General features: G+C 43.7%; 4 protein-coding genes and 1 long non-coding RNA gene across 7 annotated transcripts in view; 2 read left to right on the forward strand and 3 right to left on the reverse strand.

Annotated features, from left to right (window-relative positions):
• Positions 1-5,234, reverse strand: part of SKIC3 (SKI3 subunit of superkiller complex) — a 214,149-nt gene extending 208,915 nt beyond the window's left edge. The window contains exon 1 of one of the 2 annotated variants that reach the window (XM_073624527.1): positions 5,083-5,234. In XM_073624527.1, coding sequence (XP_073480628.1) covers positions 5,083-5,171 — 89 coding nt within the window. In that variant the 5' untranslated portion in view covers positions 5,172-5,234. Of the gene's footprint in view, positions 1-4,793; positions 4,825-5,082 lie in introns of those variants that run through there. The other variant, XM_073624528.1, reaches the window with a different exon arrangement.
• Positions 5,235-19,901: 14,667 nt separating this feature from the next.
• ARSK (arylsulfatase family member K) lies at positions 19,902-113,787 on the forward strand. Of its 2 annotated transcripts, XM_073624529.1 has the most exons (8): positions 19,902-20,180; positions 37,926-38,055; positions 40,280-40,439; positions 43,813-44,095; positions 53,733-53,904; positions 79,591-79,815; positions 84,624-84,845; positions 109,265-113,787. In XM_073624529.1, exons 1-8 carry the CDS (start codon positions 20,046-20,048, stop codon positions 109,546-109,548), a joined length of 1,611 nt encoding a protein of 536 aa, XP_073480630.1. In that variant the 5' UTR covers positions 19,902-20,045; the 3' UTR covers positions 109,549-113,787. The 2 variants fall into 2 exon arrangements, with proteins under 2 accessions (XP_073480630.1, XP_073480631.1); XM_073624530.1 differs by lacking the exon at positions 37,926-38,055 and having other exon boundaries at positions 20,094-20,180.
• Positions 113,788-126,641: 12,854 nt separating this feature from the next.
• GPR150 (G protein-coupled receptor 150) lies at positions 126,642-129,450 on the reverse strand. Its single transcript, XM_073612290.1, has one exon. It carries the CDS (start codon positions 129,274-129,276, stop codon positions 128,053-128,055), a length of 1,224 nt encoding a protein of 407 aa, XP_073468391.1. The 5' UTR covers positions 129,277-129,450; the 3' UTR covers positions 126,642-128,052.
• Positions 129,451-184,306: 54,856 nt separating this feature from the next.
• RFESD (Rieske Fe-S domain containing) lies at positions 184,307-194,925 on the forward strand. Its single transcript, XM_073612294.1, has 4 exons — positions 184,307-184,434; positions 187,086-187,273; positions 187,440-187,474; positions 194,499-194,925. The coding sequence occupies exons 2-4, from the start codon at positions 187,096-187,098 to the stop codon at positions 194,772-194,774; spliced, it is 489 nt and encodes a 162-aa protein (XP_073468395.1). The 5' UTR covers positions 184,307-184,434; positions 187,086-187,095; the 3' UTR covers positions 194,775-194,925.
• Positions 194,926-229,930: 35,005 nt separating this feature from the next.
• On the reverse strand, positions 229,931-244,943 carry LOC141125175 (uncharacterized). Its single transcript, XR_012241374.1, has 2 exons — positions 244,542-244,943; positions 229,931-230,441 (listed from the first exon to the last, which is right to left on the reverse strand). It is a non-coding gene; the product is annotated as an uncharacterized lncRNA (long non-coding RNA).
• Positions 244,944-286,673: the final 41,730 nt, after the last annotated feature.

Consider the following 286,673-nt stretch of genomic DNA (forward strand, 5'->3'; position numbering starts at 1 on the left):
TAGAAATAATTGAAATACAATGTGGCAACAAATATACGATTTTACATTTTTAACTTAGAAACAACACGTTAAAACCCAAATACTTTATATAATTCTGAAAGCAGGGACCCACAGAATAAAAACATGACAGTTTTCTGAGTAGACTGATATTTGTGCAATTACTGTATTTATTGGTATATAACACTCACTTTTTCACCATGAAAATCGGGCGTAAATAGCGTGCGCGTGTTATACGCCAATACTTAAATTTTAGCTGCCTCGGAGGGGACAGGGAGGGGGGGCGGGACGAGAGCCGTCAGATTACATACCGTGAGAATCTCCTGTTTACTTGGTGGCCTCTGTAATAGGAAGTCCCGCCTCCCGGGCTGCCATTGGACCACTGTTCTGTCTATCATAGAGGATTCTCACTGTATGTAACCTGTTGGCGCTCGTCCCGTCCCCCTCCCTGTCCCCTCTAGGCTGCAGATGGGCATCGATCAGGCTGCACTGATGGCAATGGCGAGGCTGCTGCATTGATGGCACTTGTGAGGCTGCAGATGGGCATTGATCAGGCTGCATTCGTGGCAATGGTGGGGCACTGACCTTTATTTTGCTTCAAAGTTCCTTAATTACATTTTTTCCTGAAACTTCCCTCTTAAAATTAATGTGTGCCTGTGCGCGTTATACGCCGATAAATACGGGATTTATCAAATCTATATTTTCAGTAAAAATACAAAGAAATTAATTCTAGTGCATGCAAACATAACATTTTCTTATTTTCTGTAAATTGTTATAATTGGTGATTTGAGGCAGAGTTGTGGATGGCTCTGTATATTGTAGTTGGATATTTTTAATTTCATCCATAGGGCGAGGTTGAGCGTTAGCCAGTACACAGATTAGCAGAGAGGGTTGGCGGACACCCTAGTGGTTGGTAAGGATGAGTCAGGTAGCAGATTAATTATAGACTGAAGGGAGGATAGCCTATGCCAAGGTAGGCGAATGAGAAGGGATTGCAACCATTGAGGCAAGAGATTGAACTAGTAAGCTGGGTGGTGTTGCTGGTTACAAAAGGAAATCATTTGGAAATGTTACGGATGGTAAAGTGGCAGGATTTGGAAAGTGATTGGTCTAAAGGAGAGGTTAGGGTCCAGGACTACACCTAGTACCCTGGCATGAGGGGAGGAACTGATAGTTGTGCTATTGATTAATAAAATATGTGATTGATTTGAATAAATAGATAACAAAATGTCCAGACGTAAAGTGGTTGTAGAGGGAGAAGTCTTTTTTACCTTAATGCTTTGCATTAAGGTAAAAAGCTTCTTTACCCCCCCCCCCCTCCTCATATACTTACCTGAGGCCAATGTCAATCCAGGGCTGAGCTCAAGAGCTGCGGCTCCCTCCTCTGGCCATAGAGGAAGCAGCGGGATAAAAGTCAAAGCATCCTCCGCAACAAAAATGCCAGATTTGGTGAGATACTTCCACAGGGATGAAGACCCTGCAACCTCCCAGATAAGAACACTGCAAGTGCATCAGCTGATTAATAATGAAAAAGTCACTCCCATTAAGATTCACTCATCGCACATTAACATAATAAAACAAATGGCAATTTCTACCGAGCAGAGAAAGGTAGGACTGTTTATTAAAATCTCTGCATTGGAAATGGATTGACATATGGCAAGCCACCCACAAATCACCGGGGTATATTTCAGCACTGGAGAGAATGCTTATATTGTACAATCTGGATGGTATCTAGTACCAGCAAGAAAAGCTAAATATGTCCCAAGATTACTTTTCCATATGTTTTCATGGCTGTGAGGAATTAGGAACCTATTTACATATCTAGTGGATTTGCCCATTGGAGCGATCCTTTTGGGGTGAGATTTTTCAAATCCTCTCCCAGTTATTTAATATTACTATCCCGCCGGACCCCCAGGTCACTTTGTTGAACAGTAGCCCACCCATCAAACCTCTTTCATCTTTAAAGTAGAAGTAAACCCTCTTAACATTTTCGGCCAAAGAAGCTGCCATCTTGACCTCTGTTTGATCTCAACTGCCATGATGCTGCACATGTGATCAGTTATGACTCCTGACATTTGATGGTTTGACAGTTTGGTTGACAGAAAAAGCAACAATGACAGTTAGCAATCATGGCATGCCATGAATGGAACGGTTTTGGGAAACTGTTAAATCAATGGATTTAGTTCCGCTTTAAGCTCCCTGAAATCAAGAAATGTTCTCAGCTGAAAGTTTTTTTAATTTCAGGAAGTCTGTCATGTTTTTATTGCTCTGTGTCTTGTTGTCCCTGTGACACCCACACTCATTTTATTGGCCTGGTGTCACCGGGGCACAAGGTAATGCGAAATCTCCTTCACTGAGGATACAGATAGCAATAAAATTGTCATAGCAGTTCTGACTCTTATCCACCATCCAAATTGTCTGTTGTACACTCATGAAAATTAAAGTCAGAGACAGAAATTTAAAACCAGCTTCCTTGTGCATAAAAAAAATAGTCTGAATGGCTCATGGCAATTTACTACCATTGTTTTGGTTGTGCTCAGGTGCCACATAAACTACTGGTGGTAGATTGCAGTGACCCATTGGGGGAGATTTACTAAAACTGGGGCACACAGAATCTGGTGCAGCTGTACATAATAACCAGCTTCTAACTGCTACTTGTTCAATTAAGTCTTGACAATAAAACCTAGAAGCTGATTGGTTACTTTGCACTGCTGCACCAGTTTTAGTAAATCTCCCCTATTCAGTCATTCTGGTGAAAGAAAGCTGGTGGAAAATTGCAGGGAACAATGACAACTCCATGTAAAGGCTTAGTTCACCTTTTCAGTAAAGTTTACCATGCAATCAGGGAGCCCCCCAATGTGTTCAAACCCCCCCATGCAACTTTGAGGCCAGGTTCACATATGTGCGAATTGGATGCGGCTTTTGCATGACATGTGAGTGTGACAGCTCAATGGAGCCGGATCACACATGTCTGTGGCAAATTCCAAAAGCGACCGGTGCGTTTTTGGGTCTGGTTCAGGTACGAATTCAGGCAAAAACCTGAACCCAAATCGCACCTGGACTGGTGAACAGAAACACACCAGACCCCATGCTAGATACCGCGGCCGCACATATGTGAACCCGGCCTTAAACATTGTGCTTACTTATAAAGCTATACCTGGAGGCCTTCTGCATCCCCCTAAAGCCTGGCAGAAAGCTCCTATAGATAACCGTGTCCTGTCACCAGGACGCTCTCCCCGCTGAACGTGCAGCACCACAGTGAGGGTTCTCCACATTCAAACCCTCGCACATGTGCAGTGTTCGTTCTCTTGCAGCATTGCTGAGCTCAACCACCGCTAAGATAGGACGAGACAGAGCTTGCTCTGCACATGTATGAGGGGTGTAAAGGATCGCTCCTGTGGGGCTGAGCGTTCAATGGTAGAGAGGCCTAGTGTCAGGACAGGTCAAAGCTATCTACAGGAACGTTTCTGCCAGGCATTGGGGGATGAAAATGGTCTCCAGCTGTAGCTTTATAAGGCCTCATTCACACAGGGTGTACTATACTGTATGCCTGTGTTTACCTGTTTGGGGATGCACCAAACACATGGTAATTCAAATGATGTGCCCCCAGTGCCACTGTGCCCCAACATGACATCCCTCTGAGTGCCCCAACATGGATACATCTGGGTGCCCCAACATGACATCCGTCTGGGTGCCCCAACATGGATACATCTGGGTGCCCCAACATGACATCTGTCTGGGTGCCCCAACATGACATCCGTCTGGGTGCCCCAACATGACATCCGTCTGGGTGCCCCAACATGACATCCGTCTGGGTGCCCCAACATGACATTCGTCTGGGTGCCCCAATATGGATACATCTGGGTGCCCCAACATGACATCCGTCTGGGTGCCCCAATATGAATACATCTGGGTGCCCCAACTTGACATCCGTCTGGGTGCCCCAACATGACATCCGTCTGGGTGCCCCAATATGAATACATCTGGGTGCCCCAACATGACATCCGTCTGGGTGCCCCAACATGGATACATCTGGGTGCCCCAACATGACATCTGTCTGGGTGCCCCAACATGACATCCGTCTGGGTGCCCCAACATGACATCCGTCTGGGTGCCCCAACATGACATCCGTCTGGGTGCCCCAACATGACATCCGTCTGGGTGCCCCAACATGACATTCGTCTGGGTGCCCCAATATGGATACATCTGGGTGCCCCAACATGACATCCGTCTGGGTGCCCCAATATGAATACATCTGGGTGCCCCAACTTGACATCCGTCTGGGTGCCCCAACATGACATCCGTCTGGGTGCCCCAATATGAATACATCTGGGTGCCCCAACATGACATCCGTCTGGGTGCCCCAACATGACATCCGTCTGGGTGCCCCAACATGACATCCGTCTGGGTGCCCCAACATGACATCCGTCTGGGTGCCCCAATATGACATCCGTCTGGGTGCCCCAATATGACATCCGTCTGGGTGCCCCGGGACCCAACTGACATGAATAGGACTGCCTACAGGGGATGCATGGAGCACATGCAAAACACGGCCCTGCACAGGCATACAGTATAGCACATCCCGTGTGAATGAGGCCTAACTACACCCAATATTTTGAAGCTGGGGGAGGTTACACACCCCTGACTGCATGGTGCACTTTATTGAAAAAGTGAAGTAACCCTTGAAAAGACAGACTGGAGGAGGACTACAACCCCCCTCCCTCTGTACAATGCACAGCTCAGAGGACTGAATGCTGGGCTTCCTGTGGGTGAAGGATCACAGCACTCACACCTACCTGCACCCACCTCCACACTGACACCTCATCACAAGGGGCGGGGCTAGGGCAAAGCTGTGTCAGGGGGGAGGGGCGTACATGATATGTAGTGTGTATATATATATATATATATATATATATATATATATATAGACCATCATGCACACAGACACCACAGATCCTGAAATACACAGTGATAACATCGGCCCGATCTATGAATACACCGCTCACTTAGTCACTCAACTGTTTTCACCTTCTTCCGGTCATCACTGTATAGAGCAAGGAAAACAAAAACAAGCACAGTCATTACCCTGTCCAGGTCCAATCTGCTCCAATCTGTTCCACGATCTTGTCCCGTACAGTAACCAAGCCTCGATCCGAGTAAGACCACACCTCCATCTAGAGAGCACAACCAAGCCTCAGTCTGGAGAAGACCAAGCCTCGTGCTCAGTCACTTGTTACTCTGAATCTAACCAGGGAATCAATTGGCGTTCAAAACTGTTTTCTTTTACATCGTCATTGCATATAACAGTGATGATCACTGTTATAAGCAGAAGTTTTAACTGTCGTGAATGGCTTTCATGATTCATGACAGCTTGCTTACTAGCATTGCACCAGTACTAAACATTTGTACGAGGTCTTGTCAGGTGTGTGTTATATTGTATATGACGTGTAAGTACAGCAGCTTGGTGCACTGCAATAGCTGTGATGTGACATGCAGGGCCATGCAGATAGGGTGCCAACTTTTCTTCAAGTCAAGTCAAGCATTTTTTTTTTTTAATAGTATAAACTATACATCTATTTTGCTATTAAATAACATTTCTAATCATATGAAGTTAATAACAAGAGTCCCCCCCTTTACGTCGGTGTCCACAAAGTTCTGTAACAAACTTTCACTGTAAGGGGGGTCTCTGCAGACTCTGATGTAAGGGAGAACTCGGGGGCCTCTAACATAAGATATCCTCTGGGAACCCTGATTTAAGGAAGAACACTGAGAACTCTGATGTACAGAGAAAACTTTGATGTAAGGGGGAAAACTGTGGCCTCTGGTGTAAAGGTGAACTCTGATGTAAGGGGTGCTCTGATAAACCTGATTTACCTTAGTGTACTCAGAGGCAGGAGAAAGAAGAGGGAGACTTCAGTCACAGACAGGGATGGATGGTGAGCTCACTCACCCCTTGGCAGTCAGCACCTCTCATCCAGATGTATCTGAGGCTGCTGGACTTCAAATACTGCAGCTGCTGACTTTTAATAAATGGTCACTTACCTGTCCTGGAGTCCAGCGATGTCGGCAGCTGAAGCCGTTCAATCACCCGGCTCTCGGCTGCGGCCGCCGCCATTCTCTGTGAGGGAATCAGGAAGTGAAGCGTTGCGGCTTCATTTCCCAGTTCCCTACTGCGCATGCACGAGTTGCTCTGCGCGTTCTAAGTGGTCCCCGCTATCTCCTAGGACCTGTGTGTTTCCCAGGAGACTGCGGGGGGTGGGGGAAGGGGCATGACTCCCGCGGGAGTCTATTCCAGGAAGTGGGTGCAAATACCCGTAGTAAACAGGTATCTGCACCCCCTCCTCCCTGAAAGGTGTCAATTGTGGCACCGGAAGGGGGGAGGAATCAGATGAGCGGAAGTTCCACTTTTGGGTGGAACTCCGCTTTAAGTATATAAACAGTAAAAAAGGGAGGACAGATCATATTGGCCCCATAAATAATGAGGAAGGACATCTGGTTACAAAGGATGGGGAGATGGCGAAGGTATTGAATTTATTCTTCTCCTCAGTCTTCACGAGGGAATCGGGGGGCTTCAGTAACCAAAACTGCAGTGTTTGTCCTCATGACACATCACAGGAAGCACCCTTATGGCTAACAGAAGACAGAGTTAGAAATGGACTTGGGAAACTCAACATTAATAAATCACCGGGACAAGATGGCTTGCACCTGAGGGTACTTAGGGAACTCAATCAAGTAATTGTCAGACCATTGTTCCTAATTTTTACAGACAGTCTATTGACTGGAATGGTACCAGCTGATTGGAGAAAAGCCAATGTAGCACCAATATTTAAAAAAGGCCAAAATACATCCCTGGGAATTACAGACCAGTTAGCCTAACATCAATAGTATGTAAACTCTTGGAGGGGATGATAAGGGACTATATACAAGATTTTAGTAATAAGAACGATATCATTAGCAGTAATCAGCATGGATTCATGAAGAATCGTTCTTGCCAAACCAATCTATTAACCTTCTATGAGGAGGTGAGTTGACATCTAGATAAAGGAAGGCCCGTAGATGTGGTGTATCTGGATTTTGCAAAAGCATTTGACACAGTTCCCCATAAACGCTTACTGTAGAAAATAAGGTCCGTTGGCATGGACCATAGGGTGAGTACATGGATTGAAACCTGGCTACAGGGGCGAGTTCAGAGGGTGGTGATAAATGGGGAGTACTCGGAATGGTCAGGGGTGGGTAGTGGGGTTCCCCAGGGTTCTGTGCTGGGACCAATCCTGTTTAATTTGTTCATAAACGACCTGGAGGATGCGATAAACAGTTCAATCTCTGTATTTGCGGATGACACTAAGCTAAGCAGGGCAATAACTTCTCTGCAGGATGTGGAAACCTTGCAAGAAGATCTAAACAAGTTAATGGGGTTGGCAACTACAGGGCAAATGAGGTTTAATGTAGAAAAATGTAAAATAATGCATTTGTGTGGCAAAAATATGAATGCAATCTATACACTGGGGGGGAGAACCTCTGGGGGAATCTAGGATGGAAAAGGACCTGGGGGTCCCAGTAGATGATAGGCTCAGCAATGGCATGCAATGCCAAGCTGCTGCTAATAAAGCAAACAGAATATTGGCATGCATTAAAAAGGGGATTAAGTCCAGGGATAAAGCGATAATTCTCCCACTCTACAAGACTTTGGTCCGGCCGCACCTGGAGTATGCTGTCCAGTTCTGGGCACCAGTCCTCAGGAAGGATGTACTGGAAATGGAGCGAGTACAAAGAAGGGCAACAAAGCTAATAAAGGGTCTGGAGGATTTTAGTTATGAGGAAAGGTTGCGAGCACTGAACTTATTCTCTCTGGAGAGGAGACGCTCAGGGCCGGACTGGGAATAACATCCAGCCCTGGAAAAAATTTCATACCAGCCCCACAGCATTATTATACCACCGCAACAGCATAACGTCATTGATTTCTTGTTCATGAAAGGGAAAACCATAAAATGCACATTTGAAGAGTGTATTATATATAGATAAGACAGATATGAAATCACATAGGGCTTTATATATATATATATATATATATATATATTTATATCGGTTTATATCAGTGCCCCCTTACATTATCGTATTCACTCCCCCTTACATCAGTGACCCCCCCCTTCAGACTGGCCTAGCGGTGCTGTCACTGACCTCCTCTCGGGTGCACCGTCCCGGCGGTGCTCCCACTCTTGACTCCTCTGCAGACGCCCTCAGAGACTGCAGACATGATACAGGAGATGGTCAGAGACTGCAGACATGATACAGGAGCTCAATGCAGCCTCACCAGTGCCCATCAAATGCAGCCTCACCAGAGCCCATCAAATGCAGCCTCATCAGTACCAATCAAATGCAGCCTCACTGTGCCCATCAATGCAGCCTTACTGTGCCCATCAATGCAGCCTTACTGTGCCCATCAATGCAGCTTCACTGTGCCCATCAAATGCAGTCTCACTGTGCCCATCAAATGCAGTCTCACTGTGCCCATCAAATGCAGCCTCACTGTGCCCATCAATGCAGCCTTACTGTGCCCATCAATGCAGCCTTACTGTGCCCATCAATGCAGCTTCACTGTGCCCATCAAATGCAGTCTCACTGTGCCCATCAAATGCAGTCTCACTGTGCCCATCAAATGCAGTCTCACTGTGCCAGTGAATGCAGTCTCACTGTGCCCAGGAATGCAGCTTCACTGTGCCCATCATTGCAGCCCCTCCTGTGCCCCATGGCCCAGTCAGCAGTCCCTGTCTGTGGGAAGGTGTGTTGTTGATGCTCGGTACGGTACCTTGCATGCCAGCAGGATATCCATGATGGCCAACAGCAGGCAGGGTCTGTTCTCGTTTTGGATGGGGACAGTGCTCCTTCCAGAGGATCTGTTTGCTGTGAGATGGAGTGGTCCCTGGCCACCTGCACCTTTAGCCATCCTCATTTTCCGGCCCCAGTCAGTCTGTCCTCTGGTCCTGGGGAAGTGGAGAGCACTGGGTGGGAGCTGGAAAGAAGGGGGAGCAGAGAGTACTGGCGGGGTTGGAGAGCACATGGGTGGGGGCAAAGAGCAGGGGGGAGTGGAGATCACAGAGATGGGGAGCGGAGAGCGTTGGGGGGGGGGACTTGAGAGCACTGGGGGTCCAAAAAGAACAGAGGTGGAGAGCACTGTGGGGGCTAAGAGTGTGGGGTGGCGAAGAGCACTGGGGGAGGGGCAGAAAAACAGGGGTGGAGAGCACTGGGGGATACAAAGAGCAGGGGGGAGTGGAGAGCAATGGGGGGAGCTTGAAAGCACCAGTGGGGGAGGGGCAGAAAAACAGGGGTGGAGAGCACTGGGGGGTACAAAGAGCAGGGGGGAGTGGAGAGCAATGGGGGGGAGCTTGAAAGCACCAGTGGGGGACAGAAAGAACAGGGGTGGAAAGCACGGGGGACTGGAGAGCACTGGCGGGGGTTGGAGAGCACATGGGTGGGGGCAAAATGCAGGGGGGAGTGGAGAGTACAGGGGTGGGGAGAGGAGAGTGCTGGGGGGGAAGCTTGAGAGCACTGGAGGGGGAGCCAAAAAAAAACAGGGGTGGAGAGCACGGGGGGCAAAGAGCACGGGGGGGGGGCTGGAGAGCGATGGGTGGAGCTTGAGAGCACCAGGGGGGACCGAAAACAGGGGTGCGGAGAATGGGGGGCTGGAGAGCACTGGGGTGGGGGCTGGAGAGTGATGGGGAGAGCTGGAGAGCACTGGGGGGGGGGGGAAAGAACATGGGTGGAGAGCACTGGGGTGGGGGCTGGAGAGTGATGGGGAGAGCTGAAGAGCACTGGGGGGGGGGGGGAGAACATGGGTGGAGAGCACTGGGGGAGTGAAGAGCACTGGGATGGTGGCTAGAGTAGGATGGGGAGAGCTGGAGAGCAGGGGGGGCAGAAAAAACACGGGTGGAGAGAACTGTGAGGGGGGGGGCTGGAGAGTGTGGTGAGGGGAGGAGAGCATGGGGGGGGAGCCAAGGAGCACAAGGAGAACTGGGGGGGCCAGTAAAAGAAGTTGGATAGGAGGATCGGCGGGGGGCGCATATAGAGGAAATTAGCTTTCTATATTCCTCCATGCAGCCGCTGAATACTTGATTCTCCTCCTCTCCCTCCTGCAAGTATTCAGCGGCTGCATGGAGGAATATAGAAAGCTAATTTCCTCTATATGCGCCCCCCGCCGATCCTCCTATACAGGCACACAGGGCGGACTGTACGGGCGGGCATCTACTGGATCCCTCTCTCCTGCTCCTGTGTGTCACGGAGCTGGCTGGATCTGTGTTCGGCGGCCGCGCTGTAACATGGTCCCGCCCCCCTAGACCGGCTCGTGTGATAGGCGGAACACTGATTCTATCCACTATCACACAAGCCGGTCTAGGGGGGCGGGACCATGTTACAGCGCGGCCGCCGAACACATATCCAGCCTGCTCTGTGACACACAGGAGCAGGAGGGGAGCACTGCAGCCGCAACTCAGGCAGCCTACCGGGAAATCTCCCGGTATCCCGGTAGGCCAGTCCGGCCCTGGAGACGCTTGAGCGGGGATATCATTTCCATTTACAAATACTGTACTGGTGACCCCACAATAGGGATAAAACCTTTTTGCGGAAGGGAGTATAATAAGACATGTGGCCACTCATTAAAATTAGAAGAAAAGAGGTTTAACCTGAAACTGCGTAGAGGGTTCTTTACTATAAGAGCGTCAAGGATGTGGAATTCACTTCCACAGGCGGTGGTCTCAGCGGGGAGCATCGATAGTTACATACTTAGTCAGGTTGAAAAAAGACACAAGTCCATCCAGTTCAACCATAAAAAATAAATAAAAAAATAAATAAAATTAAAAAAAATCATACAATCCCATATACCCAATCCTATACCCACAGTTGATCCAGAGGAAGGTGAAAAAACCCCAGAAAAGCAGGATCCAATTTGCTACAGCAGGGGGAAAAATTCCTTCCTGATGACAGAGAGGCAATTGGATTTTCCCTGGATCAACTTTACCTATAAATGCTAGTACCCAGTTATATTATGTACATTTAGGAAAGAATCCAGGCCTTACTTAAAGCAATCTACTGAGCTGGCCAGAACCACCTCTGGAGGGAGTCTATTCTACATTTTCACAGCTCTTACTGTGAAGAAACCTTTCTGTATTTGGAGATGAAATCTCTTTTCCTCTAGACGTAAAGAGTGCCCCCTTGTCCTCAGTGATGACCGTAAAGTGAATAACTCAACACCAAGTTCACTATATGGACCCCTTATATATTTGAACATGTTGATCATATCCCCCCTTAATCTCCTCTTCTCAATAGTGAATAAATTCAGTTCCTCTAATCTTTCCTCATAGCTGAGCTCCCCCATGCCTCTTATCAGTTTGGTTGCCCTTCTCTGCACTTTCTTGAGTTCCCCGATATCCTTTTTGAGAACTGGTGCCCAAAGCTGAACTGCATATTCCAGATGAGGTCTTACTAATAATTTGGACAGGGGCAAAATTATATCTCTCTCTCTGGAGTCCATACCTCTCTTAGAGCCCTTTCACACCGAGCCCCGGGGGGGCGGCGGCGGTAAAGCGGCGATATTCTTAGCGCCACTTTACCGCCATTTAGCGGCGCTATTCATCCGCTAGCAGCCGAAAAGGGGTCAAATCCGCCCGCAAAACGCCGTCAGTACGGCGTTTAGCCGGCGGTATCGCAGCGCTGCCTCCATTGATTTCAATGGGGAGCAGCGGTGGAGGAGCGGTGAGTTCACCGATCCCCGCTCCTTCACCACTCCAAAAAAGCTGCTGGAGTGAAAGATATGATAGATATTATAATATAATTCTAAAAAAGAAGAGGGGTTAATATTACTTTAACATGCTTTAAACCAACAGGTTCTTCATGGGGGCTGGAAGAATCCTGATTTAATACCCAAAAGGCTCCCTCCAATTTACCCTTAGGCCTCAATCACACGCCACTGCAGTTTTCTATTGTGCTTTGTACACATATATTGTTTATTTGATCCCATTTACATGTGTACAGTCTTACAGCATAAATGGCTTCTATTGGCCACTACCGCTGCTCTGCTAGATGCTGGGACACAGATGGCTTTTGCCCATGTATGAAGTCATCGGCTCAAGCCAAATCAAATTCATCATAAGCAGAAAAGGTTTGTAAATTGTCTAATACAGGGCAGTAATATATTGCGAAGGAATTTTTGACTTGTGTTGAGAATAATTTGATTCATTTCTTGAACTGTTACAGTAACCTTCAGTACATGCAAAAATAGGGAATGTCCATTGCACAAAGAACTGGAGGAACATGTCCTAAATTTTAAAATGGATTGACAACTCACAGTGTATTGGTCAGTTTCGGTAAGATTACCTAGTGTGACCCAACTAAAATGACATCTTAAAAGGTACAAAAGGAAAAAAAAGGTAGAAGACAGCATCCAACAAATAGATTATATTATAGGAAACTATATACTGTATATAAATTGCAGAATTTGGTCTCTACAAGTCTTAAGATCAATTGTAACATGTAATGCTTTTTATTGAATTTTTATGACATTTATATATGAAATTTATTGTATTTGTATAGGTTGTAATTGTATGGGATTGTTTGTAAATGCATAGTAGTAGTAAGTGTTAATATGATCCTTGTTCTCCCCCGCCCCCCCCCATATTGGTTTGAAAATGAATGAATAAATACAGCGGGTAAAATAACAAGGTGTATATGGATAGGGGCAAATGGCGCTACCTATGTTGGATACGTATCAATGGTGCCTTAACTATATGCTGTATAATAAATGTGTGCTCTCCTAGGGTTGGAAACAATGTACTATTGCAGAACCGTATTTAAGTTATATATGTGCCCAATGGGATAGATATCCCATAACAAAGAGTGCACCCAAAATATACAAGTGTACCAGCGGAGTATATATATATATACAAGTGTAGCAAAAGTTACCAACAATAGTGAATATTATTGACATTAGTTTTATAAATAGTAAGTGTATCAGCACACACCCTCCTCCTATTTTGTAAAAGGTTAACCATATATTAACAATTCATTCTCCAGCTGTATCACTGGCTAGTAAGAGGTCTCTATTCAGTCCATACCCAGTCCAATGTAATAGTTAAATATATCTCCACCGTGTGCAAGTGGCTTGTTGGCTGAGGGTCCAGTCACACCTCCTTTTTTACCATAGGTGCAATCACTATTAATAAAAGCCAAGTGTAACGTGTGCCAAAATATAAATAAAAAAATATATGTACCACATAAAAAATAATAAATTAGCAAAATGTGTCAAAGATAAACCACTTGTGACATAAATAGAAAAATATATATATATATGAAAAATTTTTTTTATATAATTATTAGAGATCACTATTGTAAAAGTTCTATTTTGAAGACAGTTCATTCAGAGATTCCTGCATGAGGTGACTGTGGTGATAGCAGTAGTTGATGGTATCCAGTGACTTAAGTGCTCCCCCTCAAGGGTCCCCACTCACCAGCTCCCCGCACCCCCGCAGGGGTAACACGCATCTAGTATCCTCGATGTTCCCTTGGAATCCAATAGGGTTTCCGCTCCAGATGTAGCTATCCTTCAGGATTAGGTTTTATCTGATGGTGTAAAGATATATAGAGATGAATATAAACTCATATGGTTCACCGGGGGAAGGAGATACACCGTAAGTATCCAGATAATTAAAGGGGGAAGGTAATAGAGAGGAGAAGGTAGAACACACAACACCCTTTCACCTGTTTTCAGTCCATAGAAACAGGGGCTTCAACAATAATCCATATGGACAGATATATATTCCTTCCAAACTGGATATATCAAACTCTCCTATACCTGCCCGCAGTCAGTATAACTATATAGGCTCCATAGGCATATTTAAACAGGCCATAGTAGCATGAGGTTCAATGTCTCCACCAGGAACAAACAAACCACCTGATAGATATTATAATATAATTCTAAAAAAGAAGAGGGGTTAATATTACTTTAACATGCTTTAAACCAACAGGTTCTTCATGGGGGCTGGAAGAATCCTGATTTAATACCCAAAAGGCTCCCTCCAATTTACCCTTAGGCCTCAATCACACGCCACTGCAGTTTTCTATTGTGCTTTGTACACATATATTGTTTATTTGATCCCATTTACATGTGTACAGTCTTACAGCATAAATGGCTTCTATTGGCCACTACCGCTGCTCTGCTAGATGCTGGGACACAGATGGCTTTTGCCCATGTATGAAGTCATCGGCTCAAGCCAAATCAAATTCATCATAAGCAGAAAAGGTTTGTAAATTGTCTAATACAGGGCAGTAATATATTGCGAAGGAATTTTTGACTTATGTTGAGAATAATTTGATTCATTTCTTGAACTGTTACAGTAACCTTCAGTACATGCAAAAATAGGGAATGTCCATTGCACAAAGAACTGGAGGAACATGTCCTAAATTTTAAAATGGATTGACAACTCACAGTGTATTGGTCAGTTTCGGTAAGATTACCTAGTGTGACCCAACTAAAATGACATCTTAAAAGGTACAAAAGGAAAAAAAAGGTAGAAGACAGCATCCAACAAATAGATTATATTATAGGAAACTATATACTGTATATAAATTGCAGAATTTGGTCTCTACAAGTCTTAAGATCAATTGTAACATGTAATGCTTTTTATTGAATTTTTATGACATTTATATATGAAATTTATTGTATTTGTATAGGTTGTAATTGTATGGGATTGTGTTTGCAAATGCATAGTAGTAGTAAGTGTTAATATGATCCTTGTTCTCCCCCGCCCCCCCCATATTGGTTTGAAAATGAATGAATAAATACAGCGGGTAAAATAAGTATTGAACACGTCACCATTTTTCTAGGTAAATATATCTCTAAAGGTGCTATTGTCATGAAATTTTCACCACTAGTCGGCAACAAGCCATGCAATCTATGCATACAAAGAAACCAAAACAACTACATTCAGAATTGAAGTTATATGTAATAAAATAAAATGACACAGGGAAAAAGTATTGGACACGCTAACTGAAATGTATTTAATACTTCGTACAAAATCCTTTGTTGGAAATGACTGCTTCAAGACGCCTCCTGTAGGAAGAAACTAGTTGCATCCATTGCTCAGGTGTGATTTGGGCCCATTCTTCCACACAGTCTTCAAATCTTGAAGGTTCCATGAGCCTCTTCTATGAACTCTGATCTTTAGTTCTTTCCATAGATTTTCTATTGGATTCAAGTCAGGTGATTGGTCGGGCCATTCTAGCAGCTTTATTTTCTTTCTTTGAAACCAGTTTCCTTGGTTTTGTGTTTGGGATCATTGTCTTACTGAAATGTCCACCCTCGTTTCATCTTCATTATCCTGGTAGATGGCAGCAGATTTTTAGCAAGAATGTCTTGGTACATTTTTCCATTCATCCTTCATTCAATGATATGAAGATTGCCAGTACCGTATGCTGCAAAACAGCCACGCCCACACCATGATGTTCCCACCTCCAAACTTCACTGTTGGTATGGTGTTTTTGGGGTGATGTGCAGAGCCATTTGACCTCCAAATATGATGTGTATTATGGCTTCCAAAGAGTTAAATTTTGGTCTCCTCTGACCAGACTATATTCTCCCAGTATTTTACAAGCTTGTCTAAATGCTGTGCAGCAAACTTTAAACGAGCTTCAACATGCTTTTTCTTCAGCAATGAAGTCTTGCGTGGTGAGAGTGTATACAGGCCATGGCGGTTGAGTGCATTACTTATTATTTTCTTTGAAACAATTGTACCTGCTATTTCCAGGTCTTTCTGAAGCTCTCCACAAGTGGTCCTTGACTCTTGGACAACTCTTTTGATAATTCTTTTCACTCATCTGTTAGAAATCTTGGCGATGACAGTTTATGGTGAAATTAGGTTCTTTCCACTTACGGATTATGGCCCCAACAGTGCTCACTGGAACATCCAGAAGTTTACAAACCCTTCTGTAACCAGAGATGTTACTTGTCTGACACCTTGGTAATGAGACACATTTTTATAGACCATCCGTTGAGACTGAACCAGCTGATATTAATTTGCACTGACATGGGGCAGGATTGCTTTCTAATTATTGATAGATTTCAGCTGGTGTCTTGGCTTTCCATACCCTTTTGCACTTCCCTTTTTTCATGCATTCAATACTTTTTCCGTGTGTCGTTCTATTTTATTACACATAACTTCACATATTTGTTTTGGTTTCTTCTTATGTATAGATTACATGGGTTATTACCGACATGTGGTGAAAATTTCATGTCAATAGCATCTTTTAAATAAATATATTTACCTAGAAAAATTATGTTGTGTTCAATACTTATTTGTATGTAATAAGCATGATATGATTCAGAAGAAAAGAAAAATGTGACAAGACAAGAGGAAAATGATGTGCACCATAACTAAGGGACTTCAGAATATAACAAAAGAAAATGATTAGTATTTGTGAAAAGACAACAGTTAGGCCTCTTTCACACGGACTGTCCGTTCAGATCCGCCTGTCAGTTTTTTAGGCGGACGTAAACGGACACTACATGGAGGTCTATGGAGCGTCGGATGTCAGCGGTGACATGTCCGCTGACATCCGACCCGCTCCGATCCAAAAAAACGGAGGAAAAACCTACTTTTCCATCCGTCTTCGGATCGGATCGGGTGACGACGGACTCTACGGTCTGTCATCACCCGATCCCCCATAGGGGAGAGCTGCGCTCTGACAGGTCCGTCGCTGTACAGTGTGCAGCGACGGACCTGTCATCTTCTTGCTCAGCAGGGATCGGCGGAGCGATCCCCGCTGAGCAAGCGGATGTTCACGGGACGGATCATCACTGATCCGCCCCATGTGAAAGAGCCCTTACTCACAGGAGCAGGGCTCAACATAAGATGTTGATCATCACAATGAATGTTCTGCGGCTTTGTTGAAAAATCAGCATGCAGAAACCTGATTTATGTTACTAGCAGGGTTGAGGTTTTCATTGAACAGTTAGGATTTGAGGGTCTAAAAGCATAAGGAAACAAGACGGTATTGTTAAAGAACAGAGGATGGAATGTTCTTGTATGGCTAATGGAAGCCAGTGTTCAAAAAAGACTGGAAAAAGTTAATGTGAATAAGTCACCAGGACCAGATGGCTTACACCCGAGCTTCCTCAAAGAATTTAGCCAGGTTATTGCTAGACCATTATTCCTAATCTATAAGCACAGTTTATTGAACAGAATGGTACCAGCTGACTGGCAAAAAGCTAACGTGGTACCGGCATTCAAAAAAGGGCCCGTCCATTAAGGGCATACGGGTGCTGCCCCCTCTATCACGCCACCCCTATAATTCTATCACTTTCCAAAACTCTGGTTCTGCTACATCTTTAATATGCCATCCAGTTCTGGTCTCTAGTCCTCAGGAAGGATGTGCTGGAACTAGAGAGAGTCCAGAGAAGGGCAACAGAGCTGATAAGAGTTCTTGGACCTCAGTTATGAGGAACAATTATGAACATTAAACCTATTTTCCCTGGGGACGAGACACTTGCAATATATAAATATTTGAATGGTGATTCCAGCATAGAGAAAAAAAATTTCAGTCTAAGGTCGCTCAAGAAGACACGTGGTCACTCAATGAAGTTGAGTTCTTTACTATTATGCCCTGTACACACGGTCGGATTTTCCGATGGAAAATGTGTGATAGGACCTTGTTGTCGGAAATTCTGACCGTGTGTGGGCTCCATCACACATTTTCCATCGGATTTTCCGACACACAAAGTTTGAGAGCAGGATATAAAATTTTCCGACAACAAAATCCGTTGTCGAAAATTCCGATCGTGTGTACACAAATCCGACGGACAAAGTGCCACGCATGCTCAGAATAAATAAAGAGATGAAAGCTATTGGCCACTGCCCCGTTTATAGTCCAGACGTATGTGTTTTACGTCACCGCGTTTAGAACGATTGGATTTTCCAACAACTTTGTGTGACCATGTGTATGCAAGACAAGTTTGAGCCAACATCCGTCGGAAAAAATCCTAGGATTTCGTTGTCGGAATGTCCGAACAAAGTCCGATCGTGTGTATGGGCCATTAGAGCGGTAAGCATGTGCAACTCCCTTCCACAACTGGTGATGTCAGTAAGGAGTGTTCATAATTTTAAAAATCTCTTAGATGGTAATCTTAGCGAACACAGCATACAGGGATACAGACATACAGTAAATACATACACACTCATACACCCACACCCATACAGGTTGAACTGGCTGGACAGATGTCTTTATTTGACCTCATCAACTATGCAACTATGTAACTGTGGCTGAAGGAAATCTAAGTGATCACGTCTTTTCATTTCTTTAATCATGGCAGACCAAAAGCCATCTTAGATGTACATGTAGCACTGGTAGATTTACAATCTACCGCAGATTAGGTAAATTTAGTAAATTGTGTGTTAAGAAGGTTAAAAGTTGTGTGTGCTGTTACCACTGGTTAGTGTTGGAAAGGCAACATGTCAAAGTGTATAGATGCTCCTCTGTCTCCCATCGGGAGGCCCACGGTGCTACGGCGCAGGGGTGGGTCCAGAGGCTTGTCTGGGGCCTACCACCGCGGCCGAGGAATGGTCCTAAGCTGTCGGTCCTGTGTGACGAAGCTGGACAGCCGAGGAGATCCCAGGGGAGGACCCGTCTTGGAGAGATCACGCAGCGTGCTGGTCTATAGAGGGGTCTGGTGACTCGGCTGGAGGACGTATCCAAAAGAAGTAACCATACAGCATAGTGTTGCCGGTTCGGCTTAAAGGTCCAGGCACTGTGACTGACTGTTCACTGCAGAGAATCTGATACATCCTGTGGCAGAGGATTGTGCAGATTTACCCCCCCCCCCCCCAAACTAGTCTGTGGCAGAGACTTTAGATTCGTGCTGCGTACTGGCTGCTGGACCAGTGAGAGAGGCCTATCCAGACGAGCAAAGAGTGTGTCCCATGAGGGGAGAGCATTCCATATAATTATCTGAATTCTACCGGGACATTTGTCGCTAAGATTTTGCAAGAAGATATTTGAGTTTCTCCTGAGAGTTTCCTTTTCTGCCTCTTTCCTGCTACTTCCTAAAGTTTGTCTGTTCAATAAAGCATTGAAAACATACTCCAGTGTTGGTGCGTGTGTCGTCCAGAAGTAAACTCAACGGAACCCCTAGACCCGGTGCCGGTGAAACCAAGGGAAGCAAGGTGAAGGTAACAGACCGGCTTAAACTATCAGCTCCACCGTGAGTTAGTGCTACATACAGCTGCCTTAGGGCCTGTGTTGATGGGTCTATGCAGATGCTAAGCACACTTTAAGCAGGTCAGAAGGAGGTCAACTGCACCTGTCAATGAATTCAAAACCTCAGAAATGTCACAAACTGATGCTATTGACAGTTGCTAAATACCTGTTGACACAGGCCCTAAGGCCAGTTCAGCTAATTACCTGCAAATTACAGTTACCATAAATGAAATAAAATTGTTTTCAAGGAACTTATATAAGACTCTCTCACACATTGAACACAACCTAGCTAGAAGACACATCTGTATCCTTTGTATCGGGAATGCATGATGTGCACACATTGTTGCTGTTGGAAAAGCACCACAGATGCTTCTATGCCTATTTTTAGTGTACCCTGCACATGGGATCGCATACATCGCACACTTTCATTGTAACAGAACAGATGTATCTTTCAGTGTGGCTACAATGCTTTCAGTTAATTCATGGCTGAATAAATGTGTATGTAGCCTCAGAGCATGCGGAAATGTTAAGAAAAAGCCCCTAAAAACCAGCTGGTTCTTCATTTCTTGTTAAAGAACGCTAGCAGAGAAAATCCAGTAGGTATACTTCAGTACAGCTGTTTGTGAGAACGTGGTACGGAAAAGCTGATGCATCAGCTCTTTGGCCAGGAAGTGGGAACTTACAAAAACACTGCTCTCTTAATTATAAGTATAGTGCAGCCTAAACATCCGTCAGAGCTGGGTGAAAACTTTCTGCAATTTATTTACAGAGACCCAGGCTGCCCTTCTGCAGCAATTTTCCTGTGGCTGGAGATGGCTATGATGGTCTTTAGATCTTCTACTCTGGTTGCCATTCTCTCTGTTCTGCCAGCAGGGCACATGAATCCACTGCCCCCCCTCCAGAGCAGTGTTAGATATAATGTGGTTATGGTGATGAGTGATTCTTTTGTAAGTATCCATTTCTGTTTATGATATGTTATGTTTCTACTCTGTTTTGTTTCTTAAAGGAAGGGTAATACTAAATTACTACTTATGTCATATGAAATAGTTATTTCTAGACTCCATAAGAGAGGCAGAAATTACAACATGATGTGTAGAGCTGGTCAACCATTTCTATCTGGTTGTGCAAACTGCATGAAATTTATTTAAAGAGGCACTAAATAATTGTTTCTAAAAAATATATAAGGATGTATTCTGAACTCAAATGTACTTTCTTTTGCTTTTTTTGTTTGCAGCTTTGATCCAACTTCCTGTTAGAGGGTGGCTATGTTTGTTCTTCATGGTCCCACTGTATATACAGTGCCTTGAAAAAGTATTCATACCCCTTGAAATTTTCCACATTTTGTCATGTTACACCCAAAAACTTAAATGTAATTTATTGGGATTTTATGTGATTAATCAACACAAAGTGGCACATAATTGTGAAGCGGAAGGAAAATGATAAATGGTTTTCAAAATTTTTAAAATCTGAAAAGTGTGGCGTGCATTTGTATTCAGCCCCCTTTACTCTGAAACCATTACCTAAAAACTAGTGGAACCAATTGCCTTCATAAGTCACCTAATTAATAAATAGAGTCCACCTGTGTTTAATTTATCTCAGTATAAATACAGCTGTTCTGTGAAGCCCTCAGATGTCTTTTAGAGAACCTCGGTGAACAAACAGCATTATGAAGGCCAAGGAACACACCAGACAGGTCAGGGATAAAGTTAAGAAGTTTAAAGCAGGGTTCGGTTATAAAAAAAATCCGAAGCATTGAACATCTCACGGAGCACTGTTCAATCCATCATACGAAAATGGAAAGAGTATGGCACAACTGCAAACCTACCAAGACATGACCGTTCACCTAAACTGACAGGCCAGGCAAGGAGAGCATTAATCAGAGAAGCAGCCAAGTAGCCCATGGTAACTGTGGAGGAGCTGCAGAAATCCACAGCTCAGGTGGGAGAATCTGTCCACTGGACAACTATTATGCCCCGTACACACGGTCGGACTTTGTTCAGACATTCCGACAACAAAATCCTAGGATTTTTTCTGACGGATGTTGGCTCAAACTTGTTTTGCCTACACACGGTCGCACAAAGTTGTCGGAATTTCCGATCGCCAACAACGCGGTGACGTACACCACGTACGACGAGACTAGAAAAGGCCGGTTCAGAACCAAGCGCGACGATTCGCGCTTTTTCAGACTCGTGGCTTTCAGATCGTTTTCTGACGTTCAGTTTGTGCTTGTGGGTTTGTATCTGCTCTTCAGTGCGTGCAGTCAGTTCGTATCGGAGTTTTCTGTGTGATCTTGCCTGCTCGTTGCTGTTTTTCAGGTCGCTCTTCACAGGCCTTGCTGTTCTTCAGTGCGTTCTGTTACTTCGTTCTGAGCAGCCGACCGTTTTCTAGCCATGTTTCGTATGCGTACTCCTCGTACAGTTCGTGCTGTGCGGGGGCTTGGTGTTGGGGTCCTGACCTTGACACAAGTCCAGTCCATGAACAGGGTGGGGAGGAGTTCATGGACCAAGAATTGGTTGCTTCAGCGTGACCAGTTCTCTCATATGCCTTTGCTCCGTGAGAATAATCCTGATGATTTCAAGAACTTTCTCAGGATGACGGACCCCGTGTTTCACCGTTTGTTGGCTTCGCTGACCCCCTATATCAGCAGGCAGGATACCTGCATGAGGCAAGCCATCACTCCGGAGCAGAGGTTGGTCGCTACCTTGCGGTATTTGGCCACAGGGAGAAGCCTGCAGGACCTCAAGTTCTCGACAGGCATCTCCCCCCAGGCTCTTCTTTGTGGACATTTACTGCTTGTGTTTGTTTTAGCTGACCCTGACAGAAATGTGTGGAGTCCAGAAAATGTCGTGATTGTGTAACCTTATACAAAGCACTGTTGGCTGTTATTTACTAAATGCAAAGACACTTTTCACTACAAGTGCACTTGCAACTGCACTGAAACAGCACTTGTAGTGCAAAGTGGATTTCCCCTTAGGAAATAACCCCCATTTTCTCATAAAACAACAATTACATCACCCCAAAAGTGTTGTAGTGTTGAGACAATAATCCACACATTCTTGATGAACAATCTTTTTAATACCTGCACAATCACATGTGCATTTACCAAAGGTTTTTCTGACAAACCAACATGTTTGTTGTATAACAATTTTTGTGGTGTCATTATCCAAAATCAAAATGTGCATTTTATAGAAAACAGGCCTGTGTAAAACCCACAAGAAAGACACAAATCTTGATCTTACAAAGTTCACATTTGGCAGAACTGGAAGGCAATATCAGACATGAGTATTTAGGAACTGTGTTTGATATAGCGTTCAGATGGGGGGAAATCACCCCTGGAAAAGCCAAATTTGGAAGATGCACACAAATTTCCCAATGTCAACATGTGCTATCTGCCATCAGGGGGATCAAGGGATGTGTTTTGGGGGAGAAAGCCCTTCCTCACCGCTACTTTATTATTGAGGAAGGGGTTGCACCCCCAAAACGCGTCCATTGATCTCCCGTGATGGCAGATAGCACATGTTGACACACTGTGTGCATCCTCCAAATTTGGCTTTGGGAAAAATCACAAAAACATTTCGCACATTGTAGCACACAAAAGAAGAAAGTGATTTGTAGGGGTTTTAAACTCGCCCCAAAACATCAATGATGTTTTTATATTTTGGAATAACATCATTGATGTTTTGCTTGATGTTTTCCAATTGTAAATTACACCCCATGATCTCCCTGATCAGGATCTGGGCACTTTCGGATGTGAAAGGATCTGGATCCACAACCTCACGATCACCTAAAAAGAGAGGAAACCCAAAATAAATTAGGTTTGCAAAAAAATGCCGCCATCCATCTCTTATCTGAGCCTGTGGTCGCAGACACTCACCTGTTGTGGTGACTAGTTCCACCACGTCTTCTTCCTCCTGCTCATCTTGTGTTGGGGGGATTTCCCCTTCTTCCAGAGGGGGGGGTCTCTGGTCTCCTCGGATGAGGGGTGTCCTCCGAGTCTTTTCTCCCCTATGTAAAACAAAAATGGTATAATTAGCACACAGATATTTGAGGTCAGAACTATAAAGATGAAACATTGCTTGGAAGTGGGGTACAATTGTCTATTTTAGCCGAGTTCCAAGATGTAGCTTTTTTAGTGTCCTTTGTCAAGCTGCAATACTTTACCTGTTTGGTAAAAGCTTCACAGATGTAGCCCCCCCTATAGTATACAGTGGGGCACCTGTGTGGCCCCCCTAATAAAAATGGTGTTCTTGTGTCCCACACTAGTGCTCCAGTGTCAAGATGTGAAAACAGCTGCTGAGTGTCCTCTCCTTACACACAATCTAGTTTGCATTTCATTCTAGTAACAAAGCCATCTACACAACCAAATTCTTTGAAGACAAGTATAGGGCGTCAAAATGGTGGCCAAATGCATATGGCCTAAACAATGGTATTTTATCGTCTGAAATAACAATGTGTGATCCGAACGAATAATGTGCCCATGAACATGAAAGTTGCCATTTTAAACTGTACAACAGTTCCTAAAAGCACATGGAGCAGCACGAACGTAATAAACACAAAAAGAATAGGAACACAGCACAACTACTTACTTTTTTGCAGCACTCTCCTGATCTTTCTGTACTGCTCATGTTCTCGTAATTTCAGGTCCGACCACCGCTTCCTGAGCTGATCTTTCGATCGTCGTACCCCGAATTTCCGGTGCAGACTCCTGACCACTTTCGCCATGATCTTGGCCTTTCTGACATTGGGGTTGGGGTAAGGCCCATACTTTCCATCATAGTCGGCCTTCTTCAGGATGTCCACCATCTCCAACATCTCCCCAAAGGACATATTTGAGTCCTTTAATCTCCTTCTGGATCGGGACGTTTCAGGCTCCAGCCTTTCCTCCTCCTCCTCCTCCTCGTTGCTGTACTTAGCACTATCCTGCTGTCTCTCCGCCATGTGCTCTTCCTCCACTGTGCCGAACGAAAAGGGGCGGAGACTAGACTAGAAAGAACGTCAGGGGCGGGCGGAGTTATACGCATGCGCAGTGTGTATAAATCGTAACGCGCGCGTCTTACGTACGATCTGTGAGCGGAGGAAGGAGCATCGGAGACGCCGATCGTGCTAACGAAGGTAGGATCTAAACTTGGGCCTATACTGCTTCGAAATGGAAGCCTATATTGTAACAAGATTAGGGGAGTTTGGCCTGACATTAGGGTTTGTCTTGTGTTGTGTCTTGCAGAGAAAATGGATGGGTTCAACGACCACAATTTCCTGCCCCTGTTCATAGACAAGTACAGGGAGCTGCCCTGTCTGTGGCAAGTGAGACACCCCCACTATAATCACAAACAGAAGAGGCAGGCAGCGCTGGAGAAACTGCTGGAGTTAGTGAAGCCGGTGGTCCCCACAGCAACCATCCCTTATTTAAAAGCTAAAATTGGTGGCCTGAGGAGCACTTATCTTAGGGAGCGCAAGAAGGTCACGGATTCCCAGAGATCCGGAGCTGCAGCAGATGACGTTTATGTCCCCAGGCTGTGGTACTATGAGAGACTGCGATTTCTGTCAGACCACACTGAAGTCAGGGAATCCCTCTCCACTCTTCCTTCCACTCTTCCTTCCACCCCAGCCGAGGCTTCCGATGTTCAACCTGGGTCTTCCAGCCAGGAAGAAGTGGAGGAGCCCAGCTGGAGTCAGGTATAGCATTCTTCTACAGATTTCTGGTCAATAAATAAATGATGTTTATTAGATGTTATTATTGATCACTAATTGCTGATTAAAAAAAGTGCTTTATATATCAATAGACAGTAGTGGGCACCCAAAATTGGGACAAGAATGAAAACTGCTGGGCTCAGAAGGATAGTCTGTTATATTTGTTAACATTCAATTTGCAGCAGTCAGGAGGTGAAAATTGTGTGTGATTGATGAATAAAAAACTAAAACTATGTCCCTTTTTCATACACAGGAAGACCTCAGCCAGGAGGAGGCTGTGGAATGTGGCAGCCAGGAGGAGGCGGGGATTATTAGTGTCAGCCAGGAGGAGGCGGGGATTAGTGGCAGCCAGGAGGAGGCGGGGCTAAGTGTCAGCCAAGAGAAGCCTGGGACCAGTCGCAGCCTGACTGAGTCTCAGGTCCCTCCCCTCCGCCTGCCATATAAACGAGCCAGGAAGGCCACTCCGAGTCCCGTGCAGGATTCAGCATACAGGCTGATCCAGGAGGCTTCGGAGGACCTGATTTATAAAGTCCTTCGTAAGGGGTTGAGTGGGGAACTGACACACAAGACGGATGTCATTGAGAGGGACGATCCTCCTCCTCCTCCTCCTCCTGCTGCCACAACTCCACCACCACAGCCAAAGCCTGTAAGGAAGCATGGAAAGAAGACCAAAGAGTGATGGCCCTGGGTTCAGTCTGGTCTGACAGAAGATGCAGTCTCTTGTATGACCACAGCCTGGGGACACAGATGTCATCTGCTGCTTTCCGGATCTCTGGGACTTCTGGACCAGACTGCCCTCCCTTAGATAAGGACTCCTCAGGCCACCAATTTTGCTTTTAAATAATTGATGTGTGCCCTGGGGGTCCAAGGCTTCACCCACTTCTGCAGTTTTTCCAGCGTTGCCTCCCTCTTTGTTTAGTTGTGAGCCCTTAATAAAAATTTTTTAGGGAAATTCTACTCTCCTGTGTGTGTTTTCATCCAAAAAGGACAGTTTGTTGGTGACGATTCAGGTACATTTCTAAAGTACAATGTGAAATTAACAAGGGACAACAACACCAAATAATCTCCTACAGATTAAATAGAACAACATATTAGTGGTGTTGTGGGAACTTGTCACCAAAAACACACACAAACATTTTCGGGAGTACAAATCAAAATCACCAAAAAAAAAAAATAAATAAAAAAGAGAAACACAAAAAAAGAATCTACATTAAAGTCCAAAAATAAAAAAAAATTTTGTCAGATGTGAGAAATCTAAATATATTGAGGGAATCCCGATAAATAGTAACGAAATAAGTTTGTGAGAATTGTGTGTGAATATGAGCATCAAAACTACTTAATTCTTGTCACATTATAAAGAAGAAGAGAGTGCGCTGTATTAAACCATTTTGAACATTGCAGCGTGACAAAAGTGCTGTATCCAAATCCGAACGCTACGTTTACCAGAACGAGCTGTCCCGTGTCGGAATTTCTTCTGAGCATGCGTGGCACTTTGTGCGTCGAAACAGGCCACACACGGTCGGAATTGACGCGATCGGATTTTGTTGTCGGAAAATTTTATCTCCTGCTGTCCAACTTTGTGTGTCGGAAAATCTGATGGAAAATGTCCAATGGAGCCCACACACGGTCGGAATTTCCGACAACACGCTCCGATCGGACAATGTCCATCGGAAAATCCGACCGTGTGTAGGGGGCATTAGTCGTGCACTCCACAAATCTTGCCTTTATGGGAGAGTGGCATGAAGAAAGCCCTTGTTGAAAGAAAGCCATAAGAAGTCCCATTTGCAGCTTGCGAGAAGCCATAGCACAGCAAATGTGGAAGAAGGTGCTCTGGTCAGATGACACCAAAATTGAACTTTTTGGTCTAAAAGCAAAACACTATGTGTGGTGGGAAACTAACACTGCACATCACCCTGAACACACCATCCCCACTGTGAAACATGGTGGTAGCAGCATCATGTTGTGAGGGTGCTTTTCTTCAGCAGGGACAGGGAAACTGGTCAGAGTTGATGGGAAGATGGATGGAGCCAAATACAGGGCAATCTTAGACGAAAACCTGTTAGAGTCTGAAAAAGACTTGAGACTGCTGCACAGGTTCACCTTCCAGCAGGACAATGACCATAAACATACAGCCAGAGCTACAATGGAATGGTTTAGATCAAAGCATATCCATGTGTTAGAATGGCTCAATCAAAGTCCAGACCTAAATCCAATTGATTATCTGTGGCAAGAACGATCAAAAATGTCACTCTCTAGATGTGCAAAGCTGGTAGAGACATCCCCAAAAAAGACTTGCAGCTGCAATTGCAGCCAAAGGTGGTTCTACAAAGTATTGACTCAGGGGGGCTTAATACAAATGCACGCCACACTTTTCAGATATTTATTTGTAAATATTTTTGAAAACTATTTATCATTTTCCTTCCACTTCACAATTATGTGTCACTTTGTGTTTGTTTATCACATAAAATCCCAATAAAATACATTTATATTTTTGGTTGTAACATGACAAAAAGTGGAAAATTTCAAGGGGTATGAATACTTTTTTAAGGCACTGTAGGAACATAGCCCCACTCTCTTGCTCACCCCCAAGATTGACCAGGAACTAGGGACTATGGGATTTGTACTATGTATAGGGCAATACACGTGTCCGCACTAACGTGCACTGTTCGTTCCAAACCAATGGAAGTGAGAGGGAGAAAGGACAGGTTTAAGTCTACAGAGGACGTTATAAGGAGGCAGGTAAACACAGTAAGAAACAATATCATGAAAAATATAGTACAGGGCCATTAAGCGGTGGATGGTTATATATTTGGAGAATATGGATATAATTGAAAGCGGTAGTAAAGTGTCTACAAAAAAAAACAAAATAGCTTTTCTGCTGCAAGGCAATGTCATAATGTGCTAGTATGCATCACATACTATAGTAGCACATTATGAGAGACTTACCTTAAGGCTTGGTTCAGACTGCTGTGGCTTGTCACGGTAAGCACTGCTGACAGGGCTTCCATCTTCACCCAGTCTTCCTTCTGAGTTTGAGGGCTCCAGCTGGTTGAATGGGCGAGCCACAGGCACAGCTCTCTTAATGCACCACTCACCACTGTGTCCTGTTCCACACAAAACTCTCATTGACACTTGCTGGCTACTTTCTTTTCTACAATAATAAACTCACCTCACTCAACCACAGGCTCTTCATCTTGCTGGAATGTTAGGTTGGTGCTCTGGCTGTAGCTCTTGCAGGCCCAGAGACAATCCAACAGCTAAACAAAAGCTGGCATCCGACATGATCTTAAAATAAATGCATGACTTTATTGATATCTGCCACCCAAAATAGGTGAGCTGGAAGCTCTGATGCACGAGGAGAACTATAATCTAATTGGTATTGCTGAATCTTGGCTTCATTCTTTTCATGACTGGGCTATTAATATTCCTGGCTATGCTCTCTCAGAAAGACAGGGTAAAATGTAGGAGTGGTGGTGTCTGTCTCTATGTGAGAAGAGATCTCAAACGAGTGTGAAAGAGGACCTAGTTGATGGAGAGTGTGATGAGTCTGAAGCATTATGGGTGGAACTGTACATGGGTGTGCGTACTACAAAGGTTGTCATTGGAGTTTGTTATAGACCCTCCAGTGTTAGTGAGGAGGTGGAGACTCAGCTCCTTGCACAGATAGAAAGGGCTGCATGGGCTGGAAAAGTGATAATAATGGGGATTTTAACTACCTGGAAATTGACTGGAGTAATAGCACTGCTGGGACAGTTAAAGGGCAAACATTTATAAACCTATTACAAGACAATTTTATGGTCCAGTTTATTGAGGCCCCGACAAGGAATGATGCTCTGCTGGACCTGGAAATCTCAAAACATGCAGAGCTTATTACTAATATTCATATAAAAGAACATCTGTGTAGCAGTGACCATAACATGATTTCATATAATTTTAGCTCTAAGCAACATACACATATTGTCATTATTTTTAGGCAGTGGATTGAAATAATCCCGCATATAAAAGGTGTGAAAATTGCCCATAATATATACTATTAAATCCGTCTGGTCCCGGACTCTTCCCCTTAGATAAGTTCTTAATAATGTTCTCTATTTCTTCCTGAGTAATTGGTTTCTTGCAGGAAGCAACTAGGTCAGGAGAAAGTTTTGGATATTTTATCTCTGCTAAGTAGCTCTTGATCATCTCTCTATGTTTTAACCACTTGCCGACCAGCCGCCGCAGTTTTACTGCGGCCAAATGGCACGGCTGGGTGAAACAACGTTACGTCGATTCGCCCTGTGGCCACTAGGGGTGCGCGTGCCCCCTGCTCACCCCCAGAGCCGATGCGAGTGCCCGGCTGTCGTGATCACCGCCGGGCTCCCGCGATCGCTGGTGACACACCGAGAACTGGGATCTGTGTGTGTAAACACACAGTTTCCGGTTCTCTGAGGGGTGAAGAGACTGATTGTCTGTTCATACAAAGTATGAACAGCGATCTGTCATCTCCCCTAGACAGTCCCCTCCCACCTTCAGTTAGAACACAGAGAGGGAACACAATTAACCCCTTGATTGCCCCCTAGTGTTAACCCCTTCCCTGCCAGTGACATTTTTACAGTAATCAGTGCATTTTTATAGCACTGATCGCTGTATAAATGCCAGTGGTCCCAAAAAATGTGTCAAAAGTGTCCGATGTGTCTGCCATAATTTCGAACTCCTGATAAAAATCGCAGATCACCGCCATTACTAGTAAAAAAAAAATTAATAATAAAAATGCCATAAAACTATCCCCTATTTTGTAGACGCTATAACTTTTGCGCAAACCAATCAATATACGCTTATTGCGATTTTTTTTTACCAAAAATATGTAGAAGAATACATATGGGCCTAAACGGAGGGAAAACAATTATATATGTTTTTGGGGGATATTTATTATACCAAAAAGTCAAAAATATTGCAATTTTTTCAAAATTGTCGCACTTTTTTGTTTATAGCGCAAAAAAATAAAAACCGCAGAGGTGATCAAATACCACCAAAAGAAAGCTCTGTTTGTGGTAAAAAAAAGGTTGTCAATTTTGTTTGGGTGCAACATCGCAACATCGCAATTGTTAGTTAAACGACGTAGTGCCGAATCACAAAAAGTGCTCTGGTCAGGAAGGGGGTAAAATCTTCCATGGCTGAAGCGGTTAAAGAAGCATGCAACAATCTATCTGGATATAAGCAAAAAGGTTGTCATAAAATTCCTGCAACTGCCTAGCTTTTTCAGATGATTGAAATACCTGTTGTCCATCCTGGGCAACAAGCTTATGAACATGGCACTTCTCCTTTCTCCTTCTCAATACATTACATTAGCCAGCATTTTCCCAGGTTTGCTGCCATGTTCATAAAACTATGAGCTCAGAACCTTAATCTTTTCTTAACCTGCTGGTCCAGGAATACAGACAATCTATCACGTGCCTCATTGAGACGGTTCTCGATTTCAGAAGATTGGAAGCGTTTATGTAAATTTTCCATATGTTATATATCTGAAAGTAAGCACCACATTTCCTCAGATTTTTGCCTCTTGAGACTCGAGCCCTGTAAAATCAGAACTCTTCTAATATTTGCTTTGTGCCCTTCCCATATTACCTTTTTGAAGACTTTGTATTGTTTATCTCAAAATATGTTGTAATTGCTTCAGTTACTGCTGCTAAGGCCATAGGGTCTTTCAAAATGTTGTTGTTCATGTGCCAGGTCCATTCCCTCGCTATCCCATCGGGAGGTCTAATTGTGATTGAGACCGGAGCATGATCCGACAACATAATCTGTTCGATAACTGCTCCCTCTAAGAGATCCAAGTAAAACTAATCTAAACATAACAAATCGATTCTAGAATACATCTTATGGACCTTAGAATAATAGCTATAGTCCTTTATAGATGCATTCAGTATCCTCCAGCAGTCAATTAAATGATTTGACTGCATAGTCTTACGGAAACCCTTTAAGGCCCTCCTAGATAGTACTGACCTTCCAGTTGATATATACAGCTCTGGGTTGGGGCTTAAATTAAAGTCTCCCCTCAGAACGAGGATACCCTCCTGAAAGGATACCAATTTGGAGAGAACCCCTTCTGTAAATGTTATTTGACGAAGATTGGGGCATATATTGTAGCAAAAGTGTATTTTTGGCCCTGGATCTGACCTTTCAGAAAGGCAAAACGGCCCTTGGGGTCTATACAGGAATCATTAACCAAAAAAGGACAGTTCTTATGGATTCCTATAGCCATCCCTCTGGCCTTTGAAACGGGTGGAAAACTCTTAAATACCACTGGTTAAATGTATGTGTAGGCAATTTAGGGGTTCTTAGTAGTAGATTAGTAGATTTAAAATGTGTCTCTTGCAGCATTATAATCTGAGGATTCAGACGCCTTAATTCTAACCAAATTTTATTTTGTTTAGTCGGAGAACACATCCCTACAGACATTATAGGAAATAACGTTAACTGTTTCTTTTATACGTCAGAGGTGATATCGATAAAAAGAGCATCAGGAATAATCCATATAAAACAGGACCAGGTCCCCCTTCCCCAAAGAAGAAAACAAAAGAAAACACAAAAAAAAACACACACAGAGAACACTCTCCTAACCAACACTGATACTCAACCTATCAAATTCCAAAAACTTTCATAAATCCCCCAAAACAGATCAAACCAAAACAATTCAAAACAAAACAATACAAAACAAGACAAGACAAAACAAGACCTAAAGTCTCACATGGGGCCCGCTCACATACCCCAGGCCACGCGCGAGTGTCCAAAAAGCACCTGGCTCAAAACAACGGAGTCCTCCCTATAGAAGATACGAAACCCACCATGATCGAGGTTTAACTCCCTTTCCCCTCCCAAGCTCTGCCACAAAAAAAGGCCATTGTTTCTAATATTTAGGGACTCGTTAATGACTGGAATGGTACCACTGGATTGGCGCGGAGCCAATGTGATGCCCATATTTAAAAAGGGATCAAAGTATTTACCAAGTAACTATAGACCTGTTAGTTTAACTTCTATAGTCTGGAAGATACTGGAGAGTTTAATAAAAGACCACATAGACGAGTTCTTACTGGAAAAAAATATTTTATGCAAAACAGACAGCATGGGTTCACGCAAGACAGAAGTTGTCAAACAAACCTGATTTCTTTTTATGAAGAGGTAAGTAAAACCTTGGACAGAGGGGTGGCTGTGGACGTGGTATACTTGGATTTTGCAAAAGCATTTGACACAATTCCCCACACATGGCTCATGTGTAAGGTAAAGACTACAGGCTTGGAAAGATCAATTTGTAAATGGATAGAAAACTCGCTAAAAGACAGAATTCAGAGAGTAGTGGTTAATGATTCTTACTCTGAATGGTCTAAGGTTATTAGTGGTGTACCCCAAGGTTCAGTGTTGGGACCCTTACTTTTTAATACCCTTATAAATGATATAGGGTCTGAGATTAAAAGTAACATTTCTGTTTTTGCAGATGACACCAAACTATGCAGTGGAATAACATCCTTACGGGATATCTCCAATTTACAAGCCAACTTCAATGCACTGTCTGATTGGACAACTAAATGGCAAATGAGGTTTAACCCTTTCATGACTAAGCCTATTTTTGACATTTGGTGTTTACAAGTTAAAATCCGTATTTTTTGCTAGAAAATTACTTAGAGCCCCCAAACATTATATATATATATATATATATATATATATATATATATATATATATATATATATATATATATATATATATATATATATTTTTTTTTTTTTAGCAGAGAATCTAGAGAATAAAATGGCGATTGTTACAACATTTATATTACACGGTATTCGTGCAGCTGTGCTTTAAACGCAACTTTTTGGGTAAAGGGACACTTTCATGAATTTAAAAAAAATCAAACAGCAAAGTTAGCCCAATTTCTTTGTATAATGTGAAAGATGATGTTACGCCGAGTAAACAGATACCAAACATGTCACACTTTATAATTGCACGCACTCGTGGAATGGCGACAAACTACGGTACCTAAAAATCTCGTTTTAATTTTTTTTTACGGTTACCAGGTTAGAGTTACAGAGGAGGTCTAGTGCTAGAATTATTTCTCTCGCTCTGACGATCGCAGCAATACCTCACATGTGTGATATGAACACCGTTTACATATGCGGGCGCGACTTCCGTATGCGTTTTCTTTGCTGCACGAGCACGCGGGGACAGGGGCACTTTAAAAATGTGTTTTTTTCTAATTTATTTTATTTATTTTTATATTAATAAATTGTGTTTAAAATAAAAAGTTTTTGATCACTTTTATTGCTGTCACAAGGAATGTATACATCCCCCGATCCCTCCTTTGCACCGTTTTTGGCGATTCTGAATACTGTATATTTTTTTAAAACTGGTGCCATTGGCAGCCGAGTAAACGGGAAGTGACATCATGACGTCGCTTCCGTGTTTACAATTAGGAGGCTGGAACAAAGCCGCTCACGGCTTCGTTCCAGACTGTCACTAGCCACCGGAGGTGGCGGATTGGTGATCAGGCCTCCCAATGGAACGGGAGGCCCGGTAAGGGCGGCGGGAGGGGGACGTCCCCTCCCACTCCTCCGGTATAACAGCCGAGCGGCTTTTAGCCGCATTGGTTGTTATACCTGGAAAGCCAATCGCCGGCTCTAAAAAACAGTACTGGGATGATGCCTGCAGCTGCGGGCATCATCCCGGTATAACCCCCGAAAGCCGAGTACGCACATCTGTGTACGCTCCTGGGGAAGGGGTTAATGTTGATGAATGTAAGGTTATGCACTTGGGGGCTAAGAATATGCATGCATCATACATGCTAGGGGGAGTACAACTGGGGGAATCAATGGTGGAGAAAGGTCTGGGGGTTTTGGTAGATCACAAGCTCAATAATAGCATGTAATGCCAAGCTGTGGTTTCCAAAGCAAGCAAAGTCCTTTCTTGTATTAAGAGAGGAATGGATTCCAGAGAGAGAGATATCATTTTGCCCCTGTACAAATCATTAGGAAAACCGCATCTGGAATATGCAGAGAAGGGCAACCAAACTGATAAGAGGCATGGAGGAGCTCAGCTATGAGGAAAGATTTGAGGAACTGAATCTATTCACTCTTGAGAAGAGGAGAATAAGGGGGGATATGATCAACATGTACAAATACATAAGTGGTCCATATAGTGAACTTGGTGTTGAGTTATTCACTTTAAGGTCATCACTGAGGACAAGGGGGCACTCTTTACACCTAGAGGAAAAAAGATTTCATCTTCAAACACGGAAAGGTTTCTTCACAGTAAGAACTGTGAAAATGTGGAATAGACTCCCTCGGGAGATGGTTCTGGCCAGCTCAGTAGATTGCTTTTAAAAAGGCCTGGATTCTTTCCTAAATGTACATAATATAACTGGGTACTAACCTTTATGGGTAAAGGTGATCCAGGGAAAATCTGATTGCCTCTCAGGGGATCAGGAAGGAATTTTTTCCCTTGCTGTAGCAAATTGGAGCATGCTTTGCTGGGGTTGTTTGCCTGGGCAATCATGTGCATTTGTCATTATGAACACTTAAAATAAATTTTATTTTATTGAAAGGTTCAGATCCCATCTTTGATTTAAGCCCTGTGGTAAATGGGTGATGAATTTCATGAGCCACCTAATCGACCGGGTAACTCTTTCAGTACCATGGAACTGTAAATCAGACATGTCTCCAGCATGAGTCTCCTTTAAAAGGTTTGAGACTGATGATAATTCTCTAACATTGGGATTAATGGCATCACAGCCGCATTTGCTAATACGCACCCTAAGTGGGTAGATAGTATACCCAATGTACTGTAATGTGCAAACAGTGCATTGTATTAGGTATACAATGTTGTGGGAAGCACATATACCATTTATATATATATATATATATATATATGCACTTTCATATAGGGAAGGATTCCTCAGTAACCCCAAATTGTGTCTACTTGGTTTTTAAGTGGGCCCAAGAGTAGCGGCAAGTATTGGTGCCATATTTGTATGATCCACTATTGGTAAGCCATGTTTTCACCATAGATGATGACAGATTTGGGGCTCTCCTGCTGGAGAACCTACAACTCTGGGCGGCACAGTGGTGCAGTGGATAGCACTTTCACCTAGCAGTAAGAAGGGTGGCTGGTTCAAATCCCACCCATGACACTACCTGCCTGGAGTTTGCATGTTCTCCCTGTGCCTGCATGGGTTTCCTCCGGGTACTCTGGTTTCCTCCCACACTCCAAAGACATGCTGGTAGGTTAATCGGATCCTGTCTAAATTGTCCCTAGTATGTATGAATGCGAGTTAGGGACTGTAGATTGTAAGCTCCTTGAGGGTAGGGACTGATGTGAATGTACAATGTATATGTAAAGCGCTGCGTAAATTGACGGCGCTATATAAGTACCTGAAATAAATAAATAAATAAACTCTCGTTGAGAATATTACGTAACCAAGTGTCAGGAAAAAGGATGGGCAGGTTTTTCTTCATTTCTGTTATTTTTCCATATTCGGCTGAGTATGTTGTGACAAAAGTCACCTGACTATCTGAAACACCACATCTATTCTTACCTTTGGTTTTTCTATTATTCCTACCAGCGTAAGTATCTGAAAGAGTGTCTCACTGACATTCCTTAGCTAACAGTAAAACTTGAGAGATCATAGTTTTGGGATATTTTCTCTGTCTTAACCTGTCTCTAATGGTGTTAAATTCAGTATTAAAAGCCAATTCTGTAGAGCAATTCTTCCTAGCCCATAGGAATTCCCCCATATAGATTACTCTGACCGTAAGTCCAAAATCTTAAAATTTAGAAACTCAACAAAACTGGATAGTAGGTACCATCAAAAAGAAAAAAATATGTTTGAGAAGAAAATTGACAGATAATAACAAAAATGCTCTTAGTTCACTGGCATAGGCGCTATCGTGTAATGACGTTAGATCTAAATGATGGGGAATGGATGAATACAGCGTATGAACATCTAATGTGACCCACACAGAATCTTCCAACCAATGTACATCCTTTATGTGTTTGAGTAACATTTTTGTGTCCCTAACCTTTCCGGAAGCATAAGGACCAGAGGTTGGAGCCAGGTTATCTGTCCATTTCTCCCACAACAGATCAACCCTGAATAGTGTTAAAGACTTTGTGGATCTTGGGCAAGGGATGTAATACAGGTATGACTGGCTCTTTAGCAATCATTCCACAGTCTTATTACTGATAACTATCCTATCATTTTGGCACAAGATCCAACAACATTTTTTTACAGCTGGTAGTAGCATTAAGGGGGAGAACTCAATATGTAGCATTGCCCCCCAATAGTCTGCTAGCTTCAGCTTTATATTGGTCTACACTGACCACTGAACCAACTTTATCAGCCTCCTGCATTATTAGATCATGACGTTGTTTTAAATCCCAAATGTGAGGCTCTATTCTGAATGGATGCAGATAAAGAGGTGAGTTCATATTCGATACCTCCTGAAATGCATCCATAGATGCACATCTCGCTTGAATAGGATAGAAATATTTGTCCCTTGTAGTTGGAAGAGACACATCCTGACCATAGAAGCTTTTGTTAGAAAAGTGCATAAAGCTGCTCTAGGGGTAATTGGGCACGTAGATCATGGAGGGAAACAGAAGTATGTGACGCATATTCTGTATACAGTGTTTTACTTTTTTCCTGATCAAGAACCAAAGTTTTTTCTCAATACACTGTTTCTAATGAATCTGTTAACATCTAACAATGTGTAAAAAAGATCAAAGTGTCTCATTGGAGAGATGGCTAACATCCTAGAGAGAAGGCTCAGTTCAGCAGGGGAAAGAGAAGTTCCCAAAATTGGTAGTGCAGTGTTCTAGTCCTTTTGTCTCCATCTGTGTTAAGGATGGTGTTTGTAAGGAATGTGGCCTTCCACCTCTCCCTCCTCTTCTCTGTCTTGTAAGGGCTGTTGTTTCTCTTTGTGTTTCTTTTGCCCAGTTCAGTTTTTTTTTGGTGATTTGGGATGTACGCAGCTGTCCTGTGAGAACACGAAACTCACAGATAACCTGGAGGTAGTAATGGAGCAGGAATCCAAGGTGCCGGTAGTATGCAGCTAGTCATCTGACTGTTCCGAAGAGCTTAAAGCAGGGAGCCTCAAACTACGGCCCTCCAGCTGTTGCAGAACTACACATCCCATGAGGCATTGTAAATATCTGACATTCACAGACATGACTAGGCATGATGGGAATTGTAGTTCCTGAACACCTGGAGGGCCGCAGTTTGAAGACCCCTGGCTTAAAGAATAAATTCTCCTTTTGTAACATGCAACATTATAACAAAAATACTGGCCTCCACACCCCTTCCCCCTGATCCTCCGTTTTGACAGCGACTGGCCGAGTCATACATTCACATTCGTCATTCATTCACTGTGAATGGGAAACCTACATGTACTGACAGCATTTGCAGCTGTCAGCTTGTAGTTCTTAATGAACTACCAGGACATGCTGGATCGCTCTAGGTAGTCCATTGAGCTTCCTGTCAGAGTGTAACTGCCTGCCCACATCGGAGGTATGGGCAAACAGCTACACAGACAGTCTGCAGGACTGTGGCATTACACCCACGATCTGCTGAGGACAGGAATCCATGGTTCCATTCAATCCACTCCAGCCAATAAATAGTTGTGGTTTATATGTGTAGCTGATGTCCAGTCTTTCTGGTTTGTTTTTAATGACAATGTGGTCATTTGTAATATGGTGATTTTCTAGCATTTGGTATACTTTGTACTTTACATTTTGTAAATAACTTTTGTACTTAATAAACAATATAGGTTAAATTGCTTGGTCTATTATGGATAACTACTGTCCAACTATACTTCACAATAAAAGTGATATTAAGAAATATCTTGGAATGTTCAGTACTATTGTAGTTGTAGTATATTGTACTATACAGTACTATTGTAGTTTTTGTTACTGGATACAAAAAGGTCAGTCAGCCAAGAAAATCTAACCTTGTAACTACCAAATTAATATTTCATTACAGGATGGGCGGCTGACAAGTACCTTGGATAGTCAGGTGGTGTCTCTTCCAAATCTAAACTTCATGAAACATCATGGGGCTGTGTTTCTTAACGCGTATACAAATGCTCCGATCTGCTGCCCATCTCGATCAGGTATAAAACTGATGAGGGATTCAGGGAGAGATTTTGCTGGAAGAGAAAGTAGTACAATTCTTTGTATTAACAGATATGGATTGTTCAATGATTTACTACCCTTGGCTTAGTGGTGGGAAAGGTCAATGGGAATACCATATCCAAAAAAAGGTTTTGGCTTATACTATGTTTTAAATTCCTTGAAATTATCTCTAAATGTTTATCCTTCCTCTTCTAATCTGAGTGCTGCTGTGCAGAGAATGATTTGAGGTTGCACAGCGGGGGGTAGTGAACTTTCGCTTAGATCACCTAGGTGTGGGAGTGGAGACCCTTTTGGGTAAAGTTCCACTTTAACTTTAGCAGGGGTGCTTGCAATAAGCAGTTTTTTTATGTAAAACCTTATCCCCCCAAAAAAAACTGCTGCAACTGCTTATAAAGTATTAGCTGGAGTGTGGCTTTAATTTGTTAGTGTTTTTAAATCTTCTAGTACATCTAACATGCCCCTCTCCCCAGACTGACAATGTTGCTGTCCAAAGGTGCTCCTGTACTCCTTCATCCAGAGTGAGGCACTGTAATACAGGAGGTGTGTTACTGGCTAGATCACCAGATGAAAACAGAGGGAAGAGAGCCCAAGAAAAGAAAACGGATGCAGTCACCACATTTAAGGATTGTTAAGCTGCAATATGCTACATTTTTGGGTTTGGGTTTAATACTGCTTTAAGTCATGCATTGGTGTCCACTCTTCACCCACATGCCTTATGGCATGAAGTAAATACTGTAAGGACACATAGAAAACAGTGTTTTTTCTTTGTGCCTTGTTCACGCCAAAATGCTGTATAGATGTGCATTACGTTAAAATGCCACATGTCCGCTTTTTAATACAATGTAAACGCAACACAATGCAACTGAAAGTATAGAAGAAATTGTTAGTATTTGACCCTTCCAGGGACCCGAGAATGCCATTAAAACACATGTCAATGTGCATAAAACGGAAAGCAGCTATAGAGGTCAGAGATGCTGTGTTAAAGCTCTTTTACTGCTTGCTGAGAATGTAAGTACTTTAGACCAGTGGCGGCTGGTGCTCAATTTTCTTGGGAGGCAGCCCGTGGCCCCCCCCCAGCCAGCCAGCCACCCCCCCAGCCAGCCAACCACATAACCCCCCCACCTCCTCCCCCATCAATCGAACACTGCTCCCCCGTTGCTCGATCGATTGCCCGTCGCCCGCCAGGCCCCCTACCAGCCCTTGCACTTATCCCATCCAGGTGGTGGCATCCCCCCCTGTCTCCTCCCGAGTCCCAGCGGTCGCTTCTCCTCCTGGCCAATCAGGAGTTAGGACTTGTGGCCAATTGGGTCTTAGGCCCCCCGGCCAATCTGGACTCAGGACCCGCTTCCTGTTTGTCCGGGAGGAGAAACAGGAAGACATTAGCGAATATTAAGTTGCTAATGTCACACAACTGGGTGGGCTCTTGGGTACAGTGCTCTGCGCCCCGAGCCCACCCTTTTTAAAGCCAATTGGAGCCTCCGGCTCTAATCATGCATTTCTAAAGAAAAAAAGCCCCATTGGAATCCATGCGTCCAGCACCCTGCATGTAGATTAGGGGCAGACTGCATGGATTAGGGGGGCTGCCACTGCTTTAGACCCCATTCACATTGTCAAGATACGTTATGAACCTTGGTTCAAGGCAGTGCATACATTCTGAATGGCATCCCAACACACCTTCTCAATGCATATGTGTTGCAGCTCAGCACACAGCAATATACATGTGCATTTCGCTGCTGAGAATTCTGAATGCAACTTTTTTGGTGTGTTAGGCAGCCCAAATAAATTTGCTGCCTTAATACAATGCGCATTAAGGTGCATGAACTGACATGGCATGACAGTGTAAACCCAACCTTAAGGTCCAAAGTCTGGGCACGTGTGCACTTTAAGAAGACAACAGTATTGAGGTATTTAAAGGGATTAGGTTTTGGTAACTTATCTGTTGCTGTACACCCACAACACTACATGTTATCTTGATATTATACATCATACTAATGCTGATGGGCACTAATAAGAAACAACAATTTGAATGCATATGTACTACTATTTGTATGGTAATCTTTATGCTATACTGTGGAGATTCTGGTTGCCTGGTCCTGTTTATTTTGAGTATTGGACTGTTCTAATATTTTGTAGCAGTCATTATGGGGATAAATGTACTTATGGTGTTACTTATAAAGCATTCATGATTTTTCTTCCTCTTAGCAATGTGGAGTGGTCTGTTTCCTCACTTGACACAGTCCTGGAATAACTTCAAATGCCTTGACCCAGGCTACCCAACCTGGATGGACCTGATAAAAGCAAAAGGGCATATCACTCAAAAGTTTGGCAAACAAGACTATACAAGTGGGTCCCATTCACTGAGGTGAGTTAAAGAGTTTGCCCGGTGATAGTTTACTCACAGTGTAAGTTTTGGGTATGTGTAGGTGTCAGATTATTGAATCACTGTATATTATTTGTTTTTGGAGCTCTAGCATTCCGTGGTGTGCACATGGACTCTCAAACCCTCATACTGCCTATAGCCATTACAGCATCATACAGTATAACTCTCCCTTTTCTTACTTTAAAAGGAATCTGTCAGGTGGTAAAATATTAGAACTGCCACTATTGCCTTTTTTCCAAAGGTGCTCCAGGCAAAGGGTTAGATCAGGGGTGGCCAACCTTTTGAAGAGCAAGGGCCACTTAATTGACTTGGTCACCAGTTATGGGCCACAATAAGCAGAGCAGGCAGATGTCAGGTCTGTGTTCACTCTGCATATGCAGAGCAGACATGGACACAGCCCACTCTACTGTATGTGCCATACGACCCGCCCAGCTAGAAGGGGATGGATCCCCTTCGTTTTTTTTTTTTTTTTTTTTTTTAGCGGATTGGAGGTAGGTGGGTGTAAACAGACACAAGCCTGTTTACATCTGCCGCTTCATAGAGGTAAATGGAGGGTCCGATTGGGATGGACCAATCGCATGAAAGGGGCCTAAGGCTGCTTTCACACTGATGCGCTGCGGTTTACCCACACTATGGGTGCTGCGCAGTGCACCTGTGGATTTCCTGCGTGTTAGCTGCTCTTTGTCATAGGAGAGAGAGAGAGATAGAGCAGCGCTGCTCTAAGGGTAGTAAGTCTGTTAAAAACAAGGCTTTAATAGGTTTTACAAGTTTACACTCGCATTTAGATGGGTAAAAACAGGCATGGGATCGTTCTCATAGTCATCCTTGGTGGTTCTCCTGTTTCCAGCTGGGCTGCCGTGGGGGGTCAGACCCCGGTCGCTTCCAGTGGTGTCTGTAACTCCGTGGTTTGAATTTCCCTCAGTGAGCACGTCAGCAGGTTCACTGGAGGGAGACGTCAGATCCTTGAGAATGGGGGGTGGGGCTATAGCGCTCGCGTTCGGAGCATGCGTGCTCCTTCATCAGGCACACGCGAAAACAGGAGAATCCCCCTCCTGTACCGCTGCACTTTGTAATAGACTTCTAATATATCCTGCAGGTGTGGTGCACTTTCTGAAAGCGCACCAAACCTGCAGGTAATAACAGAAGTCTATGGCTCAGTGCAGGTAACCCACACGTTCACTGCGCTGCACCTATGGATCAGTTTGAAAGCAGCCTAGTAACCACTGCAGAACAGATATGCCCATATATACACTGTGATTTTAGTAATTACCTTTAATAACAGTCTTCCATTCTGGTATCATCGGCTATTGTTATCCCAGGCAGAAAGCATTTGGTATTACTCTGCCTGTGACGGGAGCCGGTGCTATACAGGAAGCATCGGCTTATGCAGCTCTTCTCCGCAGCCGCTTGCTTCCTCTACTGCTGGCTTCATTCACAAAACAAATGCTCTGGGATGGTGGGTTGGCAACCCACAATCTGGGCTTGCCAACCCGCCATACCAATGCAGGAGGTTGCAGGCCACATCAGAGGGCTCCACAGACCACATGTGGCCCCTGGGCCACTCTGGTTGGGCACCCCTGGGTTAGATCATTTGTTACACATATGATTGGTATGGGTCAGTGACTCACCAATTAATTAAAGAACAATAAGCCAGACATCCTCAAAACTTGTTTTTTCAAAAACAACTCATTAGACACAAAAGCATGAGTTTAAATACTTAAAGAAATATAAATTTGACTTTTTAAGAACGTTTTCGAGCAAAAGCATAATTTGGCTACTTAAAAAAACAAACAAAAAAAAAAAAACAGGTAACATGTTAGCCAAATAAATCTAGAACAGTAGTCTTTGCCAAAATAACAAAGATAGCTGAGGGAAATACATTTATTGGCAAACTATGCCTTGCTTTGATTTCCATTGTAGTTAGCTGTTAAATGTATTACCCTTAGCTATAACTATTATTTTAAAGTGGTGTTCCGTCCCCCCAAAAAAAAATAAAAGCCAGCAGCTACACATACTGCATTTGCTGGCTTTTAACAATAAGACACTTACCTGTCCTGGAGTCCAGCGATGTCGGCACCGCAGCTGATGTTTCCATCAGCTGTCGAGTGCTGCCACCGCCATTGCGGGTAAGGGTACCCGGCAGTGTAGCCTTACGGCTTCACGCCGGGAACCCTACTGCGCATGCTCAAGGCCCCACTCCTCTCTCCCACTGGCCCGGCGACAGGGAGAGGAGGAGGGAGCAGGAGGGAGCCCCGCGGTGATGTCATGGGCAGCGGCCCACACTCCCATAAGTGGGAACAGGTATCCCCCCCCCCGAAAGGTGCCAATTGTAGCACCGGAGGGGGAGAGGAGACAAATGAGTGGAAATTCCACTTTTGGGTGGAACTCCGCTTTAACAAAAAGGAGTATTCTAAAAAAAAAAACTAAAATATTTCTTGTAGAAAATGCATTCAACAAATGTAATGGAAGGTTATGGAATTGATGTGAAAGCTCTTTAAAATTAACCTGTGACCAGACTATGTACATTAAACGAAATTGCATTTTCTGAACTAGCAGTTAAAGCTCTTTAAACCAAACCCTCATTCACCTCTGTAGCTATAGGCTTTAAAGTTCACAAGAAATGATTAAAGCCAAACTTTAGGCACAAAAAAATCCTTGTAAGTGTTTATTGTATAAAAAATTCTGCTTTCAGGTTTGTTTGCCTTGGGCACTTGTGTATATATAGCTTAATCATTGAAAAAACTATTAATTCTCCAATGACTGCGAGTGCTGAAACATTTTCTTTAATCTACTGTCTTGCTGTACAGAGAGAATAATTCACATTTGCTGTACCTGATAGAACACAATTCAATTGTGTAGGCAAGCAATCACTGTGTATTTCGTATAAATGGAGACATTTCTAGAGCGATGTACTCTAAATGATAATTTATGAAAAAAAAAAACAGAGCAGTACACCCAAGACCAATGAGGGCATATTTGTATTTATTTAGAAGTGGGATTCACTAAACCAAATAGGTGCTATTGGCATTATCTTTCAGCCCTTTGCTATACCTTCATAATCCCACAATTGACTGCCAATCTATATCAACTGAAGGCTTGAAGGTGTTTGGATATAGAACAGTGATGGCGAACCTTGGCACCCCTGATGTTTTGGAACTACATTTCCCATGATGCTCATCCACTCTGCAGTGTAGTTGAGCATCATGGGAAATGTAGTTTCAAAACATCTGGGGTGCCAAGGTTCACCACCACTGATATAAAGCATATAAGCAGTTCCCAGCAGAGTTCTTCTTTAACAATTCCCTGTATCTTACTAGGACAGTACGCATTTATCACTTAGTGCTTTTGCTTTCAGTAACCGAGTGGAAGCTTGGACAAGAGATGTGCCATTCTTGCTCAGACAGGAAGGTAGACCCATGGCCAATCTCACTACAAACAGGACTCAGATTCGCATTAGAGAGGAGGACTGGAAGAATGTAGATCTGGCTGTTGACTGGATAAGAAAACAAGCAAAGAACTCTTCAGAACCTTTTTTTCTGTATTTGGGTTTAAATTTGCCACACCCATATCCTTCAGAAGACATGGGTGAAAATTGGGGCTCATCAACATTTTTAACATCCCTTTACTGGCTTCAGAAGGTAAAGTATGTTGTGTTTGTTTTGCTGTTGTTTCCACTTTTGTAACTGACATAAAACATATTGGAGAATGAGAGGGGCTGATTTGCCTGCATGTGGGCAGGGTAGGGCTGAAGATGGACCTTTCCTCCACTTTTTCCCATGAACTCATTGGGTGCCAAGTCTGGATCACATGACAGGACTATCCCCAGGGTGGGTTCTTCTGACCTTTGTTAGGCACTTGGGATAGGATCACTGTATTACACATGGGGTACTTTTGTTCTTTGCTGTTTTCATCAATGCCATAGGACCAGGAAAATTCCGCCGTGGGGGAATGCTCAATGCGTAAGGCGGGCCTCTGCTTTTAGAGATGAACGTGCACCTTGTACAATTGCACCACAACTGTTCTCCAGACTGGGGACCTCTGGGACGCGAGTTTGCTCCTGTTGCTATGGGAGACAAACCACTCATGGAGAAAGCGCAGACAATTCCCTCCTGCAAGAGGCTGTCCTACCTGCCCTAGACACACGCTTAACTACAGGCTGCTTGGTAGACTTTCATTACCATGGGTCACCACTTGTACTGTATCTGCACACTGCACTAACTTTGTTACTGACGTAACCATGTGTGCCAATTACTTGCATTACACCCCTTGAGTAACTACAGACCAGGCAGGAACAAAGTTTCAAAGCTTTACTTAGAAAAGTGCAAAATTAACATCTCAAAGTCCAACATGCAAGAACAATATCCCTACTCCAAACTCAGGCTGCATGCTGCCCCGGCACACCTGCAAAGGTAGAGTCCATGTACGAAGAATAACATCCAATAGTGGAATTTCCCAGTGCTGGAATCTTTGAGGGTGCATCCCTTGAGGACCTTCTACATCACATTAGTAAGAGACATTCCTTTGCTCTTCTCCCTTACAGGGTTCTCTTATGGGCTCCAGGCCTCTCTGCTCGGGGCTCTCTCTCCATTCACCCTGGCTCCGGACCACTGTCCCTCTTTATATCACAAGACCAGTGGGTCGGACCCAAAGATAACCAGCCAAAACTTAAGAACCCAGGAAAGGCATTAACTCTTACCCTCCCATCCAGGGCAGTGTCTAACTAGCGTAACTTTAACACGCTTACACGCAGGGAGACCTAGGTGGCTGTGTAATAACCCAATGGGAGTCTGAGGGCCTAGGTCTCAGAAAACAAAGCATTAAAACACGCTGACAGCTGCAACTGCAGTCATGAGCTTGTTTTGCATTTTATTACCCAGCCTTTATCTATTAGTAGAAGTAATTCAGGTAGATGGAATGCCACCAGGATAGTCTCCAACCAGAGTAGCAGCCCAGTACTCACTTGTGAAACCAGGATTTCTGTAGATCAGTTCAGGATGGAGAGCAGTGGAAGATTAATTAACAGAAAGTGCCACTCTCAGTGTAGCATTTTTTTTACCACAATTAAAACATTAAAAAATATTGCACTCACATTAATAATAGTGAACGATCACAGTAATCATAGATACCTTCCCCTCAAGATGAACAGCATACTTAGGACTGGTGAAACACAGCCAGTGAATCAGGAAGTATCCAGTCATGGAAGGAAACTCTGTTCAAGCATAGGGTAATCAACACTAAACCAATAATGAAAAGGGATGTCCAGAATAAACTGTAGAAAAAGAGTGTGCCACATCCCAGGTAAATATGGAAATACAGAATCCACCTAGGGGTGGGACTTTAAAGGCACTACCAAAGCGTAAAACATAAATGACACTGTACTTCCTGTGAAAAATCCCTGATGAAGGAGACTACAGTTCATCTCTGAAACATCGTTGGGTTTGGGATTGTGTACCTTGTCAGTTTGCTAAAATGTTTGTACTACATGATGCATCCCTTTTTTATCATGTTTTCATTATATGTTTTTTCATGTACTCAATAAATTTTATATTTTGACATTTATGTTTTACGCTTTCGTAGTGCCTTTAAAGTCCCACCCCTATGGGGATCCTAAACCAATAATAAACCACATAGGAACATGTGAACTGGGCAGAACTCCGTGATGCCATCATACATTGGAAAGGGGGCATTGGCTACGTGTTTCAGGATGGGGAACCCCTTTCTCAAGCCTATTCCACACACCGAGGGCTCAGGTTACATAGAGGAAGAGGAGCAGCGGACATCTTTGTTTTGCGAAAACACAGAAGAACCCCAGCATTCTCAAGGAAACATTACATAAAACTCTCAAAACGTTGTGGGCAGCCGATCACAACAATCTAAAAGGGGGATATTGTACATAACACAACAGTGAGGAAAAAACACAAGGCAGGCAGACAACTAGTTACTTCTGTGAAATACAGAAGTTAAACTGAATAATCGCTAAAAAGCATAATAAAGAACAGGCTGCACATAAATGAGATATCATAGAACAGATGGAAAATTATAATAGTTAAAAATAAAATAAATAAATAAGTAAAGTAATCCTATGGAGTTTATGGTAAACCTAGATGCTTATATTTATCTCATTATCATATACTGTATGTGTTCTGTGAGAATAGTCATAGGAGGTTAGACATGTGGCATGTCTGCCTTCGTTACTGACCCCGGCCTGGACTACCGATCACGCTTCTGCCTAATGTCTCTTTACCTCGCTGCAAGATTGTTGCAAACTTCTGCATTTCTTATGGTACATCACGGGACACAGAGCCATAGTAGCTACTATGTGGGTTATAGGCCACCTTCAGGTGATGGACACTGGCACGCCCTAAATTAAAAAGTGCACTCCCTATATAACCCCTCCCACTGGTGGGAGTACCTCAGTTTTTTTCGCCAGTGTCTAAGGTGTTGGTCACAAGTGAAGATGTGCTGTGCTAAGCTCCACTGGAGCAATCCTTGCTGGGGCTAGCCATGCAGACGGGATCTATTCAAAGTGTCTTTTTGGCCGAATTGAATGGTACCCGGGCCTCGAATCCGAAGAAACAAGGTTTTGACTGTAACGCTTCTCTTTTAGAGAGCTGGACCCCGGGATCCAGTACTTTTTGGTAGTAAGGCCATAAAGTTTTACTGGCGGAGGTGCTATTACAGGTCCAGGATTGTGGGTTTCCTCAAGGATCCCCAGCTCCTGAAGGTTTAACGGAACCCACCTTGAAGGGTAAAGATTGGGTCTGTTGGTTTACCACAGACAACCCTGCGGCGGGAAAGGTAAGTGGAGTTTTCTAAGAAATTTTTTAAAATTTTCTTATGAATGTCTCCTTTAAATCAGTAAATGTTGTCATGCATATGTGTCACCACTGGGGGCTGTATTGAGCACTTAAGTCTCGTGCTTCTCAGAGAGCTCACGTTTGTCCAGGAAACAGCAAGTTTTCTCTTCTCCGGTGCAGCAAGACCTCCGGTAACTCTAGGGGGGGTTTCCTCTCCCCACTGGACGCCCCCCTGTGCCGTTTTTTCTTCCCCTCTTCTCAGGGAAAGGGCGCCAAAGGTTTTTTAAAAAAAACTCGGCACGAACGGTGGCTTCCAGGCCCCCCTCCACCATTCCTCCTTCCTCCCGGTGAATCCTATAGGATCAGGGGCCCGCGCTCACACGGGAAAAACCCATTTTTAAAAAACAAAACGGGGGGGGGGGGGAGAGCCGTGGACGGCGGGGGGGGGCGTTCCTTAGAGCAGCATTGGCATCCTCCAATGTCCAGCGCGGGAAGATCTGGTTTTTAAAACACCATTGTGTTATTTATGCTTCAGGAGGGACACAAGAGCAATGAGGTTGGTGACACAGGCATTCCTTTGACACATTTTACTGCTGCATCAGGCTGAGCATTAATAGCAGTGACAGAGCTGGACTATTTGCTCAAGCAGTGGATGCATTCCTTCTGGTAGTACCTCTGCTTTGTGCATCGGGCTATGGCAGAAGGGGGGTAAAAACACCTCAATAAAGGGCTCTAGAAAGACTTATTTAGTCACACAGAAGCCGAGATCCATCCCAGCAATATGGTGTCAGGTCTGTAGTGTGAGGCCGGGTTGCTGAGAGGGCATCCCTTGCAGCTGAGTGCAGTGCTTCCCTGGATTTGATACAGGGGATGCGATGCCCAAAGGTGCACGGGTTGCCAGGGATACTGCAAGCTGGCTGGTTGGCTGTAAGTATCTAGAGTGTGTTGTGGCAGCCGTGCGGAGAGAAGTCTTGAGTGGTAACAGCAGGGTAAACCAGGAACAGGGTCCGCAGCCAGGCCAGAGATCAGATACCCGAAGACAGTGCAAGAGAGGTACAGGAACAAGCCGGGTCATACACAGAGGGCAGAGGATCAGAGAGTAGTCAGCCAAGCCGGGGTCAGAGCGAGGAGATAATCAGGAACACAGGTCAAGCCAAGCAGAGGTCAAACCAGGGGTCTTCAGAGTATACAAGGCACAGGAACACAGGAAGCTGTTTGATAATCCAGCAAACTGCAAGTGTCAGTGGCCCACAAGAACAGGGCATGCGCGTGTGCGCACCGGCGTGCGCAGACTGCCGTGGTCTGGCTGTTGCGCATCTGCGTGCGTGCAGGCACACGGAAACTCGTCTGGCACAACCATGACGTTTACTGGCAGAATTGCCCACAACACGGCCATTTCCCTGACAGATGGCATCCTCCCCTGAGAGTAATATGGCCTGGTCACGGTGAGTCGTCAGGAGGGGCAAGTGTTGCAGCTGCTCTTAAACACTGCAGGCCCTGTGTATATTACTAGGAGGTTTTTTCTTCAACCATTTTAAGCTTAAAGTAAAAGTTTGATGCTTTAATCACATCCCAGAGTGGACCCGTCCATTGCTCAGGACCCTCATACTGAGGAACAAGGAGCGAGGGATGGTGAATTTCTCTCTAGGACCAGTAAAAGGCTCTCCTCTTCCGAAGAACTTAATGTGAAGTATCCAGCTCACAGGAAAGGTTGTTTACAGTCGCTCACTGAATTGGTCCGCTCCACATTTTTACTGCCAGTAATGCAGTCAGTTGATTGCTTTGGGTTTACTAAAAGCCCCCCCAATCTGTTCATGCTTTTTCTATCCATTCATGGCTAAGAAAGCCTATGTATTCTGAGTGAGAGCACCTAGATAAACAGTTTTTTTCCTCTGAAAAAGTTATCGAAACTTTATTCTATGGAGGAAGGGTTTTATGGGGAGTTCCAGTATTTAACGCTGCTATAACCTCTGTAAACAAAAACCTGACTTGTCCAGTAGACAATGCTCATATGCTAAAGGGTCCAACAGATAAGAAGTTGGAGTTCCTTTAAAAAAAAATTTAAAAATTTCTCTCGCAGGTTCAGTCATTCAAACCTGTGCTGGCGTTCAGAGTATCTCAGTCCTTAAAGGACCAGTTTATAGAAGTACTCAAAGTTATTCCTGATCAGCAGGCCCAGGGTTTGGCCGACATATCAGAAGCGTTCTGTTTTACTGTTGACGCTATGAAAGATTCTATTCTCCAGGCCTCACGGCTTATGCTAAGCCTGGTACATGTGCATAGAATCCTATGGTTGAAAGATGGTCAGCCGAAGCGCCATGCAAAAAGCTTTTGGCCAGTTTCCCTTTTTATGGTGAACGGTTATTTGGAGACAATCTGGATAAGTATATCCAAAGAATTTCTAATGGGAAAAGTTCCCTTTTTTCCAGTTAAGAAGTTTTTCTTTTGAACATGCTTCTTTTCCAGTGCCAGGGGCATCTGCCTCCAGGCAGTCACAACGGCCTCCACCGTCAGAATTCAAGAGGTAAACCTCAGGGTCAGTCTCAGGGTCAAAAGAGGACCAGGGGGAGGTAACCCACACAACAAGATACTAAAGCCTTATGAAAGGGCGCCCCCGTTTGCTCGAGTGGGGGTAAGGCTTCTACAGTTTTCAAGGGTCTGGCAGGAACAATGTCAGAGTTCCCGTCTCCTCGTTTTCTCAAATCAAAACGTTCCAGGAGATCCAGTGAAAAGAAGTCTCTCTTTCTAGCTTTTGATCATCTCTTGTCTTAAAGAGTGATATTGGTGGTCCCCTTGGTAGAGCAAGGATTAGGGTTTTATTCAAACCTGTTTACGGTTCCAAAACCGTACGGGGATGTAAGACCCATTTTAGATCTCAAAGATCTAAACCGGATTTGAATATCTGTTCTTTTTGCATGGAGTCAATCCGATCAGTAGTCTCCGTCCTACATAGGGGAGAACTTCTGGCGTCAATCGACATCAAGGATGCTTTTTTCCGTGTTCCGTTTTTCCCCGCTCACCAGAAATTTCTATGCTTCAAAGTAGAAAATCTTCTTCATTTTCAGTTTGTAGCTCTGCCTTTCTGTCTAGCTACTCCACCTTGAGTGTTTACAAAGGTCCTGACTCCTCCTTTACCCAGGATAAGGGCTCAAGGTATAACAATACTAGCCTAGATAGATCAATTCGGTAGCCCGCTTAATCCAAACTTTGGTCACCACAGTCAGCTACCTGGAATACCTAGGTTGGATTCTCAACCTAGAGAAATCCTCCTTAAATCTATCAAGGAGATTGCAGTACTTGGGGCTGATCATTGATACAGCTCAGAAGAGGATATTTTTTTCCCCAGGAAAGGATCAGTTCCATAAGGGAACTGATTAAGTTACTCAAGTCAAAGAATAATCCTTCTATTCGGCTTTGCATGAATTTGTTGGGAAAGATGGTGGCTTCTTTCAAGGCCGTTCTTTATGCGTGGTTTCATTTAAGTCTGCTGCAAAACAGTATCCTGCCAACTGGGAACAAGAAGGCCCAAGCTCTGGACTTCTCAATGCGTTTATCCCCCAATGTGTGTCAGAGCACCAATTGGTGGCTGATATCCAAGAATCTTCAAAAAGAGAAATCCTTTCTACCAGTTACCTGGAAGGTGGTAACAACAGACGCCAGCCTTCTGGGCTGAGGAGCAGTCCTGGAAGAAGCATCTGTCCAAAGGAAATGGTCCAAATCAGAGATGACCTTGTCCATCAATATTCTAGAGATTCGGCATTACGCCTGGTCCTCGAGGCCTGGACGCTCAAACTACGGAATTGTCTTATCAGGATCCAATCCGACAGTGCCACAGCTGTGGGCAGAAAACAACATTCCTTGCCTATTAGCAATTTTCATTCCAGGAATAGTTAATTGGCAAGCGGACTACTTGAGTCGCCAACAATTGTTCCCGGGAGAATGGTCCCTTCACCCCGACATGTTTCCACTGATATACCAGAAGATGGGGAGTTCCGGATGTGGAACTTTGTGTTAAGGAGAAGGGATCCAATGACATACAAAACAGATGCCTTGATTTTTTCCGTGAGATCAATTTTTTACTGATCTATGCGTTACCTCCTGTTCTGCTGCTTCCGCGCCTTCTTCGCAGGATCAAGCAAGAAGGGAAGGAGGTGATTCTTGTGGCCCCAGTGTGGCCCAGAAGATCTTGGTTTGCCGAGATCGTAAAGATGGCAGTGGGGGACCCTTGGTCCCTGCCACTATGGCCAGACCTTGTCTCGTGAGGTCCGGTATTCCATCCTAACTTACAAACGCTAAAATTAGCGATTTGGCTATTGAGACCCACATTCTGAAAGATCGTGGGCGGTTAGCCTCAGGAGTTCTACTTTGGTTAAATGCTAGGAAGCCGGCCTCCAGAGTCAAGAATCTGGAAGGCATATGTCTCCTGGTGTAAATCCAGGGGTTGGCACCCCAGGAAATATGTAATAGGTAGGATCCTTGAATTCCTACAGATAGGGTTAGAAATGAAGCTGCCCTTGAGTACTATTGATGGCCAGATGTCATCCTTATCAGTCTTTCTTTTCATCAACTACTTGCTTCCCTCTCTCTGGTTCGTAACTTTATTCAGGGGGTAACGCGGATTAATCCTCCAGTTTGGTCACCCCTGAACCCTTGGGACTTAATTTTAGGCCTGTCGACTTATAGAAGCAGCCTTTTTTTGGAGCCAGTACGAGATATTCCCTTGGTCCTCTTGAGGGGGGATGGTTGCCATATCATCTGCAAGAAGAGTATCAGAGTTGGCTGCTCTTTCTTGTAAGGAGCTGTATTGGTTGTTCATAAGGATGAGGCTGTATTGCGGCCTCATCCTGAATTCTTACCGAAGGTAGTATCAGGCTTTCATTTAAACCAGGATTGTGTTCTGCCTTAATTTTTTTCCAGAACTTCGTTTCTGTGGAAGAAAGGTCACTACATTTTCTTGATGTGGTGAGAGCAGTCGAGGTCTATTGAAAGTGACCGCTCAGATTCGTAAACAAATGTTTTGTTTGTGTTGCCAGATGGTCCTAAAGGAGGACAGGCAGCATCAAAATCTACTATTTCTAAATGGATTTTTCAAGTGATTGTCCAAACTTATGGTTTAAAGAGGAAAATTCCTCCTTTTCCTATTAAAGAGCACTCCACCAGGGCTGTTAGTGCTTCTTGGGCAGTGCATCACCAAGCCTCCGTGGCTCAGATTTGCAAGGCCGCAACTTGGTCTTCAGTCCATACATTTACCAGATTCTATCAAGTAGATGTAAAAGGCATGAGGACATCGCCTTTGGGTGCAGTGTACTGTAGGTTGCAGTATAAGTCCTCTAGTCTCTAGTCCTCTAGTCCTGCAAGGTAAAGCCATGATGTGCTAGTATGTATCGCATACTGCAGACCCTTGAATGCAATGCTAGTATGCATTGCATTCGTTCGCCTCTGCAGACCTTGCCTCAACATCCAGCAATGCTCAGATGGGAACTGTGCAACAGGCAACCCTTGTCATCTCAGGCTCTGTATACAGGTACATAACAGAAAGAAGACAGTGTGGTCAGCTTTAATTTTAAAGGAAATTTTCCCAAGAGCTTAGTGAATGAAGTGAAGCTCTGATAATTTCCATTATCCATTCATATTCAAGCAAAACAAAAAAAGTATTTTTATTTTCCTTGCATGTGATTAGATATTCTGTGCAAAGTGCAATTTTATCACATTCACTAAACTCTAGGAAAAGTGCAACTTCCTTTACAAAGTGAATCATCCTCAATGTATGCATGTAGAGTGGGACTTAGAAAAGAGGGCAAAGCTGTTAACCTGGCTGGGGCCCAGCTTAGTTTTGATATGGCTCTGGGAATAAAAGGGTGGTGGTTTAGAACAAGTTACAGTGATGGTGGCAGTCAAAAGAGCTGTTGTCGTGCTGGTCTCAAAGCAGGTGCAACAGACATAATAAAGTTGTAAATGTCGCCTATAAGAAAAATAGAAATGTGGGTAAATATACTGTATACAGTAGTGTTATGTTAGGGTTCATTCACACTATTTGCGGTGAGCTGTATATTTCTGCATTGTTTTCTATGTGTCTCGTTCACACCACGATGCTGATGTGATAGCAGTGTGGTGCAGTGCAGAAATATGAAGCGTATCTGCATTATTCTGCATTGCACTGTGTAGCACCACACAGCAGTGCAACGCACCATGCTGCTGTGCAGTGACATGAATGATACTTCAAATAAAGTTTAAAAAAAAATGGAAACCACACTGTCCTCTGCTGGAGCTGGCATTCATCTAGCCTGCACAGTAAAACACTGCTTTTTACTGTGTAGACTAGAGTGAATGTAGCGACACAGAGCTTTTTTTAATTGTTGCTGCTTGGATCAATTTTATCAGCTGTATTCTTTTTGTAGATTGCACCAACTTATAATGTACAGTATGTATCAAACAATAAAAGAAAAGTCATACTGTGTTTTTTTTTTAATGCATGTAGGTGTCATATAAGAACATTACACTTCCCAAATGGTTACCTTTAAAAAAAATGCACCCAGTGGACTACTACTCATCATACACCAAGAACTGCACTGGACATTTTACAGACCAGGAGATTTTAAATATTAGGGCTTATTACTATGCTATGTGTGCAGAAACAGATGGTATAATGGGTAAGTTACAATGTATCTGTTTTTGCCATGATGAATACTAACATACTCGTGAACAATGCATATCTTATAGTGGTACAAATAGTATTCTCACAGTTTGCTTTACAGTAAAAGCTGACATATACAGCATGAGTAGTGTATTTAATAACATGGTCCAAATGCTGGTAAACTGAGCTGTAGTCTTGTGTGTAATTATTTTTCCCCTTTGCATACTAATTATTAATTAAGTTATTTAAAATCGGTAAAGGAAAATTTGCATGCAATGCTTAGATAATTAAAAGTGCCATTAAAACCATATCTGAATTTACCATTCATTTTAATTACTGTTATTTGTTCAGCTGTCCAGCCCTCTTCTTGTGTTTTTACGGTTTCAGTAATAAATGTAATTAAAAAAAAAAAATGAGGAGAGAGAAAGGAGGCATTGCATACTATGCGGATACCAGCCTGACACACCAAGTATATGGGCTGGTGTCCTGATGGCTGTGAATATGTAGGCCCCCTACCACCATGTTAATAGGGCATCCTGTTAAAACACCAGGGCTCTCCCAACCACCAGTTCCCACAGGAGGTGATAAAAGAATTGTAACTCCCCCCCGACCCCAAAAATCAGGGAGGGCTGACATTTCACCTCAGGGTGCTGGTTCTTAAGCATGGTGGGTATGGACGGTTGCAGAAAAGATGGAAGCCAGTCACTTTTAGAATGAACTAAAGTGAGTTTATTGCTCACAACTATAAAATGTAGGGAGAGAGGGTTACGGCACAGGACACCCTAGGACAGTAGGCAGACAGATCATCGGCAGGCTCTGAAAACAAAACAGCCAGGTAGACAGCAATACAGAACAAGGGCCTTTAGGCCTGCATCCAACATTCTGTACCTACGTAGCAACAGCTGTCTCCTATAGCAACAAAAAAATTCACAGAACCATGCAGGGTTTCCTTGGATGAGTCCTTCTTGACACTTTCCAATCCTCTCCACAATCCCTGGCTCATGAAGAGTAACCTCTGGTACTTCATCTCAGAACTCCATCCTTTACCTTATGCCTCCAGGCAGGCTTTCTCTGGCAGAGCCTTTTCCATGCCTCCTGCCAGCAAACAGGCTCTCTCTGTCAGAGTCTTGAGCACATGCCCAGGCCTTAGACTTCAAACCTCACCCAACACAGCTGTTCCTCACACATCCACTCCAGACCAAGGTCCTTAAGGGCCTCAATCACCTGACTTCTTCCAAATATATATTCAACGGCTTCATGTACACCCTGCCTATATTTACTGCAGCCGCGGGAAAGCGAAAAATGCGTCAAAATCACGCTGCTGTTTTGTGTTTTTCCACGCCCAGCAGTCAAAACATTCCTAGGGAGGGAGGTTGAGGGAGGTTGAAGCTCCCCTAACCGCAGCAGTTCCTAAACTCTGCTAAAAGCAGACACTGACATAGGCTTTTATGGAGTTAAGTTTAGAAGCTTTGGCAAAAATTTGCCAAAGGCTCCTAAATTCAAGTTTAGGAGCTGCTAGTGTACAAGAAGCCTAAGGACTCAAAGGGCTAAGGGCTTGAGTTTAAGAATTGTGGGCGTTCTTTTGCCAAAACTTTTAAACTCAACTAGCCTATGTGTCCATGGTGCACACATAGGTTTTTAACCACTTGACGACCGCCTCACGCCGATGTACGTCGGCAAGGTGGCGCGGACAGGCAAAATCACGTACATGTACGTGATTTGCCTTCCGCGGGTGGGGGGTCCGATCGGACCCCCCCCCCCGGTGCCCGAGGTGGACGTCTTTTGTTCCCCGGCGATCGGAGGTGAGGGGGAGGCCATCTGTTCGTGGTATTCTGCGATCGCCGCCGGCCAATGGGAACATTCCTTTGCTGCTGTATGCTAAACAGCAGCAAAGGAAATGATGTCATCTCTCCTCGGCTCGGTAGTTTCCGTTCCAGCGCCGAGGAGAGAAGACATCACTGTGAGCGAAAACACACTACACAACACAGTAGAACATGCCAGGCACACAAAACACCCCGATCCCCCCCCCGATTGCCCCCCCGATCACCCCCCAATCACCCCCCCCCCGTCACAAACTGACACCAAGCAGGTTTTTGTTTTTTTTTTGTTTTTGTTTTTTTTCTGATTACTGTATTGGTGTCAGTTTGTGACAGTTACAGTGTTAGGTCAGTTACAGTTAGCCCCCTTTAGGTCTAGGGTACCCCCCTAACACCCCCTAATAAAGTTTTAACCCCTTGATCACCCCCGTCACCAGTGTCGCTAAGCGATCATTTTTCTGATCGCTGTATTAGTGTCACTGGTGACGCTAGTTAGGGACGTAAATATTTAGGTTTGCTGTCAGCGTTTCATAGTGACAGGGACCCCCATATACTACCGAATAAATGTTTTAACCCCTTGATTGCCCCCTAGTTAACCCTTTCACCACTGATCACTGTATAAGTGTTACGGTTGACGCTGGTTAGTTCGTTTATTTTTTATAGTGTCAGGGCACCCGCCGTTTATTACCGAATAAAGGTTTAGCCCCCTGATCGCCCGGCGGTGATATGCGTCGCCCCAGGCAGCATCAGATTAGCGCCAGTACCGCTAACACCCACGCACGCAGCATACGCCTCCCTTAGTGGTATAGTATCTGATCGGATCAATATCTGATCCAATCAGATCTATACTAGCGTCCCCAGCAGTTTAGGGTTCCCAAAAACGCAGTGTTAGCGGGATCAGCCCAGATACCTGCTAGCACCTGCGTTTTGCCCCTCCGCCCAGCCCACCCAAGTGCAGTATCGATCGATCACTGTCACTTACAAAGCACTAAACGCATAACTGCAGCGTTCGCAGAGTCAGGCCTGATCCCTGCGATCGCTAACAGTTTTTTTGGTAGCATTTTGGTGAACTGGCAAGCAAGCACCAGCCCCAGGCAGCGTCAGGTTAGCGCCAGTAGCGCTAACACCCACGCACGCACCGTACACCTCCCTTAGTGGTATAGTATCTGATCGGATCAATATCTGATCAGATCAGATCTATACTAGCGTCCCCAGCAGTTTAGGGTTCCCAAAAACCTCCTCTGTAAATCTAAAGTGGTAACCTGTAAAGGCTTTTAAAGGCTTTTAAAAATGTATTTATTTTGTTGCCACTGCACGTTTGTGCGCAATTTTAAAGCATGTCATGTTTGGTATCCATGTACTCGGCCTAAGATCATCTTTTTTATTTCATCAAACATTTGGGCAATATAGTGTGTTTTAGTGCATTAAAATTTTAAAAAGTGTGTTTTTTCCCCAAAAAATGTGTTTGAAAAATCGCTGCGCAAATACTGTGTTAAAAAAAAAAATTAAACACCCACCATTTTAATCTGTAGGGCATTTGCTTTAAAAAAATATATAATGTTTGGGGGTTCAAAGTAATTTTTTTGCAAAAAAAAAAAAAACTTTTTCATGTAAACAATAAGTGTCAGAAAGTGCTTTGTCTTTAAGTGGTTAGAAGAGTGAGTGATGTGTGACATAAGCTTCTAAATGTTGTGCATAAAATGCCAGGACAGTTCAAACCCCCCCAAATGACCCCATTTTGGAAAGTAGACACCCCAAGCTATTTGCTGAGAGGCATGTCGAGTCCATGAAATATTTCATATTGCGACACAAGTTGCGGGAAAGAGACAAATTTTTTTTTTTTTTTTTGCACAAAGTTGTCACTAAATGATATATTGCTCAAATATGCCATGGGAATATGTGAAATTACACCCCAAAATACATTCTGCTGCTTCTCCTGAGTATGGGGATACCACATGTGTGAGACTTTTTGGGAGCCTAGCCGCGTACGGGACCCCGAAAACCAAGCACCGCCTTCAGGCTTTCTAAGGGCGTGAATTTTTGATTTCACTCTTCACTGCCTATCACAGTTTCGGAGGCCATGGAAAGCCCAGGTGGCACAAAACCCCCCCAAATGACCCCATTTTGGAAAGTAGACACCCAAAGCTATTTGCTGAGAGGTATAGTGAGTATTTTGCAGACCTCACTTTTTGTCACAAAGTTTTGAAAATTGAAAAAAGAAAAAAAAAATGTTTTTTCTTGTCTTTCTTCATTTTCAAAAACAAATGAGAGCTGCAAAATACTCACCATGCCTCTCAGCAAATAGCTTGGGTGTCTACTTTCCAAAATGGGGTCATTTGGGGGGGTTTTGTGCCACCTGGGCATTCCATGGCCTCCGAAACTGTGATAGGCAGTGAAGAGTGAAATCAAAAATTTTCACCCTTAGAAATCCTGAAGGCAGTGATTGGATTTCGGGGCCCCGTACGCGGCTAGGCTCCCAAAAAGTCCCACACATGTGGTATCCCCATACTCAGGAGAAGCAGCTAAATGTATTTTGGGGTGCAATTCCACATATGCCCATGGCCTGTGTGAGCAATATATCATTTAGTGACAACTTTGTGCAAAAAAAAAAAAAAAAAAAAGTGTCACTTTCCCGCAACTTGTGTCAAAATATAAAATATTCCATGGACTCAATATGCCTCTCAGCAAATAGCTTGGGGTGTCTACTTTCCAAAATGGGGTCATTTGGGGGGGGTTTTTGCCACCTGGGCATTCCATGGCCTCCGAAACTGTGATAGGCAGTGAAGAGTGAAATCAAAAATTTACACCCTTAGAAATCCTGAAGGCGGTGCTTGGTTTTCGGGGCCCCGTACGTGGCTAGGCTCCCAAAAAGTCCCACACATGTCGTATCCCCATACTCAGGAGAAGCAGCTGAATGTATTTTGGGGTGCAATTCCACATAGGCCCATGGCCTGTGTGAGCAATATATCATTTAGTGACAACTTTTTGTAAATATTTTTTTTTTTTTTTTTGTCATTATTCAATCACTTGGGACAAAAAAAAATAAATATTCAATGGGTTCAACATGCCTCTCAGCAATTTCCTTGGGGTGTCTACTTTCCAAAATGGGGTCATTTGGGGGGGTTTTGTACTGCCCTGTCATTTTAGCACCTCAAGAAATGACATAGGCAGTCATAAACTAAAAGCTGTGAAAATTACAGAAAATGTACCCTAGTTTGTAGACGCTATAACTTTTGCGCAAACCAATAAATATACACTTATTGACATTTTTTTTTACCAAAGACATGTGGCCGAATACATTTTGGCCTAAATGTATGACTAAAATTTAGTTTATTGGATTTTTTTTATAACAAAAAGTAGAAAATATCATTTTTTTTCAAAATTTTCGTTCTTTTTCCGTTTATAGCGCAAAAAATAAAAACTGCAGAGGTAATCAAATACCATCAAAAGAAAGCTCTATTTGTGGGAAGAAAAGGACGCAAATTTCGTTTGGGTACAGCATTGCATGACCGCGCAATTAGCAGTTAAAGCGATGCAGTGCCAAATTGGAAAAAGACCTCTGGTCCTTAGGCAGCATAATGGTCCGGGGCTCAAGTGGTTAACAAGAGTTTAGAAGTTGCTGCGGTTAGGGGAGGTTCAACCTCCCTCAACCTTCCTCTCCTGAATGTGAAAGAATCGTGTTCAGGATAGGAAAGTTTTGACCGCCGGCCACAAAACGCATTTTCCCACGAATGACGGTCAACCTAGTCTGTGTGTACATGAGCTCTAATGCCGCGTACACATGAGCGGACTTTCCGGCATACTTGGTCCGGCGGACCAGAGTCCGCCGAACAATCCGACCATGTGTAGGCTCTGGTGGACTTTTCCGGTGGACTTTTTCCCAAAAGCACGCCGGACCTAGATTTGAAACATGTTTTAAATCTTTCCGTCGGACTCAGTTTCTGGCGGAAAGTCTGCTCGTCTGTGTGCTGGTCCGACGGAAAGCCCGCTCGTCTTTATGCTGGTCCAACAGACCAGATACGACGCAAGGGCAGGGTAATGCATTTCGCGCTCGCTGCAATAGGAAAAACAAATTTTCCTATTGCGGCGAGCGCGGGGCATACCAGGCCCTTAGGTCTGGTATGGATTATAAAGGGAAACCCCTACGCCGAAAAAACGGCGTGGGGTCCCTCCTAAAATCCATACCAGACCCCGATCCGAGCATGCAGCCCGGCCGGTCAGGAAAGGGGGTGGGGACGAGCGAGCGCCCCCCCCTCCTGAACCATACCAGGCCGAATGCCCTCAACATGGGGGGGTGGGTGCTTTGGGGGAGGGGGGCGCCCTGCGGGGCCCCCCCTCCCCCAAAGCACCTTGTCCCCATGTTGATGAGGACAAGGGTGACAACCCTGGCCGTTGATTGTCGGGGTCTGCGGGCGGGGGGCTTATCGGAATCCGGGAGCCCCCTATAATAAGAGGGCCCCCAGATCCAGGCCCCCCACCCTATGTGAATGAGTATGGGGTACATGGTACCCCTACCCATTCATCTAGGGAAAAAGTGTCATTAATAAAACACACTACACAGGTTTTTAAAATAATTTATTAAACAGCTCCGGGGGGGTCTTCCTCCAGCTTCGGGGGTCTTCCTCCGGCTTCAGGGGTCTTCTTCCGGCTTCGGGGGTCCCTCCGGTTCCTCTTCTCCCGGCGTCCGGTTACTTCTTCTCCGCTCTCTCCGGCCTCTTCTTCCGGTGTTCCAGTTCTTCGGCCGGCTCCTCCACTGTCTTCAGGCCGCTCTTTTGCCAGCGGAGGTCCGGACTTCTGGGCTTCTTGTCTTCTTCCCTCTTCTCTTCTCCAGATGTTGACATGACGCTCTCTCCGGCTGGACTGCTCTCTGAGGGCTCCGTTGTGACTTATATAGGCGGAGACCCCGCCCCCTTATGATGTCACAGTCCCTGGGCATGCTGGGACTGTGACGTTTTAGGGGGCGTGGTCAACATCACCTGGTGACCCCGATTTTAGGTGCCATTCAAATCAATGGCATCTAAATGAGCATTCTGCATTTTGTCATTCACACCTAGGCGATTTGAAAACGCTAGCAGAATTGGCAGTCATGCGAACAGACAAAAAATTTGTGCAAGCATGCGAACACCGTTAAAGTCTATGAGACACGAAAGGCTTATATGCAAATTATTGCCATAAAAAGTGTAAGGGGACCCGGGTACTGCCCCAGGGGACATGTATCAATGCAAAAAAAAGTTTTTAAAACAAACATTTTTTCAGGAGCAGTGAAACAATAAAAATGAAATATTCCTTTAAATATTGTGCCTAGGGGGTCCCCTTAGTCTGCCTGTAAAGTAGTGCATCTTTCCCATGTTTAAAACAGTACTGCAGCAAAATTACATTTCTTTCTAAAATTGCTCGCGGCTGTAATTTACTGCCGGATCCCAGCAATAAACATAAAAAATCATTGAAAAAACGGTGTGTGTGTCCCCCCCCCCAGTTCATATCAGGCCCAAGGGCCTGGTATGGATATTAAGGGGAACTCCACACCAAAATGTAAAAAAAAATGGCGTGGGGTCCCCCCCAAAATCCATACCAGGCCCTTCAGGTCTGGTATGAATTTTAAGGGGAACCCCGTGCCAAAATTAAAAAAAAATGGCGTGGGGGTTCCCCCAAAATCCATACCAGACCCATATCCGAGCATGCAACTTGGCAGGCCGCAGGAAAAGGGGGGAGAGTGTCCCCCCTGAACCATACCAGGCCACATGCCCTCAACATAGGGAGGGTGCTTTGGGGTCCCCCCAAAGCACCTTGTCCCCATGTTGATGGGGACAAGGGCCTCATCCCCACAACCCTTGCCTGGTGGTTGTGGGGGTCTGCGGGCCGGTGGCTTATTGAAATCTGGAAGCCCCCTTTAACAAGGGGGCCCCCAGATCCCGGCCCCCCCATGTGAATGGGTATCAGGTACATTGTACCCCTACCCATTCACCAAAAAAGTGTCAAAAAAGTAAAAACGACAGGAGAAAGTTTTTGACAATTCCTTTATTAAAAAAAAAGTGTCCCGCGATGTAAATCCCTCATCAATCACGGCTTTCGACGGTCCCGAAAAAAAAAGAAAAAAAATTGAAAAACTCTGCCTCCATGGGAGGCTTCCCCGCCGACTGCTGTCTTTTCGCGTTGACAGCTGTTATATAGGCAAGGACGGGGCCAACCGGTGACGTCACATGACATCAGAAGGGGGCGGGGTCACACAGTTACATCAGTGCATTATAGGGCGTTCCGCGGCGCACAAATTTCCCACGAATGCCCCATTATATTCACTGTTTGGCGAACGGGCGAATACCCCATGTTCAAGCTAACCCTTAATCATCTGTCAATCTGAACTTGGTCAAAGAACTATTTTAAGTGGATTGCATATGTGTCAGCTAGTAGGGAATGGGTCATGTTGTAGGGTCTGACATTCTCCTCCTCCTACCCAACCCTCTCTTGAACATTCCCGTCTCCACCCACCCTACCACAAAGTAAATGTTACTATACTGCCCATCAATCATGACAGTTTGTTGTTGGTGGGGAATTATTCATTTGTGTGGCAGCGCGAGGCCCTGCCACTGTGAAAATGTAAGACAAAATGAAACAGAGTTTGCATATATGCAGAGTGCATGACTCCAGAATGTCAATTCTGAGCTGAGAAAGGTGATTTTACATATTTTTCCTGGTTTTGTAATACCTGAATCAGTGGCTGGAGCTCGGAGACTACGAAGTGCTTTAGAAGTGGAGGAGTCTACAAACCAGTGTCCAGGTCTTGCCAGTAACTAGCAGGCTAAGTGTGCAGATCTACACACTTATAGTAAAAGTCATTGTGAAAACATACCGGTCATGTCATTACTTCTCTGGTGTTAACCTGTCATGAGAGAACTATGCAGTCTGTCATGATAAATTAATTTAAAAAATGCTACTTGCCTGGTTCTCATGCTAATCCTCTTTATGCAATACTCACAGGCACTGACATTTAGGTTCGATAATATGGATATAACTGGCATTAAAATTCAAGTTTACAGATTTTCAGGCTTGCTTCGAGTTAAGAATTTCTGCAGGAGTTTAAGCACAAAATCTGAACAACCAAGAAAACAAATTGCTCCTTTAGACTCAGCAGGTGTTCTGCTAACCTTTAATTTTGTTGTCCAGAGAAACATAATTTTTTATTCTTGGCAAATAGACGCACATTCCCAGTATGTAAAAATGAAAAACTACGTTATTAATGTAACATCTTTAAAGAGCATGTGGGGAGGCACAGCGTGGTGCGGCAGCCGAAAACACACAGAGCCCAGGTGCAATTTCAAGAACATATTATGGCAAAGTCCAGCAAAAACAAACAGGACCAGCAGAAAAAAACCCCATGGGGGAGCACAAGTTGTAACAGCAAACAGTAGAGTGGTGAACCACAGGTACCAACTGTGTCTATCTCGAGGGGTGGAATGAGGCCTGGCAGGCCTGCACCCAAATGGGGAGGCTACCAGGAGGGATGGTGTGTCCCTGCACTTTCCCTAATCCTCCGGAACCTTTCCTTGACACTATGCACTGTCCCTGACAGACGGGTGACCTGTCCTAACTTTAGCTACTTGCAAAATGTGTGCCAAACCTGGAAGCCAGGGTCTTAAATAGACTCTGCCTGATCCAAGATGGCCACCAAAGTCACATGGGATGCTAAATTCCAATCGGCTAGCTGTCTCCCTGAGACCAAGGAGACCATAGAGGTGCTCTGCCTGCACTGACGCTGTGGATGAGCGCCATCTGCGGTGGAGAAAATAGACTGCATCTACCTACAAGCAGAAACAGGATTAATTAGGAATGAGAGTTCTAAAAATAAGAGCTCTTTGACTGAGATTTTCTACAAGGGAACCAGGATGTGAGGAGGTAGCATGATGGGAGGTAAAGCAGAACAGGGCAAAGGAGCAGGGAGGAGCTCATGTCCATAATAGGAATATTATTGACACAGTCCCAAATTAACCACTATGGCTCAAAATTGATATTGTCCAGAAATATTTAGACAGAATAAAGGCGAATAAAGCACCTGGACTGGATGGCATCCACACACGGATCCTAAAATAATTGAGCTCTGTCATTTCAAAGCCATTGTTTCTAATTTTTAGGGACTCTTTAATGACTGGGATAGTACCACTGGATTGGCATAAGGCCAAAGCGGTGACTATATTTAAAAAGGGGTAAACATCTTTAACAAGTAACTATAGACCTGTTAGTTTAATTTTTCTATAGTTGGGAAGATACTGGAGAGTTTAACCACTTGCCGACCAGCTGCCGCAGTTTTACTGCAGTAGAATGGCACGGCTGGGCGAAACGTCATTAAGTTACGTCGCGTTGCCCTGTGGCCACTAGGGGCGCACGCCCGCTGCTCTCCCCCGAAGCCAAAGCGAGTGCCCGGCGGTCACTATCACCGTCGGGCTCCTGCGATTGCTGCTGAAACACTGAAAACCCGGGATTTGTGTGTGTAAACACACAGTTACCGGCTCTCTGAGGGTAGAAGAGACAGATCATCTGTTCATACAGAGTATGAACAGCGATCTGTCATCTCCCCTACACAGTCTCCTCCCCCTTTTAGTTAGAACACACACTAGGGAACACAACCCCTTGATCACCCCCTAGTGTTAACCTCTTCCCTGCCAGTGACATTTTTACACTAATAAGTGCATTTTTATAGCACTGATCGCTGTATAAATGCCAATGGTCTCAAAAATGTGTCAAAAGTGTCCGATGTGTCCGCCATAATGTCACAGTCCCAATAAAAATCGCAGATCGCTGCCATTACTATTAAAAAAAATAATAATAATAATAAAAATGCCATAAACTATTCCTTATTTTGTAGACGCTATAACTTTTGCGCAAACCAATCAATATACGCTTATTGCGATTTTTTTACCAAAAATATGTAGAAGAATACATATCGGCGTAAACTATAGCGCAAAAAATAAAAACCGCAGAGATGATCAAATACCACCAAAAGAAAGCTCTATTTGTGGGAAAAAAAGAACGTTAATTTTGTTTGGGTGCATTGTCACACAACCGCGCAAGTGCCAGTTAAAGCGTCGCAGTGCCGAATCGCAAAAAGTGCTCTGGTCAGGAAGGGGGTAAAATCTTCCGGGGCTGAAGCAGTTAATAAAAGGCCAAATAGATAGGTTTTTGCTAGAAAAATAAATTTAAGCAACAGACAGCATGGATTCATGAAAAACAGAAGTTGTCAAGCACATCGGATTTCTTTTTATGAGGAGGTAAGTAAAACCTTAGACAATGGAGTGGCTGTGAACGTGGTATACTTCGATTTTGCAAAAGAGTTTGACACAATTTCCCACACATGGCTCATGTGTAAGGTAAAGTCTACAGGCTTGGAAAGATCAGTTTGGAAATAGATAGAAAACTGGCTTAAAGACCAAATTCAGAGAGTAGTGGTTAATGATTCATACTCTGAATGGTCTAAGGTTAAGTGGTGTACCCAGGGCCGGACAGGGGATAAAAACCAGCCCTGGAAAAAATATCATACCAGCCCCATAGCATTATTATACCAGCCCAACATCATAACGTCATTATTTCCTTGTTCGTGAAAGGCAAAACCATGCATTTTAAAGCACATTTGAAGAGTGTATTATATATATATACATAGAAGGCAGATATGAAAGCAGATAGGGCTATATATATATATATATATATATATATATATATATATATATATATATATATATATATATATATGCAAATTCTGGATGGAAATGGTAAAATTGGTCCATCAAGGGGCACCCCAGGAACGTGGGGGGGGGGGGGTCTGGTTTCCAGAGACCAACTTCCGCAGAAAGAATGGGGGGGTTACTGATATAAGGGGGAAACCTTTATATCAGTGCCCCCTTATATTATTGTATTCACTCCCCCCTTACATCAGTGACCCCCCCTCAGACTTGCCTGGCGGCACTGTCACTGACCTCCTCTCAAGTACACTGTGCAGGGCTCAGTTAGAGGGCTCCAGGTTGGTGGCTCTGGTTTTATATTATAGTCTCCTCTCCACAGTCTACACACATCTGACTTCTCCCATGACCCCCATCCTGGCGGCACTCCCATTCTTAATTCCTCTCCAGACTCCCCCTCAGAGACTGCATATATGATATAAGACAAGAGATGGTTAGAGGTTGCGGACATAATACAAGAGATGGCTAGAGACTGAGGACATGATACAAGAGATGGCTAGAGACTGAGGACAGGATACAAGAGATGGGTAGAGACTGAGAACATGATACAAGAGATGGTCAGAGGCTGCAGACATGATACAAGAGATGGTCAGAGGCTACAGGCATGATACAGTAGATGTCAGAGGCTGCAGACATGATACAGTAGATGTCAGAGGCTGCAGACATGATATAGGAGGCGTCAGAGGCTGTGGGCATGGTACAGGAGTGTCATGAAGATCCTGCCAGCAATCAGCGATCCAGACGCAGGGGGACATGGCCGCGGGTTCCACTGCACATGCGCGCGCGTTCACGGGTGCTGTCACGCACGGGCACGCGCGCGCGCACTCCCGCTAGTGCCAGGCGGGCTATTTAAACCGGCCTGTCACACTCTATCCCCGCTGTCTGCTCTACAGCGTTCCGTGTGCCTTAACCTGATCTGACCTGTGTACTCTGCTATCTGACCCGGCTTCCTGTTAGACCATCCTGCTATCCGCCTGCACCAGACCCTCTTGGCTTGCCTGACCATCCCTCTGTGTTGTCCCTGGTACCTTTGCTGATCGACCGATACCGACCTCCGGCTTGTTTGACCATCCCTCAGTCTGATACCTGTATCCAGCCTACTACCTACTGCCTTGTTCCTGGTTCCAGTCCAGCGTTCCAGTCTACTACCTGCTGCCTTGTTCCTGGTTCCAGTCCAGCGTTCCAGGCTACTACCTGCTGCTTGTTCCAGCTTCCAGTCCAGTGATCCAGGCTACTACCTGCTGCTTTGTTCCTGGTCCCAGTCCAGTGTTCCAGGCTACTACCTGCTGCTTTGTTCCTGGTTCCAGTCCAGCGTTCCAGGCTACTACCTGCTGCTTTGCTCCTGGTTCCAGTCCAGCGTTCCAGGCTACTACCTGCTGCTTTGTTCCTGGTTCCAGTCCTGCTTACTTACCTGCTTCCTTACCTGCTGTGGCTCCGGGTCCTCTCTGCATTCCAGCTTCCTCTTCAGCTTCTGGATCCAGAGGGTGCCACCACTCCTGAACTTCCGGTGACTGTCGATCCTGCCAGGCACCCATACCACTCCTCACTCCTGGCCTTCTGTCTCCATTCCAGAGGAACAGGAGTGGGAGCTGTAAGGGAGGTCCTTCTCTGCACTTCGGGCTCAAAACCTACTAGGTACGTGACAGTAGCAGACAGCCATGTCTGAGCCTGAGCAGGGAACGTCTCCCATGGAGGAAGTTTGTGCACACCTGGCAGGATTGACTGAAGCAGTCAAGAATCTACAGCAAGGTTACACCAGGCTGGAGGAACGAGTGTTAACCTTGTCTAATCCCATTGGGGCTCAGGGGGTTCCTTCCGCTCCTGCTCCTTCAGTCGGGCCTTCCTCAACAGTGGTGATGCTCCCTCCAGAACCCAAGGTCCCGACGCCTGAACGTTTCTCCGGAAATCGTCTCAAATTCAGGGCTTTCCGCAACTCCTGTGAATTGTTCTTTGCTCTTCAGCCACGTACCTTTTCCCTGGAGGCTACTAAGGTGGGCTACGTAATCTCTCTGCTTTCTGGTGACCCCCAAACCTGGGCCCACCGCCTCTTGGAGCAAAAGGACATATCCCTGACTAATCTCCCCACCTTCTTTAACGCGCTAGGTCAGCTGTATGATGACCCCCAGCTGTCCGTGACCACAGAAGCGGCTTTGCACACCCTTCAGCAGGGTCGCAGGGCTGCAGAGGACTATGTGGCGGAATTCAGAAAATGGAGTGCGGACACAAATTGGAATGATGCGGCTCTCCGCTATCAGTTTCGAATGGGACTTTCTGACTCTCTGAAGGATGAATTGGCCAGGGTGGGTACCCCACAGACTTTGAATGCATTGATCGATCTAACCACCCAGATCGATCGACGTCTAAGAGAACATAGGACTGAGAGAGCTATGGGAACTTCTCGCCCAACTTGGGTTACCCCTAAAGTTCCCCATCATTCATCACCAGCACCACCAATCTCTACGTTTAACCCACCTGAGCCAATGCAATTAGGAGTTCTGCGGCCTTCTCTTACTCAGGAGGAACGACAACGTCGTCGAGTGAATAATCTGTGTCTGTATTGTGGGGAACCTGGGCACTATGTCAGGAACTGTCCCCTTAAACTCCGTAAGTGCCTATCCCTGTCCACTGACTATGTTGCACCTCTGGTTAAGAACACTACTCACCTTGCTCTCTCTCTCCTGTTACAGCTTCCAGGAGAGACTCTGCAAATAACCGCCATTATTGACTCTGGAGCTTGCAGTTGTTTCATGGACTCTCTTTTTGCTACCCAACATCGGATACCTCTGTTGCCTAAAGCCCATGGACTTTCCATCCACCTAGCTGATGGAACAGCCATAAAGTCTGGGCCTGTTACCCAAGAGACTGTTCCAATACCTGTTTCCATCTCCAATTCTCATCAAGAACTGTTACGCCTAGATATCATCGCTTCACCTCTGTTCCCCATAATCCTTGGCATGCCATGGTTACAGGCCCACAATCCTGACATAAATTGGATCACAGGTGAAGTTACCTTTTCCTCCCCATATTGCCAACAGTCTTGTAGACTTCAGAACACTCAGGAGAACCCTACCCTGCTCTGTTTGAACACAGATCCTAGTCTACACCTTTCCATCCCTTCTGCATATCATGATTTCTTAGATGTATTCAGCAAGCAGGGGGCAGAGGTCTTACCCCCTCACCGGGCCTATGACTGTCCTATCGAATTACTCCCCGGTGCTGAGATACCTTTTGGAAGAATATTTCCTTTGACGGAAGTGGAACAAGGGGCTTTAAAAGATTATATCGATGAGAATCTAAAGAAAGGCTTCATTCGTCCATCCACGTCTCCAGCAGGTGCAGGTATCTTCTTCGTACAAAAGAAAGACAAGACCCTCAGACCATGTGTAGATTACCGCGAGCTGAACAAGATCACTGTAAAGAACCGTTACCCTCTTCCCCTGGTACCAGAGTTGTTCCAAAGACTTGGGACAGCTACCATATTCACTAAGCTTGACCTCCGCGGAGCCTACAATTTGGTTCGTATTAGGGACGGAGACGAATGGAAGACCGCCTTTCGTACCCGTTATGGACATTTTGAATACCTTGCGATGCCGTTCGGTCTGTGTAATGCCCCTGCTACATTCCAGTACTTCATCAATGATGTTTTACGAGACTTTCTAGATCTGTTTGTTATCGTCTGTTTAGACGACATACTAATTTTTTCTTGTTCCCTTGAATCCCATCGCAGGCACGTCAGAAGTGTGTTGGCCCGGCTTCGACAACACGGTCTATATGCAAAAGCTGAGAAATGTGAATTTGAACAGGAAAGTATTCCATTTTTGGGGTTAATCATTTCCAGCAAGGGCATTAAGATGGACCCTCAAAAGGTCACTGCAGTACTAGACTGGCCAGTCCCGACAGATAAGAAGGGGATCCAGCGATTCGTTGGATTCGCTAATTTTTACCGTAAATTTATTAAGGGGTTTTCAGCCATCATCACACCCATCACACAGCTAACTAAACAGGGTACACGTTTCCACTGGTCTGCTGAGGCTCAAAAGGCTTTCGAGACTCTCAAGGGCCTTTTTACTTCTGCTTCCGTGCTAAAACATCCAGATTCCTCTCTGCCATTTGTACTAGAGGTGGACGCATCTGAAATTGCAGTAGGGGCAGTGTTGTCCCAAAGACAGGGAACTAAGGCCCTGTTATATCCTGTGGCCTTCTTCTCTCATAAATTGTCCACGGCAGAGAGAAATTATGATGTAGGTGACAGAGAGTTATTGGCTATCAAATCAGCGTTGGAGGAGTGGCGCTATCTGCTAGAGGGTGCCACTCATCCAGTCTTAATTTTTACAGATCATAAGAACCTGCAGTATTTGAGGTCTGCAAAGAGGTTGAAGCCATGCCAAGCCAGGTGGGCCCTCTTTTTCTCCAGGTTCTCCTTTCATGTCACTTATCGCCCCGGCTCCAAGAATACCAAACCTGATGCCCTATCCAGGATGTTTCACAAGCCCCAAGAGGTTTCCCCTCCAGACACCATTCTGTCCCCGGGGAATTTTCTTTTGCTTCAGGGAGACTTGCTTTCCCAGATTAGGCAGGCTTCCGCAGAGTTGGGGTCTTCTATTAGGTCAGAACTCCAAGTTAAGGATGGGTTATTATGGCATGAGAATAGGATCTTTATACCTGAAGAACTACGAGTTTCAGTACTAGAACTCTGTCATGACCATGCATTGGCTAGGCATTTTGGAGTGGCTAAGACTACTGATCTGGTACAGCGTACCTTTTGGTGGCCTCAGTTACGTGAAGATTGTAGGAGATTTGTTGAATCCTGTACCACCTGTATCAGGAACAAGGGGCACAGGACCAAGTCATGGGGTTTGCTAAAGCCATTACCTGTCCCAGATAGGCCTTGGAAGATGCTTTCTATAGATTTTATTGTGGAATTACCTCCGGCTGGGGGCTTCACCTCAATTTTTGTCATAGTAGACCGGTTGTCGAAGATGGCCCACTTTGTCCCAATGAAGGGCACTCCCTCAGCTACAGAAACGGCACAGGCATTCATTAGAGAAGTCATCAGGCTCCATGGGGTACCAGTTAATATCGTTTCAGATCGGGGGGTACAGTTTACCTCCCGATTCTGGAGGTCTCTGTGCAAAACATTGAAGATTGAACTCTCATTTTCATCTGCTTATCATCCCCAGACTAATGGGCAAACAGAGAGAACAAACCAGACTCTTGAACAATATTTACGCTGTTTTTCTTCATTTGCCCAGGATGATTGGATTTCTGTTCTTCCATTGGCTGAATTCGCCTACAACAACTCTATTCACTCCGCTATCAAACAAACCCCATTTTTTGCAAATGATGGTTTCCACCCTTCATTTCTGCCTAATTCTCTTCCAGAGTGCACAGTACCCGCAGTTCAGGAGAGGTTGGACTTCTTCACTTCCAACAATCAAGTTTTGCAGGAGACCATGACCAGGACCCAGGAGTATAATAAAGCAACTTTTGATAAGAAGAGACGAGGTGAGCTGTTACTTACACATGGGGACCAGGTATGGTTGTCTACAGTAAATCTCAGGATGGCTTGCCCATCAAAGAAATTGGGTCCCAAGTTTCTTGGACCATTTCCTGTCAAGCGAAGAATTAATGAGGTGGCATACGAACTTGAACTTCCGGATTCATTAAAAGTGCATCCAGTGTTTCATGTGTCTCTACTCAGACCCTCTGTTTCTAACCCATTTCCAGGCCGAAGTACGGATCCTCCTGATCCAATTTTGGTAGATGGGGAGGAAGAATTCGAGGTGGAGGCTATCATGGACCATAGGAGAAGAGGCAACCAAAATCAATTTCTGATAAAATGGAGGGGGTTCGGCCCAGAAGAAAATTCTTGGGAACCCGAGGATAATATTCATGCTGAAAATCTTTTGCAATCTTTTAAAAGAGCCCATCCGGAGAAATTCCTTCAAAGGGGCATCCGGAGGCTGCCCCTTGGGGGGGGGGGCAATGTCATGAAGATCCTGCCAGTAATCAGCGATCCAGACGCAGGGGGACATGGCCGCGGGTTCCACTGCGCATGCGTGCGCGTTCACGGGTGCTGTCATGCACGGGCACGCGCGCGCGCACTCCCGCTAGTGCCAGGCGGGCTATTTAAACCGGCCTGTCACACTCTATCCCCGCTGTCTGCTCTACAGCGTTCCGTGTGCCTTAACCTGATCTGACCTGTGTACTCTGCTATCTGACCCGGCTTCCTGTTAGACCATCCTGCTATCCGCCTGCACCAGACCCTCTTGGCTTGCCTGACCATCCCTCTGTGTTGTCCCTGGTACCTTTGCTGATCGACCGATACCGACCTCCGGCTTGTTTGACCATCCCTCAGTCTGATACCTGTATCCAGCCTACTACCTGCTGCCTTGTTCCTGGTTCCAGTCCAGTGTTCCAGTCTACTACCTGCTGCCTTGTTCCTGGTTCCAGTCCAGCATCCAGCCTACTACCTGCGCCTTGTTCCAGCTTCCAGTCCAGTGATCCAGGCTACTACCTGCTGCTTTGTTCCTGGTCCCAGTCCAGCGTTCCAGGCTACTACCTGCTACTTTGTTCCTGGTTCCAGTCCAGCGTTCCAGGCTACTACCTGCTGCTTTGCTCCTGGTTCCAGTCCAGCGTTCCAGGCTACTACCTGCTGCTTTGTTCCTGGTTTCAGTCCTGCTTACTTACCTGCTTCCTTACCTGCTGTGGCTCCGGGTCCTCTCTGCATTCCAGCTTCCTCTTCAGCTTCTGGATCCAGAGGGTGCCACCACTCCTGAACTTCCGGTGACTGTCGATCCTGACAGGCACCCATACCACTCCTCACTCCTGGCCTTCTGTCTCCATTCCAGAGGAACAGGAGTGGGAGCTGTAAGGGAGGTCCTTCTCTGCACTTCGGGCTCAAAACCTACCAGGTACGTGACAAGGAGATGGTTAGAGACTGAGGACATCATACTAAAGATGGTCAGAGACTGCAGACATAGTACAAGAGATGGCCAGAGACTGCAGACATGATACAAGAGATCAATGCAGCCTCATCAGTGTCCATCAAATGCAGCCTCACTGTGCCCATCATTGCAACCTCTCTATGCCCATCAATGCAGCTTCACTGTGCCCACCAATGCAGCCTTGCTGTGCCAAACCAATGCAGCCTCGCTGTGCCCACCAATGCAGCTTTGCTGTGCCCACCAATGTAGTTTCTCTGTCCCTATGAATGCAGCCTCACTGTGCCCACCAATTGCAGCCTCTCTGTGCCCACCAATTGCAGCCTATGTGTGCCCATCATTGCAGCCTCTCTGTGCCCATCAATGCAGCCTCACTGTGCTCACCAATGCAGCCTCGCTGTGCCAAACCAATGCAGCCTCGCTGTTCCCTCCAATGTAGTTTCTCTGTGCCCATGAATGCAGCCTCATATTTGGTGGGAAGTTCCCCTTCAAGATCATCAGAGCATGCCAAAGTTGGATCAGTCAAGTCGGCAATCCGACTGTGATCTGACTTCGGTGATTTTTAATGGGCTGCAGTAGGATCAAAGTCGGACCAAAGTAGTGCAGGGAGCATTTTCAAAGTCGGACCGACTTGTCTCGGACCAGTTAAGACGGCTCCCATAGGGAAACATTGATTTTCACACATCATGCAACATGAGCTCCCAATGTCGGAGCGTTTGTCGTACCAGTGTGAACCCGGCCTAAGACCTCATCTTGAATATGCAGTTCAGTTTTGGGCACCAGTTCACAAAAAGGATATGGAGGAACTGGAGAAAGTTCAGAGAAGGGCAACCAAACTGATAAGCTATGAGGAAGGATTAGAGGAACTGAATTTATTCGCTCTTGAGAAGAGGCGGTTAGGGGGAGATATGATCAACGTGTATAAATAAATAAGTGGTCCATATAATGAACTTGGTGTTGAGTTATTCACTTTAAGGTCATCACAGAGGACAAGGGGGCACTCTTTATGTATGGAGGAAACTAAATTTAATCCTCAAATACAGAAAGGCTTCTTCACAGTAAGAGCTGCCAAAATGTGAAATAGACTCCCTCAAGAGCTGGTTCTGTCTAGCTCAGTAGATTTCTTTAAAAAAGGCTTGGATTCTTTCCTAAATGCACATAATATAACTGGATATTAATAGTTATAGGTAAAGTTGATCCAGGGAATATCCAATTGCCTCTTGGGGGATCAGGAAGGATTTTTCCCCCACTAGAGCAAAATGGATTACGCTTCATTGGGGTTTATTTTGACTTGGGGTAATTTAAAAGCATTGTAACCATCAAGACAATGAAAGCTAATAATCAATATAGGTGATGAGCAGTGAAAGCTAGTAAATTAATTCAACATGCAGATTGTATAGTTTATTGCTTTTGTTCACTTCGGGAAGGTTTTACAACTATGGGAGTCTATGGGAATGCAATACTCATTTAAAGCAGGTTAAATGCAGGTCTGAAGGAGATCCGCTGAAGGTTAAAGTGATATTAAAGGCAGTTATTTTTTGTTTAAAAAATAATAAACATGTTATACTTACCTGCTCTTTACAACGGTTTTGTACAGAGCAGCCCCAATTCTCCTCTTCTTGGGTCCCCCGCCGGCGCTCTTGGCCCCTCCCTCCTGCCAAGTGCCCCCAGGAGCAAACAGCTTGCAATAGGTGCATCCAAGCAGGCTCACTCCTGAGCTGCTGCTAGGCATGTCCATTCACACACAGAGCTGTGGCTCGGCCCCTGCCCTCTCTCTCCTCTCATTGGCTCACTGGCTGTGATTGACAGTGGCTCACACTGCTTTCTCAGTCAATGAGGATAGAGAGTACCCGGAGAGCCGAGTGTCATGGTTATGCAGTATTCTTTCTCTGTCAGCTTACCTTCTTCTCATGTGTTCAGACTAAGAGGCCAGCCTCTCACACCTGGCTGGTTTTATAACCTCTCCTCTAAGCATGGCCCCACCCCAGGCCCTATCAGGGAACCCTATATTAACCTGTGCACTGCAAGCCAGCAGTGCTGATCAACCATTGTGTGTTAGCTTTTGTATGTACTTGCTGTGTTTCCTACGTCTGATTCCAGTTACTGACTTTGGCCTGTTCTCGACTTTCCCTGTCTGCTTGTGACCCTGACCTTTGGTGTGTTCCCGATTATCCCTGTTTGCCTGTGACTTTGAACCTTGGCGTGAACTCTGTTGTCCTCGTCTGCATGTGGCCCCGACCTTGGCTTATTCCCTTACTATCCCTATCCTCCTGTTGCCTACTGTGGGTGTGAGCTGGGGGACCCTGGGGTCGCGACCTGGAGCCACTTGCAGCCCAGTCCATCCTCACCACTAGAGGCTCTGGTGAACACCTGCTGGCTCTTAGACTCCGCGCCCCAGGGAATCTTACGCTCTAACCCCGGTGGGATCCGTGTTGGCGTTCCAGCGGCCCTGCCTTCCTTACCACCCTGACTCCAATCCGCAGCAGTCAGCCGTAGGGTCCACTACCTTGCGGTGCACTCCTGATCCCAACGGTGTGCATCTGTCACCCAGCCTCAAGGTGACCTGACATCGAGGCTCTCGTGCACATCACTGGATAGAGATTGGGCTCAGGTGAGTTTTAGGTGGGGGCTGCTGCACAGAGAAGGTTTTTTACCTTCATGTATAGAATGCATGAAGGTAAAGAACCTTGAACCTTTAGAACCACTTTAAATTCACCTGTCCATGAAATCCAAGTGATCTCAGAAGCATCTCAAACTGATGTAAAACTGATATCATTGATACATTCTTAAAGCCTGTCCCCACAGATCTTTAAGGTTGTATTCCTTTCCTAATTAAATATGACGAACTTGATACATGCAAAGACACTGGGGGAATTCATAAAGACTGTCTTAGACACCCTTTGGAATTTCAATGTGCCTCCACTTTGAAATAGTCATTGTTTGCACCAGACTCATGTACCTGTCAGAACTGAGAGACTAGTTCCCTATCAGGTCTGTCCTGTTTGCGATGAACAGCGCTTGACAGTGGGCAGATCCATAGTTTTAATTCAGTTCAAAAGCGGCTTTTGACACCACCAACTACCATCTGCTGTCAAACAACTTGTCAAGTCTGCCTAAACTGTGACTCAAGTCATTTCCCAAATATGGGCATTGCCAAATATGGGTAATGGTATCACCAGTCTCCCAGCCTCTTTGTTTACATTTAACTTACATTTAGCATCTTGATTGGTGGGTGTGGGATGATGTTACTTCTGCACATGTGCATGTAAGGGAGTCATTCATCCCAGCACAGTGCCAGAAATGTAAACAACTTGTAAGTAGTAAGAACTATCTGAATTTGCCACCCATGTCAGTAAGGTTAGCAAAATTAGTATAAATGCTGGCCTGAATAAAGCACAGGTAGTTTTAAAGGGAACTACTGCAAACAACCTTCCTGGCGTGTCATGGCAGCATATAATGGGTTGTGGCTCCGCCCCTATTGTATGCTGCCATGAAGATGCACCAGGACAGGAACATGACAGAAAGGTAAGTTTACAATTTTCCGTATTCCTGGCGCATCATGGCAGTGTGCAATGGGGGCAGAGCCACAACCCATTGTATGCTGCCATGAAGATGCACCAGGAAAGGAAAAATACAATTTTCCGTTCTTGTTTGTCTACTTTCACAATGGGGTCGCCGAGCATTAGCGCTGAAGTGCCACTCCTTTTAGCGGGGCTTTAGCTGCTCTTTTCGGCCGCTAGCTGGGCGCTTTTAACCCCCGCTAGCGGCCGAAGAAGGGGTTAAAAGCACCTGTTTTGCTGCGCTTCTGAAGTGCTTTTCAGGCGCTTTGGAAGTGCTACCCATTCATTTCAATGGGAGGCCATCATATGATGGCCTCCCCTGTGCATGCGCCCCAAGCACCACTGAGACTCGGGTGATCACAGATCCAAGTAAGGGGCCAGTCCCGGCCCCTTACCACGTGATCAGCTGTCAACCAATGACAGCCGATCACATGATGTAAACAAAAGCTCGGTAATAATTTTTTTTCTCTCCTCACGCTAACAGCGTGAGGAGAAAAAAAAGCCGATCACCGGCTTATCTGCAAGGGACATCAGTCCCAAAGAGGAAGAGGCAATTATGCCTCATCCGTGCCCACCAGTACACCCTGCCAGTGCCACCTGCCATTGCCACCTGCCAGTCCCCACAGTGCCCACCAGTGCCACCTATCAATGCCCATGAGTGCCACCTATCAATGCCCACCAGTGGTGCCAATCAGTGCCACCTAGCAGTACTGCCTATCAGTGTAACCGATCAGTGCCCATTATTGCCACCCATCAGTGCCCATCACTGCCACCTATCGGTGCCCATCAGTGCTGCCTCATCAGTGTACATCAATGAAGGAGAAAAATTACCTGTTTGCAAAATTTTATAACAAAATATAAAAAAATTTTTAACAAAAAATAAAAACCGCAGAGGTGATCAAATACCACCAAAAGAAAGCTCTATTTGAGGGAAAAAAATGATAAAAATTTCATTTGGGTACAGTGTTGTACAAAGTGCATCAGCGCTGAAAGCTGAAAATTGGTCTGGACAGGAGGGGGGGTTTAGGTGCCCAGTAAGCAAGTGGTTAAAGGCCATTTCTAGTGATAAAAGGCCTGAAAAATGCCTCAGTGTGAAGCCAGGCTTAATGCTTTGTTCAATTCCCCAGAATTGAACACAGAATTGATAGCTGTATCTTGGAATCCTAAAGTGTATTTCTAGCTAAAACTTTTTTTTATTAGTTTGGAAGAGAGTAGGGGATGTTCAGAACCCCCCATCAAGATTTTATTGCTGTCTGTGTCTCTGCAAGGGGGCATTCATCCTCTTTATAAGGGATCTGCTGAATTTACCTGGGTTCGCTTCAGGGCAGGTTGGGAAAACATGAGTTCTGTTCTGGTGCTGAATCTAAAACCCTATTTAAGTTAATGGTTCTTGAATGTTAAAAACTAGTAATTTCCCTTTTCTGTGCTGATATGCTAGGAACTGTTGAGCAAATGGCAAGGGGGGGGGGGGGGGGGGTGGAGTATTACAAAAGCTAAGAGGCAACACTGCAAAACCAAAACAAAATGGTTGAAAAAGAAAAAATACGTATCAAGTCTTGGTTCAGGAGAGTCCAATCAATCAAGAAAGATGGCACAGTGGCTCTCATAAGACTGGACAGGTTTTCCTTGGTTTGATGTCAACTGCAGGGCAGCTCCTCTTCTCTTGAGGGTGAGGGGGGTGTTGATAGAAATGATGTGACCAATGAGGGGTGGCCATGAGATGTCACTGTGTTTACAATCATTCCACGGACCCTGTTTTCTATAGGTATTAATGTCTATACAGTCTGCATATTATTGTCCAGCAGGCAATTACCTTTTGCTTGTCAAAATAGTTTTATTGAGTACGGAGATTATGTACAGATAACATTGAATAATCACATACATTCAGTATAAGGAAGCTCATTTACAATTAAAGAATAGTTAATTCATTAATATCGTAAAACAAGACAATATATTCTAACACAAGGCAATATATTTTAAAAGGAAATAAAGAAATAGGAGAGAAAAAGAACTTTGGAGTCCTTGTCCATTTCGAAAGAATAGAATTAAATGAGTTATGTAAGTTCTGCTACATCGTTTGCCTTGTTTTATTTCTATTTCTAGACAATAATTGAGATTATTATTTAAATATCAATTAGAGCTTCAACATCATAGAATAATATAATATAAGGAAAAGAAAGGATAGAAAGTATAGTAGGAAGGGGAGAAGAGAAGAAGGTTAAGGGAAAGAATCCGCGAGGTCAGGCCAAAAGTCACCACAACAACTAGGGCTGAAATATAGCCTATGTCTTGTTATCACAACTACCATGGCAGTAGAACACTCTTGTCTAGGGTTGGCATGGAATATGTAATCCAAGGCTGCCATATTACCTCAAATCTGGGAATCGTGTCCAATTCTATAGCTATCATCTTGGCATGAGTCATATAGTAATTCATTTTAGCTTTTGCTTCATTTATATCTAATGTTGGTGATTTCCAAGATTTTGCTAAAGTCTGTTTAGCTGCTGTGAAGAGATATACCAACAATTTGAATTGGGTATGCGTTATGAATTCAGGTTTTAAGTTGAGAAGGGCCATTGCTGGATCGAAAGGGATTGTTTTCCCAATAAGGTTAGTTGCAATGTTAAAAATTCCCTTCCAGAATATTTGAGCTAATGGACACGACCACCGGATATGAAGGTATGTGCCAGGGTCCAAACAACCCCGAAAACATTGCGCCGAATAATTTTGCACATATTTTGCTACTCTAGTAGGTACTAGATAGGCAATTACCTTTTGAATGGATATAAATATAATAGGTTTCAGATGTCTGCTTTACCTAGGAGGAGTAATGTGCCCTGTTGGCTCCCCATATCCTTTAATATAGAGTTGCTTGAACTTAAAAGGCTGCTCAACAATGGCTATAAGTAAATATGTCCTCATTTTGGCAGTGCTGTTATTATTTCCGAAGTTATGAAATACCCTGAAGTTATTGATTCTACCAGGGCAGAGACAGAAATGTATACTGCTAAACACTCCACCTAAGCTATTTACATTGGGGGTGATCTGGCATGATACCTGTTTGCTTTTCTGATTTATCAAATTTGCAAGTTTGACGGTTTTACAAGGTCACCAAGACAAGAATGTGAATTCAGTTAATAGGCTGCAGAGGGTCTGCATGTGTCCTCTCAAGGAAGGGATAAGACTATTCTGTTATGCAGCCTAATGTTTGTGGCGTGTATTAAATGCCATCCTGGGGAGATGTACAAGGAATCACCGCTGTTCTTCTGTCTCCTTATTGTTACAAACTGTCATGGCTGTGTGGGACAACATGGTCCACCCTTTGGGGTGCCCAGTACATTTTACCATTACACATACTGCATGTGTGGCAGCATAGATTGTGACCACCTACTTGCTGCCACATATATATGCATGGCAGGTCAAAAGGGGTTAATCTTGTAACTTGTAACTGTTCCTGCAATGTGTTGTTTTTAACCAAATCCAGTAAAATGACCCAGTATGGTATAGCTAAACCTACAGGTAGACCAGCATAATTGTCAGCATCTGATAAAGTGCAGTAAGTAATATTCTAAGTATGCCTAATGCTTGTGCTGTATGTTTCTACAATCCAGAGAATGATGAGTAGTATTCCAAACTTGAAGCTTGTCTTGTTGCAGGTGAAATTATTTCTGCCCTCACTGATACGGGACTCCTCAACACAACCTATGTGCTGTATACGTCTGACCACGGGGAACTTGCTATGGAACACAGACAGTTTTATAAGATGAGTATGTATGAAGGCAGCGCACACATCCCGCTTCTGATAATGGGTCCCAATATAAAACCTGGAACAACCATATCAAATATAGTCTCCCTGGTGGATCTTTACCCCACTATGCTTGGTGAGTACCTCTGAAGTCTGTGTAAAAGCTGATATTATTTTAGGAAAGTAATCCCTAATGGTATAGCTGTGAGTATTTTATTTCTAGAACTATGACAAATTTTAAAAATTGCTAAAATATACTATGGTGTAATTGGCAGACACAAGCTAAACAATTAAAATAGATCTAATGCCAAATCTTTTTTAGTTTTAGGGATAGGGTAAGGAATGGTAAAAAGCCCTGTAAGAGTGTTTTTTTTTTTGTTGCTGTGTCCCATTGCTGATAATCTCTCTTTTAATCCTGCTGAGACAGTCCCTTCCTTACAAGTGGTGGGGGTTCTCTCTAGTACAGCGTGGTCTTACCAAGCATCAATTCACACCCATCCAGGGAGCAGGTTCTCAGTCTCTTTGCTTCTCTGAGTTTTCACCTGATCGTAGTCAGCTATGGCAGGGATCTGTTCATCCAGCTGAGTCTCTGATCAGCACTCTTCTACTGGGCAGCACAGCATCAGACTCTGGCTACACATTACAGTTCCCTCTTCACTGCAACCTTTGGTGTTCTTTCCTCAGTGCAGGAAATGGTTGCAGCAACACATGGTCCCTATAATGGCTTCCTCCCTGCATTCTCCAGGCTTAAGGCACAACAGGTCTCCCTTTATCAGCAGCCTGGTTGACTGTCCCCTTACTCTATTACATCAGCCAATCCCTGTTTTCTGGGATTGAATTAGACCCAGCCAATATAGCTGCCTACTGCACTGGAGACACTCCATAAATGAGCATTGCAAAGTGGTCTCCTTAATGATGGCTGCTGCACTTCTGCATGAATATTCAGTTTAATCCTGTCCTCACTACAGAAGGATGATAGAGCAGCAACAAGGAAAAATGTTTCACAGCAGTTATTCCCTACAATTACACTTTGTATTTATGAAGGAAAGCATGATATAAGGGCAAAACAGTAAATTGTAGTAACTGCACAAGATCTCCATACAGTTCCTCTATCTAGACCAGGGGTCTTCAAACTGCGGCCCTTCAGGTGTTCAGGAACTACAATTCCCATCATGCCTAGTCATGTCTGTGAATGTCAGAGTTTTACAATGCCTCATGGGATGTGTAGTTCTGCAACAGCTGGAGGGCCGTAGTTTGAGGATCCCTGATCTAGACCATCCTTTCTTAACTGGGGTTCCATCTGAGTTCATCAAGGGTGCTGCAGCATCATGATTGAGAAGCTTCCACATTCATGGCTCTGCAAGTTACTGTCAGCTTCCACTCTGCTGATGCACAGTTCAGAGCACCACTGCTCTCAGCCCTATATACTATATACAGTAGGTCTGGGACCACCAGAGCTCCAAACTGTATGTCAGCAAAGTCAGCCCCTGCACATTTGGAACCCTTCTGGGGAGAAGGAACCCTGCTCTCCACCGTCTCAGACTATTTATCCCTATTTCAGCCCCCTACTGGACACTTCACCTCCAGCTTTTTTTTTTTAAATTTTGCTAACGTTGACTTTTTATCACAAAGCTACCACGGCATAACTTTTGGCCACGCAACTCCCTATAAGCATTTAAAGGTAAAGGTGTGAGATGGATTTTTGCAAGCAAGAAAAACCTGATGGTGTTCTGACCCCTGATCACTCTGTCCAAAACTTTAAAGAAAAGTTTCGGCTTTAGATACAATTTAAGCCAGACGGAGAAGGTAAATCTTTGACTTCACGTGGTTAAAGATTTTAGCTGACATGAGGTGAAAACTCCTTGTAGGTGACTCCTATCCCCTTATATATTTTATTTAGATATGTAACTTATTCTAGAATGACATCACCCACGTCATTTTCAATAGTAAAATAATAAAATGCTTTTGTCTAATTCATTAGTGTTAGTGAGAAAAGTATTTCTATTTAACTGAGAAAAAGAAGAATTTAGAGCAAATATAAAAGGTAAACTTGGCCCGATTCTCTCATAAATGATTCTCTATGCTGCAGTTAAAGTAAAACTAGGGCAAAACTTTTTTCAGTTCTAGATAGATTTGTGAGAAATTAAAATACCTGTCAGGTTTTCATTGCTGTTTGTTTCCCCCTTAGTCCTGGCTCACACCAGTGTGACTTGTCATGCGATTTGACAGTTCAAAATTGCATGCAATGGAACCGTTTCAATCATTGCCACTCAAACCGCAACGACTTTGAAAAAGGTTCCTGCACTATTTTTCTGCATTCTCATTGCGACTTGCATTGACTTCTGTTAAATGAAGTCACAAGCTGCAATTAAATCCAAATTGCACTGATCTGTGGCTTTAATGAAGTAGCGCGATTTCAATGCCGCACAGGGGTGAACCAGGGCTTAGGGAGACTCACCCTCTCTATTTATCACTGAGTTTTAAAAGTGAAAGAAAATCCCAAATTTTGAGTTGTCACCAGAACAGGATGGGGACACTAGCTCAGGTGATCCCGATGACAACCAAGGATTTCTCTCACTTTGGAGGACAGGAAGTGAAGGGAAAACTTCCTAATGGGACACAGATGGCAAAAAAAACCTGACAGGGTATAACCCTCCCTTTAGGCCCTGAGTGATTTTCTGCTTGAAGCTTGTAGCTCTAAAATGCTCAACAAGCCAAATCCCATTAATTTCAATGGCTCCTGTTCACATCTGACTGTTCTGTCACCTGAAGCAAAATTCCTGGCACTCAAAAAAGTACATGAGCTCCTTTTTGACAGATTACAAGCGTTTTTGCCCCATAGACTTCAATAGAAACGCCTGTCTTGAGCGTTTTACAGGTTTTTTTTGAGCGTTGTCTGCTCAAATAGCAACTCTCCACCACTAATTTCTTCTCCCTCTCCTCCCCACTAGTGCTTTCTATTGGCTAAACAATAATGCTGGAAGCTGTAAAACGCTTGTAATACACTTTTAAAAAGCTTGAAAAATGCTTGCAAATATTTTGCAGGATGCTGGGAATCATTGAAGATGAATTATCTATTTTCATTACCCACATGTGCTGCCTAATCCCAGTCAGCAGTTATATCTGTAATATCATTATATGAAATAGTAATAAAAGAGGCTATTATAATTTATAAAATTGACATATTGATCTGTGGAATTCAGCTGTTGGCATCAATTCTGATTTTTCTGTATTTCTGGGAGAGTAATGGACTATCTCGTTACTCAATTATTAAACAAAAATATTAAAAATATATACATTTTATTTGTACAAAATTGTTAAAAAGACATAGATGCACAATGTGTGATAAAACAGCAATTCATGATAACCTCAACAGACTGTAATTTATACAAGCATGTCTAACTGGTCACATAGTTGTCTCAGACAAATGCTGAGGCATGTGATTCGCGATGTACTGTATATCCTCTGCATGTTTCGTGGCAGAGGCCACTTCTTCAGGATGTGTTTTATATAGTATCATCTACAACAACGCAAACATTTTATTATACCAATGTATCAATAAATTGTAGTGAGGGGAAAAGAGTCACTGATTGCTTACCCAAGAGAGACCAGAGACCGGATGGCAGTCCAGGTAGGGACGCCACAAGGGCTCCCTCATGGTGGACACAGGGGGCAAAACTTGCAAGTATGTCAATGTAACAATAATTGCTGAAAAAAGATAAGATATACTATGTCAGTTGCTTGATAGACATCTGTGTCAAAACTGTGGTGTAGGGGGTAGACAAAACATGGGGAGACCTTGGAACCCAAGGGAATAATAGGAACGGGGATGGGAAGGTGGTCAGAGGGGGAAGATAGGGGAGAAAGGGGAGAGGAAAGGAAAGAGGGGAACAGGAGAAAGATGATAATAGAGGAAGGGGTAGTGAGAAAGGGTAAATTAGCAGGAGAAAGTGGGGGAGAGGTTAAGAAGGAGGAAAGCAAAAAGGGAAGGGAAAGTGAATGGGGAGAGAGAGGGAGGGGAAAGGTGCAAAAGTCAGCAGCTACATAATGTAGCTGCTGACTTTTGATATTAGGACACTTACCTGTCCTGGAATCTAGCAATGTCGGCACCCCAGCCGATGTTTCCATCAGTTCTCGGGTGCTGCTGCTGCCGTTCCTGGTAAGGGAAACCAGCAGTAAAGCCTTTCGGTTTCACAGCTGGTTCCTTATCGCGCATGCGCGAAGTGTGCTGCTCTTTCTGAATCGATCGGCGGCGGGGGAAGGAGGAGGGAGGCCAGACTTCCGAGTGACCTCGCCGCGGCGAGATCTCTCGAGATCTCTCAAAAGTGGGAATTGTTCACCCCTTGAAAGATGCCAAATGTGGCACTGGAACTCCACTTTAACCTTCTCAACATGTACACACATAGAGGCTTACATGCTTCCTAATGTATTTCTGGGATTAATTTTCCCTCCAGATCAGTGGCGGCTGGTGGTTTTTTTTTTGGGGGGAGGGGCAAACAACCCCCCTCCCCCCAGTCGGCCACTAGTGTCATATTGTCACACAACTGGGTGGGCTTGGAGCGCAGTGCTCTACGTCCCCCGAGCCCACCCTTTTTTGAAGCCTATTAGAGCCTCTGGCTCTAATCGTGTGCTTCAAACCCCCCTCCCCATTGGAATCCATGCGTCTGGCGCCCTGCGTGTAGATCAGGGGGCCGGACGCATGGATAGGGGAGGGCGGGCGCCCCTAATGGATGGGAGCCACTTTTTCAGATAGGTGATTTTAGAACGTACAGTTGATTTAAATATGATGGACCCTGTTGGCACTCTAAGTATGATTATAATATGTCCACAGGGACTACAGAATTGCAAACGAACTTGTTTATGTAATCCAAATGAATCATTGCTGGATTATTTTGTATTTTTTTTATCTGGTGGAGTGATTTTTTTTGTTCTGTTCTATTTTAGAAATTGCAGGTTTGCCTGTTCCTCGAAACATAAGCGGTTACTCCCTGGTGCCATTATTATCTGCAACATCACAGAATGAGATTCTGCCCGATTTTCATCCTAACTGGGCACTGAGTCAGTTTCATGGATCTGATGTAAACGCCTCAACCTACATGCTTCGAGATAATTACTGGAAGTACATAGCATACTCAGATGGTGATTCAGTCTCTCCCCAGCTGTTTGGTATGTTGGTTGGACTGCATGCTTAATTTTTTGCCATTAAGCCTGACTAATCAAAGTTATTATAGCTTGTTCAAAAATGTAATCTAGAAAAGTTTATGACGTCTTTCTGCTAACATTATTAAAACCCGCATTATTCATTCAGTTACGCTAGGTTCACACCTATGCCAGATTTGAGTGGGCATGGCAGCTGTTCAAATGAATGGGCATGCCTGCATTTCAGCAAAAAAAAGATGCATGAACTTTTTAAAAAGTGTGGCCGCAGGGAAATCACACGCACTGCGATTTTACATGTTTTTTTGCAGAGCAGTTTTTACTGCGGATGTGGGAATTGCTGTGATTCCTACATCCACAGAAGTGTGAACCAAGCCTAAGATTGCTTTCACACTGAGGCAGTTTTCAGGCATTTTACTGCTAGAAATAGCCTCTGAAAAGCGCCTGGAAACTGCCTCCCATTCATTTGCATGAGTGCTTTCACACTCGGGTGGTGAGCTTGTGGGATGTTAGAAAAAGTCCTGCAAGCAGCATCTTTAGGGCTGGTTTGAAGCACTGTAAAAAGCGCGCCAAAGAAAGCCCTTGCCCGTTGAAATGAATGGACAGCGCTTCCAAAGCGCCTAAAAATCGATTCGAAAGTGCCGCAAAACGTGTGTTTTTTGGATTTTTTTTTATCACGTTTAAAAAAAACGCCCTGCTAGTGCCAGCAAAGTGCCACTAAAGCACCGCAAAAACGGCTGGCGCTTTAGCGCTGTTTTAGCGGCTTTCAGTGTGAAATGGGTCTTTATTTGCACTGTGAAAATCGACAAATAAAGTGACAGTAAACTCTGATTTAAAGAAAAAATTCTATTTAAGTATGTTTTCTTAACACTAACAAGTACATTCTGGGCTTGTTCACACTACAGTTTTGGTGTTCCCGGACGCAATTTTCTTTTAATATATTTTTATTGAAATTTTCATCATTAAAATTTATAGAAATTTACATAAGAGAAGGATGCAATTTTCCATTTCCATGCATTTTAAATGCATATTTTGATGCGCTCCAGTACGTTTTTTTCCTCTTTTTTATGTTAAAACTTGAAAATTTTTACATTAGGACAATGTGTGATCTGGAGTGTTTACATGCCTTTAGACGCATTCTGGGTGAAACAACTGTAGCATTCTGTACTTTTTTTTAAAAGCACCAGAACTAGGGTTGCCACCTGTCCGGGATTCACCCAGACAGTTCGGGTTTGGAATCATGCGTCCGGGTTTCAGACTGCCTGAAACCCGGACACATTATTCAGACTGGACTATGGCTTTCCAGCAGGGTTGCTGGCTGCAGTTGTCTATGCTGAGTGTGTCTGTTAGACTCTCTTTCACACTGCCCAAAGCCAGCACTAACAATCCTCCCACAAACACACACACACAGCTTCATTTCCTCCCACCCCTACCCCTCTGTGTCTGCCTACACTCCAATCCCCAGTGCTGTGCCTCAGAAAAGCAAAGTGGGGGCTGGAAATTTGAAGTCCACCAGCCTCAGATACAGCTGGATGAGAGGTGCTGACTGCCAAGGTGTGAGTGAGCTCACCATCCATCCCTGTCTGTGTCTCCCCCCTTCTCCCTCCTGCCTCTGAGTGAGTACACTAAGGTAAATCAGGGTTCTCCGAGCACCCCTTACATCAGAGTTCACCTTTAAACCAGAAGCCACAGTGTTCTCCCTTACATCAGAGTCCTCTCCGTACATCAGATTTCTCAATGTTCTCAGTGTTCCCCCTTAAATCAGGGTTCCAAGAGCATCCGTTATGTTAGAGTCCCCAGAGACCCCCCCTTATGCTCTGTACACACGATCGGACATTGAACAGACATTCCGACAACAAAATCCATCGGAAACATTGTCAAAAAAATGTCTTGCATACACACGGTCGCACAAAGTTATCGGAAAATCCGATCATTCTGAACGCGGTGACGTAAAACACGTACGTCGAGACTATAAACGGGGCGGTAGCCAATGGCTTTCGTCTCTTAATTAATTCTGAGCATGCGTGGCACTTTGTGCGTCGGATTTGTCTACACACAATCGGAATTTAAAGGATCAGATTTTGTTGTCGGAAAATTTTATATCCTGCTCTCAAACTTTGTGGGTCGGAAATTCCGACAGAAAAAGTCCGATGGAGCCTACACACGGTCGGAATTACCGACAACACAATCCGATCGCACTTTCTCCGTCGAAAAATCCGACCATGTGTACAGGGCATTACAGTGAAAGGAAACTCTGCGAGTTCAGATGTAAAAGGGGAACTCTTGTTATTAACTTCATATGATTAGAAATGTTATTTAATATCAAAATATTTGTATAGTTTATACTATAAAAAAAAAATTTGCTGTGCGCCGCTAAAGTGTTCAGGTTTGACTTGAAGAAAAGGCAACCCTAACCAGAACTGAACACACTGGTATGAACTAGGGTCATTGGAAAACATGGCATTTACAGTACATGCGTTATGGATACATTTAAAAAATGCACTGGAAACTATCCCTCTATTGCTCTCAGCCTTCTTCAAATCTCTAAAGTCTTTTTTGCAGGTGTAATCTGACTTCCTAATAGAGAGCGGCTACATTTATTCTCCGTGGTCTCACTGTATATAGGAATGTAGCCACCCTCTCTTGCTCACTCCCGAGATGGACTAGAAACTATATGGGATGAGTAGTGTGCATAGGGCAGTGCACATGACCGCAACTACTCATTCCAAACATACAAAAGTAAGGGGGAAAGGAAGAAGTTTAAGAGCTCACCGGGAGCATTACAAGGAGGCAGAAAAACAAAGTAAAAAATGATTTGCTGAAAAATAGATTACAAGGCCATTAGGTAGTGAGTGTGCACACCTCCCAACTTTCTGAGATGGGAATGAGGGACAACTAATAGCAAAAATATGTAGGCATAGGACATACCCCCTGCCATGCTCCCTTTAAGGAAAAATGTATTGGTTGGTTAAACCCCCAAGTGCTTTTTTCCACTACTAGTCCTTTATATTGGCTTTTCGAATTTACAAATGCAGCAATTTAGAAACTGGATGAAAAATTTAGCATTGTAAAACACATTTTGATATATAAATAGTGCATTTTATATACAACTATATAGATCAGACCAAAATGAGGGACAAATGAGGGACAAATGAGGAGGAAAGAGAATTCCAAATCAGGGATAGTCCCTCGAAAACAGGGACAGTTGGGAGCTATGGCATGTGTATGTATTATTTTTGCACAATAAAGCCTGCTATAGATGGAGCGACTTTCTTTCCTGCAACCAGGAGTTATTGTGTTCTCCCGGCGGGGGGTGTTGGGAACCATCCTGGCTGGGAGAACACACAGTGATTATTGCTATAGCTGCTGGCAATAATCGCTTGAAAACTCCAACAGGTTGGTTGTACCCAAGTTGATCGATCAATCAAGTTGGGTACAATCAGCCTGCCCATACATGGTTCGAATCTCGCCCAATCCCTGCTGAACCGTATCTATGCCTTGCTTAAGGATATTCCTTAGTGTGACTTTTAATCTTGAGATCCCACATAGGGAGCATAGCTTACATTCTCAGTATGTTCATCCAGGCATTGCTGTACTGCATAGCCACCGATCAAATTAAAGCCTTGGACGTGTATTTTTCTAAATGTTATTCAGGAAGTGGTAGTGAAAGGAACAGAAAGGGGGTCATTTGCACAGCGCAGTCTTCAGAAGGTACAGAACTAGTGCCCTACTTTAATTTTCTCTTTTATTGATAATAGCCTCTAGGACAAACAGAGAGGGTGAATCTCCTTAATGGGAACACAGAGAGGAATACAAATCCCTCTCCACATCTAAAACAAAACAAAAAAAGTTTTGCCTTCAGTTATTCTTTAAACTGTGTTGATTTCAGCACCCAATCATGTGCAAGATAGAGTTGCCTGGGTTCTGTCCTGCTAGACTACAGAGCATGCCCCTTTTATGTAATGGAGATGAGGTGAGGGGGGAGGTGATATGTAATCTACACGTGAAAACTAAGTGCGCTGATATCACTGCTTAGGATTTTAGTGCAGCAAAAGCACTGAGTTGTCAGCTCAAATTAGGAGCAGACTGAATTTCTGTCAGATCAGCATGTATTTCTCTGTACTGGAAGTGTGTTTAAAGAGATAAGATATGCAGAGATGTACTAATCTTATCATTAGGGAAAGTGTGTGTGTGTGTGTGTGTGTGTGTGTGTGTGTGTGTGTGTGTGTAGGGGGGGGGAGCGAGCAAAAGGGACCAACTGATTACATCAAAAACAGCCACATGTGACATGCAATGTAAATCCTAGCTCATTTTTGGCAATGGCAGATGAAGCAGCGATGAAATCCTGGTCCTGTCAGCCCTGGAGATGGGCACAATAGGAGGAAAGTGTGCCATAATATACTAATATGCTGTTCACACTGTACACGCACATTATGACAAGACTTCACACAGCCCTAGATCCTTTAGTTCCACTTTAAAGAATACACTGGTGTCTTCTCTTCACCTTTAGCCTACTGTATGGACAGGAAACAAGCAGCATCAGGCTAATATGATCATCCTTCTGCTCACTCTACTCTCTCCTATCATGTTCCTCAGTGGTGGCTGGTGCTAAACTTTTTTTAGGGGGGGGCAGCAAACAAACCTTAGGTCTGCACTCACCCCTCCATGGTCCCCCCGCACTCAACTCTTCCGTGGCTTCCTCGGCTTCTCCTCCTGGCCAACCCGACCTGCCTCGTGTCCTGATTGGCCAGTGGTAGAAGCCGGAAGACAATAGCGAATATTGATTCTCTAGTGTCACAAGTGGGTGGGTTCTGTGTCTCAAGCCCAACCTTTTTCAAGCCAATTAGCGCCCCAGGCTCTAATCATGTGGCTTAAAAAAAAAAAAGAAAACCTCATAGAAACATATGAGTCTGGCACCCTGCATGCATCCCCGCATGCAAACTAGGGGGGCAGCGCCCCTGCGACCCTTATGGACCAGCCGCTCCTGATGTTCTTTGTCAGTATATTTACATACAACACACTTGGTTGGTTCCTTATTAGGCTCCCTGTCTCTGCTAGTCTGAGTGCTGTACAGTTGATTGCAAGTGGCTGTTACCAGGTCAAATAGAGGAACTTATACTAGCTCAGGGCCGAATTTAGTATTAGGCACAACAGGCACATACGTAGAGGCACAAGAGGTGATCCTAGAAGAGTGGTGTAACTTATTGCACCAAAGCTTGTATTCCTATAGGGCAATGCTAACATGGTACAGGGGATGGTCAGACTGTGGACATGCTGCAGGAGACTGTCAGACACCATAGTTGAATAGTTGATAAGGTTGAACAAAGACACTAGTCCATCCAGTTCAACCTGTGTGTGTCCATGAACATGCTATAGGAGTTGAAAACTGGGGGACATCATGGACTGGAGACATACATTGCCTTGAAAAAGTATTCACACCCCTTGACATTTTCCACACTTTGGCATGTTACAACCAAAAACGTAAATGTATTTGTGCATTTGTTTTCAGCCCCCCTGAGTCAATACTTTGTAGAGCCACCTTTCGCTGCACTTACAGCTGCAAGTCTTTTTGGGGATGTCCTTACCAGCTTTGCACATCTAGAGAGTGAAATCTTTTGCCCATTCTTCTTTGCAAAATAGCTCAAGCTCTGTCAGATTTGATGGAGAGCGTCTGTGAACAGAAATTTTCAAGTCTTGAACTAGACTTGACCTTTATTATATGTCATAAAAAGGTATGTAAATGACCATATCAGGTATACCTATAGGATGAGTTCAATGCAGTTTTATATAAAAATCAATGTTCTATCCCTATGTGGTAATATTAAGTTTAAATGGTGAAAACTTCTCTTGAATAGATACGAATAGACAATATGAGTGTTATCATTTCCTTCTATATTCAATATAAAGGCTCCAGGCTGTATTAGAGGATATGTAAATCAAAGGTCTACTCACCAACACAACCTGGTATCACGTGATGGGGGTATATCTGTCTCTCCTCCCATCTATTGGCCACATATAAATTTGAGATGAACAGAAAAAGAGAAGATATGCTAGTAAATACTATGTTGCTGAGGATATGGGATGTCTATCTTCTGCCCTATGAAATTGTCTGTCTCTCAGATTTGCGATACGGGTACACTCATACATGTGGACACAAATAACCACTAATGAACGAGCCCCATATATCACCATATCCACAAAAAAGCTTCTTTCTTAATCAAGGCTACATTGACACAAGGCATATCTCTCCCCACATAAAAGAAAAATGGAGGGGAGGGGGGGAAAAAGTATGTGTCAGGACAAAAATTGAATCACGTGAACCTAAATGGAAATAAAGTCAAAAGGGGCTCCCAAAATCTAATTAAATTTTCAAGTCTTGCCACAGATTCTCAATTGGATTTAGGTCTAGATTTTGACTGGGCCATTTTAACACATGAACATGCTTTGATCTAAACCATTCCATTGTAACTCTTGCTGAATGTTTAGGGTCATTGTCCTGCTGGAAGGTGAACCTCTGTCCCAGTCTTAAGTCTTTTGCAGACTCTACCCAGGGTTTTTTCTAAGATTGCCCTGTATTTGGCTCCATCCATCTTCCCATCAACTCTGACCAGCTTCCCTGTCCCTGAAAAGAAAAGCATCCCCACAACATGATGCTGCCACCACCATGTTTCACGGTGGGGATGGTGTTTTCAGGGTGATGTACAGTGTTTGTTTTCCTCCACACATACAGTATCCTTTTGCTTTTAGGCCAAAAAGTTTGGCCTAAAAGCAAAAAAAATGTTGGTCTCATCTGACCAGAGCACCTTCTTCCACATGTTTGCTGTGTCCTCCACATGGCTTCTCACAAATGGGACTTCTTATGGCTTTCTTTCAACAATGGCTTTCTTCTTGCCACTCCTCCATAAAGGCCAGATTTGTTGAGTACACGACTAATAGTTGTCCTGTGGACAGATTCTACCACCTGAGCTGTGGATCTCTGCAGCTTCTCCAGAGTTACCATGGGGTTCTTGGCTGCTTCTCTGATTATTGCTCTCCTTACCTGGTCTGTCGGTTTAGGTGGACGGCCATGTCTTGGTAGGTTTGCAGTTGTGCCATACTCTTTCCATTTTCGGATGCTGGATTGAACAGTGCTCTGTGAGATGTTCAAAGCTTGAGATATGTTTTTTATAACCTAACCCTGCTTTAAACTTCTCCACAACTTTATCCCTGACCTGTCTGGTGTGTTCCTTGGCCTTCGTAATGCTGTTTGTTCACTAAGGTTCTCTAACAAACATCTGAGGGCTTCACAGAACATTTATTTATACTGAGATTAAATTACACACCGGTGGACTCTATTGAATAATTAGTTGACTTCTGGAGGCAATTGGTTCCACTAGATTTTAGTTAGGGGTATCAGAGTAAAGGGGGCTGAATACAAATGCACGCCACACTTTTCACATATTTATTTGTGGAAAGTTTTGAAAAACATTTATAATTTTCCTTCCACTTCACAATTATGTGTCGCTTTGTGTTGGCCTATCACATAAAATCCCAATAAAATACAGTCGTTTTTGGTGGTAACATGACAAAATGTGGAAAATGTCAAGGGGTATGAATACTTTTTCAAGGCACTGTATTACATGATACTTTTAAGCTGGCTGCACATTATACAATTTCCTTTAGATTTACCTTCAACATGACAAAATGTGGAAAATGTCAAGGGGTATGAATACTTTTTCAAGACACTGTATTACATGATACTTTTAAGCTGGCTGCACATTATACAATTTCCTTTAGATTTACCTTCAACTATGTAGTACGAGGGCCTGCCTGATTGCATACAAATTGAAAGTGTTTAGGTTCAACCTCATATTATATAATTTTGGTAAGTCTAAAGGAAAATTGTACAAGAAAATTGTATAGTTTGTAGCCAGCTTTAGAAGTCACTGCTATAACAGGGTAATAGGAAACACAGAGCAAGGGTCCCAAGGGCTGCCCAGAAAGTGCTAAAGGACTGCATGCAATGCCTGGGCTGCAAATTTGGCACCAGGGCTATAGGCTCTAGAGACAGAAAATCACCCTGCAATTGTTGCATAAAAAAATAAATAAATAAATAAATAGAATGATGTATTAAATGTACTCAGAGCTACATCAATTTATGTCTTTTATATCTGCCTAGAGTTCAGGTTTTATGTGAAACTGTTTACTTTGCCCTTCAAAGTACAAATTGGCTATAAATATAACATTTTTCCATAGAATCTTTTGACAAGTGAATTTTTCCAGAGAATAATCCATCCATTACATATACAATTTCCAACCTCACAGTGCTCAGAGATGCAGATAACGCTAATTAAATAAATTAAGGTAGGAACTAAACCGATCTGAAGCTTGTTATCATAGTACAAACATTTTACAATTTTCCAATGACCCATAATTAAAGATTTCAGCACATCAAGTATAGTAGTCTAAGTGGCATTACAGGAGTATAATTGCATGTTTACTATGTGTATGTAATTGCAGCATATGACATGGATTTGTTATGTTTATTTCAAGATTTTTCACTTCCTTCACTTTCCTGATTTCCTTATAAAGATGTGTACATGTTTTCTTTGTACACTCTGTATTGCACTTTGACGTAACTGCCCCTCTCCTCCTTGTCCAATCAGAGAACACCTTGAATTCATTGAGAAAAATATAAGGCATTTTGTGTGAATGGCAGGGGTGCTGATTAAGGCCCTCCCTGTGGTCAGTATACAGTGGGGCAGCTGCATGCTTAGAACCTAAGCAGAATCTGGAAGATCACAGTTATCATTGCAGTACTGGAAAAAAGCACAGCAATTTTCTACTTCCCCAATGGTCCATCAGGTATGAGATATGCGTTATACATTGTGCCAAGTTGGATCAGTATAAGTCTGCTATACAAATAATACCTGAGGTTCAAAATTAAATTAGCTTGGGTCATGTAGGCATTATTTGTCTTAGTTTCAAATGTTTTTCTTTAACATTATCAAGGTGAAACAAATCATCTGTGCAGCCTACATTGCAGACAAGACAGCTGCTTTCCTTCATCCCTTGCTTAGATAAAGTTTGCATTTAACTGACTTTTATGCCTTGTACACACGATTGGACTTTCCGCCAACAAAACCGTGGAATTTTGTCCGAAGGGTGTTGGCTCAAACTTGTCTTGCATACACACGGTCACACAAATGTTGGCCAACAATTACGAACCTAGTGATGTACTAGATGTACTACGTGGTTTTTCAGCTCTGTAGCGCCACCCTTTGGGCTCCTTCTGCTAATCTTGTGTTAGTAGAAGTTTGGTGAGTGTTGATTCGCGCTTTTCTTTTTGCGTTTTTCATTTAGCGCTTTTCAGTTTGCGCTTTTCATTTTGTGCTTCTCAGTTCGTTTCTGAATGGCCGTTCGTCAGCCAGACATGTTGCGGAATCGGAGGAGATAACATGTTATTTATTATTGGCCTTGGAGTTATTGCTTTGACATATGTAAAATTGACAAGGGACACCAACATGGTTGTATCTTTGATCTTAAAAACTACGGGATAATGGTGTTGTGGTAACTTGCACAAATAAAAAAAAAAAAAAAAACATAATATTATTTTTGATATCACTTAAACAAAAAAAAAAATTAGTTTGCAATAATGCCATCAGTATCACCAGCAAAGCAGCTTCATTATTATCCCATTAAAGAAGAAGAGAATTGTGCGCTGCATTTGGAGAATTCATAATTTGCAGAATGTTAATTCTGCATTACGAACGCTAATTTACAAGACCGACCGCTTCTGGCTCGTCCTTGCTTCCGAGCATGCATGTTTGTACTTTGGACTTTTGTCCGACAGACTTGTGAACACACGATCGGAAAATGCGACAAAACACATTTGTTGGCGGAAGATTTGAAAACATGCTAGCCAACATTTGTTGGCGGAAAGTCCGACAACAATTGTCTGATGGAGCATAAACACGGTCGGATTTTCCGCCAACAGCCTGACATTGAACATTTCCGATCGAACGGGGCTTAAGAATACATGGAAGTAACCAGTGGTTATAGAGGAGAGGTAGATTTATGTTTTCAGTGTCATTACAGTAAATATACATCATAATACCCTTGACTCTGCACACACACCATAATGTTGATTGAATCAAAAGAACATTGAGTGAGTCTGCTTTGAAAGAAGAAAAGCTGGAGTCTCAATCCTATGTATTTTCACATATGATATGTGGAAGCCACACACACCACTTTCAAGCACTCTGCAAATCTTATTGTAATCTTATTGTAATCTATGAGAGTGAAAATATTGAGGGTGGGATATATAGTAATCACTAAGGAGGTTACATCTGAACTCCACATGGGAGGACCAGAACCAATTTATACAGCTATGTACCTCTTATAGTAATATTTTAAAGCAAGCTAGAAAATGACAAGCAAGTTTCTCAGAGCTTTAGCACACACAGCGTTTTTAATGCTGCTTTTAGGGACATCTGGTATTTTTTTTTCTGCCTCAAAATACCCCTCCATTCTAGGCTGTGTCCATTCACACATACTGTAGATATTTAGAGGTGTTTAGAGGCAGAAAAAAACCCAGTGCCAGCGAATCCAGGAGCAGCTGCGTCTTGATAGAAAAAATGCCTGACACTTTTAAAACGCATCTAAACGCACGCCAGGCACAACAATTCATTCCAATGGCCACGATTCTGGTCAATGAAATGAATTAACGGCCAAGCACATGACGTGCTTAAATGTGCCTAAACCCTCCACGTTTAGCCTTTACTGTATACGCGTCAAGTATTTTTTCTATAAGAATGTGGCTGACAAGAGGAAAAGCATTCAGGAGAGGTTAGTTAACGACCTGTGTGCATGGGGCCTTATAAGTAGCAATAGGTGCATATTGGAGGGTTACATTACACTTCCCTAGCACTCAGTTTTTCTAAATAGCAAGGGGACCTAGGTTAAAATGGTTCTAAAGGCTCAAGTATTTTTACCCTTATTCATTCTATGCATGAAGGTAAAAAAACTTTTCTGTGAAGCAGCCCTCCCTAAAACGGACCTGATCCCCATTGCGATCCGACGATGTGCACGAGAGCCTCAGCTCTCCGGGGACTCTCCTTTCTCCAGCCATTGGTTCCCGCTGCTATCAATCACATCCAGTGAGCCAATTAAAAGAGAGAGGGGGTGGGGCTGAGCCATGGTTCTGTGTGTGTATGGACATGCAGAGCAGTGATGGGGGACTTCTGGCTTGATGTATAGTGCCTTGCAAAAGTATTCACCCCCTTGGTATTTTTTGTGTTTTGTTCATAACCTGGAATTAACATGGAAAAGAGAGCAAAGAAAAAAGGCGCCTCTGAAACAAGGCGTCGCATCATACCTGTGACGTCATCCCCCTGTACGCTGCACTCCAGCCCTCTTCCTAGACCTGCAGAGTGCGCTCCAGACCTCGTTTTGGATTCCGCCCGAGTGATGGAAGTAACCTGTTCAACAGAACGCCGATCTAGCTGCACACGGCCACACAGGAAGATACATATGCTGCCAGCTAATACAGTAGACTAACTCTCCACTGGACCTCAATATGCCGTCTTAAAGATACCTCCATGTGAGTGTTTAAATGCATTTTGTCAATTAAATCTATACAGCTCTACTTAAGAGGCGCTTTTTTTCTTTGTTCTCTTTTACACGTTTTTGGAGTTTGCTTTAACTCCCCTTGCAAGGCTGCCCTGAGTTCTAGAGACTGTTCTCTCACACCAAAGCAATATAGCTCAAAGGACTCTAGTTTGGACTCACATTTACACTGTATGCCACAGTATTTGCGCCACTACCCCTGTATGTTTATGGAATTAACATGGATTGTTTGAGGATTTGCATCATTTAATTTACAGAACATGCCCACAACTTTGAAGATGTTTTGTTTTGTTTTTTATTGTGAAGCAAACAACAAATAGGACAAAATAACAGAAAAAGTCAATGTGCATAACTATTCACCCCCCTAAAGTCAATTTGTAGAGCCACCTTTTGCGGATTTCACACAGCTCCAAGTCGCTTTGGATAAGTCTCTATGAGCTTGCCACATCTTACCGTTGGGATTTTTGCCTATTCCTCCTTGCAAACTGCTCCTTCAAGTTGGATGGTTTGCGCTTGTGAACATCAATCTTTAAGTCTGACCACAGATTTTCTATTGGATTAAGGTCTGGGCTTTGACTAGGCCATTCCAACACATTTACATGTTTCCCATTAACTACTTAAGTGTTGCTTTAGCAGTGTGTTTGGGGTCATTGTCCTGCTGGAAGGTGAACCTCTGTCCTAGCCTCAAATCACACACAGAGTGGTGCAGGTTGTGCTCAAGAATATCCCTGTATTTAGCACCATCCATCTTTTCCTCAACTCTGACCAGTTTCCCAGTCCCAACTGCTGAAAAACATCCCCACTGCTTGGTGCTGCCACCACTATGTTTCACAGTGGGGATGGCTTTCTTTGGGTGATGTGATGTGTTGGGTTTGCACCAGACATAGCGTTTTCTTTGATGGCCAAAAAGTTCAATTTCAGTTTCATCAGACCAGAGCACCTTCCTCCATACATTTTGAGAGTCTCCCACATGCCTTTTCTCAAACTCAAAACGTGCCATTTTGTTTTTTTGCTGAAAGTAATGGCTTTCTTCTGGCCACTCTGCCATAAAGCCCAACTCTATGGAGTGTACGGCTTATTGTCGTCCTATGTACAGATACTCCAGCCTCTGCTGTGGAACTCTGCAGCTCCTCCAGGGTTACCTTAGGTCTCTGTGCTGCCTCTCTGATTAAAGCCCTCCTTGCCCGGTCCGTGAGTTTTGGTGTGCGGCCGTCTCTTGGCAGGTTTGCTGTTGTGCCATGTTCTTTCCATTTGGTTATGATATATTTGATGGTGCTCCTGGGGTTCATCAAAGATTTGGATATTTTTTTATAACCTAACCCTGACTTCTACTTCTCAACAACATTGTCCCTTACTTGTTTGGAGAGTTCCTTGGTCTTCATGGCAGTGTTTGGTTAGTGGGCCTTTCAAAAAGGTGTGTATATGTAATGACAGATCATGTGACACTTAGATTGCACACAGGTGGACATCATTTCACTAATTATGTGACTTCTGAAGGTAATTGGTTGCACCAGAGCTTTTTATGGGCTTCATAACAAAGGGAGTGAATACATACGCACACGCCAAATATCAGTTTTTTTTATTTGTGAAAAATAGTTTTATGTATATATTTTTCTAATTTTACTTCACCAACTTAGACTATTGTGTTCTGATCCGTCACATATAATTCAGATTAAAAAAAACATTGAACTAAAGGCTGTAATGTAACAAAATATGTAAAAAGCCAAGGGGGTGAATACTTTTGCAAGGCACTGTATCTTGTACATCTCAATGAGATCATTTAGACCTAATGAAACCCATATCTGTATGTGCCATGAAATGTTATATAACATTAGCTGCCATAGAAACAATTAGAACAAACACGGTAAATAAAGGTTTTCTGCACTGCTTAAGGAAATCAGTGATATTTGGGGATTTATGCGAGCAGCTCAACCATCAGCAATGTAAAATCTAAAATTGGGCAACTGTAACTACCACTTTTTTAGCTCAAACGCACTCTATTGCCACACATATTTAGGTAAACATACTACCCATGCTTAGACTTTTCAGTTATATAAAATAAAATATTCTCCAGTCTCAACACCCCTAATAAAACAAAGAGAGACATTTATTAAATAAGTGTCACTGGAAGTTAAAATTTCTTTTTAAATCCCCCAGGGGAACCAGTGTACATTGCACTCAGTTCTGTTCTGATCTGTGCAGTGGTTTGCCAACCCAAGGACATTTCTAATCTGTTTGTGCTGCCTGTAACAATACCCCAGACTGAAGTCCAATTTATAAGTGCTGCTATGGGGGAGCTACAGTACAGCACAGAAGCCACCTCTCCATCGTCATTCTAAATGCTCCTTCACACAAGTGATGCTTTCTAAAGTTCGATCCACAGTGGATCACTTTTCAGAGGGCCTTTGACGGGTGATGAGGAGGTGAATCGCCTCCTCCACACCGCCTGATTTAAAGGAGGAGTATGGCCAAAGTTATTTCACCTATACTTCTCCTGTAGGTCACAAGAGTTTTTAACTGACAGCGGACTAAAATCAGCTATCAGCTAACATCACAGGCTTTGTATATGGTCTCTCTCTATATGGTCGGGATCCACCCAGCAACTGGCTCAGCCTCTCAGCGACCTGCTGAGAGCCTGAGCCAGCCGAACACTGAAGAAATTACACTTTGCTACAATGTAAAGTAGTAAGTGTACAGCTTGTATAACAATGTGAATGGTGGGAGGGTGGCAGTGCAGTGCACTAGACCCACACGAGGACTCAGATCCCCTGCACGCGCAGCTTACAGGAGGCCCCCACTGCCGGCAAGAGGCAGAACTCAGGAAGCAATGGGAGTGGCCGCCAATGAAGATCCAGCCTCGCTCATTGCCCACCCCCCGCAGCACGGCCCGGCCCCCAACAAGCCTCAGACCGGCATTGCTCTGCGGCTTGGGGACCTCTGCCCTAGAGGACCCACGGTACAAGCTACCTGCCAAGACAGAACATTGGAACCACAAGACAAAGAAAGAAAGGGCGCAACGACCTAGTGCATTATCCTAACACCATATTTTATTAATAAAAAATGGTAAGTATTATACTCACAAATTTAAATTGAGTAAAAGCACTTCTCAAGGTACAGCATTAAGATTCATTGCAAGGTACGAATGTGACGTTCAGTCCATAGTCCAACAAATTGCAAAACAGGAGGTGAAGATCCATGGAAGATGGCAGAGCTACAGATGTTAGATGTGTGATCGGGGTGGGGGGGGGCTGCAAAACCTGGCAGTTGAGCAGAAGTTTTACTGCCTCCTAACTGCCTACCTGAAAACTGACATGCAGCCGCTCGGGTTGCGGTGCTTTGCTTCATGACCATGGTATAATTTAAACAACATGTCACTTTCAGCAGATGTTGCTGCCACTGACGTAGGTGTGTGGGGCCTCCCCACAACTGTGTGCAATGCATGTGATCGTGGCTCAGAAAGTGCAGCATTTACAGCGTTAAAAGAAAAACATGGACTTAAAAAACAAAGATTTATACTCATTGATCCAATGCTGTATCTGTCCCCCACTGGCTCTGCATTGAGAACTGAGCAATCAAACACAGCTGACGGTCAGTCACCGCTCTCTGTTCTGCCCCTCCAGCACTCACTGGATTGCTGGGCTGTGGAGAGGGCGAGAGCGTCTGGCTGAGCCAGTTGCTGGTCCAGGTACCTGGGTGAATCCCGACCATATAGAGAGAGACCATATACAAAGCCTGTGACATTAGCTGACAGCCGATTTTAGTCTGCTGTCAGTTAAAAACTCCTGTGACCTACAGGAGAAGTATATGTGAAATAACTTTGGTCATACTCCTCCTTTAAATCAGGTGGTGAGGAGGAGGCATTTCGCCTCCTCACCACCTGTCAAAGGCCCTCTGAAAAGTGATCCACTGTGGATCGCACTTTAGAAAGTATTACTTGTGTGAAGGAGCCTTTAGAATGAAGATGGGGAGGTGGCTTCTGTGCTGTAGTTCCCCTATATTTATTTACAGTATTTCACAAAAGTTAGTACATCCCTCACATTTTTGTAAATATTTTGTTATAACTTTTAATGTGACAACACTGAAGAAATGACACTTTGTTACAATGTAAAGCAGTGAGTGTACAGCTTGTATAACAGTGTAAATTTGCTGTTCCTAGTGCTGGGGAGGTTGGGGACCACTGCTCTGGGGATCAACAAGGGTTCTTCTTAAAAGCACTTACGTATTTATTAATATGCAATTGAAGTGCAAAAATGTTAACATGAATGTTTGGGTCTATTTTGCAACCAAATTGTCAGATATATTGGAGCATTGATTAAAAATCGTCTTTATGTTTGCAGTTGCTATAATGCCGCATCTTATATTTTGTAAAGCAAGTTAGGGACAAATTTATTATCTACATGTAAACTGCATAAGACAAAATGAGGGACATTCATTAGTACTGTTTTCAAGATTGTGCTTTCTAATCTGTCCCATTTTATATCACTCATGAACAGATTTAGTTAGTGATACATTCATTTTATATGCATGAATTGCATAATAAGCGGGAATAATTAAAAAGATGTATTAGTTCTGTGACAGATGTGTGGTTAAGCTCATTTGCGCCTATTTAGGAAGTGCTTCTTAGCTCTTTTGAAATATAACCTTTAAATGGTGATTGCGTTGTCCCCTTTTAGCAATAACCACAACAATAACATAATAATAACAATATAATACACAGTGTACCTTGATGTCTTTCATATTTTTTTCATCAGACATTACTCATCTATTTGTGTTATATGGATACCTAGTTTATATGTGTTATCTGTGTTTTGAAACAGTTTCTTTTATTCATTTACTTTGTAACCTTGCTTGCACAAATAATTATTGTGTTGAAACACATTGCTGGTTAGCTTGAAGCTGAGCTGTTTTTTAGTTACTTTATATGTACTGAATTGAGGGGGTTTAATAAGCACAGCAAATGAGCACTAGTCACTTTTTGTTTAATTTATACATTTTTAAATTTGTATTGTGGTTCCTGAGTGCAGAGAGCAGAACTCTTTTGATAATTTGATTTAAACTAGCCAGATTTTACTTGCAATGTACCCATTACTGTGCTTGCTCTTCCTTCTACATTTGTATTGTGTAGTCTTAACAGCCTTCTTGTCCTAGGGTGAAAACACTGCTTCTCCATATGCAGTACAGTGAGTGAGGATTGTCACCCTAGGACAGAAAGTTTGTTACTGGTAGTATCACTAGGTATAAGTAAAGAAGAAAAAGTCTGAAAAAAAGAAACCTAGTACAGCCACCACATTAACCTTTTGCCGCCCGTGCTATATTCGAAAGACAGCTACAGCGTGGGCCTAAATTACTGGGAGGGCGTCCATGTACGTCCTCCCGTGCATGTGATGCCCGCGCTGTGGGGCACGTGGCTCGCTCTGTGATCAGTGAGTCTATGAGACTCGGCTGATCACAAATTGGAGTAAGCGGTCGATCCTGGCCCCTTACCACATGATCAGCTATCAACCAATGACTGCTGATCATGTGATGTAAACAGAGCTGGTAATCAGCTTCCTTTCCCTCACGCTGATACAGTGAGGACAAAAAAAAAAAAAAAAGCTGATTACCATCTGGAGTAAACGAGACATCGGTCCCGCACACTCCAGACCAACTGCTGCTAAGCATTGCCCACCAGTGCCACCTACCAGTGCATATCAACACTGCTAAGCAGTGCCCACCAGTGCCGCCTACCAGTACCTATCAGTGCCACCTATCAGTGCCCACCAGTGCCACCTACCAGAGCCCACCAGTGCTACCTACCAGTGCATATCAACACTGCTAAGCAGTGCCCACCAGTGTGGCCTACCAGTGCCTCATAAGTGCCACCTATCAGTGCTGCCTATCAGTGCCTACCAGTACCACCTATCAGTGCCCACCAGTGCCACCTACCAGGGTCCACCAGTGCTACCTACCAGTGCATATCAACACTGCTAAGCAGTGCCCACCAGTGCGGCCTACCAGTGCCTCATAAGTGCCACCTATTAGTGCTGCCTATCAGTGTCACCTAGCAGTGCCTATCAGTACCCATAAGTGCCACCTATCAGTGCCCATGATTGCCCCCTATCAGTACCACCTATCAGTGCCCTCCAATTGCACCTATCAGTGCCACCTATCAGTGCAGCCTCATCAGTGCCCACCAGTGCCACCTCATCAGTGCCCATCAGTGCCATCTATCAGTGCCGCCTTATCAGTGCCCATCAGTGCAGTCTATCAGTGCCCATCAGTTCAGCCTCATCAGCGCCCATCAGTTCAGTCTCATCAGCGCATATCAACGAAGGAAAAAAATTACCCATTTGCAAGATTTTATAATAAAGTATGAAAAGTTTAGCAAAAAATAAAAGCCCCAGTAATGATTAAATACCACCAAAAGAAAGTGTGAAAAAAAATTTATATGGGAACAGTGCTGAAAGCTGAAAATTGGCCTGGGCAGGAGGGGGGTTTAAGTACCCAGTAAGCAAGTGATTAATGGGATGGCAAACTGCCATTTTTTTTCCTCTTGGGTTTAGATACTTTTTATTGAGTAGTTTAGCAGAATACCATTTATTTCCTTTAGCCCATTTCACTTTGTCAGGTGTAATACTTTTGCCATCTAAAGCAAAGTTTTTTTTGTTTTTTTTTAATAGCTCTATCCATTAATCTTACATAGGAATACATCCTTTGTGTTTTGGATTCTTTGATGGAAATAAAGATGCCTTCTGTTTTAATAAGATAAATGTAATAAGTCAACACTAAAATAATATTATTATTTAAGGTACTTGTATAGCGCTGTCAGTTTACGCAGTGCTTTACATATACATTGTACATTCACATCAGTCCCTACCCTCAAGGAGCTTACAATCTAAGGTCCCTAACTCACATTCATATACAGTGCCTTGAAAAAGTATTCATACCCCTTGAAATTTTCCACATTTTGTCATGTTACAACCAAAAACCTAAATGTATATTATTGGAATTTTATGTGTTAGACCAACACAAAGTGGCACATAATTGTGAAGTGGAAGGAAAATAATAAACGTTTTTCAACATTTTTTACAAATAAATATGTGAAAAGTGTGGCGTGCATTTGTATTCAGCCCCCTTTACTCTGATACCCCTAACTAAAATCTAGTGGAACCAATTGCCTTCAGAAGTCACCTAATTAGTAAATAGAGTCCACCCGTGTGTAATTCAATCTCTGTATAAATACAGCTGTTCTGTGAAGCCCTCAGAGGTTTGTTAGAGAACCTTAGTGAACAAATAGCATCACAAAGGCCAAGGAACACACCAGACAGGTCAGGGATAAAGTTGTGGAGAAGTTTAAAGCAGGGTTAGGTTATAAAAAAAATATCCCAAGCTTTGAGCATCTCACGGAGCACTGTTCAATCCATCATCCGAAAATGGAAAGAGTATGGCACAACTGCAAACCTGCCAAGACATGGCCGTCCACCTAAACTGACAGACCAGGCAAGGAGAGCATTAATCAGAGAAGCAGCCAAGAGTCCCATGGTAACTCTGGAGGAGCTGCAGAGATCCACAGCTCATTTGGGAGAATCTGTCCACAGGACAACTATGAGTTGTGCACTCTACAAATCTGGCCTTTATGGAAGAGTGGCAAGAAGAAAGTCATTGTTGAAAGAATGCCATAAGAAGTTCAATTTGCAGTTCATGAGAAGCCATGTGGGGGACACAGCAAACATGTGGAAGAAGGTGCTCTGGTCAGATAAGACCAAAATTAAATTTTTTTGGCCTAAAAGCGAAACGCTATGTGTGGCGGTATACTAACACTGCACATCACCCTGAACACACCATCCCCACCGTGAAACATGGTGGTGGCTGCATCATATTGTGGGGATGCTTTTCTTCAGCAGGGACAAGGAAGCTGGTCAGAGTTGATGGGAAAATGGATAGAGCCAAAATACAGGGCAATCTTAGAAGAAAACCTGTTAGAGTCTGCAAAAGACTTGAGACTGGGACAGAGGTTCACCTTCCAGCAGGACAACGACCCTAAACATACAGCCAGAGCTACAATGAAATGGTTTAGATCAAAGCATGTTCATGTGTTAGAATGGCCCAGTCAAAGTCCAGACCTGAATCCAATTGAGAATCTGTGGCAAGACTTGAAAATTGCTGTTCACAGACGCTCTCCATCCAATCTGACAGAGCTTGAGCTATTTTGCAAAGGAGAATGAGCAAAAATGTTACTCTCTAGGTGTGCAAAGCTGGTAGAGACATAACCAAAAAGACTTGCAGCTGTAATTGCAGCGAAAGGTGGTTCTACAAAGTATTGACTCAGTGGGGCTGAGTACAAATGCACGCCACACTTTTCACATATTTATTTGTAAAAACTGTTGAAAACCATGTATTATTTTCCTTCCACTTCACAATTATGTGCCAATTTGTGTTGGTCTATTATATAAAATTCAAATAAAATTAATTTACTTTTTTGGTTGTAACATGGCAAAATGTGGAAAAATTCAAGGGGTATGAATACTTTTTCAAGGCACTGTACTAGGGCCAATTTAGACAGAAGCCAGTTAACCTACCAGCATGTCTTTGGAGTGTGGGAGGAAACCGGAGTACCCGGAGGAAACCCACGCAGGCACAGGGAGAACATGCAAACTCCAGCCAGGTAGTGTCGTGGTTGGGATTTGAACCAGCGACCCTTTTTACTGCTAGGCAAGAGTGCTACCCACTACACCACTGTGCTGCCCAATATAATAATCAATAGAAGGCTGCTAGCAGTGGGTAAGCATTCAAAAAACCTAAATATAACAGTAATAAAGGTGCATCACTTTAATATAACACCTACACTATATCTGGCCTGTTCTGGTATTTGGCTCCTTGCGTGAGCGCTTCTTTTCCATCTAATGGCATTGTGGGCTTTTCTGACTCTCCCCCAGTGGTGGACTGCTGCTGCTAGAGTCAGAGGACCTCAGGTGGATGGAGCTTGATGTCCATAGAGTGGAAGCTGAGACTGTTAATTACCAAAGCGTGACTTACTGCACTGGCAGCTAGTGAGCTGGTGAGTGCGGTCTTACCCTCAGTCAGGGCCACCATCAGGGGGGTACAGCCGTTACAACTGTAAGGGGCCCCGGGGCCCGAGGGGCCTGCCCGAGCCAGAAGAAGGCAGGACAGGTGAAGGGGATCCGTGCTGTGCAGTATAGAAACGATCTCACAGTTTCTGCAGTTCTCGTGTCATTGATTTTAGACATTGAGTTCTTTACTGCCAGGTGTGTGTGTGTGGGGGGCAGGGCGCTGACATATATACAGGTGTGTGTGTGGGGGGGGCGCTGACATATATACAAGTGTCTGGGGGGGCTGATATATATATACAGGTGTGTGGGGGGGAACTGACATATATACAGGTGTGTGTGGGGGCTGACATGTATACAGGTGTGTGTGAGGGGGGCACTGACATATATCATATATACAGGTGTGTGTTGGGGGGCTGCCATGTATACAGGTGTGAGGGGGGGTGATAAATATACAGGTTTGGGGGGGCTGACAAATATACAGCTGTGAGGGGGCTGACATATATACATGATTGAGGGGAGGCTGAGTCCATACATGTGGGGTGGCCAGTGTGCGGATTCGGTAGGATGGCCCATAGGCAAGCCCTGGGGAATGTTGGTGCTCAGGCTTGGGGGGGGGGGCAAGGGGCCCTGGTCTAAAGCTGTGTAAGGGGCCCAAAAATTTCTGATGGCTGCCCTGCCCTCAGTTGCACATGATGTCCCTTTTTTTTGGATGTTGGCAGTAATACATGGACATTTCTGGAGCTAAGGGACTTGTTAGTTTACGTATGCATTTTTTGTGTGTGGTTTTCACTTTCACGTTTTTATGCCATGATTTATAGTGGAATCTTTAACTTATTCATTTACTTGATTACTGCTGTTGCTATATTAAGGCACTGCATCTTTATCACTATTTCTACTATTTATTACTAGTTTTATTTATTACTAGTTTTAATAAGTCACTGGTGTAATCAGGGCCATATATAGTGTGGGATTGGAGTGAATAAACTTAAGCAGTAGGTGCATTTACAATGAGTTGGGCCAGTTCAAAACTGTATTTTAGGGCATGCAGCCTACTTTTATTCATTAACAGGAAAAGTTCACATGTACATCAGTTGCCCGCACAGGGGTTTCTTCCACACAATGTGCACAAATGAAAATACAGAGCCACCTGGCTCACTTGTTGGCTGCACTGTTGCTCCTCTTACCAGTCCCATTGACTGTGTTGTCCAGCTCTCCTGGAATACTGGAACACTTGGCTCTCTAGCCTTTAGTCACAGTGCCCTGCTGCACAGCCCACCTCTGGCATATGGATTGGGGTTCTCCTGACACCACCCCCCAATAGGAGCTGATCTGACTCCTGGAAATGAGACCTGCTGTCTCCTGGTTTCTGGCTGGACCCTCTGATTCTTGGCTTCTGGTTGGGCCCTCTAAACCCTCGATGAGACCTCTGTCTCGTGGCTTCTGGCAGGGGCCCCTTGACCTCAGGTGAGACCTTCGAACTCCCACACTGGAAGCAGTCCCCAAACTGGAAGCTGTCTCCAGACTGGGAGATCTGAGCAATTCTCAGACCTGAGTACACAATGAGCCTGCACACCCAGACACAGGATTGTTTGTTCCTATCCAGAACTACAGAATTTGGAGAAAGCCAAAAACACAGCTTCGATAGAAATGATAGTTCTCAACCTCCCATTAACCCTAAATGCAAATCCTGTGTCACATTTACCTATATTCTTACAGTGACAGGGCCTCCCTCTGTTGCAATAGACATCATTCTGCCTCAGGTAGACCTTGATTATGATGCCCTTTGGTACAAGCCCTGCCCCTTCCACTACTAGCCTTTGCTATTTGAGGTAGCATGTGGTCTACTTTATTTGCAGAGCTACTTTTCAATTGAATCGACCACCAAACAAAAAATGCAGAGATGGTTTCTTGTTTCCTTAAAAAAAAGGAGCCTTGTGCCTTCATCAACCTCTGTGTTTCTTTTCTCCTACAGTTTTTTTGCTGAATTTGGCCAAAAATGTCAAGAGGTGGACAGGAAGAACACAAATTAAAATTAATTATAACTGTTTTATATTTGGAAGCTGGATAATGTTTAAAAAAAATTGTGTAGCTGTAGGACTAAACTTTTTAGCTAAACCAGTAAACCTTGATAAAGAAACAAATGAACCACTCTAGGTGTGTCCAATGCTATAATGCCCTGAGAAAAAGGATGCAGGTCTGGGTTGTTCTGAGTACACTGAAGAAGTAAAAAATCCAATTTCTTTATTTCAACAGGTTAAAATCTTGACAGTAGCACCTAGCATAACACAGAGGGAACATGATTAAAGCGTTTCATTTCACAGACACTTAATATTCACCTGCAGTTTATGATTAAGTGTCTGTGATGTGAAATGCGTCTACCTTGTATGCAGGCATGCAGTCATCCACCTTTATTTTCTTCGGACCAGTAAACCTTTATATTATAAATCACAAATTATATTGTCCTCTATAAACTAGACATGTGCATGATGAAAAAATTTGTTTTGTTTAGTTTAGTTGTGATTCGTTAACCACTTCAGCCCCGGAGGATTTTATCCCTTCCTGACCAGAGCACTTTTTGCGATTCGGCACTGCGTCGCTTTAACTGACAATTGCGCGATCGTGCGTAGTTGTACCCTAAAAAAAATTTACGTTCTTTTTTTCCCACGAATAGAGCTTTCTTTTGGTGGTATTTTATCACCTCTGCGGTTTTTATTTTTTGCGCTATAAACAAAAAAAGAGTGACAATTTAGAAGAAAACGCAATATTTTTTACTTTTTGCTATAATAAATATCCCCCAAAAATAATTAAAAAAACATTTTTTTTCCTCAGTTTAGGCCGATATGTATTCTTCTACATATTTTTGGTAAAAAAAAAAAAAAATTTTATTAGTAATGGCAGCGATCTGCGATTTTTATCAGGACTGCGACATTATAGCAGACACATCGGACATTTTTGACACTATTTTGGGACCCATGTCATTTATACAGTGATCAGTGCTATAAAAATGCATTGATTACTGTGTAAATGACACTGGCAGTGAAGGGGTTAACCACTAGGGGGCAGTGAAGGGGTTAAATGTGTCCTAGGGAGTGATTCTAACTGTTAGGGGGCTCGGCTTTAACACACAGGACAGTGATCACTGTTCTCGATGACAGAGAGCTGTGATCACTGTCCTGTCACTAGGCAGAACAGGGAAATGCTTTGTTTATAAAAGCATCTCCCCATTCTCTCTCTCTTGAAATTGCACTGAAATCCTCCTACATAGGTTTTACTTGTTTATCTGCAGTCTTCTCTACCCTACACTCCTTCAAAAGGGTATAATCGGGTTAAAATCTTTCTCCATCTGCCAGTATCACAGAGGAGGGGGCAGAGAGCTGCAGTTACACTGTGTGGAAGCTGATTGGAGAAAAGGCACACACCCCCCTCCACACAGCAAACAGGAGCGAAGGAAGGATACAGAGCTGTGTTCAGAATAGACTGAGCTCTCTCCCCCATTACAAATTTTTTTCGCATGTGTCGGGAAAGACTCATGCTGATAACAGAGGAACGAAGCACCAGAGAGAAATTACACTTAGAGCCTTGGAAAAAGATAAGTAAACACTACAGATATACAGTATATGCTTTGTTCAGATTTCATGACTGAGATTTACAACTACTTTAAAGGAAGATAAAGGTCTTTGCTATAATTGTAAAATAATTGTTCACAGTAATATCTACATAATTAATGTACACAATTCTCATGATTTAATGATGTATTATTATGTCTTGCAGATTTATCAGCTGATCCAGATGAGCTTAGAAATGTGGTCACTTTGTATCCTGATATTGTCCTGTCCATAGAGAAGAAACTTCGGTCCATTATAGACTACAAGAAAATATCTTACAATGTTCATCAGTATAATAAGGAAGAGTTTATCAAATGGAGAGCGAGCATTGGACAGAATTATACAAATGTCATCTCTAACCTGAGGTGGCATATCGATTGGAACAAGAGACCAAAAGCTTGTGAACTGGCCATTGATAAATGGCTACAAAGTGGGAATATTAATCTATGATCAGATCCAATCACATAAAATCTTTCATTGTGCAGGGAAAGTATTCCTAGATCTAATTATCTTAGCATTAATCATTGTATAAATTGCAGCAAAGACCATGTGTTGCTTCTTAAGTAGAGATGTAGTTGCCTAGCATGCACCTACTGTTTCTATGTGTATAAAGCACACAAAATCACTGCACAGAAAAGTGATGAGAAATGGCCTCACCAAAATTGTAAAGCCCTTAGATAATTGTATCACCTTCCTTTATTTATTTATTTTTTCATCCCTGATTTTCACAACAGCAGATTGATATACTGCCTTACCGTGGGGCTTGGTGTTCTTTTCAGAGGGGATAGCACTTAAAATTTATGTCTAGGTGTTAGCCATATTTACCCCTTAAATCTACCTCTTTCTCTCTAGAGCAGTGGTCACCAGATGCGGCCTTCTTCTTGCCTTTATCTGGCCCTTGAAGCATTATTCCTGCCACTGACACCAATAAAGGGGCACTATGCTTTTCACTGACACCGATGGCGCATAATTCCTCCCACTGACAACAAAAATGGGGCACTATTCCTCCCACTGACACCAATTATTTCTCCTTCTAATACTAAAGATCAGGCCTTGTTTACTCCCACTGGGCATAGTCCAGACCCCCTAAAGGCTGAAGGAAAGTAAACTGGCCTTTTCTTTAGAAAGTTTGGAGACCCCTGCTCTAGAGCATGTCTCTAAAGTGGGGGCCTCCAAACTTTCTTAACCAAGGGCCAGTTTATTGTTCTTCAAACTTTAGGGGGACCTGACTGTGGGTAGTGGGAGTAGAAAATGTCCTGAAGTCACTGGGAGTAAAGAGTGTCCCATCTTTGGTATTAGGGGGAGGAATAGTGCACCATTATTAGTGTCAGTGGGGGAAATAGTGCCCCATTGTTAGTGTCAGTGGAAGGATAAGTGTCTCACCTCAGTGGAAGGAATAGTGCCGCAAAGGCCAGATAAAGGCAAGACCCCCGTGCCGCAGTTTGGAGACCGCTGCTCTAGGGCATTTTCCCTTGTTCCTGTAGCAAGAAGCAGTTTTTATTATCCTTGTGTAAGATGCAGGCTTTTTATAACAGAAAAGACCCTAGAGGTCTCTTCTGTCATAAATATCCCCCCTCACCTCTGCCTGTCAGCGGGTAATGTGATCTGAGCCGCACATGCGCAGCTTAGACCTCATTTATGGCCTGCTCTGCCTCCCATATCGACGTGACCCCCCTGCGCATGTGTGGGAGTGACTTCACATCAGCGCGGCCAAGCAAGCGACCGGAGATGCGAAACCTGGAACGAGGACTGGGTGGAGATGGAACTGCCGGAGACTGGGCAGAGCCCTGACAGCTCATCCCTATAGGGCTGCGTTTGTAACTAAGTCTGTCATAATGTACTACCTTAGTATGCAGTGCTATTTTATATTTTAAAAGAGACTTTACTACCGCTTTAGGTGTCCATATTGTAACACTGGTGTAACACTGGTGTAGAGTATAAATAAATATACTATTTAAGGTTGTTAATATTGCATTAACATATAATTCATTATTCCGATAACTGCATTGGTTATTTTTGCATGCTAATAAAAAAAAGCAGAGGTAAAGCACATAGAATGGGGAAGGGGGCATAAGAATGCTGGTCAGAGCTCCGACTTTGATGCAGAAGCCACTTATTGCCTAATTGAGCACCTTTTGGGTTTTCTAGGGCATGCTGAAGGTTTACCACTTGGACATGAAGGCTTCTCCTGAAGCCTGGGTACAGTCTAAAGCAGGGGTAGGCAAACTTTAGCCCTCCAACTGTTGCTGAACTACAACTTCTACCTTTCCTGAGCCTCTGGGAATCATGCTAGTGCCTGTTAGTCTTCCAATGCCTCATGGAGGGGGGGATGCGAGTACCTACACCTATTCTCTGAGAAAAGAAAGCATAGAGTATGAGAAAATACTAATGTTTATAGTGCTAATTATACCAGTTCAGCAACATGATGTTCTAAGAATTTATTATAAAATGTTGATAATCAATACAACAACATCTTTTATGGTTACATTTGGCCTCTCAAAAATGGTCCTTCATCAAATATTCACACATGTTATAAACCTACACAATACTACACAAACATAGATTATAGAGATGGCTGGCACCACCTTATGTATACAGTAGCGAAAATAATTATTTGATCCCCTGCAGAATTTGTAAGTTTACCCACTTATAAAGAAATGAAGGGTCTATAATTGTTATCATTCTGTAGGTGTATTTTAAATGATAGAGACAGAATATCAACCAAAAATCCAGAAAAAACACATGATACAAATGTTATAAAATGAACAATCTATTTGCTTTTAGTAAATCAACTTCAAAGTATCAAGTGGAATACCATAATACACAATACATAAAATATAATTCACATTTTATAACACATTGCATCCAAACATTGTGATGTTTATCAAAAGAAATACTTTGAATACTATATGATCTTCTGTAGTGTTATTAAGGTAGTTTCTTATATTAACGCTGCATTCATATTGCATATTGTTATGATAAAACACAGGAGGAAAAGGAATACATTGTGCCACAAACAGTATTATTAGCAGTAGATAGTAAGCTGGGTTTATGATTAATAATAAGATCCAGCCTACTAGTCACTAATGATAATATTTATGACACAGCATATCCCTTTTTCTCTTGTATTCCATTATAAAGATTTGCATACAGTATGATTATACCATGCGGCATTACAATAAGACTTCACTCTAGTAACACTACAGAGACTCTAATATTATTGAAATTCTTGCTTTTGATAACCATCACATAGTTTGAATGCAATGTGTTATTTCATGAAAATTATATTTTATATATTGTTTATTATACTATTTAGCCTAATATTTTATTTTTTAGTACATTCTACACTTTACTGGTTATTGAAATTCTCTAATATCTTGAATTGATAAAAAGCTACTATTATTTTGTTTCCTTTTTTTCTATTTTTTTCTTTTAAACCTTTTCACCGTTGTAGAATTTATGTCACACCTTGTATCTGAAGTGACTGCCTGTCACAAAATAATAATTATTTTATGGAGGAGGGCCTACTTTCAGGACTTTTCTTGCCAACATCCAGTAGTTTCAGTCATAGTATACTTTTCCATCTAGGGGCACCATTGGATCTCAAATTTTCCGACAACAAAATCCGTTCTCGTAAATTCCGATCATGTGTACACAATTCTGACACACAAAGTTCCACGCATGCTCAGAATCAAGTACGAGACGGAAGCGCTCGGTCTGGTAAAACTACCGTTCGTAATGGAGATAGCACATTCATCACGCTGCAAATTGTTAAATCTTTTAATGCAGCGCAAGCCTACTCACAAACAAACTGTCTTCTTTGAAGTAAAACACATAGGCAAGTATTTGTGAAAAATAAATAGCCATTTATTAGGGGTCATAACAAAATAAAGAGGAAGGCAATGCTGGAGAAACTGGTGAAATTTGCAAAGCCTTTGTACCCTAGGGCACAAATCAATTATTTAACAGGCAAAATTGGTGGCCTAAGGAGTCCTTATAGTGAGCACAATCGGGTCCAGGACTACAAGAGCTCAGGAACAGCAGCAGATGACATATCTGTCCTCAGGCTGTGGTCATACAACAGTCTGCATCTTTTGCCAGACCAGACTGAACCCAGGCCATAACTTTCTTGTCTTCCTTCCACACTTCCTTGCAGGCTGTGGCTCTGGTGTTGTAGTTGTGGCAGGAGGTGGAGGAGGAAGAGGAGAACCATGGTTGAACAAACGTGGCTTTGGCTTGTGAGTTCGCCCCTCAACCCCTTCTTTAGGGCTTGTAAGATCACGTTGGCCCTCCTCCATTTCTAGCATTTTGCAGGCTGCATGTAGGCATAGTCCTCTTGAAGACTGGGGGATTTCTGAGGGCCACAGTAGCATTCAGAAATAGTCCAAGTGCTGCCTCCTCCAGGTTACTTCTTTTCCTGGGACTTTATAGTGGAAGGGGGAGGGGAGGGACCTGGGATTCTGGCAGGCTACTGGGCCCGGCCACCTCCTGGCTGCCAATTACCCCCGCCACCTCCTGGCTGCCACTTTCCAAAACCTCCTCCTGGCTGAGACTTTCCTGTGTATGAAAAGGGGACATATTTTTAGTTTTTGGTTCATCAATCACACACAATTTTCAGCTCATGACTGTTGCAAATTGAATGTTAATAACTGTTGCAAATTGAATGTTAATAAATAGAAAAGACTATCATTCTGACCCCAGCATTTTTCATTCTTGTCCCAATCATTTGTGGCCACTACTGTCTATTGATATGTAAAACACTTCGTAAAATCGGAAATTACTGATCAATAATAACACCATTATTAATTTGACTAGAAATATGTTGAACAATGTTATACCTGCCTCAAGCTGGGCTCCTCCACTTCTTCCTGACTGGAAGGCTCAGGTTGGATGTCGGAAGCCTCAGTTGTGGTGGAAGGAAGCCTTGAAGGAAGATTGGAGAGTGCTGGCCTGGGTTCAGTCTGGCCTGCCAGTAAAAGCAGTCTGTCATAGTACCACAGCCTGGGGACATAAATGTCATCTGCTGCAGCTCCTGATCTCTGGGAATCCTGGACCTTCTTGCGCTCCCTATTATATGTGCTCCTCATGCCACCAATTAGGGCCTTCAAATAGGGGATGTCTGCCGTGGGGATCACCGGCTTCACAAATTCCAGCAATTAATCCAGCGCTGCCTTCCTCTTTGTTTTATTGTTATAAAAGGGGTGGTTTACCTGCCACAGACAGGGCAGCTCCCTGTACATATCAATGAATATGGGGATAAAGTTCTGATCATTCAATAGATCCATTTTATCTGCAAGACACAACACAAGACAAACCCTAATGTCAGGCTAAACTCTCCTAATCTTGTCGCAATATAGGCCTCAATCTATAAATAGTATAGGGCACTGATGCACCAAGTTAAAACTGTACCTTCATTCAAACGATTGGTGCTTCCGATACACCTTCCTCCTCTCACAGATCGTATGTATGACGCACGCGTGTTAAGCTTTATATACACTGCGCATGCGTGAAACTCCGCCCGCACCTGACGTTCTTTCTAGTCTATTCCCCGCCCCTTATATGGGGCAGGGAATGCCCCATATAAGCCCCATATTGTGGGACATATCTGCCATATAGCAGTACGTCTGTCAGAGCCTGTGGAGGTAGCCTCCCGTGGAATCCACCCAGATGTTGTCCCTTCGGTCCCGATCTCAGGTAGGCAGGGTTGTCACTTGGGTCATGGTCTCCGATAGCCAGGATTGTCACAGGTGAGGATTGTCCGTTCACTCGCACGTTCTCCAGTTCCAAGCAGGTTAAAAAGGTCAGAGGCAATCAAGCATAGATGAGATCATGGAGAGAAAATGAAAAAGGGGCTCCACATGGCGTAGGTCAAAAAGTAAAAGGATTTTATTGGATAAAAAGCCTTACAGAGTAAAAAAGTGATCACTAGATAAAATGGTGGCAACGTGGGAAGCAAACGCCCTACGTGTTTCGACTAAAAAGCCTTCAACTGGGGCATGCCCCATATTGGATGTGACTTGGTTTATTTGTGTGCTAGCCGCTAACCGTTACAGTGTTCACATAGATTTATTTTTGGGCCAGCGCAGCTTCTCTTTTATACCACTATTCCCCGCCCCTTGTCTTTTGGCGCAGTGGGAGAGCACATGATGGAGAGACAACAAGTTTATGCAGACAGCAGCAGTGACGACAAGGAAAGCCTGGAGCCACAAACATCCCGATCCCAGAGGATATTTAAGGCCTCCAATATGGCCTTTATAGAGATGGTGGAGACGATGGACATCTTCGAGAGGGCCGACTATGAAGGGAAGCATGGACCGTACCCAAGCCCAAATGTGAGAAAGGCCAAGATCATGCCTAAAGTTCTGAAAAGTCTGCAGAAGAATTTTAGGGTACGGCGATCCAAGGATCAACTGAGGAAACAATGGTCAGACCTCAAATTGAGGGAGCAGGATCAGTACAGAAGAATCAAGAGATTGCTGCAAAAAAGTAAGTATTTTGTCGTGTGTTCCTATTCTTCTTACGTTCGTGCTGCTCCATGTGCTTTTCTTTACTGTTGTTCAGTATAAAATGGCAAGTTTCAGGGTCGTGGGCACAGTAATCGTTCGTAGTAAACATCGTTCGTTCGCCCACTAAAAGACGATATTTTTGGCAGATGCAGGTTAACTACATTTGGTCATGCCTATTTGTCTTAAAAGAAGTTTAGTACATTGTTGTCTAGATGGGTTTGTAACTAGAATAAAATGCAAACTTAATTCAGTGTAAGGAGAAGACACTCAGCAGCTGTTTGCACATCTGGATGCAGGAGCACTAGTGTGGGACACCAGAACAAACTTTTTAGGGTGTCCCACACAGGTGCTCCAGTGAGTACTAGGAGTGTCTCCATGTGTGAAACTTTACCCAAAAAGGTAAGTATTTCAGCTTGAAGAAAGTGTAAAAATCATGTTTTCAGCTTGAAATTCTGCCAAAAAAGACAATTGTACGACACTTCCAAGCAATGTTTCATATTCCTATTTCTTGCATCAAATATCTGTGTGCTAAGTATTATTATTATTATTTTATTCACATAGGGGAGAAAAGACTCGGGACGTCAGAGGTCACCAAGGACCCCCAACATTCTAAAGAAGGGGAAGTCACCACACCACAACCTCAGGATGTAGGAAGGAAGGAAGGAGAGGTTTAAGAAGTGGGCCAAATAGTGAACGGTGAGTGTCTGAGACCACAGCTTCAGGTAATAGTTGTATGCCCCTGTATATTTATAATACATGGTGTGTTTTTTTTTTTTAGGTGATGTGGATGTTGTGGAAGAAGAATCTCATTTCACAAGTGCAGAAGTCCTCGTCGGGGAGATCATGGTATGCATTCGGGATTTAAAGAAGATCAAGGAAGACATCAATGATGTGGAAAAAGAGTCCAAAACATCATTGTTGTTTTCGGCAGAATCAAAAACACACCAACATTTCTAAAATTGTTTCTCTTTTTCTAACTTTTCTCCAAAATTTTGAAAGCCAAATTTTGAAGATGCACACAGCGTGTCAACATGTGCTATCTGCCATCACAGGATATCAAGGTACGCGTTTTGGGAGTGCAACCCCTTCCTCGCAACTATGGTAGCTGAGATAAAGGGGTTGTACCCCCGAAACGCATCCATTGATCCCCCATGATGGGAGCTAGCACATGTTGACATTAGACATGGGATCAGGAGGGAAATCCCCATTTTGACTGTCAATTTGTGTGCATCTTCAAAATTTGGCTTTCACAGGGGTGACATCACCGCATCCGATGAAGGCAATATCAACACAGTTTGGACATACTAATGTCTGATATTGCCTTCACTTTGTCAAAGTTGAACTTTGGAAGTTCCTGAGTTGTGTATTGCTTTATGTTTTTAAACATGCCTGTTTTAACACAAAAAAGGCTATTTGTACTGTCCTAAAAAAAAATGTTCTTACTAAAATATGTTGGTTGTTTCCAAAACCCTTTTCTAACACGCATGTGAATGTGCACAGAGTAAAAAGTTTTGTACTCAACGATGTGTTGCTTCTTCTTTCAATTGTCAATATCATTTTTTGAGCTAAGTTGGTGTTTACAGTGAAATGGGGGTTATTTACTAAAGGCAAATCCACTTTGCACTACAAGTGCACTTTCAATGCAGTTTCATGTGCACTTTTGCAGTGCACTTGGAGTGCAAAGTGGATTTTCCTTTAGTAAATAACTCCCATAGTGCTTTATAATTTGCCACAATCAGGCCATTTTCGTGACTCACCAAAATTCATTCATGGTGCTGAAAATGATGAATATTTATTATATAAATCAGTAATGCATTACATACATTAACAACAAAAACAAGGTATGTGTAGCAGACCCACAACATAATAGTTCGCTGAAGAAGAGATTGTCACCTCATGTTTCAAATACATTACGTTTGCACTATTGACGAAAATGGCCAAAAAGAAAAGCCCATTGGAGAACCTGGGAGACAGCTTTAAGAAACCCATGCAGTAAATCAAAAATCGGTAGTTATAAACCCTCTGGTCCGGGGTGAGGGTCCTCATGGCTTCAAAATGGTCGGCTGGTCAGAACGAACTAACAAAAAGCACTGAAAAACAGAAAGGCCGGAGCTGAAAATCAGAAATGAGGGGACAAGAACGCACTGAAAATCAATTACGTAATATAAATATGAACCCACAAGCACAAACTGAAGAGCAGTAACGATCGGAAAAACACGAGGCTGAAAAGCGCGAATCGTCTGTCACCAAACTTCCACTAACATGAGATTAGCAGAAGGAGCCCAAAGGGTGGCGCACTGGCTATTGAACTTCCTCTTTCTAGTGCCGTTGTACCTGTTGTACGTCACAGCGTTCTTGACGTTCGGAATTTCCGACAACATTGTGTGACCGGGTGTATGCAAGACAAGTTTGAGCCAACATCCGTCGGAAAAAAAACATGGATTTTGTTCTCGGAATGTGTGATCTTGTGTACACGGCATAAGGGTTGTGTGTACCATTTCCTTATGGTAACCTGCAACCTCACCAGATGTTACGAATTCCACTTCTTTTGACCTGTCTATAGCCAGGCATGTACTGGCCATTGGGACTACTGGGAGTTTCCCGGTGGGCCGATGGCTCAGAGGGCCATGTTTTTTGCAGAGTTTGGTGGCGGGGTTCGGGGAAGGTGGCCAGCGAGGAGGGCAATTAGATGTAAGAGCCCGGGAGGGAGAAGAGCTCCACCCCCTCCCTGACCACCGGAGAGGCGAACGGGAGTGGGCGCGGCCAACCCGGCACTCCCAGAACCTCGATTCTTCCACCTCCTCTCTGCTCCAAGAACAGTGTTGCCCAGGCCAGAAGACAGGCTGACTGGGGACCCAGAGGATCAAGACAGGCGGGAGGCAGAGGCTGCCGAGGAGCCGCTAGAAGGAGGAGAGCAGCGAGAGCACCCCCGGATCAAGAGGTAGACTCTGCACTGCTGCTGCTGGCCATCAGGTATCCGGCATCCTAAACATACCTGCCCACACACAGAGTCTAGGGGAGGAGCAGAGGAGGGACTGCATATAGGTACAGTGCTATGTGGTCTGTCTCAGCCCTCCCCTCTTTCTCTCAGCTCCCCCTCTGACTCTCAGCCTACCCCTCTGACTCTCAGCCCCCCTCTCTCTGTCTCTCAGCCCCCCTCTGTCTCTCAGCCCCCCCATCTCTCAGCCCCCTCCTCTGTCTCTCAGCCCCCTCCTCTGTCTCTCAGCCCCCCTCTGTCTCTCAGTCCCCCTCCTCTGTCTCTCAGCCCCCCTTTTCTGTCTCTTTGCCCCCTCCTCTGTCTCTCAGCTCACCCCTCTGTCTCTCAGACCCCCTCTGTCTCTCACCCCCCCTCCTCTGTCTCTCAGACAACCCCTGTCTCAACCCCCTCCTGTCTCTCAGCCCCCCTGTCTCTTAGCCCCCCTCTGTCTCTCAGCCCCCCTCTGTCTCTCAGTCTCCCCTCTGTCTCTCAGCCCCCCTCCTCTGTCTCTCACCCCACTCCTCTGTCTCTCAGACAGCCCCTGTTTCAGCCCCCCGTTTCTCAGCCCCCCTGTCTCTCAGCCCCCCTGTCTCTCATCCCCCTCCTCTGTCTCTCAGCCCCCCTCTGTCATCCAGCCCCACTCTGTCTCTCAGCCCCCTCCTCTCTCTCACCCCCTCTCTCTCTCACTCACTCCCTCTCATCCCCTTCCCTCAACCCCCTCTCTCTCACTCCCTCTCACTCATGATATACAATAATGGATGTGGGGGCCTTTTGATGGGTGTGATTTATTTTTGGGGTGGGGGGCAGCGTCATTCAATTAAAGTGGGCCGGTCTGGATAAAGTGCAAGGCCAAATTGCCTGTCCCAGTCCAGCCCTGTCTTTAGCAAAAAAAAATTTTGTCATAAGCCTTACTAGACCATAAGGGTTCTCCTGCCTGGGAAAAATGTTTGAGATGGAGATTCCTTGTCTTTTGATGATACATATTTACATCTTTGTAATTATAGTGATAAATGCTTTTTGAATGCCGCCTACCCTGACCTTCCAGCGGGACTGCTTTTCTACCATCATTTTGGAACTTACCGCCGCATGGTGCCAGCCTCATAACTTGGTGCTCTTGTATTATGAAACAAGTCAATCTTACTAGCCAGGTAATCTCCTTTTTTCCTTTTTTACATAGTGAGTCCAGAAATTGTCCTGAAGTCAGCTCTATATTGCATTGAAATTAATTCTATAATCTGCACTATGGTAAGAGCTTGCTGATCACACAGAGGATTCGTTTTATCGCTGATATGCTAAGGCCATGAATCCAACTAATGTGCCTGACACTCTATCACAACATATTCTTCTAGTCAATGTACACAAGAGCTTAATTTGGACCACACTGTCCAGGGAGTTTAAAATCGGCATAACTTAATCATCTGCCATTTATGCTGGGATCTGTTAGGGTTCTGCCTCCAGCTTTTATGGTGTCTCCTGCGCAGCTAAGGGATCAGTCACTGCTGTGACCTTCTCTGCTATACGTGTATTATTTTGGGTGTATTATTTTGGGTTTTTGTATCAGTGCGATATCAATTATAACACCCAGCCTTGATATATCCCTTCTAACTGTGCTAATGTAGTAAATGGTATATTTATGCTTATGACCAATGGCCTTATTTGGCCAGCGATGTCACCACTATCCCCACTGCTGTCCCCTTCGCCAAAGATTTGGCAAGCACAGGCGGTTCATCGAATAGGGTTGTGATGAGCACAGCGGACCAAGACATTTGTTGACTGAACATCAAACATCAAAAATCCACCGAAACCCTGAAGGTGGGAATCATAGAGGCCATCTCCAGAGGTTTGCCCACTGCTGAGTGTTTCAAACGACTCTGCAAGAAGGAAACTTTCTGGATATACTCCCTCATTTCTCTCTCGTCAGGGGGACTCAATGAGTTAGACATATGCACCTTGTTATAATAGACCACACGCCCATTTCTGGTTTGTTTCCCCTCCCCTTCCTTCCCTGTCCCCCACCCCTGTCTCCCCCCCGCCGCCCCACAAACAGGTCTGTCTCTGCTCTACCGGTCGGGAGTGGTATAGCAAATATATTGTGTATATATATATATATATATATATACTGTATATATACATATATACATATTGCATGATCCATCATTAGGTGCACCCCATGGTATCCACACCATGAGGGGACATACACGCATATACATCACTGGTATACCAATTAGGGGGAATGCAGCACCAAATGTATTATTACCATACATTATTATTATTAATTCTTTACACTACAGCCTTTTCCCCCTCCCTACCTCTTCATGTTTACATGCATACTAACCCACTTTTTTTCTATTTTACTTGCCTGGCTCTTCATACATCGTTAACCTCTTCAATAGGCTTCTATACATACAGAAGAGAATTATACTTCAAATATTACCATGTGTAACAGTTTACTTTTTTGAGCCAATCCGAGACTTTAACCTCTGCTTCGCCTGCCCCTTGCTATAATTTATTTTTTCCCTAAATTGTTTACTGATTGGCCTGCTGGTCGTTCCAGTTCCACGGCCACACCAACATGCTCTCCATTGTTTATATATAGCTGTCCTCCTCTAGAGGGCAGCAGGCCAATAGAAGGAGCAGCCAGCTCCGAGCGTGTAGCCTTCACCACTGCAGCCCTGATTGACAAGATTCCAGCCCTGCCTTGGTCCAATCAGATGCCGGCGACATCACTTCCGGGTCAGCGTAGAGCTTCCTGGTTCTTGGAGAAACACTGTGATCCATTCCAGCCAGCTGCCCTATCCTTTCCAGATCCCCGGAACAGCGGTGGAACCTGCAGAGCTATGTGGAATGCCAGGACTGCACTTTACTTTGATGAGCGTGCATCTTCTATCATCTTGTAAGTGTTTTTAATGCTATCCTATTAAAGTCATCATTTTATTACTACACTCAGGTTGGAGCCTCCCCCTCCCTGTTTTTTTCCCTAGTATATCCCTTCTAACTGTGCTAATGTAGTAAATGGTATATTTATGCTTATGGCCAATGGCCTTATTTGGCAACTGATGTCACCACTATCCACGCTGCATTATCCACATGGCTGAGGATTCCTGGCCATATAAGTAAATCGTGCCTGTGAAGTTCTTAGGTGTTAGCACGTGGGATTAATCTTAGGTTAGAGTGTCACTCTTACCACAAATGCAAGTGGTCAGACACTACAGCCGGCTTCTTCACCTATAAGGCAAGCAGGCCTACCAGTACTTGGTTGCCCCCAGGACTTACACACAATGCTATTGTGCCTGGCTACTGTGCCAGGGCAGGCACAAACTAAGCAAAGCAAACAGGTACTTGCGGTTGGCAGACAGGCAGAGTGGTTCAATGACAATTCATGTAAAATGCAGGCAGAGTTCAGAGAATAGTTGTTATTCAGTCCGAGGTCTCACACAGGGAAATCCAATCTAGCAGAGCAGGGCAGACAAACAGGCAGCTTGTTTAGGTATTACACACATAATCACACTCTATCACAAGCATGAGACTGAAGGTTTGGCTGGCTTATAACAGGTTTGGTTTCCACCCAGAGACTGACCACATTCATCACCTTGCAGGTGGACACAGACAGGGAGAATGCCATAGCCAAAACCAGGATGCTGGAATGAGAAGCAGAAGCACTAGGCACTCCTGACATAGAATTAGAAACTACACTTAATGGAGGGCATAAAGGGTAATTCCAGTTTTGTGGGGGAAAAAATTGCAAATAAAGAAAAAACAATATAGTGTATACTAGGGATGAGCCGAACACCCCCCTGTTCGGTTCGCACCAGAATATGCGAACAGGCAAAAAGTTCGTTCGAACACGTGAACACCGTTAAAGTCTATGGGACACGAACATGAATAATCAAAAGTGCTAATTTTAAAGGCTTATATGCAAGTTATTGTCATAAAAAGTGTTTGGGGACCTGGATCCTGCCCCAGAGGACATGGATCAATGCAAAAAAAAATTTTAAAAACGCCCCTTTTTCCGGGAGCAGTGATTTTAATAATGCTTAAAGTGAAACAATAAAAGTGTAATATCCCTTTAAATTTCGTACCTGGGGGGTGTCTATAGTATGCCTGTAAAGGGGTGCATGTTTCCCGTGATTAGAACAGTCTGACAGCAAAATGACATTTCAAAGGAAAAAAAGTCATTTAAATCTACTCGTGGCTATTAATGCATTGCCGGTCCGACAATACACATTGAAGTTCATTGATAAAAACGGCATGGGAATTCCCCACAGGGGAACCCCAAACCAGAATTAAAAAAAAATGATGTGGGGGGGTCCCCCTAAATTCCATACCAGGCCCTTCAGGTCTGATATGGATATTAAGGGGAACCCCGGCCAATATTTTAAAAAAAAATGGCGTGGGGTCCCCCTCAAAATCTATACCAGACACTTCAGGTCTGGTATGGATTTTAAGGGGAACCCCGCACAAAAAAAAAAACAGCGTGGGGTCCCCCTAAAAATCCACACCAGACCCTTATCCGAGCACGCAACCTGGCAGGCCGCAGGAAAAGAGGGGGGGCGAGAGAGCGCCCCCTTCCTGAACCGTACCAGGCCACATGCCCTCAACATTGGGAGGGTGCTTTGGGGTAGCCCCCCAAAACACCTTGTACCCATGTTGATGAGGGAAAGGGCCTCATCCCCACAACCCTGGCCGGTGGTTGTGGGGGTCTGCGGGCAGGGGGCTTTTCGGAATCTGGAAGCCCCCTTTAACAAGGGGACCCCCAGATCCCGGCCCTCCCCCCTGTGTGAAATGGTAAGGGCCTACCATTTCACTAAAAAACTGTCAAAAATGTTAAAAATGACAAGAGACAGTTTTTGACAATTCCTTTATTTAAATGCTTCTTCTTTCTTCTATCTTCCTTCGGTTTCTTCCTCCATCTTCTTCTTCTTCTGGTTCTTCTGGTTCTTCCTCCGGTGTTCTCGTCTGGCATCTCCTCTGCGGCGTCGGCGTCTTCTTCCTTTCTTCTCCTCGGGCCGCTCCGCATCCATGATGGCATGGAGGGATACTCCCGCTCTTCTCTTCATCTTCTTCTCTTCAACTTCTTCTCTTCATCTTCTTATCTTCATTTTCTTGTCTTCATCTTCTTTTCAGGCTGCTCCGCATTCCATGATGGCATGGAGTGAGGCTCGCACTGTGTGACGCTTCTCCTCTTCTGACGGTTCTTAAATAACGGGGGGCGGGGCCACACAGTGACCCCGCCCCCCTCTGACGCACGGTGACTTGATGGGACTTCCCTCTGACGTCACGGGGAATGCCACAGGGAAGTCCCGTCAAGTCCCGTGCGTCAGAGGGGGGGCGGGGTCACCATGTGGCCCCGCCCCTCGTTATTTAAGAACCGTCAGAAGAGGAGAAGCATCACACAGTGGGAGCCTCCCTCCATGCCATCATGGATGCGGAGCGGCCAGAGAAGAAGATGAAGAGAAGAAGATGAAGAGAAGAAGATGAAGAGAAGAGCGGGAGCCTCCCTCCATTCCATCATGGATGCAATGCGGCCCGAGGAGGAGAAGGGAAGAAGATGCCGACGCTGCATGGGAGATGGCGGACGAGAACACCGGAGGAAGAACCAGAAGAATCAGAAGAAGAAGAAGATGGAGGAAGGAAACCGAAGAAAGAAGAAAGAAGAAAGAAGAAGCATTTAAATAATGGAATTGTCAAAAACTGTCTCTTGTCATTTTTAACATTTTTGACACTTTTTTACCATTTCACACAGGGGGAGGGCCGGGATCTGGGGGTCCCCTTGTTAAAGGGGGCTTCCAGATTCCGATAAGCCCCCCGCCCGCAGACCCCCACAACCACCGGCCAGGGTTGTGGGGATGAGGCCCTTGTCCTCATCAACATGGGGACAAGGTGTTTTGGGGGGCTACCCCAAAGCACCCTCCCAATGTTGAGGGCATGTGGCCTGGTACAGTTCAGGAGGGGGAGGGGCTGCTTTCTCGTCCCCCCCTCTTTTCCTGCGGCCTGCCAGGTTGCGTGCTCGGATAAGGGTCTGGTGTGGATTTTTAGGGGGACCCCACGCCATTTTTTTTTAATTTTTGCGCGAGGTTCCCCTTAAAATCTATACCAGACCTATAGGGTCGGTTATAGATTTTGAGGGGGACCCCACACCTTTTTTTTTTTTTGGCCGGGGTTCCCCTTAATATCCATACCAGACCTGAAGGGCCTGGTATGGAATTTAGGGGGACCCCCCATGTCATTTTTTTTTTGGTTTGGGGTTCCCCTGTGGGGAATTCCCATGCCGTTTTTATCAATGAACTTCTATGTGTATTGTCGGACCGGCAATGCATTAATAGCCGCGAGTAGTTTTAAATGACTTTTTTTCCTTTGAAATGTCATTTTGCTGTCAGACCGTTCTAAACACGGGAAACATGCGCCCCTTTACAGGCATACTATAGACACCCCCCAGGTATGAAATTTAAAGGGATATTACACTTTTATTGTTTCACTTTAAGCATTATTAAAATCACTGCTCCCGAAAAAACTGCCGTTTTTAAAACTTCTTTTTGCATTGATCCATGTCCCCTGGGGCAGGACCCAGGTCCCCAAACACTTTTTATGACAATACCATGAATATAAGCCTTTAAAATTAGCACTTTTGATTTCTCCCATAGACTTTTAAAGGGTGTTCGGCGGCACTCAAAGCTCATCCCTAGTGTATACAATTGCGACAGAAATCATATTGTAATTGAATGTTATTAAAAATCTGCAGCTCTGTAGTTTTCTGAAAATGCAATATGGCTACCTGGAGGTGTTCTCTACACAAACTGTGTACAGAACGTCCCCCAGAAACATAATTTCCTGCTTGTTTGATTGGCTCACTGATTTTCCCAGAAGTCTGCACTAAGATACAAGTCATATTTCCGGCATCCCCTGGAACTAAAATGTCATTTTTGGCGAGATACTCCCAACTGGAACACGTCTAAAGTGGTGCAGACTCAGTAGCTTTTCTCATTAGTGTCCTACAGCTGCCACAGTTGATTGATAATTATGGAACCACTCCCAAAAACTCACTTTCTCACATGGGCATAGAGAAACAAACAGTGATTTTCTCAGAATAACAAAAGGTATGAATCTGCATCAAAGTAAATCCTTGCAATGTACATAGATCACCGGGGGGGGGGGGGGGGGGGGGGGTCTGAACAAAAGTGGAGTTACGCTGTAAGTGAAACAGTGTGGCTTCCACATATATTTGTCTATTTCCACATATGTGTGCACCATTTTTTTTAGTGTAAACTGTTAAAACAGTGTAACTTGTTTTTTTTTTTTCTTTGCCAGCTAATTAGTAAGTGTGCTGGGAAATGTTTGTATTGTGTGTTTTCTGTAGAGAGTCCTTTCTACTTGAACCTTGCAAACAAAGAAAATGTCTGAAGTTGCATTTATTTCAAATATTAGGACCTCCAGGTGCTTGTACGTTTTACCAGCTTCCTAGTAGAGAATCCCAGGATCCCCAAAACACCAGATGCTCAGAAATGCAATTATCCAGCATGCTTCCTGGCCATTGGTACAATACATCCCCCACCTTATGCACCTTACTAGTACCCCATCATTATAATAGGCTGCCCTACTAACCAGTAACCAATAATGAGGAAAAAGGGTTTACTTCATATTACATGTTTTTGTTAACAGTTAAAACTGGCTAGGGAAATAAATTATGATCACCCAGAAGTACCCACCGTTTCTTCAATTTCTTCAAGAGCATCCAAAGAATTTTAGATTATTGTCCTGTGAGCTAGAAAAACTTTGTGCAGGGTGAAGTTGAGAGTACCATTGTCACAATATGTATTTAAGTGTAAGGATCTGTCACTAAAAATGACCCTTTATGTTCATTAAAGGTCAGATTTAACTATCAGACCACCTACAGTAAGCCCAAATAACTGTATGGATGCTTGAGGGACTTGTGTATGAAAAATATGCTAACAAGAAAAATTACTTGTTGCCCATAGACAATCAGCTTCTATGCATCAATTTTGCAGGGCAAAGTTGAAAATGAAACATTGAATCAGATTGGTTCATAAATCCATTTAATCCCAGTATTATATGGTTATTTTAAAAGTATCTTCATACTGTTGCACTGACCTGCACACCTGCAAGTCATGTCTAGTTTCCTTATATTGTAAATGTAGGTATGTAACAAAGTGTTATGACATTATTTACAATATGGAATTGTTTCTATTAACTTTACTAAATTAAGAACTTAATATACACATTTTACGGGTGTACATTGATCGCTACAAAACAGATTTCCTTGACAAAACAAACAAAACTGAATTGCACAGTTTGCTTTAAATCTAATACATAATTTTGTTACACTCATACTATAAATGTGGACAGTCACATCATATTCATGTACAATGTCTTTATATCAGCTTCTGTATATTTACAAAGATTTGTTATTCATACACAGAACACACAATTTCCATACTTTACACACAATTTAAATACTTAATGAAATATTGGGAGGAGGGTAGGGGAATCCTCAAAAGGCTACTTCATCCAAAAGTGATCTGTCCATTTTGGGTCTAGCAAGTTAAGGGTTATCCTCCACTGGATCTTCACTATTGGTGTTTCACATTTGGCATTTCAGTGAGCTAAGTGTTTTACTAGCCTGAGTTCTCCAAATATTCCTTTGAATAACCCAATAGAGGATGCATAATACAGTATCTCTGCATTTTTTTAGCGAAATCTTATCACAACATTTGGAGAATACTACTCATTAGGCAAATCTGGTAGAGGACTGAACACTGTCCCTCTACATTCACATCTTACAGAAACACTTTATAAGTAGTTACAATAAACAGTTTTTGTTCCTTTTGGCATAAAGGTTTTTACACAAATGCATAAAATCGGATCATTGTAAGCACCTCTGTCAGTGTTAAGACCCCTTTCACAGGTAGTTTTCAGGTATTTTAGCACTAGAAAAGCGTCTGCAAAGCACCTGAAAACTGCCTCCCATGCCGCCCAAGTGTGAGTACTTTCACACTGGGACAGTGAGCTTATGGGACGTTTGAAAAAGTCCTGCAAGCAGCATCTTTGGGGCAGTTTGGGTACGCTGTATACAGTGCTCCCAAAACGCCCTGCCCATTGAAATGAATGGGCAGTGCTTCCGAAGCGCAGTGCCGCAACATGGGCATTTTTAACCCCTTCTTTGGGGTTAAAAGCGCCCCGCTAGTGGCTGAAAAGCGCCACTTAAACAGCAGTAAAGCTCCACTAAAACAAGTGGGTGGCGCCAGTGTAAAAGGGATCTTAATTGTTTGTCTTAACCCTCTAACTGCTATGTCTGCAGAACAGCTTGTTCTTTTGAAAATCAACAAACCAAATAAATATGTAATACAAAAATATGTGCCTTACATATAATCAGTGTATTAGAAGCTAGGCAAACCCTTAGTTGCTGCAGTCGGATTGCGTTTCTGAGTAACAGGTGACATGCGGAGCTGTTCTTTATTACATACAGCTATCCTTGGTCAGAGCTGCCGTCGGCTGCAGATAGACGGATCGTTGGAGGACAGAAGAAGAGTCCACCTCGGTGGTGGTGGTCGTGGACAGTTCCCTGCGGGGTGTCCGGGCACAGGACGGGAAGAGCTCTCTGCGGAAGGCGATCTCTCTGTGCTCCTGTAAGCAGCAGGAAAAGCACACCTTCTTCTCCAGTCTCCTAAGGAAAACGTTGTTGGTCTTGAAGAAGAGATATACATAGGGATTCACTGCGCTGTTGGTCACCACAAAGATACCCAACACAGCCATAACCTCCTCATCCAGACCAGTGATGGTGCCAAAGGCCACCTTCATCTCCACGACGAAGTAGGGGAGCCCACATACAATGAAGAGTATAATGATGACCAGGGTCATTTTTAGGGTCTTTACCTTGGCTCTAGGAATACAGCTGTTGACAGCCTCAAGCTTGAGTGGTCTTTTGGTGACTTTGAGTTCACAAGCAGCACCAAAGTCTTCAGTGGTCTTGGGGTTCTTCCCCTTTCCCCAGATGATCCACAGGATGCGGCTGTAGGCTACAGCCAGGACACAGAAAGGTAAGAAGAAGACGGTGACAGAGCTGTATATGATATAGACCTGGAAATGCCACTTAGGTAACTGCCAGAAGACATTGCGGCACCTGGCACCCTCCTGAGTATGGGCTGCTCTGAAGACAAAAGCCTGAGGCACTGACAGGAGCAGGGAAAGCAACCAACCCATGGCAGCGAAGCATCGGGTGGGTAGAGGTGTGCTTAATGGGTTTGTAATGACATGGTGTCTTTCCAGGGCTAATATGGCTATTATATTAGAAGAGGCAATGAGTCCAGACACCTGAAACACTTTAAAGATCCGACAAGCCACATCCCCAGCCAGCCACTCATCCTCCAGTAATTCCCATACAATCTGGGAAAAAAGAGTTATAAGAGAGACATAGAGGTCGGCTAGTGCCAGGTGGGTGATCAGAAAGTTAATCTTCCTTTTCTTCTCTTTGCCACTGCAGATCATATACAGCACCACTGAATTGCCCACCAGTGACACAGTGAAGATGACAGTCATTGCGATGATCCGGATCTGCCTGTTGTATGGAGGGGACTCCACAACCTGGCTTTGGTTGGAGAAGGGGCTGTTTGTAGCTGCCTGGGCAGAAATAGAGAGGTTACCCAGGATGGAAAGGCTCCCATATGGGAATGATTCCTCCATGGCACTGAATCAATGAGGAGCCTGGCACAGAGGGCTCTGCTGTCCACTGGAAGCCTGGTGCTGAAATCTTTAGCACAGAAGCAACAAGCTGGCACCCAGCTAATTGCGACTCTGTATAGTGAGTTGTTGCCAGGCACTTTTAGAATAGAGGTGAAACCTTTTCATATGTCTTTGTCATCTGACGCTCACAGGTGGGTGGTCTAGACAAGCCCCTATAAACACATTACTCATAAATTATGAATGTACTAGAGATACATCAATCGCTTTTCTACAGCTCTGCAGACTTTTGATGTAATTCATGATTCTGACTTTCCTGCTGATGTGTTGTCATTTCATTTTACTTATGTCTTTTTTAAAACACCACTATTGTGAAAATATAATGGCAGAGCATCTGTTGCGACAATGTTACCCTCAGATTAGTTGCTTATACGCAACACAATTGAGGAAGTCTTATGAGAAATGTAACCTTAACTTCTGATGAGAGCAAAGATATTTAGTTCTAAACCAAAAGAACTGTGCTTGGTGCAAATACTCAACAAGTAATAAAAATCTTATAACATAGAAAATAAATACAGCAACACTCAATAACACATCCTAATACAAATGTGATAACAAACTGATAACAAATATTGTTGCGCTGTACCATTAAATAAAAAATGTACAAACATTTATTTTATTACAGGTACTTATATAGCGCTGTCAATTAATTCAGCGCTTTACATATATTGTACATTGACATCAGTCCCTGCCCTCATGGAGATTACAATCTAAGTTCCCTATAACTCACATTCATATTTATACATAAACTAGGGCCAATTTAGATAGGAGCTACTGTAAGTAATACAAATGAAAAAATATAATGATGGGATTTTAACGGCACTAAACGTATTATATACATCCATAAGAATGCAAAAAGTTTATTATACATAATAGTTAAAAACAGACACAAAAGTTCAAACATGTACATCAACTGTATACATTAATCATATCCAGGGCAACAACTAGGGGGGCAGGGGGGCACATGCCCCGGGTGCCAACTTGAGGGGGGGTGCCAAACTGAGAGGGTCCGATGTCTGACACTAGCTGGGATATGGGAGTTTGGATCAGGCTGGACTGACCCATCTGAGCTGCTGAGCTGCATTTACAGGGAGCCAAGCTCACACACCCCTGGCTGCTCTGTAGACCCACCCTGCTGCTGATCACAGGGGAGCCAGGATCCGGACCCCGGAGATTCAGCCTGCTAACTTGCTGCCTTAAAGTCAGACCTGGACAGGAGGGGCGAGGGGGCAGGCATTTGCTAGAACCAACTGGCTCTATTTTCCTCCTGCTGCAATGTGTCAGGATGGAGAGTGGGGGAAAGGGTCCGGTAAGTATGTAATTTACCGGCCCCTTCCTTTTCTGAATGAACAATGTGAGTGATAGATACTGATCACTCACTCTGTTCACTAATAAACAAAGCATAGTAAACCGCAGTGCAGCTGAGACTGCAGAGAAATGAAACAATCCTATAGTGGGGGGATGGGTTGCCTGGGACAACACACAAATCTGTCTTCCTGCATAGCAGGAAGACAAGATCCTGTGTCATCCCGTTATGCCGCGTACACACGGTCGGACTTTTCGTCTACAAAAGTCCAACGGACGCTGACGGACTAAAGCTGGCTGGTAATCTGATCGTGTGTGGGCTTCTCCGGACTTTCAACGGACTTTTTTAGCCTCAAATCCGACGGACTTTAGATTTGAAACATGCTTCAAATCTTTACGTCGTAACTACGACGGACCCCGAAATCCGCTCGTCTGTGTGCTAGTCCGACGGACAAAAACCCACGCTAGGGCAGCTATTGGCTACTGGCTATGAACTTCCTTATTTTAGTCCGGTGTACGTCATCACGTACGAATCCGTCGGACTTTTGTGTGGTCGTGTGTAGGCAAGTCCGTTCGTTAGAAATTCTGCTGCAAGTCCGCCGAAAGTCCGCCGGAAGTCTGTCGGACAGGCTGTCGGACTTTTGTAGACGAAAAGTCCGACCGTGTGTACGCCCCATTAGAACGGAGATCTGCCTTGTTTACACAGGCAGATTCCCGTTCTGTCTCTGCGGGGAACGATCGCGGGTGGCCTATTGGCCAGCGGGGGAGCCAATCAGTGGGTCCGGCCAGTGGCGGAATTACCGGGGTCGCCACAGACGCACTTGCGACGGGGCCAGGCATTCCGCCACTATGGGGGGGGGGCCCAGCGGGGTTGCTATTCACAGGGCCCAGGCACAGGCATCGATAGTTTGTTTTATTTCCCTCTCCATGCATCCTCTCTCGCAGGACACACAGCTGATCTTCTTCCCCCTCCCCTCTCCTCTGTGCTCCGCGGGAAATGTGAGCTCCTTAGCTTCACACTTGACTGCCCGCGGAGCACAGGAGAGGGGAGGGGGGAGAAGATCAGCTGTGTGTCCTTCGAGAGAGGACGCACGGAGAGGGAAATAAAACAAACTATCGATGCCTGTGCTGCTGTTACATGAAAGACAGCACAGGCGTTGCTAGGGGGCAGGGGGGGTGACACCCGACAGAGGGATGACACCTGTGGGCAGCGGCACCGCTCTTTAACACTGCACAGTCCTCACCCCTACACATCTCTGCGCACAGTGGAGCAGACCAAAGCCACCTCCCCATCCTCTCTGTTTACGGAGGGGGAGGAGGAGGAGTCCGAGGGACACATACCGCTGTGCCTATCCCGTGCTGTTCTGAGGTCTGTAAAGTTTTTATCCAAACAGACGTGTGCTGGGGGAACGCTATGGGAGGGGGGTCTGCACTGATGTAGGGATGGTGGTCTGCACTGAGGGGGGGTCTGCATTGATGGGGTGGGGGTCTGCACTGAGTGGGGTCTGCATTGATGGGGGGGGGTCTGCACCATGGGGGGTGTGTGCTGATGGAGGGGGGTGGTCTGCAATGAGGTGGGTCTGCACTTATGAAGGGGGGTGGTCTGCACTGAGGGGGGTCTGCATTGTGGGGGGGCCTGCACACTGATAGATGGGGGTCTATGCTGATAGAGGGGGGCTATACTGATAGATGGGGGTCTGCAATGAGGGGGGCTATACTGATGGAGGGGGTCTGTACTTAGTGAGGGGGGTCTGTACTTAGTGAGGAGGATCTATACTGCGAGAGGGGGGTCTGTACTTAGTGAGGAGGGTCTGTACTTAGTGGGGGGTCTATACTGAGAGAGGGGTCTGCAGTTAGTGGAGGGGGGTCTGTACTGAGGGGGGGCTATAGTTGGTGGAGGGGGGTGACACCAATTTTTTCCGCACCGGGTGACACCAACCCTAGTGATGCCACTGGAGAGACATGCTCTCCGCTCAGAGCCACGCTGTCCTGAGAAGACAGAGGACTCTGATGGGCACTGATAGACACCGATGGACACTGATAGAGGACACTGATGGGCACTGATAGAGGGCACTGATAGAGGACTCTGATGGGCACTGATGGACACTGATAGAGGACTCTGGTGGGCACTGATAAGATTTACTGATGAGCACTGAAGGGGAGGCACTGATAGGGGACACCGATGGGAGGCACTGATAGGGGACACCGATGGGAGGCACTGATAGGATTTACTGATGGGCACTGAAGGGAGGCACTGATAGGGACACTGGTGGGCACTGATAGGAGGCACTGATGGGGGCACTGAGAAGGCACTAGGGGGCACCGATGGGAGGCACTGATAGGATTTACTGATGAGCAATGATAGGGGGCACCAATGGGAGGCACCAATGGGATTTACTGATGAGCACTGAAGGGAGGCACTGATAGGGGGCACTAAGAAGGCACTAGGGGGCACTGATAGGGGGCACTAAGAAGGCACTGATAGGAGGTACTGAAGGGGGGCACTGATAGGGGGCACTGATAGGCTGCACTGATAGGAGGCAATGATGGGCATTGATGAGCACTGATAGGCAGAACTCATAGGCTGCACGGATGGGCACTGAGGAACACTGATAGGCAAAACTAAGGCAGTATTGATGGGCACTGATGGGCAGTATTGAAGAGTACCAATAGGTGGCACGGATGGACGCTGCAATAATGAGCACTGATAGGTGATGCTGATAGGCAGATTTGATGGGCACTAATAGGCAGAATTAATGAGCACTGATAGGTAACACTTGTAGGCGGCATTGATGGGCACTGATAGGCGGCATTGATAGGCACTGATACATGGCACTGATGATTGGGGCACTGATTATCAGTGTAAACAATTTACTGACATTCTTGACAGTTAACGGCAGTCCTTTCCTAACACAGACACAGCGTGGGAGGAAACCGGCAAGCCTGTTTACATGTGATCAGCTGACATCACATGGTAAAGAGCCACTGTGATTGCGCTGGATGCATGTCCAAGGGGTCATGCAGGAAGCACGGTTTTGGGAGGATGTCCATGGACACCCTCCCAAAATTGGAAGCCCGAGGTTGGATTGAAGGGGGGCCCATCATGGTTTCCTGCACCAGGGCCCTGAAGGTTCTAGTTACGCCTCTGGGTCCGGCGGACTCGATATCCACCTGTCACCCACGATCGTTCCCCGCAGAGACAGAACGTGGATCCGCCTGTGTAAACAAGGCAGATCTCTGTTCTGACAGGGGATGACAGAGGATCCTGTCTTTCTGCTATGCAGGAAGACGGATCTGTGTGTTGTCCCAGGTTAGAAACAGAAACACACTGAAGGAACACATTTAACCCTTTGAGCGCCCCTGATGTTAACCACTTCCCTGCCAGTGCCATTAGTACAATGTCAGTGCATATTTTTAGCACTGATCACTGTAATAATGTCACTGGTTCCCAAAAAAGTGTCAAAAATGTCAGCTAGGTGTCCGATCTGTCCGCCGCAAAGTTGCAGTCCCGCCAAAAAATCACTGATCGCCGCCATTACTAGTAAAAAAAAAATAATAAAAATGCCATAAATCTCTCCCCTATTTGTAGACACTATAATTTTTGTGCAAACCAATCAATATACGCTTATTGGGGTTTTTATCACCAACAATATGTAGCAGAATACTTTGGGGGTCACTTACTATAGCGCCAATAAATGATCCTGCAGTCCCGGAAAATAGCGCCCAATTAAGGCCAATTAGGACTTCAACTCTCAGAAACTGGGCACACATGCAAATGGAAAGTGCACTATTGCCGGGGTAAAAAAGCCTGTCAGATCGCATCAGCGGGAATAGTGGAAATCAATGGGGCTCAAACAAGTAAAATCTCGCTGAAGGCTTATATGCAAGTTCTTTGCCATAAAAAAGTGTATGGGGACCTGGGTCCTGCCCCAGGTGACATGTATCAATGTAACATCTGTTTATTTTAAATGGACGTTTTTTCAGGAGCAGTGATTTTAGTAATGCTTAAAGTGAAACAATAAAAATGAAAAATTCCTTTAAATATCGTGCCTGGGGAGTGTCTGCCTGTAAAGTAGCGCATCTGGCCGATGTGTAGAACATTGCTGCAGCAAAATTACATTTCTAAAGGAAAAAATTTAATCCAAAACTGCTCGCGGCTGTAATGTATTGCGGGGTCCCGGCAATATAGATTAAAAAAAAAAAAAATAGGAAAAAAATGGCATGCACCCCCCCCCCCCCCCTTAGTCCATACCAGGCCCTTCGAGTCTGGTATGGACATTAAGGGCAACTTCACGCCAAAATAAAAAAAATGGCGTTGGGGTCCCCCCAAAATCCATACCAGACCCTCATCTGAGCAAGCAGCCATGCAGGTCAGAAAAGGGGGGGACGAGCGAGCACCCCCCTCCTGAACCATACCAGACCGCTTGCCCTCTACATAGGGAGGGTGCTTTGGGGTCCCCCCAAAACACCTTGTCTCCATGTTGATGGGGACAAGGACCTCTTCCCCACATACCTTGGCCGGTGGTTGTCGGGGTCTGCGGGCGAGGGCTTATCAGTGATCAGCGTTTTCTATTGTGACTGCGACATTGCGGCGGACAAAACAAAATTCTACAGCACACACATGTAAAAAAAACATTTACCTCCTGCAAGGTTATCCTTTTGGGCTGGAGAACCCCACCCCCTCATCAGTGCCTCTCATTAGTGTCCACCTGTGTCATAGGTGGAGTCCTTTAGTTCTCCCATATAGAGGAGTGTATGTCTCCCATGGTTCAGAGAAACAGGATCTCCCATTCTATTTAGGGTGTGCCCCCAAAATATCTTGTTTATCTATTGCGGCGGACAGATCAGACACTTTTGACACTTTTTTTGGGACCAGTGACATTTATACAGCGATCAGAGCTAAAAATAGCCATTGATTACTGTATAAATGTCATTGGCAGGGAAGGGGTTCTCGCTCTGTCACGAGCGAGAGCGATCGCAGGGGACACGCACCCATCGGGCACATGCATCGGCTTCAGGGACACGCTGCGGGCCGGCGGAGGCACGCCTGCGCGCCTACTAAAGCGTTTTAAAGAGGCAACGTACAGCTACAACGGCTCGCACAGGGGAGCCAACCTGCCGCAGTATACTCCAGCGGCTGGTCCGGAAGCAGTTAACAAGGGGGCCCCCAAATCCCGACACCCCCCTATGTGAATGGGTATCGGGCACATTGTAACCCTAACCATTCACCAAAAAAAGCTGTGAAATGTGACAAAAAAAACTAGCCGGTTTTTGACAATTCCTTTATTGTAAAATAGCTCTGAGCCATCTTCTCCCCCGAGCCGTGTCTCCTGCCGTCATCTTCTCCTGGTGCAGTCTCTCTTGCCGCCATCTTCTGTCGCCATCATCTCCTGCTGCCATCTCTCCCGCCACCGCCTACTTCTTCCGCTGCTGTGTTCTTCCTCTCTGCTTTGTTCTGTCTCACCGCTGTCTTCCTTCGTTGTGTTGTCATGGAGAGCCTGCCCCCTTTATTAAAAAAAAAAAAGGGATGGGCTCTCCGTGTGACGTCAATGGATGGTCACGCCCCATGACTGTGTAAGAGATGCCAGACAGCGGGTGATAACACAACGGAGGAAGACGGCGGCGAGGAAGAACACAGCAGCGGGAGAAGTAGGCAGTAGTGGGAGAGATGGCGTCAGGAGAGGATGGGGACAGAAGATAGTGGCAAGAGGGACTGCACCAGGAGAAGATGACGGCGGGACGGCTCAGGGGAGAAGACGGCACAGAGCTATTTTACAATAAAGGAATTGTCAAAAACCAGCTATTGTTTTTTGTCACATTTCACTGCTTTTTTTGGTGAAGGAGTAAATTCTTCAAGGGCTGAAGTGGTTAAAGGGGGCTTCCAAAACACCTGGGACATCCACAACCACTGGGCAAGGGTTGTGGGGATGAGGCCCTTGTCCCCATCAACATGGGGACAAGGTGTTTTGGGGGGACCCCAAAGCACCCTCCCTATGTTGGGGACATGTGGCCTAGTATGGTTCTGGAGGGAGGGGGGGTGCTCTCTCACCCCCCCCTTTTCCTGCAGCCTGCCAGGTTGCGTGCTCAGATAACGGTCTGCTATGAATTTTTGGGGAGACCCCCACGCCATTTTTAAAAAAATTTTGGCGCAGGGTTCCCCTTAATATCCATACCAGACCTGAAGGGCCTGGTATGGATTTTGGGGGGCACCCATGCAATTTTTTTTTTAAATTTTGGTGCAGGGTTTCCCTTAATATTCATACCAGACCGAAAGGGCCTGTTATGGACTGGGGGTGGAACTCACGCTATTTTTTTTCAATGATTTTTATCTATATCGCCAGAATCCGACAATACATTACAACCGCTAACAGTTTTAAATGACATTTTTTCCTTTAGAAATGTAATTTTGCTGTGGTACTGTTATAAAAACGGGAAAGATGCGCTACTTTACAGGCAGACTGAGGAGACCCCCAGGCATGATATTTAAAGGAATATTTCATTTTTATTGTTTCACTCTAAGCATCATTTAAATCGCTCCTCCTGAAAAATGGCTGTTTTTTTAAACGTTTTTCTGGGGGGGGGATCCGCTCCGAATCCATACTAGATCCGAAGGGCCTGGTATAGACCTGGGGGGAACCCCGTGCAGTTTATTTTTTTTTTATTTTGCCAACATTTTTTTTTTAATTTCTGTGGGGAAGCCGCTGACAGCTGATGACTCATTGGTTGTTAAGGACGTGGCGGCTGGCTTCCCGACACCCCGGTTAGCAACCAGCTATATACAGTGTTAAAATAAAAACTGCAAAACACATCAAAAATCGCATCACAAATGCAACAGTTGCATTTCTGGTGTGGTTCCATTTAAATCTATTACCTGCAATTCGCGGGAAAAAAGTCCCCAACCGTTTCCAAAAATGCACTGGCCGCGAAACGCATAGATGTGAACTAGTACCATAGGAAACCATGTTAAATAGACTGTAGAGCATTTCTGCAAACTGCAGAAAGCACTAAACACATAGGTGTGAACCTAGGGTTAGGGTCAGTTCCAGGGCCGTCTTTAATATTGATTGGACCCTGGGCAAAAATTTTCTTGGGGGGGCCCCCCCATGCAATTTTGCTCTCCATCTGCTCTGAGACATACAATAAATAGCAGCTAGACTCAAAATTAGTTTCCGGTTTTAGATCAGGCAGCGCTTGCGATTGGTTGCCAGAGGTCACAGCATATCATTACCACTTACTGACTGGTTGCTAGAGGTTACAGCACACATTACAGCTCACTGACTAGTTGCTAGAGGTTACAGCACATGATTTCTGCTTGTTGATTGGTTGCTAAAGATTACTGTACAGTAATACTGCTCACTGATTGGTTGCTAGAGGTTACAGCACATCATCTCCTCACTGCCTGCACACCATGGACTGGGGAGGTGAGTGGACCCATCAATATACAGAAAACTCCTAGGGATCCTAGAACTCTTGGGATCAGTGGCAATGCTGGGGGGAGGGGAGGATGTGATCAATGGCAATACACATTTTTTTACCGACTACCAATATAAAGAGGAGTTTCAACACTGGCTACCAATGTAATAGGGGTGTACACTGACCAGTAATGTAATAGAAGCATTTACAGTAACCACCAATGTAAGGAGGGATTTACACTGACCACTAATGTAAGGGGAACATTCACACTGGCCACTAGTGTGAATGAAAGGATTCTCCACCAAGCCCCAATGTAATGAGAAGATTTACACTGACCACCAATGTAACTGAGACATTTAGTCTGCGTTCATGTTTGTGTGTGTCGGAAATGCATGCAAAATCACTTTCCTGACACCACAGAAATTACTGCCCATTAGCAGATACACAGCAGTGCCAATGTTAATTGTTAATGGCACCCTCACGCATCTGTGCTGTGGCACCGTGTGATTTTGAAAAAAGGGTTAGGGACTTTCTTCTGCATTTCTAGCGCATAGAGCAGCCCATTGAAATAATTGGGCTGCCCTACATGTGACCTACATCTTTATCCACACCTTTGTCCACTACCTCAGTACACCTTTTGCATCCTAAAACCCCTGCTAACCTCTGCACCCCAAACCTCCCCCATCCTCTCCCCCCGCCTTTAACTCGACCTGCCTCCTCTGCTCATCTTTGCACCCACCTTCCTTACCTCTATACATCCTCTCCTTGCTCACCTGTGCACCCAAAACTTTAATTCCTTATCTGCCTACCTCTGCACATCCCACACTACCCCCTCCACCAATTTGCTTACCTTTGCAGAACAGGCTGATGTTAGGCTTATTGACCACAGTTGCAGGCAGGACATTCAAGCATGCCCCTTTATCTCCCCAGTAGGCAGCATTTAGCATAGGTGATGGTGGATATGACCTCAGGGGAGCATGATATACATATGAATGCCGCCGCTATTTACATATGAATGTCGTTATTTACATGTAAACACAGGGTCTGCAGGTGAGTCATCTGTACACAATGGGGCAGAGCTGGGTAATATTGGTAGCAGCACTTTACAGTGAGATATCGGGGCACAGCACAGGACTAAAACTTCAAGGGACAAGGGAATTTAAACCAGGTTAGTTGGCAAGTATGAGGCAGCTGCTTTGGGCCCCACAACAATGACAGGGCCCAGGGCAGCTGCCCCTTTTGCCCTGTCTTAAAGACGACCCTGGCCGGTTCACACTGGAGCGATGTGGGAACCCTGCAAATCCAGTGCGGGTTCCCGCATCGCATACAACTCGCAGGAAGTTCACACTGCCATATGCGAACGGCTGGGAGTGTCAGTAGAAAGCTAAGGACACTCTCAAATTAGAGCTGCAAATTCAGACAGGAATCGGATCGCATGGGTGTGAACACCCATGCGATCCAATTTTGCTGCAGACCAAAAAAAGGGTACTGTGTGAGTTTGGTCCGAAGTCAGACGATGTCGGACAGCACAGCAGTGTGAACCAGCCCTAAGGCCCCTTTCACATTTGTGCGACTTGTCCTGTGACTCTTGCATCCAGAGACCTCAAGATTACACTGGCATTGCTTAAAATCGCATTAAATTTTTGGGAAAAAGCGCTACAAAATCACAGGACTTTCAGGTCGCATAAGTGTGAAAGGGGCCTTATGGACCTCAAGTTGCATGAAAAGTCGGCTAAGTGTGAAAAGAACCTGATGAGATTCATTGATAACACCTTTGAATTAGGCCCCATTTGCACTTGTGTGACCAATGCCTGTGTAATCTTGCGGTATATGGACCTCAAGTCGCATCAAAGTCAAACCAAAGTAGTGCAGGGATGAATTTGACCCACTTGCAGGATGCACAAGTGAGAATAGGGCCTAATTCAAAGGTATTATCCATAAATCTCATTCACACTGCTGCGACCTGAAAGTCACACTATTTTGCTGCCACTTTAGTGCTGCAACTTGGCCCCAACTTCTGGGAATGCCTGTGTAATATTGCACACTATGTACCTCAAGTCACATGAAAGTCACACCAAAGTAGTACAGAGACTACTTTGAAGTTGTTGCAACTTGAAGTAGCACAGATCTGAATGGTTATTATTGAGAATTATGGGGTACAACTTGTCATGCAACTAGGAGGTCCAAATTTGCTGGAAAAGTCGCCCAAGTGTGAAACAAGTCAAATATATATTTTAATAAAAAGGAGCTCTAATTTATATTTGCATAGTTCTTACTGATTTACATCAGCAAAACAAATGCAGAAAGTGATGTGTGCACATGGGCCAGTACACAAGTACATATCCTACACATACCCGGCAAATGAGCAGCACCTCCTCTTTGCTAAAGAGGGACCTTGCCATGCCCACCTAGATGGAGATCCTGACCAGCACAGGAAATTCCGAGTAATTGCAATGACTAATTTCCAGGTCAGAAGGGGAAATCACGCTCTTTTGTTCATAGCTGCGAATATTTGATCGCAACCACGATTAGAATTTTTTTTATTTTTGTTTATTTACAGATATGCGAATCTGTATGTCTACATATAACAATATTTGAAGGTAAACTTAAGGGAGTTTGATGAGAAATGGTGTCCCTGGGATTACAGCGGGTGAATTACCAAGTCCCAGTTTGAGCCCTGGTTCACAATGACAACAGGAATGAAATTGTGCGAGTTCAGCTGAACTCACACGATTTCATTCCCGCATGTCAGTCCTGACTGCGGGGGGGGGGGGGGGGGGGGGGGATTTTAGAGACATCTGTGCAAGCTTCTGCACAGATGTCAATAAAAATCGCACCCCGAAGTCGTCAAAAGTAGTACAGAAACGACTTTTGGAAATTGCGGCGCCGCACCGATTAGAATGGTGCAATTGCCACCGATTTGGCATGTGAATGTGAACCAATGCTGACACATACAACACTGCCTATCCACCAGCTGAATTCATTAAGGCTCGATTCACACAGGGGCAACACGACTTCAACGCGACTTTGCAACGCGACTTCAACGCGACTTGTGGATCCGACTTTGCCCTGCGACATGTGTCCGACTTTCAATGAACGGGGATCCGACTTGGATCCCCGCCACTGTGTTTGGTATGAATCTTTAGGGGGAACTCTGCGCCAAATTTTAAATAAAAAACCGGCATGGGTTCCCCCTCCAGGAGCATACCAGGCCCTTGGGTCTGGTATGGACCTTGAGGGGAACCCCCTGCGCCGAAAAAACGGCGTGGGGGGTCCCCCCCAATCCATACCAGACCCTTATCCGAGCACGCAGCCCGGCCGGACAGGAATGGGAGTGGGGACGAGCGAGCGCCCCCCCCTCCTGAACCGTACCAGGCCGCATGCCCTCAACATGGGGGGTTGGTGCCTTGGGGGAGGGGGCGCGTTGCGGCCCCCCCCCAAGGCACCTTGTCCCCATGTTGATGAGGACAAGGGCCTCTTCCCGACAACCCTGGCCGTTGGTTGTCGGGGTCTGCGGGCGGAGGGCTTATCAGAATCCGGGAGCCCCCTTTAATAAGGGGGCCCCCAGATCCCGGCCCCCCACCCTATGTGAATGAGTATGGGGTACATCGTACCCCTACCCATTCACCTAGGGAAAAAGTGTCAATTTAAAAAAAAACACTACATAGATTTTTAAAGTATTTTATTCGACAGCTCTGGGGGTCTTCTTCCGACTTCGGGGGTCTCTCCGGTTCTCCTCCGCTCTCTTCTGCCGCTCTTTTGCTAAAGCGGAGGAGCCCGGTCTTCCGTCTTCTGCCCTCTCCTCTTCTTCTGATGTTGACACGACGCTCTCTCCGGCTAGAATGCTCTCTGTGCGCTCCGCTCTGACTTATATAGGCGGTGACCCCGCCCCCTTATGCCGTCACAGTCCCTGGGCATGCTGGGACTATGACTGCATAAGGGGGCGTGGTCATTGGGTGATGACCACGCCCCCTAAAACGTCAGTCCCAGCATGCCCAGGGACTGTGACGGCATAAGGGGGCGTGGTCACCACCTATATAAGTCAGAGCGGAGCGCTCAGAGTGCATTCCAGCCCCAGAGAGCGTCGTGTCAACATCAGGAGAAGAGGGCAGAAGGCAGAAGATTGAAGACCGGGCTCCTTCGCTATAGCAAAAGAGCGGCAAAAGAGCAGAAAATAGCGGAGGAGCCCGGCAGAAGATCCGGAGAGCGCGGAGAAGAACCGGAGAGACCCCCAAAGAGAAGAAGGCAGCAGACCGGGCTCCTCCGCTATAGCAAAAGAGCGGCAAAAGAGCAGAAAATAGCGGAGGAGCCCGGCAGAAGATCCGGAGAGCGCGGAGAAGAACCGGAGAGACCCCCGAAGAGAAGAAGGCAGCAGACCGGGCTCCTCCGCTATAGCAAAAGAGCGGCAAAAGAGCAGAAAATAGCGGAGGAGCCCGGCAGAAGACCCGGAGAGTGCGGAGAAGAACCGGAGAGACCCCGAAGTCGGAAGAAGACCCCCGGAGCTGTCTAATAAATTACTTTAAAAATCTGTGTAGTGTTTTTTTTTAAATTGACACTTTCCCTAGGTGAATGGGTAGGGGTTCGATGTACCCCATACTCATTCACATAGGGTGGGGGGCCGGGATCTGGGGGCCCTCTTATTAAAGGGGGCTCCCGGATTCCGATAAGCCCACAGACCCCGACAACCAACGGCCAGGGTTGTCGGGAAGAGGCCCTTGTCCTCATCAACATGGGGACAAGGTGCTTTGGGGTGGGGGGGGCCACAGCGCGCCCCCCTTCCCCAAGGCACCAACCCCCCCATGTTGAGGGCATGCGGCCTGGTACGGTTCAGGATGGGGGGGGCGCTGGCTCGTCCCCCACCCCCATTCCTGTCCGGCCGGGCTGCGTGCTCGGATAAGGGTCTGGTATGGATTGGGGGACCCCCCACGCCGCTTTTTCGGCGTAGGGGGTTCCCCTCAAGGTCCATACCAGACCCAAGGGCCTGGTGTGCTCTTGGAGGGGGAACCCATGCCGGATTTTTATTTAAAATTTGGCGCGGAGTTCCCCCTCAAGATCATCTGAGCACAAGTCGCATGCCGAAGTCGGATCATGCGAGACGGCGATCCGACTTTGATCCGACTTCAATGATAGTCAATAGGCTGAAGTCGGATCAAAGTCGGATCAAAGTAGTACAGGGAGTACGCTCTGAAGTCGGAGCGACTTCAGTAGTGTCTATTAAGACGCTCCCATTCACTGCGGAGAATTGCAGTTATTATATTCAAAGACTCCACCTAAACACCTTTATCATTTACTTGCAGGTGTGCTGAAGAGATTAGGTTTTTTGGTGCACAATTATACCTTATTATTTCTATGGGTATAAGATATTGTACTTCCCCAAAACTAATTAAAAAGAAGAAAGAAAAGAGAACAAACAAGCTCAATAATGGACTTTTATTTTGCCAGCAGAAACAAAATTATGTACATTCATTTACTAGCATAAAAAAAACATATTCTACAGGATATATGGTGCTACATTTAACAAAACAGTTAGCAATTGGGTTTTAAGGGCCCTGCTTATGGGAGCTTACAATCTAAAATTTGTCTAAACCTTAGCGTGGACACTGCTTCAGTGTATAACGGGTAACACATTTCATACTACAACTACCTACCCACCAACCCACATCACATTTTTATCTGCAAGATTATAGAAACATACCATATTTATCGGAGTATAACACGCGCCAGCGTATAACACGCACGCCAAGTTTAGGAGGGAATTTTAAGAAAAAAATGTTTTAAGGAAAAAAACTTACATTAAATGCCCATCAATGCAGCCTTATCAGTGTCCATCTGCATGCTTGCCCAGTGTCATTTGCAGCCTTGTCAGTGTCATTTGCAGCCTTGCAGCCTTGGTGTCATTTGCAGCCTTGCAGTCATTTGCAGCCTTGGTGTCATTTGCAGCCTTGCAGCCTTGGTGTCATTTGCAGCCTTGCAGTCATTTGCAGCCTTGGTGTCATTTGCAGCCTTGCAGCCTTGTCAGTGCCCATCTGCAGCTTTGTCAGTGTCCATTTGCAGCCTTGCCCAGGCTGCAGTTAAACTGCAGTGACATGTCAGTGTCACTGCAGTTTGAAAATGGCGCCGCTGAGTACACAGAGCCGGTCCTGTGTATCTCTGCGGCTCTCGGTCACTTTTGGCTCCTCTCGTAGTCCCGCCCGGGATGGACGTGACTGTGAGCGGAGCCGAGTGCCGCCCATATACATAGATAGCCTTGGCTAGCTCCGCTCACAGTCACGCCCAGTCCCTGTGTCCATCATAGGGCGGGATTGGGCGTGACTGTGAGCGGAGCTAGCTGAACCTAGCTGAGTACACTCGGCTATCTATGTATATCGGCGGCCGTTGCTCACTCCGCTCACAGTCAGCGGGGGATCAGCGTATAACACACCCCCTTGATTTTCCCCTGATTTTAAGGGGAAAAAAGTGCGTGTTATACGCCAATAAATACGGTACTTAACAGTCATTATTCTTACAAAGCATTCCAACGTAATATTAACCACTTGCCAACCGCCACACGCCGATGTACATCGGCAGAATGGCATGGGCAGGCATAAGGGCTTACCTGTACGTCCCTGCCTGCCCGATCAGACACCCCCCCCGGTGCCTGTGGCAGTCAGATTAGCTTCAGGAGCGATCGCTGATGAGGGGGAGGCCACTGATTCATGGCCACCCCCTCGCGATCGCTCCTGACGAATGACAAGCTTCCTCTACTCCTGTAAAGAGAGGCAGAGGAAGTGATGTCATCTCTCCTCGTGTCGGTCTTTTCGGTCCGGCGCGTGAGGAGAGAAGACATCCAAGTAAGTACACCAACACTATACTAACAGTAGAACACGCAGGCACACTAATCATCCCCCCAATCAGCCCCGGTCACCCCCCTGCACCCCCTGTCACAGTGACACCAATAGCAGTTTTTTTTTTTTTTTTTTACTGATTACTGCATTGGTGTCATTTGTGACTGTTATAAGTGGTAGGGCAGATAGTGGTAGGCCCCTTTAGGTCTACGGTACCCCTCCTAATAAAGGTTTAATCCCTTAATCACCCCCTGTTGCCAGTGTCTCTAAGCGATCATTTTTCTGATCACTGTATTAGTGTCACAGGTGATGCTAGTTAGGCAGGTAAGTATTTAGGTTCACCGTCAGCTTTTTATAGCATCAGGTACCCCCATATACTACCTAAAATAGGTTTTAACCCCCTGATTGCCCCCTAGTTAACCCTTTCACCAGTAATCACCGTATAACTGTTACGGGTGACGCTGTCAGGGCACCCGCCGTTTATTACCTAATAAAGGTTTAACCCTCTGATTGCCCGGCGGGTGATATCAGTTAGGTTTTAGCGTCAGATAGGGTCTGCATCGCCCCAGGCAGCGTCAGGTTAGTGCCAGTACCGCTAACACCAACGCACGCAGCATACACCTCCCTTAGTGGTATAGTATCTGAACGGATCAATATCTGATCTGATCAGATCTATACTAGCGTCCTCAGCAGTTTAGGGTTCCCAAAAATGCAGTGTTAGCGGGATCAGCCCAGATACCTGCTAGCACCTGCATTTTGCCCCTCCGCCCAGCCCAGCCCAGCCCACCCAAGTGCAGTATCGATCGATCGATCGATCACTGTCACTTACAAAACACAGCACACATAACTGCAGCGTTCGCAGAGTCAGGCCTGATCCCTGCGATCGCTAATAGTTTTTTTGGTAGCGTTTGTTGCATTTGCTGACAGTCAGGAGCTTTTTTACCTGTGAGTCTCACTACTGTACCAGTAAATTTAGAACCCAAAATGGCAAATCGAAGGTACAGTAGTGAAGAGGCCTACACGTTTCTGAGCATGACAGATAGTGAAGAGGAAGTAACTCATCTGTCAGATTCAGGCTCAGAATATGAACCTGTAGACAGCAGCGGCTCCATGACAGACAGCTCTGAGGACAGAGTTGTGGTCCCTGCTAAGGTCAGGCGTACCAGACCCCGATCTTCTTCTGCTGTTGTTGAGGTGCAAGAACCGCAGGGCTCTCGTATGGAGCAGAGAAGTACTAGTCCTGCTATTCCTTCTGGTGAACTGGCAAGCACCAGCGGCCTAGTACACCCTGGTCGTATATCCAGCACTGCAGTAACACTTGGTGACGTGGCGAGTCCCATAAGTGCAGTTCAAGCTGGCGAAGTGGCAAGCACAAGTAGTGTCCCGATGCCACCAAGAAGACAAAGACAGGCCTGTTGTGCCCATAGTGTCCTTCATGCAGAATTCGCAAATCTGAATTGGGAGCCCACCACTTCTGCAGCACCCGTACCTCCCCCATTCACTGGCCAACCCAGAATTCAGGTGGAAACAGTTGATTTTATGTCACTTGATTTTTATTTGCTGTTTTTCACTGAAGATCTCTATAGATCTATTGTGGACCAAAGCAATTGGTATGCTGGTCAATACATCACCACTAATCCCCAGTCCTCCCTTGCCAGAGATTGGAGACCAATTACGGTCTCTGAATTTAAGACCTTTCTGGGCCTATCCCTCAACATGGGCATAGTTAAAATTAGTATGTTGCGGTCATATTGGTCTACTGACCCAATTCACCATATGCCCGTGTTCTCTGCTTCCATGGCCAGGGCACGATACAAGCAGAATTTGTGGTTCATGCACTTCAACAACAATGAACTCCGTTGTCCTCGTGGAGACCCTGGATACGATCGGCTCTACAAAATTCAGCCCCTCGTAAACCACTTCAACCAACGTTTTGCAGACTTGTTTACTCCCCATCAAGTTGTCTGCTTTGATGAGTCCCTGATTAAGTTTTCTGGCCGCTTGTCATTCAGCGCTGTAGGAGGTGATTTCACCACCACAGTTAAAAACAAAATGGTGCATGTATGCCTATCATTAGAAGTGGGTGGATGAAGGGAGGTATTCTAATGGTGAGCATACCCACCGATCAATCTCTTTTTTTCGTTCAGCCCACAAGCTGCATGAAAAAAAGATTACAATATATACCCAACAAGGACCAGCAACGTACTGGTATGTTGCAGGACTTTGAGTGGTTATACCAGAATGATGCCTGTGGGTTTAGGTATCATCTTGGTATCCTTCTTTTCAGCCAGCGGTCGGCTTTCATGTCAGATCTCGCTTTTTGTCACAAAGTTTTGAAAATTTAAAAAAGAAAAAAAAAATTTTTCTTTTCTTTCTTCATTTTCAAAAACAAATGAGAGCTGCAAAATACTCACCATGCCTCTCAACAAATAGCTTGGGGTGTCTACTTTCCAAAATTGGGTCATTTGGGTGGGTTTGTGCCATCTTGGCATTTTATGGCCTTCGAAACTGTGATAGGTAGTGAGGAGTGAAATCAAAAATTTAAGCCCTTAGAAATCCTGAAGGTGGTGATTGGTTTTCGGGTCCCCGTACGCAGCTAGGCTCCCAAAAAGTCCCACACATGTGGTATCCCCATACTCAGGAGAAGCAGCAGAATTTATTTTGGGGTGTAATTCCACATATGCCCATGGCATGTGTGAATATATCATTTAGTGACAACTTTGTGCAAAAAAAAAAGTTTGTCATTTTCCTGCAACTTGTGGTAAAATATAAATATTTCATGGACTCAACATGCCTCTCAGCAAATAGCTTGGGGTGTCTGCTTTCCAAAATGGGGTCATTTGGGGGGGGGGGGGTGCCATCTTGGCATTTTATGGCCTTCAAAACTGTGATAGGTAGTAAGGAGTGAAATCAAAAATTTGCGCCCTTAGAAATCCTGAAGGCGGTGATTGGTTTTCAGGGCCCTGTACGTGGCTAGGCTCCCAAAAAGTTCCACACATGTGGTATCCCCATACTCGGGAGAAGCAGCAGAATATATTTTGGGGTGTAATTCCACATATGCCCATGGCATGTTTGAGCAATATATCATTTAGTGACAACTTTTTGTGAAAAAAAAAATGTATTTATTTTTGTCATTATTCAATCACTTGGGACAAAAAAATAAAATATTCAATGGGCTCAACATGCCTCTTAGCAATTTCCTTAGGGTGTATACTTTCCAAAATGGGGTAATTTGGGGGGGGGGTTGTACTGCCCTGTCATTTTAGCACCTCAAGAAATGAGATAGGCAGTCATAAACTAAAAGCTGTGTAAATTCCAGAAAATGTACGCTAGTTTGTAGACGCTATAACTTTTGCGCAAACCAATACATATACGCTTATTGACATTTTTTTACCAAAGGCAATCAAATACCATCAAAAGAAAGCTCTATTTGTGGGAAAAAAAGGACGCAAATTTTGTTTGGGTACAACATTGCATGACCGCGCAATCACCAGTTAAAACAGCGCAGTGCCAAATTGTAAAAAGTCCTCTGGTCTTTGGCCAGCCAAATGGTCCGAGGCTTAAGTGGTTAAAAAGGCACATATTCAAACTATAACACCCACCACCACCCCACAATCCACACACATACATTGGTGAGTATGTTCTGCTGGAAGCTGCATTTCTGTGTACATGATTTAGCAATGAGATCAAAGAGCAGAAGGTCAGCAGATGCTCCCAAACCATGAATGCATGGCCAGAAAGGAACAATACACACACAACATTGACAGCATGGCCACATAAACACACTTTTGATGGGAGAAAATGCACAAGAATTTCAGCAAACAGCCCTAGTTGGGCGTTTGTCATTATGCACAATATCATTCCTTCTCTCCCCTCACCCCCACAAATCACAGCAAAAAAACTGGCCTCTTCACAGGCCAAACGAACCCCCCCCCCCACTGTAATCCTTTATATAAGATAGGTTGTATTGTTAGCACACTGACACACGCCCAATAGAAGTACACACTCAACAGTATCTTTCAATCCGTCTCTTTGTGTATGTCTAAAGTGATTGCACCTGATGAGCAGGAACACATAATACTATTTGCAACTGTGTTAGCCCTTGGCTATGTGCATCAAATCTCCAACTACAGGCCAAAGATCAAAATCCATTTGCATGCACATACACAAAGCAACAGTTTTCTAAGCATATGTACCTGTGCAGTGTAAACCCTACAATTTGAAATGTCCAAGTCCCTGGGCATGATTAGTGCTAACAAACATTAACATCAGTCCCTGGCTGCAATGAGCTTCCAATCTAAAGTCCAAAACTAACTTTCTTACATTAGAGACTATTTCGACAGGAGACATTTAAAATACTAGCATGTCTTTGGGTCGTGGTGACAAACCCACACAGGTAGAACATTTCAACTTCAACACAAGCATTACCATGTTGGGGAATTGAACCAGCAACGCCAGTGCTGTTAGAAGGAATTGCTACCCACTTATCCAGCGGGCAGCCTCACACATATAGCCTGCATCTCCATAGCCATGCTCAGTGTCACAAGCAATATATATACTGTATTTGTGCTAAGTATTGGAACACCTGCCTTTACATGCACAATTGAAATGGCTGAACTGTAATGGCATTCCAGTCTTAGTCTGTAGGGTTCAAAATTGATTTGGCCCACCCTTTGCAGCTATAACAGCTTCAACTCTTCTGGGAAGGCTGTCCACAAGGTTTAGGAGTGTGTCTATGGGGATGTTTGACTATACTTCCATAAGTGCATTTGTGAGGTCAGGCACCGATGTTGGGCGAGAAGGCCTGGCTTATAGTCTCCGCTCAAATTCATCCCCAAGATGTTCTGTTGTGTTGAGGTCAGGACTCGGTGCAGGCCAGTCAAGTTCCTCCATCCCAAACTCACTCATTCATGTCTTTATGGACCTTGCTTTGTGCACTGGTCCAAATAATTTGGTGGAGGGGAGATTATGATGTGGGGTTGTTTTTCAGGGGTTGGGCTTGGCCTCTTAGTTCCAGTGAAGGGAACTCTTAAAGGCATCAGCATACCAAGACATTTTGGACAATTTCATGCTCCCAACTTTGAGGGAACAGCTTGGGGATGGCCCCTTCCTGTTCCAACATGACTGCACAACCAGTGCACAAAGCAAGGTCCATAAAGACATGGATGAGGGAGTTTGGGGTGGAGGAACTTGACTGGCCTGCACAGAGTCCTGACCTCAACCCAATAGAACACCTTTTGGCTGAATTAGTAGCAGAGACTGCGAGCCAGGCCTTCTCATCCAACATCAGTGCCTGGCCTCACAAATGCACTTCTGGAAGAATTTGTCAAACATTCCCATAGACACACTAAACCTTGTGGCCAGCCTTCCCAGAAGCTGTTATAGCTGCAACGGTGGGCCAAATCAAATTTTAACCCTACAGACTAATAGGGCGTACACACGGTCGGACTTTGTTCGGACATTCCGACAACAAAATCCTAGGATTTTTTCCGACGGATGTTGGCTCAAACTTTTTTTGTCTACACACGGTCGCACAAAGTTGAATTTCCGATCGCCAACCACGCGGTCACGTACACCACGTACGACGAGACTAGAAAAGGCCGGTTCAGAACCAAGCGCGGCACCCTTTGGGCTCCTTTTGCTAATCTCGTGTTAGTAAAAGTTTGGTGAGAGACGATTCGCGCTTTTTCAGACTCGTGGCTTTCAGATCGTTTTCTGCCGTTCAGTTTGTGCTTGTGGGTTTGTATCTGCTCTTCAATGCGTGCAAGCAAGTTCCGCGTGACTTTAGGTAGTCATTGTATTCTTGTTCGTTCGTTACTGTTTTTCAGGTCGCTCTTCACAGGCCTTGCTGTTCTTCAGTGCGTTCTGTTACTTCATTCTGAGCAGCCGACCGTTTTCTAGCCATGTTTCGTATGCGTACTCCTCGTAGAGTTCGTGCTGTACGGGGACTTGGTGTTGGGGTCCTGACCTTGACACAAGTCCAGTCCATGAACAGGGTGGGGAAGAGTTCATGGACCAAGAATTGGTTGCTTCAGCGTGACCAGTTCTCTCATATGCCTTTGCTCCGTGAGATCAGTGAGAATAATCCTGATGATTTCAGTATGATGGACCCCGTGTTTCACCGTCTGTTGGCTTCGCTGACCCCCTATATCAGCAGGCAGGATACCTGCATGAGGCAAGCCATCACTCCGGAGCAGAGGTTGGTCGCTACCTTGCGGTATTTGGCCACAGGGAGAAGCCTGCAGGACTTAAAGTTCTCGACAGGCATCTCCCCCCAGGCTCTGGGTATCATTATCCCAGAGACCTGTTCTGCCATCATCCAGGTCCTGCAGAAGGAGTATATGAAGGTAAGATTTTTATACTTTTATATCACATTTTATTGTATTGAATGTTTGCTAATATCTTGTATTTCTTTCCTCATTCCCTAATTACCATGATTGTAATATGCTGTGAATGTCCCCTTTGTCCTCATTCATGCAGGATTTTTATGTAATTATTATTTTACGTCCTTCATACATATTTGCCCTTCAATAACCTCCCCAGCATGGTGTCTCCTGGCCCTATATTCACCTCATGTAGTCACTTAACAATGTATTTTATCAGCTCTATAGTAGTGCTTTACCCCAAACACCCTCTAAAATGTTTGGAAATGTTATTTTTGATTTAAATTCAGGCAGAGTGGCAGAGGCTTATTTTTGTGGTGTCCCCAAATAATTTTTAGTAACCCTTACTCCCCCAACTGCTAAGTCAGCTGATCCCAATTCTCTATCTATCCTCAATCATCTTTCTGCTGACTTTGCCAAACCCATACACACTATACCAATCTCTTTTGTGGTCAGATGTATGGAGGAATTCCCCAAAGCATGTAGTGCAAGGGCCTGCCTGTATACTTTCAAATGGTACTGTTTAAAGTATTTGTGTCCTATTATTATCTTGACAGGTAATAGCAGAATGTCCAAATGTCCTCAAATGTGTACAATGTGTATTTATATCTTTGTATTATGACACTTCTTACCTGTCCAGTGGGCTGCCAATAGTGTAACTAAGGAGGGGCTGTTCCAAGTAATACCCATTATTTAGGCATTCATCTCTCAATGAAGTGAAGAGGGTTACCTGTCCAAGATTTACACACACCCCCTATAATGTTAGAAATGGCCCATGAGAGGGGGGGGAGGGGGAATATGATAGGTGTACCTTATACTTTGGCCTTGTTAAATTCCCCTTACTAAATGCTATCTGGAGGTTGCCCCATAATGTTTGTGTCTAATCTGCTTGCCATGTTTCTGTGAAAAAATAGTAATGTTTATTGTTTTTTCCTCAACAGTTTCCTTCCACGCCACAGGAATGGCAGACTGTGGCCTCCCACTTTGCCCAGCGGTGGGACTTTCCTAAATGCGGAGGGGCAATTGATGGGAAACACGTCCACATCATCCCACCACCCAACTCGGGGTCGTACTATTATAATTACAAGGGGTTCAATAGTATAGTGATGTTGGCGGTGGTGTCGGCTAATTACGACTTCTTGTATGTGGACGTGGGGAAGAATGGCCGGATGTCCGATGGTGGAGTCATCGCCCAGACGGAGTTCTACAGGCGTCTCCAGAATGGCAGCTTGGACTTGCCAGCTCCAGAGGACAATGTTGAAGGACTCCCATTTGTGTTCGTTGCTGATGAAGCGTTTGCGCTGGGGGACCACCTGATGCGGCCATTCCCAATGAGGACCCTCACCCCAATGAGGACCCTCACCCCGGAACAGAGGGTTTTTAATTACCGGCTGGCCAGAGCCCGAAGAGTGGTGGAGAACACATTTGGAATCCTGGCCAGCCGGTTCCGCCTATTTATGACACCCATCCATATGGCGGAGTATAAACTGAACCATATTATACTTGCGGGCTGTGTTCTCCATAACTTTTTAAGGAAACATTCGGCCAACTATGCTGGCTCAGTTGGGCCTGAGGCCGGAATCATACATCAAACCACACTGACGGCGCTTGAAAGTGGCCGTCCTGGCTTGCCCTCCCTGAGTGCCCATGATGTCCGGTTACGCTACCTGGAGTTCTTTGCGGGTAGGGGGGCTATCAATATGCCAGACAATCTGTGAAGCCTTTTTATAATAAAAAACAAAAAGAAAGTCTTTGTGGACATTTACTGCTTGTGTTTGTTTTAGCTGACCCTGACAGAAATGTTTTGAGTGCAGAAAATGGCGTGATTGTGTAACCTTATACAAAGCACTGTTGGCTGTTATTTACTAAATGCAAAAACACATTTCACTACAAGTGCACTTGCAACTGCACTGAAACTGCACTTGTAGTGCAAAGAGGATTTGCCCTTAGGAAATAACCCCCATTTTCTCAGAAAACAACAATTACATCACCCCAAAAGTGTTGTAGCGTTGAGACAATAATCCACACATTCTTGATTAACAATCTTTTTAATACCTGCACAATCACATGTGCATTCACCAAAGGTTTTTCAAACAAACCAACATGTTTGTTGTATAACAATTTTTGTGGTGGCATTATCCAAAATCAAAATGTCCATTTTATAGAAAACAGGCCTGTGTAAAACCAACAAGAAAGACACAAATCTTGAACTTACAAACGTCACATTTGGTCGAATTTGAAGGCAATATCAGACATGAGTATTTAGGAACTGTGTTTGATATTGCGTTCAGATGGAGGGAAATCACCCCTGGAAAAGCCAAATTTGGAAGATGCACACAAATTTCCCAATGTCAACATGTGTGACCTGCCATCACGGGGGATCAAGGGACATGTTTTGGGGGAGAAACCCCTTCCTCACCGCTACTTTATTATTGAGGAAGGGGTTGCACCCCCAAAACGCCTCCATTGATCTCCCGTGATGGCAGATAGCACATGTTGGCACACTGTGTGCATCCTCCAAATTTGGCTTTGTGAAAAATCACAAAAAGATTTAGCACATTGTAGCACACAAAAGAAGAAATTGATTTGGAGGGGTTTTAAACTCGCCCCAAAACATCAATGATGTTTTTATATTTTGGAATAACATTATTGATGTCTTGCTTGATGATTTCCAATTGTAAATTACACCCCATGATCTCCCTGATCAGGATCTGGGCACTTTCGGATGTGAAAGAATCTGGATCCACAACATCACGATCACCTAAAAAGAGAGGAACCCCAAAATAAATTTGGTTTAAAAAAATGCCGCCATCCATCTCTTATCTGAGCCTGTGGTTGCAGACACTCACCTGTTGTGGTGACTAGTTCCACCACGTCTTCCTCCTCCTGCTCAGCTTGTGTTGGGGGGATTTCCCCTTCTTCCAGAGGGGGGGGGGCTCTGGTCTCCTCGGATGAGGGGTGTCCTCCGAGTCTTTTCTCCCCTATGTAAAACAAAAAAGGTATACTTAGCACACAGATATTTAATGTCAGAACTATAAAGATGAAACATTGCTTGGAAGTGGGGTACAATTGTCAATTTTAGCAGAGTTCCAAGATGTCGCTTTTTTAGTGTCCTTTGTCAAGCTGCAATACTTGTTTAGTACAAGCTTCACAGATGGGGACCCCCCTATAGTATACACTGGAGCACCTGTGTGGCCTCCCTAATAAAAATGGTGTTCTGGGGTCCCACACTAGTGCTCCAGTGTCCAGATGTGAAAACAGCTGCTGAGTGTCCTCTCCTTACACAGAATCTAGTTTGCATTTCATTCTAGTAACAAAGCCATCTACACAACCCAATTCTTTAAAGACAAGTATAGGGCGTCAAAATGGTGGCCAAATGCATATGGGCTAAACAATGGTATTTTATAGTTGGAACGAAAAATGTTTGATCCGAACGAATAATGTGCCCATGAACATGAAAGTTGCCTTTTTAAACTGTACAACAGTTCCTAAAAGCGCATGGAGCAGCACGAACGTAATAAAGACAAAAAGAATAGGAACACAGCACAACTACTTACTTTTTTGCAGCACTCTCTGGATCTTTCTGTACTGCTCATGTTCTCGTAATTTCAGGTCCGACCACCGGTTCCTGAGCTGATCTTTCGATCGTCGTATTCCGAAATTCCGGTGCAGACTCCTGACCACTTTCGCTATGATCTTGGCCTTTCGGATATTGGGGTTGGGGTAAGGCCCATACTTTCCATCATAGTCGGACTTCTTCAGGATGTCCACCATTTCCAACATCTCCCCAAAGGACATATTTGAGTCCTTAAATCTCCTTCTGGATCGGGACGTTTCAGGCTCTGGCCTTTCCTCCTCCTCCTCCTCCTCGTTGCTACAATTAGCACGCACCTGCTATCCGCCATGTGCTCTTCCCCCACTGCGCCGAACGAAAAGGGACGGGGAATAGACTAGAAAGAACGTCAGGGGCGGGCGGAGTTATACGCATGCGCAGTGTGTATAAAGCGTAACACACGTGCGTATTACGTACGATCTGTGAGCGGAGGAAGGAGCATCGGAGACGCCGATCGTGATAACGAAGGTAAGATCTAAACTTGCGCCTATACTGCTTCGAAATGGAAGCCTATATTGTAACAAGATTAGGGGAGTTTTGCCTGACATTAGGGTTTGTCTTGTGTCTTGCAGAGAAAATGGATGGGTTCAACGACCACAATTTCCTGCCCCTGTTCATAGACAAATACAGGGAGCTGCCCTGTCTGTGGCAAGTGAGACACCCCCACTATAATCACAAACAGAAGAGGCAGGCAGCGCTGGAGAAACTGCTGGAGTTGGTGAAGCCGGTGGTCCCCACAGCAACCATCCCTTATTTAAAAGCCAAAATTGGTGGCCTGAGGAGCACTTATCTTAGGGAACGCAAGAAGGTCACAGATTCCCAGAGATCTGGAGCTGCAGCAGATGAGATTTATGTCCCCAGGCTGTGGTACTATGAGAGACTGCGATTTCTGTCAGACCACACTGAAGTCAGGGAATCCCTCTCCACTCTTCCTTCCACGCTTCCTTCCACCCCAGCTGAGGCTTCCGATGTCCAACCTGGGCCTTCCAGCCAAGAAGAAGTGGAGGAGCCCAGCTGGAGTCAGGTATAGCATTCTTCTACAGATTTCTGGGTAATAAATAAATTATGTTTACTAGATGTTATTATTGATCACTAATTGCTGATTGAAAAAAGTGTTTTACATATCAATAGACAGTAGTGGGCACCCAAAATTGGGACAAGAATGAAAAATGCTGGGCTCAGAAGGATAGTCTGTTATATTTGTTAACATTCAATTTGCAGCAGTCAGGAGGTGAAAGTTGTGTGTGATTGATGAAGAAAAAACTAAAACTATGTCCCTTTTTCATACACAGGAAGACCTCAGCCAGGAGGAGGTTGTGGAATGTGGCAGTCAGGAGGAGGCGGGGATTAGTGGCAGCCAGGAGGAGGCGGGGATTAGTGGCAGCCAGGAGGAGGCGGGGCTAAGTGTCAGCCAAGAGAAGCCTGGGACCAGTCGCAGCCTGACTGAGTCTCAGGTCCCTCCCCTCCGCCTGCCATATAAACGAGCCAGGAAGGCCACTCCGAGTCCCGTGCAGGATTCAGCGTTCAGGCTGATCCAGGAGGCTTCGGCGTCCCTCAGAGCCTTACCAACTCCTGAAGAGGCCTTTGCCTGCATGGCTGCCACCAAATTGCAGGGCATGCAGGAGGGTCAACGCAAGCTCTGTGAGGACCTGCTTTATAAAGTCCTACGTAAGGGGGTGAGTGGGGAACTAACACCCAAGACCGACGTGGTTGAGTTGGACCATCCTCCTCCTCCTCCTCCTCCTCCTGCTGCCACAACTCCACCACCACAGCCACCGCATGGAAGGAGGCATGGAAAGAAGACCAAAGAGTGATGGCCCTGGGTTCAGTCTGGTCTGACAGAAGATGCAGCCTCTCGTATGACCACAGCCTGGGGACACAGATGTCATCTGCTGCTGTTCATGATCTCTGGGACTTCTGGACCAGACTGCCCTCCCTTAGATAAGGACTCCTCAGGCCACCAATTTTGCTTAAAAATTATTGATGTGTGCCCTGGGGGTCCAAGGCTTCACCCACTTCTGCAGTTTCTCCAGCGTTACCTCCCTCTTTGTTTAGTTGTGAGCCGTTAATAAAATTTTTTAGGTAAATTATACTCTCCTGTGTGTGTTTTCATCCAAAAAGGACAGTTTGTTGGTCACGATTCAGGTACATTTCTAAAGTACAATGTGAAATTAACAAGAGACAACAACACCAAACAATCTCCTACAGATTAAATAGAACAACATATCAATGGTGTTGTGGGAACTTGTCACAAAAAACACACACAAACATTTTCGGGAGTGCAAATCAAAATCGCAAACAAAATAAAAATAAAATACAAACACAAAAAAAGAATCTACATTAAAGCCAAAAAATATATAAAAAATATACAAAAATATGTTGTCAGATGTGAGAAATCAAAATATATTGAGGGAATCACGATAAATAGTAACGAAATAAGTTTGTGAGAAGTGTGTGTGAATATGAGCAGCAAAACTACTTAATTCTTGTCACATTATAAAGAAGAAGAGAGTGCGCTGTATTAAACCATTTTTAACATTGCAGCGTGACGAAAGTGCTGTATCCATTGCGAACGCTAAGTTTACCAGAACGAGCTGTTCCGTCTTGGAATTTCTTCTGAGCATGCGTGGCACTTTGTGCGTCGGAACAGGCCACACACGGTCGGAATTGACGCGATCGGATTTTGTTGTCGGAAAATTTTATCTCCTGCTCTCCAACTTTGTGTGTCGGAAAATTCGATGGAAAATGTCAGATGGAGCCCACACACGGTCGGAATTTCCGACAACACGCTCCGATCGGACATTTTCCATCGGAAAATCCAACCGTGTGTACGGGGCATAAGACTTGGCAGTCATTAAAGTTCATGTGTGTGTAAAGGCAAGCGTCCCAATACTTTTGGCTAGATAGTGTATCTGGCAAGATTTACAATGGTGGTGGAACCCTCCTACACATAAATACTACATTTAGACATAGTTAGGAGTCAGGAGTTATGTTTAACAACATAGGGAGATGAGACAACTTCTCTACATGAAAAGGTATGTTTGGGGTTCAAACCCAGACCCTCAGAGATGCTAAGCAAAAGTTCCAACCTCTAAACCACTGAGCTCCAACACGTGAAGACTTCCTACAAATGAATACTGCATTTCTTTGGACGCATAGGTGGTGGCAATATATTACTCAAGAGTTATTCTTCTTGAGTTATTCTGTGATATTTGGTGGTTCTTTGTGAGTGCAGAATAGTGATGTTACCCTCTAATTTTTGAGAATGACATTTTGATTTCTGACGTTGGTAGACATATCACATTTTTTGGGCTCAAATTATGATTATTTGGAAATAATAAAAAACACTGTGACTCATTTTAAATTTGCATCACAAATGGTATTGTTTGTGGTTTGTAAAGACACCTGTGTGAGTTTGGGTAAAAATGTTTGTGAGATGGAGAGTATCAAGTGAAAGTGACAGAGGAAAATATATTTGACCAAAACATGAAAACATTCCACATTCTTAAAAACACAATAGATTAGGTAGAAGCAACATTGTTGCAAAGACAATTTATTTCAGAGAAGGATACATTTTATCTCAACAAGAAAAGTATTTATTTGGGCAAGTTAAAATTGTACCATTACAATCAATGGCTGAAACTTGCATTGGGCTCTTATTTTCACTCCCAAAAAACGCTCTTTAACCCAGCGCTCATTTTGGTATTTACTATAGCACCCTGTAAAAAAGCCATGGGAGCTAAAATGAGAGTAGTTTGCAGGTCTGAGCATGCTCGGTTGATTTGGCACCTAGTGGTAAGTAAACATGGAATTTATCTCTTCTCAGACTTTTAAAGCTATTTAAGTGTAGAAATAATTTTGTCACAGTTTAACCACCTCAATACAGAGCACTTACACCCCCTTCCCGCCCAGACCAATTTTCAGCTTTCAGCGCTCTCACACTTTGAATGACAATTACTCAGTCATGCAACACTGTACCCATATGAAATTTGCGTCCTTTTTTCACACAAATAGAGCTTTCTTTTGATGGTATTTAATCACTAGTGGGTTTTTTATGCTATAAGTAAAAAAAGACTATAAATTTTGTGAAAAAAAAAACATTTTTCTTTGTTTCTGTCATAAAATTTAGCAAATTAGTAATTTTTCTTCATAAATTTATACTGCTAAATAGCTTTGGTAAAAATAACCCAAATTGGTGTATATTATTTGGTCTTTAATAGGTAAACAATATTAATCAATATCAATATATTTGGTCTTTGTGAAAGTTATAGAGTCTAAAAACTATGGTGCCAATCACTGAAAATTGATCACAGCTGATCAGGCCTTCAGTACATCAGGTGTATTTCATTTCTTGAGAAACTAAGGCTCGGTTCACACTACTGCAACTTGGGATCTGACTTGTCAGACCTCAAGTCGCCCCAAGTCGCTTGACATCAGAAATTCCATTCAAGTTAATGAGAGCCGTCTTAATGTACGCTACTGAAGTCGCTCAAACTTCAGAAAAGGTTCCTGTACTACTTCAAGGCGACTTCTAGGTGACTTGTACCCATAGATTTCAATGGAAATCGCCTACAATTCGGATCGTGGTCTATAGTGAAACGACTTAACAGGAAGAAGAAAAGATTTTCCACAGGTACTCCCCACTGCAGGCAGCCCCATCCTTCCCACAGAGTACTTCCTGGATGCCGTTATCTCTGTGTATACTAGTGAACAACCTGTATACACAATGTCGACCAGAGCCCACAAGGAAGTCCATCACAGAGAGGCAGTTGACAATGAGTCCTTAATAAGACTCGTGAGGCAGCGTCCCTGTATCTATGACAAGACTGATCCGAACTACAAGGATCAATATAAGTGAGATAGTGCCTGGCTGGAGATCTGTCGACTGACTATCAATAATTGGGACACATTGATGATGACCGAACATAGTGACAAATATAAGTTTAACCTTTTATTTAATTTATGTCTGTTATCCATGTGTTGTGCAATTAAGGCACTGACATACTTGACTAGGCATGATGGGTATTGTAGTTCTGGAACAACTGGAGGACCAGAGTAAGGGCCCTTTCACACTGGGGCTGATTGCAGACGCTATTGCGTTAAAAATAGCGCCTGCAAACCGACCTGAAACTGCCAGTGTGAAAGCCCTCGGTGCGCTGGAAGGAGGGAAAAAAACCTCCTGCAAAACAGCATGTTTGGAGCGGTGAAGGAGCGGTGTATACACCACTCCTGCCCATTGAAATCAATGGGGCAGCGCGGCTATACCGCCAGCATAGCGCCGCTGTAGCGCCACTTTGTGGGCAGTTTTAACCCTTTTTTGGCCGCTAGCGGGGGTTAAAACTGCCCCGCTAGCGGACGAATAATGTTGCTAAAACTACGGTAAAGCGCTGCTAAAAATAGCAGCGTTTTACCGCCGATGCCCCCACCGCCCCAATGTTAAAGGGGCCTATGGAGAACCCTGGTGCAGGCTTTCACTGATGTATACTTCTATTGTTAATAAATGTAGATAATGAATGATCAATATCAGCCAAAATAATGATTGCTTTATTATCACAGTTTATGTCAAATGTAACCAAAAAATAGTATTTAAAATATTAACGACAGTACAAAATAGCATGACAAAATTAGAAACTCAATAAACTGCAGGCTCTAAAACTTTACAGAAAAAGCAACAGCAGCAAAATATATATTTAAGGAAGTAATCAATGCAGTTAGGAAATGACGTCCATTTGCCATTCTAATTCACCAGCCGGTGAAAGGAAGTACGAAGCAAATTGCTCTCGAACAGTGGCACCATCGCTGGATCCCCTTGTAGCAATGAGGTGTGCACTTTCCATGTCATGCATAAGGGAATCCTCAAAACGGTACCCATCACGTATCCGGACATAATTGTGCAGCACGCAAGCTGCTTTAACAGCAGTAATTGCATTTTCAATGTTTAATGCAATAGGCGTATGTAAGAAACGCCATTTATTGGCAAGAATTCCAAAACTGCATTCAATCACCCTTCTTACTCTTGTTAGTCGATAGTTAAACACTTTCTTAGGAGTAGTCAGGTTCCTATTGGCGTAAGGCCTCATTAAGTGTTCCCCCAATGCAAAAGCCTCATCTGCGATGAACACATAGGGTATTGGGGGTTCAGGAAGAGGACAGTTTTAAGGAATATCTAACCGATTATCCCGTAGCCTTTCACCAAAGGAGGAATTAGCAAAAATCTGTGAATCGCAGCTACTGCGTACGATCCTATGTCTATATGGGTAAAGCAGTAGTTTGCATCGGCCATGGCCAGCAGTACAAAAGAACAATATTTTTTGTAATTGAAGTACATACTTCCACTACCAACAGGCTTTATAACACGCACATGCTTCCCATCTATAGCTCCAATGCAATTGGGGAAATTGCACCGACTCCAAAATAGTTTTGCAATATCCCGCCAATTCTCTGTTGTAGGCCTCTTCATGACTATAGTGTTAAGCACATCCCATAAGATTTGGCAGGTTTCTCTGATGATGCAGCTGATTGTCGATCTGCCCACCATGAACTCATAATGTAGGCTAAATAGGGAATGACCGGTTGCCAGGTATCTGAAAAACAAAATACATAATTCATTATGTTTTGCAGTATTGATATTACAAATTAGATGGAAGGGATTGTGCGACTGCTTTAAGCGGTACCTCCGAAAAATTAATGATGCCAGGAGTGGATCTGCAACAAAAAGGGTGGTACCCTACATACACGCAGATGGACTGGAGTTTCTGAGGCCTTTTATGGATCTGAGAGAGTGAGACAACATCTTTCATATTTGTAAAGTGATACTATACAATTTTATATATAAGGGGGTGCCTTAACTGTATTATATGTTTAATGCAGAACACAATCCAGTTGGGAAGTGTGTGATGAAGGGCAGGAGGAATCGCAAGAAGCTGCAACTCAAGAAGCAGCATCCCAAGAAGCAGGAGGGTCGCTGTCGCTGGATCATTCTCTACTGGAAGATTCTGAAGCAGCACAGGAGAGCAACCAGTGAGAGGCTTCATCAAATATACAGCAGCCGGCTCAGCCTATCCGGCTCAGAAGCCAGCGTAGGAGCAGACCACCAAGGGGAAGGCACAGTCATAATATGGACAGATTGGCGGACCTTGTAGAGAAAGTGAACCAAAAATTAGAAGATCTACAGTCAGAAGATCATAGCTTTGGTTTAATGGTCGCAGGAATGCTTCAAAAAATTCCCCAGGAGCGCAAGCGCAATACAAAAAACGATCCTTAAGTGCACTGTGTTCAGACGCCGGACACAGTGCAATGCTGGACACAGTGCACTTATGGGAAGCGCCATGTCTATGCAATCACGAGATTGCAGACGTGGCGCTGCATTTGCAGGCGTTTAGCCTGCCTTGTGCCGCTTTGTGAAGCGCAGAGTAGCTTCTGCCCGGCGCTAGTATCTATTACTATGGCCGGGCAGTTTGATTGACATCTGAGTATGATGTCACTTCCTGTTTCTCTCTCTCTCTCTCTCTCTCTCTCTCTCTCTCAAGAGAGAGAGAGAGAGAGGAAACAGGAAGTATGAGAAGAACGGAGCTCTCCACAGGAGACACCGCTGGAGAGGACAACACATAGCAAGGTAAGTAACGGGGGGAGGGGTGTTTGGTGGTGACACACACTGCTGCAATTTGGTGACACTGCTGCAATTTGGGGACACATACTGCTGCAATTTGGTGACACTGCTGCAATTTGGGGACACATACTGCTGCAATTTGGGGAGACTGCTGCAATTTGGTGACACTGCTGCAATTTAGGGACACATACTGCAGCAATTTGGTGACACTGCTGCAATTTGGTGACACATACTGCTGCAATTTGGTGACACTGCTGCAATTTGGGGGCACATACTGCTGCAATTTGGGGACACTGCTGCAATTTGGGGACACATACTGCTGCAATTTGGGGACACTGCTGCAATTTGGTGACATATGCTGCTGCAATTTGGTGACACATGCTGCTGCAATTTGGTGACACTGCTGCAATTTAGTGACACATACTGCTGCAATTTGGTGACACATACTGCTGCAATTTGGGGACACATACTGCTGCAATTTGGGGACACTGCAGCAATTTGGGGACACATACTGCCGCAATTTGGGGACACATACTGCTGCAATTTGGTGACACTGCTGCAATTTGGTGACACATGCTGCTGCAATTTGGTGACACATGCTGCTGCAATTTGGTGGTGAAACATGCTGCTGCAATTTGGTGGTGACACAGGCTGCATTTTATGTGACACAGGCTGCATGTAAGGAGGAACACCGCTGGGGGCACCTGATGTAAGGAGGGACTCCGCTGGGGACACCTGATGGCATCTGGTGGCAGGTGACGTGGCTAGTGACACGCTCGGGGCTCCCACTGATCCTGCATTATGGTGAGTTGAATGATTTCATTTTATATTACAATGTAATAATAGAAATAATGTGCTTCAATCATCCTGACACCATAACAACCATGGTGCCGGGATGATTGAAGTGCTAACACCAGGTATTTGGAGTATCTTTATCTGCTGATTGTTAAACTTTCTAGAATACATATATTTCTATTGTTGTGTAGGATCTGGGCCTGCTGTCCCTCCATCCCTCTCTCCCTCTCCCTCCATCCCTCGTTCAACTCAGACACTAACCACACCACCTTAGAGCCACGCCCCCCCATCCTAAAACTTCACCAGCCGCCACTGGTGATGGACCTCCTTGAAGCCAGTATGTGCAATGAGCCATCAATTCCCACCTCACCCATGTTTGGACCACCACCACCATCCGGTCCCTACTATACATACCCTAACCCTCCACCACCCAGAACCCACCCCTACTATCCCCCTCGCTTCCGTCCATACTCTGATGAGTATGGCAATGCCATGAATCCTGCCCATCCACCAATCCCCTATCCGTCTCCATCCCCAATTCCATCAACAATTGGTGCACCAGGGTACCAACCATTCAGTCAGCATTCCAACAATTTCCCACCAACACCCTCCCCAAGGCCTTCCACCAGCTCTGCAACCTCCGGCTATGAACCAGTTTACGAACAATTGTAAATAAAAAATAAAAATGTTTCTGTTTTAGATATGTTTCTTATATATACATATATATATATATACAGTGGGGACGAAAAGTATTCAGACCCCCTTAAATTTTTCACTCTTTGTTATATAGCAGCCATTTGCTAAAATCATTTAAGTTAATTTTTTTCCTCATTAATGTACACACAGCACCCCATATTGACAGAAAAACACTGAATTGTTGACATTTTTGCAGATTTATTAAAAAAGAAAAACTGAAATATCACATGGTCCTAAGTATTCAGACCCTTTGCTCAGTATTTAGTAGAAGCACCCTTTTGATATAATACAGCCATGAGTCTTTTTGGGAAAGATGCAACAAGTTTTTCACACCTGGATTTGGGGATCCTCCGCCATTCCTCCTTGCAGATCCTCTCCAGTTCAGTCAGGTTGGATGGTAAACGTTGGTGGAAAGCCATTTTTAGGTCTCTCCTGAGATGCTCAATTGGGTTTAAGTCAGAAGTCTGGCTTGGCCATTCAAGAACAGTCACGGAGTTGTTGTGAACCCACTCCTTTGTCATTTTAGCTGTGTGCTTAGGGTCATTGTCTTGTTGGAAAGTAAACCTTCGGCCCAGTCTGAGGTCCTGAGCACTCTGGAGAAGGTTTTTGCCCAGGATATCCCTGTACTTGACCGCATTCATCTTTCCCTTGATTGCAATCAGTCGTCCTGTCCCTGCAGCTGAAAAACACCCCCACAGCATGATGCTGCCACCACCATGCTTCACTGTTGGGACTGTATTGGACAGGTGATGAGCAGTGCCTGGTTTTCTCCACACATACCGCTTAGAATTAAGGCCAAAAAGTTCTATCTTGGTCTCATCAGACCAAATAATCTTATTTCTCACCATCTTGGAGTCCTTCAGGTGTTTTTTAGCAAACTCCATGTGGGCTTTAATGTGTCTTGCACTGAGGAGAGGCTTCCGTCGGGCCACTCTGCCATAAAGCCCTGACTGGTGGAGGGCTGCAGTGATGGTTGACTTTCTACAACTTTCTCCCATCTCCCGACTGCATCTCTGGAGCTCAGCCACAGTGATCTTTGGGTTCTTCTTTACCTCTCTCACCAAGGCTCTTCTCCCCCGATAGCTCCGTTTGGCCGGATGGCCAGCTCTAGGAAGCGTTCTGGTCGTCCCAAACGTCTTCCATTTAAGGATTATGGAGGCCACTGTGCTCTTAGGAACCTTAAGTGCAGCGGAATTTTTTTTTGTAACCTTGGCTGGATCTGTGCCTTGCCACAATTCTGTCTCTGAGATCTTCAGGCAGTTCTTTTGACCTCATGATTCTCATTTGCTCTGACATGCACTGTGAGCTGTAAGGTCTTATATAGACAGGTGTGTGGCTTTCCTAATAAAGTCCAATCAGTATAATCAAACACAGCTGGACTCAAATGAAGGTGTAGAGGGGGCAGGAGGCGGAGCCTAGCGGAGCAGACATGCATTGTTAGAGCTCCACACCGCTGAGGAGAGAAGAGAAGGACAAAGCGGAGCCTGCAGGCTCAAAAGGTATCCATTTGAACCTTTTTGCCCCAGGGAACAAACTGTGAAAGTTTGGGCAGGAAATATGGTACTGGGAGGAAACCATGGCAGAAATAAAAATCACCTCACAAAGAGCTCACAGGCACTCACTGCAGCTTAAGCAGCTCCAGTCACCTCACAAGATACAGCATCAGGGCGCTCTCACAGACAGAAAATGTCACAGCAAGACTCTCCATTTGAGTCAGATACAGAACAAATCCTCTCACAAACTTCTCCACAAGCCTCCTCAGTATCCCCAGTAATATTATTACAATTTGAAAAGATGCTTCATAAGGCTTTAAAACAAACCTCAGACCAAATAACAAAAAGCCCAACCAAAGAAATAAGAGAGCTGGGAAACCGCACCGCAGCCTTAGAAATAAAAATGGATGAAATTGAAATTACAACCCAAGAAAATATAACAGAATTGGAACAATTAAAAAAAGAGAATTTAATACTTCAAACTAAGCTCGAAGATTACGAAAATAGAGCCAGATGTTCAAACTTGCGCATAAGGGGAATACCTGAAACTGTGACAGACCTGCAATCTACTATTACTGCTCTATTACAAGAACTAAAGCCAGATATCCCTATTGAACGTTTAGAACTGGACAGAGTACACAGAGCCCTCACAGCCAAAAAGAAAGATGGACCCCCACGTGATATAATCACAAAATTTCATTACTACAAAACGAAAGAACAAATACTAATTGCTGCAAGAGAAAAAAAGGAACTTAATTTTCAAGGACACAATTATCAAATTTTTGCTGACCTATCCCAACTTACTATTACTAAAAGACGATCCATGAAACCCCAACTAATGGAATTGCAACGCCACAACATTATGTATCAATGGGGCTTCCCCTTTTCAGTCAGATTTAACTACCAAGGTACAATTTACAGAAGCAGATCAGCAGATGAACTACAACAAACCCTTTTAAAACTAAATCTGACAGAACCCACAAGCAGCAACACTCCCACACGCAGAAGAATGGCGTCATCTTCACCTTCAGGCAGCACCCAGAAAATTTCAGAACAAAATGGGAATCATCATTCTCACAAAAGAGGCCGTTATGCCACATCATCCATGGACCAAGAAGATTCAATGGACTGACATCCTAATTCCTGATATCTCTTCATTTATTATACTAAGAGATGGTTCTCTATAAAAAACCTATATTTATAACTGAATGTAACTGCATTCTGATAGTCACACACTGTGTGGGATCATGTTACATTCCAGTTATATTTCTTATTACTTCTGATTCATATAGCCTTAGAATATATAAGTGAAATAAGGAAATTCTTGTTCAGTTATATATTATCAGGTAATAACAATAGATTTATTACTTTTTAGGACAAATATGTTCAATAATCCAGAAGTAATGGAAGCTTTTTCTTTCTTTTCTTAAAACAAATATATTATTACCTAACTAGTTCCTAGAATTATGTTTTTGTTTATTCTAATCTGAAGCAATACAACCTCAATTTTATGAGTTAACATATCTAAACAGTTACATATGAATAAAATATGTAATTGTTTACTCTAAAAGGGTTAAAATCCCAAAATAATTCAAACTATCTTCATCAATACCAAAGTTATTAACAGTACCTTTCTAACTGAATTATTTAGCCTAGGGCAAGACTAACCATATACAACCACCCTGGAATAAATAATTTCAACAAAAACTATATTCTGCACTCCAATTAATGAAACATCATTTTGATGTCTTTTGACATAGCACTTCTCTCCTGTAAGCGGAAGATCCGTGTACCCCCATTAGCCCTCCTCATTCTCCCAACCATATTATGTGGGAGTGTGACGAAGGCACTTATTCCCCTGAGAGAGATATTTATTCTCTTTCACAGGTAAATTGTGATTACTTGCAAAAAATAATTTATACAATGTATCATCTAATCTCATATGTTTTTTGTTTACTCTTTACTCCAGAATTCACTGGTTTCTTTTCTATCTATTCATCTCTTCAGTCCACACAGGTTGATCTGCGCAGTCAGCTCTGCATAACAAAAAGTAAGTCAAAACTATTTGATCTATTGCCATGGCACCACTGAATATACTTTCCCTGAATGTTCAGGGAATAAATGTCCCTCAAAAAAGGACCAAAGCCTTCCGTACTTTCCATAACAAGAAGGCTCACATAGTATGCCTCCAAGAAACACACTTCACCAAAGATTCTACTCCAAAATATATTTCTCCTTTTTATCAACAAATTTACACGGCTTCTGCCTGTACCAAGCAAAGGGGAACTCTAATTGCATTTCACCGATCCACACCATTCACCTTATCATCAGAAATTAAAGACCCAGAGGGTAGATACCTGATACTCATGGGTTATATAATGGATACAGCAATCACGGTGATTTCCTAATACGCTCCTAACAAACAACCTACACCATTCCTCTCACATATATTACAAGTGATTAATACACACAAAATAGGAACAGTGATAATGTGTGGGGATTCGAACCAGGTCCTCCTCCCATTTCTAGATAAATCACCTTTTACACCATCCAAAATAACCTCTAGATTACCTTTTTCTCAACTTCTTTCCAAATACAATCTGGTAGATTCATGGAGAGAAAGTAACCCAATGAAAAAGAAATTCACTTATTTCTCGCACCCTCATCAAACCTTAACCAGAATAGATCATATTTTTCTAACAATAGGAATGATACCAGAAATTATTGCATCAGATATAATTCCGATTCCGTGGTCTGACCATAATGCAGTATACACTACTATAGCCTCAGCCATACCAAAAGCGCATGACCCAACGTGGTACTTACCGGACATAATGCTCAAACACCCACTACATCAGATGGCCATTGAACAAGCTTTAAAGGAATACATATCAATTAATAATACAACAGACATCTCCCCAATAACACTGTGGGAAGCTCATAAGCCTGTCTTGCGTGGTACAATACAAAGACAAATGGCACTATTTAAACGGGAACGCAAAAATCTAGCAAAAAAACTAGAACTCAATTTTAATGCAGCCTACATATCATTTCAAGATAATCCATCTCAAAGTACAAAATCTCATCTGGAAAAATCTAGATTGGAATACGATCTATTTCTCACTGAGTCAGTTGATAAATCCCTCAAACGCTCCAAACACAATTTCTACATGAATACAAACAAACCAGGTACATATTTGGCTCGGGCATTAAATTCAACTAACAAATCTTTCAAACCAATACGTTTGAAATTATCAAAAAATGTTTACACTTGTAATCCAGTTAAAATAGTCCATAAATTTCACTCACATCTTGCAACTTTATACAAGACAAACAATGAATTTAATCCTACAGAAGCTGAATCCTTCTTCTCAAAAATAACCTTACCTGAGTTATCTCAGAATCAAAAAAGCAGTTTGGATGAGCCTATAACTATAGATGAAGTTGCTAACGCCATAAAAGACCTAAAACTTAACAAAAGACCAGGCCCAGATGGCTACTCGGCTTTATACTATAAAACATTCTCAGAAATACTCTCTCCCATTCTCACTGAAACTTTTAACAAACTTCTAGATGGACATTCTTTTTGGCAAGAAACACTAATGGCAATTGTTTGTATGATCCCAAAACCCCTTTCTGATGATACTTCCTGTGTGAATTATCGGCCTATCTCTCTGTTAAACCTCGATATTAAATTATTAGCAAAAATAATAGCAAAACGCCTCAATAGCATTATAGGAAAATTAATACATAGAGATCAAGTAGGCTTCATGCCAAATAGACAGGCAGGCGATAATATACGCAGGGCAGTGTTATTGGCACATATTGCTAAAAAACGGAAAATCCCTTTATGTTTTCTATCTCTCGATATTAAGAGGGCATTTGACACAGTATCCTGGCAATATATGCAATATTCATTACAAAAATGGGGTTTTGGACCCCACTTTTTAACATGGATCAAAGCATTATATAATAAACCCAAAGCCTATATAAAATATGCTGGATACAAATCTGAAGCCTTTAATATCGAAAGAGGTACCCGACAGGGTTGCCCATTATCTCCCTTATTATTTGCCCTTATACTCTAACCCATGGCCCAATACATCAGAACAAACCAAACTATAACTGGCATTGAAGTAGGAGGTATTACACACAAATTATGTATATTTGCAGACGATATATTACTTTTTCTATCATCACCACAGGTCTCTGGTCCTAACTTAATACCAGCTCTTGATGGATTTGCAGCCCTATCCGGCCTTATGATTAATCCTAAGAAATGCCTAGTGCTTAATATTTCACTCACAAACATGGAATTGATCCCGGCTAGGGCTGCACTCCCATTCACATGGGCAGAAAAATCAATCCCATATCTTGGAATTCATTTAACAGCATCTCATTCTGACTTATTCTCAACCAATTATCCTCCTGTATTAAGACAGATCACAAATCTAATAAAACAATGGTCGCAACTTCCTTTATCCTGGATAGGGAAGATTAATGCAATCAAAATGACTATTCTACCCAAATTGCTTTATCTATTCAGAGTCCTCCCTATTCCAATTCCTTCCTATTTTTTGAGAATAGTACAAAAAAGAGCAACTTCGTTTATATGGGGCTCTTCTAAACCACGTATACCTATACACACACTACATCTTCCCAAAAATAAAGGAGGCCTGGGATACCCTAAATTTACTAACTACTACAGAGCAGCACATTTGGCCAGTCTGTCCAAATACCATGCAAAACAGGAAATCCCATTATGGGCATTTATAGAGGCTTCAGAAAATGACCCTCTATTAATATCAAATTTATTATGGCTTGATCCTAAAGACCGCTTTAAAATTCATAATCCCATAACTAAACACTTCTTATCTCTCTGGGATAAACTAAAAACCAAATATCAGTTACAATCTCCACACAATCCTCTCCTTTCTTTTATCAGAAATCCGGCCTTTTATCCGGCATGGATCTACCCAAATTCTTTTAAAGCTTGGACAACATCAGGCATTCAGACACTAAATGACTTCATAGCATCTAAATCATTCCTTTCATTCCCATCGCTTAGAGAAAAATATGATCTACCAAACTCTGAGATATTTAGATATCTCCAAATCAAAAATTTCTATACACCATTCCTAAAGGGGGATACACCATTATCCCAATTATCCATTTTTGAATCAATCTGTACAAAAGATCCATTTGCTAAAGGTACAATTTCATCACTTTATAATCAATTATATGGAGTAGCAAATCTTAATAGACCCTCTTACGTTCAGAGGTGGGAGGAGGACCTGGGACGAACTTTAGAAGACACGGACTGGTCTAACATATGGCTCACATCTAAGTCATCTTCACCCAACATCTTAGCACTGGAGACAAATTATAAAGTCCTAACTCGCTGGTACCTTGTACCCGCTAGAGTGGCAAAATATTCACCTAATACCTCAACTCTTTGTTTTCGAGGATGCACAGAAATAGGCACATATTTACACATATGGTGGACGTGTCCAGTAATCCAAACCTTCTGGAAGGAAGTCTTCGTGATTGCATCTAAAATATTTAAAAAATTAATACAACCAGTCTCCTCTCGCATTACTAACTTACTAACTGACATATCAGCATGGATGTCGCACCACTTCCTTAAACTAAATCTCTCTAAAACTGAGCTATTAATATTCCCCCCCGCCCGTGTCCCCCTCCATGACTTTTCCATCAAAATCAACAATGCAACCATCAGTCCCTCCCCTCACGCCAGGGTACTAGGTGTAATCCTAGACTCCGACTTGTCATTTCAGCCTCAAATCCAATCATTGTCAAAAGTTTGTAGAATTCACCTCCGTAACATCTCTAAAATTCGCCCTTTTTTAACAAATGAAACCACCAAGCTCCTCATTCACTCCCTTGTTATCTCTCGCCTTGACTATTGCAACTCCCTTCTCATTGGCCTACCGCTCCATAGGCTATCCCCTCTTCAGTCTATCATGAATGCTGCTGCCAGACTTATCCACCTTACCAACCGCTCAGTGTCTGCCAACCCTCTACTTCAATCCCTACACTGGCTCCCAATCACCCAGCGAATTAAATTCAAAATTCTAACCACAACATACAAAGCCATTCACAACTCTGCCCCAAGCTACATCACTAATCTTGTCTCCAAATATCACCCAAATCGTCCTCTCCGCTCTTCTCAGGACCTCCTGCTTTCAAGCTCTCTCATCTCCTCCTCCCATGCTCGTCTCCAGGATTTCTCCAGAGCCTCTCCCATCCTCTGGAACTCGCTACCTCCATCTATCCGGCTAGCCCCTACTCTTGCTACCTTCAGGCAATCCCTGAAAACTCATCTCTTCAGGAAAGCCTATCACGTCTCCAACTAATCTCCTACCACTTCCACCAGCTCATTCCCCACAGTTACAACCTTTTGTACCACCTGCCCCACCCTATTAGATTGTAAGCTCTTCTGAGCAGGGCCCTCTTAATCCTATTGTATTGTATTGTATTATATTATAACTGTATTGTCTCCCTTTTATATTGTAAAGCGCTGCGTAAACTGTTGGCGCTATATAAATCCTGAATAATAATAATAATAATAACTTTACTTAATCTAAAACCAGAATGGTTAACACTCTCTCAATTCAAACTTATGATCCAACTAATAACGGCTGCAAAACAAACAGTGGCCAAGGCATGGAAATCTCCTACATTGGTACTAGCAGAAACAATTCACAGAATGAATAATACAATGTCCCATGCTAAGATGGTAGCCATCGATCAAAATCAAATTCCAAAATTTGAAAAACTTTGGCATCCTTGGATAAAACAACAGTTCCTGTCAAACTTCAATGACTCTGTCCTGTTGCCATGGTAACAGATTAAATGACTTACAGAGACACCCATTCTAAGGCTTCAAAGAGAACTAAAAAGAATAATAAACTGACGAGCGGGACAACCTTGTGGACCATACCTCTACCTTTCAACCCTTTTTCTTCTTTCTCTTTCCTTTTCTCTACCTTACGATTAAAGCTCATTATCAGAATTTATTTGACCTATATACACTCTACTTGTAAACAATATGTATAGTAGGTATAAATCATTTAAATACCTACAAAAGTAACTAAGGAAATGATATATATCTTTAATTTAGGTTTACGTGAACCCAATGTTTAATATTTGAAATTTCATGATATTTACCTATATAAACCCTACTGTAAAACAATGAGCTTACTTTATAGGTCCTTGTAAACTTACTTTATGTATCTTTATAACATTGTATACTCAATAAACTTCTTTTGACAAGGAAGGTGTAGAACCATCTCAAGGATGATCAGAAGAAATGGACAGCACCTGAGTTAAATATATGAGTGTCACAGCAAAGGGTCTGAATACTTAGGACCATGTGATATTTCAGTTTTTTTTTTTTTTTAATAAATCTGCAAAAATGTCAACAATTCTGTGTTTTTCTCTCAATATGGGGTGCTGTGTGTACATTAATGAGGAAAAAAATTAACTTAAATGATTTTTGCAAATGGCTGCAATATAACAGAGTGAAAAATTTAAGGGGGTCTGAATACTTTCCGTCCCCACTGTATATACACTATAATTCTAAAATGTGTTTGTTATTCAAAAATTAATGGATGTTTGTGTGCTAAATTTTGCAATATTTATTCAATGGTATGTTTTTTTTGTAATAATCATACTTACCTAGGTGGTTGTAGCATCACACCAATGCTGCAACTGTCCACTGCCCAGGGCCGTTTTTAAGGCAGGGCAAAAGGGGCAGCTGCCCTGGGCCCTGCCATTGTTGTGGGGCCCAAAGCAGCTGCCTCATACTTGCCAACTATCCTGGTTTCATTTCCCTCATCCCTTGAGGTTTTAGTCCCGTGCTGTGTCCAAATATCTCAGTGTGAAATGCTGCTACTAACGCTGCCCAGCTCTGCTCTTTTGTTGTGTACAGATGACTCACCTGCAGACCCTGTGTTTACATGTAAATTACCGCCATTGATATGTAAATAGTGGCGGCCGGCGGCATTGATATGTATATCATGTCCCCCTGAACTCATATCCACAGTAATCTCTAGCAGCCAATCAACAAGCGGAAATCATGTGCTGTAACCTCTAGCAACCAGTCAGTGAGCGGTAATGATACACTGTAACCTCTGGCAACCAATCGCAGCAATAGCTGCCTGATCTGATTCAGCAAACTGATTTTGAGTCTCGCTGCTATTTATTGTATGTCTCAGAGCAGGTGGAGAGTGAAACTGCATGGAAGAGGGGGCCCAAGAAAAGTTTTGCCCAGGGTCCAATCAGTATTAAAGACGGCCCTGCCACTGCCGCTTCTTCACACAGAACTGAGTCAACAAACATTGTCAATGGCTCAGTTCTCTCCCCTCCCTGAGTGCTTTTGACTGTCAGTCAGCTGCTCTCCTGCTCTGCTCCTCCACGCTCATTGGAGCCCTGAGATGTGGAGGAGCGGAGAGCAGCTTGCTGAGTGGCTGGCACTGCCATCAGTCCAGGCAGCTGGTGGATAAAGAACTCTGGAAGTGAGGATGATGCACTGCCTCAACTGATCTTGGTGACGTCTGCACAAAGCGGACTTCTGATCACTCTCCACTGAAAAGGGGACGCAGGAGTGCAAAAGAATTGCACTCATGTGACCCGTTGGAGAAGCCCAGACAAATGAGCTCTGGCTGGACTTCACTATAATGTTGCAAATATAATACTAATGTGCATCAAAAAATAGATAGTTTACCTTAGTGTAATAATTAGTCTTTCAGTTGGTGAGATACTCCTCCTATATGATGTATTGTGTCGCTCCAGATGAATGTAAACCAGACAAAGCAATTCATCGAAACTGTGAAATGAATAAAAAAAGCTAATTTACTATATTGAAAATAAGAAATATCAGCCGTTTGTAGCTACAGGCACACATTACCGCTTTATGCCTATCCGCGATATCTCACAATACCCGCGATCGTCTCACAGGAGGAAGAACGGGGAGATGCTAATGTAAACTGCCTAGTGACAGTGTCACTGATCTCTGCTGCCTGATGGCCTGGTGACAGGTACTCGGGTAATCTGATGGCCTGGCGAATGGTACTCGGGTACTCTGGTGGCCTGGTGAATGGTACTCGGGTACTCTGATGGGCTACATATAGGTAGTTGGGGACTCTGATGGGCTGGTGACAGGTACTCGGGTACACTGAAGGGCGGTGACAGGTACTCAGATGAACTGTGACAGGTACTCGGGTACTCAGATGGAGTGTGACAGGTACTCGGGTACTCAGATGGAGTGTGACAGGTACTCAGGTACTCAGATGGAGTGTGACAGGTACTCGGGTACTCATATGGAGTGTGACAGGTACTCGGGTACTCAGATGGAGTGTGACAGGTACTCAGGTACTCAGATGGAGTGTGACAGGTACTCAGGTACTCAGATGGAGTGTGACAGGTACTCGGGTACTCAGATGGAGTGTGACAGGTACTCGGGTACTCAGATGGAGTGTGACAGGTACTCAGGTACTCATATGGAGTGTGACAGGTACTCGGGTACTCAGATGGAGTGTGACAGGTACTCAGGTACTCATATGGAGTGTGACAGGTACTCAGGTACTCATATGGAGTGTGACAGGTACTCAGGTACTCAGATGGAGTGTGACAGGTACTCAGGTACTCAGATGGAGTGTGACAGGTACTCAGGTACTCAGATGGAGTGTGACAGGTACTCAGGTACTCATATGGAGTGTGACAGGTACTCGGGTACTCAGATGGAGTGTGACAGGTACTCAGGTACTCATATGGAGTGTGACAGGTACTCAGGTACTCAGATGGAGTGTGACAGGTACTCAGGTACTCAGATGGAGTGTGACAGGTACTCAGGTACTCAGATGGAGTGTGACAGGTACTCGGGTACTCATATGGAGTGTGACAGGTACTCGGGTACTCAGATGGAGTGTGACAGGTACTCGGGTACTCAGATGGAGTGTGACAGGTACTCAGGTACTCAGATGGAGTGTGACAGGTACTCAGGTACTCAGATGGAGTGTGACAGGTACTCAGGTACTCAGATGGAGTGTGACAGGTACTCGGGTACTCAGATGGAGTGTGACAGGTACTCGGGTACTCAGATGGAGTGTGACAGGTACTCGGGTACTCATATGGAGTGTGACAGGTACTCGGGTACTCAGATGGAGTGTGACAGGTACTCGGGTACTCATATGGAGTGTGACAGGTACTCGGGTACTCATATGGAGTGTGACAGGTACTCAGGTACTCATATGGAGTGTGACAGGTACTCAGGTACTCATATGGAGTGTGACAGGTACTCAGGTACTCATATGGAGTGTGACAGGTACTCAGGTACTCATATGGAGTGTGACAGGTACTCGGGTACTCAGATGGACTGTGTTTACAGCGAAAAAAAGGAAAAACCACAGAGGCGATCAAATACCACCAAAAGAAAGCTCTATTTGTGGGGAAAAAAAGGACATACATTTTATTTAGGTACAGTGTTGTACGACCACGCAATTGTCCATTAAAGTAATGCAGTGCCGTATCACAAAAAATGGCCTGGTCAGCAAGGGGGTAAACCCTTCCGGGGCTGAGGTGGGTTAAGCCTTATTATAGGCTTATCTGTAGGTATACATTACAAAAAAGCCTTTTCCACCACTTTAAGAAAGTTTTCATTAAAGTGGTAGTAAACTCTTTTTGAACGTGTACCTACAGGTAAGTCTAAAATAAGGCTTACCTGTAGGTACAGTGAATATTTCCTAAACTTGCACTGTTTAGGAGATATTCACACTGCATGCAACCAGTGATGTCAAGGACATATGTGCTCTGAAGGGACGGCATTCCCGTGCCCTCCTTTCAGAGCTCTATGCCACGTGGTGTGACTCCTGTGTGCATGCGTGGGAATGACGTCATTGCAGCTCGGCCACTCAGACGGCCGAGGAACTCAAAAGGAAGACCGGGTGAAGATGAAAGCCCTGTTAGCAGTAACATTGCGCCACTGGAGGGCTTCATTCTAAGGTAATTATTTCATAATGTGCTAGTAAGCGATGCATACTAGCACATTATGCCATTACCTTGCAGGGTTTAAAAAAAAAAGAAAAAAAAAAAAGAACTATCTGCTGCAGACCATGCTGGGATCTTTTTTGTGAGTCACACTGAATGTGAAAGAGCTGTGGCTGCATGTCTTGATCAGACAAAAACAAGAGAGGTGTAACTACAATCTAAAGGCTCGTACAAACGATAGGATAATCGAAAGTAAAATTTTGTACGATCGGCCGATTATCTGATCATTAGTATTGTGCTTTCAACAGCTGATTACAACTTTTCGATTTTCGTTTGTTTAGTAGTTTTCCCCTGAAAAAAAATCATAAGAACAAGACTACGCATGCTCGAAAAGAATACAATACAAAACAATTCAACACATTACATCACTTCTGAAGTTGTATTCTGTCATACAAGAATTTTCACAAGTTGAGTAACCTCTTCACTTTCGATATGAGACTAGCATGCTACAGAAAACTGACGATTATTTGTCCAATAATCTCATCGTATGTACCAGGCTTTACTGTGTAATAGAGATAATTCTCACAGGAGCTGATCTGTGAGGTGGACAGAGCAAAAAGCTTCCCTGTTGCAAGCAAGATAAACATTTTTCTATTCAACAGTATTACTCGTTTGATTTAGAAGTCTCTTTAGAAGTTGTTATACCTCTTTTGTGTACTGTCTGTGTTATCTTCTACTACAGAGCCAATCCAGTTTGTGCTGCAATCAGGTCATTGACAAATACTGAAACTTTTATCAGGATTATTATTTACATTTAGGAAAAATTTCTCCATAAAATTTTTGTTTTTAACCACTTGACCTCTGGAAGATTTACCCCCCTTCATGACTAGGACATTTTTTTGTGATACGGCACTGCATTACTTTAACTGACAATTGCATGGTCATGCAACACTACCTAAATTAAATTTATGTCATTAATACCCCACAAATAGAGCTTTCTTTTGAAGATATTTGATCGCCACTGGGTTTTTTTTTTTGCTATAAAAAAAAAAAATCGACAATTTTGAAGGGAAAAAATAATATTTTTTACATTCTGCTATAAAACATATCCAATAAAAAAATTTTAAGAAATGATATTTCTTCATAAATTTAGGCCAATATGTATTCTGCTACATGTTTTTGGTAAAACAAAAATCCCAATAAGCGCATATTGATTGGTTTGTGCAAAATTTATAACGTCTACAAACTATGAGATATATACTGGAATTTTTATTTATTTATTTTCTTATACTAGTAATGGTGGGGATAATGGTGGGACTGTGATGTTTCGGCTGACAGTCTGACACTAATTGACACTTTGTGGGAACCAGTGACACAGTGATCAATGCTAAAAATATGCACTGTAATATGCACTGTCACTGTACTGTTGACACCGGCTGGGAAGGGGGTTAAACATCTAAGGCAATCAAAGGGTTAACTGTGTGCGTAACCAGTGTTTTTGTGTACTATATGTGCTGTTTTTTACTAAGGAAAAAGATGGGTTTTCTTTCCCTGCTTTACCCATAACATCCCTGCTGACAGAACAGAGCTCTGCCTTGTTCACATAGGCAGAGCTCTGTTTTGTGTCTCTCCTCGCTGATCAGTGGGTACTGGCAGACATCCATTGGCCGCTCATCGGATTATGCTATGTCAAATCACAGCCCAGCCACAGGGCCAGTGGCATAGTGTGCCCCCCATTCAGAAGTGTACAGCTGTAAGTTGTTGTGAAGAGGAGCTTGGTATATGTATTTTCTTTTTGTTTTTTGTTTTGTTCATTACTTTTTTTTTGTTTTAATAGGTAAGGGTTCTTGTAGCTCCAGCTATATGTGGTTTGGTAAGACAGGCAGAACTCACATGAAAGGAGATCTTTCAAATAAGCTTATATTGGAATGTCAAATATAACTATTGTTTGTATTAACAATGTTGATATTATGAACTGAGTGTGACCATAGAAAAAAAAACAGCAAAAAAAAGCATCTGAAATGCACCTGGAAACGCATCAAAAACGCACCGGAACGTGTCAAAAATGTGTTAAAAACGCGCATGCATCAGGAACGGTTCTGGAGTATGTTTTTGTGGTGTGAACCAGCCCTCAAAGTATAACTAGAGGCAAAAAATGTTTTTAGTTTTGATAGATTGGAGAGGGATTAAATCACCTATTAAACTTTAATTGCTGTCTGTGCCCCCATTAAAGACAGTCCCCCTCTCTATTTGTCATGTCTACTATTGTCATTGAAAGTGAAAATAAAAGAAAATCCCAAACTTTGGGTTGTCCCCAAAAAAGAAATGGAGGGGAAACCTTCCAATGGGGACACTAGTTCTAGTGACCTGGGGGCCACAAGGAATTCCTTTAATTTTCAGTGATTTCCCCTCTCTTCCTGTTTGGCTATGGGACAGGAAGTGAAGAGAAATCTCTGCAATGGGACATAGATTGCGAAAAAAAATCTGACAGGGGTTATAACCCTCCCTTACTCTATCCAAAATGAAAAAAAAGTTTGGCCTATAGTTCTACTAGAAGTTATCATTCTATAGAGCAACAAGTGCAAGGAATGAGAAAGACAGGAACTAAAATTCTGTGTTTAAAGCCTAAAGCAAACCTGACAGACACTAAACTTTTTAGAGGTAAAATGTTTTGCCTGAGGGAAAATACAAGAAAATGCCAGCTATTACCTTTATTACCCAGAAAAAGCCTTTTTTGTGTGCCTCTATGATCCCTTTTTTTTACTAAGTGCTTGTATTTTATTCCTTTTGAAAAACATTTTGTGGTACATTTTTATTTCTGTAATAATTTTGGGTTTTCTAGAGCAAGACTTTTAGTGTCACATCAATTTATTTTTAAAATAGCATTTGGAGGGTTCAAATAGTTTTGTTCCCTGGTAGAACACAGTGTTCATTTGCTGGGTTAAGTCTCACCCACCTCTTTGATCATCTACAGGAAATGACAGATCAGTTGTTATTATTGTACTTACACTGCGAGGATATACTGTGTATTGCTCTCATTATATTCAATTTTCAGTACTTACTCCTCTGATGCACTCGATTATGTAGGTTTCATTGTAAGGTCCACAAAAGCTCATTACGAAGACAACAGATTTGATATCCATTAGCAATGTTACTCCATGGAAGATTTCATAAAAAAAGACCAAGGATAGGTTGGTTTTTATTTGCTATGTTTATACATATATGTTTCACAGGGAATACCATGACCATATAGAAGAACAAATAAGCCATCTAGAAGATACATTATCCTGATTCCTGATCCAAAGGCTGCATGACTAGCCTGTTCATGACAGCTTTTCATTGCCCTGGTGTTTTATAGCCACTAGAAAGTACAGCTTCAGAAGGAGAAGGAATGTGATTGGCCCTGGGTGCAAGTTTCTATCCTCCATAAAATAGAGGGACAGGGGATTATAGCGGTGCTAGAATAAAAGATGTGAAGATGAAAAGGAGATATAAAATTCCAAATATTTTATTTCACAATATTAAATACATAAAAAAGAGCAATAGAGTCATTGACAATCAAAAAAACCCCATATATATTGCGTGTGACCCAGATGCAGTAGGGTGGGCCAGGTGGAGACGGCCTACAAGGCAAAGGCTCGGTTTCCTACATGTTTCGCCAAGGCATTGGCTTCCTCAGGGAACAAGAGCTCTATTGCATTATAAAAGATCTATACATTGGGATACAGAAAACATCATGTAAACAAGCAGAAACGCTAGAAAAATGTACTATTATAAACATAATTGGATGTTGGAATATTATGGCTGGACAATCTCACACAAGGAGGTAACCCTAGGGTGGCCCCAGGATCCCAAACATACCTGAGCAATAGACACCCAGGGGAGGCGCGGCAAAGGACCCCCGGATGGGGGAAGGGCAGGCTGCACCGTGTTTGTGCCTGCAGGGGGCACACAGAAAACCTGGCAATTGAATATATTAAAGGTTAGGAATGAATAATGGGTGAAAAAATATATAGTAAGTGTGTATTAGACATTTGTATTGAAGAACAGAAAAGGTGATGCATTATACATCAGTTAAGTAGGGCAATCCTCCATATAAGTGTTACTAAACCCACCATACTCACTGTGGAACCTAAGGGGTTAATCCTCTGCATTGTGTAAAAAGGCTATTTGATCCTGCCTTCTCTGATCCTCCATTTCTTCCACTGTCCCCAATCCATCTCCTGATAGAACAGAGCCTTGGGGCAGTGGTGGCTGGTGCTCAAAATTTGGGGGGCGCGCAAACAAACTGAAAAAAAAAATAAAACCCATCAATTGCAGCTACTGTGCCCATCAAACGCAGCCACTGTGCCATCAAACGCAGCCACTGTGCCATCAAACGCAGCCACTGTGCCCATCAAGCGCAGCCACTGTGCCCATCAAACGCAGCCACTGTGCCATCAAACGCAACCACTGTCCCCATCAAGCGCAGCCACTGTGCCCATCAAGTGCAGCCACTGTGCCATCAAACGCAGCTACTGTACCCATCAATTGCTGCCAATGTACCCATCAATTGCCACTACTGTGCCCCATCCAATGCTGCCAGTGTGCCCATCAATTGCTGCTGCTGTGCCCCATCAAATGCTACCAGTGTGCCCATCAATTGCCGCTACTGTGCCCCATCAAATGCTGCCAGTGTGCATCGCCCGGCACTTACCTGTCTCGCCGCGGGTCAGTGGTGGTGTCCTGCACGCTTCTCAATGTCTTCTTCCGCCCTCTCTATCAGGCATCCAATCACAGCGCCTGACGTTTCAGCCAATCAGATGACAGGTAACAGACCCGAGCACCTGATTGACTGAGAGACGGTTGCCCGCTGTTCACCTTTTTGGGCACCTATTAGAGCCTATGGCTTTAATCAGGTGCTTCCAAAAAACACCCCAATGCATGAATCTATCTATGGTGATAGAGCGGTGCCAGGAGAGAGGGGGCGGCACTCCTGTGCCCTTTTTGGACGCACCGCCACTGCTTGGGGGCACTCTGCACATGCTCGGTTTGGTGTTTATTGCTAGAGAGCGTTTTTTTCTTGGGAGAGTGCATGTGAACAGCACAGGGCCAATCAGCACTGTCCAGACAGAGGGTGAGGGGTCCTGCAGTCTCATAGGACAGAGTAGAATGTAAACCAGTGGCAGCTCATCATTTAGGGGTGCACGGGCGAACCAATCAATGCACCCGGCCCCCTATTCTAAGGAATATTTTCTATTCTCACACTGATCTTTCTCCCGGCCAATCGGGAAGCGGGTGGTGAGAACCCTCACCCGATTGGTTGAAAAGACAGGCGATCCTATTGGATGCCTAGCAGTAGGAGAGAGGAGACGCATGGTGGAAGCCGCCCTGATGCAGAGGAGGAAGAGACGCCTGCCCGTTGCAGCACTGCCCGCTTCATCTCATGCAATAAGCTGCGCACACCTATGTCTCCTAGGCAAAGTGAACAGATAACCCTTGTAGTGGGGAACGGGACCTATTGCAAGGGTAAATTTTTTCCCTGGTGTTCAGCTTTAAAGTGTTACTAAACCCAGGACCCTGCACTATATCTGGTCTCCCTCAGTATACAAAACATGGAAATTAAATTATTTTAGTAAATATAAACTGCTAAATACCTTTTCTCATCAGCAGTATATAGTGACATATATGTCACTATGAGTGTCTGGTTAGCTTGTAGGAGGAGTTTTCATTCTACTCTGACTGTCCTATGAGGCTGCAGGACCCCCTGACCCTCTGTCTGGACAGTGCTGATTGGCCCTGTGCTGATCACATGCACCCTCCCAAGAAAGAAAAAACTCTCTAGCAATACACATCAAACTGAGCATGTGCAGAGTGTCTCCAAGGCTCTGTTCTATCAGAAGATGAATTGGGGACAGTAAAACAAGGGGAGGATCAGAGAAGACAGGATCAAACATGCGGAGTAAGTATAACAAACATGCTTTATTGCATATACAGACTGATTTTACTGTTGTGGGTTTAATAACACTTTAAGGGTACTTTTTTGCCCACAAATGTTTCAAGATCCCTTTTTAAAGCATGCACTATGCTCCACTGGATTTCCTATTGTTAGGCAAGTTACAAATCTGTGAATACTTATCCATGTGCCCTAAGAGTCGGTTCACACTGAGGCAGCACGACTTGCAGCGCGACTGCCTCAGGAGACCTGCACACGACAGCAGCGGCGACTTGCAAAACGACTTCTATATTGAAGTCAATGCAAGTCGCCTCAAGTCGCCCCCAAAGTAGTACAGGAACCTTTTTCTAAGTCAGAGCGACTTGAGTCGTACCTATTAGAACCATTGTACAGAACGGAACGCGACTTGTCAGGCGGCTAAGTCGCCTGACAAGTCGTCCCAGTGTGAACCGGCTCTAACAGCTACCACGTTACCTAAATATATCTATATACCTTGGGCGATAGGACCTCTCTGGTGAGGCATAAACACTTTGGATTTCTGGCTGCTAAATACTTTATACTTACATGAACTTAAATGAAGTTGTTAAAAAAAAAATATTTTTAAAGGCAGACACAGGCTTAAAAACATAATATAAAGAAAATTGCCACACTTCAAACTCTCTCAGTGTGTCTTTATTCATAGTGCTGCTATTAACTAGCTTGATAAGGTTTAGTAGCAGACATGAACTTTCATGGTCCAGACTCAGAGAAACCTATTATTTTATCACAGTCTCATATTACCCATGTATGCAGATAAATATACTGTTTGTTCCAGTCTTATGGGTATAATTATGAAGTAGTGAATCAATCATGGTCATTTCAAAACACAGACACCAACAGGGAAGGTTATATACTGTGTATAAATATATACACTGTATAATTACTTGGTTGCGCCCCCCCCCCCCCCCAATCTTCTGCAAAATATAATATTTTCCTTGTGATGTGATTCGCTGTGCTGTGAAGATCACATGCGATGTCTGTGCAATGCAAATTCAGCCATACAGATTGCATGGCTGAATTCGCTGTTCATTCGCACCAAAATGGTGCAGAGCCCTTTTTTTGTTCTGCACTGGAATCGGATCGCATGGGTGTTCACACTATGTGTTGCCACTGCTAGCTATCATCCAATTTAAATGAACACAGGGAATGGTTTATCAATTTATCTAAAAACAGAAAAAATTAAAGTTAAAATTTTTGAAATTGCACAAACATGTGGAACAACATCTGTGGTTTGTTGTTAATGTTTAGATACATTTTCATATCAGTACCTGGAAGGGTGAAGAAAGAGAGTGGGTAATGAGAAGAAGAGGAGATTGTCAGTTTAGATTTGGGCACCGTTCACACTTGGCGATTTTGAATCTCAGACAGAATCGCCGCAATTCTGTCTGCGATTCCAAATCACAATAAAAACGCACAACGCGTTTAATATTCATTCCTAATAGCACTTCAATTGTGGTGTGATTTTGCTGCATTTTTTAAACACTGGTTAAAAAATGTGCCTGAATCAGTGAAAAAATTGAAATCATGAGCTTCTTTGGAGTGTAGGGAGACCCATTCAAAATAAACAGTGGCAATACAAAAATGCACTACGAAAACACACAAAAAAAAAACATGATGCAGTGGCGTTGCTCCGGTGTGAACGGCATTCAGGTACAACATAGAGCTGTAAAAGTTGGGCTTCAGCTATGACAGTCCATTATTAGCAATCATACTAATATTTTGTGATGAGAGTTCAAAGGTTACCAAAGCCAAACACTTTCCCAAAATATATGAATGAGGGCTAAATGTACATTTTGGTTGTGTAACTTATCTCTGCCAAGATCCAGCATTTTGTGAAAGCTGTCCAGCAAGCAAAAAAAAAATAAATGCAGATTTCAGAGCCCTGCCCATGTTATCAGATGGGAGGAGTGAAAAGTAGCAAGGCACACACTGTGCTACTTCTAACACGCTTAGCACCAAGGGCCAGGAGCCGTCATCAGGACTTTAGTAAGTTATGGCACTCACACTGCACGTTTGTTTCTATAAGTTCATTTTCAATGTATATAATAAGGCAATGGATGCAGTATTTAGAAGAAAAGGAATGCAGTTATTATTTTTTAAATAATGAAATGAAATAATGAAATAAGAAATGTCTGTATCGCCCTGAAGTGGCCAATTAAGCTACATTTGAATATTCCAGTTGTCATTTGCTAGCGCAGGTTTAACTTTTTGCTTTAATTTTTATCATTTTATGCACACTTGTTAAAATGCATTTTTTACATGGAAATGCAGAATACAACGTATTCAATGTAGAATACAATGGTAGTGAAATAACAGTTACGATCTCTAATCAACTAAATGTTGACTAAACAGATACTAAATATGTGACACCTGCACCTGTGAAAAACTGGTACCCAAAATTGTCCAAATGTGACACTTAAAAAGCCTTTAAAGTTCATCAGTTTAGCATTAACTATGAATGATGATCATAGAACTATTACTTTCACTTTGACATGTGTGGCTATATCTAATATTTGTATGCATGCACACCCGAAATAAATTGAAATAAATATATTTCTAAAAGCGTCCTGCCTCCATATACACTATATTATCAAAAGTATTGGGACGCCTGCCTTTATGTGCACATGAACTTTAATGGCATCCCAGTCTTAGTCCGTAGGGTTCAATATTGAGTTGGCCTACCCTTTGCAGCTACAACAGCTTCAACTCTTCTAGGAAGACTGTCCACAAGGTTTAGGAGTGTGTCTATGGGAATGTTTGACCATTCTTCCAGAAGTGCATTTGTGAGGTCAGGCACTGATGTCAGATGAGAAGACCTGGCTCGCAGTCTCCGCTCTAATTCACCCCAAAGAAATTCTATCGGGTTGAGGTTAGGACTCTGTGCAGGCGAGTCAAGTTCCTGCACCCCACACTCAATATTGAACCCTACGGACTAAGACTGGGATGCCATTAAAATTTATGCACGCGTAAAGGCAGGTGTCCCAATACTTTTGATAAAATAGTGTATATGGAGGCAGGACGCTTTTAGAAATACAGTTATTTATTTGATTATACTTTAATTTTTACTTTACTAAATTACTATTACAAGGATGGTGACAAACTGTCCCTCTTACCCAGGAAAGGAAAGGGGTGGTCATGCGGGGGGGGGTGACACTTTTCCATACATGTAGGAGTGATTACCTTCACAAGGAAGCCGGCAGCCTGCAGAAAAAGGTATGCAAGCCCTTGATAATAGTTGTGGAAGCAAAAAGGTTAACCTGCTGGTGGCCCAGAATGTTAGGGAGGTCTCCTATTGTCAACACTTTCATGATTTAAAAAAATATCAAGATATTCACCAGTTCATGGAAGTGCGCCGAATACCATAAAATAAATAATCACACCCAAACCTATTTGTCCATGTGCTTCATGGACTGGATGAAATATATAGATATTACATTGATATAGAGTTCCACATGGGAATCCCTCCTAAAAAAACATTCATGCTAATTGCTAAAGTTTTACAATCACATCAAGGCCAGTTGGACTTAAAGTAGCTTTAGGGGTACTTTTCCTTGCTGTTTGTAGGGTCCAGGAAAGAAGTCTCTCTTCTCTATTCTACTCCACAAATTGCTGCTTGCTCCCCATATCTCACCTGTAAATATAAGAGACATTTTTGGTTCTATTAATATGACATAAGTGCAGCCTCTGATTCTTTGTGGTTGACAGCCAGGACAGATGTAAATTAAAGGAAGACTTCAGGCTGTCTGGTGGCAGCTGATAAAACTGAACTGCGTAATTTGATGTCCAGCCAGCAATGTGCTACATAACAACATATGTGAAAAAGTATCTTGATGGATATATCTTAGGTTTTTTTTTTTTTACTTTAATGTTAATGTTATTCATAATATAAAAAGTACATTTGTTGGTTTTCTGATTTTAGCATAAATAATATAAAAAAAGATCTGTGCTATGGTGCAATCTATAAGGTGAACGGTAGCTTACACATACAGACAGTATACATAATCCACATAAATAAATAAATATAAATGTGTACTGCCACTATAATTCAGAAGTATGGTGCAACAAAAACAGCAAATGTTCATCAGCAAAGAAAAACAATCGTGTAAAGAAAAAAAGAAGAAAAAAGTCCCAATCAAAAGATGAAAATGTGTGCAGAGATCATGAAGGGAAGATATGACACCTTCACACATATAAATAATCCTCAAATTGTGTTCAGAGTCCAGCCATCACCTCCCTGTGGGGTCAACTCTCACCGGAACCAATGGCTGCCATTACAACAGCATCTGCGCCGGTGACTTTAAGTCAGACATCCACGGCGTGTTTGAAAGCTTCGGCCAATTGCTGCATCAGAAAGCACCTGTCGATGGAGTAAGGCTGGGATAAATAAAGCTCACCAGGAGCCAGAAATAATCTCTAATAGTATAGTATTTGAATGTGAATCCATTAAATCTTTAAAAACATGTAAAAAATAGCAAATATCTTACCTAGAAAGCCGCTGTGTGACGTCAGCACCAGCAGCTCCGTCCTGATGCGTTTTGTCCAATAGGCCATTATCAAGGGGTCCTCTAGTGTTGATATCCACCATCTTTTTGTAGCCTCTCAAAATGTCTATGTCGCTGATATTTTTCTTGGTACAGCCTACAGGAAATGGGACAGAAGCAATCAGCAACTGAAGAGCCAGAGGAGATCGATGAAGGTGCTATATTGGTGGCAAAAGTAGAAGACTTCAAGACGTCTAAGAAACTTAGAACTACTGTGAATGATAGAGAAATTGTGGTATTTCATCACTTGGGCAAACACCACGCCTTAGATCTCCGCTGTTACCGTAAGCAATTTTAACATGTAAAGACTGTATAATATATACAATATATATATATATATATATATATATATATATATATATATATGTATATATATATAAAATACTGTATATACATAAACTAACTCTCAATGAAAATGAAGTATAACGTAATATGTTTTGTGTTTTGCAGATTCAGGAGGGCCATTACACCTTGGAGAGATTGAGGTAAGCTCTTTCCTTAAGCTATAGCCAAAGATATCCATCTTTGTTTCCAGCCATATGACTGCCATTTTTTTATATCTTGTTTGATTGAAAATAGCTCTTATTTTTTTAATATAATTATCCTTAAAGCAGAACTAAAGGTATTAATACTCACCTATCCAATGGCCCCTCATTGACATTAGCATCTTCTTCTGAGTGCTGATCTTCGGGCCACTTCATTGACTGGCACTGGATAATGCCACTCCTGTGCATACGCAAGAGCCAGTCATCCCAACACTCAGAGACCAGCATGGCACTGTAAGCTGAGCTGCACATGCACAGCTCAGTTTACAGTGGCAGAGAAGGCAGCGAGCAGGCAGGCCTGGGCATTTTATTGCAGAAGAGACATTGCATGTCTCTTCTGCAATAAAAGCCTACCTGCCCACTGTTTTTTACAGCGAAGCTTCAGTTCAGCTTTAACTTGGCATTTTAGCTCTGTGAAATGTACCTTATCAGTTTCTTTAATTCACTTCTAAGTTTGCCACCAACTTTAAATGGCATAGCTGCACCAGGCAATGAGTGCTCCAGTCTTAGTAAATCTCCCCCACTGACACTAACTTACACTGATATAACTTTTTTTTTTTAATCCTATTTAAAATGCACCAACAGGAACCTTTAACCCTAACTGTAACTCTAACCCTGACACTGACCTAGATCAAACCCAGATCTTGTTATTTTTCTTTATTATTTTTTATTACTTTACATTTTTCCCCTTTAGCAAGGAGGAAAAGATGCAATGGGGTTGATTTACTAAAGGCAAAGCGACTGTGCACTTTGCAAAATGCAGTTGTACTTTGCAAGAACAGTTACTCCAGAGCTTAATAAATGAGCAGAAGCGTTTCTGAGTTTTTTTTTATTTACCTTGCAAGTGATTAGGTATTTTTTGCAAAGTGAAGTTTTACCTCATTTGCTAAGCTTTGCAGCAACTGCACTTTGCAAAGTGTACAGTCTATTTGCCTTTAGTAAATCAACCCCAATGTATCTTTCTCTCCATTCAGAGGGGAAAGCACACACAGGGGTAGGAGTTGCATAGTGGCTGATCACTTTAATAGCTAATCAGAGGCTTTCACAGCAATCAGGTCATCATGAACCGTGCTTTCTGGTTCCAGATTGTTAGTAGCAACCCGGGGTTCTTGGTGAGCACAGCGCGCTTCCAGCACAAACACACATACACATATATGCGGCCCCAGGAAAGAAGACCCACTTCAGTGAGGCCGCATATATGTGTACAGTCAAGGGCAAGGAGTTAACCTAAGTAGCTTTAAAGAGATCCTGCCACCAGACCATTTATTTCATCAACAGTCTTCCCATATGTCCATTTACATAACAGGCCTTCTAACTCTTCTCAATGTTTCATAAACCTTTTTCCCCCTACATTTTAGTACATCTAGGAGGTTTGCTGTTGCCCCCTCTGACCCCGCTGTCCTAGTCATTTGCATTATGGTTAATAAGGGTCCTTAAAGTGATATTAAAGGCTTTAAAAAACATGTTATACATGCCTGCTTTGTGCAGCTGTTTTGCACAGAGCAGCCCCGATCCTCTTCTTGGGTCCCTCGCCAGCACTCTTGGCTTCTCCCTCCTGCTGAGTGCCCTCAGAGCAAGCAGCTTGCAATGGGGGCACCCAAGCAGGCACGTTCATGAGCCGGATCTGCAACTCGCCCCCCCCCCCACCCTTCTCATTGGCTCAATGGTTGTGATTTAAGCTTAAGCACTCATTGATCTCCCTGAATAAGGGGGATCGCTGGCTCTCTGGTAAGCCTCCTGTGTGGAATCTTTTGGGTGTCACTACTGTTATCTCTGGATTCATCCTTTCTTCACATTGGGCTGAAGGACTTTTTTTACTTTTATGATTGGTGTCTTCCCAATGAGTCACTGAGAGCTGTAGAAACTTCACGGAAAAATGGCAGCAGTGGGCAAATAGGCGTACCTGTACGTCCCCTTTAATTGGTGGGACTAGCGGCAAAATTGTCGCATTTTTTTTGTTTATAGCGCAAAAAATAAAAACCGCAGAGGTGAACAAATACCACCAAAAGAAAGCTTTATTTGTGGGAAAAAAAGGACGCCAATTTTGTTTGGGTGCAACGTCGCACGACCACGCAATTGTCAGTTAAAGTGGCGCTGTGCCGCGAATCGCATAAAGTTCTCTGGTCAGGAAGGGGGTAAATTCTTCTGGGGCTGAAGGGGGAAGGGACTGACTAGAGGAAGTGACGGATCGTCCTAGCTAATCGGAACACACGATCTGTCATTCCTCTCAGAACAGAACATGGATTTGTGTGTTTACACACACACTTCCGTGTTCTGTCTCTCGCGTTCGCTCATGGCCGGCGGTCATCGCGACCGTCGGCCACGAGCATCAGCACCCCCACTGTGCAGTGGGCGCGCGTCTGCTATCCCGATCCCCTGATCCGACGTAAAGTTACGACAGTTCGTGGGATCGAGCCAACATGCTGCAGTAAAATGATGGAGGCTGGTCGGCAAGCGGCCACTTAAACAAACTTAGTTTCTGCGTCCCTGGCCCTTTGGATATTATATATCAAGAATTAAGTCCCATACACTCTATTAGATTTTCTGTAGATTTTTGTCTTCAGATTTACCAAAACCATGTAGTGCAAGTGCCTGCCTGATTGCATACAAATTGAAACTCTTAAGGTTTGACCTCATATTATATGCTTTTTGGTAATTCTGAAGACAAAAATCTGCAGAAAATCTAATAGTGTGTATGGGGCTTTAGATGTAGCCTAGCTGAACCAATGTAAAATTAAAAAAATAAAAATAAAATTTGAGTTCAGCTTTAATCATTTAGACCAAAACCCAATGACCAAGAAAACAGGGACCCATAGCCATTTATAGATTGTAGGTCAGAGGGAAGACAAATAAAGTTTATTTATCACTTTCATGAAATATCTACAATGATCCTAGTATATTGATTGATCTCTGGGTGAGAGATTGGACACTTTTAAGGAGTGATTGCATAACCTCAAACATTTGTGAGATATCACTTAGGAAATGCAATGTGTTAAGGGAGGTGTTATGATAGAGAACTTAGCGGGAAGAACACACCGTGTTATCTCGCAGTGCAGGCTCCATAGATGTTGATATCTTGTGTATTATCAATAACAGCATACCTAGAATGAGCTTACCCTGCCAAATACATTGGGGCAATACTAGAACAGCATGACATTTACTACTAATGACATGTGCATGTCAGATTTAAATAGCATCAGAGTAAGATTTGTCTTAGGTTGCTTTGTATTTAACTTTACAATATATTCACCACTATAGTAATTTCCTGTAAGAACCAGCTACAACATTGAAAAAGAGGGAAAATTGTTATTTTCTACATAAAGACAGGGCACACTTTTAGAACAAAGTAGCTGTGTTTAGAGAATGTGACAGAACTGTATATAATACACTCTGGAGCAACCTTTCTCAACCTTTTCAACACAGAGGGACCCTTGAAAAAAATGTCTCAGGGAACCCCTGCTAAAAATGACTATATTTACAACTCATGATACATTAGTGGGATGGTCAGTGAGAAGAATGCTCCTTACACCCGTGGTCGTTGGGAAAAATTATCCCCTTACTGATAGGTAAAAATATTAATTATTTCAGTGGTAACTTATCTGAGAGGCAGAGATTGCTCATTGCTCAATTGCCCCTAGAAAGCACTCTAGAGGAACTCTGGGGTTCCATGGAGCCCTGGTTGAGAAACCCTGCTCTGGAGGAATGCATATACACTGCAATCTAAAGAAATGCAAGGTCATCAGCAGGGCTGGTGCAAGGATTTTTGACACCCTAGGCGAAACCTCATTTTGCCGCCCTCCCTTGGCTCCACCCCCTTTTCCCTGCCCATGTAAACGCCACCTATTTAATGAAGCACCCATCAAATGCAGCCCACCAGCACCCATCAAATGCAGCCTCATCAGCACCCATCAAATGCAGCCTCATCAGCACCCATCAAATGCAGCCTCACCAGAGCCCATCAAATGCAGCATTACCAGAGCCCATCAAATGCAGCATCACCAGAGCCCATCAAATGCAGCATCACCAGAGCCCATCAAATGCAGCATCACCAGAGCCCATCAAATGCAGCATCACCAGCACCCATCAAATGCAGCATCACCAGCACCCATCAATACAGCCTCAACAGCGCCCATCAATGTAGCCTCACCAGCGCCAATCAATGCAGCCTCACCAGCGCCCATCAAATGCAGCCTCACCAACACCCATCAATTTAGCTTCACCAGTGCCCATCAAATGCAGCCTCACCAGTGCCAATCAAATGCAGCCTCACCAACGCCCATCAATGCAGCCTCACCAGCGCCCATCAATGCAGCCTTACCAGTGCCAATCAATACAGCCTCACCAGCGCCCATCAAATGCAGCCTCACCAACACCCATCAAATGTAGCCTCACCAGAGCCCATCAAATGCAGCATCACTAGTGCTCATCAAATGTAGCCTCACCAGCACCCAAATGCAGTCTACCAGTGCCCATCAATGAAAATTGCTTACATTCATTTGAGAATCGGGGCACAGGCACAGACCTCCACTGCGCCTCTGACACTATGTGTGAACAGAGCGGCGGCTGCCTGCTGATGCTGAGACTTAGTTGCTTGCTGCAGAGAGCAGAGTAGGAACACCAGTGGCCAGACGCCCTAGGCGGCTGCCTAGTTTGCCTAGTGGTAGCACAGGCCCTGGTCATCAGTTTTAGATAACATCTCCAATGATGCTCACTAGTAATGTATACTAAACTCTACAAAAAAACTTAAAGACTTCTGCCATTTATTTTTTTTACTGTTGATTAAACGCAGAAGCGTTAAAACCCTGGTTTGATTTTATTGCTGTCTGTGACCCTATTAGGGACATTCTTGTTTATTTTTTGTCCTGGTGATCACTATCAACACAGAAGTGAGGGAGAATATTTTATTTTACCTCTCAGAGAGGAGTTGAAATGAAATCTTCCAATGAAGACACCCATTTCAATGATAACAGTTAAAAGTAGAGCTGTCCTTTTACTTCGGGTTGCCTTCTGCTAAAATCCTGTTGTTTCTCTGGTGGTGGCCACTAGGGGCGTGCTCGTGCACCCGCAGCTCGCCCCCAGAGCTGATGCGAGTGCCCAGCGGTCTCCATGACCGCCAGGCTCCTGCGATTGCTTGTAGCACGGCGAGAACCGGGATCTCTGTGTGTAAACACAGAGATCCCATTCTCTGAGGGGAGAAGTGACAGATCGTCTGTTCATACTAAGTATGAACAGCGATCTGTCATCTCCCCTAGTCAGTCACCTCCCCCCTTCAGATAGAACACACACTAGGGAACACAATTAACCCCTTGATCGCCCCCTAGTGTTAACCCCTACACTGTCAGTGACATTTTTACAGTAATCAATGCATTTTTATAGCACTGATGTATAAATGCCAATGGTCCCAAAAATGTGTCAAAATTGTCCGATGTGTCCGCCATAATGTCGCAGTCACGATAAAAATTGCAGATCGCCGCCATTACTAGTAAAAAAAAATAATAATAATAAAAATGCTATAAATCTATAAATCTATTTTGTCATCTATAAATGACAATGACCCAAAACACATGGCCAAGGCAACAAAGGAGTGGCTCAAGAATAAGCACATTGAGGTCCTGGAGTAGCCAGTCTGCAGACCTTAATCCCATAGAAAATATGTGGAGGGAGTCGAAGGTTCGAATTACGAAAAGTCAGCCTTAAAACCCTAATCACTTGGATAGGATCGGCAAAAAGGAATGGGACAAAATCCCTCCTGAGATGTGTGCAAACTTGGTGGCCATCTACAAGAAACGTCTGACCTCTGTAATTGTCAACAAGGGTTTTGCCACCAAGTACTAAGTAATGTTTTGTAAAGGGGTCAAATACTTATTTCACTCATTAAAATGCAAATAGATTTATAGCTTTTTTTAAATGCATTTTTCTGGATATTTTTGTTATTCTATCTCTCACTATTACAATAAACCTACTATTAAAATTATAGACTGATCATTTCTTTGCAAAGGTACAAAATCAGCAGGGGATCAAATACTTTTTTTCCCTCACTGTATACGTTATCTGGCTCTTCTGAGTATGGAGCATGCATGTGTGCCACCGGTGGTTTTCTCCCGCTGTGATCCTGAGACAAAGAGGCAGAACGGCAGTCTGCCTATGTAAACAAGGCAGATCGCTGTTCTGTCAGTAGGGAAGGCATGCATCCTGTGTTTCTGCAAAGCAGGGACATGGATCCATGCCTTCCCTTAGTAAAAGCACCTCCCACACTGTAGAAAAATACAGGCTAGGCACACAGTTAACACTTTGATCACCCCTGATGTTTACCCATTCCAGGCCAGTGTCATTAGTACAGTGGCAGTGCATATATTTTAGCACAGATCACTGTATTAGTGTCACTGGTCCCCAAAAAGTGTCAAAAGTGTCAGTTAGTGTCTGAATGTCTGCTGCAATATCGCAGTCCCGCTATAAGTCGCTGATCACCACCATTACTAGTAAAATAAATAAAAATAAATAACAGTATCCCATAGTTTTTTAGACGCTATAACTTTTGAGCAAACCAATCAATATAAGTTTATTAGGATTTTTTTTACCAAAAATATGTAGCAGAATACATATTGACCTAATTTTATGAAGAATTTAGATTTTTTACATTTTTTTAATTGGATATGTTTTATAGCAGAAAGTAGAAAATGTATTTTTTTGTTTCTTGTCAGTCTTTTTTAGTTTATAGCGCAAAAAATAAAAAGTGTAGAGATGATCAAAATACCACCAAAAAAAAAAGGTCTATTTGTGGGAAAAAAGGACATCAATTTTATTTGGGTGCATCGTTGCATGTCCGCGCAATTGTCAGTTAAAGTAATGCAGTGCCGTTATTGCAAGAAATGGCTTGGTCATGAAAGGGGGTAAATCTTCCAGAGGTCAAGTGGTTAATAAATAATTTTTTAAGGATTGACACCCTGTCTCTGTTTGTTTTCAGGATATCGATGGACGGGCTTGTGTTATTTGTCCTTGGCACAAATTTAAAATAGTTTTGGAAAGTGGTGAAGGCCTTTATCAAGGAGTTGACCCCCGTGAGCCCAAAAGAACCAAAAAATGGTTCTCTAAAGGAGTGAAGCAGCGGACTCACAAAGTGACTGTCAGAAATGGTGGTGTCTATGTTACTCTATCAGATACTAGCACTATGTGGTGTGACTCTGATACCTATGCAAAAGAGAAGTTTATTGACCAGCCTTGCCCAGATCCAGTAACATAAGCTTGTATTTACAATTGCCATTGTTATTTTTCTTGTATTTATTCTGTTTGTGATCCTTTTATATTCAGAGGTTCTAACCCAGTATATGTGCTGATATTCAGAGGTTCACATGCATCATTCCAAATATATAAAAAAGAATAATACAATTTTATTCCAGGTTTGTTATTTTATCCTGATGTGTGCTACTCACCTATGACTTGCCCAGTTTCTAGTCTCCCTCTCCTGGCCTTTAGGCTCGGTTCGCACTTGTGCAATCCCTGCGAATCCACTGTGGGTTTCCGCATCGCACCCCACTCGCATGGCAGTTCACACTGTGGTATGCCAACTGTGGGGAGTGTCAGGGTCCTGGACGAGTTTGGTCCGATTGCGATATCAGCCATACTATCTGTATGGCTGAAATCGCATTGAACGAACATCGCATGTGATTTGCACTGCAGTGCGGTGCAAATCACATGAGATCTCGCAGAGAGCAGTAGTGTGAATCGGCACTTATAGTAAAGCTGTCTTCTGGCTGTCATGTTGATCTTTATCTTCAATACTTTGAGTCACTGACAAATATGCTGAAGATATTTAATATTTACCAATCCTGCTGCTTGTGCCGCTGATGCCTCTGTATTTGAAGTATCTTACAAAGGCAACGTTTCTGGCATGTTGTTGCTTCTCCTGCTACCCCTACATCACTTCTGTGTCTAGTAGTATGGTAGGGGTTGGTGGGAAGAACAACAACATGTGGTGGGGGGGCTAGGAATCTGACACCCCCCAGAAGATTCTGCAAACAATGGTTTCCCAGCACCGTGGGCTGAGGTAAGTATTAAATATATTTTTTGCATGGACTTATTTTTACTTTTTATTTTAGCAACAGACTGGCTTTAAGGTGTATCTAAACCCAAAAAGTAGTAGTGTACCAGCTCTTAGACCCCTTCCACACTGAGCCACCCCGGGCGTCGGTGGTAAAGCAGCACTATTTTTAGCGCCACTTTACCGCCATTTTAGCGGCGTTATTTGGCCGCTAGCGGGGCTATTTTAACCCCACGCTAGTGGCTGAAAAGGGGTTAAATCCGACTTCAAAACGCTGTTTTGTTTTCAATAATGGGCAAGAGCGGTGAAGGAGCGGTATAGGAGCGGTGAATACACCGCTCCTATACCGCTCCTCCACTGCTCCTGCCCATTGAAAACAATGGGGCAGTGCTGCCATACCGCCGGCAAAGCGATGCTGCAGAGGCGTTTTGCGGGCGGATTTAATCCCGCCGTAAAGAAGCTGCTGGCAGGACTTTTTGTGACGCCCTGCCAGCGCAGCGCCCCAGTGTGAAAGCACTTGGGCTTTCACACTGGGTTTGCAGCTGAGGCTTTTTTCAGGCGCTATTTTTAGCGCTGTAGTGCCTGAAAAACGCCTCCAGTGTGAAAGGGGTTTTAGGTGTAGTGACTGCTTCTGGGATGGATCAGAGCGATTCACTGTGCAGGTGCTGACCAATCAGAATCACTGATCCATCCTGGAATCACTGCACAGAGAAGAGGCTGAAGAGCGGGGATTTCAATTCCAGACTGCTGGACCGGCTGCATAGGTCTTGAAAGCTACGCATCCTCGGAGGCAAGTACAGTGTTGACCGGGAGTTGTGGAGAGGGTGTATGATGTTAGTTCACCTTTAATTTTTTTATGAAAAGGTGAATTAACACGTAAAGAGATATTTAAACCCAAAAGTGAATATTTATTATCTTACAGCTTACCAATTCTTTCCTTCCAAATTCCTTTTTTAGGATTTCTTTCTTCTATTTTCAGTCTGTTTTTCAAAAGAACAAGCTCTCCGGCAGAATGTTTAAGAGATGAGGCAAACAATTTAACACTGGCAGGGGTGCTTACAATGATCAGCTTTTATTTAGTTATGAAAAACATTATGCCGGTACTACACACCAGTGTCTCTACCTGGAGCTTTCCCAGGCACCACGGAGCTCTGCTGGAGAGGATGTGGGGCCACAGCCACGCATGCACACATATGGTGTCTATGTCCCCTCATTCACCCATTCTGGCCATCTGTACTGCACTGGATTAACGTAATACAAGGTTTTCCTGTCTCCAATGACCCTTGGGTCCTGTTGTTCCACTGTACAGGTGAACCAGGAGGCTGATAAAAAAAATCCATCACCCCACATTTACTGAACTCTGCAAAAATGCTCATTCTGAATTTCTGGAAACATTCTAACATAACATAAGTCGTAGACCGTATTTACTACATGGAAGATCTTACATATCATATCAGAAACCAATCTGCCATCTCTAATAAAATATGGGCCTGGTGGTTCGCCTTTAAGTTCTCTGCTGCCTTTTCAGAAATTATGTCTAAACCCGACTAAAAAACACTCAACATATCAAACATTTACTGTTATAGATTTTTTATAGTTTATACAAATATGAGGTAACAAAAAATGAAAAACTTTATCCCAAAACACTGTTTGCAGTGACTTCTTATAAAGTGTCAGCTTCAATTTGCAGTGCATCCAGAAAGTATTCACAGAGCTTCACTTTGTCCACGTTTTATTATGTTACAGCCTTTTTCCAAAATGGATTAAATTCATTCTTTTCCTCAAAATTCTACAAACAATATCCCATAATGACAACATGAAAGAAGTTTGTTTGAAATATTTTCAAATTTAATAAAAATAAAATACAAAAAAAATGCACATGTACATAAGTATTCACAGTTGGGCAGTTTCTCCCATTCTTTTTTACAGGACCTCTCAAGCTCCATCAGGTTGGATGGGGAGCGTCGGTGCACAGCCATTATAAGATCTCTCCAGAGATGTTCAATCGGGTTCAAGTCTGGGCTCTGGCTGGGCAACTCAAGGACATTCACAGAGTTGTTCTGTACCCACTCCTTTGTTATCTTGGCTGTTTGCTTAGGGTCATTGTCCTGTTGGAAGATGAACCTTCACCCCATTTTGAGTTCCAGAGCGCTCTGGAGCAGGTTTTTATCAAGGATGTCTCTGTACATTGCTGCATTCATCTTTTCCTCGATCCTGACTAGTCTCCCAATTGCTGCTGCTGAAAAACATCCCCACAGGATGACGCTGCCACCACCATGCTTCACTGTAGGGATGGTATTGGACAGGTGATGAGACTTGTCTGGTTTCCTCCAGACATGATGCTTGCCATTCAGGCCAAAGTGTTCAATCTTTGTTTCATCAGACTAGAGAATTTTGTTTCTCATGGTATGAGAGTCCATCAGGTGCCTTTTGGTACACTCCAGGAGGGCTGTCATGTCCCTTTTACCAAGGAGTGGCTTCCGTCTTGCCACTCTACCAAACAGGCCTGATTGGTGCAGTGCTGCAGAGAGGGTTATTCTTCTGAAAGGTTCTCCTCTCTCCACAGAGAAATGCTGGAGCTCTGTCAGAGTGACCCTTGGGTTCTTGGTCACCTCCCTGACTTAGGCTGGGTTCACACTATTACGAATTGGATGCGGATTTCCCCGCATCCACTTCACATATCAGGAAATTGTGACCGGCTCTCTATAGAGCCAGTTCACACATCTCCGGAGCAACTCCAGTGCGATTTGCATAAGAGTACTGTGAGTCTTCTGGTCCGTTTCAGGTCTGAATTCAACAAAAAATTTGGGCTGTGAGTTGCTCCGAGCTGCAGTGTGAACCCAGACTAAGGCCCTTCTCCCCCGAACGCTCAGTTTGGCCGTGTGGCACGCTCTAGGAAGACTCCCGGTGGTTCCAAACATCTTCCATGGATGATGGAGGCCACTGTGCTCATTGGGACCTTCAATGCTGCAGAAATGTTTCTGTACCCTTCCCCAAATCTGTGCCTCAATACAATCCTATCTCGGAGGTCTACAGACAATTCCTTGGACTTCATGGCTTGGTTTGTGCTCTGACATGCAATGTTAACTGTAGGACCTTATATAGACAGGTGTGTGCCTTTTCAAATCATGTCCAATCAACTAAATTTACCACAGGTGGACTCCAATCAAGCTGTGGAAATATCTCAAGGATGATCAGTGGAAAGCGAATGCACATGAGCTCAATTTTGAGTGTCATGGTAAAGGTTGTAAATACTTATGTACATGTGGTATATATATATATATATATATATATATATATATATATATATATATATATATATATATATATATTTTTTTTTTTATAAATTTGTATAGATTGCAAACAAACTTCTTTCACATTGTCTTTATGGGGTATTGTTTGTAGAATTTTAAGGAAAATAATGAATTTAATCCATTTTGGAATAAGGCTGTAACATAACATAAATGTGGCAAAAGTGAAGCGCTGTGAATACTTTCCGGAAGCACTGTAAATCTGCTAGTACATATAACACTCCCCTCCCCCCAGACTGACAAGGCTTCTGTCTAAAGGTGCCCCCTGTGTTTGTTCATCCAGAGTGGGGGCACTCTAATACAGGAGGTGTGTTACTGGCCAGATCACCAGGTGAAAACAGAGGGAAAAAAGCCTAAAAAAAGAAAACTGCTGCAGCCACCACGTCTAATGTTTGGTAAGCTGCAAGATATCACATTTTTGGTTCTGGGTTTAATACTGCTTTAAATGGTCGTTTAGGTCTAGGGCACAGGAAAAGTGCTCTGGCAGTGGACTGTCCCTCAGCTCTTGTATCCAGTGCAGGGCTATGGGCCCCACATCAACCTTGATGATGTTAGTAAGGCTGTGGGGACTTGCCTTTCAGAGCAGAGGATCCCGCTGAAGCAAAACATTAGGTTCTGTAATTAAAACAGTTTTTCCTGATCCCTTAGATGTAAACGAGCATTTAACCCTTGCGGTGCAGAGGCAGCCCCACTGCACAGGAGGATATTTACTTTCTCCTGAATTCAGCTTTTAGGCTGCATTCGCACCTGAGCATAGCATCTTTGAGCGCATTTTGGCGCATTTTTGCACGTTTGTATGTAATGTTTTTGGGCTTTGGCGTTTTTTATTAGCCAGCAGAGAAAACTATTACCTAGCAACAAATGATGCAACAGATATTTCAGCTTTTTTAGCTTTTCCATTAGCTGTTATTTCTTCTTTTATTATTATTCATTTATTATCATTTGTTTTTTCGTTAGGGTAAGGGGTTCGAGTTCAGTTTAGGTTAGGATTAGGAGTTGGGGTTAGGGTTATTTATTATTATTATTTGATTTATTTTTTATTTATTTTTTTATTATTATTATACAAATAATAATAAATGCATAAATAAATGTAAAATAAATACACAAATAAATAAAAATCATAAATAAAAAATAAATAAATTCAATAAATGAATAAATAAATTAATACTAAGTAACAATAAATAAATAATTAACCCTTAACTTTAACCCCTACCCCTTACAAAATAAAATAATAAATAATTAAATAACTAAACACCCTAACTCTAACACAAAAAAAGTATTATTAATATTATTATTATTAATAATGTATTTTTTTGTTCGAGTTTGGGTGTTGTTATTTTATTATTATTGTTGTTATTAATAATAATAATAATGTATTTAAATTTGCTTAAGGTTAGAGGTTTATTATTATTTATTAATGTATTATTACATATTATTCATTTATTTTACTTATTTATGATGATTTTTAGTTATTTGTGTATTTATTTTACATTTATTTATTCATATATTATTACTAATTTATTTTTACTTTTTTAAATTTGAGCAGAAAATCGCGCAAAAACGCGCAAATGGTGCTTTCTGTTTATTTCTATGGGAATACAAATGCCCCAAAAATGCCCAAATCTTCCCGATTTGAGTGACAAAAAAAGCTCCAGAACTTGTTTGAGCTTCATCTCCATAAAGAATAATAGATTTTTTCTCCTCCAGCCTTTTTGAGCTTCAAGCAGATAATCGCTGAGGTGTGAATGGGGCCCAAGTCCCATGTAAACATGCAGAAGTTATATCATCATGATGGCCAAAGATCCAAGACCCGGACGAAACTGGTTAGAAGATGTGGGAGCTCACGGATGTCGCATTACTGGAGCAGAAATCAGTATAGTTCTGCTCAGGGCATTTTTCTCAAACAATAGGTACTGGAACTCAACCACGACCCCCCAAAACCCCTCCACCCACACACACCCTCCAAATCACATCAAATAGTGGGTGTGGTCAGTCAAATTTCACGAACAGTAGAAGGGTCTTAAATGGGGCATTAAATACCAGGATTGCATTACATACAGAGTGCCGAGTTCATGGGGGTTACACACAGAGTGCAGAGCTGTCACTTGTAAACACAGAAACCGGACTTCTGTGTTTACAAGTGATTGTGGTGAGCAGCCGCCCACAAGGGTCTGAGCCAGAGGTGGTGGAACTGAGTTCCACCAAGTTCCCCCTGAAAAAAAGCCCTGGTTCTGCTTTAAAAACAATAATTTGATTTGAAATAAATGTGCATTGCTAAACTTCTCTACTGATAATGTCAGTGCTACAAAAAAATAAAGTATTCAGTGCATATTTTAATGGATTGTTGAAATGAAAAATGTTCTTTGTGGAAATATCAGCATCAGCCCCAGGTCTTGACAGTCTGAGATGGCCTTTCATGTAGTCTGGCAGTTGCTGATTTTGGCTTTTCACTTGTTGTGCCAGATTACTGTGCTATTAGTATTTCAGTTAGCAGGTCACAGCTGTATTGTCACACAGCAGGCTGTGGCATTTAGCATCTTGTATGTGCTGGTTTTAATGGCCTTCAATAGCCTGGACTAAACCCTAAGGTAATAGTCTGTTTTTTCTCTGAAATTAATAAGCAGAAAAGGAAAAAAATATATACATTCCTGCTGCATTGGAATACACAAAAGAACAAGGAGCCCATCAAGGAGTAGGGAGAATAGACAGTCTATAACAGTGATGGCAAACCTTGGCACCCCAGATGTTTTGAAACTACATTTCCCATGATGCTCAACTACACTGCAGAGTGCATGAGCATCATGGGAAATGTAGTTCCAAAACATCTGGGGTACCAAGGTTCACCATCATTGGTCTATAATTACCTTTCTGGTAGTCCCAATTCATCCCCCTGCAGCACCCAAAAATTACTAGCAAGTCAAAACTTGCTAGGGGCTATACACCCAAATCTTTTAACTTTGTAGCAGCTTGCCATGGCAAACAGTGGGCATGACTACATTACATTTACTAGTAGGTGTAGCCTCAAGGGGCATGATTAGTCAGGGCTTATTTGTTGTATACAGTACACTGCAGACATATGCCGCAGTACTCATACGGTACCCACAAAATAGTCACTGTGCACAAAAGATAATTTAAAAAAAATTAAATTCTGAAAATTAAATGGCACTGATGAACTCTAATCAGCTCTTTTTTAAATCAAGAGTATGCACATACCACATTACTCCATAACATTAAAATACAACCTACCACCAATCACAAGCAAATCACAGCAAATTTTCCAGCCAATCAAAACACAGCAGAGATATGGACCTAATGGGGGGAACTGAACTTTCTCATGTCATCTTTAAGGATAGCCATAGTTGGATTTTTTCTTTTTTTTTTTTATCAGCCAGCAGGCTGTTAAAAAAAAAAATTGAGCGGATTCCCCCAGCCACACAATTGAGGTGGAAGGGGGAGTTCTTCCCGCTATGCTATTGTATTCTGACAGCAGTGGAGAAGTGACTCCTCCGCTGTTCGAATACACTGATCTCCGCTGCAGCCAATTGGCTGAAGTGCTGATTGAAGGAAAATTTTCCAAAATTCTAGTACAAGGAAGCTGAGTGTTAGATCGACCTCTCTCCAGTAGGAACGGCCATAGATGGATCGAAACTCAGCCTTGCCGAACTTAGGCCCCTTTCACACATGCACACTGTTTGTCCGTTTTTCATCTATCTATTAATGGATGAAAAATGGACATCAATGCATCTCTATGAAAAAATGGATGTAAATGAATACTCATCCATTTACATCAGTTTACATCCGCATCCGTCAACATCCATTTTTTGGAATGGATCAAAGCCCACGAAAAGTGGATGTAAATGGACAAACAGTCCACTTTTGCATCTGTTTTTGCATTGGTAGTGGATGTTAAAAAACTGATGGGAAACTAATGAGATACCGATAAAAAAAAGATCTAAAACTGATGAAAAACTGATGTAAAATTCATTAAACCATTTTTTGCTGAAATGAATGGTCTGCATGTGTGAAAGGGGCCTTATGATCCATCTATGGCCATCTTAACACAAATGTTGCTTGATTACAGTGGTGGTTGGTGCTCTAGCCAGGGGGGGGGGGGGGGTTTAAACAAACCAGCTGAACCACCCCCCACCGGCGGCAGCGGCAATCAGACCACCCACCCCCCTCCTCCCCCCGGTGGGTGGTACTCATGCGGTCGCCGGCGATGCAGAGTAGAGAGATCGCTCTAAAGCTCCGATGACGACGGCCATCTTCCCTTCTGGATCTCCCCGTACATCCTCCCTACCCCCCCATTACCAGCCAATATGATCAGGTTCTCCTCTCGGGCCAATCGTGCTCCTCTCGCTTCCTGATTGGCCGGCAGGAGAATCTGTGTGACAATAGCAAACTGTGTGCGGTGCTCTGCGCCCTGATCCCACCCTTTTTTGATGCCAATTACAGCCTCAGGCTCTAATCACGTGCTTCAAAAAAAAAAAAAAAAAACATTGGAATCCATGCATCCAGCACTCCACATGTAGATTAGGGGGCTGGACGCATGCATAAGGGGGTGACGCCCATGCATCCCTTATAGATGGGCTGCCACTGCTTGATTAGCAGCTCATATACTCTTATTTCTCTAGAATAAGGATTAGGCCCCTTTCACACATACGGACCATTTGTTTGATCAGTTCAGTCACTTTTTTTTAAAGAAAAAAATTAAGAAGTTTACATCAGTTTGTCATCAGTTTTTCATCCATTTTTCTTCCCTTTTTATATCAGTTTTTTTACATCCTCCAGCTAGAGTCCTTAACCACTTGAGTCCCAGAGCCCTTCTTGCATCCAAAAATGGACTAACATTTAGAAAAGAAAAATACGGCTTTGATCCGTTCCAAAAAACGAATGTTGATGGAAGCAGATATAAACGGATGTAAATGGAAGATCATCCATTTACATCTGTTTTCCATAGAGATGCATTGATGTCTGTTTTTCATCCGTCAACGGATAGATGAAAAACTGATAAATGGTCCGCAAAAGGGGTAAAAGGGGCCTTACAGGTTATAACAAGTTATCAAAGATGAGGGAGGTAGAACAGGATATAATAGACAAAGAATACACAAAAAAGAACCGCTGCTCCAGGTGTATAAAGATAAGGCTAATTGGAGTATCTTGCAGAGTGCTAGCCCCAGCCCGTCTCCGTGGGAAACTTGGAAAGAAGAAAGAAATGGCTGCACATCCAGAACTTCCAATTGCCTTTTATTTGCTTCACAAAGATAACACCAAAGACACCAAACTGTGGTCACGTAGATGCGTTTCACACATACATCTTGTGCTTAAGCGGGTTGTAAAGGTTCATGTTTTTTCACCTTAATGCATCCTATGCATTAAGGTGAAAAAATATCTGATGATTACTGGCCCCCCAGCCCCCGGTTTACTTACCTGAGCCCTCGAAAGTCCCACGCTCGATCCAGCGCTCAATCGTTGCCCGGGCTTCTCGGCTCTTCATTGGATAGATTGATAGAATGCATTAAGATAAAAAAACATTTGCCTTTACAACTCCTTTAAGGCTGGGTTCACACTACAGCACACAGCGGCTCACAGCAGGAGTCCGGTGCGTATCTATTCACCGATTCAGGTCTGATTTCAGCCTGAATTTTGGGCTGAATTCAGACCTGAAATGGACCAAAAGACGTACAAGGCTCCTGTGCAATTTGCACCGGAGCCGCTGTGGAGATGTGTGAACCGGCTCCATAGAGAGAGTCGGTCACAATCTTCAGCTATGCGAATTGGAATGCGCATAGGTGTGAACCCAGCCTAACTGCTGCCTTCCCATACCATTTGCAGTCTTTTTTTGTTGTTGTACTACTGGATTTATTTTTTATTTATTTTTAATTAACACTTGTGTCACATTTTTTCACTTTTTTAAATATTTTCTACTATGTTAAAAAAAATGGGTAGGGTACGTTTAATGCAGTATATATCAGTGCATTACTGTACGTTTAACGCAGTATTTTTGATTGCGTTACTGCAGGTTTAACTCTGTATATTTTAGTGCATTTACAGTACCACAGTATATTGCAGTGCGTCAGTGCAGTTTTCCTACAGTATATTATAGTGAATCAGTGGAGCATGTCAGTGTAGTGAATACTCAAGTTAAAGTGCACCAAACACCACTTTCCATTGATTAAAGTACATCCACGTACACATTTCCACATCTTTATTACATTTTGTTAATAAGTGTCCCCCCCACCATGTCTGGGAGACCAAGGAGAGGCAGACGTTACCATGGCACTGTGAGGGGGCTAGCAGCATATGTGTCCACAGGCAAAGATGGACGGGGTCCGTTCTCAGGCAGGGCATCATTTCCTCCGTTTAGTCATGTTGCCCATGCAATCCAGCCACAGCATACAGAGGAGGTGGTGGACTGACTTACTAAACCATTATCATCCTCCTCCTCATCCTCCGTTACCCAAGCAGAGACTAGTGTGCAGTCCACTGCAGCTGCCAGAGTGGCTTATTCTGCCTCCTTGTCCACAGCTACTCCTGCCATAGCCCCAGCATTAGGCATGGAGGAGTCAGCTGAGTTATTTGAACACAGCGTCAGCCACTTGCACCTTGACGATGCACAACCATTACTTGATTCAGATCTTGGTTCTGAGGTTGAGGAAGGTAGGAACATGAGCCTACAGAGAGGGGAGAACACTGGTAAACAACAAATTGGCAGTCATGTTCCCCCAGCCGCAGCATATTGCCAATTTGTATCCAGTGATAATGAGGATGGAGAGGGTGATAATGAGGTCACTGACGTGACCTGGATGCTGGATATAGCAGAGGAGGAAATTGAGGGTGAGGTACAAACCCAAAGAGGCAGCCACCATGGAAGGGTAGAGAGCAGCCATCCTATTCCACCATACTGTGGAGCTGTTATCTCCCGGCCCACTTCCCACAGCTCAGCTATTTGGGCCATTTTTAGCACATGTGCAGCCAATTGCACTGTTGCAATTTGCGTACTTGGTCTCAAGCACATCAAGCATGGCAAAAATATCAGCCATTTGGGTACCACATGCTTGACAAGGCATTTAACCTCACACCACTCAGCCCATTGGCAAGAGCACCTGAAAGCCACACAAAAGGGACGCAATTCTGCTCCTCCTTGCTCCTCACCTTTCCAGTCTACCCCGACTCTACCTCATGACCTCTCAGCAGCCTCCACTGACAAGATTATGGTATAGTACAGGGTGTCCCAGGTCTTTGCAGCATGTCTGCCAGTAGTACATCACCAGATGGAGACTACAGCAGGCACATTTCTCTGCTACAGCAGAAAAAAAAATACAGTCACTGCCACCCACATGCCCAGAGCTGTTGGCTTTTCAACTCCTGCCTTTCCGTTTGGTGGATTCTGCACCCTTCTGTGAATATGCAGAATGTGCTGTGCCACAATGGTAGGTTCCCCGTCATTATTTTTTTTTACGTAAGGCTATTCCAGCTCTCTACGATCACGTGGAAGGCAATGTTGTGGCATCATTGGGCAAGGCAGTAAGCCGCATGGTCCATGTTACTACTGACACGTGGTCCAGCAAGCATGGTCAGGGACGATATATTTTGTTCACAGAGCATTGGGTAACTCTGCTTGCAACTCAGAAGGATACAGGACAGAGCTCAGTGCTGCAGCTTGTTGTGTCGTCACGTCTCCATACAGCTAGAGATGATTATGCAGGATTTGTCAGCTCCACTCCCTCCTCCTCCTCCATGCCCTCCTCATATGAATTGTCCCATGAACCACAAGTATCCCCTAAGCGTTCAAGGGGCTATTCAATGAGTCAGGTGGAAAGGTGCCATGCAGTACTTCAGTTGGTGTGTCTAGGGCACAGGAGCCATGGCAGAGCACTGAATCTGGCAGCTCTGCCGGGGGGGGGCAGGCCCAGAGGTGGTGGTCACACCACACCAGCTGGAGCCAGGAATGGTGGTGGCACAAACCTCCTGTCCACCCTTAGAAAGGGGTAAATAGGTACCCAGGGTTGAAAGATCTGCTGAAGCAGGCCAGAAGAGTCTGTAGCCATTTCAGGTGCTCTTACACAGCCAGTGCTCGCTTGGCTGAAATTCAGCGGGAATTCCAACTGCCCGTAAACTGCCTGATTTTTGACATGCCCACCAGGTAGAACTTGACTTTGGCAATGCTGCAGCAACTGCACATGCAGCAGAGGGCCATCAACGAATACCTGTGTGAGTATGGCACGAACGACAGGCTCAGGTTGGCGCAACTTTTTTTCCCCACGCCAAAGGCTGCTGATAAAGGGTGCATGCACTGTACTGTCACCATTTGAGGAGGCCACAAGGATGGTGAGCCGTGACATTGCATGCATCAGTGACACAGTCTCTGTTGTGTTCCTGCTGGAGCAAACTGTATGTGGCATTATAGACAGGGTACTTAAGGCAGAGCAGTAGGAGGAAGAGGAGGACTTCCTTTCCTTTTAAAGCCCACTTTATGCAGACACCATTCTTCCTACGCCACAGAACACACAAGAGGAGAGGGAGGAGGAGGAGAATTCTGGCAGTTTTGGAAGCATTGAAGCAGAACAAGACATACGTCCTCCCTTAACAGATGGTTTAACACTTGCAGAACCCTTGCAAGTAGTACGTGGCTGGGAGGGGGCAGTTCCAGATACTGTAATCCTCAGTGACCCCGAGAAGTGTGCTTCTCATGCCACCGCAAACTTGCAGTGGATGGGCTCCCTCATTCCTGAAAGCCTGCGAAAGCATCCGAGAATACGTGGCATCAAGGAGAAGGATTACTATTGGTTGGCAACCCTCCTTGACCGCCGTTACAAGGGGAAAGTCTCTGAACTCATCCCGTCCCTACAGAGGGAGCAGAAGATGAAATCTCTTGAGGACACCTTAAATAGTAGTTTATGTAACACTTTTTCTGACTCTGCTAGGTTACAGTCTGGTGAAAAACATTGTTTTAAGGCTTCTGTTGGTCAAGAGAGGAGCGGTGGAGAAGGGGGCCGCATCAGTGATGCCTTTAAAAATGTTTTTAGTCTGCGGAGCCCAGGCTGTCAGCTTCCACAGCCCATCGGCAGCATCTTCGTGGGAGATTATCTAGGGGGAAAACAGATATGGAGAGCTTTCCAGTTGATGATCCACTGGGTTACTAGATCATCAGAATAGACCACTGGCCAGAATTTGCCCAGTATGCAATAGAGCTGCTGGGCTGCCCTGCAGTGAGTGTGCTTTCTGAATGGGCATTCAGTGCAGCCGGAGGTTCTGTGACAGAGAGCGCGTCTGTCCACATACTCCATGGACCGGTTGACATTTATCAAAATTAATCAGTCCTGGATTAGCAGCAACTATCAAGCCCTGATGCTGTTGTCGTTGATTAAGTGCTTTCTGGTTCTCGATTGTCTGAAAGACTGTCTAGGCTACCTAGCTTTGTGGGTGTTAATTTAATCTGGAAGACATTTTTTGGTGTAGGTTTCATGGGCACAATTAACACCCAAGGATAATTTTTTCTGCACCTGTTTGACAGGTGCATATTATTATTATTATTATTATTATACAGGATTTATATATATATATAGCGGCAACAGTTTGCGCAGCGCTTTACAACATAGGGGAAGACAGTACAATTACAATACAATTCAATACAGGAGGGATCAGAGGGCCCTGCTTGTTAGAGCTTACAATCTAGAAGGGAGGGTCAAGTGGAATAAATGGTAGTAGCTGTGGGGGGATGATCAGATGGACAAAGTGAAAATACAGTTGTTAGGTTTTCAGGGATTGTCTAAAAGCTAATAGAGTAGGAGAAAGATGGACAGACTGGGGTAAGGAGTTCCATAGGCTTGGAGAGGCTCTGGAAAAGTCCTGAAGACGAGCATGGGAGGAGGTGATGAGTGAACTAGAGAGCAGGAGGTCTTGAGAAGAAAGAAGAGAACGATTAGGTTGGTATTTTGAGACTAGGTCAGTGATGTAGCTGGAGGCAGAGTTGTGGATTGCTTTGTAGGTAGTTGTTAGTATTTTGAATTCAATTTGTTGGGTGAGCGGAAGCCAGTGGAGAGATTGACAGAGAGGAGTAGCAGAGACAGAGCAGTTGGAAAGGTGGATGAGTCTGGCAACAGCATTCATGATGGACTGAAGGGGGGATAGAGTATGCAGAGGTAGGCCAATGAGGAGGGAGTTGCAGTAATCGAGGCTAGAGATAACCAGGGAGTGAATTAAGAGCTTTGTTGTGTCATTGGTTGGAAAGGATAGAAAGGTTAGAAAGTTCTCCTTTTACCATCCAAGCAGGAACATCAGCCAAGTTTGAGAACTGATTACATACAGACATTAACTGCAAGTATTCTTCCCCCCCAATTTCACCTTATTTCTTTGTGGCTGTATACTGTCTTTATCGCTTTGAAACATCTTCCTTCTGTAAATGTTTTATTTGTGCAAACTCAGACCTTTTTTAATATAATCACTTATGTTGAAAAGTCTTAACCTTGTCTCTAAAGCTCTTAATGCAAGCTATAAATGAACCTGCCTCTTAAAAGAGCGCTACTGTTTTAGAGTAGCGCCTCTGAGCAGACCTGTCTCTGGCGGCAGTGTGTGTTGCAGACGCTTATTCTGAAATCATAATTGGTATTGCTAAATTGATAGAAGTCCTGACCCTTCCTAAACAAACGTCAGTGGTGGCAGTTAAAGGATTAACTGCGTAAATTAGCCCAGTGAGAATTGCTCTTAGGCTGTTGGCACCTAGATTGTGGTCCTGCAAGCTGGAAAATCTGTGTGTTGGGCACAGCTGAGAGTGGCAGTGTTACGTAAGTGACATCGTGGTGTGAGGTTGGCTGGTCCTTTGTCGCACGTTAGCGAGGAGGGCAGGGATCTGACACCCGCGTTCGTCACATATTGGTGTAGGTTGTACCTCGTCCTCACTTTCTTCCTCTGCTCTATCCAGCACCCAAGTTATGTCAGTGACCTCATTATCACCCCCTCCATCCTTATTATCACTGGATACAAATTGGCAATATGCTGCAGCTGGGGGAACATGACTGCCAATTTGTTGTTTTGCCAGTGTTCTCCCCTCTCTGTAGGCTCATGTTCCTACCTTCCTCAACCTCAGAACCAAGATCTGAATCAAGTAATGGTTGTGCATTGTCAAGGTGCAAGTGGCTACGCTGTGTTCAAATAACTCAGCTGACTCCTCCATGCCTGATGCTGGGGCTATGGCAGGAGTAGCTGTGGACAAGGAGGCATATCATTGCAATTTTTGACAGCAAGGCCAATTCTTGATTTAATCAAGAGTACCTCTATAGGGTTACGGTGTGAAGGCACCACCGACAACCAAAGACCAATGTTTTTCCGCAACTGTTTCAGCAGGGCATCAAATTTAATTTTTGACAGCAAGGCCAATTCTTGCTTTCATCAAGAGTACCTCTATAGGGTTACGGTGTGAAGGCACCACCAACACCCAAAACCCAATTTTTCCTCACCTGTTACTTCTACCCAAAGTCTGCTAAAGAGACACAAGAATGTATTCAAAAAATCTCTAATCTTGTTTCGAGTGCACTAAATTGTGGTCTTATCATACAGACTGGCTCTCCAAGCTGTTGTTTATAAAATAAAGAGAGCTTAAATGGAAAATGTCATTTTTTTGGCTTTATAAATGTCATTACTGCTGCAGCAGGCTCTTTACATGGCACACCCCAGGCACTATATTTGAAGAATTTTTCATTTTTATTGCTATTTCTTATTTTGAAGTTTGAGGTTTCATTTTAAGCATCAGTAAATTACTGCTCATTTAAAAATGATGTTTTTTACAAACTTTTTTTTAATTGATACATGTCCCCAAGGGCAGTATCCGGACCTCCATAACCATTGTATGACCAATTACTTATAATGCATATAAGCCATCAAAATTTAGATTTTTCTAGTTTGGGTCCCATAGACTTCAATGGGGTTAGTTATTCGGTTCCGAGCTTTTGCGATGTTCGAATGTTCTGCCATGAACTGAACAGGGGGTCATTTGCCCCATCTCTAAAAGAGATATAGGACACAGAAAAGGATAGAGAAGCCTTCTCGCTTTTTGTTCGATAAATTATTATTATAACACATTTCCAAGAAAGAAAATTACAAACAGTAACAAACCACATAAAGATACCAAGAATAATAAAATATGCACCCAACATGAAGTCCCAAGCTAAAAACATCACACATTTATAATAAAATGACAAAAAACAAAAAGTTTATGATTGACAATGCCTTCAAAGCAAGATATATGTTACCAAAAGTGATGAAAAAACCTGGGGGTGTTATGAAAGTAATTTCATTGTGAGATACGTATATGGGAAAATTACATTTTACTACATGTGGATCAATAGTGACTTGTCTAACTCAAGATATATTTTCCAAATAGCATAGAAAATTGTAAGCTTTCCTTTTGAATGACTGTATGATTTTGCAATGGATAGCATTGATTCCTATAAACCATGTCTTTATACCAAGGGCATGTTTTGATTCCTGATTACGTGCAATTATAGTTTTTGCTGTTGTAATCAGAATGCTAAAAAGTATATTAGGGGTCAGCTTGCCAGCCAGTGGTTTAAGTTGAGAAAAATTAGCTCAAAATGTTGATGTACTATTTTTTTGTTGCTGACTCTTCTATTCTGATTGATCTATGTAGCCTCAAACTACAGACATAAAATAAAATACAGTTATGTGTTTATTATACAAGATATTAAAAGCATTATTAAATGCAACAGTGTAAGTACCTAATTTTGACTTGGTATCAGTCTTTTATAACCCGCTGTACACCAGCACCTAGACCTGGAGAAGGAGGGGGACAGGTTCTGATGTAGAGCACATAAGCTGGCAAGAAACATGCTGGGAAGAGGAGAGGACAGAGTGAGTAGAGAGATGGCTTACTGTGCTGTTCCTTCACTGTCCAGTTATAGGCTGAGGGTTTTGAGTTGACCAGACTATATTGCTAAACTACATTAACCACTTCAATACAGGGCATTTTCACCCCCTTCCCGCCCAGACCAATTTTCAGTTTTTAGTGCTGTAACATTTTGAATGACAATTGCGTGGTCATGCAACGCTGTACCCATATGAAATTTTGATCATTTTTTCCCCACAAATAGAGCTTTCTTTTGGTGGTATTTGATCACATCTGCGGTCTTTATTTTTTGTGCTATAAACAAAGAAAGAGTGACAATTAAAAAAAAAACCCACAATATATTTTACTTTTTGCTATAATAAATATCCCAATTAAAAAAAACAAATTACTTCCTCAGTTTAGGCCGATATGTATTCTTCTACATATTTTTGGTAAAAAAAAATTGCAATAAGCGTATATTGATTGGTTTGCGCAAAAGTTATAGCGCCTACAAAATAGGGGATAGGTTTATGGTATTATTATTATTTTTTTTTTTTTTACTTGTGCTATAAGCAAAAAAAAGAGCGACAATTTTGAAAAAAAAAAAAAAACACAATATATTTTACTTTTTGCTATAAAAAATATCCCAATTTAAAAAAACAAAAAACAAATTTCTTCCTTAGTTTAGGCCGATATGTATTCTTCTACATATTTTTGGTAAAAAAAATCGCAATAAGCGTATATTAAGGTAAATAGAGATATGTGGCGCTAACTCAAAGTGCATAAATGTGATAAAATAAATATAATCCAATTCTTCAAGTAAAGTGCATATGCATAAAGAGCAAAATCACATAAATAAAGTGACTAAACATCCATTAAATTCCTAAAAAGTGACATTGGATAAATAACAGTGAAATTCATGAAATATGACATCAAATAAATAAATAGACAATTCAAATGAAGGTGAATAAATCCAAAAATAGTCTAAAAGTGCATCAAGATGGAAAAAAATCACAAATTTAGAAAAAATTGAGAAAAATCGCATGAGATAAAAAAAGTCGCATGCAATAACAAAAAACGCATAAAGTGCAAAAAAGTGCAGAAACACTATAAAAATAGCCACAAGTCAATCCAATTAATGTAATACAGTTCCAACGTGAACAAAGTGAGTCTTCATAAAACAGTTTGTGCAAAAAATAGATGAAAAAAATGCAAGTGCAAACAATGATAGGTGACATATTCCTCTTAATAACCGTACTCCATGGTGCGCCACACGTTTCCCCCAGCCTCTCACCTCTAGCAAAAACCCCTAGGGTCAAGTCGAGCCTGCAATCAGGAAGTGGATGAAACACCATCAATCGATCTGTCTCCTCCAATCGTCACAGGTCTGGCAAATCTCCAATGGAAGGCCTCAAGTTCGGCAAGTTGGGTGGAGACTATGTTGCTTTGAATAAACCTGTTTTGAATACTACACAATGGGGATACTCCTTTCTATTGCATGCCTCCACCCAACTTGCCGAACTTGAGGCCTTCCATTGGAGAATTGCCAGACCTGTGAAGATTGGAGGAGACAGATCGATTGATGGTGTTTCATCCACTTCCTGATTGCAGGCTCGACTTGACCCTAGGGGTCTTTGCTAGAGGTGAGAGGCTGGGGGAAACGTGTGGCGCACCATGGAGTACGGTTATTAAGAGGAATCTGTCACCTATCATTGTTTGCATTTGCACTTTTTTCATCTATTTTTTGCACAAACTGTTTTATGAAGACTCACTTTGTTCACGTTGGAACTGTATTACATTAATTGAATTGACTTGTGGCTATTTTTATAGCGTTTCTGCACTTTTTTGCACTTTATGCGATTTTTGTTATTGCATGTGACTTTTTTTATCTCATGCGATTTTTCTCATTTTTTTCCTAAATTTGTGATTTTTTTCCATCTTAAAGCACTTGTAGACTATTTTTGGATTTATTCACCTTCATTTGAATTGTCTATTTATTTATTTGATGTCATATTTCATGAATTTCACTGTTATTTATCCAATGTCACTTTTTATGAATTTAATGGATGTTTAGTCACTTTATTTATGTGATTTTGCTCTTTACGAATATGCACTTTATTTGAAGAATTGGATTATATTTATTTTATCACATTTATGCACTTTGAGTTAGCGCTACATATCTCTATTTACCTTATTGTTTTTTTGTGTGGGAACACTGCCATATGTGTGGCGGCTTCTTAGTCCTCTTTAGCTGCTTTGGCTCGCCTTGGGTTTGCGCATTAGTTTTCTTCTCTGTTTCTTAATAAGCGTATATTGATTGGTTTGCGCAAAAGTTATAGCGCCTACAAAATAGGGGATAGATTTTCTTGACATTTTTATTATTTTTTTTTACTAGTAAAGGCTGCGATCTGTGATTTTTGTCAGGACTGTGATATTGCAGTGGACATATTGGACACTTTTTACACTATTTTGGGACCATTGACAATTATACAGCAATCAGTGCTATAAATATGCACTGAATACTGTATAAATGTCACTGGCAGGGAAGGGGTTAACACTAGGGGGCGATCAAGGGGTTAAATGTGTTACCTAGGGAGTGATTCTAACTGTGGGGGGAGGGGACTGACTGGGGGAGGAGACCGACTGGTGTTCCTATATACAAGGAACACACGATCTGTCTCCTCTCCCCTGATAGGACGTGGACCTGTATGTTTACACACACAGATCCACGTCCCTGCTCTGTGACAAGCAATCATGGGTGCCTGGCAGACATTGCGGCCGACGGTAAAGCGCAGCATGTCGTAATAAAAAAAACAACAAACATGTCAAACTTACATGCTCTGTGATATAAAATTGCACAGAGCAACTGCGAACCTCCTCTTTTCGGGACCCCTGCCGGCGCTCATGGTCCTTCCCTCTGTCCAGTGCCCCCATGGGAAGTGGCATCCATTGACACAGACAGCGGGCCCGAGACAATGGATGACAATAATATTGATTTTAACTTTAAAGAAAATTACAATGAAGCATTCTTAAATTGTGTAAAAAAACTCAAACAAACAGAAACTTGAAAATAAAGACTCTATAGAGAATAACAACTTAATGTACATAAACCATAGACATCAGGTTCTCATTGCAGTTTGTCTATTACAGGGGTGTTCAAACTTTTTTCAAAGAGGGCCAGATTTAACGAAGTGAACATGTGTGAGGCCCAACCATTTTGCCTGACATTCTTTGAACCATTAAAATTAAATGCAAATAAACTAATACACTGCCCAACAAGCATTATCTTGCCTTTGTGACTGTGTGTGGTGAAGAGTCTAAGGATGAGCTAGGGTGTGTTATTTGGATATACCGTATTTATTGGCGTATAACACGCACAGACGTATAATACGCACCTTCACTTTAAGAGGGAAGTTTCAGAAAAAAACGTACATTTTAAATAAAAGAACTGTGAAGCAAAATAAGGGTCAGTACCCATCAATGCAGCCTAATAAGTGCCCATCTGCAGCCTCACCATTGCCATGAATGCAGCCTCTGAATGCAGCCTCACCATTGACTTCAGTGCAGCCTGATCCATGCCCATCTGCAGCCTCAGAGGGAACAGGGAGGGGCAGGACGAGCGCCAACAGCTTACATACAGGTGAATCTCCTGTTTACTAGGCGGCCTCAAAGTCCCGCCTCCTATGATAGACAGAACAGTTGCCCACAGATGCCCAGCCCAGGAGACAGGACTTCCTATTACAAAGGCTGCCGAGTAAATGGGAGATTCTCCTCTATGTAATCTGACAGCACTTGTCCGGCCACCTCCCTGTCCCCTCCGAGACACCAAAAATACGGTATATATCTTTTGTGACCCCCCATTGAATGCCCGAGCTCCGCGTGGCGCTTTGGGATTCGTTGGGGGCCACAAAAGGTATATATATCCAAATTACCAGTGGGGCCATATGAAACCAGAACATGGGCCGCGATTGTTCAAATGTCAGTTTGTAAGAAGAATTGGTGCAACCTATGTATTTGTAACATACGGTAGTGATGGTCATCTCTATCTAGTGGCCGACATGCACACTACTTTGCTCAATGTTATCCCAATAGAGCGTGCGCACGAGAAACCTCCAGAAATGTGCAAGGGTGAACTGAACTGCCTAGGGGCCTTCATAGGGTTTAATCCGGAACTGGGACTATGTTATTAAATGAGTCTAAAATGACAAAACATCCTGCAGACAATATACAGTACACTGATTCCACATCAACAAACATTCAAAATGTGCAGGAGCTTCTTTGGCGTGTTTTTAGGGCAGCCCATTTAAGGGATCTTTGCCATGAGCCTGATTTTTTCCAGAATAATATGGTATAATGGTACTGTGCCATTTGGTCCAACTGCAGGGAAGGTAACCACAGGACAGGTAGAAGGACTCATTTATTTTAAGAGGCTCTCTAGGGAGTCATCATTACGAATACTTAGCTGGATTAAGGCTCCATGCACACTAGCATTTTTTAAGCTCCTAGAAGCTGTAATTAACATTTTTTCTGCTCCTAGAAGCTAAATAGTGTTATCCTATGTGTTAATGCACACTACATTAGGTTATTAGCATTTTTTAAGCTTCAGGCTCTAGGAGCAGAAAATAATTTTTTTTGTAGTTTCATGGAGCGTTTTCCCAGCAGAAACACTCCTAAACGCTCCTAAATGCTCCTAAACGCTACTAATAGTGCTTTTTTTTAGCTTTTTTTTCCTTTTACTGCAAAAATGACAATAAAATGCTAATGCTCCTAAACGCTCCTAAAACGCTACCACAAAAAGCTATTACCAGCGTTTTTTATCCAGTGATTTTTCCAGCATTTTTTTAGCTTAAAAAAAAAACGGTAGTGTGCATGGAGCCTTAACTGTACTTTTTAATATTTGCTTGGAATTCAGTTTTTAGAAGAAGAACTTGCTCATTTATTTCAAAGAGACAGGGTATTTTTAAAGCTCACCCTCTGACATAGTTATACTCAGCTTCACAGTGTTCATCCAGCACTCCCTTGCAACTGCTGAAAAATACCCGGAGACTGCTTCAGAACCAATTTAAAGAACTAGGCTGCAAGTTGCAAGGAAGGACCTCCAAGGTGATATTCTCTAAAATATTGCCTGTGCCATGCGAAACACAAGAAAGGCAGGGGGCAATAAGAGAACTGAATGCATGGCATGCATGGCTAAAGACCTGGTGTAAGAAGGAGGGATTTGGGTTTTTAGAGCACTGGGCTTCCACCTAAATGGAAGGGAGTCTGCTATGCTGGGGGAGAGGTTTATAGGAAGGCTGGAGGAGTATTTAAACTAGGATTGAGGAGGGGGGGGTGAATTAGATTATAATGGGGCAGACATGTCAGGCAGGGGTCAGCCCCTATTGGTGGGTGGAATGGGGAAAGATGGGGAAGGGCTATGGCAGATGATATGAAGGTTCCCATGTTACAAACAATCATTGGAAATGGTACTAATTGTACTAAAATAAAAAAATATGCAACATAAGTGTGCAAAATGTGACAATGAATTAAAATGTTTGTTCACCAATGCCAGAAGTCTGCCATGCAAAATAGGTGAGTTGGAAGCTCTGGTGCACGAGGAGAACTGTGATTCAATTGGTATTGCTGAATCTTGACTTCATTCTTCACATGACTGGGCTATTAATATTCCTGGCTATGCTCTCTTTCGGAAAGACAGGGTAAAATGGAGGGGTGTTGGTGTCGGTCTCTATGTGAGAAGTGATCTCAAAGTGAGTGTGAAAGAGGACCTAGTTGATGGAGAGTGTGATGTGTCTGAAGCATCATGGGTGTAACTGTACATGGGTGTGTGTACTACAAATTTTATCATTGGAGTTTGTTATAGACCTCCCAGTGTTAATGAGGAGGTGGAGACAGATAGAAAGGGCTGCAAGGGCTGGGACAGTGATAATATTGGGGGGATTTTAACCACCCAGAAATTGACTAGAGTAAAGGCACTGCTTGAACAGTTAAAGGGCAAACATTTATAAACCTATTACATGAGAATTTTATGGTCCAGTTTATTGAGGCCCCGACTAGAAATAACGCTCTGCTGGACCTGGTAATCTCAAACCATGCAGAACTTATTACCAATATTTGTATAAAAGAATATCTGTGACCATAACATGATTTCATTTAATGTTAGCTGTAAGCAACAAACACATACAGGAAAAATAAAAACACTAATGCCCCGTACACATGATTGGAAATTCCACCAGCAAAAGTCCGATGTGAGCTTTTGGTTGGAAATTCGGACCGTGTGTATGCACCATCGGACTTTTGCTGGCGGAATTTCCGCCAGCAAAAGATTGAGAGCAGGTTCTCTATTTCTCTGCGGAAAAAGTTCCTATCAGAAATTCTGATCGTCTGTAGCAATTCCGACACGCAAAAATCCTACGCATGCCCGGAAACAATTTGACGGATGCTCGGAAGCATTGAACTTCATTTTCTCGGCTCATCGTAGTGTTGTACGTCACCGCGTTCTTGACGGTCGAAAGTTCAGAGAACTTTTGTATGACCGTGTGTATGCAAGCCAAGCTTGAGCGGAATTCCGTTGGAAAAACCATCCAAGGTTTTTCCAACGAAAATTCCGATTGTGTGTATGGGGCATTAAAGTGGTTGTATACCCCTTTAGAAAATAGTCTATAGTAAGCCTATAGTAAGGCTTACTTGCAGGTAAAATGAATATCTCCTAAACCTGTATGGTTTAGGAGATATTCACCTTGCATGCAGCCGCTGATGTCAGCGGCGCATGTGCTCTAAAGGTCCGGCGGAGGCCGATATATATTCTTCCACATATGTTTGGTAAAAATGCGCAGGAGTGACGCCATCGCGACTCTGGCCACTCACAGCGCCGGAACTCAAAAGAAACGCAGATGGGGAAAATGTCAGCTCCCTATGCCGATGCTTCGTTCTAGGGTAAGTATTTCATAATGAGCTGGAATGGGGTGCATACTAGCTCATTATGCCTTTGCCTTACAGGTTTTCTCTTTTTTTTTCTGCGGGTATACAACCGCATTAACTTTAAGAGAGCAAATTTTCCAAGGGTGAGGGCTGTTCTCCAAGACTTAAACTGGGAGGGAATATTGGCATCGATGAACACAGAACAGAAATGGGAATTCTTCAAAAAGACTGTGTGCAAACTCACTGCAAAGTATATTCCCATGGGCAATAAGTTTAAAAGGCTAAAAATAAAACCTATGTGGCTCACGGCCAAAGTTAAAAAAGCTATGAATAATAGAAAATAGCTCTTAAAAAAATATAAAAATGAAGGAGCGCTGTCATCGTTTAAATCTTACAAAGAATATAACAGAATATGTAAAAAGGAAATCAAAGACACAAAAATTCAAAACGAACAACTGATTGCAAAAGATAGTAGGACAAACCCTAAACAATTGTTCAAATATATTAATAGTAAAAAGGTCAGGTCTGAGCATGTAGGCCCTTTACAAAATAATCTAGAGTGGGTGACTGGGGACAAAGAGAAGGCAAATTTATTAAATACTTTCTTCAGCTATATGTATACAAAGGAGCATGGGGGAGCTCATGTCCATAAGGGGGTTGGTTGTGACACAGCCCCAAATGATCAACAATGGCTCAAAAGTGATATGGTCCAGAAATATTTAGACAGAATACAGGTGAATAAAGCACCTGGACCTGATGTCATCCACCCACGGATCCTAAAAGAATTGAGCTCTGTCATTTTAAAGCCATTGTTTATCATTTTTAGGGACTCCACCGATCGCCGCGCTGCGCAACCCCACGTGTGCGCCCCCACTTGCGCGCCCCCACGTGCGCGTGCCAGCAGTTATCCTGCTGGACATTCTATGAAGCCCAGTGAGGATAACTGAACCACCGCCTGCCCATCATTTTGCTATAGGCCGGGCGGGAAGTGATTCACTTCAGCCCTAGAAAGATTTGACCCCTTAATGACCAGGCCATTTTTTGCGATACAGCACTGCGTCACTTTAACTGACAATTGCGCAATCGTGTGACACTGTACCCAAACAAAATTGATGTCCTTTTTTACCCACAAATAGAGCTTTCTTTTGGTGGTATTTGAAAATATAAAAAAACGAATTTATTTATCAGTTTAGGCCGATATATATTCTTCTGCATATTTTGGTAAATATCGCTATCCTCCTTGCACGGACCGACGTACACGTCGGTTAGGGCAGAAGAGCCGACCTGCCACAGTATATCTGCATGAGCTGGTCGGCAATTGGTTAATTGGGCAACCATGTGGAAAATTAGTTTTACTGTCGATAAATGTAACGTTATGCACTTGGGGCTAAGAATATGCATGCATCTTACATACTAGGGGGAGTACAACTGGGGGAATCCATAGTGGAGAAGGATCTGGGGGTTTTGGTAGATCATTAGCTTAATAATAGCATGCAATGCTATGCTGTGGTTTCCAAAGCGAGCAAAGTCCTTTCTTGTAGGGAGGTATAGACTCCAGAGAGAGAGATATAATTTTGCCCCTGTACAAATCATTAGTAAGACCTCATCTGGAATATACAGTTCAGTTTTGGGCACCAGTTCTCAAAAAGGATATTGGGGAACTGGACAAAGTGCACAGAAGGGCAACCAAACTGATAAGAGGCATTGAGGAGCTCAGCTATGAGGAAAGAATAGAGGAACTGAATTTATTCTCTCTTGAGAAAAGGAAATTAAGGGGGGATATGATCAACATGTACAAATACATAAGGGGTCCATATAGTGAACTTGGTGTTGAGTTATTCACTTTAAGGTCATCACAGAAGACAAGGGGGTAATCTATACGTCTAAAAGAAAAGAGATTTCATCTCCAAATACGGAAAGGTTTCTTCATAGTAAAGCTGTGAAAATGTGGTGGGGTGGTCCTGGCCAGTTCAGTAGATTGCTTTAAAGTGATTGTAAACCCATGAAAAAACAAACAAAAAAACCTGCAAGACAAAGTCATATTGAGCTAGTATGCATAGCATATTAGCTCATTATGAAAAAAAAACTTAGATCGAAGCCCTTGCAGTGGTCCCGGCACGCCGCTGTGGCCGGTGACATGTCACCTGGAGTTATTTTAGGGTATCGCAGGCTCCAGCGCTGTGATTGGCCGGAGCCACCGGTAACGACACAGCAGCTAAAGAAACGTCACGAGCGAGCCGTTTCTTCAGTTTGCATGTGCCGATGACATCGGCACATGCTGATACAGTGATACAGTGCAAGTTTAGGAGATATTCACGGTACCTACAGGTAAGCCTTATTATAGGCTTACTTGTAGGTAAAAGTGGTGTGTAAGGGTTTGCAACCACTTTAAAAAAGGCCTGGAATCTTTCCTAAATGTACATAATATAACTGGGTACTAACATTTATAGGTAAAGTTGATCCAGGGGAAATACGATTCCCTCCCGGGGGATCAGGAAGGAGTTTTTTCCCCTGCTGTAGCAAATTGGAGCATGCTTTGTGGGGCTTTTTGCCTTTTTCTGGATCAACTGTGGGTAAAGATTGTGTATATGAGATTGTATGATTTTTTTTTTTATATTGTTTATACTAGATGGACTTGTGTCTTTTTTTCAACCTGACTAACTATGTAACTATGTAGCTTCCAGGTAATGGGGAGCATCTAACCTCTTTCCATGGTGCAGTGCTGACACCTAGTATTTTGAGATGGCTGTAACAGAGGAAGGAACAGTGAGGGAATGATGTGAAGGCAAGTATAACTGAGTCAGGGGATGTGCTTTAAAGAGACCATGTCACTGCCTTGAATGGGTAAGGTGATGGGTTCTTCTTTAAGACACTAACATTGCAGATAGATAGATGAAATTAGTTGCAACTCAACTAAAAAATATCTCACTAGATTTAATGACGTCATTTGTCTCAGATGTCTACTTTCATCTTTGGACTAAATTCGCAACAGTTTCATTATAAAGTACTATTATTAAGGAAGATAAGCTCATCTTCTGTAAATTAGTCTATCAGCAATAATGAGCCCTCCTGACAGTCACAATGAGATCTTGTTACCATAAGATCAGTATATAATCATCTCAAATTTATGAAGACTCACATGCAGAATGTACTTCTTTGGTTTAGTCAGATGAAATGGAGTTTCCCTTTTCTGTAAAAAATGGAAAGCAGACATTTTATCCAACTAGTTCAAGAGGTGCAGAGTGAAGAAGCAAAAAAGTGTATTCAGACCCCCTTAAATTTTTCACTCTTTGTTATATTGCAGCCATTTGCTAAAATTATTTAAGTTCATTTTTTTCCTCATTAATGTACACACAGCACCCCATATTGACAGAAAAACACAGAATCGTTGACATTTTTGCAGATTTATTAAAAAAGAAAAACTGAAATATCACATGGTCCTAAGTATTCAGACCCTTTGCTCAGTATTTAGTAGAAGCACCCTTTTGATCTAATACAGCTATGAGTCTTTTTGGGAAAGATGCAACAAGTTTTTCACACCTGGATTTGGGGATCCTCAGCCATTCCTCCTTGCAGATCCTCTCCAGTTCTATCAGTTTGGATGGTAAACGTTGGTGGACAGCCATTTTTAGGTCTCTCCAGAGATGCTCAACTGAGTTTAAGTCAGGGCTCTGGCTGGGCCATTCAAGAACAGTCATGGAGTTGTTGTGAAGCCACTCCTTCGTTATTTTAGCTGTGTGCTTAGGGCCATTGTCTTGTTGGAAGGTAAACCTTTGGCCCAGTCTGAGGTCCTGAGCACTCTAGAGAAGGTTTTCATCCAGGATATCCCTGTACTTGGCCGCATTCATCTTTCCCTCGATTGCAACCAGTTGTCCTGTCCCTGCAGCTGAAAACCACCCCCACAGCATGATGCTGCCACCATCATGGTTCACTGTTGGGACTGTATTGGACAGGTGATGAGCAGTGCCTGGTTTTCTCCACACATACCGCTTAGAATTAAGGCCAAAAAGTTCTATCTTGGTCTCATCAGACCAAAGAATCTTATTTCTCACCATCTTGGAGTCCTTCAGGTGTTTTTTAGCAAACTCTATGCGGGCTTTCATGTGTCTTGCACTGAGGAGAGGCTTCCGTCGGGCCACTCTGCCATAAAGCCCCGACTGGTGGAGGGCTGCAGTGATGGTTGACTTTCTACAACTTTCTCCCATCTCCCGACTGCATCTCTGGAGCTCAGCCACAGTGATCTTTGGGTTCTTCTTTACCTCTCTTACCAAGGCTCTTCTCCCCCGATAGCTCAGTTTGGCCGAACGGCCAGCTCTAGGAAGGGCTCTGGTCATACCAAATGTCTTTCATTTAAGGATTATGGAGGCCACTGTGCTCTAAGGAACCTTAAGTGCAGCAGAAATTTTTTTGTAACTTTGGCCAGATCTGTGCCTTGCCACAATTCTGTCTCTGAGCTCTTCAGGCAGTTCCTTTGACCTCATGATTCTCATTTGCTCTGACATGAACTGTGAGCTGTAAGGTCTTATATAGACAGGTGCGTGGCTTTCCTAATCAAGTCCAATCAGTATAATCAAACACAGTTGGACTCAAATGAAGGTGTAAAACCATCTCAAGGATGATCAGAAGAAATGGACAGCACCTGAGTTACATATATGAGTGTCACAGCAAAGGGTCTGAATACTTAGGACCATGTGATATTTCAGTTTTTCTTTTTTAATAAATCTGCAAAAATGTCAACAATTCTGTGTTTTTCTGTCAATATGGGGTGCTGTGTGTACATTAATGAGGGAAAAAAATGAACTTAAATGATTTTAGAAAATGGCTGCAATATAACAAAGAGTGAAAAATTTAAGGGGGTCTGAATACTTTCCGTTCCCACTGTAACTTGTAGCTTCATAGCACCAAAATTCCTTTGGTATGTAAAAATTAAACTCTTCCCTATGTGAAATAATAGCTGTGCCACTTCAAACTTGCCTCTTTCCTTGGACCTTTAGTTCTTCTCAGGTGCATGCCCAGGAGCGCATTCCCGCTAAGCGTTTCCGCATGTCAAGTAGAAATGAACGGGACGCTCAATGAAGCCACCACCAATGTAAAACCAACTTTTATATAATAGGTAGAGAATTCACAACATGTATTCTCCTCTGTCCACCTCCCACCCCAATGTGCTTCACCCTACAAACTCCTAAACATGGAGACCTTCCCTATATGAATTTCATGTACAAATGCATTTGGCATACAAAATTAGGATTTTACTTTCTTGAGCAATATTAATTACATGTGCTTCAGTAGATGAAAAGACTATTTATGATAATGTAAATGGGCACTTGGCCAGGCATATTTTTATTTATTCAAAAATTCCTTAGGTTGGTTCGTGTTTTATACTTTTGTTGTAACATCTTTGCTACCTTCTGGACTAAACTAGGACCGTACTAAGAATTTTATCATAGCCTGGCCTGGTAGGACTAAGGTCAGTGTAATGATCCTGTTCGGCAGCTATCAGTGATGTGATCATGCAACATATGATTGTACCATGGCTTCTTCACTGCTCGCTGCGACAGCCTCAACATCATCAAAATCCCCAACAGTGAGAGGATAGGCCAAAGAACATAGCAGACTCATGGTTGGAAAGATAAAGAACTGTGTTTGTGGATACACTCATGGCCACCACCCCGTTTAACCCCGTTTAACTCATGGCCACCACCCACGTACACATGATCAGACTTTCCGCCAACAAAACCGTGGATTTTTGTTTGAAGGTTGTTGGCTCAAACTTGTCTTGCATACACACAAATGTTGGCCAACAATTCCGAACGTGAGAACGCAGTCACGTATGATGAGCCGAGAAAAAGGATGTTCAATAGCCAGTGCAGCTCCTTCTGCTTGATTCCGAGCATGCGTGAACTTTTGTGTGATGGACTTGTGTACACATGATTGGACTTTCTTACAACAAAGTTTTGTGGGCGGAAAATTTGAGAACCTGCTAGCAAACATTTGTTGGCGGAAAGTCCGACAGCAAATGTTCGATGGAGCATCCACATGGTCGGACTTTCCAACAACAAGCTCACATCCAACATTTCCCGTCACAAAATCCGACCGTGTGTACGCGCCATTAGCCTGTTACATTAGACATATCTGACAACATTCAACAAATATCAGAGAATTTGTACTTTTTAATGCATGAACATTTTTTAAGATTTCATCCTAAATTCCATACATAGCACTAGTCTTTAGTAACTCTTTATCTGTTTTTGTTTGTCATGCCATACTTTTTATAACAGTAGTATATTAGAATTGAAATTATAACTTCTATATTCTTTTTTTTTTTTTTTTCTGTTTTAAAGAAAAGATGCTTAGTTGTTCCTTTTTTTTTTACTGACTTATTTTTCAATCACATTTCAAACTCCTATTAAAATAGCAGGGAACATTTCTTTTATTCCAACAGTAAGTACTTTTCTTGAGAAGTGTCCTTTATAATGCTAGCTTGGAGCAGCCTGACCTTGTAAGATGTTCACGTATTTTTGTAAGGATCATCAGAAAATCAGAAGTTTCTAAATCTATAACTGGGTTTTTAAGTTGTGCAATGGCTAAGAGCAAGCAATAACAAAGTTAAGGGGAAAAGTGTGCAATATATTCTTTTAACTTCTGATATTGATATATCTAAAGATGACAACAGATGTGCAAATATCTCACTGTGAATGACGGGAAATTATTTTTTTCCCATCCCCATTTTCAGAGTGTCAGGAGCCACTGCAATTCTCACCAGAAAATAATAGTAACATACCTGTTCTTTTCATTCGTAGGAATACTGAGGCAACATACACTATTTTACCAAAAGTATTGAGACGCCTGCCTTTACATACACATGAACTTTAATGGCAGTCTTAGTCTGTAGAGTTTAATATTGAGTTGGCCCACAATTACAGCTATAACAGCTTTTTAGGAGTGTGTCTATGGGAATGTTTGACCGTTCTTCCAGAAGCGCATTTGTGAGGTAAGGCACTGATGTGGATGAGAAGGCCTGGCTCGCAGTCTCCTCTAATTCATCCCAAAGGTATTCTATCGGGTTGAGGTCAGGATTCTGAGTAGGCCAGTCAAGTTCATCCACTCCAAACGTGCTCATCCATGTCTTTATGGACAGTCATGTTGGGACAGGAAGGGGCCATCCCCAAACTTATTCCCACAACATTAGGAGCATGAAATTGTCCAAAATGTCTTGGTATGCTGACGCCTTATGAGTTACCTTCACTGGAAGTAAGGGGCCAAGCCCAAACCCTGAAAAACAACCCCACACCATAATCCCCCCTCAACTAAATGATTTGGACCAGTCCACAAAGCAAGGTCCATAAAGACATGGATGAGCGAGTTTGGGGTGGAGGAACTTGACTGACCTGCACAGAGTCCTGACCTCAACCCGATAGAACACATTTGGGATTACAGCGGAGACTGCGAGCCAGGTCTTCTCGTCCAACATCAGTGCCTGACCTCACAAATACGCTTCTGGAAGAATGGTCAAACATTCCCATAGACACACTCCTAAACCTTGTGGACAGCCTTCCCAGAAGAGTTGAAGCTGTTATAGCTGCAAAGGGTGGGCCAACTCAATATTGAACCCTACGGACTAAAACTGGGATGTCATTTTAAATTCATATGCATGTAAAAGGCAGGCGTCACAATACTTTTGGTAATATAAGGTATATATAGCCCAACTGAAGGGAGATTGTCTAGAAAGTTGTGTAATAATGAGTGGCTTCAATACATCCCCCTAAAGCCTCATGCTCACTGGACATTTTTTCAGATGCTCCCAAGGGCGTCTGTTGTTGTTTTTTTTTTTTCCCTGCCTCTAAACAACCCTGCAGGTTAGCCTATGTGTCCATGCACACACTTTTAGAGGAGTTTAGAGGTAGGGAGGGACATTTAGCGCATCCAGGATCAGTGCGTTTTTGGCAGAAAAAATTTAAACGTTTAAATATGTTTAAACGCTTGTTAGCATTAGGCACATTTAGCACTTGAGTATAAATTCATTACAATGGTCAGAATAAATTATAATTCTGGCCAATTAAATTAATTACTGCCCAAATGCTTGATGCGGATAAATGCACCTAAACATGTTAAATGTGTTTACAAGCATCAAGCGTTTTTTTTTTTTGCCAAAATGCTGCTGCCAGGAAGAAACGCATATTGGAAAGACAGAGAAATGTCCAGTGTGCATGAGGCCTTAGGGATCAGCAAAAGGACAGAAAGGGCCTTTATGTTACCAGGCTTAGATGATCGTGCAGCAGCAAATGTAAAGAAAGCAGTAATCCCCTTTATATAACTTATAAATTGTGCACAGTCTACAATAGTTTACAGTATGCGATGATCAGCAGAATCTGCAGAGTGCAGTGATCTGGTAATGGACTGTGGGGGAATCCCATGCCATTTTTTTCAATGACTTTTATCTGTATTGCCGAGACCCGACAATTCATTATAGCCGCGAGTAGTTTTAAATGACTTTTTTTCCTTTAGAAATGTCATTTTGTGCAGGGACTGTTCTAAATGCGGGAAACATGCGCTACTTTACAGGCATACTATAGACACCCCCCAGGTACGAAATTTAAAGGAATATTTCACTTTTATAGTTTCACTTTAAGCATTATTAAAATCACTGCTCCCGAAAAAAATGACGTTTTTAAAGCTTTTTTTTGCATTGATACATGTCCCCTGGGGCAGGACCCAGGTCCCCAAAAACTTTTTATGACAATACCATGCATATTAAAATTACCACTTTTGATTTCTCCCATAGACTTTTAAAGGGTGCTCCGCGGCTTTCGAATTTGCCGCGAGCACCCCAAATTGTTTGCTGTTCGGCGAACAGACGAACAGCCAATGTTCGAGTCGAACTCATGTTCGACCCGAACATAAAGCTCATCCCTAATAGTGTGTTTAGGCCCCCCTGTGTGTTTCTTTCTGTGTGCTCTACGTTTGATTCCGTGTACCGACTTTGGCTTGTTCTCCAGACTACCCCTGTCTGCTTGTAGCCCCGACCTTTGGCATGTTCTCCTGACCATCCCAGTCTGTTTGTTACCCCGACCCTTGGCTTGTCCTTCTGACTATTCCTTGTTGCCCTGCACTGCTGCTTCCTCTCCATCCACCAGAAGATGCCAAGAGCGTGAGCTGGGAGACCCTGGGAGTCAGCTGCAGCGAAGTCCATCCTCACTATCAGAGGCTCTGGTGAAAACCTGCTGGCTTTTAGACTCCGCACCCTGGAAATCTTATGCTCTAGCTCCCTGTTTGATCTGTGTCGGTGCTCAGGTGGAGACGAAGGGTCCACAAGCTTAGAGGTGTGCTCCTGACCCCAATGGAGTGCATCTGTCACCTGGTCTCAGGTGACCTGACATCAGATCTATCCCTAAACCTGATTGTTGATTGCTCCTGTCTGCCTCTGGAAGAATCTTCCATAAATATAGTAGGAGGGTCAACCACTGGGTTATGAAAGATAAATGTTTGGGAAGAGCTGTTCAGAGCTCTCTTTGTCCTGGGACTCTGGCCTGGGATACGTTGCTGCTAGGCTTCTGTATGTGCTTGTCTGTGGGCTTGAAAGAATCCAGATTTGAAAACATTTGCTGGATGATACTACCTTAGGTAATGGGGCTGGAAAAGGACACATTTTCACTAAAGAGTGTCACATGGAAGGTCCCTCCAGACATTCCAACCTACCTTAGTGCTTCCTCCTGGACTTTTTTTTTTCTTGTATAGACCACCAGTACTTGGACATTTTTGCTCACAATACCTAGTGATATTAAAGCCTTCTTTCCTGACCAATGATACTGGGGCATTTTTTTTCCCTCCTACTAATGCATAGTTGCCAACAGTCCCAATTTTCCTGGGACAATCCCGATTTTGGGACCCTCGTCCCGATCGGAGGCCATCCCGATTCGGGATTTTGTCCATGGAAAAACAGGAATGTTTGGCTCTGCAGCAGTTCTGGCTCCTGGCTCCAAGAAAATGGCCGCTGGTACCGCCGCAAGAGCTTTCCCTTTGTGTTCAACTACATCTCCTCTCTTTCCTCATGTTCGGTGGAGAGGGGAGGGGCCGATCCGTGCAGCCAATGAATCAGCTTCTCTCTTCACAATTTTCCAGCCAGGGTTAACTGCACGGATCGGCCCTTCCCCTCTCCACTGAACACAAGGAATGTATCAGTTACAGAGATGGGACAAACCTTTTATCACTGGCAGGGGTGCTTACAATTATCAGCTTTTATCTATTTATTTAAAACCTTTATCCCAAAAGGGAATTTTTTTTTTTGCTGAAACTGCTTATAAAGCATGAGCCGAAGTTTGGCTTCAATTTGTTAGTGTATTTAAATCTACTAGTACATTTAACACTCCGCTTCCACAGACTGACAGTGCCCCCTGCGCTCCTTCATCCAGAGTGGGGGCACCCTAATACAGGAGGTGTGTTACTGGCTAGATCACCAGGTGAAAACAGAGGGGGAAAACTGAAAAAAAAAAAGAATATGAATGCAGCCATCACATCTAATGATTGGTAAGCTGCAATATATACAATTTTTGGTTTTGGATTTAATACTACTTTAAATGTGTTTTAGGGTCCAGAGGTATTTAGTAGGCCTGGATGCATTTGGTATTTTAATGCAAGTAGATGTAACATAATTCAATTGTTTTTGTAGTCTAAAAAAAGAATAGTAACACACAAATGCAATAAAAACATCCTTTGATGTTTAAAGAATGTTTTTCTGATGTGGATAATGAAGAGATTATAAAGTAATTATTGATACTAAACAGAAGGACCCTAAAGTGGCTTTCCCTTAGAGTAGAAATAAAAAAATACTGCACCGATAATTATATTTATTTATGTTCAATGGGAAGCACACATGTTATCTCCTAGGCAGCCCGTATCATTAGCTCCACTTCTGAATGCAAAGTATATAGGAAGCCCCATACTAGCTTCTTCTGCTCAAATTACTGGAACTATGATTGAGATGCAGATAATTGTGTTGGTTTATAAGCCTATGTTGAGTGGCTATGGAATGGTAGGAGATAAAAGTCAGCTACGTGACTCTTTATGGATGAGGCTGCTTGCTTTGTTAATACTTTTACACTTTGAGGTTATCCAGCATGGGAGATTAGGATCAAATGGCAAGAAAATAAGCAAGGATCTCAGAATGACAGTCCAAACACATCTTTTTCAGCACACCTTGAGGACACTGTTATGACTAATTTCTGATTGGGACTCCAAAACAAAGTTAATACTGCAGCTGCAGGAACAGATTCACAGGACGCAATGACTGTGTTTAAAATGTCCGTTCAGTGTCAAAATTTATTATTACATGTTCTTTTATTCATAGATAAGAAAGGGGTGGTGTGAGATGTTATTAAAAACTAACAAATAGAAATATGCTAATAAAAGCTAACAAATAGAAATATATTATTAAAAGCCAGCGAATAGAACAATTGTAAAAGTAAAACCTTGAGAGGGGAGGGGGGAGTAGAGAGCTTTTAGCAGAAGATGTGTCTGTGTGTTAGGTGAAGGTTACAGAACACATTTCAACAGTGAGAACAAAATGGAGTCTCTTGTGTTTAAATGAACAGTACAGTGAATGTCCATGTCATTTCCCTCCTTTTGTTTATTTGAGATCATTCTTCTCCGTGTTACATTCAGCCGGTTGCTGGTAACTCCTGTTACATTGGCGCAGAGAGACGTCCTGTTCAGCTCTCTCCTAGCTTTCTCACAATAATGGGTTCATCAGGGCTGGTGGACCATTTGTTGATAAAGCAGGTAGTCACACAGAGGCATAGCCTGATGAGGAAGTAAATAACAAATATGAGAAATAGGAACATCACAATGTAAGCGCCTAGTTTCTGTAACCATGTTGCTATGCCATATAAAAAGTCACTAAAACCTCCTAAACCTTTAAGGGGTTCCATCCATCTTTAGCAATATCTCTGGCCTTGTTCTGTAGTTCTCTTATCTTAGCAAGATGCCCTTTAATAATATCCTCATTATCAGAAATGTATATACAACAGTCAGTGTGAAATACCTTGAGCTGCAGTGAGATAATTTAGCGTTAATCTGTGCTCTAATACTACTTTTTTAAGCTGAGCCATTTCTTCACTTAATAAACCTATATTAGTGGTAGTAAGGTTAATAATCTCATCTACAATTCTAGTGTAATTATTTATTCTTTTCATTGCTTCAATTCCTCATCCTGTCCAGGAAGGGAGCCATGACCATGCCATGTCACCTTCAGTGAACAGCTCTCTTTTGAACACTAAAGGGTATTCTGGACTTTGATCTGGTCGCACTGTATCTTTGTGAACAGCCAAATCAGGTGCTAACTTCCCAATATAACATGCACCTGTAACATTAGTAGGAAGACAGGCGTAAGCTTTATTTCCACATATATAATATAACCCTCTACGTATGGATGGTACAGTATGCCTGCTCCTAAAATACCAGAAGCAATAAAATGTAATCTCAGGTAACCGATATTTTCACATATTGGGAACTGTGAGCAATTTGTACTATAAAGGGTTCTATTTAGTTTTGGATCTGGGATATAATAATATTGACCATAGTTTCCTCCATAAACTGTAATTTTTGCTCCTGTGCAATCTGAATTGCCCAACCGTGTACATTTAGTGTTAAACGGGCGTGTAATGTTTAAACAAATCTGTGGAGTGTCTATCTGTTTTGAAACCATCAAAGTTACTGATCTGTGCTCATTTGCTGTGGAGACTATGCATGGGCCATTTATTCTGGTTCTGCTTAGATCTGTGAATTTGAGAGGCATTGCTATCATGGGTATTGTTTCTGTTTGGGGATGTACAGTAAGTGAGAACACACCCAGCAGTTACTAGCATTGCTATGGGTTGCATACAATTTTAACATTTGGATGAAAGGGTTATTTTTCCATGTCTCAGTTCTCACAAACAACAAAAAGAAAAGAAACATTATCATAATTTTTTCAAATGATATCATCACTTCAGGATTTTCTTTAAGTGACTGGCATGAATCCAGGTGGGCTTTCCTTCCACATTGACAGCAGAACCGGTTGTCAAAAGCACCAAATGTGGTCCGTCAAATTTTGGTTCTAGCGGCTTTCTGACGTGTTGCTTGACCACCACCCAGTCACCTGGTTGGATTTTGTGAATACCTGAAACTGAATCTGAGTCTGGCATAGATTTATATGCACCTTCATGTATTTTATTCAATATTCTTTGCAAAATCTGAACATATTCTAACAGACTAGAGTGAGAAGCCTGCAACTGTTGGGGAAAATATAGCCCTGTTTTGGGTGGCCTTCCAAACAAAATCTCATAGGGGGACAGCCCATGTGGTTGTTTAGGGGTAGTTCGTACAGAATATAGGGCTAATGGCAAAGCTTCCACCCATCCTTTTCCTGTATCTGCTTTAATTTTTGCACATCTGTTTTTCAAAATTCCATTAAGTCTCTCAACTTTACCACTACTTTGTGGATGATAAGGTGTATGGAAAGCTTGCTGTATGTGAAGGGCTTCCATTACCTCTTTCATTACTTCCACAGTAAAATGGGTTCCTCTGTCACTCTCAATAGTTTCAGGAACTCCATATCTACAAACTATTTCATTCTAAATTTTCTTTACTGTTGTTTTTGCATTTGCTTTAGCTACCAGCCAGCACTCGGGCCAACCTGAGAACATGTCAACACACACTAAAGTACTCATAGGTGCCTATTCTGGGCATCTGAATGTAGTCTATTTGAATTCTTTGGAAAGGGAAATCTGGCTTAGGAGAATGCTTTTGGGGAACATGGACAGGCCTCCCTGCATTGTACAGAGCACAAGTAAGACATGAAGCACAAAACCTGGCTGTAAATGCACTAAATCCAGGTGCTATTCAATAGCAGTCAGTAAGTGCCACCATCGCGCCCTTAGCAAGATGACAGACACCATGTGCCAGTTGTGCTAAAACTAGGTACAAACTCCTGGGTAGACACCACCTGTTGTCAGCGCTCCACAGGCCCTGCTGATTTTGGGTAGCATTACATTTGATCCACTTATCCTTCTCTTCATCAGGGGCCTGGTTCTGCAACTGAATTCGAGTTTCTACATCCCACTGCTCTTTATGAGGGGAATCTGTCCCCACTACCTGGGCGTCCCCTACAGTGGGTATGACTCTAAATGCCATAAGGGCAGCATCCTTTGCCACTTGGTCCGCTAAAGCATTTCCTCTGGCTGTCATGTCATTTCCCCTTGCATGTCCTTTTACCTTCAAGATGGCAACTTCTGCTGGTTTCTGAAAGGCCTCAAATAGCCGCTCTATGAGTTTTGCATGTCTCACTGGCTTCCAAGCACTAGTCAGGAAGTTCCGTGCTTTCCAAATAGGCTCAAAATCGTGAGCTATTCCAAACGCATATCTGCTGTCAGTGTAAATGTTTCCCCTTTGATTCTCTAGGAGATGACATGCTTTGACTACAGCACACAACTCCGCTTCCTGTGCTGACATCTGGGGTATAAATGCTTCCTGATGTAAAATGGTGTCTGTAGTGGTTACAGTAAACCCTGTGTGTGGCTGACCATCATCCATGTAAAATCTGGAACCATCTACGAATAAGTGTGTGTCACAATCTGATAAGGGCTCATCTTTTGCTGGTGTGACAGAGGCCCTTTCTACCGCCATCAGAGCCATACAATCATGAGAAAAACTCTCAGGTTCTACAACAGTACCATTTGTTGCATCTTTCTCATCAATTATAGAAAGAAGAGTAGCTGGATTTATCGTTTGATTGTTAAATTTGATGGAGCAAAAAGAGCAGACTGGTACTTGTCAAATCTACTGGCAGACACATGTCTGGTATTTACTTGATTCATGATTTCCTGTACTGCATGTGGTACATACAGGATCAGAGCAGAATCTAGTACAAGCTCAGTTACTTTGTCTAGCAACAAAATGCAGGCTGCTATGGCTCGCATACAACTGGGGGAGCCTTTGATGACAGGGTCTAATGAGGCTGATACATACATCACAGGCCTCTGTTTGTCTCCATGTAGCTGGGTGAGTACACCTGCAGCAAATCCATTGACTTTATGACAGAACAATGAGAAAGTCTTAGTATAGTCAGGAAGTCCAATGGCGGGAGCTTCAGACAAAGTTTTAATTTTAATTTTCATCTGCAATTCATTGTCCCATGCGAGCTTGAAAGGGTTTCTAGTGGTAGCCTCATACAGAGGAGCCATAAGTTCTGATACATTTGGAATCCAGTCCCTACAATATCCCACTAACCCCAGGAAGGCACATAGTTGCCGTACATTTCTTGGCTTTTCAAATTTTTGTAGAGTTTTAACTGGATCTGGGGTTAGGTGACGGATTCCATATGAAATGCAGTGACCCAGGAAGATCACTTTCTCTTGGCAGTATTGTAGCTTATCTTTGCTAACATTGTTGTTACTGTTATAGAGAAACATGAGAAGGCTTACTATTTCTCTGCTACAAATTTCCTTTGTATCAGAACAAATAAGCAAATCGTCTATGTACTGAAGCAAAATTGTGTTTGGGTGTGAGGGGGACCATTGGTCCAATACTTGCTTTAACGCAGTATTATATTCAGAGGGGATACTCACACAGCCTTGGGGCAATATTGTCCATGCTAACTTTTGGGCATCATGGGTAAATGAAAAAAGGTGCCAGCAATCTGGGTACAGGGGCACAGAAAAGAAAGTGCTTGCAAGATCGATCAATGTAAAGCAGGTGCTGGAGGCAGGTATTCCACTTAGTAAAGTGCGAAGGTTGGGCACGATCGGGGTATCTGCCTCAGTTATATTGTTAATGGCTCTCAAATCATGCACCATGCAGTATATCAACTGCCCACCCTTCTTGTCTGGCTTCTTTGCAATTGGGAACAGGGGTGTATTGACTTGGGACTTAATTGGTACAACAACCCATGCTGCTTTCAGTTAAGTGATTTGATCCTTTATCCCCTCAGTCTGAGCAATACTCAGTGGGTACTGTTTAACCACCTCAATACAGGGCACTTGAACCCCCTTCCTGCCCAGACCAATTTTCAGCTTTCGGTGCTCTCACACTTTGAATGACAATTACCGTATTTATCGGCGTATAACACGCGCCGGCATATAACATGCACCCCAAGTTTAGGAGGGAATTTTAAGGAAAAAAACTTTTAGGAGGGAAGTTTAAGGAAAAAAAACTTACATTTAAATGCCCATCAATGCAGCCTCATCAGTGTTCATCTGCAGCCTTTCCCCAGTGTCCAGTGCAGCCTTGTCAGTGCAGCTTTGCCCCAGTGCAGCCTTGTCCCCAGTGCAGCTTTGCCCCAGTGCAGCCTTGTCCCCAGTGCAGCTTTGCCCCAGTGCAGCCTTGTCCCCAGTGCAGCCTTGTCCCCAGTGCAGCCTTGTCCCCAGTGCAGCCTTGTCCCCAGTGCAGCCTTGTCCCCAGTGCAGCTTTGCCCCAGTGCAGCCTTGTCCCCAGTGCAGCTTTGCCCCAGTTCAGCTTTGCCCCAGTGCAGCCTTGTCCCCAGTGGTCCGTGCAGCCTTGTCGCCGCCGACATACAAACGTTTAGTTTGTATTTTTAAACATGGCGCCGCGGAGTTCGGAGGGACTCGGGGGCGCTCGTTCAGCTGAACGAGCGCCGCCGAGGACACAGTGACTGGGCGGAGCCGAGATACACATATCCGAGGGTTCTCGGCTATTCTCTGCGCCGTTCACAGTCACGCCCAGTCCCTATGATGGACATAACAGAGGTCCAATGGCGGGACTGGGCGTGACTGTGAACGGTGCCGAGAAAAGCCGAGAACCCTCGGCTATGTGTATCTCGGCTCCGCCCAGTCACTGTGTCCTCGGCGGCGCTCATTCAGCTGAACGAGCGCCCTCGAGTCCCTCCGAACTCCGCGGCGCCATGTTTAAAAATACAAGCTATGTGAATGTCGGCGGCGATCGCGGCGATCGCTCCGACAGATCACAAAAATAGCGGGGATCGGCGTATAACACGCACCCACGATTTTCCCCTTATTTTAAGGGGAAAAAAGTGCGTGTTATACGCCGATAAATACGGTACTCAGTCATGCAACACTGTACCTAAATGAAATTTGTGTCCTTTTTTTCACACAAATAGAGCTTTATTTTGGTTGTATTTAATCACTAATGGGTTTTTTATTTTTTGTGCTACAAATAAAAAAAGACCGTAAATTTGGTGAAAAATTGCCTTTTTCTTTGTTTTTGTCATAAAATTTAGCAAATTAGTAATTTTTCTTCATAAATTTTGGCCAAAATTTATACTGCTATATATCTTTAGTAAAAATAACCCAAATTAGTGTATATTATTTGGTCTTTGTGAAAGTTATAGAGTCTACAAACTATGGTGCCAATCACTGAAAATTGAAAACATCTGATCAGGCCTTAAGTTCATCAGGTGAATCTCATTTCTTGAAGTACTAACAAGTCAGAAAAGTACAAATACCCCCCAAATGACCCCTTTTTAGAAAGTAGACATTCCAAGGTATTAAGTAAGTAGCACGGTGAGTTTTTTTAAGTTGTCATTTTTTCCCACAATTCTTTGCAAAAGGAAGATTTTTATTTTTTTTTACAAAATTGTCATATTAACTGGTTATTTCTCTCACAGAGCATATGCATACAACAAATTACACCCCAAAATACATTCTGCTACTCCTGCTACTATGGCGATACCACATGTGTGGGACTTTACACAGCCTGGCCACATACAAAGGCCCAACATTGAAGTAGCACCATCAGGCGATCTACGAGCATAAATTGCACATCTCATTTCTCAAACACCTATTACACTTTTGAAGGCCCTGGAGCACCAGGACAATGGAATTCCCCACAAAATGACCCCATTTTGGAAAGCAAACACCCCAATGTATAATCTATGAGGCATAATGAGTCTTTTGAATGGTTATTTTTTTTCCAGAAGTTTTTGGAAAATGTGGAAAAAAAATAAAAATGCATTTTTTTTTTTACACAAAGTTGTCCATTTATAAGATATTTCCAACACATAGCAAATACGTAGCAAAAATGACACCCCAAAATACATTCTGCTACTCCTCCTGAGTATGGCAATACCACATGTGTGGGACTTTTACACAGCCTGGCCACATACAAAGGCCCAACATTGAAGTAGCACCATCAGGCGATCTACGAGCATAAATTGCACATCTCATTTCTCAAACACCTATTACACTTTTGAAGACCCTGGAGTACCAGGACAATGGAATTGCCCACAAAATGACCCCATTTTGGAAAGCAAACACCCCAACGTATAATTTATGAGGCATAATGAGTCTTTTGAACGGTTATTTTTTTTCCAGAAGTTTTTGGAAAATGTGGAAAAAAAATAAAAACGCTTTTTTTTTTTTTACACAAAGTTGTCCATTTATAAGATATTTCCAACACATAGCAAAAATGACACCCCAAAACACATTCTGCTACTCCTCCTGAGTATGGGGATACCACATGTGTGAGACTTTTACACAGCTTGGCCACATACAGAGGCCCAACATCCAAGTAGCACCATCAGGAGTTCTAGGAGCATACATTACATAGATAATTTCCTGGCAACCTATCATTTTGAAGGCCCTTCATATTTCTAACACATAGCATGTACATACCAAGAATTACAATCCAAAATAAATTCTATTGCGGAAAGGGTAAAAAAAAAAAAGTATTACCTGTGCTTTTAGTAGTGTCCACAGAAGAGAGCACTGGTCCAGGCAGCAGTCAAGGATGTGCTTAGCGACAGCAATAGTAATTATCCAGGCAGCAGGCAGGAATATTGTCTATAGTCAGCACAAGAATATTGTCAGCACAGCCAAAGCATTTGTCCATAGAAATTGTCCAGGCAGAGACAGCCAGCACAGCCATAATATTGGTCCTGGTACACTGTTACCTGCAGACACTCATTATTGTACTGCTCTCCAGCCCTTCATAAACATACTGCCTCTTGCTACAGCTAATTATTTGCATAGTCCAGGTAGCAGGCAGAGGTGTGGTCCGTTCATGCAGCAGGCAAAGGCATGATGGCAGTAAGTCAGCAGCAGGCTGAGGACCGCAATCGGGTAAGACTTGTGCACAGGGGCACAGGGGTAGAGGCTTCGACCCACCCAAATCTCTATGAAGCCTCCGAGACTCCAGACCCTAATCAGGAAATTACAAAACCCGGAGAAAACAAAAAACCACAGTAGCAGGGCAACAGATCAGTCCAAGCGGTAGGCAAAAGCATAGTCCATAAAACAGGACAGGGTCAGTTCATGTGCAAGCAGTCCAAGCGGTAGGCAGAAGCATAGTCACAAAACAGGCCAGGGTCAGTTCACGTGCAAGCAGTCCAAACGGTGGACAGAGGCATAGTCTCAAAACAGGCCAGGGTCACTTCATGTGGAAACAGTACAAACGGTAGGCAGGGGCATAGTCAAAAAACAGGCCAGGGTCAGTTCATGTGGAAGGCAGTGGCATGGTTATTTGGGGAAGCATGGGAAGCATCAGCGGGCGAATCTTTTATAACTTATTGGAATTTGGATGATTGCGGGGAGGGCACTGGGTGTTGTCGTTAAAATGAAAGAATCTCATAATCATCTCATATTGGGACCTGGGCATTGTGGCAGAATACATGGGCATATGGTGGATGGGGTTGGTGGACCAATAGGCATGTCCTTCATTTTTATTTGTAAGCCCCATGTTTAGGGTGAGGCCCAAAAATAATTTGAACTCCTTCAAATTTAGATCTCTCCACTCAAACGGACGGGCATAAGATGATTGGGGGTTGCTGGCAATATACTGCTGGGCATACAAATTTGTCTGGTCCACAATAAATTGCAGCATAGTGTCAGGCAAAAACAGGTGAAAGCAATCGATCTCTGTGAAATTTTGGGTGTTGACCTGCACACCTGGCTGTGCTGTGAAAGGGGGAATAATTGGTGATCCCGAGTTGGAAGGCAGCCATATTGGGTTGGCAAGACCATCTGGCATGTATGTAGCAGCCCTGGCTCTTGGGGGACGTGACACTCCAGTAGTTGGGGGAGTTGAATTTCCTGTGCTGGTACTCAGGTGTGATGTGGCAGCACTGGTACTGGGCCTGGGCATTTGTGCGCGGGGCCTATCGCTGGCGGCAGCACTGGTACTGGGCCTTTGTTCCTGGGGCCTATTGCTGGCGGCAGCGCTGATACTGATGGGTGACAGGGGTGATGGGTGATGGTCACAGATGGTTGGCAGTGCGACGGTCATTGATGGGTGACAGGGCATGATCACTGATGGGTGACGGGTGCACCGCTGATGGTCACTGATGGATGACGGGTGACAGGGCACGGTCACTGATGAGTGACAGGCGATGGTCACTGATGGGTGACAGGCCACAGACGGTGACGGGTGATGGTCACAGATGGTTGACAGGCGAAGGTCACTGATGGGTGACGGGTGATAGGCCACGGTCACTGATGGGTGACGGGTGCGCCGCTGATGGTCACTGATGGGTGACGGATGATAGGGCATGGTCACTGATGGGTGACAGGTGACAGGGCACGGTCACTGGTGGGTGACAGGTGATGTGTGACAGGGCACGGTCACTGATGGGTGACGGGTGACAGGGCACGGTCACTGATGGGTGACGGGTGACAGGGCACGGTCACTGATGCGTGACGGTTGCACCGCTGATGGTCACTGATGGCAGTCTCTTATGTGACAGTTGCACTTTTATGGGGTGACTGTTGGGTGACAGATGACAATTGGGGGGGGTGATGGGACAGGTGTGGTGTTGGTGCAGACACTAGTAAACATAGCTCTGTAACTCACTGCTCCTGGCTCTTCTCTCCTCACACTGGAAATGGTGTATGAGGAGAGAAGAGCTGGTAACAGCTAGCGACAGCTCTATGAATGGATCACAGCTGATCACGTGGTACACAGCCCTGGCCAATGGCTGTGTACTATCGTCGGTGACGAGCAGTGTTCCCGGGAACACGCCGCCGCCAACGTGCACGCACAGTGTGCTCACGATCGCGCGCATGCGCTGTGCAATGCGGGAGTTACCATTCGTGATCGGCCGTGACTTCATCACGGCCGATCACATGGTAAACAGCCATGCCCAGTGGCTGTTCACCCCTGGCGGTGACGAGCGGTGTCTCAGTGACAAGCCGCCACCGACAGTACAGGGCTGCGTGCACACGATCGCACGCATGCCCTGTTTAAATGGGCTCACGTCATATGACGTCCGCCCAGAACTAGAGCCTTACCGTCCCGCCGTCATATGACAGTGGGCGGTAGGCTAGTGGTTAATCTGTGGGAGATGGGCTCTTGGTTTAATTTTTATCATGACTGGGGTGCAATCCAGCAGACCTACATCATATTTGCTGGTGGCCCATAATTCAGCGGGAATCACTTTCAATTTTGGTGGAAATGGCGGATTGGAGTCTTGGATTAAAAATACTCCACAGGCAGAATTTAAAACTTCTCCTGACAGACTACTGACCACTTGGACTCCTGTAGGAGTATAGTCTATGTTTGCTAAAATTTGGTTCAAAATGTCAGCTCCCAAAAGATTGGTAGGAACTGTGTCTGAAACTAACACTTTAGTGACAATTTCTGTTTGCTGTCCTAGCCTGAGTTTAAGTGGCTTGGACTCAACCAAATCAGTAGAGGTCCCAGTTAGGCCAACACCAGAGATAACATTTGTAGATAATAATCCTAGAGGTAAGTCCTCTATATTATATATTATATTATATTATATTATATTATATTATATATACTTCGGCTTGCACCAGTATCGATTAAACAGGTTAATTCTGTTTCTCCTCCAGGATAGGGGAGTTCTTGTAAAAATACCTTTACTCTGGCCTCGGGACCATTGTCCCCCCTATTTAACATGATTGATGCTGTCATTTTCGTATGCCTGATCCACTGCTTTTGGCAGAGAACTGGGATCAGCATGAGGTGCCTCTAAGCTCCTTTTCAGTCTACGGTCAGGAAGATGGCAGAATTTGGCTATGTGTCCATCCCCATTACAATTGTAGCATATAATTGGTCCCCGATTGCCATGATTTCTGAAATTGCCTTTGCCTCTTCCTCTTCCTCTCTGCTTCCCCATGTACATAACCTTGGGTTTGCTGTCTTTTTGGTTAATCCTGTTTTCTATGGATAACAGGATAGGAAGGACATCTCGAATAGACATATTGCCTGCCTCAGGCCTTGCTGTGAACAACTTTTTTTTCAACTGGGTTATTAAACCATCAAGAAACTTTGTTTCACCATTTGTGTAGATGAACTTGCAGTTTCTCCCGCCTTCTCTTCCTCTATTTTAATGCCTGCTTCCTCAGCCATATCGCTTAATTGCCTCCAATAAGCCCCTGCTGCTTTCTCTTTACCTTGCTTAGCATTCATAAATTCACCATGTCTGGTTTGTCCATATATTTGGGGCAATTTTTCCTTCAATTTATCACAAACCTCCCGTCCACTAACCATCTTACCTAGATTTTTGACGTCTACACCACATTCTTTAAGCGTATAGCCAGACATGTTGCTTCCCACTGCTTTAATAAGAAGCTGATGAATGTCAGTAGCAAAAGCCTCATATGCTTCCTGCGCAGCGCTAAGGGCTGAATGTGGCCTGAAGACTGAAGGATTATTATCAAGGGCATTGATGATGAACAACCACCAATGTACTGTGCATTACAAGAAAAGACAGGTGGACAACCATGCTGAACACACATTGCCCACTCTTTATGCTCTCTAGGTAGCAGAATTACAGTTCTCCCTTGAGGCCCCAGATACTGCAGTAGCAGCCTCCCAATTGGAACAACTGGACTTCAGGCCCCTTGTGAGCAGTCATAGATATGTTACAGGGGGGGAATAGTGAGGTCTCCATGCCAAGTTGATCTGGCAATACTTTCCACTAAGCTCTCATGGGCAAACCTGCATAGCAAACTCTTCTGAAGATGCTCCAACAGGCAACCATTGCTGATTTTTTAGACCCAGCATCAGACCCTTTCTTACACTGATTTTTTTTCTTCAGACTCCAACTCTGGGAATTATTGACTGGACCCTTCTAAACACACATCCTCTCCAGGCAAAGCCTGGTAGACAAGGACTCTTTCAGAAGGTCACTCTAGATCAGAGTTTCTCAACCAGGGTTCCATGGTACCCTAAGGTTCCTCCAGAGGTTGCTAGGGCTTGAGCAATGAGCAAGTTCTGCCTCCCAAATAAGTTCCCACTGACACCATTGATATTTTCAGCTATCTGTATGGTGGTAAGTCTTCCCAATGACCACAAATGTAAGGAGTATTCTTCCCACTGACCATCACACTAATGTACTGTATCATGAGTTGTAGCAGGGGAGGCCCGTCCATTAAGGGTGCACGGGCGCCGCCCCCTCTATTACGCCACCCCCTATATGTAGAATGGATAGATTCACCGTGGCTACCCCTTAGTCCCCTTTTCAGATGCCGGGCACCTGAATTACAGCAGCAGAGTTTTTTTTTTTAAGCACCTGATTACAGCCATAAGGCCTAACAGGCTTCAAAAAAGGTGGACTTGGAGCACAGAGCATTGTGCCCGGAGCCCACCCAGGTGTGTTAGAAAAGCAAATTAATATTTGCTTTTAAAACATTGAACCGCCTCTCCACCAATCAGGAAGCTTGGGTCTAATACCCGTCACTTGATTGTCTGAAGGCACAGGCGATCCTATTGGATGCCTAGCAGAAGGGAAGAAGAGATGCACAGGAAGTATGAAGGACACAGGAGCCGTCACCTGACCCGCTGCTCATCCCACAGCTCACCGCCATCACCCGCTGCCTGACCCGCCAGCAAGATGGGGTAAGTGCCGGTCAGACAGCAAGGGGGCGGGGGTCACAGTGAGGCTGAATTTGATGGGCACAGTGGCTGCATTTGATGGGCACAGTGGCTGCATATGATGGGCACAGTGACTTTATAAGATGAGGCACAGTGGCTGCATTTGATGGGTACAGTGGCTGCATTTGATGGGGCACGGTGGCTGCATTTGATGGGGCACGGTGGCTGCATTTGATGGGGCACGGTGGCTGCATTTGATGGGGCACGGTGGCTGCATTTGATGGGGCACGGTGGCTGCATTTGATGGGGCACGGTGGCTGCATTTGATGGCCACAGTGAGGCTGCAATTGATGTTTCTTTTCAGTATTTTTCAGTTTGTTTGCCCCCCCCCCCCCCAAAAAAAAAAATGCCACTGAGTTGTAGATATAGTTATTTTTGCAGGGGTTTCCTGAGACCAGAAAGTTATTTCAGGGGTTCCTCTGTGTTGAAAAGGTTGAGAAAGGCTGTCCTAGATATTTATTCACTTCTTCAGCCCACATAACTGAAACAAACCTTGGCCAAAGCTGGATAAATATTCATAACATTAACATTGTGTATTCTCAATGTATCCTCTGGAGAACACTTCCCGGTAGCAGGCAGAAGCAAATAATTCCCTGGGCTTAGGAAGCCTAACAAACCCTGACAACATTAACAAAGCTCAGGCTGGCTACAGCCTAGCTGAATACACTTCATTTAGACTAGGGACACTCCAGCTTATGGTAAAGTCTCTCCCCTAATTATCATAGTCTATTGCTTCCTTTATTGCCTATTAAAGGATCTGAAAGAGCTGCACTGACTAATTTGTTCCCTGCACCCTGAAGAGTGGTCGTTTGGTAGTAGTCATGCATTTTGGCAGGTGCTACTAAGAAACTAGCATATATGGCTTCAAATATTTACAAAACAATACATATATAGCCATATGAGATTTTTGTGATTGGGTTTAGATGTTTAAAACAAAGGCATTCAGACAAAATGATAAAAGCAAATCACAATGTTTACTGGTGTTAATCATTCTAGAAGTACTCCATCTCGTGGGCAAATACTATGTTACACTGAAAGAGGAGAAGCAACTGCAATACTAGAGGCCTTTAGTAAAGCAAAGAATTTTACTCCAAACATTCACATTTATTTATTACAGGTTTTTATATATCCCCAACAATTTACGCAGGGTTTACATATACAGTATAATGTACAGTCACAACAGTCCTTGCCCTCAAGAAGCTTACAATCTAAAAACAGTAACTCACATTCATACATACACATACTAGGGCCAATTTAGACAGAAGCCAACTAACCTACCAGCATTGGAAAAAACAAAAAAATTGGGAAAGGGTAACGCCTATGATAAAGTGTCCCAGGGTGGGTAATACATATAATTGTAATATATATTGTAATAATTGTAATATATTGCACCCTAAATCACATACCCTATACTGGAGATAAAGCCAAATACCTGCTGACAGTAAAAAAAAAGAATTGGGCAGGTACGTTCCTCTAGATCATAGCATATATGAAAGAAAAAGGACCAGAGGGTCAAGAGACAGGATCAATCAAGGAGGAACACACTGGCTATAAACAGGAACAATTGATTTCATAAGAAGACAAAACAGTTTCCCCCCACGCTATAGATAATCGAACTAACCTCCACCACTAAAAAAGTGACATAGTGCAAAGAAACAGATTCACCACCTGGTACCCTCTACATACATGCCAAGTATCCCCATATGTAATTGATATGCAACCACCTGCTGAACCCACTGCTGGGAACAGTGTAGAAACATGCAAAGGACAACTAGTTGTCAATTAAATAAACAAATTGCAAGAACGACGCTGGATGAAAAAAAGGGAATAGCATATGGAGGAAGACCTGTGTAGATCCTGCCACTCCGGAAATATTGGATGGAAAATCACTGGGAACTGAAAAAATCAAAAGTCATGTAGAAAACCAATTCATAAAGAAGGTGCGTTATGTAACAATCCTTTATCCTGCTGCACATTCATAGAGATGTAATTATCAAATCGGACAGTCTAGAAAGCGGCATATTCAAAACATATGAAGTGCAGCCAGACACATACCTTCCGTCCTCTACCCCCTCTGCGATACTGTGTGTAGGAGGGGGGAGGAAGACCAGCTGATCTCAGGATACGAGCAGGAGCAGACAGGGTGAAGATGTGAGAACACCCCCCTCTCCTTATGAGTAACAAACCCCAAAACAGTTCCGGGAGTTAGGGGGAGGGGGGGACACGGAAGGATGGTGTATGGCGTGCAGATAATCCCCCTCAATGTAGGGGCCGCCACTTCCAGATCCACGTGTCCTCGGTAGTCCGGCACTTGGACTCCTACTAGCTGTTCTCAGAGTGTATCCTCATAGACGCCAGGCACCACAGCCGTTCGGCGTTGGGAGCAGGACTAGACCCTGACGGCTCACAGCTGCGATGGGACGCTCCACAATCCAGCTCAAATGAACGTACTGGTAAGGAGATAGATCAGTCTCAAATGAGATCACAGCTGGGAAGGGCGTGTAGGATCAGAAAATGCAAAGGTAACCCAGTGTGTGTATCCATCCTTAAAGCATCCTTAAAACAGCATGTACTTAGGGGGAAAGAAAGGAAGCCATGAATAAAATAGGGGATTGGGAAGTCATTCCAGGTGGTGTCAAGAATAGGGGTGTCTAGCTGACGCGTTTCACTCGGCTGACCGATTTTCTTCAGAGCTAGAGACATAATGAAAAGCATGAAGCTAAATACTAGAATAATTAATCTAATTGGCTACCATGTAGTCCACACGGACTGCCCCCTTAGAACCATTAACCCTACAACACTCAATAATAATGTGCACCCGACATTGCCTGTAAAAACATCACACATACAAAGAATAATTAGATCAAAGAAAAAGTAAATAATAAAAGAACTGGGTGTGAAGTTAAGAACAGGAAAAGGGGGTGGGGGTGAGTGTATGTATGTACATATCAATATTGGATGTTAATCCAATTAACAAAGGTCTGAGAGTGACAAAAATTGATATCGCAATGGATCATACAATAAAGTCGCTTCATAGAGGAAGAGGGGCTCCTACAGCATAGTACTATTAAATGTAGCAATGGATAGAGGACCATACGGGAAGTTAACCCCTTGATCGCCCCCTAGTGTTAACCCCTTCACTGCCAGTGACATTTTTATAGTAATCAATGCATTTTTATAGCATTGATCGCTGTATTAATGCCAATGGTCCCAAAAATGTGTCAAAATTGTCCGATGTGTCCGCCATAATATCGCAGTCCCGATAAAAATCACAGATTGCCGCCATTACTATTACATTATATGATGCCAAGGGGTGATTTTGTTGGGAGACCTTCTAGACCTGGAGAAAGGCCTTGGCTGGACTAAAGCCACAAGCGCTAACAATCCCTTGTAATGAGGGATCAATAGGAGCTGGTAAGCGAGCCTTTCATCTGTTGGTGGAGGCACTGATATTTAAGATCACTACGGTGGTGGATGGTGGAGATTGACATCAGGATTTATTTTCACATCACATGTGGATTTGTGGACTGTTCTAATCATCAAATGTTTACATTTGTATATATATGATTGAATAGCGCAACCTTTATCTATTTTATGTTTACTCGCTGTGTATATGTCTCACAGAAGGTTTGCCGCTTACACTTTTCATTCAGAATATTTCTTAGCACGTTTCTTAGCAGGTGTTTATCACATGAACCAAGCTCAGCTATAAAATGCAAATGTTTATTTACCTTTGATATATGTACAATATATTTATTCAATTTTCTTTGTGTGTTCAGGTATCACTGCTAGTTTTCTCATGTGTCCTGAAGAAGCGAAAACAGGAAACATTTTAACTCATGAGGATTTCCACAATACAGTCTACTACTAGGCAAACAAGTCTCAGTTGAATAATCTATTGTGCAACAAGTACAAGTTGTTTTTATTGGCCTAATATATACCGTACTATTGTGTGCGTTCCTCTTCATGCCAGTGAAGTCCGATGATTACTTTCTAGTAATATTTTGTGCATTTATAGGTAATAAGAATACATATTGTTGATCCAGGGAGGATCTGATTGCATTTAGGGAACCAGGAAGGAACTTTTCCCTCCTCTGGTGGAAATTGGACCAAGTTTTATAGGAATTTTTTGGCCTTCCTCCATGTCATCTGTGAGTATAGGGTTCTGTATATGGAGGTATTCTGTGTATTTGTTATTTTTTCTATTGGTTGAACTAGATGGACTGGTGTCTTTCTTCAACCTGACTAACTACGTAACTATAGGGGAGAGGAGACTAAGGAAATGTTTTAGCCTGCCTGCAGGAGACTGTGAACATTATCTCAGCCTAGATTAGGTAATAGAATAAAGCTAAAGCACAGGCACCGGACCGATTAGAAATCACAGCACGCTTCACACATACACAGTAGTGACCTGGCAGTGAAGACGAAAGGCTTCACTGCCGGGTTCCCTTACCAGCAATGGCAGCTGCACCCCACAGCCAATCCGAAGATCGGCTGCGCTGCCGACATCGCGGGCTCCCTGGACAGGTAAGTGTCAGCAGCTGCAGTATTTGTAATTTTTCGTTGGGGTGCCGGACCTCCACTTTAAGAAACATGAATACACTGCAAAAAAACATTCCCTATCCTACTGAAACCCAATAATGACCTTCCTATTTACACCTGACATTTCTGACAGATTTGCCCTCCAGGGTCTAGTAGTGTGCGGTTTCAATGCTTTTTTACATATGTCTGACTTACACAGGAAAAAAGTATATACCATTTAAGGATTATGGAGGCCACTGTGCTCTTAGGAACCTTAAGTGCAGCAGAATTTTTTTTGTAACCTTGGCCAGATCTGTGCCTTGCCACAATTCTGTCTCTGAGCTCTTCAGGCAGTTCCTTTGACCTCATGATTCTCATTTGCTCTGACATGCACTGTGAGCTGTAAGGTCTTATATAGACAGGTGTGTGGCTTTCCTAATCAAGTCCAATCAGTATAATCAAACACAGCTGGACTCAAATGAAGAAATATAAACAAAATAATTCTGCGCTGCCAAAGCAAAGATAAGCAGCTAACACAACCAACAAGGGTAATGACAATAAGAAACAAAAATAAGTGTAGCGCTATGAGAGTATGAAGAAGTCCAATGTAATAAACATTAAACTAGCAGTTCCAAATAAAGCTGACAAAGAAGAGTCTTCCTGAGGAATAAGATGAAAAATCTTCAGGAGCTGGACACTTCAAATTCATAAACCATCTGGAGTGGAAACATACACAACACCACCAAAAGTGAAGAGGCTTACCGGATTGAATGGACCTGCCAGGGCATACCCCGAGAAGGGTCGGATAGGCTTAGGTGGTGAGTGGCTGCAGACGGCCCGGAGGAGCGATGAGGTAACTCTCACGTTGCTGTGTCAACCAAACCGATGCCAGAACCGAGGGGTGTGGAACAACCGACACGAAGGTTAGGTCCCTCAGAGCGGTGTTGAAAACCAAATGGTGGCAATGACGAATAGAAAAAAGAAAGGAAGGGCCAAATAGTGTAAATCCATATAAAACTGAAAATTTTATTAAAATGGGTATACACTCACATGCAGATCCATAAAAAACAGCGCTGTGATAAAAGTGGCGACAGTGGGGTCCTACCCGACGCGTTTCGTCTTCATAGACGTCGTCTGTGTTTTTCTGTCACTATGGGGTGCTGTGTGTACATTAATGAGGAAAAAAATGAACTTAAATGATTTTAGCAAATGGCTGCAATATAACAGAGTGAAAATTTTACAGGGGTCTGAATACTTTCCGTCCCCACTGTATGCTGTACTGTGCAAAAGATTTAGGCAGGTGTGAAAAGAATGTAATTTAAGAACCCTTTCAGAAATAGAAGTGTTAGTAATTTTTTTTAATTAACAAAATGGAAAGTAAATGAAAAGAAGAGAAATCCAAATCAGATCATTATTTGATGTGACCACCCTTTGCCTTCAAACCAGCATCAATTCCTCTAGGTAAACTTGCACACAGTTTTTGAAGGAACTCGGCAGGTAGGTTGCTCCAAACATCTTGTAGAACTAAGCACAGATCTGCTGTCCATGTAGGCTGCTTCAGATCCTCCTGTCTCTTCATGTAATCCCAGACAGACTCCATGATGCTGAGATCAGGGCTCTGTGAGGGCCAAACCATCACTTCCGGGACTCCTTGATCTGAAGATAATTCTTAAAACAGAAGTACTTACCTAGGTGGATGCAACATCAGTCCGCTGCTGCATCTATCCCCCGGTGCCTCTGGACTAAGAACCGAGCGATCGAACATCACCGATGGCTCGGTTCTCACAGATCCCTGAGCAGAGAGCTGCAGACTGTCAATCACATCTCTCAGCCCTGCTTCCTCCTCGCTCACTGGAGCACAGAGCTGTGGAGGGGCGGGGAGCGACTATCTCAGGCTCTCAGCAGTTCGCTCAGAGGCTGAGACGGGTGTCAGTCCAGGCACCTGGCGGATCCAGAATTCCATTGTCGGGATGATGCGGTGCTTGGACTGAAATCCATGATGTCAGCAGAGAGCGGACTTCAACCCACTCTCTGCTGAAAATGGGTCACAGGAGTGCAAAACAAATTGCAATGGGGCAATTGCTCCCCCCGAGAAAATAATGAGTGGATGAGCCGGCGGGTGACTGAGCAGGCCGGTGGGTGAGCAAGTGGACGGGCAGGCTGGTGAGCAGGCCGTAGAGTGAGCAATCATGCCAGCGGGCACCGCGGGCGGGCGGTCGGGCTGGCATGTGACTGAGCGAGCAGGCAGGTGTTGTCAGGAAGCCCCTCCCCTTCTGAATATGTGACTGAAGGGACGCTGCGTCTCGGCCATCCTCGTACTCCCGCACTCGTCCACAGTAAGCCTAGTGTTATAAGTCGGTAAGCGAACATCTTTATACACCCACCAGTGTCTTGCTTTTCACAGTTATTTTTAACAGTAAACTCAACTTATATTTCACCAAATAAGCTGAGTTTACTGTTAAAAATAACTGTGAAAAGCAAGACTCCGGGGGTGTATAAAGATGTCCGCTTGCCGACTTCTAACTCTAGGCTTACTGTTGACAAGTGGGGGTGTACCAAGATGGCCGCAATGCAACATCACTTGCATATTTTGATGAGTAGTGGCTTTCTGACATCATCTCTCACCCTGCATCACCACAGCTCATCTTCTGACAGAACACCGCCATCACTGTGCAGGTGTGGGCAGCAGAGAGATTACATTATCACTGCCCGCCCTCACTCTGGGACACAGCCACTGGAAAGTGACAATCACATCTTGTGGCAGGCGACATTGGCAAGTGGCAATGCGCATCTTGTGGCAGGCGACATTGGCAAGTGACAAATCGCACCTTGTGGCAGGCGACATTGGCAAGTGACAATCCGCATCTTGTGGCAGGCGACATTGGCAAGTGACAAATCGCACCTTGTGGCAGGCGACATTGGCAAGTGACAATCCGCATCTTGTGGTAGGCGACATTGGCATGTGACAATCCGCATCTTGTGGCAGGCAACATTGGCAAGTGACAATCCACATCTGGTGGCATGGGATGTGGCAAGTGACATGGCAAGTGACAATCCACATTTGGTGGCAGCCAACAGTGGCAAGTGACACGCTGCATCTGGTGGCAGGCAACGGTAGCAAGTGACACGCTTGGGGCTCCCAATAATTCTGCATTATGGTGAGTTGAACTATTTAATTTAATATTACAATGTAATAATAGAAATAATGTGCTTCAATCATCCTGACACCATATCAACCATGGTACCCCATGTAACTTTTGTGGTGTTTCAAAGCGTCTTCAAAGCCTCCATAGAAGTCTATGGCAAAGCTCACTTGAAGCCCCACCGAAGCCTCATTGAAGCCCCACCAAAGCCCCACCAAAGGCTCATTGAAGCCCCATCGAAGCTCCACCAAAGCCTCGTCGAAGCCCCACCAAAGCCTTATCATAGCCTCATCGAAGCACCAAGCAAAAGCAAGATGTAAACCGGACTGTAAGCTAACCATTTTATTTAGTCACAGGGGCTTTGACTGGTGTTCAGAGAGCTTTAACAAAGCATGTCCGAAGCCTTGTTTTGAAGCAAGTGTAAACGAGCCCTTACTGTAGTTATTGCAATGTGTTTCCATTTAAAGTTCAAATTCTTTATCAGATTTTTTCATTCGAATTCATTTTCACATTTGAATTCTAACTGGAAACATACTGCAATAAATACAGTAAGGTATAAAAGTGAAATAAGATGATGATAAGAATATAAAAGAATATATTTGAATTCAAGAGAAAAGAATAGAATTAATATAGCTGTCTTCTGATATTCAAATCAATGTGAAAAAAAAACAAATATACTAAACAAATAATTCCGAAAACGAATCATTCTAACATAATGAATATCACAAAACAAAGTTATTAACTTAATGATCGGAAATCGTTGTGCACATCTCTAGCCCTGTGACTGCTGATGGGTGTCGCCATCTTGGATATGGTGTCAGCAACCCCAGCAGAATCAGAGCTGTCACTCAAGTGACACTCAGTCTATAATATTTCCCACCCCTTCTTCACAAGCAGCTACATACAATGTAAGTTATATAGTAAGGTGTAGGGAGAAGCAGAGAACTTTGTCCAGCACAGATAGTAATTGTACATTCAAAGAAGAGGAGAGTGCTCAGACATGCAAGGAGGAAGGGAGCTCTGCTGGAAGATTGAATTATCCAAAGTAGCAACATATTCTAGAAAATTGAAAGGCACGTGGCAAATAAAAAAATAATTAATGGAAAGGTAAAACACTGCAAGTATGTATTTTAAATCCTCCATCGTAAATACTCAGTCTTTGTTGACAGGTTCTACTTAAAGAAAATAAGTAAACTGTCTCAGGTCTTGTCCTAAGCAGTGAATTCCTTGATGTTTGGCTTCAGAGTTATATCCAAAAAAAAAGTCAAAACCAGCAACCAAGAAATCAGGTCACTTCATTGGGGTGTCTAAATAATATTAGTTTCTGCTCTCTCCAGCTGTAATATTTCCACCCAGGTACAGCTCTTCATTAATATCAAAAGCATATCTTGATGTGAACAATAAAAATAATATGACAAGTGACACTATTGATCATATGCTTCAATTACCAATTTAATATTTGGGTAGTATTAGTTAGTTTGAACCAGTGGGTAGTTCTAGACGATACCAGTAAAATACTCGATGATATTCAGTAGGGCAAAGTAAGATGAACTCATCTGATTACTGATCTGATAACAGTCAGCTGAAATAGGATGTGTTGCAATATTTTATTGCATTATTCACCCCATCCTTGTCTTAGCACTGGCTAAATTGAGCAAAAAGGTATCTTGACCATACTATGGTACCATTCTTCTGCTTGACCACATTATCAAATTAACTTGCAGAGCAACATTGTTTTCCATGGAAAAAAAAAACTTTATTCTTGGAATCTAGAAACAGACATAGACACAGAAAAGTCTACCCTATATAACATGTGCTTTGGAAGGAACCGTCTATGAAATTTGTAATTATCATTGGAAAGTGCATTGTATCCTCACTGCCTCCGGTTTCATCAGTGGGCCTTCACCTGTGCTGCAGAGTGCTGTGGTAGCTGCAATTTAGGTCTAATTTCTTCAAATTTTTTTTTACTTGTCAAAATTCTGACAGATGAAGCATACTTATTATTCCAGTAGCACAAAAAGGCCATACAAAGCAATGTTTTAGTGAGTGAAATTTGCACAGTAGGCTACAGAACTATAATTTACTTTTTGGAAACCGAGTAATGAGTACTTCATAAGCATAAGTAGTTTACAATTAAAATGTCCAACAACATCATATTGTTTCTTCAAACAGCTTTAAGTGTTTTGTTTTTTGTTTTTTTTTTACAGTAAAGTTGTCTATGGTTGTATAGGTGGAACAATGCACAAAATTCCGTATTCTTTGGAGGTTGTTTTAGTGGGTAGCAACTAGCAATGGCGTCCCGGGGGGGGGGGGGCAGAGGGGGCCCTGACCCCCCCCCCAACATTATGCTGTGCCCCACCATGTGCCCCCCCAAAAATAAATTTTTTTTTTTTTACAAAAAGGCAATGTCTTTTTGTTTGCATAAATATCGGATGCGCCGCATTTACTCGGGCCTCCGCTTGAGTAACACAGTCTCTACTGAGAGGGAGAGCATCCCCAGTCAGCTCCTGCCGGTGATTCCACCCCCCTCCCTCTGCTAGCTGACACTGCATAATGCGAGCGCTCACACAACCACGGCTGCCTGATCTGCTCCTTCCCCTGCATCCTCATTGGCAGGGAGAAGAGCGAGTTGCAGGAAGGACTCCACCAGGACTCTCAGTTTCTGAAAAAACAGACTGATTTCTCCTGTCCTTAGGACAGGAGAACCAGCCTGAAAATTCCAAGAGATGCCAGACCAGCGCTGTCAATAGCAGGGGCAGGACAGCAAGAGGGGGCTGGGGAACCCCACAGTGGCAGAACACCAGGGCCCGTTGGCAAGGCAACCTTTGCAACCCTGATAGTTCTCCCACTGCTTTGGACCCTTATATTTTCTTGGTATGCTGGTGACATATATCTCTTGTTTTCTGCCACCCTGGGGGGGGGCCCAAATACAGTAGGAAGGGAGCTCACTGCAGAACATGTGAAAGGGCCCATTGTGGGATCGTAGTAAAGGGCCCCAGGATATATATATATATATATATATATATATATATATATTATATATATATATTTGCATTTTATAGTTGCCCCCCTATTTTTGTCCCTGTCCCCCCATGTGCCCCCCCTAAATATAAAAGCTGGAGATGCCACTGGCAACTAGATCACACAAAACAAACTGGAATAATGAACAGAAGTAACATCTTTTTTCATGAAATATAAAAGGAAGAACCATTTACCCCTGTGCTTTATCCTCTAGCTGTTTTCACTTATAATGAAGGGATTGAGGTTGTATATTTCTGAATGATCCTTGGTTGTTTTCAACTGCCGGTGCAGAGTTTTGCTCGGCCTGAGCTGAAAAAAGTGAAGGCTTGCTATGGTGAGAAACATTTAGAAATGTAATTGTGTCCAAGCAGTACCCTAAAAGATTTAGCTTTTGTCTTGAATTTCCTCAAAAAAAAAAATAGCAGTGTACCTCCTGGTATATGAAAGTGTCGATGCATTCTTGTGCCTAGCACCTAATACTGTAGCTTTATATCTGCAGTGAGAGATCTATGGCACTGCTGCCTATGACTGCTATTCTAAGGAGATTTGGAGTGAGGTTTGGTGATGTCACTATTGTACTGCTCATTGTTCTTGTTGCAAGCTCTGACATGAGGAAGCAAGACACTGCCTCTACCAAGAAGGCAGTGCAGAACAAGGCAGGTAAGTCGGTAATGGGCAAAGAACAGCTGCAGGTAGACCACAGACAATACCAGTATCTAGTCATTAGCCCACTATCTGTCTTTTCTGGGCACAACTTCCAGAGTTCTGTTCCTCTTTGGTGGCTTCAGCATGGTTCAGACTTGTAACACAACTTGTACTGTATGTCTATAACTTGCCGTAGATGGGTCCCTTTTGTTCAACCAGCAGGTTAATTGAAAAAAAAAAAACTGATGTGATTTCCCCATCCACACATTCAAGATGTACTTCAGAGATCAGATGTTTTTTGCTCTGGGGCAATTCATAATTTCTAGCTGGGGAGGGACCATAACATTTCTAGTTTTGTTTATCATTTTTCTGCAGGACCTATTTGTTTGTTTGGGTCATGCCTAGTGCACGCATCATTCAGTTTTGGTGCATTTGAAACAACAGCATTGCCAAAAACATCTGCCAGAGGATATGTTACAGGGGTCTTCCCTGGTCACAGTAAAAGCTTGCATGTGACTGTTGGAGAAATGTCTTCTTTTCTCAGGACCCTGGATTCTTAATGTTAGAGCACTGTTTAGGCAACCAAGGCCATTTTTCATTCTTTCTGCTTTATTACAACGTCCGTTACCCCCCAACAAAAAAAACAAAACAGATCCTGTTGCCTTAAAGCATGAATAACAGCACAGTGCGTGTGCTGTGTTATTTGGCCCCTTCTATCACCTAAAAAAAGCTGACTGATCCTGCCTGGCTATACCCTCCCCCCTATAAACAGACCATGGTTTATCATGGCTGCTGAGCCCTGACACAGTGGTCAGTTTACGTGCCTCCATCATCCGCAGCCCTGCTCTGTCCTTCTCTGTCCTCCTCCCTCCCTGCCTGTCTGCTCTGTGTCAGTGCCTGCCCCCTCCCCTCCTGCTGCTATCATAACTGCAATAAAAACCTCCCATCCCCTCTGTACCATAACGTTATGTGCCTCTGTGTCTGCTTTATATAAAAAATATGCCAATCTGTACCTATATCAGAGCATCTCCCGACACTCACGTGACTCCTTGGCTCTATCTCCTCCCCTCCAGTGCTCTGCCCGCTCGCTATAGCTGTCAGCCAGGCAGAGGAGAGAGCTGAGGGGTCACGTGAGTGCCAGGAGATGCTCTGATATAGATACAAATGTCTATGCAAGTTGCACCTGAAATCGCCAAAAATGGTGCAAGAACTTCTTTTTCAAACCGGTGCGGCACCTGAATAGTCAGCGTTGCACCGATTTAAACAGTTCCATTGCTGACAATAGGGTGCAACTTTTCATGCGATTTGGACCTGTCAAATTGCATGACAAGTCACACCAGTGTGAATGAGGGTGGAGTGAGAGAGGTTTTCATTTTGCTTAGAAAGGGGCTTTAAGCATAACAGAGTATTAACACAATACATTTACCATCTACCATTTATTAAAAGGGTTCAAAAGCCTCCCTTTTTTTAAAGTACATCTATTAGTTACATGAAGCAAGCATCCATCATACTTTATTAAAAATAGAATGCCTGTCATCATATATCACTAACCGTTATTATCTGGCTTATCAGGGATCCTTGCTTTTTTGTACTGTAAATGAGCATTTGGCCAATAGAAGAACACGTCCTTGTACCCGTGAACAAGTTTTCGAGATTTCATGTTTTCCCATCGTGCTTTGTCCTAATGTGCATGCGCTGCTTTTCACTTTTAGAGCAGCTGACATGAGGACGAGCAGACCACCCATCACCTCCAGAAAAAAGCAGCTCTTCAGCTCCTTCTCCCAGGCATACCCATTTCCAATATCCCAGCTGCTCTGTCCTCTGATCGTGAAATGCCTGTGCATGCGTGCTCAGACCGTGCTAGGACTCCAGTATGTAGTCCTAAGCTTGGGAGTGTGCAAACACAGATGTCCCCATTAGATCGGTACTGTATAGGGGGCACTAAAGAGAGAAGACCAGCAGAAGTGGTTCAAAGAAGGAAAACGTACTAATATAAAGGAAGCGCATGGAAACAGCAGGTTAGGCTTACTGATTAAAGAGGCTCTAAAGGCTCAAGTTTTTTTTTTTACCCTAATATATTCTATGCATTAAGGGAAAAAAAACCTCCCAGGTGCACCCAATCTTATGCTCACCTGGTCCCAATCTCGATCCAGCAATGTGCATGAGAGCAGCACTATTCTGGGTCTCTGTCTACTCATTTTCTCACACCACAGTGGAAGCTATTGGCTCCTGTTGCTGTCAATCACAGCCAGTGAGTCAAGAAGGAGAGAGAAGGGGCGGGGCCGTGTGAATGGACACAGAGAGCCTCAGGAACAGGCCTGCTTGAGTGCCTCATAGCAAGAGGCCTGCTATTGGGTGCACTCAGCAAGGGGAAGGAGCTAGAACCACAGGCGGGGAACCCAAAAAGAAGAGGATCGGGGCTGTTCTGTGCAAACCCATTGCACAGAGCAGGTAAGTATAACATGTTAATTTTTTTAATTAAATCCTTTAGAAACACTTTAAGATTATCGATATGGAACCTTAATTTATAATAACATTTAAAGTGATTGTAAAGCAGATTTTTTTTATATTTTTTAAAATAACAATCATGTTATACTTCCCTGCTCTGTGCATTGGTTTTGCACAGATCAGCTCCGGTCCTCCTCTTCCCGGGCAAAGAAATACTCCTGGCCCCTCCCTTCTGCTGAAGAGCTATTATAGCAAGCCTCTTCCTATGCTTGCTCCTGAGCCAGCTCTATGTGTCCATTGACTTACAGAGCGAAGCTCGCCTCCCAACCCCCCTCCCCCTTCTCACTGGCCAATGGCTCTGTTGCTGTCTCTGTCCAATGAGGAGAGAGAGAGTCGAGAGAACTGCTGATTTTGTGTACAGGTCTGAATCGAAATAGGGCTCATGTGAGTATAAGGGGGTGCTGGGCTGGGGGGCTGGGGGTCATGCAGAAGGTTTTTTTACTTTAATGCATTAAGGTAAAAAAAAACCTCTGCTTTTAGGACCACTTTAATATCACTTTAACCTGTTTCATATCATTAGAACTTCTGTAAAGCTGCAGCAGTCCCCAAGAGACACACATTTGGCAGTACTGTATCTACTAAAAACTTAAATATAGGTTTTGGGTGAATTGGTCCTTAAATGGCAGTCAGGTAGCTGTATTTTAGGAGCATTAACCTGTGTAATGATCTTATTGACTGTTACCTACAGGATACAGCAGAACTTGATTACAATCAATAATATTAACAAGGTAAACTCATCAGATCCCTGCAATTTTACTTTTAGTTTGGAAAAAAATGTTGATTGATAAAATTAGCAAATAAGGCATGGTAAAGAAAAAAATAACATGCAATATGCATTTGTAAATTGATGACTGCTATTTACAAATCATTACTGGTACCAGAGAAATAATTTCATGTATCATTAATTTATTTTCTAAGCAGCAGATAAAGCATATAGCATTTTTTTTTGTTTGTTTGTCCTAATAAAATATTAAAGAGATGATTGCTTTCACCAAAGTAGAGTCAGCAGCCAGGAACAGTGTCTTTTAACCATTAAAATGCTGTGCTCTGTGCAAGACAAGTGTCTTACTTTTGGGAGAATGTCAGTGTGCAGTGCTCTACAACAGGGATGAGCCGAACAGACCCCTGTTGGGTTCGCACCAGAACTTCCGAACACCGTGAAAGCTCGGACCCAAATAACGAACCCCATTAAAGTCAATGGGACCCGAATGTCAAAAATCAAAAGTGTCCATTTTGAAGGCTTATATGCAAGTAATTGGGTATACAATGGTTATAGGGGTCAGGGTCCTTCCCTGGAGGACATGTATCAATAAAAAAAGTTTGTTTTAAATGATTGCGATCAGTGATTTTTTGATTTTTAAAGTGAAAGCATAAAGATAAAAAAAAATCCTCCCAATATAGTGCCTGGGGGTCCCCTTAGTCTACCTGTATAGTGGAAGACCTGTACCATGTCTAGAATCTGCTGCAGCAATAATTGCATTTATAAAGCCAAAAAAATGACATTTTCCCTGCAAGCTGCCTTTATATTTTGCAGCTGGGGAGCCAGTGTGAACGATGAGGCCACAATGTAGTGCACTGGGAACATGATTAGAGATTTTTTGGATAAATTCTGGTGTCACTTTGACTTTGGATAGAAGTAATGGGTGCGTAAAAATTGGTCTTTGGGTGTCAGTGGCGCCTTCCCACTGTAACCCTATAGGTACTCTTGATGAAAGCAAGAATTGGCCTTGCTGTAAAAAATTGCAATAATATGCACCTGTCAAACAGGTGCAGAAAAATTGGTCTTTGGGTGTTAATTGTGCTCATGAAACCTATGCCAAACATTCTTCCAAATGAAATGATTGAACACTCTCAAAGCTAGGCAGTCTCGAAGTCCTGCAGAGATTCCACATCCCAAGAAGACTTAATCAGTGACATCAGCATCAGGGGCTTCATAGCTGGTAATCCAGAACTGATTCATTTTTATAAAAGTCAAACGGTCCACGGAGTCTGTGGACAGATGCATTCTATGATCATTAACGAAACCTCCTGCAGCACTGAATGTCCATTCTGAAAGCACGCTGGATGCCGGGCAGCCCAACAACTCAATAGCATACTGGGCAAGTTCTGGCCAGTGGTCTATTCTCGTGACCCAGTACGTCAGTGGATCGTCAGCTGGAAAGCTCTCCATCTCTGTTTTGGACCCGGGGTAATCATCCACCATGTGATGCAGACGCTGCCGATGGGATGTGGAAGCTGACCGACTAAAAAAATTCCGTAATGCCTTACATAGGCAGACGCCTTCCACAACGACATTTTCCACCACACTGTAACCTACTGGAGTCAAGGAAAACGTTCAATAAAATCCTCTTTAACGTGTCCTCAAGAGATTTTATCTTCTGCACTCTCTGTGGGGACGGGATGAGTTCTGAGACCTTCCCCTTATACGCACTGACTCATTGCAATAAATACAAATGGGTATTTATTGCGATGAGTCAGTGCGCCGCCCATTCCCCAGACGACGTCAGTTATAGACGAAGACGAAGGAAATTGACGCGCTGACGTCATCGTGACCCTGATTTGAGCCGGCGAACTGTTTTTATGGATGCTTTTTACTACCTAATCTTGTAAGTGCAATTCTTATACATTAAACTTGTTATGCGGATTCACACTATGGCTGGTTTTCTTTTACCTCCATGATACTGAGCCTGTAGTTGGTGTATGGTCCATGTACCTGCTGTATTTCCAATTTGACGCTGAGCACAGGGAAGCAGCGTCACTGGGTTGGCATCCGGATGTCCAGTTTACACACAGGCTTATCAAGCTTGCCTTCTGGTAAGCGCGACATCTATGTGGTGGTGGATCACAATGAGTGGTGGTTTTTAATCTGTTTCCTACATAATCTTCACTGAGATTGACTGAGGGATTTGTGCTTCTGTGTCTGGACTTTCCTGTCTCCACGGATGATTTTTTGGTCACATATTCACATGTTTTCATTCACTATATTGATTTCAATTTATTTGTACAGATATTTTTCCACCAAGTTGTTTTTCAATTATATTTATTAGCGCAGTTTTTTCTTTTATTGTTGTTTTTTGTGTATATCTCACAATTTAACTGCTGCTGGTAGGGATTTGGTAGCGCTGTATTTTTCTATTTCTATGTTCTGTGACATAGGAATGATGGTGTCTGGATAAAGCGAGCCTTGAGAGGAAAGGAAGTCCTCCTCTTCCTCCTGCTGCTCTGCCTCCAGTGCCCTGTCCATAATGCCAAGCAGAGTCTGCTCCAGCAGGAACACAACAGGGATTGTGTCACTGATGCATGCACTGTCACTGCTCATCATCCTTGTGGCCTCCTCAAATGATGACAATACAGTGCATGCATCCTTAATGATCAGCCATTGGCGTGGGGAAAAAAAGCAGAGGCGGCCTGAGCCTGTCGTCGTGCTGTAGTGGCACAGGTACTTAATTGACGGCTGCATGTATAGCCGCTGCAGCATTCCCAAAGTTGAGTTCCACCTCGTGGGCATGTCACAAATCTGGCAGTTTATGGGCAGGTGGAATTTCCGCTGAATTTCAGCCAACCAAGCACAGGCTGTGTATGACCGCCTGAAATGGCTACAGACTCTTGTGGCCTGTTTTAGTATATCTTGCAACCCTGGGTAGGTACTTAGAAAACGCTGCACCACATAATTGAGGGCATGAGCCAGGCATGGCACATGTGTCAACTTTCCCTGTCTAAAGGCTGACAGGAGGTTTGAACCATTATCGGACACCACCATTCCTGGCTCCAGCTGGCGTGGTGTGAACCACCTCTGGGCCTGCCCTTGCAGAGCTGCAAGAATCTCTGCTCCAATGTGGTTTCTGTCCCCTAAACACACCAGCTGAAGCACTGCATGGCACCTTTTAGCCTGACTCTGGGAATAGCCCTTTGAACGTTTAGGGGGTACCTGATGTTCATAGGACAATTTTGCAGAGGAGGGCATGGAGGTGGCGGAGGAGGAGGAGGGGGTAGAGCTCACAGATCTGGCATCATAACCACCAGCTTGATGGAGACGTGGGGGCACAACAAGCTGCAGCACCGAGCCCTGTCCTGCATCCTTTCGAGTTGCAAGCAGCGTTACCCAGTGTGCTGTGAACAAAATATATCGTCCCTGCCCATGCTTGCTGGACCACATATCAGCAGTAAGGTGGATTTTATGGCTGACTGCCTTGCCCAACGATGCCGGAACATTCCCTTCCACGTGATGGTAGAGAGATGGAATGGGATTACATGAAAAGTAGTAGCGACTGGGAACCTGCCATTGTAGTAGAGCACATTGTGCAAATTCACGGAAGGGGGGAGAATCCACCAGGCTGAAAGGCAGAAGTTGTAGAGCCAACAGCTTTAACAAGCTTGCATTTAGACGCTGGGCATGTGGGTGGCAGGGATTGTATTTTTTTTTTTCCGCTGCAGCAGATGGGGCAGATAAATTTGCCAGCTACAGTCTATAGCTGGTGGTGTGCTGCTGGCACATGTCCTGCTAGGACCTGGGACACCCTGTGCTATACCATCATCCCTGTCAGTGGAGGCTGCTGAGAGGTAATGACTTGGTATAGCGGGGCAGACTGAAGTGGGTAAGGAGGAGGAGGAGGGACAGATTTGTGCCTCTTTTGTGTGGCTTTTAGGTGCTCTTGCCAACAAGCTGAGTGGTTGAACGTTAAATGCCTTGTTAAGCATGTGGTATCCAAATGGTTGGTGTTTTTGCCACGTTTGATGTGCCTGAGACACAGTTTGCAGATAGCAACAGTGCGATCTGCTGCGATCTGCTGCAGATGTGCTGAAAAGGGCCCAGACAGCTGAGCTTTGGGGAGTGGGCTGGGAGATAACAGCTGCAGAATGTGATGGAATAGGGTGGCTGCTCTCTACACTTTCTTAATATCAGCCTCCTTGGGGTTGTGTCACCTCACTTTCAGTTTCCTCCTTTGCTCTATCTGGCACCCAAGTCGCATCAGTGACCTCATCATCATCATCATCTCCATCTCCTTCATCTTCATCATTACCACTGGAGACAACTTGGCAATACGCTGCGGCTTGGGGAACATGAATGCCAATTTGTCTACCAGTGTTCCTCCCTCTCTCTAGGCTCATGTTCCTGTCATCCTCAACCTCAGAACCAACATCTGGATCCAGTAATGGCTGGGCATCATCAAGGAGCCAAGTGGCTGACGCTTTGGTTAAATAACTCAGCTGACTCCTCAATGGCTGATGGGGCTATGGCAGGAATAGATGTGGACAACGAGGCACCGTTTTATCCGCTCCGGCAACTGCTGGGGACTGCACACTTGTCTCTGCTTGTGTGACAGAGGATGAGGAGGATGAGGAAGGTTTAGTAAGGCAGTTCACCACCTTCCCTGCATGCTGTGGCTGAATAGCACGGGCAAACTCACTAAACAGAGGAAATGATGCCCTGCCTGAGGACTGACCACCACGTCCACCTTTGCCTGTGGACACATTTGTTGCTGGCCCCCTTAAAGTGCTGAGGGAACATCTGCCTCTCATTGTTGTCCTCCCAGACATTATAGGGATGGAGGGGGCGGTGCCTATAAGCAAATGTAAAGAAGTTGAAATCTGTACATAGATGCACTTTAATCAATGTAAAGAGGTGTTTGGTGCACTTTAATTTGAGTACTCAAGCTACACAGACACATTCCACGAATACACTATAATATACTGCAATATAATGCGCCAAACGTACAGTGACACACAGAACTATATGGTGTTAAACTGGCAGTAACGCACACAAAACTATATGGCGTTACACTGGCAGTAACGCACACAGAACTACATGGAGTTAAACTGGCAGCAACACACACAGAACTATATGGCGTTAAACTGGCAGTAATGCACGCAAAACTATATGCATTAAACTGGCAGTAATGCACACGAAACTATATGGCATTAAACTGGCAGTAACGCACACAGAACTATGTGGCGTTAAACTGACAGTAACGCACAAAACTATATGGCGTTATACTGGCAATAACGCACGCAAAACGATAGGGCATTAAACTGGCAGTAACGCACACAGAAGTAAATGGCGTTAAACTGGCAGTAATGCACAAAACTACATTGTGTTAAACTGGCAGTAAGGCACACAGAACTATATGGCATTAAACTGGCAGTAACGCACACAAAAATGATATGGCGTTAAACTGGCAGTAACGCACACAATACGATATGGCATTAAAATGGCAGTAACGCACACAGAAGTAAATGACGTTAAACTGGCATTAACGCACACAGAAGTAGATGGCGTTAAACTGGCAGTAACGCAATCAAATAGATGGTGTTCAACTACACCAACGCTATCTGAACTGTCCCTACTCTAGCTATACACTAATGTCAAGATTACTGACACGATCTCACTACACTACACTGAAACTATCTGAGCTGTCCCTACTCTACACTAATGTATGTATGAATGACACGGTCTCACTACACTACAGTGAAACTATCTGAGCTGTCCCTACTTTAGCTGCACACTATGCAAAGCTGAATGATGATCCTCCTCACTACACTCACACCATCCCTAGACTGAAACTAAACTAATATTCTACACTGACAATTGAAGCAAAATAGCACTGTATACAGAGCCCTGTTCTATCTCTCTCCACGCCAAAATCACATTGAAAATGGCTGCCATTGAAAGAATACTTTTATACTGTGGGGCGGGAATGAGCCATGATTGGATAAAGTCATGATGACAGTGGGGGTTATTTATGAAAGGCAAATCCACTTTGCACTGCAAGTGCACTTGAAAGTGTACTGAAAGTGCACTTGGAAGTGCAGTCACTCTAAATCTAAGGGGTAGATCTGAAATGAGTGGAAGCTCTGCTGATCTTATCATTCAATCATGTGCAAGCTAAAATGCTGTTTTTTTATTTTCCTTTCATGTCCCCCTCGGATCTACAGCGACTTTACTTCCAAGTGCACTTTCAGTCAATCTTTGCACAAATGCAACAAATCTTCTCTGTCATTTTCTTAGTACCTTTCATTCCTAGGGTTGTCAGCGCCATCTAGTGGCATTTATGCAGTATTTTTCCTGAAGTACCTAAATCAGAAATAATACTGCTATATTGCAACTAGATGTCACTTCCTAGGAAAAAAACATATTAAAATATTTTCCTAAACCCGGGAGCCTGCATTCACTATATGTGGTCTCCCACAGTACACAGATCATGGAAATGCAATTATTTTACTAAATAGAAACGGTTAAATACCTTTTCTCATCAGCAGTATATAGCAGTCTTGTGACTTCTATCAGTGTCTGGTCAAACAATGGGTAAAGCTTGTAGGAGGAGTTTTCATTCTCCTCTGACTGGCCTATGAGGCTGCATGACCCCTGACCCTCTGTCTGGACAGTGCTGATTGGCCCTGTGCCAATCACATGCACCCTCCCGAAAAATAAAAACTCTCTAGCAATACACACCAAATTGAGCATGTGCAGAGTGCCTCCTAGGGCTCTGTTCTATCAGCAGATGAATTGGGGACATTAAAAGAAGGGGGGGATCAGAGAACATGGGATCAAACAGACTTTTTACACAATGGGGAGGATTAACCGCTTAGGTTGTACAGTGAGCATAACATGCTTTATGGCATATACACACTGATTTTATTGTTGTGGGTTTAGTGACATTTTAAGAAAATCACAGTGAAGATTTATTGGACATGTGCAAATGGTTGGCCCATGCAATGTCTTTTTAGACATAGACAGCAGTAAGCTCTGCCCAAGGCGTTTAGTCATAAACTACTTCATGCCCCAAAAGAAATAATTTATGCCGAAACACGTCTGATGGAGCTTCGTGCTGACATCATTGCATAACCGGAAGTGACAATTGGATTTGGAGGGCCAGATTGTTTTATTCAGTGCGCAGTTGTACACATTTATATATGTACAGTGGGGCAAAAAAGTATTTAGTCAGCCACCAACTGTGCAAGTTCTCCCACTTAAAAAGATGAGAGAGGCCTGTAATTGTCATCATAGGTATACCTCAACTATGAGAGACAAAATGTGGAAACAAATCCAGACAATCACATTGTCTGCTTTTTGAGAGAATTTATTTGCAAATTATGGTGGAAAATAAGTATTTGGTCAAACGTTTTCTGTAAGTCTTCACAAGGTTGTCACACACTGTTGTTAGTATGTTGGCCCATTCCTCCATGCAGATCTCCTCTAGAGCAGTGATGTTTTGGGGCTGTCGCTGGGCAACACGGACTCCCTCCAAAAGTTCTCTATGGGGTTGAGATCTGGAGACTGGCTAGGCCACTCCAGGACCTTGAAATGCTTCTTACTAAGCCACTCCTTCGTTGCCTGGGCGGTGTGTTTGGGATCATTGTCATGCTGAATGACCCAGCCATGTTTCATCTTCAATGCCCTTGCTGATGAGAGGAGGTTTGCACTCAAAATCTCAGGATACATGGCCCCATTCATTATTTCATGTACAAGGATCAGTTGTCCTGTTCCATTTGCACAGAAACAGCCCCAAAGCATGATGTTGCCATCCCCATGCTTCACAGTAGGTATGTGGTTCTTTGGTTGCAACTCAGCATTCTCTCTCCTCCAAACACGACAAGTTGTGTTTCTACCAAACATTTCTACTTTGGTTTCATCTGACCATATGACATTCTCCCAATCCTCTTCTGGATCATCCAAATGCTCTCTAGCAAACCTCAGATGGGCCCGGACATGTACTGGCTTAAGCAGGGGGACACGTCTGGCACTGCAGGATCTGAGTCCCTGGTGGGGTAGTGTGGTGATGGTAGCCTTTGTTACGTTGGTCCCAGCTCTCTGCAGGTCTTTCACTAGGTCCCCCCGTGTGGTTCTGGGATTTTTGCTCACCGTTCTTGTGATCATTTTGACCCCACGGGGTGAGATCTTGCGTGAAGCCCCAGATCGAGGGAGATTATCAGTGGTCTTGTATGTCTTCCATTTTCTAATTATTGCTCCCACAGTTGACTTCTTCACACCAAGCTGCTTGCCTATTGCAGATTCAGTCTTCCCAGCCTGGTGCAGGTATATGATTTTGTTTCTGGTGTCCTTCGATAGCTCTTTGGTCTTCACCATAGTGGAGTTTGGAGTGTGACTGTTTGAGGTTGTGGACAGGTGTCTTTTATACTGATAACAAGTTCAAACAGGTGCCATTAATACAGGTAATGAGTGGAGGACAGAGGAGCCTCTTAAAGAAGAAGATGCAGGTCTGTGAGAGCCAGAAATCTTGCTTGTTTGTAGGTGACCAAATACTTATTTTCCACCATAATTTGCAAATAAATTCTTTCAAAAATCAGACAATGTGATTGTCTGGATTTGTTTCCACATTTTGTCTCTCATAGTTGAGGTATACCTATGATGACAATTACAGGCCTCTCTCATCTTTTTAAGTGGGAGAACTTGCACAATTGGTGGCTGACTAAATACTTTTTTGCCCCACTATAAGTGCAATATTAAATTGATTTTAAAAAAAGATTTACACTATGTGGAGCATGTATCTTTCCTATGAGAGACTACAGCTGTGTGAGTGGGAACTGGAGTAGCATTTTCCTGGATCCCTTCCTTACCTGATGAGCGATTTTTGAGGCTGGAGGTGATACAATCTGGATCTATTGAATACAAGCGTTTTTCGACTTCTCTTTTTCACAGAGCATCAAAACTGGCTGGCAAGCTTACATCAATCCCTGGTGGTGGCGGTGATCACGTGGATTTTTTGGAAGAGAAAAGGACTTTCTTCTTTGTTTATGATTTGTTATTGATTAATTGGTTAAATGTATATTAGCGCAACAGGTATATTCTAAATCTGATTTAAAAACAAAAATGTCAAGGAAAAATAAAAATCTTGTACATTTTGTTCAAAACATGCACATTCCTAGTGTTTTTACACAGCACTGTGTATTTTTTACTCTGAATTACAAGGCTTGTGGTGTCAGCCCTGTTACTTCATTTCTGATGCACTACAAAGGACACAGATCTATTCTCAACTCCCTCCCCTCCTCCTCTCCATAACTTCTCCCTGAGCACAGGAAGTTCTCAGCTCACAACATTTCCATATCAGCCAACTTTCTGAAATGGGAATGAGGGACACCTATTAGCAAAGTATGTAGCTACAGGACACACCCCCTGTCATGCCCCCTTAAAGGAGAATTGTACAAAAAATGTTTAGTTAAACTCACAAGTGCTTTTTTAACACTACTATTCCTTTATATTGACTTGTGGAATTTATAAATGCAGCAATTTAGAAATTGGATGAAAGGTTTAGCACTTGGTAACACTTTTTGAAAGATAAGTAGTGCATTTTACATACAACTACATAGATCCGACCAAAAGGTCAAATGAGTAGAAAAGAGGGACAGATGGACTTTGTTCAGAATGAGGGACAGTCCCCCGAAATCAGGGACAGTTGGGAGGTATGGATTTCTGACATAATCAAACAGTATTTTTGCACTTATAAAACAGATAACAACACACTTTAAAAATTGTATTTAGCAGACCAAAAGAGAGTGAATAAGAGAAGTTCATTCATTAGGATTTACATATGTTTTAAGAGTAACGTTCAGACAGATGCATGCAGAGCTTTTTTTTTAAAAAGATATATCATAACTTTTTTATTTACTTCTTAAGCCCCATACACACGATAGGACTTTGTACAAACTTTCCCTTGGATTTTTGTACAAAGGGCGTTGGCCATAAGTTTGTATTGCATACAGACGGCAGGACTTTTCCAGCCAACTTTGACCAAATCACATGGTTTATCAGCTCTTTACCACCACCCTTTGGACAACTTCTGTATTGTTGTCTGATATTGTGTCAATCCCGCCACTTTTATTGGTGAGATTGACACCTTGGGAGCCATGTTCACACTGGTGCGGGGATCCGACTTGGATCCCCGCCAATGCCAGGCACTGTGTTTGGTATGAATCTTGAGGGGGAACTCCACGCCAATTTTTAAATAAAAAACTGGCATGGGTTCCCCTCCAGGGGCATACTAGGCCCTTAGATCTGGTCTGGATTTTAAGGCGAACCCCCTACACCGAAAAAAAACCCCTTTCTGACCGGCCATGCTGCGTGCTCGGATAAGGGTCTGGTATGGATTTTGGGGGGGACCTCCACGCTGTTTTTTCGGCGAAGGGGGTTCCCCTTAAAATCCATACCAGACCGAAGGGCCTGGTATTCCCCCAGAGGGGAATTCCCTCTCGCGCCCACCACAGTAGAAAAATGTGTTTTTCCTATTGCAGCCAGCGCGAGATGTACAGTACCCTGTTGCCGAGAACCAGCGTGATCGGATCGTGCTGAAAACATTCTCGCGGCTGCGTACTGTAGTCTGTACAAAAGTCTGATGCCTTTGTGTACACACGATCGGACTTTGCTCCATCGGACTTTTGTTGCCGGAAAGTTTGTGCGTTCGCACAGCCAACAAAAGTCCGATGGAAACAGGAAAAGTTTGTCCATTGGAGCGTACACACAGTCGGATGTTGCTCCAAAACAGCTAATTTGCATGTTTGTTGTCAAAAAGTCCGATTGTGTGTACGGGCCTTTACTGCTGCTGTACTGCTGCTGGTAAAGGGACGTTTAGGAGCAGTTGGGAAATTTTTTAAGCTGCCCCTGAACTCTCCTCTATGTTATCTTATCAGTACATGTAGACAGGGTCATTTATAGTCGTTTCTAGGCAGTTGAGTTTAGAAGCATTTTTTAGAACGCAAAAAAATGTGTTTTGAATGGATGTTCAGAGACATTTGAAACGCCAAATGCCTGTAACAGCCTGTAAACGCGGTAACTTGCGCTTAGCTGTGTTTTGTTTACAGGCGTTTTTTGTTTTTGGCTATTTGAAAAATATATTTTTTTTTTAAATGCTTCTTAATGCAAACGCGGCATTTAAATGCAGCAAAACCGACTTTTTAAACGTCGGTTACTGTTACTATATGTCAAGTTAAATTGTTCAGGTGAGGTTGTAAAAACATCCCATGTACATGAAGCCTTAAAGGATATGTCCAGCCATATTTTTTTCTTAATTTTGGATATAGTAGGGATAAATTAGAAACCCTCTTGGGTTTTTACTGTTATCTGGTGCTTTATTCCTAGAGACTCTACGTCAGTCATAAATAGTAACTATATACCTATTTTGCCAAATTTAAGTGGAAAACAACTATTGTATAAAATAAATATCTTGCCTGCAAGTAATAAATACCAAGTATCCAGAATGAAAATTCAGCCCCATGATGATCACAGCTGGCAATCTAGTAATGGTCCCATGGCACGTTTTAGGTCGGGTTGGTGACAACAGTGGACCATGCCTATGTAATGTGTGTTCATGTGTGCTATTTGTCATGTCCATTGGGAGTCTGTGTGAAAGAGTAAGCACAAGAAAATATTTGGGAGTCAGGAAAAGATCCTTTATATAACTGTCCATCATTATTTGTAATAAGATGTTAAAATTTGAGAGGAATTGAGTATGGCCTACTTTGTTTGGACAGATATGTGGGGGAACATTTTTAATGCATACCACATTTTTATAGCTCCAAAATTATTAATAGTGACTCTTTTTTGGGATGTAAGGGGCTCTAAACAGTACATGATGTATATTATCAGTATATTACATATCAGAGTACCTTTGTTGTGTACCTGCATAAATGTCCATGTATTCCTTGTACGGAAGCTAGTCAAAGGGCGACTGAAATGAAAGAGGAACACCACGTTCAAGCTGCTCTTGTCCAGCAGCTCTTCATTTGTGCCTCCATCTTTAACTATATCAGGTGTGAGCAAATGTAATACAGGTCTCTCCTGGCAGTGACCTGCGGCACATCTCATTGATTTTGTGACCACGTTTAAAATGTGATTCAGTCATGGCCTAAAAAATGTGTTTCAGATTCATCAATTAGGAACACTATATGCAGGGAGCTGGAATAGTGATTGTGGTCTTTATCTGTTGTTTTTTTTGTTTTATTTTTTGTAGGTATTTACAAAGAATTGAATTCAGTGATCTCAATGTTGCTCTATTCGTGCTGAGTTTTTAATTTGTTTTTTTGTAATTTTGTACTGTTTCTACTAATATAAATGTTTCACATTTATTTTTGCTTTTGCAGGATTAAATATGTTGTTACTGTCCCTTCTCGCTATTTTTACAACTGTTACATTTCTAAAAGTACATCTGTTGCTAGGTTCCAGAAAGGGAAGAGAAAGAAAAGTCTATAAAATAAGCTGTTCATGCTATAAACCTTGTGTTTCCTTATAATTAACAGTCTGGTCAGACAGGGGTCCACCTAGTTGTTCAGCATGCTCAGTACTGAAGCTGACCATATATGGATCAAAATTCAGCTAGTTTAACAGGAACCAGCCAAATGTTGATCCAGGTATGGGCAGAGAGGTTGTACAGAAGTTGATCTACCAATCAGGTTCTGTACAACTGCCCTGTTGGATTTTCCCTGCTCGATCAGGGCTTCAGGCTATAGCCAGCAACACTGATCAGCATAGGTGTTCCCCAAGACGACGTCATTATATGATGAAACGCGCGTCGGGAGGATTTGACGTGCTGACGTCATCGCGTTTGTGCCTTTGAGCGAACGGCGTTCGCAAGCCGGCCAGCTACCTTTCTGCTGTTTTTATCTTTTATATTTTGTAAGTGTGTCTTCTTTACTTTTAATAAATGTTACCATCTGATTTACACTATTGAGAGCCCCCCTTTCTTTATGTTTTGGGTGACATCTGAGTCTAATTCGTGCGCACCATCTTAGAGTTGTTGCCCTAGTATTTCCTGGATAAAGGTCCTGGCTGGGTATATAGCCGCAAGCCCTACCAGCTTGCTTTCTGGTAAGCGCGCAATCTTTTTTGTGTCTGGGTGCACTATTGGTGGAGGAAGAATACGGATTTTTGTCATCTATTTTTTCATCCATTCACTAATCAATATTCATTTGTGTGAATTTATGGACTATTTGTAATTTATTTCACCTTATTCAGTTCTGGACTGTTTCATCGTTTCTTCAAAAGCCAAAGCTTTTGTCTTCATATTTATTTATGCTATTCATAGTGGATAGATTTTTTTTCTTCACTATCACAATTATCATTTATTTAATATTTTTCTTTCATTAGAATTTGTGTCATTATATATTCATAGTTCACTGTTTATTATTTAGCGCAGTTATTTTTCCACTTTATTTGTTCTTTATGTGTGTATCTCACATTTCTAGCTGCTGCTTATTTTTAGATAGCTTTCTGTTTAGAGCACAGTATTCACCATTTTCTATAGGTGTGTGTAGCCTATTGCATTAGGGTGTGCACAACAAAGCTCAAACACACACGCCGCTAAAAACAGATGGATGGGGATTCTATCAGGTGGCAGTTGGGTGTAAAAGGACAGGTGGTCCGTTTTCATCTGACCACACCATAGAGAACAGTGTGCTGTGTATGGGTCCACTGTGCATCAGCAGAGTGGACACGGACCTGTCTTCCGCCTGCTCAGCGGGGATCAGCGGAGAGATTCCCTGCTGAGCGGGTGGATCCACTGGTGGCCTCTGCCAGTGTAAAAATGGCCTTACAGCAACATTTTTTTTTTTCCTTTTGGGATAAAGGTTTTACATAAATAAATAATCATTGATCATTGTAAGCAACCCTGTCAGTAGTAAATGGTTTGTCCCAAGCCTGCAACTGCTACATCTACAGGGTAGCTTGTTCTTTCAAAAAACAGACACAGTAAAATACATGTTTGCTTTTGGGTTTAACACTGCTTGAAATTCAAAAATCAACTTAGCATGAACTGTAAAAGAAAAGTAAGGGACATTTAGAGGGCATACAGTGAGAATAGGGCCCGATGCAGTCTGTCTAGGATTTTATTGATTTTTCATTCGTTTCCAAGGGCCTTACAGCAAGAAAAAGTGACTGCTTTCTAATCTGGAATGTAGCAATATTTACAAAGTGATAAGGAATGCCATAGCCATGAGCAGCACTTTTATTTTGTAATTTGTTTTTATGTAGAGTTCAGCAATACTTCTCAGTTCAAGACTGAGAATGGTGTAAATAGGGAAGGTTGTAAATGCAGTAAAATGCAGGTAACCCTTTTTTACTTCCAAGTTTGTGTAAGAACCAGTTTTCACCAGAAGCCTGTGTTCAGTGCACGTTTCCGGCACCACATTCAAAAGCACTAGGTGTGGGTGTCAATGTAATTCTAACGATACAGTACGTTTCCCTGCACCAGATTGCATGGTACTGCAGCACTATGCGATCCAGTTACAGTGTGCAAGGCTTGTCTTTTTCCCATAGTGCATCTTCCTGCCATCTTTTCCCTAGTTAAGCCACATGCACACAGTAAGCCTTCCACACAATGGATAAGAAAGTTGATTAATCAGACCAGGCCACCTTCTTCCATTGCTGCATGGTCCAGTTTTGATGCTCACGTACCCATTGTAGGCACTTTTTGCTGTGGACACAGGTCAGCATGAGCACCCTGACTGGTCTGCGGCTACACAGCCCCATACATAACAAACTGAGATAACCTGTGTGTTCTGACACCTTTCTATCAGAACCAGCATTAACTTTTTCAGAAATTTGAGCTACAGTAGTTCTTCTGTTGGATCAGACTACACAGGCCATCCTTCACTCCCCATATGTGGGCGGCACAGTGGTGTAGTGGATAGCACTTTCGCCTAGCAGTAAGAAGGGTTGCTGGTTCGAATCTCAACCACGACACTACCTGCCTGGAGTTTGCATGTTCTCCCTGTGCCTGAGTGGGTTTCCTCCGGGGTACTCCGGTTTCCTCCCACACTCCAAAGACATGCTGGTAGGTTAATTGAATCCTGTCTAAATTGTCCCTAGTATGTATGAATGTGAGTTAGGGACCTTAGATTGTAAGCTCCTTGAGGGTAGGGACTGATGTAAATATACAATGTATATGTAAAGCGCTGCGTAAATTGACGGCGCTATATAAGTACCTGAAATAAATAAATAAAAATAAATATTTATCAATGAGCCTTGGTGGCCCATGACACTGTTACTGGTTTTCCTTCTTTGGACCACTTTTGGTAGGTCCTGACCACTGAAGACCCACAAGAGCTGCAGTTTTGGAGTTGCTCTGACCCAGCCATTTAGCTATTAGAATTTGGCTGTTCTCAAAGTTGCTCAAATCCTTACACTTGCCAATTATTTTGCTTTCAAAACATCAGCGTCAAGGACAACATATACACGTGTTGCTTAATATATCCCACCCTCTTCCAAATGTCATTGTCATGATATAATCAATGATATTTACCTCTCTGGGTTATAATCGTATGGCAGACTGGTGTAAATCCACTTTGGGTGCACCAAATACCTTCAAAAACTAGGACAAAAAGCAGCAGTGACATCATCAATATGTACATAGTTTAAACTCTACACAAAACTAAAGGAGGGGGCCGATACAAGACCAATACCCTGCTCGGAGAGAGAGAGGCAGTGACGATCGTTATTATAATATTATATATATTATAAGAAGCTCCTATACAAAGGAAATTTTTCATACTGGATTGCTGCACAGATCTGGAAGAAATACACAAATCACACTACGGCTGGCCATACATTATACAATATTCTTCTACAATTTTCCTTTAGATTTACCAAAACCATATAATATGAGGTCAAACCTAAACACTTTCAATTTGTATGCAACCATATAACCACTTGAAGGCCAAGCCTTGTCTGGCACATTTTGTTTACAAGTTTAAATCAGTATTTTTTGCTCGAAAATCACTTATAACCTCCAAACATTCTATATTTTTTTTAGCAGAGACCCTAGGGAATAAAATGTGAATCATTGCAAATTTTTATGTCACACTGTATTTTTACATTTTTCAAATGCAATTTTTTGGGAAAAAATACACTTTAACGAATTAAAAAAAACACAATATATACCCCAATTTTTTTGTAAAATATGAAAGATGATGCTACCCCAAGCAAAAAGATACCTAACATGTCACACTTTAAAATTGCACATGCTCATAGAATGGCAACAAACTACAGTACTTAAAAACCTCCATAGACAAAAATTTAAAAATGTTTACAAGTTACCTGTTTGGAGTTACAGAGCAGGTCTAGTGCTAGAATTATAGCTCTCACTCTAACATTCACTGCGATACCTCACATGTGTGGTACGAACACCGTTTACATATGCGCGTGTGACTTACATAAGTATTCACTTCTGCACCCAAACATGGAGGGGTGCTTTAAATTGACTTTTTTTTTTCTTATTTATTTATTTATTTTTTACACTGTCCTTTAATTTTTTTTATCACTTTTATTCATGTTACAAAGAATGTAAATATCCCTTGTAATAGAAATAAGGATGACAGGTCCTCTTTTTGGAGAGATCTGGGGTCAAAAAGACCCCAAATCTCTCCTTTACCTTTAAAAGCAAAAGGTCAAAAAAAAAAATTTTTATATTTTGCTTTAAAAAAAAATTACTTTCGCCCTAGACTGGAAGTGACGTCATGATGTTGCTCCAGTCCTCCAAGGCCTCAGAGGCAATCAGAGATGATCTAGGCTCTTATTGCCTCTTTTCTCAGGTGCTCTGGTGAAGGGGGACGCCCCTTCTCTCCGCTTCAGAAAGCAATCCAGTGGCTAATGAGAAAGCCAGCCACTGGCTGAAAAAAAAAAAAAAAAGATACCGGGGTTATGGCTGATAGCTTCAGCCATAACCCCAGTAAACTACTTGCAAACCGCAACATACAGTGGAGATGGAAAGTATTCAGACCCCCTTAAATTTTTCACTCTTTGTTATATTGCAGTCATTTGCTAAAATCATTTAAGTTCATTTTTTTCCTCATTAATGTACGCACAGCACCCGATATTGACAGAAAAACACAGAATTGTTGACATTTTTGCAGATTTATTAAAAAAGAAAAACTGAAATATCACATGGTCCTAAGTATTCAGACCTTTTGCTGTGACACTCATATATTTAACTCAGGTGCTATCCATTTCTTCTGATCATCCTTGAGATGGTTCTACACCTTCATTTGAGTCCAGCTGTGTTTGATTATACTGATTGGACTTGATTAGGAAAGCCACACACCTGTCTATATAAGACCTTACAGCTTACAGTGCATGTCAGAGCAAATGAGAATCATGAGGTCAAAGGAACTGCCTGAAGAGCTCAGAGACAGAATTGTGGCAAGGCACAGATCTGGCCAAGATCTGCACTTAAGTTTCCTAAGAACCTTAACCACCTCAATACTGGGCACTTTCGCCCCCCTCCTTCCCAGACCAATTTTCAGCTTTCAGCACTCTCACACTTTCAATGACAATTGCGCGGTCATGCTACGCTGTACCCAAATTAAATTTTTATCATTTTGTTCACACAAATAGAGCTTTCTTTTGGTGGTATTTATTCACGACTCCGTTTTTTATTTTTTGTGATATAAGCGAAAAAAGAGCGGAAGTTTGGAAAAAAAAACAATATTTTCTTCTTTCTATTTTAAAACAAATCCAATAAAATCAAATTTTGTCATAAATTTAAGCCAAAACGTATTCTGCTACATGTTTTTGGTAAAAAAAATCCCGTTAAGTGTTAAGCGCAGGTGACATGTGTGCAGATAATCATTGGGACATGTGATTTTACTGGGACATATGTGAGGGACATGTGTTTTTACTATGTGGGGACATGTGTTTTGGGGACATTGTGTGTTTACTTAGTGTTTGTTTTGTGTTTTTACATGTGTGGGGTCACTAGACTGGTGATCAGTGAGTAAAAAGCTGTAAAAAACAGCTCATACTCACTGATCACCAGCCGGCTGCAGTGATCCGTTCTCCTCTCCTCACTGACAACTTCCGTGTGAGGAGAGGAGAGCCGATTGCCTAGCAACCAGCTCTGTGTTTACATCACATGACGGCTGTGCTTCGAAACTGCCGTCATGTGATCAGGAGGGCCAATCGCAGAGCCCTCCTGCCGATCGGGGATGCGCTGTGTCCGGGTGACACGAGCGCATCGGGATCGTGCCGCTGCCACTCAGAAGGAGAGATAGCCCACCCGGCCGTTTATGTGCAGTGGCCGGGTGGGAAGTGGTTAAATGGAAAACGTTTGGGACGACCAGAACCCTTCCTAGAGCTGGCCGTCCGGCCAAACTGAGCTATCGGGGGAGAAGAGCCTTGGTGAGAGAGGTAAAGAAGAACCCAAAGATCACTGTGGCTGAGCTCCAGAGATGCAGTCAGGAGATGGGAGAAAGTTGTAGAAAGTCAACCATCACTGCAGCCTTCCACCAGTCGGGGCTTTATGGCAGAGTGGCCCGACAGAAGCCTCTCCTCAGTGCAAGACACATGAAAGCCCGCATGGAGTTTGCTAAAAAACACCTGAAGGACTACAAGATGGTGAGAAATAAGATTCTTTGGTCTGATGAGACCAAGATAGAACTTTTTGGCCTTAATTCTAAGCGGTATGTGTGGAGAAAACCAGGCACTGCTCATCACCTGTCCAATACAGTCCCAACAGTGAAGCATGGTGGTGGCAGCATCATGATGTGGGGGTGTTTTTCAGCTGCAGGGATAGGACGACTGGTTGCAATCGAGGGAAAGATGAATGCGGCCAAGTACAGGGATATCCTGGACAAAAACCTTCTCCAGAGTGCTCAGGACCTCAAACTGGGCCGAAGGTTTACCTTCCAACAAGGCAATGACCCTAAGCACACAGCTAAAATAACGAAGGAGTGGCTCCACAACAACTCCATGACTGTTCTTGAATGGCCCAGCCAGAGCCCTGACTTAAAACCAATTGAGCATCTTTGGAGAGACCTAAAAATGCCTGTCCACCAACGTTTACCATCCAACCTTACAGAACTGGAGAGGATCTGCAAGGAGGAATGGCAGACAATCCCCAAATCCAGGTGTGAAAAACTTGTTGCATCTTTCCCAAAAAGACTCATGGCTGTATTAGATCAAAAGGGTGCTTCTACTAAATACTGAGCAAAGGGTCTGAATACTTAGGACCATGTGATATTTCAGTTTTTCTTTTTTTAATAAACCTGCAAAAATGTCAACAAATCTGTGTTTTTCTGTCAATATGGGGTGCTGTGTGTACAATAATGAGGAAAAAAATGAACTTAAATGATTTTAGCAAATGGCTGCAATATAACAAAGAGTGAAAAATTTAAGGGGGTCTGATTATTTTCCATCCCCTCTGTATATGTACGTATTGCGGTCGGCAAGTGGTTTATGTATGGCCAGCCTTGAGTCAAGTAGGAATACACATGCCTCTTCTTCTATTTAGACAATATTTGCTTGTCCCAGCTCTTATCTCAGCTTTAAAGTGTATGAAGAGCCAAACTTTTTTTTACATTTTGGGTAGAGTAGGGGAGGATTAAAACATCTGTATACATTTGTTGGAGGGTCTATTTTTGCTGGGGGATCTGTTGTTCCAGGGGGTGGGTCTAATGTTGCAGAGGGTGAATTGTTGCTGAGAGGGATCTACTGTTGAGGGAGGGGTCTAAATGTTGCTGGTACTATGGGGCAGTATGTACAGGAGAGGAGTGTGTAGAGAAAGACAGTTGGCAGTATGTACAGGAGAGGAGTGTGGAAGGTATGACAGTTGGCAGTATGTAAAGGAGAGGAGTGTGGAGGGTGTGATGGAGCAGTATTTACAGGAGAGGAGTGTGGAGGGTATGACAGTTGGCAGTATGTACAGGAGAAGAGTGTGGAGGGTATGATGAGGCAGTATGTACAGGAGAGGAGTGTAGAGGGTATGACAGTTGGCAGTATGTACAGGAGAAGAGTGTGGAGGGTATGATGAGGCAGTATGTACAGGAGAGGAGTGTAGAGGGTATGACAGTGGGCAGTATGTACAGGAGAGGAGTGTGGAGGGTATCACAGTGGATGGTATGTACAGGAGAGGAGTGTGGAGGGTATCACAGTGGGCAGTATGCACAGGAGAGGAGTGTGGAGAGTATGACAGTGAGCAGTATGTACAGCAGAGGAGTGTGTAGGGTTGACAGTGGGCACTATGTACAGGAGAAGAGTGTGGAGAGTATGATGGGGGCAATATGTACAGGAGAGGAATGTGGAGGGTATGAAAGTGGGCAGTATGCACAGGAGGGGAATGTGGAGGGTATGGCAGTTGGCAGTATGTACAGGAGAGGAGTGTGGAGGGTATTATGGGGCAGTATGTACAGGAGAGGAGTGTGGAGGGTATGACAGTGGGCAGTATGTACAGGAGAAGAGTGTGGAGGGTATGACAGTGGGTAGTATGTGCAGGAAAGCAGTGTGGAGGGTATGACAGTGGGCAGTATGTACAGGAGAGGAGTGTGGAAGGTATGACAGTGAGCAGTATGTACAGGAGAGGAGTGTGGAGGTTATGACAGTGGGCAGTATATACAGGAGAGAAATGTGGAGGGTATGTCAGTAAGCAGTATGTACAAGAGAGGAATGTGGAGGGTATGACAGTGAGCAGTATGTACAAAAGAGGAATGTGGAGGGTATGAGAGCAGGCACTATGTACAGGAGAGAAGTGTATGACAGTGGGCAGTATGTACAGGAGAGGATTGTGGGGGGTATAACAGGGGGCACTATGTATAGGAGAGGAGTGTGGAGGGTATGACAGTGCACAGTATGTACAGGAGAGGAGTGTGGAGGATATGACAGTGGGCATGATGTACAGGAGAGGAATGTGGAGGGTATAACAGTGGGTACTATGTACAGGAGAGGAGTGTAGAGGATATGGCAGTGAGCACTTTGTACAGGAGAGGAGTGTGGGGGGTATGATAGAGGGCAGTATGCACAGCAGAGGAGTGTGGAGGGTTGACAGTGGGCACTATGTACAGGAGAAGAGTGTGGAGAGTATGATGGGGCAGTATGTACAAGAGAGGAGTGTGGAGGGTGTGATAGGGGCAGTATGTACAGGAGAGGAGTGTGGAGGGTATGACAGTTGGCAGTATGTACAGGAGAGGAGTGTGGAGGGTATGATGGGGCAGTATGTACAGGAGAGGAGTGTGGAGGGTATGACAGTTGGCAGTATGTAGAGGAGAGGAGTGTGGAGGGTATGATGGGGCAGTATGTACAAGAGAGGAGTGTGGAGGATATGACAGTGGGCAGTATGTACAGAAGAGGAGTGTGGAGGGTATCACGGTGGGTGGTATGTACAGGAGAAGAGTGTGGAGGGTGTCACAGTGGGCAGTATGCACAGGAGAGGAGTGTGGAGAGTATGACAGTGAGCAGTATGTAAAGGAGAAGAGTGTGGAGGGTAAGAGAGTGGGCAGTATGTACAGCAGAGGAGTGTGGAGGGTTGACAGTGGGCACTATGTACAGGAGAAGAGTGTGGAGAGTATGATGTGGGCAGTATGTACAGGAGAGGAGTGTAGAGGGTATGACAGTGGGCAGTATGTACAGGAGAGGAGTGTGGAGGGTATCACAGTGGGCGGTATGTACAGGAGAGGAGTGTGGAGGGTATCACAGTGGGCAGTATCTACAGAAGAAGAGTGTGGAGGATATGACAGTGGGCAGTATGTACAGGAGAGGAATGTGGAGGGGATGAGAGTGAGCAGTATGTACAGGAGACGAGTGTGGAGGGTAAACAGTGGGTAGTATGTACAGGAGAGGAGTATGGAGGGTATGACACTGGGTAGTATGTACAGGAGAGGAGTGTAGAGGGTATGACAGTGGGCAGTATGTACAGGAGAGGAGTGTGGAGGGTATCACAGTGGGCGGTATGTACAGGAGAGGAGTGTGGAGGGTATCACAGTGGGCAGTATGCACAGGAGAGGAGTGTGGAGAGTATGACAGTGAGCAGTATGTAAAGGAGACGAGTGTGGAGGATAAGACAGTGAGCAGTATGTACAGCAGAGGAGTGTGTAGGGTTGACAGTGGGCACTATGTACAGGAGAAGAGTGTGGAGAGTATGATGGGGCAATATGTACAGGAGAGGAATGTGGAGGGTATGAAAGTGGGCAGTATGCACAGGAGGGGAATGTGGAGGGTATGGCAGTTGGCAGTATGTACAGGAGAGGAGTGTGGAGGGTATTATGGGGCAGTATGTACAGGAGAGGAGTGTGGAGGGTATGACAGTGGGCAGTATGTACAGGAGAGGAGTGTGGAGGGTATGACAGTGGGTAGTATGTGCAGGAGAGCAGTGTGGAGGGTATGACAGTGGGCAGTATGTACAGGAGAGGAGTGTGGAAGGTATGACAGTGGGCAGTATGTACAGGAGAGGAGTGTGGAGGTTATGACAGTGGGCAGTATATACAGGAGAGAAATGTGGAGGGTATGTCAGTAAGCAGTATGTACAAGAGAGGAATGTGGAGGGTATGACAGTGAGCAGTATGTACAAAAGAGGAATGTGGAGGGTATGAGAGCAGGCACTATGTACAGGAGAGAAGTGTATGACAGTGGGCAGTATGTACAGGAGAGGATTGTGGGGGGTATAACAGGGGGCACTATGTATAGGAAAGAAGTGTGGATGGTATGACGGTGGGCACTATTTAGAGGAGAGAAGTGTGGAGGGTATGACAGTGGGCACTATGTATAGGAGAGGAGTGTGGAGGGTATGACAGTGCACAGTATGTACAGGAGAGGAGTGTGGAGGATATGACAGTGGGCACGATGTACAGGAGAGGAATGTGGAAGGTATGACAGTGGGCGGTATGTACAGGAGAGGAATGTGGAGGGTATAACAGTGGGTACTATGTACAGGAGAGGAGTGTGGAGGATATGGCAGTGAGCACTTTGTACAGGAGAGGAGTGTGGGGGGGGTATGATAGAGGGCAGTATGCACAGTAGAGGAGTGTGGAGGGTTGACAGTGGGCACTATGTACAGGAGAAGAGTGTGGAGAGTATGATGGGGCAGTATGTACAAGAGAGGAGTGTGGAGGGTGTGATAGGGGCAGTATGTACAGGAGAGGAGTGTGGAGGGTATGACAGTTGGCAGTATGTACAGGAGAGGAGTGTGGAGGGTATGATGGGGCAGTATGTACAGGAGAGGAGTGTGGAGGGTATGACAGTTGGCAGTATGTAGAGGAGAGGAGTGTGGAGGGTATGATGGGGCAGTATGTACAAGAGAGGAGTGTGGAGGATATGACAGTGGGCAGTATGTACAGAAGAGGAGTGTGGAGGGTATCACGGTGGGTGATATGTACAGGAGAAGAGTGTGGAGGGTGTCACAGTGGGCAGTATGCACAGGAGAGGAGTGTGGAGAGTATGACAGTGAGCAGTATGTAAAGGAGAAGAGTGTGGAGGGTAAGAGAGTGGGCAGTATGTACAGCAGAGGAGTGTGGAGGGTTGACAGTGGGCACTATGTACAGGAGAAGAGTGTGGAGAGTATGATGTGGGCAGTATGTACAGGAGAGGAGTGTGGAGGGTATAACAGTGGGCAGTATGCACAGGAGGGGAATGTGGAGGGTATGACAGTGAGCAGCATGTACAGGAGACGAGTGTGGAGGGTAAGACAGTGGGCAGTATCTACAGAAGAAGAGTGTGGAGGATATGACAGTGGGCAGTATGTACAGGAGAGGAATGTGGAGGGGATGACAGTGAGCAGTATGTACAGGAGACGAGTGTGGAGGGTAAACAGTGGGTAGTATGTACAGGAGAGGAGTATGGAGGGTATGACAGTGGGTAGTATGTACAGGAGAGGAGTGTGGAGGATATCAGAGTAGGCAATATGTACAGGAGAGGAGTGTGGAAGGTTTTACAGTGGGCAGTATGTACAGTAGAGGAATGTGGAGGGTGTGACAGTTGGCAGTATGTACAGGAAGGGAGTGTGGAGGGTATGACATTGGGCAGTATGTACAGGAGAGGAATGTGGAAGGTATGACAGTGAGCAGTATGTACAGTAGAGGAATGTAGAGGGAATGACAGTGGGCACTATGTATAGGAGAGAAGTGTATGGCAGTGGGCAGTAAGTACAGGAGAGGATTGTGGGGGGGGTATGACAGGGGGCACTATGTGTAGGACAGAACTGTGGAGGGTATGATGGTGGGCACTTTGTAGAGGAGAGACGTGTGGAGGGAATCACAGAGGGCACTATGTATAGGAGAGGATTGTGGAGGGTATAACAGTGCACAGTATGTACAGGAGAGGAGTGTGGAGGGTATGACAGCGGGCATAATGTACAGGTGACTTATGCACAATGGAAAATTTTGTTTAGTTTTGTTTTCAGTCGTAAAATACATAATTTCGTTCTGTTATATTTGTTATGTTACGTTAATTTGTTTTGGGATAATTTGTTATACTGAATCTTGAATCATGTCGAATTCATTCGTTATATCCGCTATAATTTCTTTCGTATTAGTTGAAATTCGATATTTATGTACCGTATATATATATATTCGTGATAATGATTCATAGTTTGGAAAGTCGTTTGTTTATTGAATCTATTAACACACACAATGACAATATCTCTTCTCCTCTGCTCAAATACAATACAACACCCTTCTCACTCAGTTCTCAGGAATGCACTTTGCCAGTGATCCAACCTCCAGCACAATCAGCACATCAGCTGATTGGACTGTAGGATTTACTTTGAGTTGACCTTTTGTTTCATTAGATCTTTAACGAATTATCGAATCATGTCCAATTCATTTGTTATATCTGCTATAATTTCTTTCGTATTAGTTGAAATTCGTTATTTTTTTCTTCAGACATTCGGATGCATCCGAATGTCCGAAAGATGCAAAATTCGGCCGAATTTCGATTAGTTACGAAACGAATTGCACATGTCTAGTGAGGAGGATGAAGGAATCTGGGAAGGAAAAATGTAAGGGTTTGAGGAAGGATGTTTAGGGACTACGTAGTGGTTAAGCAGGCCATACATGGATTGAAATTAAGCCAATTAAGCAGAGACCAGCCATAGTCGATCTGTGTATGGGCTAGTTGGTTGTACACAAGTCAATCTAATAATAAACTTGAGTACAACCAGCCTGTCGGTTTTTTCCCAAAACAATCAGTGCTGCCAGCTATAGTTAGCAACACTGATCATTGTATTCTGTGGGTAGGGAAGGCTCCCTACTGGTAGAACACAATAACACTGCGGGAGTGATTCCCCCATCCACAGGTCACCAAGTGAGAGGGTGTGTGGGGACAGGCTGGGGAGAGAGGTCTGTCAGCAGGGGGGGGTGTGAGGTGGTCATGGAGGGATATCAATCAGTGGGTGGGGGAGTAACTGGGAGTGATATCTTTTGGCGTAGGGTCTGTCATCTGCAGATTTGGAAATGGTCACCTGTGATATAAGTTGAAGGGAGGTGGCTAACATGGGAAGTGGTTGGGGAGTGACCTGGTTGGTGGTGAGTGTAAAATGGATGATGTGTTTCAAGTTTCTTTCGCATTTGCGGTAATGCTTACTGCCCTCTGAAAAGTGATCTGCCCCTCTTGTAATAATTATTCTGCAAGTCTCCTTTTTTCCTCTACCTCCTCCTCCACCATTCTCCTTTTCTTTTGGACAGCGCATACCCAGTTGATCTAGAACTAGCATAGCCTCCATAAATGCACTCAGGAAGTATAGTTACAGCACCAGCAGCTATAGCTTTCCTGGCATAAAAGAGAAGTAGGCTGGCCAGTGTACATTCAGCCACATTGGGAATAATGTGTTTCACCAGGCCCAGTTACACAAATGCGCACAGAGGGTTGTAGAGGAACTGATATGACATCATTTATTGCAGCTAGCACATCCACCCAGAACCCAGGAACAGCAGGACAAGACCAGAATATATGGGAAAAATCACCCAAGGTACCTCTGCATCGCCAGCAAGTGAGAGGACTGCATCTTATGAAGTCTATAAGGAGTGAAATAGGCTCTATGAGCGACTTTGAATTGTATGAGTCTGTCCCATAGAGAGACCAAAGAACAAAAAGGAAGGTCCCAAATATCCTTCCAATCATCAGCATCTAGGTCTGATATGTCACGCTGCCCCTGGGCTTTAAGTCCATCCAGGGCTGACAAGGACAGCAACAAGAGATGAGAGTATTTAGGTCAACTGAACAACAAGGAGAGGGGAATGTGGGAATTGACTATGGAATGCATGGGAGGGCTGTAGATAACAGAATACGTAGTGTGATATTAAGAAAGGTGAGGCGATCGATGGACGCTTTTGTTACACCTCGCATGCATTCATTTGCCGAGAACTAAGGTGGAATCTGGTCCGGGTTTTACCAGCCACCTTGGCAGGGTTGGTTCCAGACCAGATTTTGCAGTCCACTTGTGTCCACCAACAGGTGGTATAAATTAAGCAGGACTAGAGCAAACGATTGATCTTGGCCTGGGACTCAGGAAGAGTTGCTTATGTGAAGTTTGCTTTGTAAGAGAAACAGATTTGCATTATCTTTGTTTTTGTGGGTGACTGGGAGAAGCCCTTCACCTGTGAGTCAGGAACATGCAATGTTCAGTTAGTGCCTGGATGGCGAGGGTTTATTTTCCGTTTTTGTTTGTGTTATTTTCATGCAACCATTTAAAATAAAACTGGCTACAAGTCAGATTTTCAGTGATCCCCTTTGAGCTAACCCCTGACAGTAGCTAACAGGGGCATTATAGGTTGAAGAAAGTTGGGGTAGAGGAAGCAAGGAGCAACCGGTGACAACCTGGGAAATTGTTCTGATGCCATATTTAGTCCAAGCACTATGTTCCATCAATTTCGGATAACTTTCAAGCACCAGGCCTGCCTTCCATGCCCCTTGGGTGGTGATCATAGAGGGAGTGAGAGAGTAGGGAGCTTGGGGGCCTCTGAATAAAAGTAACTTAAGGGCTTCTAAAGAACGGACCACTGCAGCTTCTAACCGAGTGGCAGGGTTAGCGGGATCAGGGTTTAAAGGAGAAGTCCAGCCTGAGCTCATTTGGATGGGCTTCTCCTAAGGGTCACACGAGTGCAATTCATTTTTGCAGTCCTGTGACCCGTTTTCAGCAGTGAGCGGTCTGAAGTCCGCTCCCTGCTGACATAACCAGGATCAGTCCAGACACCGTGTCACCCCTAACTTCGGAAGTCTGGACCCGCCAGGTGCCTGGACTGATAGGCGTCTAAGCCTCTCAGTGAGCCGCTGAGACAGCCGCTTCCTGCCCCTCTACAGCTCAGCGCTCCAATGAATGTGGAGGAGCAGAACAGGGGAGCTGCTGACTTACAGTCAACAGCTCTCCGCTCGGGAATCTGTGAGAACCGGGCCACAGGCGATGTTTGATGGCTCGGTTCTCAGTGAAGAGGTGACGGTGGACAGATGCAGCATCCGTCCGATGCTGCATCCAGGCATGTACTGGCCATCGGGACTACCGGGAGTTTCCCGGTGGGCCGATGGCTCAGTGGGACGGTTTCAGTGACAACGGACCACCGCCTCCCTTCAGTCCTCTGTCCCCCCCACAGCGCTCACCTCCTCTCCCTGGCTAGTTATGCAGCGCGACTGAATACAGACATGATGCTCAGGAGTCGGCACTGATAAGCTCATTATACGATCCGGAAGGAGGACGGCCACACACAGCTGTAACATAACCTTCCTCGGCACTCGTTCTCCTGCTCTTTACTTCCCCCGCTCTCCATCTAGATTCTCTGTGGCAGCAGACAGGATGGAGAGCGGGGGAAGGAAAGAGCAGGAGAACGAGTGCCCGAGGAAGGTTATGTTACAGCTGTGTGTGGCTGTCCTTCCGGATCGTATGATGAGCTTCTCAGTGCTGACTCCTGAGCATCATGTCTGTATTCAGGCAAGCTGCATAACTATGCATAACTATGTATAACTAGCTAGGGAGAGGAGGTAAGCGCCGTTGAGGGGGGGATGAGCAGCATGAGGGGGGAGAGATGAGCATATGGGGGACCAGAGCAGCATGGGGGGAGCAGCATAAGGGTGGACCAGAGCAGCATGAGGGGGGGTAGGAAAGAGAGGAGCTTATGGGGGCCCGGAGCAGCATGGGGGGGGAGATGAGCATATGGGGGACCAGAGCAGCATGAGGAGGGGGGAACAGCATGGGGGGGACCAGAGAAGCAGGGGGGACCAGAGGAGCATGGGGGGACCAGCGGAGCACATGGGGGACCAGAGCAGCATGGGGGGAATAGAGGAGCATGTGGGGGACCAGAGGAACACGCGGAGCACATTGGGGACCAGAGCAGCATGGGGGGGAACAGAGGAGCATGAGGGGGAACAGAGGAGCATGCAGGGAACCAGAGGAGCATGTGGGGAACCAGCAAAGCACATGGGGGACCAGAGCAGCATGGGGGGAATAGAGGAGCAGCATGGGGGGGAATAGAGGAGCAGCATGAGGGGGACCAGAGGAGCACTGGGGGAACAGAGGAGCATGGAGGGGACCAGAAGGAGCATGGGGGAAGGGACAGACAGCTGACTTAACAGCTATGGCCTGGGCATTTCTCACTTTCCTGCCTAATCTTGTCCCATGGGTGGGGGGGCAAACTGATTCTTTGCCCCCAGGTGAAATAATGTCTAGCTTCCCCACTGGTACTGCCTATAAGAAAAAAAAAGTAGAACGGCTAATGGCTAGTGGGGGGGGGGGGGGGGCGGCTTGGGTGGCAGGCTGGGGACGCGGACAGGTTTGTCCGGCCTGCATGGGAGAGAGCTGTCAAAGTGGACTAGTCTGGATGAAGTCCGGGGCCAAATTTTTGTCCCAGTCCAGCCCTGGCTGCATCCACCTAGGTAAGTATGACTGGGTAAAAACTTTTCTTTTAACCACCAGGCAGCTAAGACTAACTGTGTAGCCAGATATTTGTAGCTGTCTGGGAAGGCCAGGCTCCCTTGTGAGGTAGATCGCATTAAGGTAGACAATTTGTATCTAGGGAATTGAGGACCTCAAAGGAAGGAGGAAATTATTTTTGTTAAGGTACATGAAGATTGATTTGGGGAGCCAGCAAGGGGAATGCCAAAACAGGTAGGTAAGTCTAGGGAAGACTTTCATTTTTAAGAGGTTTATGCGCCCAAGTAAGGACAATGGTAGCATCTCCCATGCTTTCGAATTTTAACATCCTGTTACTAGGGAAAGACTAAAAGCAGGCAAATCTGAGGCCTGATGGTAGATTACCACCCCAAGGTATTTGAATTGGTCAGCCCACTGTAGATGTAAGTCAGGGGGGGCTGTGGCTTGGGTGGCAGGGTCAATAGGAGACAGGAGGGATTTGGTCCAGTTGACCTTCAGGCCATAAACAGGGGAAAAAGAGTTTAGAACCTGAAGAGCACCCTGTAAGGAAGGACCTACATCACAAAGGAAGAGGAGCATATTGTCTGCAAACAGGGCTACCCTCTCTCCCAGCTAGCCAATGTGTAGACCCCTGATATGCAAGGAAGTATGTAGGGCTTCCAAAATAGGCTCAATGGCTATGGCAAACAAGGCCAGAGAGACAGAGCAGCCCTGTTGAAAGAGAAAGGGAGTCGACAGACCAGCACTCAGTCTAATGGAAGAGGAGGGATTGCGGTAGGGCACCT

This window comes from Aquarana catesbeiana, linkage group LG01, assembly GCF_042186555.1.
Source record: "Aquarana catesbeiana isolate 2022-GZ linkage group LG01, ASM4218655v1, whole genome shotgun sequence".
In the NCBI taxonomy this organism is placed as follows: Eukaryota; Metazoa; Chordata; class Amphibia; order Anura; family Ranidae; genus Aquarana; species Aquarana catesbeiana.

Excerpts from the sequence above, each read along its gene's own strand:
- ARSK (XM_073624529.1), top strand. The coding sequence starts at position 20,046 with ATGGCTATGATGGTCTTTAGATCTTCTACTCTGGTTGCCATTCTCTCT. Across the intron at positions 40,440-43,812 it reads AGTGGGTCCCATTCACTGAG|TAACCGAGTGGAAGCTTGGA; the intron begins GTGAGTTAAAGA and ends TTTTGCTTTCAG. Across the intron at positions 53,905-79,590 it reads AGAAACAGATGGTATAATGG|GTGAAATTATTTCTGCCCTC; the intron begins GTAAGTTACAAT and ends GTCTTGTTGCAG.
- GPR150 (XM_073612290.1), bottom strand. The coding sequence starts at position 129,276 with ATGGAGGAATCATTCCCATATGGGAGCCTTTCCATCCTGGGTAACCTC.
- RFESD (XM_073612294.1), top strand. The coding sequence starts at position 187,096 with ATGGGACAGAAGCAATCAGCAACTGAAGAGCCAGAGGAGATCGATGAA. Across the intron at positions 187,274-187,439 it reads CTTAGATCTCCGCTGTTACC|ATTCAGGAGGGCCATTACAC; the intron begins GTAAGCAATTTT and ends TGTGTTTTGCAG. Across the intron at positions 187,475-194,498 it reads TACACCTTGGAGAGATTGAG|GATATCGATGGACGGGCTTG; the intron begins GTAAGCTCTTTC and ends GTTTGTTTTCAG.